Source organism: Equus asinus, chromosome 1, assembly GCF_041296235.1.
Source record: "Equus asinus isolate D_3611 breed Donkey chromosome 1, EquAss-T2T_v2, whole genome shotgun sequence".
Taxonomy (NCBI): Eukaryota; Metazoa; Chordata; class Mammalia; order Perissodactyla; family Equidae; genus Equus; species Equus asinus.
The window spans coordinates 159,471,179-159,680,899 of NC_091790.1; the positions used below are offsets into that span (position 1 = coordinate 159,471,179).

At 42.2% G+C, this 209,721-nt stretch overlaps 2 protein-coding genes and 2 long non-coding RNA genes across 9 annotated transcripts; 2 read left to right on the forward strand and 2 right to left on the reverse strand.

Moving 5' to 3' along the window:
- Window positions 1-3,879: 3,879 nt before the first annotated feature.
- Window positions 3,880-9,323, reverse strand: TRIL (TLR4 interactor with leucine rich repeats). Its single transcript, XM_014841041.3, has one exon. It carries the CDS (start codon window positions 8,612-8,614, stop codon window positions 6,182-6,184), a length of 2,433 nt encoding a protein of 810 aa, XP_014696527.2. The 5' UTR covers window positions 8,615-9,323; the 3' UTR covers window positions 3,880-6,181.
- A 454-nt stretch (window positions 9,324-9,777) lies between these two features.
- Window positions 9,778-47,219, forward strand: LOC106831049 (uncharacterized). 6 transcript variants are annotated; one of them, XR_011503671.1, is made up of 8 exons: window positions 10,777-10,959; window positions 11,392-11,504; window positions 12,087-12,269; window positions 13,539-13,697; window positions 18,443-18,593; window positions 20,476-20,558; window positions 26,401-26,519; window positions 38,826-38,967. It is a non-coding gene; the product is annotated as an uncharacterized lncRNA (long non-coding RNA). The 6 variants fall into 6 exon arrangements; XR_011503672.1 differs by lacking the exons at window positions 10,777-10,959; window positions 38,826-38,967 and adding an exon at window positions 9,778-9,901 and having other exon boundaries at window positions 26,401-26,910; XR_011503676.1 differs by lacking the exons at window positions 13,539-13,697; window positions 38,826-38,967 and adding an exon at window positions 47,082-47,219 and having other exon boundaries at window positions 10,821-10,959.
- A 2,331-nt stretch (window positions 47,220-49,550) lies between these two features.
- CPVL (carboxypeptidase vitellogenic like) lies at window positions 49,551-186,607 on the reverse strand. Its single transcript, XM_014841042.3, has 13 exons — window positions 186,368-186,607; window positions 165,361-165,549; window positions 157,260-157,378; window positions 142,390-142,504; window positions 141,386-141,444; window positions 139,898-139,977; window positions 134,929-134,995; window positions 121,656-121,778; window positions 120,686-120,817; window positions 114,925-115,023; window positions 112,942-113,115; window positions 84,650-84,832; window positions 49,551-49,803 (listed from the first exon to the last, which is right to left on the reverse strand). The coding sequence occupies exons 2-13, from the start codon at window positions 165,536-165,538 to the stop codon at window positions 49,699-49,701; spliced, it is 1,434 nt and encodes a 477-aa protein (XP_014696528.1). The 5' UTR covers window positions 165,539-165,549; window positions 186,368-186,607; the 3' UTR covers window positions 49,551-49,698.
- Window positions 186,404-209,420, forward strand: LOC123283086 (uncharacterized). Its single transcript, XR_006523553.2, has 3 exons — window positions 186,404-186,538; window positions 189,836-189,921; window positions 207,048-209,420. It is a non-coding gene; the product is annotated as an uncharacterized lncRNA (long non-coding RNA).
- Window positions 209,421-209,721: the final 301 nt, after the last annotated feature.

Here is a 209,721-nt window from a genome sequence, read left to right on the forward strand (position 1 = left end):
GAGGATTGGTGGCAGATGTTAGCCCAGGGCTAATCTTCCTCAATAAAAAAAAATAATAAAATAGGAAAAGCATATGACCAAATTAGGTGTGAAGGTAGTAAGAATACAAAAATAAGATCTCACAAAAAGCAAACTGTATTCTTCTCAGAGCCAGTCACCCTCTTCCTTGGCACACAGAAGAATGCCATGGAGTCAAATACTGTCAGAGAGTCTTTCAAAATAAAAGGGAAGCAGAGGCTGACACCTGAAGAGTGGGCCAGAGCAGATGAGGGTCCGGGGATACACTTAGCCCTTTCTTCGCTGGGGAGCCCTTCCTGAAGAACGAGGAGTCGTAAGTGGCAGAGGTAAGAAAAGACGCACAAGTAGGTACATTTTTCATGTTTGATAAGCTCCCCCAAAGAAGAAATAGAAGCTGTGCACTTGTAGCAAGGGAGCAAAAGACTGAAGAGAATGACTAGAAAACATCAAACAAACTAAAAATGTTAAAAAAGACTCCCCACCTCCACCGTCAATACACACATACATAAAGCTACGACCACCAACGATACACTTGGAATATTAGGTGTGATTACCAATTCAAAAGACAAAACATTGCTCAAGGGGTAAAAAAGGTAATTTATGGCATGGAGAAAAGGGGCAGGGGGCACAGGAGGAGGATCTGGGAAGATGAGTATAGTTGATCTTCATTATTCATACATTATGTATTTGTGAACTCACCTTACTCACCAAAATTTATTTGTGACCCCAGAATCAATACTCTGCTGCAGCTTCACGGCCTTTCAAGGATGTGCACAGAGAAGTGGAAAATTTGAGCAGCCTGTGCTTGTTCCCAGCTGAGGCTGAACAAGGCGATGTTTCGCCTTCTCGTTTCAGCTCTCATTCCGTAAACAAGTGTCCTTTACACAGTCTACTCGGGGCCACATTTTTTACATTTCATGCTTTTTGTTGGTGATTTTGCTGTGTAAAAGGGCTCCCAAGCATAGTACTGTAACGCTGGCTGGTGTTCTAAGCACAGAAAGGCTGGGATGTGTCTTAGGGAGAAAATATGTGTGTTAGATATGCTTCGTTCAGGCACAAGTTATAGTGATGTTGGGCGTAAGTTCAATGTTAACGAATCTACAATATATGTTAAACAGAAACACATAAAATAAGGTTATGTGTTGATAGGTTGGTGAAAGTCTTGTGACCAGAGGCTCGCAGGAACCTAACCCTGAATCTCCCCTAGGAGCCATGGTTCGGTATTCACTAATTCAGTGTTTGCTGTGAACCAACAGAACATAACTGCCGCGAATAAGGACAATTGACTGTTTGGAGGAAACACTTCTAACTCATGTTAGTAGTCAGTTGAGGACATTGTATATGGAAGGAAATCAGGGGTTTTGTCAACAGAGACAGTTAAGGCTGAAAACAAACATCACAACATGTTAACTGTTACTGAGTGGTACTGATATGGGTGTTTGTTATTATTCACAATCATTTTAATTTCCTAAAGTAAAAATCCTTAGAAGGACATCACAGTTGGGAGAGAAGGGAATAAGAAGGTGGTCACTTTTCAAAGTATGTCTCCACAGGCTGCAGTGTACGTATGCTAAGAGTGAAGTGTGAAATTAGCTGTAGGGTAAGTGTTACTTAATCAAAAACTGTGAGTTGGAATGGTGAATAACTGCTATGCGACCACAGCTGGTCTCAACACAACAGTGCTGCCACATCTCGGCAGTAACTACAGCACAGGGCTGGTATTAGAAAGCTTTGGTGAGTTTGAAAGGAATGTTACGGATTTACATAGTCAGGAGATGCTGTTTCTTGAAATGCTGGTGTGCAACAATTTATTTCTGTCCAGTATCTGATGCCAGTTCACAGTCAAATTATAAAGCCATGTTTCGGTGTCAAAAAGGAATCACGCCACCGGTAGCTTCAAATCTCTCAAACAGATGTAATGGGATATTTAGGTGCTCTGCCCCAAGTTAAAGCGACCAGGTATCAGGAAGCTACATTTTTGTCCTAAGTATTTCAGTAATTAATGTAAAGTATAATCTCCAAATACCTGTCTCCCATGAAAAATGAAAAGAATACTATTTGCCACATGATTGAGAAGGGTGAAGTCCCCTGAAATCCCTGGAAAAAAGCATTTGTGCATACAAAGTATCTGTTTAAGTAAACAAAGAGTAAAAGGACAGTTGGAGAAGCTATCAGTAAGTTAACCGGGAGGGTGGGCACGATACAAGCAAGACCCTTCACCCAGCCTTAGCTCCAATCTAAAGGATGAATTAACTTCTGCCAAGAGTTTAATAAACATAGAAAAGTTTGCTCAAATGCTAGTATATTCACTTTTTTTAAGTAATGAGAAAGTATTTCAAGAGCTATCCTTCCACGTTCAGTTATGGAAAAGGCTCAATGAACCAGAATAAGAGAGGAACGGTTCCTATCATCTCATTATCTGAATTTTTTGATTGGTTAGGGTTCAAGCAGAAATGACTTATCCATGAAATTTCTAAAATATATCACACATCTTGCTGCCCTCTGCAAAGGAGAATACTGTTCTAATAACACATCTAATATGTATTGAACACCTGCCGTGGACCCGTTGCTGTCACACACTGTTTGCTCCCCACAATAGCAGCATGCAGTCAGGACTTCAGGGTTCCCACTTTAACTGCTGCAGCAACTGAGGCACAAAACAATTAACTCAAGAGAATGAACGCAATCTCAGCTGACTAAGATTCTTTCATCACTTCCTTAAGATCGTTCTGGACTTTAACGATGCTGCCATTCTCTGAGATGGTGAATGTACAGGACTGAGCAGAAATCTGATTTGATCCTGGGTCAGGGTCTGGAATTTTGAATAAACTTCTGGCATTAGAACACTTCATTGTCACTTCTCTCCAAGTCTCAGAAGCACGAGGGGCCACACTACAAAAAAGAAGTACACTACAAATACCAGCTAATCCAGTGTCTATTTTAATGGTTTCTTAATATACAGTTAATGGCCCGTATCGCTGTATTTCTGGTGAAAATCAGGTGCATGGCTAATTAGTAAAGGTTTTCTGCTCACATGCTAATTATTACCTGGCAGCATGGCAAAATGATCTGCTCTATGAAAGCAATCTTACTGGTTGAGCTGAGGGTACCACCACATTCCAGACTGCTTCAATGGCTCTTTAATTGAACACTCCTGTCTCATACAAAGTTTATGCTTTTTTCTTCAGGAATTTTATCTTTTCATAATCTTTGTAATGGCAAAAATGGCCTCCAGCTCAAGATAATTCCTTCTTATTATTGACCAGGAGAGTCAAAGCGCTTGACTTTTTTTTTGGTGACAAAGATTCGCCCTGAGCTACATCTGCTGGCAATCTTCTTTTTTTTTTCTCTCAAGGAAGACGAGCCTTGAGCTAAATCCACGCTAATCTTCCTCTACTTTGTATACGGGACGCCTCCACACCATAGCTGATAAGTGGAGTAGGTCTGCGCTTGGGATCTGAACCTATGAACCCGGGCCGCTGAAGCTCAGCCCACAGAACTTTAACCACTCTGCCACGGGCTGGCCCTGCAAATGGCTTGACTTTTAACTCAGTTTCCTTTAAACAGCCTGCTGAGACCGATCATCTTGCTGTCACTGGTGTTTTAACAGTGTTTTCACATCATGGCTGACCACCTGCTTTTAGAGACATCTCACTGGTTCTTGGGGCCAAATTCACACAACCATTTTTTTAAAATACAGTCCATTCTCTACCACGGAAATGGAAAGAAAAAAACATTGAAAGAGGACAGAAAGACTTCGAGCTTATGTTTCATTTTCTTTGATGAAAACTGCTGTAGAAAAATGCACTGTATCATTGCAAGAGTGTATAAAATATTTGGAAACTCCAACAATAAAACATCTCCATTAGTAAGTGGGTTTATTGACATAACTGAATATAACAATGTATAACATTTATTCACTTCCCACTGAAAGACTTTCCAGTGAAACTGTTTTTACATAGATCCAGGCATTAAGCATTTTCAGGGACGTTCTGCCATCAGAAGGGTAGGTGGTGGGAAGAACCAGAGGTCTTTTCCAGACTTTCCATGGGACTCGATATTACACTCCTGGCCAAAAGAGACAGCTAGGAGATGTACTCGCTCTATGAATGAAAAAAGCTAGGAGCACGAAAGGTGCAAGATAGCCTGAAGTTTGCAAAAAAGAGCGAACTACACCTCTCCCATGTACCAAAATGCCCAGAATCTCAAACAAGCCCTGGAAGCACACTAAGAAAGGCAGTCTATTTCCTGTGGTTTATTAAGTTTTGACCCACAGATGAGACTGCCAGAAGAAGCAGCTGTACTTTAAGTGGTCTGGACATTTACTCATCTGAATATAAATAAAGATCAGCTCATTTAGATCCCTGGGTCCCTGATCAGCTGTTGTGACAAGGGCAAGCCTGGTTCAGCGGAGGCCAAACAAAAAACGAATGGGCTGGGGTTGAAGGACCCCTGGACTATGACAGATTCCCTGAGTCATCAGGACCCTCAGGGGCTTAAAGCCCTAAACAGAAGATTCACTGTTAGCCTTAGCACCATTGCAGTGGCCTCCACCCCACCCCACTGCCCATAAACCCATAAGCACGGTGAATATAGCTGTGTACACCCTCTTGGTGACTGCATTTTTAGACCACACACAAAATTATTACTGTAAACCAAAGCACTACATGTAGTGATCAACACGTACTTCATAAATATCAGGGAACAAAAGTATCCCAAATAGTTGAAAACAACTGAGCAAATAAAGTCTAACCCTAAGTTTAAAACAAAAACATTTAAGAGAAATACTGCAATTATTAACTAAAAGATAAAATTTAATAACAGTAAAACACTGGGTAGTGGAGGGATCAATTTGCAAAATATATAATTATTTCACAGTGAGGTTTAAGTACTCAAAACAATCTTCTGGTTTTAGTACAAACAGACAACCATTGATGTACACTTTTTCACATTTTTTCCAATAATTTCCTCCCCTCTACTATTTCCTATAGAGTAAGACATTAATGTGATCAAACGTTGCGTTATCAACTGACAATCACCTTTTGCTCCCCTCCTATTAGGAAATTACCTTTATCACTTAACTGTGCAACTCAAGAGAAATAGGCACAGTCATCTGTGTGTCACTGATAAAAACATGAGAAATACCACATCACATTTATTCCAATCTGGACACATTGTCAGCAGTGTGGTAAGTGAACTAGAATGCTAGCATTCCCTACAGGGTCATCAGTTACACACACATTACATTCTTTTATCAAGTCTGGCATTGAAATTTCTTTTTCCATATATAGGTTTAAAAAATAAAATTAAAAAGCCACAGGAGCAACCCTGACAGAGAAGTCTTGCATGCAGCCTTCTCCTGAGAAAGTATGGGATCTTAGTTAACCCTATGGTTAGCAAACGTTCTTGTGGTGTTAATGTCAAAAAGAAAATAGTTGAACGGCCCGGCTCAACTAAAATAGTTCTTGAGTTTATTCGTCAGTTTAAATGTCAGAGCTCTTCACATTGTTGAAAAAAAAATAGCGTCTCTAATTATTTAAACATTAAGTTATCCTGAACGTTCTATCAAGCAACACAAAAGAGTTCCTTGGCGAGTGTGTTAAACTTTACCACCTGTTTACAACATCACCCTTCTTGGCAGAGACCACCAGACCAGCGGAGTCAGTTGCCAAGCCTCCTGTGTAATGGTAATAAGTTCCTTTTTCCTTAAATAGAAACAAAACTCCTTTGTTTGACACTAAACAAACAAAAAGCATGCACCCAAATCTCTTTCTGGCCACGTTGGGGGCACAAGCACCCTTTTCTACCCCAAAGAGGGCCAGGCTATTGTATGGCCGTGCCACATAAGCCATTCCCATAGCTGCACCAAGGTCTCCTCTTAAAGAAGGCCTCCCACCTCTGGACCGCACCACCCCTTTGTCCCCTACTCTTGCCCTTGACCATTAATACCATCCACGTGGTTAAAAAGTGAGTACTGGGAATTGAGCGGTGGTGCCGAATTGGCTGGCTGTCCCCTTTGGCCTCTCTGGCAAGTGCACAGAAGGTGGAACGGAGAAGGTCTGATAAAATGATTATCTTCCCCTGAGGTGGGTTGAGGGGCCCCGTGGAGAGGTGACTCCTCAAGGCCAATGAGATGGTCTCCACACCCTTGGAGGCCCAGCAGCTAGTCAGCAAATCGCTGCAGGAGATGGTCCTCCCGCCTCAGGCTGCCACCTGCGCCGCCGCCCGAGCTCTCCATGAAGCGGTCGCAGGGGAACTCGATGAGGTCGGCCTCGCTAAGCGCGCACACGGTGGCGCGCGGCCGGTGCGACTGGAACCCAGAGAAGTCGGCCGACACGCCGGTGCCCATGGAGCGCAGGGGCCGGCGCGTGGAGTACATGTGGCGAACGTGGACGGGGGCCCCGCCCTTCCGCCTGGCCCGGAGCTTCCTCCGCAGCCAGCGTGATGCCCAGGCCACTAAGGCCAGGAGCACCAGCAGCGCGTTGACGGCCAGCAGGGCCAAGGTCAGCATTTGGTAGTCGACGCTGCTCTGGCTCCCAGGCTCAGGGAGGGTGACCAACCCGGCGCAATGGTCCCGGGGGGCCACCGGGCAGACCCGGCCTCCGAGCACGCCCTCCACGCACACCAGGTAGGGGGTGTCTCCGCGCAACTCGCGCAGCGTGGCCGAGTCGCTGCGCTCCGGCAGGTAGACGAAGCGGTGGAATTTAGCCTGCTGGCCAAAGCGATCAAAGAGCAAGCGGAAGCGCGCGCCGCCCAGCGGCCGGGGACTACGGTGCTCGCGCACCGCCCAGCGCACCGAGGCGCTGTCGGTGCCCACCGCCTCCACCGTCAGGTTGCACAGGATGAACTTGTTGAAGTCGCACGGGTCGGACACCAGGGGCGGCAGGCCGACTCCGCCGTCGGACTGGACGGCGCTCTCCTGCTGCTTTGCGACCAGGCGCTGCTTCGCCGCGCGCTGCCAGGGGTCGCCGGCGGGCGGTGGCGCAGAGGGGGGCGCGGCTGTCGGGGTGGGCTCCACGCGGACAGGATTGGCCGGAGTTGGACGTCCCCGCTCGGGCTTCTCGAGCAGGTCAAGGGGGTGTGGCGCCGGGCCCGGGGCTGCAGCGGCGGAGGGGCCGGGCTGCTGGAGGCCCGGACCCCGTCGGCTCAGCCTCAGGGCGCTGCGGTTGCCCAAGAGCTCTCTGGCGGCTCCATCCCAGGTTACCCCAGGCAGAAATCGCCCCCGCTGCTGTGGCTGCGGCGGCAGCTCCTTCGCGAGGCCACCTGCAGGGGGCGCCATCTCCTTCCCCGCGGCTGTGGGTGAGGGCCGCGGCTTGCTGAAGGCAGTCGGGGACACCGAGGGCGAGGGATCTGCGCAAGACCCGTTCTGCAGTTGCTGGTCATCCAGGTAATCCAAGTACTTGCCCCGCAGGGCCGGGGGGTGGCGACACTGCACGAAGACGGTGAGAAGCCGGCCTTGCGAGTGCCAGTCACCCATCCAGCGCTTCAGGCCCCGCAGCCGGCAGTCGCAGGTCCAGCCGTTGCCGTCTAGATCCAGCCGGTAGAGGGCCGGGCTGGCGGCGAAGATGTCCCCGGAGAGGGCGCTGAGCGCGTTGTCGCGCAGGCTGAGCTCGCGCAGCCGGCCCAGGTGACCAAAGATAGTGGGGTGCAGAGCAGACAGCTCGTTGCCGCTCAGGTCCAGCGCCTCCAGGCTGTGCAGAGGCTCCAGCAGGGCCATGGGCAGCTGGCTCAGCCGATTGCCCTCCAGGCGCAGCTCGCGCAGGGCCTCCAACCCCCAAAAGGCCTCTGGCGCGAGGTGCGTGAGCTGGTTGCCCCTGAGTGAGAGTAGGCCAAGGCGTGGCAGATGCTGAAAGACGCGCGGCCCGAGGTGCTGCAGGCTGTTGGCCGAGAGGATGAGGGTGGAGAGGGAGCGCAGGGGTGCGAAGGTGGCCGCATGGCGTAGGGAGGGCTGCAGCTCATTAGCAGAGAGATTGAGGAAGCGCAGCTTGCCCAGCTGGGCGAAGGCGTTCTTGCCCAGAAAGCGTAGCCGGTTGGACTCCAGATGTAGATAGAGCAAGTTACCCAAGGGTGCGAAGACCGCGTCCGGCAGCGCCCCCAGGGCGTTCCCGTCCAGCCGGAGCTTGACCAGACTCTCCAGGCCCTCGAAGGAGCCGCGGCTTAGGCGACCGATCTCGTTCCCGTTGGCGTAGAGGATGCGCAGTTTGCGCAGCGGGGCCAGCGTGCCCGGGGCGAGCGCCTGCAGGAGGTTGTTCCCCAGGTAGAGCTCCTCCAGCCTCGAGAGCTTCTCGAAGGTCTTGGGGTGCAGAAAGCGGATCTGGTTGTACTGCAGGTCAAGCCGTCTGAGTTGCCCCAGGCGGTGGAAGTCGAAGGCCGTGATGTTGGTTATGAAGTTGCCGCCGAGGCTGTAGGTGAGCACGTCCTGGGGGCTCGGCAGCGAGCTGGTCTTGGGCACGGCGCGGAGACCCCTGTTGGTGCACAGGAGGTGCTGGGGGTGCTGGCAGTCGCAGCGCTCCGGGCACACGGGCTCGGCCCGCGGAGGGAGCGCGAGGCAGCCGCACACCACGAATAGGAAGCGCACGGCGCGGGCAGCCTCCATCGCTGCCCGCCCTGCGCGCTGAGGCCGGATCGTCCTCTTGGCCCGCCGGCTCTGTGTCTCCTATGCATTCCCCTTGGCCTGGCCAGAGTCACTAAATGGCCTCTTTCGGACTTCGCTGCGCGGTCCAGCCCCTCCTCTGCCCTTTGTCTGGTGGCTGGCCCGGGTCTCTGCAGGCGGGCTTCGCCTGGCCAAGTCAGGAGACGCAGGGCGCTCCGCGAGCTCCGGGTGCTACTTGTTGCATTTCTGCAGAAAACTCTTTCTCTGGGTGCGCGTCGGGGGGGCGGAGGGAGGGAGCAAGACCTGAGCTTTTTGTTTGCAGCTTGAGTCCGGAGAGCTGGATTCCCTGGCACGGATTCTCTCCGCCGAGCGGATTCCCCAGCTGCAGGCGGGAGCCCTTCCAAGAGCTCCTCGGGGCGCGGCTTGGCCACAGCGCTCCGGCGGCTCGGCCCCCGCAGCCCGCGCCTCCTTGCTCGCGGTCCCGGACCGGGAGCGCGGCCTCGGTGGAGCAGCTGGGGGAGGAGCCGGGGGTGCGCAGTCTGCGTCCGGAAGAGACCCAAGTCGGCGAGTGGCGAGCAAACCGGGCGGAAATTCGTTCTTCCCACACTCTGCCCCCCGGGGATGCAGGCGGAGAAAGAGGAGACGGCGGAGGGGGGACAGACCCCGGCAGGGGGAGCAGGAAACGCTAAGTGGCTCCGCGTCTGGTCAACCAGAGCCTGGGACGCCAAGTGAGAAAAGTAGGGATTAAAAACAGCTGTACGGGTCGGACGCGCAGGCTGGGGGCGGGAGTGGATTACCGGGCGAGCAAACGGGATTTGCAGACAGAGACCTTTTTATTTTAGACGAGTACACCAGTCGCTTCGGAACAGTGGGAGCGCGGCTCATCTCATTCGTTTTTAAGTCATTGGCTCTTCCAGGTGCCGCTCTGCGGGAAGTTGGGGCAGCACGGAGTCTGCCAGCGGTCTACAGGAAGTTTTGGGGAGCACAAGGTTGTCTGCAAAGAGCGGCGGTGGGCGTGGTCTACCGTCCGAAGACACTAGGTCGAGCCATTCTGACTGTTGCGTGTTTGGATTTTTGACATCATTTTGTACTGGTAGCCCAGGAGAGACACCGTCCCTTTTTAGGGATTTGAACTGAGTATTTGCTTAGCCCTGCCGTAGGCAAGAGCATGGAGAAAGCTCAGAACTGGTTCTACCATCGTGAAAGCGTATCTGTCAGATTTTGGTGATTTAAACCCATTAATTCTGCTGCAGTCTTAGAGCCCTTGGGGTAGGCTCTACACCTGTGCATGTATGTAATAACCCTCACAGACCCTCTAGTAACTGCCTGCCGGCCCCTCTGGCTTGATGCCTGGGTTTGCAGGGATCTTCAAAGTCTTTAGGCCCAAAAGTTCTCAGGCCTGGCTTAGTTGGGGAGGTAGTATCATTCATTATCAATGGAGAATGGAGCATTTATCAATGACTCCTTCGAGGGCAGCCCTGCTGAGATTGAGGATGGGCAGGGAGTAGTTGTTCATTACTATTTGTTCATGCAAACTATCTTGCTAAAAAATAAAAGCCCCTTCTCCCTCCCACCCCAAAGTGTTCAGAAAATGTAATTTTAAGGACCTGTTCTGGGGTAAACTAAAGGAAAGAGACATAACCTCACCTCACGGGACTGGCAGTCTAGTGGGAAGGGCAAGGAAGGCATGAAAGGATTAAATAATAATTAAGGCAGTGGTATGAGAAAGCTGCGGAGATCCAGATGCTTTTTAATAATTCCACTGTTTGGCAGTGATTAATTGCCTCGTTTAGCAATTCTTATAGGCAGGTGATAGAGACAGGAGCTGAATTTAAGGAAGGATGAGGTCATTGGTGTGGTCAGAGAAGACTTACGGTGAGCGGGGCCCCCGGCTCCAGGGAGGTAGTGGCGTTGGAGAACTAAGGGTGAGTAGGCAGTGAGATGTCCATGCAGGGCACAGGGAGCAGACTAAGTTTGCTTGTGGTTTGCTTTGAGTTTTGAATAAAGGATGAACTTGGGGGACCCAGTGTCTATCTTAACAAGATGAAAGATGAAATTACCCAGGTAATTTGGTAGTTTGGATTTTAGTTCTCATTGCGAGAAACTTATGAAACCCCTTTAGTTCTTGACTCCAGTCCTCCTTATGAAGGTATGGCTGTGCTAGAGAGTGAGACCTAAGCTTGCAATGTAGCACCAACTCTCCTGATCTGGACCCCAGAAGCTGTTAGGAGGACTTTCTGTCCTTGCTGGCAACAGACATCATCCCAGTTTTTCAGAGGAAAGAATGCTAAGAAGCTGCTGGCTTTCAAATTGAACCACTGGTGGGGGCTGGCCCCATGGCAGAGTGGGTAAGTTCACGAGCTCCGCTTTGGTGGCCCAGGGTTTCACTGGTTCGGATCCTGGGTGCGGACCTAGCATGGCTCATCAGGCCACGCTGAGGTGGCATCCCACGTAGCAGAACTAGAAGGACCTACAACTAGAATATTCAACTCTGTACTGGGGGGCTTTGGGGAGAAGAAGAAAGAAAAAAGATTGGCAATACATGTTAGCTCAGGCCCAGTCTTAAAAAAATAAAATAAAATTAAATTAAAAAATTGAACCACTGGATCTTCCTGGGATGGAGCTGTGGCAGCATGTGCTTTGAGCCCATAGCCTTGGGACACGCAAACAGCTTTCTGAGCAGGGGAGAGGTCAGAAGCTGGGAGGTGTGGTGTGGAAGAGGGAGAAGCAGAAATCAGACCCTCCTTGCATAAGCCTCTTCTCCTCCTGACTCTTCGCAGAAAACTTGCAGCGTGAGTGAGGACGGCAGGCGGTGTTCCCTCCGGGGGCCACTGTAGCTTGGAGTGATTGGTCCAAATCCCTGGGGACGTCTTTCCTTTATAGATGCCTCTAGGTAAGATTTACAGAGTTATCAGACCCTTGCAGATGTTCAGTATTTTTTAAAGTTTTGGCTGTCTTTGATATTATTGTCCAGTGTTTAATATTTCTACCAGGGGTCCCAGATTGCAGGTAGAAATAACATCATACATGGTTTCATGTCATAAGACAATTGCTTTTCCATAACATTCCATTTTGTTGAAGTAATCCATCTGCCGCGTGTCGTTAACCTTGTTTAAAATGGATATAGTGTGCCATATTTCAAGTAAGTATAAACAGTTTCTGGTAGGTGTCACCAGCACCCTCAATCTAGTTTCGCTAAGAGTAAGATTTCGAGATCTACAAAGCGATAACACACCTGTGTGTGTTTGTGTGTGCATATAAATTCCTTCTGAAAAGTGTGACTTTTAACAAATGCTTCTTTAAACAAATGCTTCCCTTTTTAAAGGCATATAACCTGAGATCAACTTTACAAGTGAATGACATTTACATAGCTCAGAGTACATTTATATGATATTTGTGCCTCCAGCGGTCTCCATTTCTGTGACACCACACGACCAGGTGTTTGATTTATTTTCAGACCATCTCTCTCTTCCAGGAATTAAAATGCTGTTTTGCTTGAATTCAGCGGTACTTAGAGCCCCTGGGAGTGAAGAGGTATAAAAGCAACTCCCACACTGCATTTGCATTTGGAATCCTGTTGCTGCTGGTGATCAGGAAGAAGCATTTAGAGAGAACTTGGCATGTGCCACATCCCAATGGGATGGGAATGCAGTGGCTGGTAAGACACGGGGTGCAGCAGCTTAGCGGGGAGGCTGGTGGGCAAGGAGCAGGTGCAGGGCCAGGTGAGAAGAGCTGTGGGAAATCTGAGGAGGGCACCTGGCCTGGCCTGAGAGCTTGGGGAAGGCTTCCAGAAGAGGGAGGTGCTGGGTATTACCTTGAAGAGGAGCAGAGCACTCAAGGAAGGAAGCCTGGGGACAAGTGCAAAAAAGTGAGTTAGGAACCTCCAAATCTGTCTGAATCTTTGTTGGTGAGATTTTTTTGACATCTGTATTTTTTAACAGTATCATACGACCTCGCTCATACAGTGACTTCCAAATAAACATTTCCTTATTCCTCTTTCAGTTGACATAGTCATATTTGCACTGCAATGCCACAAAGTATTTCTGCCTAAATAAAGTAGGTGCTATGCAGAGAAAATGGTATCTATCTAGTTCTTGCCTTCTAGAACCTTGAAATCTGTGACAGTGGTTTATATGGGACATGTGTTGATAGAACATCCAGCCCAAGGTATTCACTTACATAACATGTACATGGCTGTTGTATAGATACTGTACACACAGCACGACTCTTGGACCAGGGCAGCCTGGGCCCTACCCTGGACCCTGTACTTTAGCAGACCGTGTTCCAGTCCTCCTCTGGCTGGGTCCCTCCCCATAAGGGCAAGATTTCAGGCTTTCCAAGGGATGTGCCCACCCACAGCCCACACCCCGACTCTTGCTTCAGCTTCCTGGGACCCTGGAATTCCCTGACCAACTGCCTAAGTCTTTGCAGGCCTTCTACCCATCTGTCCCGCTGGGGGCCAATCATGCCACGAGTATATATACCCCTAGGGCCAGGGGAAGGCCGAAGGGCAGCTGTGCAAAAAGAATCTGGAGGTGTGGGCTGGCATTTCCACTGGTCTGCCTGGGAGGCCTCTGGGTGACTCCTGGTAAGGCAGGAGCCAGAGCTGAGAAGAGGAGGGTGGGCCAGGGATCTCCTCTCATGCTCTGTCCCCTGGGCTTCTCAAATACTGGAGGCAGGCCTGTCCATATGTAGCATTTTAGGAGGAGAAAGTACATGCACTTTGATTCAGAAAGAACAAGGAGGAAAATTACAGGAGTTTGAAGGAAAGCATTTTTTAAAATGTAAATTCTACGTTATTATAACATAGGCTATGCCTAATTTTCTATAAAAAGCAATACTTTTAAGTAAAAGCAAGGACATAGTTATCTCCATTTGAATGCCTGTCTATTAACTGTGTAATGTCTTTGTTTATGGATGGATCCAGGCTTCCTCAGGTTCCAGGAGGTTCCAGTATTGATTATTCTTAAAGTATAATTTACACAATCATGTGTGGAAATCCAGGAAAGGATGCTGTTTGTAAGAGAAACAGGGGCTTCGTCGTTTCATTTTTGGAAATCTTGCCCTTTAAATCTCGAGCGCACTCGTAAGTAGTTTCAGAGGTCAGAAGCACAAGCAAGTTTGGGCTGGTTTCATGACACATATGTGTGCTGTAAGCGTTCTCGGGTGTTCTTGCCTGGGCATGGAATCTTCCTGGGCTTGCCAGGAGGTACAGTGCTTTCTTCCCAAGCACCCTGTGGTCTCCTTGATTTTGGCTGTAGAGGCAGATTCCAGGCCGTGTCTCCAGCAGCCCCCGGCACTGGCATGAGTTGACCCAGGCACTGCCCTGGTGCAGGGTGGGTTAGGGGAAGCAGGGCTCAGGCCAACCTCCCCCTGCAGGGAGAGCTAGCCAAGCCCCATGGGAGCAGCAGCCCAGAGCTTACTCAGGCAGCCTGCGGAGACCAGCAGCTGTTTCCTCACCCCATGTGAGCCACCCCCAGACAGGCAGTGTGGCCCCTGATACAGATGAAGTAGGAAACTGAGAATCCCCAGTGGCATGTTGTCAGATGGCCCCCGGAACTCTCTTTCTCTATCTGAATGAGATTCATCTTAGCCCCAGTCTATGAGGCAAGTTTCTTTGCCTTGGGGATTAGGAATATAAATATGGAATTAAGAGTATGCATAAGAGAACCACTGGTTTACGGATTGTCCATTTTTCCCCTTAAGAATATAAAGGAATGGAGATTCCCAGCTAGGTACAGCCTTATTAAATCAGAATCTCTGGGGGCGAAGCCCCAGCATCTGCATATACGGACCACCTGGTGATTTTTATGCACACTTAAGGTTAAGAAAACTTATAGACACTATTTCCAAAAGACCTGTTCATGTTTGGCTGATCATATCATATTGACGGTAATGATGACTGGCGCTCACACAGTGCTGTCGGCAGTAATCTAAGCACTCTGCATAAAGTAACTCATTTATTTCCACAACGACCTTGTGAGGTAGGGACTATTGTTGTCCCCAGCTTACAGAGGAGGAAACTGAGAAGGTATTAAAAATACAGGATCCTAGCCCACCTCCAGAGAGTCTGGTTCAGAACCTCCAGAATAGGGCCTTGGGGTCTTTCTTTAGCACGTTCCCAGGTGTCTGAGGTATTTTCACTGAACAAGAATTCTTAAGGTCTTATTCAGACATTTCAGTGTCTGCTTTGCTAGGAGCCTGGGGATAGAAAGAGGAAGGAGACAAGGCCCATGGGTTCTGAGAGCTCAGCGTGGCTGGGGAGTTAAATGTATATAAGATGATAATCCAGGAGGATATTGCCGTCATAGAGGAATACAATGAGTGCAATTTGCTGTAAGAGCAATTGTCTTTTTTTTTGCAATTATCTTTTGAGAAGAAAATAATAAAGAACTAAAACCTTTGTAGAAAACATCAGTCCACATAACACTATGTGTTTAAGACTATTTACAATGTGACTGCTTCTACCACACTTGATGTCCGAGGAAAATCCTTATCTATCAGTTCAAAGAAACCTGATTATTTGAAACTGACCTGTATAAACAGATTGTATGTCTACAAGAACTGCAGTGAACTATGGGCATTTCTGCAAGCCAAAAAAGGAAAGGCAGTTGTTGACTGAGCATAATGACTTAGGAAATAAGGCAAATCCACATGCTGTTTATGGGTACGGTAGACAGTTTGTTTTTGCATAACTGAGATTTTATAGCAGTAAGATAGTTATGTCTTCCCTTAGAATGAAATTGAGTCAGTAGCCTAAAGAAATGCCCTAGATATCAAAGTCTCTCTTAAATACTAAGATATTTGACGTCTCCAGGAACCAGACCTGTAGTTGTATTTTATGGTACAACTTTCCACTATTCTTTTACTTGGATTTCTTCATGCTACAGTAATAACATTTATTTAGCCATTTATATCCCCACCCAGCTGGAAGGGCAACAGCCTTGTTTATTTCATTTTTGCGGTACTCAGCAGCTGCTGTTGAATTGTCAAGGGGTTTTCAGAAAAAGCTAGAAGAAAATTTTCAAAAATGTTAACAGTTGTCTTTACATGCTGAGAAATGAATAATTGTTTACACTCTACTTTTTGGAATTTTCTAAATGATGTACAATTACTGTGTATTTCTTTGAAAAACAGTAGGGGCCAGCCCGGCAGTGCAGTGGTTAAGTTCGCACGTTCAGCCTGCAGTGGCCCAGGGTTTGCCAGTTCGGATCCTGGGTGTGGACCTACACACTGCTTGTCAAGCCATGCTGTGGCAGCATCCCACATATAAAGTAGAGGAAGGATGGGCATGGATGTTAGCTCAGGGCCAGTCTTCCTCACCAAAAAGAGGAGGATTGGAGCAGATGTTAGCTCAGGGCTAATCTTCCTCAATAAAAAAAATTTTAAGATAAATGCTTTCACATCTAATATTTGGTTTTAACCTCAACCTAAGTCTCACGAAGCAATTGGGTAAGGATTATTCATATCCCCAATTTGGAGGAGAGGATGCTAAAAACTAGAGAAGTTAGCTAACCTCTGGAATGATCCACTGCTATAATGATGGGGTGCAGACCACACTCTAAACTGTTGGCTTCTGACCCCAGGCTTTTACAGTTGGAACTTGCTGGGCTCCCTGTTGATACACGCCTCTGTGCATATCTAATGAGGTCAGTGCAGGTGATATTCAAAATATTTAACAACTGGTATAGTAAGAGCACTGGCCCATCAGGTTTGGCACTGCCCCGCCATGATAGACAGAGGCCGTGAACGACCAGCCCAGCTGTGCCAGTGCCCACCAGCTGAAGTGGACTTGATTGGACTTGATTAAACTTTTTGAATGATGTTTTAGACACCTCTCTCTCTCTTTTTTTTTTTCTTATATTATTAAAAACAATTTGTTTAGGGCTTGGGCACAATAATCGGTAGCCATGAGAAACAACACACAAAGTCTTTCTGGCTCCAAGTGCTTCCCAATTACAAACTTGCCCGAGGCCCGTTCCTCTGGACCCAGGTGCATTGTTGGTAGATGCATCGCTGGTGTTCCATCAGTCAAACTTAACGACAGGACAGAACGTTGGTGAGAGGGCAAAGATGACCAACCTTGACAAAACTCGAGTGTTGTTTTCAGTTTATAATTCAGAAATTGTTCCTGCTCTCTTCAGTGGGCTGATAGATATATTTGGAGGGAATTTAGTTCTTAAAAAATTACTCTTTTCCCCACAACTTGATCTGAATTGTTAGAATGAATGGCTTAAAAATATTTGTAGGGGGACACCTGTTTTGAGGAGTATCGACTTCAGGGATTAGCAACTCATCCTGTAAATTTTCAATGATTTATTATCAAAACCTGGATGTACATGTGTCAAGCCCCCCACCGCCAGTCTCCCCTAGAGTGGCAGATGTCTCCTTATTGTAATATCACTGGATGGGGCCAAAATAAGGGAGGCCATTTCATACCCATCCCTCTGAAAACAGTGCCTCTCCTGGCAAGGAGCATTCTGCCCATCTCACTAATGGAAATCATCCTGGACAGTCAAATAATTGACTATGTACACTGTAAATACCCTCAAAGTGTTTGCAGATTTCATCAAAAGGCCAAATGTTTTTTACTCAAGATGAGAAACATGGCAGGAAAGGAAATTAGAGGAAGGAAGCATCCATCCCCTTTTCGGAGTCTCTGTAATCTTCTATAAAGATTTGCACTTTGATTATGCTTAGCAGCATCGTATGCTGCAGTGGGACTCAGGATCAAAGGTTCCAGCCACAGCGCTGGAGCCTCACTGTAGTGAGGATCAAATACTTCTGTTGGTGGAATGCTGACGACTCTGTAAGGACACTCCTCCGGCCCCCCGCCTCCCTGTTTAATTTCCAAAATATAATTGATAAACCTCAAACGTGAAGGCTTTTAGCATCCTTTTCATTGTCAGCTATAATACATTGTAGGTTGAAAAAAGTGGTTGTTACCGCTTAAAGATATTTAGAACTAAGGAGTTTTCAAAAGCTTAATGTAAATTGTCAAATTTTGTAGTATGTATGGCCTTGAAAATTTTGGGAGTGAGGGGTTGCTGAACACTGCTTTTCTTTGGTGGATGAGGGAACAGATTTTTTTCATTCTACTTTACGATCAAAATTTTCTACAATAAGCATTTGTTTTTGAAGTTAAAATCTTTGGTAAAATGTACACGATACCATATTCCCTCTAGCTTTCCCCATAGTCCTGCCATGTCCACCTTCCCTTGTTACAAATGGTTTTTCTTATAAACCTTTTTCAAAAATCAGTCTTGGTAATGGAAATACTCTTGGCTGGTCAAACAATTTCCTATATCCAGTGTAAATACCCTCAGAGCGTTTGCAGATGACATCAAAAAACCAAATGTTTGTCATAAACTACGCATGTGATGTGGGTGGGGTGGTCAGAAGATGGAGTCTGCTTGCTACGTCTCTGACCTTGGAGCCACATCACAACCTCTCTGATCAGTGGTTCATTTTCTCATTTATAAAAAAAGGACAAATCATTCTTGCCCAACCTATCAGTTTGGGGAAATATATGTGAAAATGCTTAGAAACTACAAGTGTTATGAAAATAGGGTTGTTGCTAATGTTTCAACTTCATGTGTATCTTCTTGTGAGAGTCTGAGACCCTCTAGGGCAGGTCCAAGTCTTATGCGTGGCTTTTTGGTGTCCTCTGTAACACCAACCACAGGCTTGTTTCTTAAATTGTAGGTCTTTAATAAGTGTTAAATTGAGCAAAAAAGTAGAGGAAGAAGCCACATTCTCAGGTAACTCGTTCTTCTATCTTTCCTTGTAGGTTCTGTTTCCATCTTTTCATTGTTTTCTTGTTCTTCTCAGGCTGCCCAGCCCAAAGCACACAGTCTTCAGCACATGGGTTCTCTCTGGATGGCTGTGCGGACAGGCCAGGACTCTGGTCCAGCTCTGTGATCGTTTCGTTCACACGGTGAATCATTTGACCACTCTGGGCACCAGTTTCTTGCTCTATGAGGTAATGTGCTTATGATACATCAGTATTCGCTCAGAGGGTTCTTATCATCAGTAATGGCCCTTGTGAAGTTAAAAGGTGATGAGGGAACAAAAGGAGGAAGATCTGTGGTCAGGATGGGTCATATACCCTGTCTCGGTCTTGGGGAGTCACAGTGCACGACATCACATGCAAGGCTTTGCAAAATTCTATGGAAAACAAGGAATGAAATGACGGGGTGGTGGGTAGGACTGTTTACCAGTTTGAGGAACACTGGATTAAATGCTCACTAAGATCCCTTCCAGCTTTAAACATCAAGGAATCTACTGCATTTCTTCTGCAGAGCATTATCCAATACCATTGGAATTGACAAAGTTCTTTAAATATGATGTTTTGTTTAAAATCTGCATGTTGTACAATGGAAGGTGCTTTTCCATGTTGTGCTTGATTGATCTCAGCAACTCAGAGTGTCTGATTGGTTTAATATTAATCCACGGTGAGCAGGATAACATATACTGAAGTATATACTGAAGTTGTCTCCAGTCCTTCACAGTCCTGCAAAAACTTCTTTGCTTTGCCCCCAGGTTGTCAAACTAGCAAATTATTAGACTTTTCTTTCCATCAGGATACAGGTGTTAGAACCCCATGGTTGTCAGCACCATTTGGCATATTGACTATTCTGGGCTAAATTACTGTTGACTCTTCAAAAGTATTATTTAGCCACTGTGCTAGCACTGATGGGGTGTTTCTGGGAACCTCGCCATTTGGGAAGAATTCCAGTAGTGAAACCCTCAGGCTAATTACTCTAGTATCCTTGGGTGTAAGAACCCCATTGATAATCAGTGCATGACTCTCATGATTCCCTGAGGTGACAGAATAGAAGTACCAGCTTAACTAAAATTCCAGAGTGATTTTCCCTCCGAAACAGGCGGCTACAAACACCTGCCAGGATAATAACCCTTAATGACTAGCGTTTACAGAGTGTTTATCATGTGCCAGGCACAGTTCTAAGTCCTCTGCAAGTATTAAATCATTTAATCCCCCAACAACTCCATGAGGAAGGCACAAGTATTTGTCTCATCTTATAGATGATGTAATGGAAGCAAAGAGGGGTTAAGTAACTGGCACAAGGTCACACAGCTACTAAGTGACAGAGCTGGGACTTGAACTCACATTTTATGAAAATTCTTAGTCATACTTTTCACATGAATCTTTGACCAGAGTGTCCTTGTCATCACTAGAGTCATTTTTTGATACATAACATTTTCCAGAATATATAATCTGCCCTTTCATACACATTGTTTGAACCTGTAGCATTTTTTAATATGATCCTGTCAGTGGAAATTTTCCAAGCCACCAATACGTAGTGACATGTAATTAGTTCACATTTTCTTTATTCCTATTATAGGTGTATATTCATAATCTCCCCAATATTACTGCTTATGGTATTGCCTTCTCCCTCATCACTATACTTATTTTAAATGAAGAATAGCATTTTGAGGTTAACAGAAGTAGAGTGTGTGCATTATATGTAGATAAGGAATGATAACAAAATAAATACATATTCCCATGGTGGTGGGCTGGATAATGTCCCCTCACAGATATCTATGTTCTAGTCCCCAGAGCCTGGGAGCAAGTTAGGTTATATGGCAAAGGGGAAGGAAGGTTGCAGATGGAATTAAGGATGCTAATCAGCTGACCTTGAGATGGAAAGTATCTGAGATTATCCAGATGCGCCCAATGTAATCACACGGTCCTTCCAAGTGGAAGAGGGAGGCAGGAGAGACGTTCACTGCTGCCACGTGAGAAGGACTTGATCTGCTGTTGCTGGCTTTGAGGATGGAGGAGGGGAATGTGTGCAGCCTCTGGAAGCTGGAAAAAGTCAAGGAAACCCATTCTCCCCTAGGGCCTCCAGAAAGGAATGCTGCCCTGCCCCCACCTTGATTTTAGCCCAGTGAGACCCGTGTTGGACTTCTGACCTCCAAAACTGTAAGATAATACATTTTTATTGTTTTAATCCACCAAGTTATTGGTAATTTGTGGCAATAATAAAAAACTAATACTCCCACCAAGAAGAGACTAAATGTTAATCTTTTATTATATATAATTCCAGGTCTTTTTATACACATGTATGTATTTGTTTTACTAAAACAAGATCATAATGTTACAGATGGCTTGTTTCCTTTTAATAATATTTTTCTTTCTCTGTCAGTAAATTTTCGTAGCACCTAATACCTTGATCCTATTGAAATTACGCTACTTGTCCCCCAAACATTTCCTCCAAGCTGGATTGTCCAAATCAGAATTTAGGTCTGGACCATGCATTCTATGTGATTTGTATGTCCCTTAGGCATTATAAAATCTAAAACAGTCCCTTTTTTCATCTACTGATTTTCTTGCTCGATTGTTTGTCTGATTGCTTCCTCATGTGGTCACTTAGCTTGCTCGTCTGTCCCCTGTATTTCCTGTAAGTTAGAAGTTAGATCTAAGAGCTTGGTCGATTCATGTTAATAAATTTTGTCTAGAATGTATTTTGGGTGCTGTTGTGTGTTTCACATGGCATTCCGTCAGGAGGCACAGGCCATCTGGTGTCCGCCATTACCGAGAATCGGACTGTCCTCTGGATTATGGGATGGCTGCCCGAGCTTGCTGCTGTAGCGTCATGTTATTCCCCTGGTGACCACAAAGTATTCTGTGTGGGGTTACTTTAACACTATACACACGTGTGGTTTTCCCTCAACCAGTCACATAATGGCCAACTCCATTGGACAGTCCTTGCCTGAATTCATATTCATTAGAATCACAAAATGGTGACTTTTCTAATGTTATCATTTCTTCTCCGTACATTAGCTGCCATTCCTTAGTGAAGAAGAGCTTTCTCTAGTCACCTCGATCTATTTGGTTACCCTGGAAAACATTTTGGGCGGGGGAAGCGGGAGAAGTGCTTCTTCCTTTAATTGTCCATTCTCAAAGGGAGGAATTTGTCAATAACAACCTCAGTGATGGCCGTGGAATTTTTTCTGCCTCTCTCTTTTTTATCATTGTAAGCTCACATTTTCACAAAATCCGTGTATTTCTTTCTACAGTTTTTCTGTGATCATGTTACCAATGTGATATATGTTTAGGTTTGTTTTACAATTCTAGGATTTTTTTTAGTTGTAATTTTTAATAGGTAATTGTGTAATTCGTTATCAAAACTATATGGAAAAAGATTCACAGAGAAGTCTTATTTCCACCCCTGCTCCCTCTACCTTGTCACTCCCTGCTTCTACACATAACCATATTGTATTAGTTTCATGTGTATACGTCCAGTGTAGTGGGCTTTTATTTTGCATATGTAAGTGTGTGTGTGTGTGTGTGTGTGTGTGTAGATATATAGCCTTATTTTAATCCATGCCCCCCTTGTACATGTACCCCTTGGCCTTTTTTTCACTTAATGGTATATTCTGGAGATCTCTCTATGTCAGTACATACAAACCTTTCTCATTCTTTCTCTGGAACTTCTTGGAACTCCATTGTGTAGATGTGCAGTAGTTTATGCAGCCACTTCCCTGTTACTGGACCCTTGCATTCTTTATAACCTTTTATTATTGCAAACGGTGCTGCAGTGAATTCACTTGCACATTTATCACCCTGTACTCGAGCACATATAAATGTAGGTGGATTCCTAGAAGTGGGATTGCTGCATTAGAGTGTTATTACACCTGCAATTCTCTTTATATTTCTAGATTATCCTCCAAGAACTCAGTACTCTTGACTAACTCTGCTAAATTACTTCTCAAAGGTCTTGGCCTAATCACACAGATGAGTGCATTAAAGAAAAAAAATGAAACCTTAAAATTAAAAATATCATTTTTATTCTTTTGAAGAAAATTAAAAATAGAAATACCATATGATCCAGCTATTCCACTTCGGGGTATTTATCCTAAGAACATGAAAACACTAATTCGAAAAGATATATGCACCCTTATGTTCGTTGCAGCTTTATTCACAATAGCCAAAACTTGGAAGCAACTCAAGTGCCCATCAACAGATGAATGGATGAGGAAGATGTGGTATATATACACAATGGAATACTACTCAGCCATAGAAAAGAAAATCATGCCATTTGTGACAACACAGATGGAACTTGAGAGTATTAGGTAAAGTGAAATAAGTCAGACAGAGAAAGACAAATACTGTATGACTTCACTCATATGTGGAAGATAAACAAACAAACACATAGATATAGAGAGAATAGATTGGTGGTTACTAGAGGTGAAGGGGGTAGGGGGAGGGCAAAAGGGGTAAAAGGGGCACATGTGTATGATGATGGATGGAAACTAGACTTTTGGTGCTCAACGTGATGCAGTCTATACAGAAGCTGAAATATAATGATGTAAACCTGAAATTTACACAATGTTATAAACCAATGTGACCTCAAAAAATAATTTTAAAAACTAAATTAAATTTAAATTAAAATAAATAAAAAATAAAAATTACTGGCAAAACTAAGGCAAGAATCTGGAGCAACTAGAACTTTTTGGTTTTTGTGAGGAAGATTAGTCCTGAGCTAACATCTGCCATCAATCCTCCTCTTTTTGGTGAGGAAGACTGGCCCTGAGCTAGCATCTGTGCCCATTTTCCTCTATTTTATATGTGGGACGCTTGCCACAGCATGGCTTGATAAGCAGTGTGTAGGTCCACAGCCAGTATCCAAACCAGCGAACCCCAGGCCACCGAAGTGGCATGCGCAAACTTAACCACTACACCGCCAGGCCAGCCTCGAGTAGAACTTTTATACATTGCTGGTAGAGCGTGAAATAATGCGATTATTTTGGGGAACTGTTTGGCGGTTTCTTTATAAAGTTAAACATACATCTATCCCATAGCCTAGAAATACGTCACCTCTAGGTATTTCCCCAAGAGAAGTGAAAATACATTTAAAAAAAAAGACTTTAAGAAGAATAGTAATAGTAGCCTTATTTCTAATAACGTTAAACTGGAAAAAACTCAAATGTCCATCGACAGTCAAATAGATAAACAAATTGTGGTATCTCCATGCAATGGAATTATCACTCAACCATAAAAGGGAATTACATGTATTGATACGTGTAATAATGTGGATAAATCCCAAAATAATTATGCTGAGTAAAAGAAGCCGGACATAAAACCTACATACTGTGGGTTCCATTTATATAAAGTCCTAAAACAGACAATGCTAATTTATGGTGATAGAAATCAGAGTGGTAGTCGCCTCTGTGCGACTGCATAAAGATTTATACTTGGTCTAAATCTCTTAATATTCTTTACCTCTCTGACCCAATCTGACACTTGACCAACTATGACTTTTCCAGGCCCAAGTCTTAGCTCCCCAAGTAGGTTGGAAGTATTTTAAAACAGAGTTATGATTATGCCACCTCAATACCCTTTACAGCAATCATTGCCAACCTAGGCTGCATATTATTAGAATCCCCTGCTGTCTCAGCTCAGGGTGCCATGACAAAATGCCATAGACTGGGTGGCCTGAACAAGAGACATATTGTCTCACAGTTCTAGAGGCTGAAGTCTGAGATGAGGGTGCCAGCATAGTTGGGTTCTGGTGAGGCCTCTCTTCCTGGCTTGCAGATGGTCGCCTTCTTGCTGTGTGTCACATGTCAGAGAGAAAGAGCAAGATCTCTGGTGTCTCTTCTTATAAGGACACAAACCCATCAAGAGGGCCCCACTCTCATGACCTCATCTAAACCTAATTACCTCCCTAAGGCCCCATCTTCAAATACCATCACATTGGGGGTTAGGCCTTCAATGTATGAGTTTAGCGGGGGACACGTTAAGTCCATAGTCTGTGGGGAACATTAACAAAATTTGGCAATGCTTGAGTCTAATCCCCAGAGATTCTGATTCAGTTGATCAACTGAAGTGTGGCCTGGACATCTGTATTTCTTTTAGTTCCTTATAACACGCAGCCAGTGTTGAGGACCACTGCTCTATACCTTCCTATTCAAGGTGAATTCTATGGACCAGAAACATCAGCATCACCAGGGAGCTTGTTAGAAAAGCAGAATCTCTGGTTCCATCCAGACCTGTGAATTCAACTCTGTGTGGTAATAAATCCTTTTTTGATTCCTATGTACCATAAAGTTTGAAAAATATCGGTCTATAGCATCTTGCATAGAGTTGCATACAGGTATGAGAATGCTCCATCAGTCTATTCCTGTTTGAATTTGACTAGGTGAGCATTTCGTCAGCAAACCAAGTTTCAGCTTTTCTTGTCTTGGAAGGCTGTCAAGTTGTGGATCTTGCCTACAGATAATTGCACTTTAGTATGAGGATTTATATATTGCCTATATATCATTGTTTATTAGCAAACAAAAAAAGCAGCAAATAGACTCAATATTAAAAACAAAATCCTAATGTTTTTGAAAATATATTACTACCCAAGTGATTCCATCACGATGAATGATTACTTCTTAGCTTCAGCTGAGCTTTAAAATTGATAAAGACAGAGAATATGTACTTGGACTCCAGCTGCAAAAGGGGAGAGAAGTGGCGCTTAGCACAGAGCATGAATACTAGGTAACTAATAAATAATTCAGTAAACTAGGGAGAGAAAATCATGCAAGCTTAAATAAATAGCAGAGAATCTCTAGTGCTTAGAATATCCTTAAGGTTGGAAGATGGAGGATTATTATATATGATGCTATTATGTAGCAAAGAGTACAAGTTTTCAAAGTCTTGATTATAATAAGTATGCTTACTACTGAAAACACAGAAAGGAATGCAGTCTTACTTGATGCTTCAGAAGGCAGTTCAGGGTCCTGTCATCCATCAAGATCGTCAATGAGGTCTTCAATCTGAATGTGGCTCGTGAAAGTACTAAACGAGATTCCAAGCTGACAGATGCTAAAAATGATGAATTTACACTTTCCCTTTTCAGAAGTACCTAATGGGTATGGTTCTTTATTTTTAAGAACTATTAATTTGAGAAGCTTTATGTTTAAAATGCCCTCTTAATTCAGTATCAGTGCATTTTTAAACTCCAACCTCAGGGATAATTTCTGCTTCTGGAAATTAGTCTTCTCCTTATCATTTTCCTTCCCATCTGGAATTGATACCTTCTCCATTGTTAATGATATGATTAAATAGTTTGCTAAGTTGTATCAAAATGACTTTTTGGTTAGTTTATACCACCCTTATATTCTATGCAATAAACTAAAAATAAAAAGAAAAGATCTTAACCTATATTAAGTATACATGTATACATACCTACAAATTTACCTTTAAAAAAAGGGATCCTCAATAATGTTTTGTATTTAAATTTCATTTCCCAAATGTTTAGGGTTGACGTTCAGCTAATTTGTGATCTGATTCAATGCCTATTGTGTGCCTAACAGAAATACACGTTGAAACGAACAATTGTTCATTTGGTATACATAATGAGAATTTATATTCCAGTATTTTAAAATATAGAATAAAGACCTTACTGGTTCAGTAAACAATCAGTTCAAAAGCATTTTTTTCCCATTACCTTCCAAAACAGACTGGAAGATAAGGGCATTTCTCCCTTAAATGTTACTATAAGAAAATTTCCCTTCATTAATAAAATGATGCACAGACAGATTTGTTAAATTTACTTTTTTCTTTTCAGCAAAGATTTTTTCTTTTTTAATTAATTTTTAACGAAAAATAATAAATACATTTCTTAAAAATAATTGAAATATTAGAAAAGGATATCCAATAGACAGTAAGTCCCTATCTCTCAGAAATGGTCTATGCACAAATAAACATATGTTTGTATATAAATCTATTTTTATGTATCATCTTATTCCCTGGTTTTTCCCTCTTTCCACAGGTGGAAACGTATCATGCTCTTTTCTGTACCTTGATATTTTTCACTTAAGTGATTTTGGAGATTCTTCCAGAACAGAACATGTAGATCAACCTCATTTTGAGTGCCGTGTAGTGTTCCAGGTATGGATTTAACCATCCACTATCCATATGCATTTGAGTTTTTTCCAGCTTTTGATAGTATGTACAATGTTCGAATAAATAGCCTGTATATGTCTTTGTACAGAAAAGCTAGTTTATCTGCAGAATAGAATCTTGGAAATAAAACTGCTGTGTCCAAGAATATGTGCATTTATAATTTTGATAGACAGTGCCAAATTTCCCTTCAAAAAGCTTGAAGCAATATATGATTTCCCCAGTAGAGTACCTGTTTGCTTGAACGGATGCCCATGTATCACCTTAGCAATTCATTCCTTTCTCTCTTAATCATCAATGTCTCCCACTCTACTGGATCATTCTAATTGGAATCCGAATGTGATGTCACTTTTTTCATATTAAAAGAAAAAAACTGTTCACCCCACTTGCCGCTTCCATTACTACCCCATTTGTCTGCTCCCTTTTGCAGCGAAACTACTAGAAAAATGATGCCTACACTTACTGCTTCTAATCCTGCTCCTCCCTGTCTTCTTGAATCCTCTCCAGTTAGGACTTTCAGCCCTACCGCTTTACCATAACTGCTCTTGACAAGTCACCAATGACCACTGCTATGCCCAGTGGTGAATTGCTCTGCTTGTCAGCAGCCTTTGATAGAGCTGACCCATCCATCCTTCTTGGACCACCGTCACCTCTTGTCTTCAGTGATACCACACTCTCCTCTGATATTCAAGCTGCTCCTTCTCACTCTCCTTTGCTGGTTTCTCCCCAATTCCATGATGTCTTGATGTTGGAGTGCCCAGCTCCCAGTCTTTGGACCTCATCCCTGTCTGTGTCCCGTCCTTTGGTGATCTAATCACATGGCATTAAATACTGTGTCTATCTTAAAGACCCAAATTGTGCCTGGCCTGGATCTCTCTCCTAAACACAAAACTTGGGTGTTGATCTGCCGACTTGACACCTCTACTCAAATATCAGAGGTATCTCAAATTAAACATGTCCAAAATTTGGTCTTTCCCGTAAAACCTGTTCCTCCCACAAGCTGTCCCATTTCAGGTTCTTCCAGTACTCAGACAAAAAAACCTTAGAATCATTCTTGACTTCACTCTTTTGTTCACGCTTCACATCCAATCCATTAGGAAACCTTGTTGGCTTTCCCTTCGGAATATATCCAGATTCTGACTACTTCTCGTCACTTCCATCTCCCAACCCGGTCAGGCAGCTATCGTCTCTCACCTGGATGATTTCAGTAGTGTCCTGCTTCCCCTCTTGCCCCTCATGGTTGTTCTCCATAGAACAACACAGCAGCCGGAGTGATCTTATTAATACCCGTCAAATCACATCACTGCTCAAAACCCTGCTGGGGTTCACTGCGAGTTTAAAGACTGAATGTGAATCCCATCTCATTAAGAACGTTCCTCTCTGATCTCATTCCTATTATTCTTCTCTTCCCTAACTCTGCTCCAGTCCCATTAGCCTTTTTGCTATTCTTCTGGTGCCAGTGCCGGCACAGGCTAATGGATCTAAGGAAGAGAGAAGAATCCAGAAACAGACTGATCTATATATTTAAATGCTTTATTTAAAAGGCTTATTTTATCATTTACTGAAAAGAGAGGAAACGATGTACTTTCCAATGAGTGGTTTTGGGACGTTCAGGAATGGAACTGAGGCAGATCTGTCTGAGCCTCCTGGAGGAAACTGCATGAAATTGCCTTTCATTTCACCCAGTCTCCTAGTTAACACTCAGAAGCGCACTGGGGTTGTTTTGCACCCCATGAGTGTGTAGGCACATTATCAGAGTCTCTGGAGCAATCAGGTGTGAGCGAGGGCCGGGAGCTTATAAAAGCCCATGAGTGTGCTTCAGGCCATGGTGGAATCCTCGTTGCTCATGGTAGTACCATCCACAGTTGCCCATCTCTATGGTCCTTTGGGGACCTGGGAAGCCATGGCTGTGTCTGGGAGCATGCTGTTTTATCTCCTGCCTTTTCTATGGAGATATACGCATCTCGATGTGTTTCCACATCAGTTGCCATTATAGCTGGTACATTGAACAAGCAGGTCTTAGAGGATCAATTACAAAGCAGCCTTATTTGTACTTCCCAGTATCTTTTATAATTCACTCCATGGGATATTTCTTTACCATCACCTGGATGGAAAAGCGGGCAGACCCCTGAGTTCTCTGGTCACTCTTAAATAATGCAAATGGATCTCTAGTCACTTCAAACCATGAAACAACCCTTATTTTAGTAATTAAATTTCATGTAATAATCAAAACCTTGCTTTGCGGATAAGCCTCCTTCTTGTCCCTTAAGCACGTGAGAAGCCTGCAGTAGGGATGGGGTTGTGATCAGCTGCTTCTCTCTCTGCCCACCTGGTGCTTCTATTCTTATTACCGTACTGTGCTAGCCACAGTTTCTAGCCCCTCCAGGGTGGGTATTTGGGGAGACAGAGTGTCAAGAAGAGTGGAAAAGGTCTTTCTTGATTGATATTATTGTGGTCAGTCTTCTCCAGACTTGGCGGTTGTTTCAAGCTAACTCTCTTGTTCAGGGGTTCTTAGGAGATCTATCGTTGAAAGAAGACACCGACATTAAGACAGAGTTCTTGATTTCAGTGGATGATGGGCTCCTGGTGGGGCAGAGCTAAGTGGCGGCCCTCAGCAGCCAGAAGCAAGGTGGGCACAGTTACTGTAATGGGCAGAGTGCCTGGAGCAGCAAGCAGAGTATTTTAGGACATAGGAATCTTTGATGTTGGCCAATTGCTCATGTTGGCCGTGCGACCAAAAGAGATGGGCAGTCTACTAAAAGTTAGTTGATTCATATAATTGGAAAATCTCTAGGTCTAGTGAACAGGAACCTGAGTTGTTTGGTGGAGAGTTATAGCCTGTCACCCAAGTCTAAGACCTGGATGGGTTCAAAGACTTAGAAATCCTCAGATCACTGATTCTCAGACTGTCCAAGGACTGGCAGCAGCAGCATCACCTGGGAATTTGTTAGAAATGCAAATTTTCAGAAGTTACCCCAGCCCAATTGACACAAACGCTCTGGAGGTGGGTCCAGCTACCATTTCAGCCGATTCTGATGCGTGCTAAGGCTTGAGAACTCTAACCTTAGCTGAAGGAGAGGCTGGGAAGCCTCAAGAAGGGACTCTATAACATTGCTCTAAGTACTTAGCATAAATAGCCCTTTAAGTCTTCCCCAAAGGTCTGCAGCCATTCACTAGGGAGACCGTGCACTGAGGAAAGGGGAATATCCAGGCTTTCTGGGGATTTCTGGACGTTGGTTCTGAGTCACTGCTAATCTCTAAAGTCCCAAAATGCTCCTGGACCCCTGGAGGAGGGGGTCACTTGTAATCATGTGATACGTGAAATTTTGGCCTGTGGCTGACTCGCAGGCTTCCAGTGGGTCCACTCACTCACACTGTGGTTGTTTTCCCATTCCTGAACAGAGTTGTAATAAGTAACCTCAGCCTTTAAAGGAACTGCCATATTGATTCCCTTTCCTGTATAGTGAGCCTTATTAAGGTAGAATGGGCCATGCAGAAGCTTTGTAGAATTTCCTCATTCAGAGTAAGAGTAAACTGAAAGCAATACCATATCCCTGGGGGAAGTGCAGAGGTTAGTACCTCCATCCAGCACTTAAACAATACAAGGGTTGTTCTACTATCCTCATTTAACTCCTCTGTGTGGCATGTGTAGAAGGAAGGTGGTTATTGGGGAATGACAGTGGATTCTTATAAAATTATTCAGGTACTGGACCAGATGCAGTGTCTTTACTGGATAACACAACAGAGCTCCTGGCACTTTATGCAGCTATTGAGCTGGCAGATGTTTTTTTTCTCGATACCAAATTAGCAGAGATCACCAGATGGAGCTTGCTGTCAACCAGCAGGATTGGCAAAGCACCCTCACTGTCTTACCTCAGGCCTATGTTGACTCTTCTCCTCTCAAGTTCTAGTCCACAGAGGCCTTGATCATCTTGATATTCCCTAGAACAGCAGGCTGATATCTATTGTGTTATCGACATGAGGAGCCAGAAGTAGCACATACCTCAGATGCCTTAATAAGACATATGTATGCCAGAGGGTGGGAGATAAACCCCACGAAACATCAAAGGCCTACTACCTCAGTGAAGTTTCTATGGGTCCAGTGGTCTGGGAAATCTTGGCGTTTCCTCTCCAAATTGAAAGGCAAATTGCTGCACTTTGTACCAACTACTCCTAAGAAAGAGCTGCAATGTTTTCCACTACTTTTGATTTTTGAGATAACATATACTGTTTTTGAGTGTATTGTTCAAAGCAATGTTTTGAGTAACCCATGAGGCTACCAGTTTTGTGTGGGGACCAGAGCAAAAGATGGCTGACCAGCCGGGCTTCTCAACCTTGGCACGTTGACATTTTTAGGATGAATAATTCTTTTATGTAGGAGGCTATCCTGAGAATTGTAGGATGTTTAGCAGCATCCCTGGCCTCCACCCACTAAACTCCACCAGCAGTGCTACCCCGAGTTGTGACAACCAAAAATCTCTACAGACATTGCCGAATATCCTTAGGGGAGCAAAATACCCCCATTTGAGAGCCACTTGTCCACAGCATGTCTAGTAAAGCCTTGAGGTGGGTAAAGCACTGGCTGACAGTTTGACTGCAACCTTGTGAGAGACTCTGAGCCAGATCCTTTCAGCTAAGGTGTTCCCGGATTCCTGACTCTCAGAAACCAGGTGAGATAATAAATGTTTGTTGCTAAGTTTTGGGATAGTTTGTGACACAGCAATGGATAACTAATACACTGATCCACCAAGCCATAAGGTTGGGCATGCACAGCAGCAATCCATCATCCAGTGTGAATGGTGTATGCCAGATTGGACTTGAGCAGGTCCTGAATGCACAAGTAAGTTTCATGAGCAGGTAGCTCAGATTTCCACAGCACCTCCTCTTGCTGCATTTTAATTCTCTCTCAACCCACACCTATGTGCCTTTGGGACTGACAGTTGACAGAGGAGGAAAACATTTGGGCCAGGTTCACAGATTGCCCCTTACAATTTGAAGGCACCAGGTGGACGTGGGCTGCTGAAGCATTACAGCCCAAACCAGGAATGTGGAAGGGAAGTTCTCTCAAAGCTGAACACTGAACAGTTGTCTGCTTCGTCTGGATGGAGAGATGGCCAGAGGTAGGAGTTTTACCAATTCATGGGTGACTAGTGGTTTGATTGGCATATCGGTGACAAGGGAGTCTGAGGAAGAGGTTTGCAGATGGACCTCTCTATATAAGCACTGTCATGTGTGAATGCTCACCATGGGGCATCCACTGATGAGGCTGTCAGTAATCAATTGGACAAGCTGCCCAATTCTGTGGTTGTCACTCAGCCCCTTTTCCAGCTACCCTGAGGCTTGCTCAGTAGGCTCCCGTAGAGTGTGGCCATTGTGGCAGGAATGGAAGCTACACATGGGCTCAACAATATGGACTTCCCCTCAGCAAGGCTGATCTGGCTACTGTTACTGCTGAATGTGTAACCTGCTGACAGCAGAGACCAATGCTGAGCCCTGAGGTGGCATCTTTCCCCAGGGGGACCATCCAGCCATCTGGTAACAGGCTTATTAAACTGAACTTTTTCCATTATGGAAAAAAGTTATTGGAATAGTATTGCAACCTGCAAGACTACTAAAGACTCAAACCCTTCAGAAATGAAGGTGTAAGCCATCCCGCCAGGAAAGTACCCCAAACTACTGAAGTGTTGGTTAAAGGTAAACGGAACATGGAATGGACACTGGAAGAAGCTCGTTGTTAATCATTGACATTATCATTATCAACTATTATCATTATCAATTATCAGTATCAATCAACTTGTTTTGTTTTTAGTTTTCAAAGTAAGAACTATAGTGGCTATGCGTATTTTCTTCTTTGCTTGTTGTGTGTGACGCTAAGTGTTGTTGGTGGTTAACTTTACAATTTAGCCTTTAGGTTACAGAATCTCCAAGGTGCAATGGTGACTAAAAGAGAAGAGGAATTGGCATCACCCAGAGGTGCCTCTTCACAGCGGGCCCACTCTGTGTTCCCCGCTTTGGGGGAGAAAGTGAGCCTGCATTCATCTCTGTGAGGAATATACTTGCATTCTGTTAGGTGTAAATATGATGTTGTTGGACGGGTACAGTGGAATGTGTGGATCTGAGTAGCAAAAGGGTGGATGCACCGAATTGTGTTTCTTGACTGTTAGGTCCAAATTCATCCTTCTAGACACTCTCCATCCCCTTTCCCAGGCTCACTCATCCAGCCAATTTCATGTGAGGTTCTTGAAATGGGAGGCACCGGCAGTAGGTTCCGGTATGGGAGAAAGAGACTAGTCATTTCCCCTGCTACTGGCAGCAGCAGGGACCAGCAGCCCGGCCTGACTGCTTATGCCACAGGCTCCAGAAGCCTGGGGTGGTTTCAGCAACATCAGGAGTGAGTTTCCACTCGCAGGATCTAGCCAAGGGACAGTGGGAGCTTCCTGCCTTTAGGTAACAACCCCCTTCTTTCTTTGCTTCTTAGCTCTTCCAGCAGTTTTTTAACCATTTCCCTACATTGTATCCTTCTCTGCTTGAAATATATAGAGTGGTTTCTACTTTCCTGTTTGGACACTGAGTGATACAGAGATCTCTCCATTTCAGTACACAGCAAACTTCCTCGTTCTCTAGTTAAAAAAAATAAGGCATTCATCATATTCATATTAGGAGTCCCAGATAATGGATATTTAAGTTGCTCCCAGTCTTGTCTTTTTAATCAGTAAGAGCAATAAGGACATTTCCATTTTAGGAAAGTATTGTCAAGGCATATATTTGGTGATGTTTATGTCTTCCCCCATTTGGAATTATACCCACCAAAGCTCTTATTTAGAGATCTAAATGGCTGAAATGGGATTAAACTAGACTCTGGAATCCAGAGAGCGTCCGAGTGCAGCTAGTTATTTATGGCTTAATAAGTATTCTAAAATATTGTCCACGTAGGCCCTAGCCTTATCTCTTCTAAATGAATTGCCAGCAACTTGAGGCCTGATATTATGTCATCCTTTGAATCAGTAAAGGTGGTGTGTTGGTGGAGGGGTTAGGAGTAACTCTCCCCTCTGTGATTAATGTCATCTGACTGGCAGTCTGGGAAGAGCCCTACATTCCTTCACGTGAAAGGGCTCAGGTTTTCTCTTGAGGAAGGAGCTGACAACACAGGCAGCACTGCCACATAGGGTAGTGGCTCAAATGGAGGTCCAGTTAATTTTATTATTAGTCTTATGCCAAATCCCTTTCATGGAGGCAGTGCTCCTTATAAACCATTTTTCCTTGATTATGAAATATCTTAAATGATTTGTGAGCAGTGCTCTTATTCAACCCATGCAGCCAGGCCCCTGGGTCGACAGTGGGGCTGGAAGACTGCCCAGGCCAGCACCATGCCCCGGCCCCATGAGGCTGCCTCTGTCCCCATCGCAGCCATCTGATATTCTGCTTCCGCTGGACTAAAGAATGAAGGCCTCTTCAACTCTTCGCTAACACCACCCCACAGCTCTGTTTTCTGATTTTATCTTCTTTAATTAATTAAATAGCCCTTTTGCTATCTTCTCATCTTTTAGCTATTCAGGTCATTTTGGCATTCTACTTCCAGCTCTTAGACTTGTTTGAATTCTCTAAAATAGAAAAGGTTGGGTGCTATTTACAGTTGCCATGCCAACTCCCAATCAGCTTTTCCCTCAGGAGGATTTTTCTTTAGTGCTCTCACTTTCACAGCAACTCAGAGTGTGACAGGAATCCGCAAACACTCACAGCATCTTGGCCAACAGGGATCGGGCTGCATTTGTAAGGTGAACATCCAGCCTTGTGCCACGACAGTTCCACTTTATCCTCTTCAGTATGATCCCTTTAAAGCACGAATCCCTGACAAATCTGAGCTGCTATGGTATGAAAATTCTAACTAAGAACAAAAACCAGAGCTGCTTTTGGTAATGCTATTATACTGTCAACCTCATTGTCAGCCAAATTAACAAAATACATTTCTAATGCTGGTAAGAAATCAATAGCCAAATCCATTTAACTCTCAAAATCATAAATGGTGTTAAATCACATTTCCTGTTTGTGGGGCTGAATCCTAGACGACATGCATGGGTTATATTTCCAAATAGCTGAAAAAATGAGAAGGCATGAAAAGGAAAATTTTTTACTTTTTATATTTAAGTAACAGTCATACATAATATATGATCACTTCTACTACAATTAACAAAATAGTTTATACTGAATATTTAATACATTAAGCAGCAGTTATGTAAGATAAATGGAACATTGATTGATTCGTTTTCTAGATGGCCACATCCACAGGTTAAGTCCACAACTGGATCATATGTACATTTCATGGTAATTGATTTTAAAACTGTCAAAACAGGAGGAAGATGGAAATTCCATCCCCAAATCCTCAATGGTTCATTGGAAATGTCTTAATGCATATGCTTTTCTTTTCACTCCAATGCCACGTGCAAGTTGTGAAGTGGAAGAAGGCACTGTATCTTAGAAGCTTCAGGTCTGACATCATCACAAATTAGTTTTACCTCTTGCTGGTACCTATTGCCTATGTGCAGGTTCAGAGAAAACTCAGGTCTCTGTCTGAGTTTCCGTCAAAGGATTCAGTTCTGTGTCTTTCATCCTAGCCCAGTCTTACTGTCAGGAGGACCACTGGCTTTCTCTTTAGCTGTCAACACATTAGCAGCAGACTTTCCTCTCTGGGAAAAGGTTGTACAGCAGTCTGGACTTTAGTTTCTAATTTCATTATAAATAAGAGAGACTTTTAAAAAGTCACTTAAGAATCACTGCACAGCTTCATCTGGGGGTTGGCCAAGAGTTGTTAGGGTTCTGTTAAATCAGTGTTTTCCTAACTGTGAAAAGCAGAGGTTGAAATTTTATATTTTCTCAAATTCTCAACCACTGGATCAAGCAGCCAAGAATGATTAAAAGTAAAACAATATGGAGTATCTTCAGAATTATGCATTCATTTTTGCTTTGTTTACCGAAAGATGAACAGAATTAAGAAAATTTCATCCTAGCATATCTAATTTGAAGTACATCCCTTCTCTGGAGTCCAGAATCCTCTTCGCAGGCATAATGTAGGGGAACAATCTGTCTGTTATTGCTGGCAGGCTCAGCTTGTAACTGACAAAGCAGTACACTATGACACAAAATAGAATTTGTATTTGTAGTGGAAGAAATGGTTGATTTTCTAAATACCTGGTGCAGTTTGCAAATTTAAAGTAAGCTAGATAAAAATCTACTTGGAGTCTTAGTGTTTTCTAAGAGTGAAACTAGGTCAGAATTTTCCTTCTTAACTCCAAGACAGATAAACACTTTCGTTTCACACAAAACACACAAATTCACAAGATGGCTAGACTTTCAGTTTCCCATTAGAAAATACCTTAGTTTATTCAACAGTAAATATGAGTGAACACTTAAGTGCTAAGTACTCTTCTAGGAGCTGTGAATACTGGGTCAAACACAATAGACCACAGTCCCTGTCCCTTGCAGAGCTCATGTAGCTTCTCTTAATGAATGAACTGAAACGTTAACAAAGTGTTGATGTGATCAACAAGCTACTGTTCTGCACTAAGTGGGCGAAATGCAACAGTGATTAAAGCCATAAATTTTAAAAAAAACTACACAAAGAACTTCTGCGACATTCTTTTCCTTTATGCAACACCAAGATCCCAGCACTTCTTCGCTATTGTGCAGATTGCAATGAACAGAACTTTTCTATTTATTTGTCCTTGTGGAAAGGGTTGTTTTCTGGAAACCATCTTGCCAAAGGAAAAAATATCTTTTCTGGGGAGATTCAGACATGGAGCTGTAAACGATTCTGGCAGGGTGAGTGCTGAAGGGAGAGGATATTAGCAATTGGAAAATGGCTTTGTTGCCAGAGGCCACATGTGATGGCATTAGAAGCCACATGATAGAATTAGACGGAGGATATGTACAGGTCTGGTTAAGCTCAAAGCATCCAACAACCCACCATGAACTGATTGTAGGACAGCGATCGAGGCAGCTGAACGTGCCTTTTATTATCTCCGGGATGGGAGTCTTGTTTTGAAACCCAGAGTTTGGGGAGAGCGATGAGAAATCATGACTGCAGTCCTAGAAGCTTTGCTCCATCCCCCCCACCGCTGCCCTCAGTCTTGGTATCCAGCCCGTCACACAGTGCCTTCTCATTTGGAAAAGTTCCAACCTAGAAAATTTGCATCGCTACAGGGAAAAAGGAAAGAAGAAGAGCAGGAAAAGGAAAAAGAGGAAGAAAGGAAATACTTCTCTGCTTTGCAAGTGATTTGCAGGTTTTAGACTGTGCTGCTAAGGCACAGCTGCTTCTGGCCACAGACACATCCCCCACCTGGGCACCTGGGCTCCCTTCTCCATCTGGCTCTAATCATCTCAGCCAAACTGAGGGTTGTTTGTTGGTGGGTTTTTTCCCCTTAAATTTCCCGTCAATTTTGTTCTGCCTTAGGTTTGTTTTCCTTTCAGTAATGCCAGTCTTGAATAAACTCGTTGGTTGCGTATGGGCAAAAGCAGCGTCAACAACTGGCCAAAAACATCTTCAGGCCATAACTATGTGGGTTCACCTGTAAAATCTGCATTTACTCCCAAAATGCTTAATTGGGCCTTACCTTTCGACCTGAACATGCCTTTCTATTTCTCAGGGGGGGCTGAGGATGCCTCAGCACAGGTCCCACAGCTCTTCTAGAAAGAACCATTCCCAAAGCAGATGATGGGTAGGAGGCCGCATCAGCGAAGAGCATAGGCTTGCTGCCTGATTTCTATTAAGTCCTTTCTGATTTTTTTCTTTTAACCCAGGCACATGTTTATTTTCATAGTTGAAGAGTTTATAATCCTGGACATTGAAAATAAATACGTTTTATGTTTTCTAACTTATGGTTATGCTCTTAGGTAGTTTTACTTGGTTTGAGCTATTTCATTGTGTTACAAAATGGTCTGGCTCCTTTAAGAAGCCACAAGTTGTAGACAGTGAAACATGCAGTCATTCACTCAGAGAGAGAATTAGGAACAGCTGGGAGCAGCTACTAGCGGTAAAAGCAGAGCCCCAAGAGGAAGAAAATGCCTCTCTAGGAAATGTTCTAATGCCTCAAGCCCAAATGGAGAAGGGAAAATGTCATAGGCACCGTCTTGCTAATGATGACAAACCCCTGTGCACAGTGAAGCCAGGACATTCCTTGTGTTGGAGAGTAGACTTGAGCATCCTGCAGCCGGGGGCCAGCCGGGGCCATGTGGGCCAGCATGCTGTGACTCAGGCTACAGGGTTTCGTGGCCCTGTTGGATCTCCCTGCTGATAAAATTCAGTGGCTGCTGAACACCTCTTGTGGCCCTTGGAAGAGCTGGTCACCTTATGACCACTTTGCCCAAGTTGCTGAAATCAGAGATGCATTGCATCTCAATGAGGTAAAGGGTGCTTATTAAAAAATTGCACTATTGGGGCTGGCCTGGTGGAACAGCAGTTACGGTTGCACACTCTGCTTTGGCGGCCTGGGGTTCACCAGTTTGGATCCCGGGCATGGACCTAGCACTGCTCATCAAGCCACGCTGTGGCAGGCATCCAACATATAAAATAGGGGAAGATGAGCACAGATGTTAGCTCAGGGCTCCATCTTCCTGACCATAAGAGGAGGATTGGCGGCAGATGTTAGCTCAGGGCTAATCTTTCTCAAAAAAAAAAAAAATATATATATACACACACATATATATATTGCAATATGATTAAGTGAAGAAAACAGGACATAGTATTGTCTCAAATGTGAACAAAATAGAATCTACAAATAAATTATTTTTTATTTAAGAAGGAGTAATATTAAAAGTTTAATAGTGCTCATATCTGGGCTATAGGCTTATGGGTCATTTTGTGTTGTATTTATTCATATTTTAATATGTTATCTATTATTTCTCAATGTGGCATACATAGCCATGCTTGGTCCATCCTTTCTTCAGTAAATACTCCTGAGCACATACTGTGTGTTTGGCACCCTGTGGGGGAAGCAAAGCTGAGCGAGTCCCAAGTCTTTCCCTTGATCTCCGGCCTCCCGTGGCTCTGACCTCCCCAGCCCCTCCTCCCCCATCAGATCATGGAGCCGTTACTCCCTTCTCAGGGCCTGGGCCCCTTGCTGGTCCTGCGGTGCTGGTAGTGTGCTCGCTCAGATCCAGGTGAGACTCCTTCCTGCCCTTCCCTCAGACCCTGCTCAGGTAGCGGCGCGTCAGGAAGGGATCACGCCCTCACCTCGTCACGCTTCATCCCGTGCACCTGCTTTCATTCCTTATGGCCCTTGTCACTCTGTTTCTCTACAGGTGTGTGTGCAGTTCAACGCTGACCTCATACCTAAATGTAAGGTCTTTGAGGAGCGGTCTTCTGTCTTGTTCATTGCTGTATCTCTACTGTCTAGAACAGTGCCTGGCACGTAGGTGACACTCAATAAATATTGTTGACTTGAAGTCAAGTTCTCTTCCTTGAGGGAAAAGTTGTGATATGTGTATTTGAATATATCAAGAATGGATGTCAATCCACAAATTCAGGTGATGAGAAATATGGTTGGTATCTCTTTATTTTTTGTACTGTATGTGTATATATATTTTTTATTTTGCACCCCCAGCCTGCTGGGCAAGTGGGAAGTTTCATTTCAGTTATTTGCTCTGCTCCCCTCCCCCACCCATCCCTGGGTGGTCATGTCAAGGTTCCAAGAGTCTTATTCAGTGACAAGGGTTTGGGAGAACATCCTCTGCTAATCAGCCCATCGCATTATGTCTGTCCCCATGGTCCCTTCATGCCTAGTGGCCTCCTACTGCTTCTGGGCAAGGCTGAAAACGTCATTCCCTATGGCTTCAGCTCCCCAAATACTTCACCTAAAAGCTCTTCGTTTCCGGGGTCTTGCCCCCCAGCATGGCCCCTGCCAGGAGGCAGAACCCACAGAACTTTCTCCTCCCCCCAAATTGGGGGCATTTCCTTCTAGTTTCGTGTTTCTCACCTGTTTTTCCAAGCCACTAAGCTTTTCTCAAACTCTATCCTCCCCTTGGGCCTCTGGACTTTAGAAAACAAAAGCCAGAATCCTTCTGCTTCTCATCCTGCCACTTACCTCCCTGAAGCAAGGGAAGTGGAGCCTGCTACCTACTCAGATGGGAAATGAAGAAGGAAAACTTCAAACAACTCTGACATGAGGCAGGAATGTGTGTTACAGGAGTGGGGCACATAATGCAGAGAAGAAAGCAATTCTATTGAGGCAGGGTTGGGAAGAGAAAAACCAAGGCAAGCGGCAGGCTTAAGGCATCTCATGCCATTGAGTGAGCCTTGAAGGCTGGGCAGTATTTCAGAAAGAGAGGCATGAGCAAAGAGAAAATAGAGTATATAGCTGAGGGCAAATAATCTCATCTGACTGCATATATTTGAGCAGTGGGGAAAGAAGCCCCCAAAAGTAGGTTGGAGTCAGTTTGTGATAGGTCTCAAAACCAGGGTGTTTTGACATTAACTTGAAAGTACTTGGTAGCCATTGGGTCATAGAGTGAGTAGATTAGAGTTGTGTATTAGAAAATAAAATAGCGACACTATCTAGGATGGAGCAATGGTTGGGGCTAGTGATGGGAAGGTTAGGAGCAGGGAGAACTTTCAGTAGGCAATGCAATAGAAACAGAAAGGAGAAGGAAAGGAGAGATGCAAAAGATATTGCTGAAGTCGAACAACCAGGATTTGACCACTGGTTGAATGTGAGAGAAAGGCAAGAGGAGGAGGGTGATTGCAAGAATGGGGGTATTCTAGGGGCTGGCCTGGTTGCATAGTGGTTAAGTTTGCATGCTCCACTTGAGTGGCCTGGGGTTCGCGAGTTGGGATCCTGGGCGCGGAACTATGCAGCATTCATCAAGCCATGCTGTGGCAGGCGTCCCGCGTATAAAATGGAGGAAGACTGGCACAGATGTTAGGTCAGCGACTATCTTCCTCAAGCAAAAAGAGGAAGATTGGCAACACGTTAGCTCAGAGCCAATCTTCCTCACCAAAAAAAAAAAGAAGAAGAAGAAAGAAAAAAAAAGGAATAGGGGTGTTCTCAGCAGACAAGGGAGGACCAAGAGAAGCTGCTGGTTTGGGGGAAAGATGATTGGTCTGGTCATATTGAATCTGAGTTTTCATCAGGGAAGTTGGAGCTGTAGGTAGGGAGCTCAGAAGAGAGGTTTCGACTTTCCTGTGATGGGAAGAGAATATGGGTAATGATGCTGCAGCAGTATGTTGGGGTGAAGGAGGAAAACCGAGGGATCCAGTGTTGGATTGCTTTGACCTTTCAGTAAAGTAGGAGGCAAGGCCACTTACTGAGAATAAGGCAAGCAGTCACGGTGTCACATTGGAACTTGAAGGTGGACATAGTTTGAAACAGCTGCTCTGGTGAACATAAAGATTCAATTCCTGAGGAACGAAAAAGCAGACCCATGCAACCTCAAGTTTTCTCTCCAGTAAATACAGAATCCTTTGATGGTGGTTTTATGAAATCTGTCCAGACAGATGGGAGAAGAAATAGCCTTTAAATCATATGTCTAGTTTGGAGCATATATTACTTTTATCATTCTTCCTGTTTTCTGCTAGACAGTACTCTTGCCTTACATATTGTTATGCTGTTCAATAAGGATTTGTTTTTTAGAAATTTATTAAGATACTAGACTCCCTCAACATAATAAATACAGAAAAGTAGCAACTATTCATTGCCAACCTTCCCAGCTCCCATGCTGTCCTTCCTGGTATTGAACTTCTGTCCCCAGAAAAGCTGGTCATCACCTGCTCTCGACTCCTAACGCCAAGTTGATTTCTTTACTTGGTGGCTTCAGGCAGAGGGGGAGAAACAGCTCATCACAAAGACCAGCAGCACTGGGGGCTTCAAGGCTGCTGTTGCATCTACAGCTGGAGCAGGGGAGAAAGGGGGAGCCTAAAATCCATCTCACTCTGGGTAGGCACCACACGCTGCCCTCTGGTGGTTCAGGAGCCCATCTCCATTTACCTCCTTTGGTCTTTTCCAAGGTTTTCCATGCCTCCCTTATCTCTCTGGATCCGATCTCCTGTTTTTATTTGATGGCACCTCTACTGAGAATTTAGGGGTTTGTGTGGAGCGAGAAATAGGAGAGAATAACACAAACCTCTCTGCATTCTTAGCCTTAGCAGTATTGTCTTCACTAAAAGACAATTCCATGGCAATTGTTGGCACTAGTATTTTTAAACCACCGGATTTCAGTTTTCATAACTGGGCGTATCCTAATAACACAGGATTATTGAATTCTTTTTCTCGTCTTTGTAATGTTTCCAAATTGAATATGTGACTATCAACTCTTTTTAATCTACTCCAGCCCAAGGAGAAAAATGAAATTCCACTGAAGAGTTGGAAATTACAGAAAATTTGGAATTGGGATTCAGAATCGCATGCTCCTTGAGCTGGTGCATCTTTCTCTTCTCTCTGACCACCCATCAAGAGAAGGATATGGTCTAGAAGCAAAGCTACATGGAGCTGGTTTACTGATGAGGCCAGAAGGGAATTACATTTCTCATTACATAAGAAACTGGAACTCTTAAAGGCTTGTTCTTAGGTTCTAGCCTAACAAATGTTAAGATTTTTCAGGGGCAGAAGGAGCTCATTTGAGGAGTGGTGTCTTCTTAGAGACCCCTTTTCCTCTCTCCCTCACTGCCCTACCTGGGAAAGTACATCCCGAACAAACTACCTCATTTGACTAAACACAAGCCGGCTCCGCTAGTCCCTTCATTCTGTCCAAGACCAGCTTCAATTTCCCAGGGCAACGTCACTCCACGCCTTTTTTTCTGATGGAATCAACATATTTTTTCACTTTTGTTTATTTTTCCGCAAAGCCTTTGGCATTTCCCTCCAGTGAGTCACATAATGGGACAATTTCAAAATGATCTCCTGAGAAGGATGTTTCTCTTCCCAGGGGAGATGGGAAATTGGTACATAACAGTCTGTCCCAATATGTTGCTGTATAGCATGTGGGGATTTTAATCAAGAAATGCCATTTCACATGCCACCCAAGCCACTTGATGGCTGGACTTAGAGGAAGACAGCCTTCTAGATCTTTCCCTGACTCTAGAGAGAGAGAAGCTGGGAAAAGCAAGCATAGTTGTTAGGGGTTTATTCCTATCAGTTGACTAAGGGAATCAGTCCTTTGACTTCCCCATCACAGTTTAGGGTAGTTGAGAATTCAGGTTTTGCAACAAAATGATTGAACTATCTGAGATGGGAGGATGAAAAAATAAGAGGAGAGAAGGCAGACACAGGAGGGGCTCAGAGCTTCGTCATCCCCTACACATTTATGCTGTGCTCCAGGCCTTGATCACGGCTCCTCTTTGCCTCTGGAGAGTCTCCAGCCTTCCTCCCCGCTCCTCAGTTTGGAAAACTCCTTCTTTCCAGAAGCAGTTGTCACTCCCTATTCTCTACTCTTGGAGCAATTTGTACCTTCCTCTGTGAAAGCACTTAGCACTCTGGGACTACAGTTATTTATGCAGTGGTCACCCACTTTCCTTTACACGCCTCCCCTTACCCCTATTTAGAGGGTCTCAGGGCAGGGAGTGGCCAAATTTGTCTTCTAATCTTTAGCACCCAAAACAGGTCCTGTGACATAGGAGGTTTAATATGGCACATCCTACTGTAAGATGGCAACCATGATTGGGCCAGGGATCCAGAGAATTTCTGTCCACAATGCTCATATGGGTGTCTGGGTTTTCCCATTCTCTCCACACAACACTCTCCCCACCCCCTCCTCAATTCTTTCAAGCACTTATTTTTTCTTTTTCCCCCTTTGATTGATGTAAGAAAATTTGAAGTATCAGCAAAAATGACTACATGTACCTGTGAGTTTTGATTAGAAATAGTCTGGGAAATTAGGGAAATTACCAATGTGTATTCCCACTGCACACATCAAAATTTAGAGGCTGGCTTTAATCTTTCTACTCAGCTTTGACTTCTGCATATGGTAGACATTTTTTGGCCCTTGGCTGCCTGTCATCCAGGCCCCCTTTCTTCTAGTAACAGCACCCTGGTTTTTTTTGGGGGGGGGGTAATTGTCTCCCCTGATTGGGTGCAGTCCTGGTGGTGCTGAGTTCAAGGCAGCCCACCCTCCCTTAGCCTGGGATGAGTTATCAGTGGTCACCACTGGCTATTGTGTGGGATTGCGGAGGGGATGTTTTTACTTAATTTCTGCAAAGAACAATTTGAAAATTAAAGATTTAAGAAAAAGATTAATATTTGCCCAGAAGAGCTGGCTACATGCAACAAATTTTCCTGTTAAATCTGTTTGAACGGCAACCACAGGGCTGGCCTCTTCCACTCCGGCGCACAGAGCCCGGGGGAATGCAGACCGCCCCACATCACACTCCTGAAGTTGCCAAAAATCCCTTTAAAATGATTGAACAGATGTCTTTCCTTGGGGTCTAGCGGATATAAATCACAACGGCCTGCTTTCAATTCCTAGGCTGGTGTCTTAGGGGCAACAAAATCAATCACTTTCAGGTTTGTTTTCTGAATGATTTTTAAATCTTCAGGATTATAATAGCAATAACCATTACAGTATGCAAGAAAAAGTAAACACATCTGTGTAGGTAGCTGTATTTCATCCCAGGGTACAAACTTCCTATGAGACGGTGGGGTTGAGCAGGCCTCCACCAGTCATCTTTGCAGCTAGCCTCGTGGACCAGAGGGCGGCCCTATGAAGGCTCAGCATGAAGAATGAAGTGGTTTCTGAGCTTAGAATGAGAGGCTTAAACGTCATAAAGATCGACACAGCCACGGCCCATATACCATCAGCAGTAAGAGTTGGGGTCTTGTCATTCACAAGAAGAAAGGAAGGGAACACCGAAGTTTCCAAAATAAATCAGGGCTGAAGCCAAGCAGTTTGTTGCAGCATCTGTCCTTGGTTTCTGGCCTCATCTATCCTGTAGCATGGTGGCATGAGAAAAGACGACTTAAGAACTTCAATAAATAAATAATTAAATGAAAGCCCTTCATACTTTCCAGAGAATCGCAATTCAAATTTAAATTAGTTTCTCTTGGTTGGAGCAGATACTGCATCTAAAAGTTTCCAAGAATCTGGTTTACACAACTTTCAAAATAAAGCGCATTTTTGAGGATAATACACACCCTAACCCCAAAGGGGGTCGCTGATAGTTACCCATCGATCTCACCAGGTGAGAAAGAGTGTCGAGATCAGGGGGCAGTGTGTGTCCTCCATGGAAAGGGGAGACGCCGGGGTTTGAATTGGCTATGAAACTCAGGGAAATCTCTCTATCTATGAGGTTCCATGACCTCATCTGGGAAATGGGAAAACCATCTACCTGGTGATGTCTTGGTGAACATCTGGTGCATTTTAGGGGCTTAAAAAGGATAGCCGTTATTATTACCGCTGATTTCACAGAATTAGGTATGTACAGCTGAAACGAACCCCAAGGGAAGGCCTATTTCGCCACGTGGGAACAACCTCTCAGAGGTCAAGGCTGGGCCTCCCAGACGGACTCCTGGGCCTCCCAACAGACAGACCCATTGCAACAGAAGTGCTTTTCTGCCTCTTTGCAATTGCAACCCAAAGGTCAAATCAACTCACTTGCCAGGCCTTAGCACAATGCCACAGCATTCAGCAAGCGCCCCCAGCTGTTTTCTCTGTGGTGGGGGTGGGGAGAGCTTCGAATTCCAGATCCTGCAGAATTCTGCATTTCTCTGGTCTGAGCCAACATGTGGCCAGACTCGCCCTCTTTTTCCTCTTCTAACCCCTGCTTTTCTCGCATTTCTGGCACCCTCACCTCTCCACCATCAGGCTGCCCAGGGAACCCGACACCCTCCTTCCTGAGCAGATTTAGTCCATTAGGGCCTAAGTGTAGGGCTCTGCTTCCACAGCAAAATGACCCAAAGGGCAGTTCTTTCTCTGAGAGTCTTGGGTCAGATTTTATGTATATATAAATATAAAATATATATATATATATAACATGTTTAACATAAAAATATACAAAAATATCTAAAATTATATAAAGCATAAGCACAAAATTGCATAAAAATCAAAATACACTTAGAAAATTGTCTCCCTCCCACCCACGCCCAACAACAGCCCGTCCCTTCTCCCCTATTGTTATTAGTTTCTTATTTATCTTTCCAGAGACATTGTGTTTTACAAAACTTCTGTGTCTCCCTAATTCCCTTTCTTTCTCCCTCCCTTCCTTATAAATGAAAGCATACTACATTGTTAGAATCCTTGCCTTTTTAACATAACAAAATCTGTAGAAGTTGTTTTTTGTTTTTTTTAAAGATTGGCAGCTGAGCTAACAACTGTTGCCAATCTTCTTTTTTTTTTCTTTTGCTTTTTTCTCCCCAAATCCCCCCAGTACGTAGTTGTATATTTTAGTTGTGGGTCCTTCTAGTTGTGACATGTGGGACGCCGCCTCAGCATGGCCTGATGAGCGGTGCCATGTCCACACCCAGGATCCGAAACGGAGAAACCCTGGGCCATCGAAGCGGAGCGCGCGAACTTAACCACTTGGCTGCGGGCCGGCCCCCTGAAATCAGTAGAAAGTTTAAGGCCACTGTTACATTTAGACTTTTTCTGTCCTCTCAAACAGCGTTCTCCAAACATTCATGCTATGTTCCCCCATCATTAAAAACTTGCTGAAGGCATGCCAAAAATACCTAATTATTCATTCATTTATAAAGTATAATCATGCCACTATCGTATTACTAACATTTATATTATGAAAGAGTAATCAAAATAGAAATGGTATAAGGATAAAATAAAGATGAAATTTTAGATACCTCATTTTAAAAAATTGTATTTGATTTTTAGTAGTACAAAATATTTCGCTTTCTGAACTCTTACTGTTAATATTTTTAATAGGATCAATGTGTTGAATATGCTTTGTCATGTTTCAAAAATCGTGGGTTACCCTTTTGTGAAATCACAATTCAAACATCTGGTTGTGTGTTCACTTGATTTTGACAATTGGTCTCAAAGTCCATCAGAGCTGAAAAAGACACTTTACAGTTATGTAAATCCAACTGGAAGAAATCCCTCTTTAGATGAGCTTTATTAACTCCTGAAACTCATTTTTCAATCCTATCTTTTATGCAAAGATGTTTGTTGAAATTTTCCCTGATTTGGGTGGGTTTTTTTTTGTAATGTGCACACAGTAGATCAAAACATCCAACCATCTGTTTTCAAAAGGCTTTTGCCATAGACTGAATTTCTCTTGAAAAGAAAATGCTTTCTCCTTAATTGTTAACGTTTCACTTCTAGCTTGAAAGGACAGACTGTGTGTTTACTTTTTAAAAAATATCCGCTAGATGACATCCTAACAATAGCCACTTGATGACAGAAAATGACAGCTCCTCTGCAATGTTTGTCTTTTTGTCAGAGTGAGAAGGCATGACACATTCTCAGGTTCTCGCAGCTCCTTTAAATACACTGCCATGAAGTAACTGGTGTGGTGTGAGACACCTACTGGGCTGTTCCCCATCACATGGCAACATGTTATAAAGGTCCTACTATTTGAAGGCTTTGTTTTTATGAAATTAACACACCGATAACATCCTATAGGAACATAAACAGCAATTGTTGGCAATATGCCGGACCCAGAAGCATGAGAAGATAGCTCACCTCTCCTCACTGCAGCTCCTCCCTCTGTGTGAGTTGTCTGCTCACAGGAACGGCAGTCATGTGAGACATCAGACTGTCTCACGTCTGGACCAATGGAGGGCGCCTCAGTCGGCTGTCTTGAGCATCCCGTGGAGGCTGTGTACCTCACTTGCATGTTCTCTATACAAAGGACTCTCTCCAACTAAATTCAAAGACTTGTCTTTCTTTAGTCTCTGAACTACCCTTGCCTCCCTTCTTTAATATTTGCCAGATTCAGTCTCCATAGGACTGTACCTTCAAGGGAGTTGGCTAGGGGTGCTCTGGGAAGGCCTGGCAAGGTGCCCTCCCCTCACCCCCACTTCCTACTGTCCTAGTGCCTGGGGCAGGGAGGTGATAAAAATGACAACATCTACGACTTCCACGTATTGAGCTGTTATTTTGAGTTGGTCCCATACTGTGTTGATTCTTTGTTTGCTGTGGTTATTTTCTATAACATCTCCCCAAACACTGAATTACAAATTCGGAACCATTGCTCCTAGGGGAAATACAGGATTTGGTTCCTACTAGCCTCTGCTCACAACATTTTTGTCAACCAATCAATACAACAATCAATAAAACAATGTTTTATGTGTGTTTCTGTTTAAAGACACCTTATTTAGTTTATATTGTTGCTTCATTAACACTGAAGCCATGGCCAACAGCACTGTGACTTATGCCTGAATGAAGAGTGTCTAATGGATGTGTTTTCTCTGTAAGGCACATCACAGCCTTCCAGCACTTAGGATCACTACACAGCACTTCAGCTCTATGCTTAGGAGCCCTTTTAAACAGCAAAATCACCAACAAAAAGCACAAAAATGTGGCATTAGACTGCAAAAAGGACACTTGTTTACAGTAGGAGCTGAAACAAGAAGGCACAGTGCTGCCTCGTTTGACCTCAGCTAAGAACGCTCACATTGGGTGACACAAACCACAAAAGTGAGCAAGTATTGATTCTGGGGTCACATGTAAATTTTAGTGAGTAGGTGGTACAAATAGGGCATCCACGAATAATGAAGATTGACTTTATCATATCATGGTACCCTTGTGAAACAGACACTATTACAACGATATGTGAACTGGAGGGAACCTCAGAAATCTCTTCTTTGAGACTCTGGGAGGCTAGTACAGTGAAACGGTTTATGCAAAATCATCCAGTGCAGGTGTGACACACATGGGACTAAATGCTAGGTCTCCCAGCCACAGTTGGTGCTCTTTCCATTACATATTTATGGGACCAAATGCAACTATTCTAACTTGCAGGTCGGGCTACATGCAAAACTTTTTGTACACTCGCCCGGTTATTTTCTGCAATAATTAAAACCTGCTTTTGGTCGGAATGCTTGATCTGGAGACTTGTAGTATATGCGCACAATGGACAACATACATAAAAAAACAAAAGAAGATCACAAACCTGAGTGAAATCAGGCACAAAATGAGAAATTAAAATAAAATATAATATTTGCAGTAAGAATAAGCTTTGTCTTTTTAAACTTAGTTCTTCAGTGAGCCAATTCACAGATGGGTAATATGAGAGGGAAATGATGTGGAAAAAGTCAAACGTGCTGTAGAATTTGAGATGTGAGCATATGATGTATAAATAGGAAAGATGTGCCAAGATGTGATATTTTAGTTGGAAAATTACTAACATATGCATATTTATAAATGTATATATTTTGATGCCAGATTATCTCAAATTTTTTTGATATGCCAACAATTATATAAAATTAGGTTATTCTTTATTTGGCTACAAGAAGTACAGAATTTAAAACCCAAATTAAAAATGGCTCATAACTTAATGCGGCCTGCAGGCTGTTTGATAAATTTCAAAAAAAGAAAAAAAATTTACATTTCAAAATGTACATTTCAAAAAACTAACTAAGAAAAAAAACAACAAAGAAAGAAAAGGCAAAGATTCAGCATGTTCTCTGAATAAGATCCTCTGCTTGTCATCAACTGATACATCATTACTTTTATATATAAGATTTCTATTTGAAAGAATTCCAAGCTACCTTCTTGCTAAGACTTTCTACATTCCAGTCTCTTTCCACCACTATTCACCCATTCCTTTCGAGTGATAAGTCAATGTTCCTACCCGATAATATTTACCAAACACCTTCATATGCATGGTATGACAAACTCTTCTGTTATTTACAGAATAAGATGTCATTACTTTATTCACTTAGTGCCCTTTTCACATACACTTAGAAGGAATTTAAAATTCCTATTCAAGACCCCAACATCCCATTTATCCATCTTCATCTGAACTGGTGACTCAGAAACCATTACGTCCATCCTTTAAGTTAAAAGATGTAATTCTTACTCATGCATAGCATTTTTTTAAAGTTAATTTTGTCATGAACCATCTCTTGCCCCAAAACGGAAGCTCACTTGTTTCAAGGATAAGTTTTATTGATGAGAAATATTTTGCAGATATAAAAAAAGATAATTTTCTTATTTGTATGACATTTTCCACTTTGAACATTTTCTTTTCAAAGATTAACCCCCTGACATCTCTTTTAGGAAAGTGGCTTATCCATCAATAAGGATCCCACCCTCTTCCAAATACGAATCGATTAATCATGTCAAAGGACCTCAGAGGCTGGTCATAGGGGAGAATGTGTCCTCCACCGCGGACGATGACCTGAAGGAAGAAAAACAAAAGAGAAGTGAAAATTTAGAGAAAAAGATACTCTGAATAAACGGAAAGTTTTAATTCACATTAAAGGATTCTTAAAGCTTACATGAAATACTGAACATATTCTATCAATCAGTCCACGCCTTTGGAGAGCTGACTTTTGCTTTTAATAAGCTTTTTTTTTTTTTTTTAAATGTAACCCTGGGTGAGCCGATTTTGTGTTAAGGAAACACTAGTTCAGGTATTTCTTTAAAGATTAGCACCTGAGCTAACAACTGTTGCCAATCTTCTTTTTCTTTTCTTTTTTTCCCTTCTTCTCCCCAAATCTCCCCAGTACATAGTTGTATATTCTAGTTGTGAGTGCCTCTGGTTGTGCTATGTGGGACGCTGCCTCAGCGTGGCTGGATGAGCAGTGCCACGTCCACGCCCAGGATCCGAACCAGTGAAACCCTGGGCTGCTAAGTGAAGCGTGCGAACTTATCCACTCGGCCACGGGGCTGGCCCTGATAGCTTTTAATAATAAGTACCTTAAGGTAGGAAAGTGTTAAAATTGTGTAGTTATTTAATTTTGCACAAAGTTGTGTTCATCATTCATGTGTATAAAACTTGAAAATTGTCTTTTTCCTCTTGACAGTGAGCTGTCTGTTCTCCCATGCTGTGCTGTAATTCTTAGCTAGTTAGGGCCCTGAGGTGGAGAGACCTACCCCAGGCCAGCTCTGCCTAAAACTGGGTGAAGGAATCTACCTAATTCCACCCTTCATTTAGCCCGTCCACTTGGCTGTGACATGGGGCTATAGCTATACCTTCCATCTTAGCCTTCACCATTAATAAAGGGGATAAAGGGGATTTTTTTTCTTTTTTCTTTTTTTTGAGGAAGATTAGCTCTGAGCTAACATCAGCCAGAAATTCTCCTCTTTTTGCTGAGGAAGATTGGCCCTGAGCTAACATCCGTGCCCATCTTCCTCTATTTTATATGTGGGACGCCTGATACAGCATGGCTTGATAAATGGTGTGTACGTCCATGCCTGGGATTCGAACCTGTGAACCCCAGGCTGCTGAAGTGAGTGCACGAACCCAACCACTACACCACCAGGCTGGCCCCAATAAAGGGGATATTCTGATTCCCCAAAAAGTTAAAGCAACAACAAACAAGACATCCTAGACACCTGAAATTTTAAAAGGCCATTTTTTTCCAGCAGCGTAGTTAGAACATTTTCCCCCAATATTTTATTATGAAAAGACTTCAGACACAGAAAATTTGAAAGAATTTCCCATACTCACCATTTAGATTCTCTTATTAACACCCACCTTACTCATTTTCCACATATGGACCCCACTATCCCTCTGTTAATCCATCTTATCTTCTTGACACATTTCAAAGTAAAATAGGGGCATAAGCAACACTTCCCCCCAGATTTTATGTAAAATTAACATACAGTGAAATGCACTAATCTTAAATCTAGACTGAGTTTGGATAACAGTGGACACCTGTGTCACCTCTCAGCACATATAAAGCATTCCTAAAACATCTATAGTTGAGGAGAGTTCAGACCCACACAAGGGCCTGCAGGGGCCACCTGTGTGCTTGGCTCCACACCCAGAAAAAGGGGACTAGTCTCTGCACTCAGAAAACCTCTGGTTTCAGCCAATGTCTTGAGTAGAGGACAAGGGGAGGCCCTCATGATTCAATACCAAAAGGGAAAGAACTGACCCTGAGTGTGGGAGGCCACCTTCAGGAGTTATCAGTGTGGCCTGGGTGTCCTGTGGCGGATGTGGACAACGGACAGGCTAGAGTGAGAGAACCCACGCAGTAAAGGGATCACATTCTGGAACCACAGAATTACTATCAGCAATTAAAGATCGCTTTGACAAGCCCTTTGTAAGAGCCTGAGCTCAATTTACCCGCCTCAATCTGAAGGGAACTGAGGCAGAAAAAAAAATATATTTGCATAGTGTATTTATTATATTAAAATCGCCCCCAACACCCACCGTCTTATGACATTGCTGGGAGGTACATGAGATTAACGTTAGATGAATTTTTCTTTGCAGCTTACAGCTATCCAAGTTGTGCACTGCACAACTGCAGAGAGCACCGGTTCACATCAGCGTCGAGGTGACTGAGCTATCTGAAGCTACTAGGTGGCTTATTCAACTCACACAACTATAGTGACAGAACTAGCTAGAACCCTGGCTTGTGATGCAAACACCAGTGTTTTCAATCAGATCATAGAATCTGCACAATAATTTCTTATATTTGAACCAAACTTTACAGCTTGGTCACGGAACATCGCACTCACCTCTCAACAGCCCTGAGGCAGGTGAGGGACATAGATGACCATTACAGATGTGAGAGCGGACTTACCCCTCACACTCAACTGGAAACACTGCTTTAAGCTACGCTCCATCAAGCATCATCTGTGCCTTGTTGCAATGACAATGGAGCCCATCTACCATCTGTGTTCAAGCTTGCATCTGGAAACTCAAAATATCCCGCTTTGTGTCACAGACTGAAAATAAACAGATATGTGACAAGAGCCCCTTCAAGTGACGCTGGAGGAAAACTTTCGCTGCCCCCACAGTCCCAGACTAGAATTCTCCTCCTATAGATTCCCATTCACATCTCTGGCTTTGGCAGGAATCTGACGAGTGACGTCTGTGCAACTTCAGCCCAGCTGAGGACACTTAATGAAGTCACGTTTGTGACAAAACCCAGCTGCTTCAACTGGAAATGAGTTTGGCAACAGTGGTCTGGAACAGCAATAAACTGAATACCCGAGAGCTAAAGGTCATGCTGCCTGCAGGACCAGAGCTGCAGCTATTGGGGACACAGCACAGTGCTCTATGGCCTGGGCTTGGGAGTCAGAGTGCAGGAGCAAGCTGTGTGACCTAGGGCGAGTAACTTAACCTCTCTGACCCTCAGTTTCCTTAACTATACAATAGAGAAAGAAGTATTAATGCTTGGGATAGTTGTGAGTTGTGTAAGGAATTAATGGAATAATGTCCATGGAATACTTAGCACGGTGCCTGGCCTGGGATGGTATTCAAGAAATATTCATCATTCTTCCAGCAATTACCCCTGTTCAAAACCCAGGATCCAAATGCTTGTATCAACCTAAGTAGCCTAGAACACTGTATTCTTACGTTAGCGTTCACAGCGCTGGTTTAAGGGAGTTGTTTAAGACAGCGGTTCTCAAACCGAACATGCATAAAAACAACTGAGCTTGTCAAAACAGACTGCTGGGCTCCCCCTCTAGACTTTCCAAGTCTGAAGGTCCAGGGTGGGGCCTAATGCGCATTTCTAACAATTCCAAGGTAAGGCTGATGATGTTGGTCCAAAGACTGCTCTTTTTTTTTTTTCTGAGGAAGATTAGCCCTGAGCTAACTACTGCCAATCCTCCTCTTTTTGCTGAGGAAGACTGGCCCTGAGCTAACATCCGTGCCCATCTTCCTCTACTTTATATGTGGGACGCCTACCACAGCATGGCTGGCCAAGCGGTGCCATGGCCACACCCAGGATCCAAACCGGCAAACCCCTGGCCCTCGAAGCAGAACGTGCGAACTTAACCACGGCGCCACTGGGCTGGCCCCAGACTGCTCTTTCAGAACGACTGTTTAGAGGAACTTTTTCTATTCCGTGACCAACCAGGGAATTCTCTATTTACATCAAGAGAGAATACAAGTAGAAATTTAACACCTATGCATGACCTCACCTCAGTGTACTTCCTGATCATGCGCTCTCCTGGTATTCACACACACACACACCCTCCAGTGTTGAAGAAAAGATGGCAGGGATTTGGTATTATAATTCTTACTCTCAGAGTAAGAACTGATCCCCAGTCCAATTCTGAGCCACCATATGTAATGACCAAATGACAGCATAAATGCTGTCATTAAGATTGGAGAGAAAAGCTCGTGTAGGAACAAAGCCTTTTTCACATGCCACAAAATTCTCAAAGTATGTTCCCAAGCAGATTCCCATAGAGCATTTTACCGACATTAACCTCAAAAACAAATTTATGGGCACTGAGAAAGAAACCACTCTGTTGCTCATAGCTAAGCCACTCACCAGTCACAAATCAAGGACCCACAGCACTCCACAGTTTTCAGAGGTGTGACAAAATGTGACAGGGCCATGATTGCATATTTAAATGTGACAAGATTAATCTCAAGGCTCCCTGGATAGAAACAGTCTCATCACCAGAAACTGTCTATTTTGGGTGTTTCCACACCAGAGCTGAAACCTCTAAACTCATGTGTTCCAGATGTTCCAGGGGGTCACAAATGTGTCATGAATTTTAAAAGGATTATACACACACTTTAAAGCTTCATTCCACTTTACTTTTTAGAAAATGATACAGTTCTCCCTGGACTTAGAAACACGGACCTGGCAGTAAAGGGTTCCCAGTTGTGCCTTTTTAGATGACGAAATACAGAGGGAAACTCACAATGGGTGTGTTGATGTAGATATGTCAGGGGAGACTTGGGGGGAGGGGCTTGGAGGAGGAGATCACTGGACAGACAATGGAGGGACGGGTCGGGGGAGGGCTGCACGGCAGACAGGAAACAGCGGTGCAAAAGGAGTGGGGCGTGGGACAGCAGGGCATGTGCAGTGACCTGTAGGTGGTTCCACTGATGAAGGGCAAGAGGAAACAGGAGGGAGAGTTGTGCAGGTAAACCCCATACGACGGGCTGCTGGAATGCACGGACCTTAGCCTAAAGCGGGTGTGTGTTTGTGTGGTAAAATACACATAACATAAAATTACCATTCTCACTATTTTACAGTGAGCGATTCACTCACACTGTTGTGCAACCATCACCACTATCTAGTTGCAGAATATTTTCATCACCCCAAAGGAAACCCCGTACCTGTTGGCGATCACTCCCCACACCCCTCTCCCCAGCAGTCCCAGGCAATCGCTAATCTGCCTTCTGTCTCTGCGGGTTTGCCGAATCTGGATAGATGCTAGAGGGCTTTACGCAGGTTTAAGTGATGCGCTCAGATTTGTATTATAGAAGGATGACAATACGTAATGAGGAGGCTGATTTGGAAGAAATGATACTGGGGCAAGGAGGCAAGTTAGGAGCCGAGCTGTTCAGGTGGGAGATGATGTAGCTCACAGGACAGATGGGGTGTCACAGGACAGGGGAAGGAGGAGAGGGATGTTGGGGTGGAACCAGTGAAACTGATGATTAATCAGATATAAAGATTAAGTGAAGGCACCTCCCCACCCTCCACACGTCCTCTCCATTTCAGGCTTCCAACACGGGCAGCTCTGCGAGGGGGGTGGGATTAACCAGGAAAGAAGAAAAGAGGCACCTGGGAGCAGCCGGCTTGGGAGGCAGCGAGATAGGATAGATTTATAGGTCTTATTTCCCACTACAGCCCGATGGAGACACTCAAGAGAATCTTGCTTGTTATGGTTTCTGATTTACACTAAAGTTCTCTTACTATCTTTATTCCTTTCTATGTTTATGAAATCTTACCGTTTAGCTCTCAGACACTAAGCATGAGTGGAAATAAAATAAATATGCACTCAAATAAAAAAATATACTAAAAAGATGAGGTACTTGGGAAGGAGAAAAAACAAGTCAAAGCTTATTAGCAGCCACTTCCTAACAAAGAAGGAGGCAAGTCACTCTCAAAAAAACATAAAACAGACACCAAGGCTCAGAGTTGCTCCCACAACACTCAGGGAAATGTTGAGATACACTGCTGTACACTGCTAGTGTAGCAAATGATTATGGACTAAGAGGGGGAAAGGTGCTTTAGCCAACCTGAATGTAGCCATTGCAGCAGGATACATTCTGATAGTAGTCGATATATAGTTTTCATGCGACTTACAGTCCCATGGGGCTTCCTAGTTGCACATCTTAACCAATTGCAATAATATTGTAACTTAGGATTTCCACTTCTGACTACGACACAATACCATGTGTCAAACCAACCCCTCTCCCTAAGAACAACACAAGTTGACTTCAGAAGAAAAGAAAGTGGTTCCAAAGTATCAGAAAGCAACTAGGACTCAAGAGACCAAGATCATAGAGAAAGGAGAATAGCAGAAAAGTGATGCTAAGATTTTGTGTTTTTCTCTTTGGGAAATTCACCAATTTCTAAGCTTCTCTGGCCAAGAAGCCAAGAAAACAGTGACAGATGAAAGATAAAAAGCTAAGTAGAAGTTAGCGTGCTAGAGACACCAAAAAATTAAAACCAAAAAACACCCAAAAAAGAAAGAAAAGACAGAATTTGGAATTGCAGGCTTGTCAAGGAGGCAATACCATAGGCTTTTCATTCGATCCATGAAAGACAAGGTCTTGAAGTAATGAAAAGCAGAAGCAGGCTAGCCCTCACAAAACCTGAAGTCTACCACCAAGACATTATCTTGACCCCCAACTGAAGAAAGTTGATCTGCTCCTATTGGAACTACTTTCCAGAAAACAATTAAATCCTCTTTAGAGAAAGATGACATCATTTTTCATACTTTTTTTCATATATTTTGTCTAACATTCAATAAAATTTAGTAGTCATGCCAAAAAACAAGATCAAATGACTAAAATCCAAGGGAAAAAAGCAAACAACAGAAAGAGACCACAGAGATCCAGATATTGGAGTTATTGTGTATAGATTTTTAAATAACTGTAAAGAAATTATTTAAGAAGTTAGGTGACAAAATAAAGAATTCACTAGAGAATGAGAATGGATTAAAAAGAACCAAATGGAAATTCTAGAACTAAAACGTCATTTATCCATTGATAATTGAAATAACTCGCTAGATGGTTTAGCAGTAAATCAGACATGTAGAAGAAAGAATACATGAACTGGAAGATAGGTCGGAAGAAAATATCCAGACTGAAGTGTGGAGAATAAGGGCATGGGAAAAACCGAAAAGAGAAGAGAAAACATGAGACTGTAAAATATTTAACTTATGCTTAACTAGAGTCCCAGAATAAGATGACAAGAAAGAAATGGTTTGAAAGAAGTAGCAAAATTTAGAGTCTGAGTGAAAATTTTCCAAAGTTGTTAAAAGTCATCAAGCCAGTTTTGAAAAGCTCTATGAACCTAAACAGGAAAAACACAAAGAAAACTAACCACATCTAGGTGCAACAGTATGTGCCGTTAAACCAAGACTTTTGATGCGAATGCAGGAACACAATGTTCTAGGATAGTTAGGTCAACACAAGCCTTTTGATCCTGCATTTTGAATAGGGATAATTGTTAGAAGAATGATAATAATGGCTAATATTTCTTGAGTCTCATTCCAGGCCAGGCACTGTGCTAAGTATTCTATGGACATCATTCCATTAATTCCTCGCATAACCCATAACCATCCCAAGAGGTAAGATTTCATTCCCTATTGTACAGTTAAGGAAACTGAGGTCAGAGAGGTTAAGTCACTTGCCCTGGCTCACACAGCTTACTGTGTCTTGAGTCACACTCCTGTACTCTGAGTCTTAAGCTCAGGCCATAAAGCGTTATGCTCTCTCCCAATGGTATACTGTTAAAACCAAAGACAGAGAGGTCTTAAAAGTTGTCAGAGAAAAAAACTCAGTGCTTTCAATACCTTCAAAGAAGCAAGAAAAGCTGACTAATCAATGGAAACAACGGAAGCTAGAAGACAGTGAAATACTATTTTTAAAATTCTGAAGAAAAATAACTGCAACTTAAAAATTCCTACAGAAATGACTTCATAAAGATGTTTCAAAGAAGCAAAAAACTAAAAAAAGTTATTGCCAGCGATCCTACACTAAAAGAAATACTAGAAAGGTTTTTCTTCAGACAGAAGGAAAATTATCCCTAATGGAAAGAGGAAAATATGGAGGAGAATGAAGAGCAATGGGGAATTTACATACGTGGGTAAAAATAAATGAATATGAATAATAATAATAATAACAATAATAATAACAATAATGTCTCATGAAGTTTGAATCACACAGAAGTTTAAAAAAAAGACAACAGGGGCCAGCCCAGTAGCATAGTGGTTAAGTTCACGTACTCCACTTTAGTGGCCCGGGGTCTGCATGTTTGGATCCCAGGCATGGACCTAGCACCACTCATCAAGCCATGCTGTGGTGGGGTCCCACATACAAAATAGAGGAAGACTGGCACAGATGTAAGCTCAGGACCAATCTTCTTCACCAAAAAACAACAAAAAAGACAACAGCTGCACAAAAGGTGGCATAAACTGAGTTAAAGTTTTGCAGTGTACTTGCACATCTAGAAAATGATAAACATACTAATTCAAAGTTGACTTTCTTAACTCAGGATTCGTGTTGTAATCTCTAGGTAACAACAAAGGGATTGATAATAAAATCATATATTACTAACCAGCTAACAGTGGTTTTAAAAAAAGACATTACAACCCCAAAAGAACAGATGGGATAAAAGGATGAGGAAAGTACATGGCAGAGACATTTCTGTGTGACATGAAAAACAGACTTCTGACAATTAGGGAACTTTTTTTTTTTTTTTTTTGGTGAGGGAGATTGGCCCTGAGCTAACATCTGTGCCCATCCTCCTCCACTTTGTATGTGGGATGCTGCCAGAGCATGGCTTGATGAGTGGTGTGTAGGTCCGCACCTGGGATCAGAACCTGTGAACCCCGGGCCTCCAAAGTGGAGCGTGCAAACTTAACCACTACGTCACTGGGCCAGCCTGTGGGAACTTTTAAGTTAGATGAAATCTAGCGAGCAAGTAATACACCCCTTCTTTTTAGAGAGGTATGAAATGAATGCCTGAGAAGTGAAGACTCTTCGATCAAATCTGTTAGCCTCACCTATCAGTTAGATGTTTTGGTGTGAATGACTAAAGTTAGAGCCTTCTCTTTCCTCGGTCATAGTCAGTGGAAACGTAAAAGCCCAGCACAGGGTAGTAGGAAGAAGCGATTTGGCCTGGTGGTTAAGAGCGTGGACTCAGGATTCAGCAGCTCTGGGTGTGAGCCCAGCTCTGTGACTTTGGCACAGTGACTGAACTGCCTCTATTTTCTCATCTGTAAAATGGAGATAAGAATTTGGGTGAGCAGCTTGCCCAGGACCGGGGAGTGGGAACATAGGACTTTCAGTGCTGATGCTGAACATGTGCCAGGCAATCCAGGATGGTTGCTCACTCTAAGAGTATTTAACTTGTTGTGAGGATTCAAAGAGACAATGCATATAAAATGGGACTGAACACTTGATCCACAAACATGTACTAAGTTGGCACCATGCGCCATACAGGTCATCATGCTATTATGATCTGAATTTCTATGGTCAAAGAAATATTCTTTTCCCTTTACGAGTGGAGAAAGAGCAGAAGTTACAATATTACTAAATATAAAATTCATTATTATACTTTTTTAGAAAGAAAGGATTATCATATATTTTTTAGGAGGGGGCGTACTTCTCTTCCAAGCTTCTTTAATTTCCACGCTATAATTCTGCCTTCCCGTGGGAAAGGTCCCAATTAAAGTAAGAAAGCGGCTTGACTATGAGCTCAAACCTCTGTCAATATGCTTGACTTAACAGTCTACAGTGAATGTCATCCCCTGAGCCTGCCAACGCCTAATCCATCCCATTCTTTCCCTCCACCCCCTTTCACTCCATGCAATGCCAAACACCCTCTTCTCCCCACACAGAAATAAATATCAAGCAAGCAAGACCTTACTTGTCTTAGCAGAATAGCAAAAAGCTGTTCTGTCTTTTTTCCCTTCTAAGAACCCACTTTACAACACAGGATTTGATGCAATTAAACAGTAATCAAAATTCACTTCCTCCATGTCCAGGTTTTAAATTTGATATTCACGAGACGATAAAAAGCACAATCCAGTTCCTTAATTACCCTTACTCAATATCTAGCTTTATGATCTACATTTGGAGTTTTCTTTCGGAGGAGAGAATGGGTGTGGGGGAGGAGAGGGCAGAGGTCAGAGCAGCACATGCTCTCTGCCAGGAGTGTGGTGAGGACTTAGATCCCCACTCACTGTTCTCTGGGTGACGTGGAAGCAAGAGCCAACCGACCTGCTAAAGTTTTACTTCCTGCAAGCAGCACTGCAGGCTGGCTCTGGCAGTGGGGTGCTGGGGCTCTCTGACGCGGCTCAGGAGAGCTGATGTGCACATGGCTGCCCCTCTCCACACTCAGTGACGTCATGTCGATAGCTTGAAATCAGTCACAGTGGGAGTATTTACACCATGGAAATTGGCAAACACCACAGATCAGGTCTCCCCTCCCTCCCAAGCCAGTTTACCCTCCGACCACTGCTTCTCTGACATTTTAGCTCTCCCAGGGAAAGAGGAAACACTTGCACATTCTTCCTCTTACCCAAAATAAATCAAAGAAACATCTATCCAAATGGGTAAATTATAAGGTCCCAAACTTCTCTGAAACATTGGCTCAGGAAATCAGATGGGCCAGGTTTCAAATATTTGCAGAAAAACAAGAAGGTCCTATTGTCTGCCTCCATTCCTGCCTACCTCGACAGAGTTCCAGTATAATTGGCAATAATAATTTCAAGACCACACCATTGTATTCACAGGATCCCTCTGTTTGTATCAGAGCCCCTGAGACACTCCAAAGCTCATCTGTTTGGGACAACTCCTGACCAGAGAGGGTCTCTAGATTCAGCTGTATTCTTGACCCGCAGCCTAAAGGGACCCTGGATTGGCAAATGTCCCCAGGTTCCAGGAACTCAGGATACAGAACATGCCAAATGGCACATTTTCATGATGCCACTTGTTGAAATAAAAGAAGGCACACAGTTACTATTACCAAAGCAAAGACTGTGCCAGGCAAAAATAGTGCTCTTAGTCCAGTTGACAATGGGGCAATATCTTAACGCCACTTGATTTTGTTTCTTCACACTGCCTTTCTCTACCCCACTCACACTCTCCACCTTCTTTATTCTTTGGCTCTGCTTAACATTCCCACAAGCAATTCTGTGAATCTGGTTACCTTTCAAATTAAAACAACAAAAGGTTACTGTTTAAAAAGCAAACCCCAATTCCCTCTTTATTCCTCAAATATCATTAATTTTTAAAACCCACTCTCCATGTGTGGATAATACTTTAAATGTTAGACTTCTTAATATTTATTCACTTCCCATAATGAAATGGTTCTCTGTTAAATTTCAATAGATTATTAAAATGCACTCAACAGCTAAGAGAAAATTATGCACCACTGCCTAGCTGTTACACCTCAGTAAATAGATCTGCTATCCGATTTATATTTTAAATAATACAATAAATTAGCTCCTTAGTATTAACTAAGTACATATTTGGGTAGCTTAATTTAGAAGCATTCTTTTTATGCTAATCAGTCCTCTCTAATGAAATAGAACCACATGAACTAGGAAGACTCTTGGCAAAATATCAGAGTAAAATTGGGAGTTGCTGTTGTTTATTATTTCCCTTGTTTTCAGGAAGCAAGCTGTGTGGTTTTTTAAAGAAAAGGACAAAAACCTCAACTACCAAGAATTCAATTTTTTTTGCAGGAGAGGATACTAGTCAGCACCGAGATAATGAAACTTCTACAATTCCTGCCATAAATTTGTTTCCTAGAATATTTCTCTCTTCTCTCCTATGTAACACAGAAAGGAAATAGTCTTCAGCTGACATAAACAATGCATCCTTTCATCTGAAGGGAATTGTTCTGAACTATTCATTATCTCAGCATGTCTACTCTATTTCCTAGGAGACATTTTGGTGTGTACAATTGGTGAGCAACCATTGCTCTCCTTGAGAATTGCAGTATTAACACACACACACACACACACACACACACGAGAGGGGTGTGGAGATGAGGTAGGGATCAATTTGATTTAATTCACTGAACATTTACTGAATGCCAGGAACTGTGCTAAGGGGTTTGCCACAGACATAAATGATACATTATTCCTGTCCTCAAGGAGCTCAGTGTCAAACAGGGGAGGAAGGCAATGAAGGAGTTAAATGATGAAACCCCAGTGTGGTACATGCAATAAGAGATGCACATAGAGAGAGATGCAAAGAGGGAGGTATTCTGGGAGAAGGAAGGTTTCCTAGAGGTGATGCTGCAGCTTAGCTTTGAAAGGGAAACAGGGGTTTTCCAAGGCAGTCAGAGGAGTAGAAAGGGCCTTATAAGGAAAGGGGAGGGAATCCCATGGGAACCGCTGACTGATAAAAACAGCAGGGTGTGTTTGGGGAATTATAAAGTGTTTGGTTTTGTTTTTCAGGAGCCTAATTGAGGAGGGAGAGTGAGAGTTCAGGTTGGGAAGGAAGCAGAGGCCAGATCAAACACCTTTAGTGTTCCATGCAAAGAGTTTGGACTTTCTTTTGCAGATAGCAGGGAGTCAGTGAGAGGTTTTTAACAAGGGAAAAACACGATCAGACCTGCATTTTGGAAAAAGCACAGAGAGAAGGGTAGATTGGAGAAGAGGGAGACTAGCTAAGAACAGCTAAGGAGGCCACTGTAAAAGGAAAAGAGTCTAAACAACTCAAAACACATATTCAGAAGGGTCTTGAATAGCATCCTTTAAAATGTGTGTCTTTTCTTAAAACACCACAAGACAAAAACTGTTTCATTTTAAATTTATACTGTGGGGTAGCCATAAATTTCTTTTTTGTCTTCAAAATGCTGTATTTTAAAAAATTGGCTTGTATAAAATCAGTGGGTTTTTTTTTAAAAAGTAATTCTTTGTGGTTTCTGTGTCAAGCACTAGGGAATGAATAAAATCAGGCCAGGGAGAAGGACGCTGTAAAGCAGATGTGAGAAATGCTAGCTAAGGAACTGGGTGAGTGATATTTACCAATTACTCTTCTTCTTAATTGTCTAGTAAGACTCACAGTAAAGCAACTGGCTAAATAACTTCACCTCCCTGTTATTTCACTAAAAACGTGATGGAAGTGAGAGGACTTGTGCAGTGTTGGAAAAAGATTCAGGTTCTTCTCCCAGTGATCTAGGGCTTGCCTACAAATCTGAGGCATAAGTTGAAATCTGTCTATTTCATTAGTTGCGTCTTATTACTGAGCCACTATTGGTGAGTTGAAGTGAAAAGGTCCTGAAGGAATACATTTATGATTTTTCTTTTAGCTGGATATTTTGGTAGCCAACCTCAGTGCATGGCATCCTCAAAGAAAAATGCATCTGCACAACCAAAGCAGCACCAAGACTTGGACATGACATGTCAACTCTACCCTTTCACTGTGTGTGGATGCTACAGTCTTTCAATCTGATGGGAGCCAGAGAAGAAGAGGGAAAGACAGCAAGAGAAAAAGAAGACAAACCGTGAATGTTAGACATAGGAAGGGACAGGGACATTAAGCCTCTCTTCAATTTAATAAACCCAGGTGAAATCTGACTAGAGACAAGTCCAAGAGTTGGCGAGACAGTGGAATAACCAGAGCTCTTACACATTACTGGCAAGAATACAATCAATGGAAAACTGTTTGGCATTATCTAATGAAGTTGAAGATGCTCAAAGCCTGTGAACTCATCAATTCCACCTCTAGGCATTACTCTTAGAGAAACTCTTGCACACAGGCACAAGGAGAAATGTGCAACAACTTTCATAGCAACAGTATTTGTAGTAGCAACAAACTGGAACCAACCCAAAAGTCCACCAGCAGTGGAACAGATGAATGATGTAATCATACAATGGAATACTATGTAGCAATGAAAAAGAATGGGGCATAATTGAACATATCAACCTGGATGAATCTCATAAAGTATTGAATAGTGAAAGTACGTTACTGCAAAATACATACAGAATAGTTCCTTTTATATAAAATTAAACATGAAAAGTAAAATATTGTTTATGGAGCTCTTTGTAGTAAAACTATTCATTTAAAAGAAAGACAAAGGATGATAAAAACAAAATCTAAGACAGTGGTTTAGCTCCAGGGGCAATGAGGGAAGGGGAGGGAGTTGGGGAGTGCAAGCTCCTGGTAATGCTGCATTTCTTAAACTGACCAGTAAGTACAAGGGTGTTCATTTATCATTGTTTATTGTGTCTTACACAAGTATTATACATATTCTTTGGTTTTTATTCAATTTTTAACTTAAAAAAAGAAAATAAAAACCACTTACTGATGCTTCCAAACTCACAAAAATGAATCTTTAAGAAATTTAACCTGTGCTGTCATGCTTTTATCCTCTGGCTCAACACAGAGATAATGAGACGGGCCATATGTCTAAAAACAGTAAGTGGGGAGGATATGGAGAAGCAATTGAGTGGAAACAAAGGGAAAAATAGGAAGTCCCCCTGTGGCAAGCAGCTCTCAGAAGACAGAGCTGGTGCCAGAATCTAAACCTTGGGACTCCGGTTGCTGCATAAAAAAATAAATATTAGGGACAAAAATAAACACCCACATCTTCATGCTGGACAGCAGAAGAGAAAGAAGGTGGCCAAATATTTGGGGTTTTGTTTTTCGAGATTGTTTTTTACTCTCTAAATCTAAACTCCTATATTCCTCTTCTTCTCTGTTTCTGTATGTTAGCAGCTCAGCAAAATGGAAAATAAAAAACAAAAACAAAAGGGAAAAGGCTGGATGTTTCGTTTATTGTCAACAGGGATGTTTCAGATTATTGTTAAACTCGAAGGGACTCAATGCTTTAGAAACATCTCATTACTCAGTTGAGACACTTTTATTTGCTAGTATTAGATTGCCATGTAGCAAAGTGTGGAACACCTCCCCAGCGCCTGCTACTTCCTCCACCTCTCACTGAGATGGTGTCCTTGTTACAGTGAAGTGAAAACTGGATACAATTACAGTAGGTCCAGGCCTATCTGATAAGTAATATTTAGCCCATTTCATCATCTGAGCCTTTAAGATACAGTATTTCTCAAGGACCCTATTGGACAGGGGTAGAGCTTCTTGCCCTGTTAGAACAGATTAATGTTAGGAGAGGTCAATAAGGGCATAGGAATAAATATTTATTACATGCTTACTAGGTGTCAGATAGGGTGTCTAGTAAGGTATAAACATTATCTCAATTACTCCCAATAATTAATCCTCCCACAGGAGAGACAGATATTAATATTAACCTCACTTCACAGATGAGGAACCTCTTGGAGAGGTTAGGTAACTTGCCCAAGGTCACACAGCTAGTCAGTGGTGGAGCAGGGAGTTAATCGAGTCCAACATAGTATGCATTCTCTTAATCCCTATATTATCATGTCACTGGAGTATGGTGATAGTAGAAGCAGTTAGACTCGCCAAGATAAAAACTAGAAATCAAACTCAGGTCTACTTGATATCTAAGCTCATAACTTCTCAATCTGGGGTCACCAAAGGGGGGCTGTAATTTGAGTTGGGAAGGGTCTATAAATTATTTTCAACAATTCAAATAGTCTCTCATGGGCTCTTAGTATTTTTTGTGCCCTGGACCCATATGGCTGTCTAGTACAGATGATGGAAACCTCTCAGAATAATGTTTTTAAATGCACTGTATGCATATTTTTGTTGTTAGTGTCATCGAGTGGATTCTGACCCCCAGTGGCCCTGTGTACAGCAGAGTGGAACTCCGCCCGAACATTTTGCACCACCTTTCACCTTCTGGCGTTGTATCAGACAATGCTCCACTGCTATTCATGGAGTTTTCAGTTTTCAGAAGTCGGTGGCCTGGTCCTTCTTCCTAGTCTGTCTTAGTCTGGAAGCTCTACTGAAACCTGTCTACCATGGGTGACTCTGCTGGCATTTGAAACACCGGTGGCACAGCTTTTAGCATCACCGCAAAATGCAGCTGTCACAGTATGACAACCAATAGAGGAGTGATGTGGTCCCCTGACTGGGAAATGAACCTGAGCCACAGGAGTGAGAGCGTTGAATCTTAACCGCCAGACCACCAGGGCTGGCTATACACATATATATTACAGATTACAAATGAACTCATCACATTGACATTATCAAAATAGTAAAAAAGTAAGGTGATGTAGCAATATATATACTTCTATATGAACACACTCCATGAGAGCAACCAGTGGGTCTGATAACTACTGTCATTTTTTTTTTTTAAGATTTTATTTTTTTCCTTCCCAAAGCCCCCCAGTACATAGTTGTATATTCTTCGTTGTGGGTCCTTCTAGTTGTGGCATGTGGGACGCTGCCTCACTGTGGCTTGATGAGCAGCGCCATGTCGGCGCCCAGGATGCGAACCAAGGAAACACTGGGCCACCTGCAGTGGAGCGCGCGAACTTAACCACTCGGCCACGGGGCCAGCCCCAACTACTGTCATTTTTAAGTAGTGATGGTCAGAAACATTGTGTCAAAGTATTTGCAACAACGTATTTGTCTATTAGTGACAAAGTCAAAGGTACTGCCAATGCCACTGTGGTTTGTTGCCTACATTCATAATGGAAGGAAATGCTTAATTTCATAATTCATAATGGAAGGAAATGCTGTTTCAGTTAGAGGTTAGTGAAAATAAAGATGCAATTTTTTCCCTTCTAAGTTCACTGACCTCCTGACTCCTAACCACAAACTCTCACCACAGGTTAAGAACCTTTATTAAATATCCTAATGATTACCTATGGAAGTGCTGAGTTCACTCCTGACAAGGCTTCAGTCTAAATCATTGCCTTTTGGTTTTTACTTTGACATAGAATTAACTGTATCCATCCACTATAGAATTTGATGATCAATTAACATCAGGAAGCAAATTCACTGTGACTTGTGGAGAACATCTTTGCTGAGAACCACTCTGGATGATGTTTACAGTAGATCCTGCTTGATCTGGTTTTATCTTTGTTGGAAAGTAACAAAGACATACTATGATCTAAAGACTGTGCACATGAGGACCACATCATTTCAGTACAGGACAGAACTCTGTTGGGAAAAGGAAGTGAATGTTTTGAATAAATAAATGAGTTTTTCTGTGAGTCTAAATTACCATATACTACTAATATATAGGTCTATCAGTGCTTTGAGAGAACAAAGACCACTTGTAAACCTATAATGCGAGGCAGGGACTGAGGTCTAAAATTGAGCTTAAGGTTTTGGCTGAGGATTCAGAAAACCAGAGCCACACCAATAGATACTGTTGACTAGAGGACACTTTTTTAAATGTGATGCTTTGGATCAATGGCTGGTTTGTTAAGAGCAAAACTATGTTCTCAGGTTTCTGGTTGGTCTGTAAGTAAGTAAAATAGGTCAGGATTTAGAGCATCCTTTAGGTGTCAGAATGGAAATTTATTCAACATAAACCACACAGGGTTCTTACAAGATAGATACCATTTCAGTATCAATAGAGGGGCAAAAAACATCACAGTTTAGGGTTCCCCCAACCTGGCTGCATATTAGAATCCTCTGACAAGCTTATATACTGATCCTCAAGTCCTACCACAGACCAATAAAGTCAGAATATCTGGAGATAAGGCCTGGGAATCTGTATTTGCAAGGAATGAGACACACTGTTTTAGGAAAATGTAGTGGATTAACAATGGTCCTAAATTCTTTGCCATTTTTGCCACCAAGAGGAATCTGGCCTTGCTCTGTGCTTTGCTTTGACCAAGAGAATGAAATGGAAATAATATTCTGGGGCTTTTGAACCCTGGCCTTAAAAGGACTGGCATCTTTTGCATCTCGATTTGGGAGACCAGCCTCTGTGCTGTGAAGCCCAGGTTACTACACAGTTAGAGGCCATATGGAGAGAGGGCTGGAGGAGAAGAGACACCTTGCAAGTCCCAGTTTAGCCAAACTCCCAGCTGAACGCAGCTGCATATGTGGCCTAAGCCTACCCCATGTGAGTCAGAAGAACCACCCGGCTGAACCCATTCCACCCACATAACGGTGAGAAATAATAAACAGTTGTTGGTTAAGCCACTAAGTTTTGGAATGATTTCTTATTCTATAATAAGTAACTGAAAAAGGGAAATATTTGCTGACAACTCTTTACTCTTTTTGCTGTAAGATCTGTTGTTCCTATCTTGGAATGTTGATATGAATTGAAAAGCAAGGCTGGATCCATCTTTCTAACACAGATAGAAGACAGAATTACACTGAGAGCTTAGGCAAAAGCTCACATTATGCAAACAAAGGAAGACCAATATCCCATGTGGTCTTAGGCAAACCACCAGCTCTTGCTGCCGTCCTGAGAGCTTATGACCACACTATCTGGGTGGCCTTTGTGGTAGACACAGAGATGTACCCTCAGATCCCCCTTCAAGGATGGACTTGCTGCCTCGCTGCAGGGAGTCCAGACAGCGGACAGCCTCCAACTGTCAACTCCGTCAGGGTCTGCCTCACTGGCAGACGGCAGCCTTTCCCAAGATGATGCCCTTCCTGGGGCAGCCCACATTTGGTGACTGAGTGAGGTGGGGATATGAAGGCCTGGTCACTTGGGCCCAATGTGGGACACTCTGATGGAAAATACTCTCTCTGGAGCTCCCTGCCAGGTTGGCCAAGGTTTGCCAGTCCTGTTTCCCAGTGTGACTTCCTCCTCTGCCAATTCTGCTTCCTCCCCCTTCCTTTCACAGGTGTTGATCCTCTGCTCACCAAACTTGGCCTCAATGCCTACTTGTGGAGAGCCCAACCTGTGGCTGCCACAAAGCTCTCCAATGATAGCAAGTTTTATTATGGGGGGTGGCGGGTAGGGTTTGATTGCTATGTTCTGGTTTTCCGCCCACAGTCTGATTCCCATAAGTGGACTGAAGCACATTCCCCAGGTCTACAGAATCCATAAATCAGGATATCCCTCTTTGTGGAAAGCAGCAGAGCCAGGAGAGAGATGAAGATTCTGTTTAACAATTTCTGCAGCAAAGCCAAAACATTTCTCCAGGGAATTAGCTGTACTTGGTAATCACTGGCTCAAATCTGTTTAACAGTTACTTTCCTTCATTAAATATCATTTTAACTTTTCATCGCCCCTCAACTAGTTGAATGCCAAAGTCACATTTATTGCTCCTTGCTTACTCTGCTTTTGTCAGTGCAATCAAGGACTTGCTGAAGACCTTTCTGGAACTATTAGTTCCTTCAGAAATAGTTCATAATGCTCCCAAAGCTGTTTAAGATTCTAAAAAAATGAATTGTCAGCAGGAAGTCCAAGAAAGGCAGGTGGCCAGCTTTCTGTGTCATTCCCCCTGTGGATTATCCGTGGAAACGTTCAAATCCTAGCTTGACCCTCCCTTCCGTTCAAAGGACTGTCGTTATTCTTTTCTTCATTTTTTAGTTGTGTGTAGTCAAAGACACAAAATAAAGCTAATGTCAGTTATAGAAAAGCCCGATTAGGACGCTGTGGTTGTGACCACTTTCTGTCTGCACACCATGCTCTCCCCACCTCCTCCTCCTTGCAAGCACTCTGCTTTCCTTCAGGGAAACGACGATTCTGTGTTGTCTGGATGTGCTGCCAAATATGCTGGCCAGCTCCAACATTCCAGCCCCACCTTGTCACCACCACACATACACACCCCAAGGGCAGACAGGCAGCCTAGGTCCAGCCCACCAGAATGTTCCATCCCTTCCACTCCACTGCCCTCACAGGTCCTTACAGGCACCGTGGTGCAGGGCAAGGATGGAGACTTGGGTTGTCAAATCTCAGATACTACTCCTATCTGAAGCCTTCAGTAAGTCTCTCAGGTGAAGCTTCTGTTTCCTCATTTATAAATTAGTAAGTATCATCACATAATTTACAGGGGAGAGACAGGTATTCCAAAAAATTGCAAATTAAAAAAGTGTATGCAGGTCCACAGTCCTGAGGGCTTGCAAATGCTGAAGAAGAGAGAGCCATTGTCAGAATCTTGTTCTGCCTTCCCAACACCCTTAGGAAGTCCTTGTTCTCACTCAGAGTTTACAGAATCAGGAACCAGCCCACAGCCAGAAAGAGGCAAAACTGAGATTCAAACCAAGTTTGCCCCACTCCACAGCCCACCTTCCTGTCCTTACAGCAGACTGCCTCCCGTTGGTCATGACTCTCCAGAATGGTCAAGCTTTGAGGGTGGGGGGCTCCTTCCCCTTGGTTTCTCTGGACATAACGTCTAGCTGAAGGTCAGATTCCTACTGGAAACCAGAATATTTGGGGAGAAGATCCTGAGGAGAGTGTGGCAGTCCCCAGGCCCGAGGACTCCACAAGCCAAACCTGGGTCAGGGTCAAGGTTCAGGTCATGGCGTAGGGTTTGTGCTTTAGGGAGCTAAAGGGACTTATTGTGGCTGCCCCCGGAGAGGACCAGGGTGACACCAGCATGCCAGGCTCTCCCTGTGGACACTTAGCTTTTAAATTGGTGTGGTGCACAGTAAACATCATCTCTCAAATACCAATCAGTCCTCACAGCTTACACATTCCAAAGCTTATCTCCCTGACCTCTATTTCAGGAGCTCAGAATCAAGCATCAAGAAGGTGGTCTCAGGGAGGCCAGCCTGGTGGCGTAGTGGTTAAGTTCGCACGTTCTGCTTCAGTGGCCTGGGGTTTCCAGGTTCGGATCCTGGGTGTGGACCTACACAGCACTCATCAAGGCATGCTGTGGTGGTGTCCCCCATACAAAATAGAGGAAGATTGGCAACAGATGTTAGCTCAGGGCAAATCTTCCTCACACCCCGCCCCCCTCCCAAAAATAGAAAGTGGTCTCAGGAAGTAGGTGGAGAATCTTCTTTGGATAAAGCTCCTAACATGACTCTCTATTTCCTGGGTAGGCCCCTTCCCTGCCCTCTCCTCACCCTGAATTCATCCTATTGCTGCCATTTTAAACTTCCCAAAGAACAGCTTTGAAAATGTGCTTAAACACCTTCCATTGTACAAACACCATATGCTGCCACTTCTATGAGCTACCTAGCACAGTCAAATTCAGAGACAGGAAGTGGAATGGTGTTGGCAGGGGCTAGGGAGGAGGGAATGGGGAGTTAGTATTTAACGGGTACAGTTTCAGTTTTACAAGATGAACAGAGCTATGGAGATGGATGGTGGTGACGGTTCACAACATTATGAATGTATTTAATACCACTGAACTGTACACTTAAAAATGGTTAAGACGGTAAATTTCATGTTATTTGTATTTTACTACAGTAAAAATATGGGGGAAAAAACACTTCAATGGCCCCCCACTGCTTAAACAACAGAACACTCACGCTTTGCCTACCATCGAGGCCCCAGGATCCCTTTCCAGTTTCTCTCCCAGCTTTCATTCTGCAGGCTCCAGACTAGAAACCAGAGTGTGCTCCATGCCTGTGCCCCGCCCTGTATCCTCTTACTCCAAGGCCAGCCCACCATGTTTTCTCTGCTCATTTTAGCCAATTTCAGCATCTGTTCTTTTATTAATATCAGAAGTTCTCAGATAAAGCCAAAACTTTTCTTAACATTGGATGAACCTGGCCTCCCCACCCATATGAAGCTCCAGTACCTTTAAAAAACTCTCATACTCTTGTCTATGGGAGGTGGGCACACGCATGTGACTTCCAAGCTAGATGTAAAACACATTATTTCCCAGGCCTGCTTTAATTATGGCAGACATGTATGCAGGCTCCCATTTTAACCCCACTAGCATACTGCTGCCAATCCATCTTTCCAGAGGCGGGTACCCTTGTGAAGTAGAAAACCACTGGGCTGCTAGCCAGGAGGCCTGAGGTCTGATCTCAGCTCAGACATGAAATGGGTAGGAGACCACGGGATAGACACGTAATTTCTGGGCTTCAGGTTCCCCACCTGGAAAATGAGACCTAAAGTTTGTTCCAGCCATAAAACGCTACCTAACTGAGACAACCCGTCCTGCAATTATTAAATAACCTGAATTAATATTGATAATGAAGACACAAAATAAAAATCATAATGACTCGAAGTGCAATCAGGAAAAAAATAGACTTGCTGGAAATGATGCGAAACTCACGATAGCAGAAGTGAAGCCCAGTAAGATTTGATAAGAATGAAAACTGACTGGTGACTCAAACTTTCCTTTCAATATTTACATGGAAAGCAATTAGTCTCAATAAAAGGATTTTCAGTGGGATAAGGATAGAAAAAAAGGGAACGATTTCAAGGCTTTCTTCAGAAAATTTAGCTTCTTGAGGTTTATCCTAGAAAGATTTTCTTACAGAAATTTATCAGTGTTGTTATTATTCTGATTAAAATTTTATATTTCTAAATGTGGAGTCAAAATCCTTGGTGTTGAAATGATGATTCAATGACGGAAGAACGAAATGTCCTGCATTTCAAAAGCAATGCCAACATCAAAACGGATCACGAACAGCAACTCTGACATTCGGAGAAGGGCAGAGAAAGACCCCCAAAGGAGCAGCAGAGTGGCCTTGAGAGTGAGGGCTGTGGTTGTCACCAGCCAAGGAGAAACAGAATTAGACTTGTGACGTGCACTAAACACTGTTAAGTCTATATATGTAAATACACACATACACACGCTTACTGAAGGCCACTGTGCTATTCTGTATTGCTTGCTAACTGAGCCCCTCTGGGGATTAATGAAAACTAGATATTTCAGATCTTTCTTAGAGGATATCTTAGAGATAACTCAGGCTAAACCTTGCACTTTACAGACAAACAAACTGAGGCTCAGAAAAGGCCACCGCCCAGATGCTATAATGAGGCGGCACTGTTGTCTAGAATGGTGTAGATACCAGCCAAAGGCTTGCTACTTCCAGCCAGGACCAACAAGGGGCAACCCACAGCACTCGTTCTGCATCTATTCTCTGAAGGCTGACAGGCGCCGCCTTTGGTTTCCCGGGGCCTCGCTTGACGGGAATACACGAAGACAATTGCTCCTTCTCTCCGTACCCTGTTGCTCCCCTGGGAGAGCTGTCACTCCTTCAAGTGGCTATTTTAGGGAATCATCCAGAGACAAATCTACTTTGGTTTCAAGTTTTAAATTAAGAGCTGTGGAGTTTGGCAGACACATACGCTCGCTTCTGTTTTGTGTGTCTAACGCGGAAAAGTGAGTCCATGGCTAAGGTCCGTTTTTTTCATTATCAGACGCTTGACATTTGGACAGTGTTCTCAATCCAAGCCTCACAGAGAATGCCTTTGTCAACACTGGAGCTCTCTTCCCTCCTTCATGCCCCTCCTCACCTCCACACGCCACCCCCAATCCTACGCCAAGGCGGGAGAGGGCAGGAGCTCCGCCAACACTTTAAAATCACCTACAGAAAATGCAGATCCCTTGCTGCGTGGTAAAATACTCCCTATCACAAACATATGTGGGCTTTGCTTCTTTTGTTACCCGATCTTTGGCAGCCAGAGGAGTGCCATTTCATCTCTCAATGTGTTTTGCATTCACAAGAAGAGTCGGCCGGCCGAGGGTGCTATTCGCCACGAGTTTCTGAGTGGCAGCCAATCCCTGTTCCCACCTCTGCGGCACAGGCTGCCCTGCAGCGGCAGTCTGGCCTCCCAAGCTGGCCGCTCTCTGCACAGAGCCGAGCAGACATGCCAGGCCCCCGCACATCTCACGAGGCCAGGCCAGGGGACATAAAATAGCAGGTGGTGGAGGCAGCCGTCAAAGGATCTGGAGGACGTGCTGAGTGTGCCTGGTGGGATTCTCATCCCAAAGCAGGCCAGCAGACAGGGGACAAGCGACGTGCCCATTGCTCCCTGGCAGCAAAACGTTCATGTTTGTCCTTAATGATGTGAATATGAATATTTCAACTTTCCCCTAAGGGTTGATTTTCAATCAAACATTTTCCCTGATCTTGACTTTTACTATTATAAATTTTCCTTTTGTGATGTATAGTCTTTTAAGTGATCCAGGGCAATAACAATAACAATAATAGTAGCAAACGTTTCCTATGAGTCAGGGACTGCTCTCAGCTCATTAGTTTACTCAGTCCCCTCAACAATACTCTGAGGACACCACAGACTGTTGTTCTTAAACAAGTGAAATTTATTTCTTGCAGTTCTGGAGCTGAGAAGCCCAAGTTGCTGGCTGATTCGTTTTCTGCTGAGAGCTCTCTTTCTGGCTGGCAGATGGCTGCCTCCTTGCTGTGTCCTCACATGGCAGAGGAAGAGAGAGCAAGCTCTCTGGTGTGTCTTCTCCTAAAGACACTAACCCCATGGAATCAGGGCCCTGTCCTTATGAGCTCATTTAACTGAATTACCTCCTTATAGGGCCTGTCTCCAAATACAGTTACATCGTAGGTTAGGGGTTCAACATACGAATTTGGGGAGACACAATCCAGTCCATAGCAAGTAGGTATTGTCACCATCTCTATTTTTTAGGAGATAAAATTGGGGCATAGAGTGGTAAGAAACTTGCTTAAGGTCATACAGCTATTAAGTAGAAGATTCAGAATGCAAATCATTGTCTTCCTGACTCAAATATTCACGCCTCTAACCACTACATCACACCGTTTATACATGTTATAGGTATATATGCATATATAAAAACACACACATACGAACACACGTGTACATAACCAAATATCGTACACAGTTCCATTCAATAACAATTACCATTCCTAAACTAGTGAGCGGTTGAAGTAAAAAATTATCCCCAATACAAAGGTGTTGACAACAAAGCAAATTTTTCCTTGTGGAAGAAAAGATTCTACTTAAGGATTTGTCTGTTGAGGGTCATGATACCGAAGAGTACAGCATGAATATATTCACAATTTGAACTAGAAGGAATTCCAAACTGGAACAAGAAGTCAGGACTTCTAGTTCAGAGCTCTATCTACTGGCTGAGGTTTAATGAGGTTCCACAGGACAGAATATGTGTACATATATGATTTATATGGGATGTGATTAGCTTTCTGGATCCAAACTCTATCCTGACCCACAAGGTCCCACCTGATGTGGCCACAGCCAATCCTCCAGGTTTATCTCCCCTCTTTCTTTATTCCTCACCACCCCCAGACCCACTGGTCCTCCTTGCTCTCCTCAGAGACATCCAGCTTGTTTATGTCCTTTGGCACATGTAGACATTCTCTGCACAGAAGCTCTGACCCACACCTGCACATGGTGGCCACTTCATGTCCTACTGTCTCACCTCTTCAGACAGGATTGCTGGATCCACCATCCAAAGCAGTCCCCGTACCATCCACCACTGACACTCTTTCACATCATCCAGTTTTATTTTCTGACGTTATCTTATTTAATAACGTGTATATTTAATTATTTTCTGCCTTATCTCTCCCCTCCTTTGAGTAAATCTCCTTGACAGAAGGGACTTTATCACAGTCAGCCTGCTGATCTTGCAGCAGCCAGACCATCTGGTCAGTGACTGGGAAGACAGCAGTGAGAAATAAAAGAATATGGGCATTTTATTATTAAACTAATATTTCTTCAATTTTAGCCACAGGCAAAGTATCACTGTGCTGTAATATATTGCTGGAGATAAGTTTAGAACCTCATGAATATTGATAAGCATCTCTTTTATACTGCACCTAAGGAATGCCTAACGAATATCTTTCCAACACATGAAAAAATTAAATAAAATTTTTTTCCTGAGTGTTTCTCTTATATTTAGCTAACATTCCCCACCTTATGGCAATTAAATATCAGAGGCAATATGACAGACACAGGCAAACAGGCCATGGGAACAAACTGAATAATGCTGAATCCCAATCCCATCATTGGATGATACTGGACTAATTGTTCACCTTCTCAGAGTCTGTTTCCTCATGTGTAAAACGCAAATGTTATCATAAAATTTGCAGGAGAGTTCTGATAATATCCACAAAGTACCAATCACAACGTCTGGTGCATATTTAGTGCTCAAGAAGAGAAAGCTCTCTCTATCATTACTGAATATAAATATAGGTAGATGAGCCTATCCCTTAGAACTCCTGTCTTTTATTGGCATATTTTCTGTTCCTTTTTCTCTTTTGTTGTTTTGCACACAAAAAATCATAGTATATCTTTTGATTGATTTATTTAAAATAGTAGATGTAGATCAGAACTAATGAAACACATGATATTCATTGGAAATTAGCCTATAATTAATAATAATAATAAAAACAAAAGAAAATAACCTTAAATGGCCAACCAGAGGGGAACTATTAAGAAAATTAATTATATTGATTCAGTGGAATATTACTTAAAGATAAGTTAAGAATCTATACTGTAACTGAAAATATGTATGATATAATGTTAAAAGAACAGAGCAGCAGGTACCACATCCTGTCTTGGCAAGAAACCTGTTGCTCTCAATCCTTCTACTAAGAAAAACTAGAAAAGCTGAATAAAACATAGAATACATCCATTTGAAGCCCTGAAGATCTACCAAGGCAGCCAGGACATGAGAATGTATTCATTTCCTATTGCTACGGTAAAAAGTTACCATAAATTTAGCATCTTATAACAACATAGATTTCTTCTCTTATAATTCTGGAGGTCATAAGTCTGAAATGGTCTTACTGAACCAAAACCAAGATGTTGGCAGGGCTCTGTTCCTTCTGGAGGCTCGAGGGATGAATCTGTTTCCTTGCCTTTTCCAGCTTCTAGAGACTGCGTGCATTCCTTGGCTCATGGTCCCTTTCTCTATCTTTCAGAGCCAGCAGCATAGCATCTTCAAATCTCTCTCTGACTCTGACTTATCTGTCTGCCTCGTCCACTTATAAGGACCTTTGTGGTTACATTGGGCCCACCTAGATAATCCAGGATAATTTCCCCATGCACTGGTCAGATGATCAGCAACCTTATTTCCACATGTAGTCTTAATTCCTTCCTCCCATATGATATAACATATCCACGGGTCCCAGAAATTAGGAAGAGCGCCTCTTTGGGGGCCCATTATTCTGCCTACCACACGAGGCCAGGCTTGCAAACTGAAGGGAAGGGCAACAAGCTGAGTGTGACATTCTGTGGTCCTGTCCTGATCAAAGCAGTAGTTGATTCAGGGGCCAGGAGGCTACCAAACCAATAAAATACCATAGCGTGGTAGTTAAAAGGCTGGAAACCTGAATGGAGCTTTATGGAGACAAAAATTGGTGTTCATGGCCTGCCAAAGAGTAGAGGCCTTGGTTAACACCACAAATGTCAGTTTAGGACCCTGGAAATAGACCAGCTAAAATACAGATTTAAACACATTCAATTCTAGACTTGATCTAGGTGCTTGACCCTGATTCCAATGTCTTGACAGAAGCAAAGTAAAATCTCTTGGAAGGAAAATACCATCAGCCAAAAAGTCAAACTATCTCTAATTTTACCTGCATAATGTCTGACATTCAATTGGAAACTTCTAGGCGTACCAGTGATAAGGATCAAATTACCACACAAAAAAAGATAATAGAATCAGACTAATGGATGATGCAAATATAAGAGTTATCAGGAATAAGCATCAAAATAAATATGATTAATATCTTTGAGAAAATAGATAAGATGGAGAACAGAAAATAACCTGACAATGGAGATCTATAAAAAAGAACAAAATTGAAATTCTAGAACTATAAAAGTATATAATTACTGCAATTTAAAAGAATGAATAAATAGGGGCCAGCCCAGTGGCATAGTGAAGTTCATGCACCTTGCTTCCACGGCACAGGGTTCGCAGGATCGGATCCCGGGTGTGGACCTATGCACTGCTCATCAAGCCACGCTGTGGCGGCATCCCACATATGAAATAGAGAAAGATTGGCACAAATGTTAGCTCAAGGCTAAACTTCCTCAAACAAAAAGAGGACTATTGGCTACAGGGCCAATGTTCCTCAGCAAAAGAAAAAAAAAAAGAATAAATGGGTTAAACAACATAATTGGAATGGCAGTAAAGAAGAATAGAGAACTAGATGAAAAGTGAATAGAAGATATCTAAACTGAAGAATGGAGAGAAAAAGGATGGAAATAAAGCTATAAGGGATGAAATGAAAAGGGCTAACATTTATATAATTAGATCCTTAGAAGGTGAGGGGAGAGAGAATGGAGCACAAACAGTGTTTGAAGAGATAATGATTGAGGATTTTCCAAACTATCAAGTCATAGTTTCAAAAAGCTCAAGAAACCCAAGGAGAATCACTATATATATTTTAAAAGTCACAGCTAAGTACAACATAGTAAAAATATTTTAAAACCAAAAACAGAGAAAATCTTAAAAGTAGTCAGGTAGGGGGAAAAAAGATCACTTTCAAAGGAGCAGCAGTAAAAACTGACAGCTCACTTATGATCAGAAAAGATGCGAGTCAGAGGACAACAGAATAACATCTTTTGTGTGTTGAAAGCAAATGACTGCCAAGATCCAATTCAGTTCTATGGAAAACATCCTTCTCACCTACAGGCTACAAAAGACATTTTCAGACAAACACAAACAGAGAAATTGTGGCCAAAACAATTGTACTAAAATAAAACATTACAGAGATTTCTTTACACAACGAAAAATCATCCCAGTCAGAAGTATAGAAATGCAGGAAAAGTTGAGGAGCAACCGAAATGGTAAATGTCTGGGTAAGTCATAGCAACTGTTGGCTGTGTAAAATGATACAAATAATGTCTGTGGTGTTCAAATTATATATAGAATTATTATTATTATTTTAATGATAACACAAAAAGCAGGAGAGTTGGTAAGAAAGACAAAGTGATCTAATGTTCTTGCATTTGTCTGGAAAGTGGTAAAAGCTTAATTTATATTAGGATCAAATATGTCTGGAATTTATATTATACTCTCAAGTATAATCACTAAACAAGATTTTAAAATGTATACCTAATAAGCCTTGAGAGGAGAACAAACAAAATGACATAAAACACTCGAGTAATACAAAAGGATACAATGAAGAAGAACAAAGGGGAATACAGAACAAGTAGGCAAAACAGAAAACAAATGGTAAAACAGTAGATTTAAACACAAATATATCACTAATTACATTAAATGGAAAGGGACTACTCCATTTAAACATGTTGTCAGTCTATAAAAAAACAAACCCAAATAAGTATTGCTTAAAAGAGAAACATCTTAATTATAAAGATACAGAAAGATTGAAAGCAAAGAGTGAAAAAGATCCCATGCAAGCAGAGGTCAAAAGGAAGTTGACTTAGTTATCCTACTATAAACAAATTAGACTTTAAGGCAAGAAGAATGACTAGACACAAAAAAGTAGATTTCATAAGAATTAAAGATTTAATATGCCAGGAAGGTATAACAATTCTGTAGTTGCGTGCATTTAATAACACAAAATAAATAAAGTAAAAGTAGACATAAAAGGAGAATAGAAAAATCATCAATAATAGCGGGGGATTTTAATGGACCTCTCTGGTTAACAGACGGAACAAGCAGAGAAAAAAAAAAAAGGATATGAAGATACGAACAATAAAATTGTTAAATTCTCCTAATTGACATATGAAGTATTGCAACCAACACCTGCAGAATACACATTCTTGATAAATATACAAGGAACACTTGCCAAAATTAAACACTTTGGGGACCAGAAGGCAAGTTTCAACAAATTTCAAAGAATCAAAATCATACAATATGTTTTCTGATCACAAAGAAATAGCAGAGTATTGCTAGAAAGAAATGCAAGGATACAAGACTCAAAATGTTTGCAAATTATGCAGTCAACACATTTTTAAATAACCCCCATGGTCAAAGGTGGGGGGAATGGAAATAAATTATTTTTAATTAAATGATAATAAACTACACAAATTTTAGGGTGCAGTTAAAGCCATGCTTAACATGCTAAAGCTAGCGACCTCCATCTGTGGCCTTGAATATTTTATTGTCACATGTGGTATACACAACTTTTAATTCTGTAGATGACTTTTGGCTTGGACATAAAAGCCAAGCCACTCATTTATATTATGTTTTTAATCCAAAGAAATGTGCACTTTTTATGCCTCAGAAAATATAACTTGTATAGGTTGCACTTGCCTATCATGGTTTGGATGGACTTTTTTGCATGTTTTCCATTCTTTTCTAATGGATACTGTCCTATGAGGCTTCTAAGCCATTCATGGGTATCTCAAATGTCTTCTTTGCTCGTATACATCCATCCTTAGGTGTTTCTAATTTATTTTTCCCTGTATGCTTGTATATATAGCTATGCACTATGGAAATTAGAAGGAATGAATGATATGTATATTACTATTGAAAATAAAGTCTCTCTCACTTAAAAAAACTATGGCAAATTTTAAGATGCAATTAGGGTCATACTTAAATTAAACAATGTGATGAATATATTAGAAATGAAGAAAGGCTGAAAACTCATGTTCTAGGTATCTGTATTAGAGTTAAAAAAAAGAATAGTAGGGGCTGGCCCCGTGGCCGAGTGGTTAAGTCTGTGCGCTCCACTGCAGGCGGCCCAGTGTTTTGTTGGTTCGAATCCTGGGCACGGACATGGCACTGCTCATCAAACCACGCTGAGGCAGCGTCCCACATGCTACAACTAGAAGGACCCACAACGAAGAATATACAACTATGTACTGGGGGGCTTTGGGGAGAAAAAGGAAAAAATAAAATCTTTAAAAAAAAAAAAAGAATAGTAAATCACACAAAGGAAAATAACAACAAGAACATAATAAGGGTAAAAGTACAAGATAATAAAACAGAAAGCAAAAATACAATAAATAAAATCAACAAAGATAAAAATTGGTTCTCTAAAAAGAATAATAGCCTTTTAAACCCCAGGCAAGAGAGGCACAAAGTATTAATATCACCACTAATTTTAAGAGACATTGAATGATAGTAAGATGATATTATAAAAGCAACTTTATGCCAACGAATCTGAAAATTTAGATGAAAAGGATAAATTCCTGAAACAAAAATACGACCTATAAAAACTGACACAAGAGGAAATAGGAAATGTGATTAATCCCATATCCATTATAGAATTTGAATCTATAATCAAAAACCTCCATCAAAGAAACCTCTAGGCCCAGACAGCATAATCAACGAATCTCCTGACACATGAAGATACTATTTCAGACACTGGAAAGAGAGGAGGCACTTCTCAACTCATTTTGTGAGGCATGTATAACCCTGATCCCCAAACTTGAAAAGGACATTGCAAGAAAGGAAAATTGCAGGCCAATTTTTCTCAACAGCATACATAAAAATATTGTAAACAAAATCTTGGCAAACCAATCCTAGTGACAAGCAGCCCTTCTGATATAGGATGAGGCAAAGATGTCCACTACCACGACCTCTCTTCAATATCATAAAAGTCTTAGAGACATGAGACAGGGAAAAGAAATAAAAAGTATATTGAAGAGAAAGAAACAGAACTGTTGTTACTCATAGAAGACTGTTATTATATATGTATAAAATTCAAAAGAATTTCCTTAGAATTAATTAATGAACTTAGCAAGATTCAATATAAAAAACAATTGTATATCTACATACCAGCAAATAAACAATTATAAAATGGAATTTCTAAAAATTATACAATTTGTAATAGCATAAAAACTTCACCAAGTACCTAGGATTATGTATCAAAAGATATACCTCTATACAGAAAAGCATAAAATATAATTGAGAAAAATTAAAGAAGACCTAATTAAATGGAGGGCTATAACACGCACATGGCTTGGAATATTCAATATTGTAAAGGTATCAGTACTCCTGGAATTGATATAAAGTTTTAATGCAATCCCAAACACAATCTCAGTGAGAATTTCTGTACAGCTGACAAACTGAGTCTAAAATTTATATGGAAATGCAAAAAGACAAGAAAAAGAAAAACCATGATAACCTTGAAGAAAAAGAATAACACAGTTGGAAATTTTACACCATCAAGGATCAAGAGTAATTATAAAGCTATAGCAATAAGATACTATGGTATTGTCTCATGGACAGACAAATAGACCAATGGAATAGACTAGCGAGAATAGACACAAGACTGTACATACACAGTCACCTGATTGATGACAAAGGTGACACTGTAGAACAGTGGGAAAATAATGTTTTTTTTCAAAATGGTGCTAGACTGTTTGGATATTTCTGTGGAATAAAAAGAATCTTTACACCATACACCATACATAAAATCAATTAGGCCTGGACTGTTGATCCAAAAGTGAAAGGTAAAACAATAAAGCTTTTGGATGATAACAAGGAGAACATATTCATAACCTTGGGGCATTCTTAAATATGACATTAAAAGCATTAACCACAGAGGAAAAGATTGATATAGTGGACTACATTAAAATTAAGAATGTATGTTCATCAAAAGACACCATTAAGAAAGTGAAAAGTAAGCCACAGAGTGAGAGAAGATATTTGCAATACAAGAACTCATATCCACACTAAAGAACTGATACAAATCAGGAAAAGACAGTCAACCCAGCGAAAAATGGGCAAGAGATTTGAAAAGGCACTTCACAGGAGAACAGCCAAATGGCCCATAAATATATGAAAAGATGCTCCCCTTCATTAGTCATCACGGAAATGCAAATTAAAATCATAATAAAATGCACTACTCATTTACCAGCATATTTAAAACAAGGAAGACTGACAATCCAAATGTTAGGGAAAATGTGAAATAATTGGAACACTTGTATATTGCTAGCGGGTGTGTGAATTGCACCCTGTGATTCAGCAATTCCATTCTCTTGTATATGCAACACAAAAGTGTACATAAATGTGTAAAATAATGTTCATAGCAGCATTATCCCTAATAGCTAAAAACTAGAAACAATCCAGTGAAATGCATAACACCATCTATTATCTATAGAAAAAAGTAGAATAGACAAACTATGGTGCATATATAAATGTATTACATTATTTTATATTTTATGTATTACATATTCTAATAATATTTTATATACTTGAACATATAAATTAGAACACTACACACCAAGGAAAATGAACTAACAATACTACATGCAAGAGAATAAATAAATCTCATGAACGTAAAGTTGAACAAAAATGTCACACGGAAAAGAGTACATGTTGAATATGTCTGTTACTAAAAATTGCAAAAACTAGCAAAAATAATCTATGATGTTAGAAGTTAGGACAGTGGTTACCTTGGAGAAGAAAAAGAATAGTGACTATGGGGGTATTGGTTTTGTTCTACTTTATCCAGGTGGCAGTTACATGGGATGTTCACTTTGTGAAAATTCATTTACCTGTACATTTGTGATTTGTGGATTTTTCTATACTATGTTACACATCAATAAATAAGCTTGTTTTTAAAGAGGAACAAAGCAGAATTGATCTTATATTACACTGTTAAAATTATGTAAAAACTTGTACCTGTGTACATAGGAATCAATTAAAATGCAATTTCAGATGCTGAAATAACTGGTTTTTCCCTTTCTTTTAAAAAAATATTTTGAATTGCTGTAATAACTTGTGTAATTTAAAAACAGACAAATAAACACCAAAAATTAAGTCCAGATTATTTTCTGCAATTGGAGAGCCTCCACTTGTCCAGGAATTTCAATATTTTGCAATGAGTATTCAGAGTTAACTATTTATTATGGCTCCCAATTCAATACCAAATTCAAGATGGCTTGTGCTGCAGTTTACAGAAGCAGATAGGGGCTGACAGCAATTTCCATCTTCTCTCCAGACCTTTCTGCATGTAAACTGACATTCTTCTTTCTGTCCTTCCCTGGTCCCATTTTCAGATCTCATATATATACTGCCAGAACGGTGCTTGCTCTGAGTCATTTAGTTTGCCATTTCACCAGTATTTAATTCTTTGGTACAATTTATCTCAATTTAGAAACTATAATGTAACCTTCCCAAGGCAGAGTTTCCCCTCACTTGAGCCCAGAAATATGTCTCTCAACTGTTTCCTTTGTCCCAGGTAGTTAACATTCTGTGCAATATTTAAATTTCTTACATGTTATTGTCAGCGACAATTCTAATTTTAACCATTCTAATGGTTAGAATGACTGAGGTGGGAGAGGCTAAGGTACATTTTACATTAGAATACCCATAATTTCTACCTGATCCATCATTTCTTCTAACATAAATGAGGAATGTATATCATAACCCTTTCTGAAATTCTTTCTGAACTCTCATTTACTATCCCAAAGCAAAGGACTTTTAAGGTAGTATGTCTCTGATAAATTTCTATTCAGAGCATTGGTTCGACTCACAGAAAAATCGAGCATTAGAAAGCTGCAATTCCAAAAACTCAGAGGTACAGAATTGAGGTCCCAAAGTGCTCCCAAACAAAAAATTGCAGGAAAAAAAAATCAAGTTGGGAAGATTTAAATTTCTTCTCTTGACTAACTAAGCAAGAGCTTACTGAGGATCTTTCGTAATTTCTCCAAAAACTTTCTGGAGATAAAGAGAGTAATCATCACGTAATCATCGAAGAAGCCCTGCTCATCCTTGAGGAACCAAGGCCTGCAAACTGGAGGTGCAGTGGACAGGCCTGGCCAAGAGTCATGTCTGACCCCTAAAGTGGAGGTCACACTAGGGGTATCACTCGGGCATCAGATGAGAGATTTTGTCCTGGGGCTCCATTTGCAACATACAAATGTGATCATTGATTTGCCAGAGGAGATTACATTGAACCTTCCTCGTGTAATTTGTTCAAGCTACCTTTTCTTCCCAAATAGATGAATTCTCTCATTAATGATTTGCCTTTTGGGGCTGAGTATTGTCTTTTTAATTGTCACTTTATCTCTTGAACAATACCTAAACTTTTGTCTTGTTTTCTATTAAATCCTATGTATTTTGTGTGTGTGTGAGAGGAAGGTTGGCCCTGAGCTAACATCTGTTGCCGATCTTCCTCTTTGTGCTTGAGGAACATTGTCACTGAGCTAACATCTGTGCCAATCTTCTTCTACTTTATGTGGGATGCTGCCACAGTGTGGCTTGATGAGTGGTGCTAGGACTGCGCCTGGGAATCCAAACCAGTGAATCCCGCCGAAGCAGAGCACACAAACTTAACCACTATGCCACCGGGCCAGCCCGAAATCTGATGTATTTTAATATGAACTCAGACCACTCTTCTCTGTAGAAAATAGGGTGCAGAAGACGCATTTTGGCTGTTGTGCGGCTCTGCTTAAGGCCATCTATGCCTTATCGGTGTTCAGGCTTTAGTTGCAATCCCACACTATCCCATTCCCACATATGTGTGCCCCAAAGGGTTTTCATACCTGACAAAAGTCATCCACTTGCCGGACATAACCAGCCACTTCACCATCAGATTCAAAGATCTTCCAAACTTTTCTTTCTGCCTTCTTGTATTCCTGGGATCCTTTCCAGTTCATGGCCATCAAGGAGCGCTCTGTCAGGGGAGCTGCCACGATGATGTCCAGCTGGCCGTTGTAGATCAGCACCTGAAATGAAATCAGGCAAATGCAGGAGTCAGCAGGTGAAGCCAGTGAGTCTATCGATGTACAGAGAGAGAGACAGAGGGAGAAAAAGGATATGTGAACTTCTCTGATACCGTGTTCAGAGGGGCCAGCTCAGCAGATCAGTAGGGTCATTTTCTTCCAGTTGGCCACACACACCAACAATCTGAAATCAATGCTAGCCTTGTCTCAACCATTGCATTCTTCCAAAAGTTTGATTCTTAATAGGAATTTGCATAAAAGCCTCTCTTGGTTGCAACCATCTGTGCTGTATTACTCGGTGACATAGGTTTCACTTGGAAGTACGGCTACGTTAAAGAGGAGGACTGTGGTTATATTTTAGCGGAACTAAGGAAAACTACACCCTACATTTTCATGAAGCCTGCATTTCACTAACTTTGCTTTCAGACATTGTAGCAGCTGGCAAGCTGGGGTTGTAATCCACATTGTTCCCCTTCCCACGTTGATTTCGCTGTGGCAACTATAACTTTTTGAGGCTCACAAATAGATGCAGGTGCCTCAGATTTGTTACTTGTTGGCCGCAACTATGTCTGCCATGCCATTTCCAAGACCTCCATTTCTTTCTTTTTGTTGTGAGGCAGTTTGGCCTGAGCTAATATCTGTTGCCAGCCTTCCTCCTTCTGCTTGAGGAAGACTGTCGCTGAGCTAACATCTGTACCAATCTTCCTCTATTTTACGTGGGGCAATCTTCTGTTTTATGTGGGACATCTGTCACAGCATGGCTTGACAAGCAGCGCTAGGTCTGCCTCTGGGAACTGAACCAGCAAACCCTGGGCCACCGAAGTGGAGTGCAGGAATGTAACCACTACGCCACCGGGCTGGCCCTCCTTTTCTTAAATGTGATAGGCACTTGTCAGCAGTAAGGAATGTCCTTTCTTCCTAACATAAAATTGAGGGATTTTTGGCCAAGTTGATGGATATTATAGGAGAAACAACTCTGAAGCAACTCTTATCTTTTCTCACAAAACCATTTTCAATTTGCTTGAAAAAGAATTCAGATAATACCCAATGCTCATGAAGTTGTGAAACCATAGGAGAGAGTGTAAAATGGCACCACTCTTCAGGAAAGCAATGGTCAATTTTTAACACAGACTTTAAAATGTTGAGACTCTTTGTCCCATTAACCCCAACTTCTGGAATGAATTCTATGACAAGAAGCCCAAAGAAACACAAAAATTATATAACTATATTCATTGAGTCTTATAATGAAAAATTTGAGCAGTTTAACAGTTCCGTAATTAGTGAGTGGTTAAATAAACCGTGGTATAGAAATTCTGAGATATCGCAAAACCATTTAAAATGTTTGAACCATGAAGCAACGTGGAAAATGCTTATCACTTAATGTTAGGTATGAAAGCTGAACATCAAATATATACTACAATTATGAATGCATAAAATAGGTACACATTCACATATATGGAAGGGAACTTTAAAAAAATGAATACAGTTGACTAATTCAGGTGACGGAAATCTGAGTAATTTTCCCCTTTGTTTTCTACTCTTCTTAGGCTATTTTTTGCGACTAACACAATATTAATTCTCAAAAGGACTGTCACTCTACTCCCAACTAAGAAGTTTTCCACAATTCCAGGCTACCTTTGATCTATTTGGAAACTCTGGTTTGGCTCAAGTGAAGACCTTTGGTTGAATCCTCAAATTGGATATAAAATGTTTCACTGCATATGTTTCCATCTCTGCCTTCCTCGTATAGGCTTCTTAAAAGGCTTACACATAATTAAAAAGCCTAGGACTTTTACACACTCCAAATCCTCAAGCAGCCGTGGGCCAGGATTCAGCCTGAGATGAAAGAGCCCTGGGCCTCTGGGGCAGGAACACGGGGTCTTTCACGTTACTCACTCACCATCACCACCACCACTGTCCTAAGCAGAAACTCAAAGGGAGAAATACTGATCGATTTAAAGCCTCTTTAAAAAACTCAACTATAGCAATAAAAATTTGCATTGTTTATACAAAGAAATTGCCTCAAAGACCTTGAGTACTTATGGCCCGTGCAAAACTCCTACACTGTTTTGCCAACAGTATGGAAACAATTACACATGATCTGTACCAGCAAACAAGGCTTAAATACTTCACCATTCTAGCAAGGCCTGATTATAGCTGATTAACGAAGATAATCGTCTATAAAGTAATTCCTCTTCTAGAGTTCAATGAAAAGACACTGATTAAGTAGCGAATACACAAGTACATCTGGTCATTTTTCCTCTTTGTGGCTGCTAAATGAAGCTTGCATCTTTCTGAGTCTCTTGCTACTTTATTATCAGTATATTTTGAAATAGATTTGAATTTTTCATCTTTAAGAGGTGATAGCAAAATCCACAGGTGACAGCAAAAACAGACTCATATGTACAGCATTAGAGTGCACGTTTGTTGAACTTAATTGAAATGCAGCCCATCCCTGAGCTGTTTCCCTTGTTATTTAAGACTCCTCATAAACTCACTAACTCTCTGGAATAAGGCAGTGCAGGGCTGAACTGCAGACTTTCGTGCATGTGATGAGCAGAAGGCCTACTTTCGGGAGCAAACAGAAATCCTCCCTTTGCAAAGAAAACAATTTTTAACTTCTAAAGGGGCACATAAGTCAAAGGCAACAAAAAAAGAAATCAGATTAATGATCAAGCAGAGTGATTTCAGAGCTGGCCTTAAGGCTGCCAGCATTAAATATAAAAATTCCAGAGCTTTTATTTTTATCTAAATGTCACATTCACCCTTGTCAGCCCCCACAGGAATATCCCAGTTGTGTGCCTCTAGGGCTGGGTGAGTGGGCAAGACATCCCAGGATCCGGTGACAGGGAGCTGAGAAGCCAGGTGGGTGGAGCACAGGGGTGGGTGGTCCTGAAGCCCAAGGACACATGTTGGCTACCCACATTCTGATAGTCAGAGAAGTTCCAGGACAACGCCTAAGCCCTGAGGAGTTGGCCAGTTAGAAAGAATCTGTAAACACTTGCCCCACTTCTTCTGGTAGGGTGACCAACTGTCCCAGTTTGCCTTGGACCAGGAGTTTCCCAGGATGCAGGACTTTGAGGCTAAAACTGGGACAGTCTGTGCAAACCTCCCCTGAGGCTTGCTGGTATTTTAAGCAACAAAGTCTAATGACAGAGGAGGAGACAGAAATGAACGCAGCTTTTAGCTATACTTCTCTTGTCAGTAGTGACTCTAACAAAACATGGTGCCCGGAGAGGGCTGGTTGACGTAGGTTTCCAGCGACAGCCCAAGCAGCACCTCTAAACACCCAGTTTCCTCGCCTTCCTTTCTGGTCAGCCGTGAGGCCTAGTGAAGGAGCGGAGGCGCTCCTCTTAGAGAATTTTCTTTTATGGCTTAGAGGTCTCACTGGTTAGTTTGTTGAAATTTATGGATATGTAAGACATGAAAAAACACTTAAAAATCTATGAAAAACTATGACCCCACTGTTTGTGCTCTATAATTACTACATTTTAAAAAGATGTTTCAAACTTGGGAAAAAAAAAATACCTCAAAATACTAGCAGTTAAGGTAGTCAACGTATGAGTGCTTCGTTTCCACGTGACTATTTTCTAGTTTTGTGATTAGGATGCTTTTATAATGAAAAAGGAATAAAACAAACAGTAACACTAAGAGGTTGGCATCTCAGTTTGGCAAAAGATAGGTCTTTATTGAGGAATGGTTTGTGCCAACTCAAATATACCAGCTCTCAATTTTTCATGACAACTAGGTAAAAAGCATAACTTCAGTTCATTCATAGATGATCTTAAAAATTCATTCCAGATTTCAGGCATTTACAAGAGAGGGTACTAGGTGATTTGGATTACAAGCATCTTTTTTTTTGGTCAAAAGACAGAGATGAGAAAAGCATTTTTATTATGTTCTTTACTTTTTGAAGTGCTTTCACATACCTACGGATTTATTCTCATACTGCTTCACGAAGTCAGGACAAGAAGTATTACAATGCCTGCCTCCACTTTATTGTTAAGGAAATTGTGACACAGCCAGGTGCCAGAACGTGTCCTAGATTTCAAACTTCCCAACTTCTACCTAGAACTCTTTAACAGAGGCGCTAAATTCCTTCAAACCAATAAGCACTCTTTGACTCCCCACAGCTAAACGTTTAGTGCTACCAAAAGCCCCTGGAAAGGACGAGCTGGTTGAGTATGAGACATAGCTCACATCTCCAGTTGAGAAACAATCTTGGTCTGTTTGTCCAACTCTGGTGACATCTTCTCACTTTGGCTCTAGGGCCTAGGATGTGTGCAAGGGCATTATTCAGCTGGCGACAGATGCCTCACTTCCGCTGTAGGGAGTGGCCTTGATGAAGCAGCTGTGGAATAGCATCAGATCCTTGGGAACAGGGGTGCTCAGAGGGCTCGCTCCATCCGCAGCCCTTGCACAGTACCCGGCACCTCATAAAAGGTATTGACACTGACAAGGTCTAGTCTACCGCGTTCTTTAAACGCTTCGTGTGATGCTGGATAGTGATGGTCTGCTGTGCTGGCTTGTCCAGGTCCACTCCCCCTTCTCCTGGTAACTGTGCTGCCATTCCCTCAGTGGATGCGCCGCTAGCGGAGGCTGTCAATCACAGCGTCCTGCCTCTTCTGTGCGAGAGTTGAGTATGTGACCTACGCTAGGGCACTCAAATGTTCTTTCCCTAGAATTTGAATTGTGGGCAGGGTGACACAGGGGTCCCTGATAAGTCTGCCCACTAATTTTGCTGCCTGGATCCCCAGAATTTTCCCTGGTCCCTATCTTTCCTCGCTCCAGTTCTTCAGTTTTTACAAGAATTCTGCAACCTATCATGTCTTCCCATCAATTGCTTTCATGCTTCAAGTAACCAGAGTTGTCTCTGTTGCTAAAAGCATGAAATCCAAACTCATACACCCTTGGACCAGTGCTACACAAGACCCAGCATGCAGTACCTGGGAACCCCAGACAGGTGGCTTAACAGCCATGACCTTCAGTTCCCTTTTGCAGACATTCAGACGGTAAGACCTCCATCTCACTGTAGTGAGAATTACTGAGATCATGTGCAGAGTGCCCAGCAAAGAGCCTGACACAAACTGGGAGTCAGAGAGGGTTAGGTCCTCCTCCTTCTCAAGAAGGAAGATAATGACTTAAAAGACTCAGCAAAGCACTTCTTCTAAAACAACCCTCAGAATAGGCGGGTGGCCTTTTTGAGTCAAATACTTGATTGCCAGTCTCAGTCTTTCAAGCACAGACCCACAGTAGGAGGAAGTACAGCCAGGATAAACTTGAACTCGGTTTTCAAACTCCTGAAATAGCATGGCTTTCACTGCTAATTTTACACACATTGGGCACGGTATCTCAGCTGTCTTCTCCCGGTAGTCAGAGCCATCAGTTCATAAATTACTTTTAGAGGAACTTTCAGTTTTGCAGCATGGGATACAAGCTCATGGGATTTCCCCCATACTTCAGTGCTAGAAAAGTAGGGTAAAGAGTATAGCTTTAAAAAGGACATTTGTGAATAACAACAGAACTCTGCAATTCTTCTTGTTATGTTGCAGGAACCGTGCTAAGCACTTGACATCCATGATTTCACAACACCCTCAGAAGGTGGGTGTTATTTATCCCATTTTAGGTACAAGGAGATAGAGATGCAGAGAGCTGAGCCAACTGGTGACAGAAATTCAAGTTTAGATCTGCCTGAGTCCAAGGTGTGGGCTTCTAACTCCTCTGCCACATTGCCTCACTGCCTACACCACCACCCTAAGAAAGAACACCAGTGGTTTGTTCTATCTTCGTAAGTCTACATGCGAGGAGCAAACCTAAAGATAAGCGTGACTCTCTGGAACGAAGGATACACATTTCTAGTTCAGAGCACAGGCTCTCTGGCTGGGTTTGAATCTGAGCTCTGCCACTTCCTAGCAAAATTATCTGAAGTTCCTCAGCCTGTCTAGAGTTCAGTTTCCTCATCTGTGAAGTAGGTAGAAGAGAAACATATATGACAGAGGGTCATTAGGGGAATTACATAACATAATGCACGCAAAGCTCTCAGCATCCCAGGCACGTAGTAAATGTTCAATTAATGCCGGCTGTTATTATTATCGGTTCTAGGTAGTTTCTCCACAGCAGCTTTGCTGTAAGCATTTTTGCCACAAAGATTTTTGCTGCATAACTAACTGGCCATACAGAGATTTTGACGTAAAAGATAAAATCAAGAAAAATAAAAGAGGGACATTAATCGAAAAGGATATGAAACATGACAAAATTAAAAAGACTTTATAGCAAAATACAAAATATCTGAATACACTTAAAATGTGTGTATGTAGATTCATGGCAATACTTTGCAAGTAACTCATTTTATTTTTTTGTGTGGACTGTAACTAAGCACCTGCCTTTGTTCTATGGGAAGTATGGGTTCAACACTGTGCCCTCAAAAAAGAGGCCCTCAGGGGCCAGCCCCATGGCCCAGGTGGTTAAGTTCATGCGCTCTGCTTCGGTGGCCCAGGGTTTCACCAGTTTGGATCCTGGGCGGGGACCTAGCACTGCTGATTAGGCCACACTGAGGCGGCGTCCCACACAGCACAACCAGAGGCACTCACAACTAGAATATACAACTATGTACTGGGGGCTTTGGGGAGAAGAAGAAGGAAAAAGGGGGCCCTCAGCCCTCTTCCACCTCCAATGCAGTCCATTTCAAAATAAGAAACCAACTCTTGGGGCAAATCATGGTCAACTGCCAGCTCGACAGAGCCATCAATAATGTTGCTAACCGGAAGAAATGCTAACTCTTTTAAGATCGCCACCACCACCTCTTCTCAACCCTTATGACGGCTGACTAAGATTTACGTCACATAAAAATGGAAGTAACCACGAGAACTTCGTCAATGGAGAAATGAAACAGCATACTCAAAAAAAGTCAACCAATTATTTTACCTTTTGTAGCAAAATTACTTTATGGCCAATTAGTTATGTGGCAAAAATGTCTGAGACAAAAATGGTAGCAGCGAAACTACCAGACACTAATATAGCTATTCAAATAGCTCCATGATTTCCAAATGAGATGTTACCTGTGGATTACAATTGTGATCCAGGATATAAGAGTTAGCATTCTAGGGACTGGCCCTGTGGCAGAGTGTGGCAGAGTGCGCTCTGCTTTGGCTGCCTAGGTTCGTAGGTTGGAATCCCAGGCACGGACCTACTCCACTCACCAGCCACGCTGTGGAGGTGTCCCACACGCAAAAAAAATAGAGGAGGACTGGCAGAGATGTTAATTCAGGGCTAATCGTCCTCAGTGAAAAAAAATAATTCTAAAACAACTGCCCTAGGTCATCAATTTGACAAAACAAACAGCAGGGGCTTATGAAAGCGATATGACACCTGCAGACAGAGTCTTGAGCTCCAGCCCTGGCTCAGCCTCATGTGCTTACTGAGTGACCTTGGCTATGTCACCTACTCACTCAGCCTTCATTTTCTCCTCCAAGAAGTGGAATATCTACATCCTAGAGTTGTTGGGATGGCCAAATGGGATCTGAGATAAAAATGTCCTGTAAACTGAAGAGCAGGATTTTATCAATGTTTTTGTTACTCTTTATCAAGAATAATCTGAAACACGAATTTCTTTGGTGGAGGGCAGAGGTTTTAAATGGGCTGCCTAAGGCCTGCCTTCAGCTTGCAGATATACTCATTTAGTCTCCATAGTGTTGTTGCTGTTTTTGCAATTAGATGCCAGCATTTAAATAGGGGGGATCTAACCATCCTGGGCCTGTAGTTCCACTTGGTCACAATCAGGTGACACCGTGCAGGAGCCGTCCCCCTCAGACACAGCCCCACCCTTTCCTAGTGTCCCCTCAAAGAGGTGCAAGGGCTGTTGTCATTTATTCTGTGCTTACGCTATTGTTTTTCTTAGAAGAGAAAAATATTTCTCTGTATCCGTGTCTTTGTCACGGGTAAAAAAGAAAGATCACAAGGTCTCGATCCGACTCTTCATTTATTTCATTTCCTTCCTGGATCCACAGGCAGCTGAGTTTCACTTCCATCTGAAATGGAAGGGAAGTGACCTTTTGTCTGACTTAGAGAAAAGAGACCATGCTCACTCACATAGGGAGTGTTTTGTTTGTTTGTTTGTTTAACCTGCTCATATCAAATCTCTACTTATTCAACAGTAAATATTTCTGGAGCACCCAAGGACGAGGCACCCAGGGAACCGATCGGACAAGATGTGAGCCCTGGCCTCCACATGCTCCAGAGTTTCTTTTAACTTTTCAAAACAGTGAATAATCAGAAGAGGAAAGGCAAGTTTACTCTTTCATTCTCTCAGTTTTCCTTAAAAGAGGGGTCAACAAAAGTCGGTTTCACTTAAATCTTTCTCAAATCCAGTCATTTTAACATTTCAAACCATAAACTTTTCAGGTTCTAGATACACATAAGTCAGCAGGTTTTTTTTATGGATTTAACTCTCTCAGCAAGAAAGCCTCTCCCTAGTAAAGACCTAATGAACAAATCAGATGCTGATGAACCCTTATGTTACACAGCGTATGCCTCTGAAGGGTAAGCATTTTCCAGGCAGATATAAAGCAACCAACAGTGTTAGCCAAACATACCTGCAGACAGTTTGCCTGCAGACTCAACTGAAAAGATGCCACACCCTCTAAACTCAGATTTTGATTCAAGGAAGTCACATGATAATCAAAAAGGAAAAAAAGACATCTGCGCATTTAACGGTGCCTGTACAACCGAACACTTGAAAGGAGGATTTGGGGCAGAAAGGTATATAAATGAGCATTATGACGTATTTTCATTGTTGCCAGTACAAAAGCATAAGACTAGAAATAAATCATGTGAGGGCCACTTACTGATCTCAAGTTTTTTTTTTTTAATCAAACCGAAATACACGTTACTGACAGAGAACACAAAGCTTTTCTCTTTATTTCTCTGATTATTCCTCTACTTATTAGGAAAATTACAGAAACGCCGCAGAAGGAGGCTTTGGTCTCTCAGGACAACAGGAAAGCAAACTGCTTTTGTGAGAAGGCTGGATTTTTGTTGTTGCAGTTTTAGACGAAAGATTTATGCTTATATTTTGGCCCATTTACAATCCATCATAATACTTTGCAGACAAAGTTATGCTCTTTTCCCAATGATCTAGTGACCTTAATCTCTAACATTTTGTGGTTTCCTGTTTGGGGAAATGATTGAACAGCAGCCTAAGCTATTCCAGGCTGCACAGTGTTCCCAGTTGGCCGCTATCTGTCTTAGCTTTGAATGTTCTCCTGTTCACTAATCAAAAAAAAATTTTTTTTTAAAGAGGCTTTCTCTACAGATGCTAAATCAATGAAACTCCTACAAAGCAGCCCTCCACACTTCCTCCTCTGGCCGCCGTCCTTATCATGCTCCTATTACAAACTGCAAGGTAGCTGGGAGTTCCTTCTGCCTGAAGCAATTAGCATGACCCACCAGTGCCTTTTTCCTGAACAGAAGAGAATTAATTTCACTAATATCCAGTGCAACATAGACTCCTTCCCAAGGGTTTCCCAAAAGCTCAGCTGCAAAAGGAAAACTGAACTTCAGCTGTGGGGTATAATGTTCCAGAAATGCTCCCCACTGGAGGCAGTGCTGTTACCCTTTCAGGGACAATGGCCCGGCCCCTGGCGCTCATGGCTCTCCCTTACAGCTGTCCTCCCTGGTGATTTTGCAGGGATGCAGGGCTGTAAGGCTCAGGAAGCCTGACTCCCCAGCCCTGCCTGGAGAAGACTGTGGTAGGAAAATAAAGCAACCATTGAATGAAACAGTAGTTACTTCTGCAACCAAGCTGTTCTTCCAAAGGGACATATTTTGCTTCCAAGGAAAAGGCAAGACAAAGAAAGAGGGAAAATGAACTTAGAATAAACACCCCCATGTGCCTGCCATTCCCCTACCAGCTGGTTTTGCCAAGATGAGCAAAGAAAAACGAGAGTGAAGCAAAAAGTTTGAGTGAGTGTTCAACGATTATACAAACAATGTCTTTCAGCCAAAGAAAATGATTCCTGCTTTCTTGCAACTTAACTCTAAATAATTTAGTTGCTTTTAGAGGAGAAGAAGAAGCAAGGCCAACTTGAAAAGGATCCAGCAACCACCCCTGCAACCCAGGGATCTTTGAAAAATTAACTACCTAGAACAGCACACTTAAAATTACTTTTCATCATGAGGCAGAATAATATTTTTCCTCCAGTTTGAATAGAAAAGTCCTAGGGGTCCACACAAGGGGTCCTTTGCTCTGCTTCTTGTTTCACGGTCTGCTTCCACAGCCCTTTCTGAGTCGCTCACCTCTTGAGTCTCCTCTGACCATTGTCAATAACTGGATTGAACAAACTAAAAGTGCCCCAGAAGCAGGCCTGCTCACTCCCTGAGACAAGTCTCTCCAGACAGAAACGTCCTCCCTGGTTGTCAGAATGTCCTTGGCTTCAAGGTCACACCAAGGGTCATCTCCAAAGACTGCCACATGCTTGCCAATGTTTTCACCCTACTAAAAGGTAGGCCAAGGAGCCAATTTCTTTCTCTTTCCACATTACTAAATGCTCTCAATTAACAAGTATACATTTGCACACAATCCAACCAACAAGAAACAGCACCACGGAGCAAACAAAAAATGCTGTAATTTGTAACAGTCAAGTCTATAGGCATTGACCCACACTAATCAATATGGTAGCCACTAGCCAAATGTGGCAAGTGAACACTTGAAACGTGACTAGTTCAAATTGAGATGTGCTATAAGTCTACGATACACACTGGATTTTGAAGACTTAGCACAAAGAAAAGAACGTGAAATATCTCAATAATTTCTTAACATTGCTTGCAGGTTGATATGATAACATTTTGGATATATTAGGTTAAAGAAAATATGTTATTAAAGTTATTTTCACCTGTTTCTTTTTATCTTTTTAATGCATCTTCTAGAAAATTTAAAATTACATATGTGCCTTATGTTCTATTTCCATTGGACAGCACCCATATACCTGTTTACCTTGGGTTTGGTATATCCTGCAAAGAAAATTGGTCTCTTTGTCAACAGTTGCCAAAGACACAAGTGACTTCCAAGGACAGCTCTCTTGGAGGAGTAATCTGCAGTTCATGAGGCTGCATTAAGGAAGTTGGAAAATACTGCATACGGAGGAGTGGAAGATGCTCATATAGCTTCAATTACTACAGGAGGAGTAGATAGGAACTGGAGGAAAAGCCCTTGCCATCAAGTCCCCTTGCCAGCTTCCTGCTCCCTGACACTGTCACCATCACTCAAGTTCAAAAAATAATAGCACTGAGAGGATTCACCAAGGACTTTGAGAGAAAAAAAACCAGGAAAGCTGAGCCCCCGCCACTATGCAGTGTCACTGCTGCCCCACCATCCCTTCTGCCCAGGCAGGACAGGGAAATGAACTCCCTGCTGATATTATGCTCAGGGCCAGCAGAGAGCAGGGTGGCCTTGTCGGGGGAGAAATGCTAAACAACCTGCAAAAGGCATCAATTTAGAGGTGCTTGGAAGCCCCCAAAGGAAAACAGATGGTGGAAAAGAGGCCCTGGAGTGTTCAGCAAGTAGGGCGTTCAGCAAGGTACGGTCCACTTTGGATTCTGGCTGGCCTTTGAGACATGTCAATCCATTGGGATCCTCTTCTTCCATAACAAACTTGCCTTCCAGCTTGAGAAAATTCTAGTTCCCTGTGAATGCAGATTACTTTGCCTTTCTCTTAGGAGGACTGAGAGTGACAGTAAGTAGGCACTCATCCAAAGAGCCAGAAAAGCCACTTCTACAAGTCTAATTCCCACCTCTTATCACTCCCCAGGTGAGGAGCAGTTACTGAAAGGTTTCCAAGCAGGCTGATCTCATGAAAGAAGGCAAGTACCTGGCTGGACAGCTTACTTTTCCTTACCAAATTAAAAACGTCTAACTGATGCTCTGTGCTCTTTCTGTTTTCATCCACACAGGAAAACCTGGTATCAGTCAGTGCAAGATTCTCTGCTCCATACTCTCCATGGTGATATTCATCAAAGCCACCTCATTAGCTTGCAATTAGTTTTTTGATTTTTTTTTTCCCCAAACAGAACTCCCCCTTGTTCGTAAAGTAAAGCATCCTTCTCCCTTTTCTTTCCAGAGAACATCAAATAATCTCAAAAGGATTCTGCAAATCACGGTGACAAATACAGGGACTGTCAGAAAGCTGAAGAAACGGACATGAATATTCAGAGAGAAAGGAGGACAGAGAGACAGGAAAATCAAGACAGAGGAGGTCAGCGACTCCTCCCCAGAGCTCTTCTTTCCAAAAGCTTGGCTGAAGGTTCTGGCTTTCATTCAGTCACATGTCATTTAGCACAGGAACACTGTGCTGTGGTGTTGACTGTTACCCAGTGACAAGACTTGGGAGTTGCTCATAATAAGCAGGTAGATGGCACAGACTGACCCATGGCAGGAGCATGGTTGGACAACTTCTACCGTGCAGGCCAGGCAGGTCCAGTGATGAAAAGCCCCCGGGAAGAGCCCTAGAGGTTGCAATGGTGGCTCCCTCAGGCAGCGGGAAGTATACAAATGCTGCTTTCCCTTTGGACTAACAGACCAGGGTCAACTGCCACTGAATTAAGTCACTCCCACTCAGATGGAAGAAGAGGAAACTGCAGTGGAAAGAGTACTGGACCTAGAGTCAGATCCTGCAGCAAATGAACTCCAATGATGATGGTGACGATGATGACAATGATTAGGAAAACCAAAACACTGGCTGTCCATTCTGGCTCCATCACATCTGATATGTGACTCTCTAACATATGGACCAAATGAGCGCCCCCGTGCCAATCCATTTATTAAACATTAGTGAAGCTTATTGTTTTGTTTATTTATGTTTTTGCAGGGAAAGATTTGCCCTGAGCTAACATCTGTTGCCAATCTTTCTCTTTTTCTTCCCCAAAGCCCCAGTGCATGGCTGTACACCCTAGTTGTAAGTCCTTCTAGTTCTTCTATGTGAGCCGCCACCACAGCATGGCTACTGACAGACGGGTGGTGCGGTTCCACGACTGGGAAATGAACCTGGGCCACTGAAGCGGTGAGAGCACCAAACTGTAACCACTAGCCCATCAGTTTTACTTCTTTTTTTGAAATAAAAAATTAAAGCTTTGGGGCTGGCCCGGTGGCGCAGCAGTTAAGTGCACATGTTCCGCTTCAGTGGCCCGGGGTTTGTCAGTTTGGATTCTGGGTGTGGACATGGCACTGCTTGGCAAGCCATGCAGTGGTAGGCATCCCACATATAAAGTAGAGGAAGATGGGCATGGATGTTAGCTCAGGGCCAGTCTTCCTCAGCAAAAAGAGGAGGATTGGCAGCAGATGTTAGCTCAGGGCTAATCTTCCTTAAAAAAAAAAAAAAAAAATTAAAGCTTTACCATTTCCCTCCTACACCTCAGGGAATGGTGGTGGGTAAACACTGCTTTGGAGATCACTGGTTTCCAACGGTCCAGTGTTTTAGAACATTTGTATCATCGTTTTGCATCTTCTTCTGTTATACTATGACATGAAGAATAAAGACTGGGAAGCTACTCAGAGTGGTGACATTTATTGCACAAGAGATCCTCATTACATCCAGAAAAGAATGCTCCCCCAACTCTTTCCCTATTTCAAAGTAAAGTCAACAGCTATAACTGCCTGTGTTTGATAGTACTTGGATTTCAACTGGATTTAAATATGCATTTCTTAGCTTACTGATTTTTAGATCCCTGGAATCTACATAGCAAATGGTATTGCCATTTATTACCTTTCTCCTCACACCACCTGCACCCTGACATATTTGGGCGACTCCAGATTAAATTCTACTTTTCCTGTTGCTATAAATCACAAAGGTAACTTGTAATCTTTTGAGCATGTGGTACCTTCAAATAACAACAAAATAAAGCCCTTGAAAAATGATGGTGGTGCTCACGAGCAAAGCAGTTTAAAACAAACCAATCCGCATGGCAGAATATATTATCAAATGGCTTAAAGAAATAAGTAAGAAAAAAAAAAAAATGAAATCAAAATGAGAATGCTGGTTCTCCTTCGAACATTTTATCCCAACATAAATTTAAACGACAAACAAGGAAAGGTGTCAAAAGCATGGCAAGTTTGGGTGAAATGAAAGGCTGTTTCATAATTTATGGGTACTCTCTTTTCCCTTTATTCATGGAAATGCTTAAAAGTCAAAGAAGCACATAAGAAGTAGGCCTCATAAAAAAAATTAATGTTACTCTTGCACATGGATTATAACTGAAACAGGTAAAATGAATTCAAAGGAACGCTGCAGAATAAATTGGTTTTCGAACATACACTGTTTTTATTTGCCTGTAAAGTGGCGGTTGCTTATCTATAGGCTGTGATTACATGAAACAAATGTTCCAGGCTTCTTCCCTCTCTTCAGTTACGCTTCACTGGAAGCTACTTCTTCCTGCCCAAGGTTTTTCATGGAATGGCACTGGCATGCCTTCATTGTCTTCAAAGAGTTTGGAAGAAATGTGATCACATCAGCTTACTGTCAACAAAGCCAGACTTTTCCCATCATGGTTTGCTGAAAGCTTAGAATGCAACTAAGCAGTTGAAGAATCAGGCCCATTTAAGTGTTAAATTTTTCTAGGAATGCTAGTCATTTATCAAATCTAATTTCCTGGCTACTATTACCATCGACATTTTGCCATTAGGAGATGTCATTAAGGAAAATGCCACAAGCAATTAGAACGACTGCAAAAATGAGTTAGATTTACTAGAAATATTTACCTTTCAAACTTCTAAGTCACATCCATTAAGTAGGAACAGCCCACTTCTAAATGAAGATCTTTTGATAGCCTAGGATAAGTAAAGAAAACTCTAACGACCCGGGTGTTAAGATTTCCGTCTGCTGGTGAAGCTCAGAAAGATTAAGATCTTGAATTCTGAAGATGCAATTAGTTGAAATTTAATGAGCTGCAGAATGATACGTGACAGGGAAATGTAACTTTATATTTACAATTTCCTGACTAGATGAACTTTTAAACACAGCGAACTAATCCCTTCTCCGGGGCAATTTAACCTTTAAAAGCACGACCATGTGGAGGTAAGAAGTGGCATTTGGAGATGGTAGCTCCTAAAAGGGCAGTGACCTTCCAGACAACTTAGCAATATGGCAACCTCAACTCCAAGGGCAGTGTTTGGCTTTAGATCTAAACGGCCTCTATGTATAGAGCTGTGGCTCCTGTCTATTGAAATAATGTTTCACAGGGAATACACAACACACTCACACACACACACACTCACGTTTCCTCTCTCATGTACACTTAATCTTTGAAATTACAGCCCATATATTTTTAGGAAGGCAAGAACTATAACCAGACAGAAAAAGAGAGATTGAAAACATATTCAGAATCTTTAGCAAGAATCTTCACAAGAACAATGTAACTTCTTTATCAGAAAAAACTGGGGGACTGGGGACCTGTACAAAGAGTGGGGGACTCCAAGCCAATAGCTCTTGTGGAGTATGAGCTGCATTTCCTAGATTCTAGATATACTCTATCCATCCCCTGCCACATCTTATTATTTTTAAAATCAGGATATGTCTTACAATCAATGTATGAGATTGATTTACTTTTTTGTTTAAATGCTGCCTAAAAGAGGAAGGAACATAATATAATACAATCAATGGTAATTAGAGTGGTGAATGATTTGCACCTACTAAAATTGAATATAGGTTTGTTGTAAAAACAGCTTATGGTATAAATGAATAGACCATCTGTCTTTCTTTCTGTCCTTTTTTCTCTCCCTTCCTCCTTTCCAACTTCACTGCACACTACCATGCGCTTGTTGCTATACTAGGCAACTCAAGCAGAACCTGTGGTGGAGTGGGCCACGATTAGGTAGCATTTTAAACTTCCCAGGCACTTCCAGTGCAAAGGGAGCAATGTGAAGCTCAGCTGAAGTGGAAGTGGAGTGTCAGAATGGTAGGAAAAGGGAAAATTAAAGGAAGTAAAATGTATTAAGAAACATGTACTCTTTGTCAAGCCTTTTATCACTTCCTTTGTTTCCATGACAATTCTTTCATTATTAAAGTTTATTGAATGTCTACTACGTGCCAGGTTCTGTTGTAGGACTAAATGACCTTGACCTAATAACCCTGAGTTAGGCAACAGTTTCTTAGATATGATACCAAAAGCATAAGTGACGAAAGAAACAGACAAATTGGACTTCATCAAAATTTAGAACTATTGGGTTTCAATGGATTCCACCAAGAAAATAAAATGAGAGCCCACAGAATGGGAGAAAATATTTGCAAATCATCTATCTGATAAAGGACTTATATTCAGAAAACATAAAGAACTCTTAAAAGTCAACAATAAAAAGACAACCCAATTAATAAATGGGTAAGGGACTTGGACAGACATTTCTCCAGAGAAGATACAAAAATGAACAATGAAAAGCACACGAAAAGATGCTCAACATCATTAGTCATTAGAAAAATGCCAATCAAAATCACAATGGGATAGCAGTTCACACTCATTAGATGCTAGAATGAAAATGCCAGACAATAACAAGTGTCAGCAAGGATTTGGAGAAATTGGAACTCTTATCCATTGTTGATGGAATTGTAAAATGGTGCAGCCACTTTGGAAAACACTTTGGCAGTCCTTCAAAATGTTAAATATAGAGTTACTTACTATATGATCCAGCAACTCCACTCTTTTGTATATATCCAAAAGAACTGAAAACATAGGCCCACACCAAAACTGGCACATGAATGCTCACAGCAGCATTATTTGTAATAGCCAAAAAGTAGAAAGAACTGATGAATGGATGACTAAAATGTGGTATATCTATACAGTGGAATATTAGTTGGCAACAAAAAGGCACAAAGTACTAATACATGATACTTCCTGAAAACATTAGGCTGAGTGAAAGAAGCCAGTCACACAAGGTCTCATATTGTATGATTCCATTTATACACAATATCCAAAATAGACAAACTCATAGAAACACTAGATTAATGGCTGCCAGGAGCTGGAGGGAGGGAGAAAGTGGGAATTATTGCTAAAGAATAAGGAATTTTTTGGGGGCTGGCCCCGTGGCCGAGTGGTTAAGTTCGCGGGCTCCGCTGCAGGCGGCCCAGTGTTTCGTTGGTTCGAATCCTGGGCGCGGACATGGCACTGCTCATCAAACCACGCTGAGGTGGCGTCCCACATGCCACAACTAGAAGGACCCACAACAAAGAATACACAACTATGTACCGGGGGGCTTTGGGGAGAAAAAGGAAAAAATAAAATCTTTAAAAAAAAAAAAAAAAAAAGAATAAGGAATTTTTTGGATGGGACAAAAATCTTCTGAAATTAGTGGTGATGGTTGCAGAAATTTGTGAATATCCTAAAAACCACGGACTTGAACATTTTAAATGGGTGAATTTTGCAGCATGTGAATTATATCTTCAACAAAGCTGTTAAAGAAATAGTACAAAGAATTCCTGTGTACCCTTTATGCAGCCTTCAAAATATTAACATCTTATATAACCATCATGCAGGCAATCATCAAAACCAGAAAATTAGCATTAATATACTATGTGCTATTCTACAGATTTTATTCAAAATTTTCTAATTGTCCCCTAATAACTTTTTTCTGGTCCTGGATCCAGTAAAAGGTCACACATTACAAATATTTATTTGTCAAGTCTCCTTAGTCGCTCAGTCTTTTAATTTTTATTTTGCCTGTCTTTTGTGGTCTTTTGACAAGTACTGGCAGTTATTTTCTGGAATGTCCCCCAATTTGAGTTTGTCTGATATTTCCTCATGATGAAATTCATGTTATACATTTTTGGCAAGAATATCACATTAGTGTTGTGTCCTCCTCAGTACATGAGGAGGCATATAATGTTGATTTATCCCACTACTGGTCATGTTAATTTAGATCATTTGGTTCACATTTGCCAGGTTTCTTCACTGTAAAGTTATTATTTTCCCTTTCATCATAAATATTTTGAAGGGGGACACTTTGAGACTATATAAATATCCTGGTTCTCATTATACTTTCATGCAATTTTAGCATCCATTGGTGATTCTTGACTGAAATATCTATTACTGTCCTACTGGTCAAATAATAATTCTCTATTCCATTAATCTTTATACTTTTATTAATTGGAATTTCTTCCCATTCATTTTTTAATTTATTTGTTTACATCATTATGAACTCTGATTTTAAAGGGAATGTAGATTACATTTTATGAAACAGAATAATGCTTATGCCGGCTTTGGGCAGATTTTTATCAGGTCAAGAGAGTCTCATACTGTGGTAGGGTGAATAACAGCTCTCCCAAAATATATCCAGTCCTACTCCCTGGAGCCTGTGATTGTTACCTTATATAGCAAAAATAAATGAATAAGTTAATAAAGACTTTGCAGGGGGCCAGCCCGTTGACGCAGCGGTTAAGTGCACATGTTCCGCCTCTCGGCAGCCCAGGATTTGCCGGTTCAGATCCCGGGTGCAGACATGGCACAGCTTGGCAAAACTCATGCGGTGGCAGGCGTCCCATGTATAAAGTAGAGGAAGATAGGCACGGATGTTAGCTCAGGGCCACTCTTCTTCAGCAAAAAAAGAAGAGGATTGGCAGTAGTTAGCGCAGGGCTAATCTTCCTCAAAAGAAAAAAAGACTTTGCAGATGTGATAAAGTGAAGCATCTGGAGATGAGAGATTATCCTTGATTATCTGGGAGGTCCCTAAATGCAATCACATATGTCCTTATAAGAGGGAGGCAGAGGGATATTTGACTGCAGAAGAGCAGAAGGCAATGTGACCACAGAGGCAGACATTGGAATGATATGGCCACAGCCAAAGGATGCCAACAGCCACCAGAAGCTGGAAGTGACGAGGAATGGATTATCCCGTGGGGCCTCCAGAGGGAGTGTGGCCCTGCTGACACCTTGGTTGAGCCCAGTGAAAGCGACTTCGACTTTCTAACCTCTAGAACTGTGAGAAAATAAATTTCTGTAGTTTATGCCATCAAGTTGGTCACTTGTTACAGCAGCCATAGGAAACTAATACAGATACTATTTCTAGCTTGCTAAAAATTTGATCCTAAATGGGTGTAAATTTTATCAAACCCACTTTTTTGCATCTATTAAGATGAAAAATTTTGTTTTCTCTTTTAACATTTTAGCGTGGTGAATTATACGGTGGAACTTCTAATGCAAAAATGTCTTTACATTCAAGGAATCAGCCCAACTTGATGTTTTTTATTCACTGATGGATTAGGTTGTTTTAATATTCTGTTTAGGATTTTTACATCTATGCTCACCAGCAAGACTGTTCTACATTTTCCTTTCTCTTCCTTATCTGTTTCTGGTAACAGTGTGACATGGTTCCCTAGAACCATCTGAAGAGTATTTTCTTTTTCTCATTCTCTGTAAAAGTTTGTATAAAATTGGATTAATCTATTTCTTGAAAGTTTGATGGAATTTACATATACAACCATTTGGTATGGTGTTTTATTTATGGCACAGTTTTAAACCATGGACTCAATTTATTCATTGGTTAGGGACTATTAGGGTTTTCTGTTTCTTCTTGAATCAGTTTTTGTAAATTATATTTTCTAAGAATTTTGTCCATTTTATTGGTTTAAAATTTGTTACATAAGTTTTTTTCTAGTGTTCCTATATTACTTTTTAAAATAACTCTGTATATGTAGTTTTCTTCCTGTTTCAATCATAGTTGTTTTGATCCATGAGTTATACAGAATTACATTTTTATTTGTACTTTTGGGATATCTTTATGTATATTGTATTATTGATTTCTAAATTAATTGTATGTAATCAGAGCTTATGGACAGTATGATGCAAATCCTTTAAAATATTTGAGACTTGCTATTTGTTGTTTTTAGAAATTTATATACATTCATTAAATCAAGCTGGTTAATTATATTGTTCAAATCCTTTTTGTCTTCTTGTGTTCCATTTTGGTTAATTTCTTCTAATCCATTAACTTTATCCTCAGCATTGTCTAACCTGCTATTTATCACATACACTGAGTTTTAAATTCAACAACCGTATTTTAAAAAAATTCTTAATAGTGCTAATTGGTTTTCCTTCAAATTGGCCCAGCCATATTTGCCTAGCTAGCTTCCTGTTTTATTGCTTATTTTGGAACTCCACTTTTATGTCTTTAAGTATTTCATAAATAGTTATTTTATATTCTATCACTCGTATTTCCTATATCTGAAGTGCCTGGATATCCACCTCTGGTGCAATTGTTTCTGCTTATTCTCAGTTATGGTAGCCTGCTTACTTGTGTGTGAGATGATTTTTGATTATGAGCTTACATTTTTGTTCAACTTAGCTATGAAAGATCTGAGAAACTGAAACACCTCTAGGTATTGTATATTTGCTTCTGCTGGTTGCCAGATCTCACCACCAACATGGAACCAGTTTAGCCTCTCCACATATCCCAGGCTTGGCTGGGCTCTCAGGCCGTAACCCCACCTTACTTGGCCTCATGGCCCAGTCACCAGTGGCAGAGCTGAGGATGCTGGTGCTCAGGGCCATCCTGCTTAATCGCTCCTGATTCACAGGATTCAGTTCTCTGCCTATCGTTGTTGCTGTTTTTGCTTTCTATTTTTACTTCGCGATCTCCTTGTCTTTTATTAAAAGCATTATAACTGTGTTTGCTGTAATTTATCCTAGATTTAGTTGTATTTCAACAAAGGGGTCCTTCTGAGTGTCTGCTCTACCACAGTGCTGAAAGTAGAAATTGAGTCTACCTTTTATCAACTATACTGGTTATCTACCTCTTTCCCCAGAAAGTCAGTCAAGTCTTGTTGTTTTTTAATTCATAAACTTTGTCTTTTTAAGAGCAGGTTAGGCACACAACAAAACTGAGCAAAAAGTAGACAGTTCCAATACACCCCCTGTCAGCACACATGCACAACCTCCCCCACTAGCAACATCCCCCATCATTGTGGTACATGTGCTACAACAGATGAACCTACATGGACACATCATTGTCACTCAAAGTCCAAAGTTTACATTAGGGTTCACGCTTGTTGTTACACATTCTATAAATTTCTATAAACAAATGTATAACAACATGTATTCACCATTATAGTATCATACAGAATAGCTTCACTGCTCTAAAAACCCTCTATGCTCTGCCTATTCACCCCTTCCTCCTCCCTAGCCCATGGCAATGAGTGAACTTTCTACTGTCTCCATAGTTTTGCCTTTTCCAGAATGCCATTTGGTTGGAAGCATACAGTATGCAGCTTTTTCAGACTGGCTTCTCTCATTTAAGTTTCCTCCGTGTCTTTTCATGGTTTGATAGCTCATCTCTTTTTAGTGCTGAATAATATTCCATTGTCTGTACTACAGTTTATTTATCCACTTGCCTACTGAAGGACATCTTGGTTGCTTCCAAGTTTTGGCAATTATGAATAAAGCTGCTACAAACATCCATGTGAAGGTTTTTGTGTGAACATGAGCTTTCAATTCATTTGGGTAAATGCCAAGGAGCGTAATTATTGGATCACATGGTAAGAGTTGTTTGAATTTTGTAAAAAACTGCCAAACTGTCTTCCAAAGTGGATGTACCATTTTGCATTCCCACCAGCAATGAATGAAAGTTCCCGTTGCTCCACATCCTCGATGGCATTTGGTATTGTCAGTGTTTTCAATTTTCGCCATTCTAATGGGTGTGTAGTGGCATCTCATTGTTGTTTTAATTTGCAATTCCCTAATGACAAAGATGTTGAACATCTTTGCATATGCTTACTTGCCATCTGTATATCTTCTTGAGTCAGGTTAAGGTTAAGGTCTCAAGGCTTGAGTCTGTCTGTTAAGGTTTTTGGCCACTTTTTCATTGTGTTGTTCATTTTCTTATTGTTGAGTTTTAGGAATTTTTGTATATTTTGGATAACAGTCCTTTATCAGATGTGTTTTGGCAAATATTTTCTCCAAGTCTGTGGCTTATCTTCTCCTTGCTTTGATACAGGCTTTTGCAGGGCAGAAGTTTTTAATTTTAATGAAGTCTAGCCTATCAATCATGACTTTCATGGATTATACCTTTGGTGTTGTACATAAAGAGTCATAGCCATACCCAAGGTCATCTAGGTTTTCTCCTAAAGTTATCTTCTAAGAGTTTTCTAGTCTTGTGTTTTATATAAGTCTATGATCCATTTGAGTTAATTTTTTGTGAAGGGTGTAAGGTCTGTGTCTAGATTAGATCTTTCTGCACGTGGATGTCCAGCTCTTCCAGTGCCACTTGTTGAGGAGATTCTCTCTGTTCCATTGTATTGCCTTTGCTCCTTTGTCAAAGATCAGTTAATTATAATTATGTGGGTCTATTTCTGAGCTCCCTGTTCTGTTTCACTGATCTACTCGTCCATTCTCTAGCCCATACTATACTGCCTTGATTACTGTAGTTTTATCGTAAGTCTTCAAGTCAAGTAGTGTCATTTCTCCAACTTTATCCTTCTCCTTCAATATTGAGTCGGCTATTCTGAGTCTTTTGCCTCTCCGTATAAACTTTAGAATGAGTTTGTCAATATCCATAAAATAACTTGCTGGGATTTTGATTGGGATTGCACTGAATGTATAGACTAAGTTGAAAAGAAGTGACATCTTGATAATATTGAGTCTTCCTATCCATGAACAAGGGATATCACTCCATTTATTTAGTTGAGTTCATTCATCAGAATTTTATAGTTTTCTGCATATAGATTTGTACATATTTTGTTAGATTTATGTCTAAGTATTTCAACTTTGGGGGTGCTAATGTAAATCGTTTTGGGTTTTTAATTTCAAATTCCACTTGTTCATTGCCAGTATACAGAAAAGTGATAGGCTCTTGTATTTTAACCCTGTATCCTGCAACTTTGCATAACCACTTATTAGTTCCAAGAGGTTTTTTTTGTTGATTCTTTCAGATTTTCTTCATAGATGATCATGTCATCTTTACTTATTCATTCTCCAATATTCTTATTTTCTTTATGTAGATCTGAGTTTCTGACCTATATCATTTTCCTTCTCTCTGAAGGACTTCTTTTAACATTTCTTGCAAGGCAGGTCAACTGGCAATAAATTCTGTCAATTTTTGTTTGTCTGAAAAGTCTTTATTTCTCCTCCACTTTTGAGAGAGATTTTCATAGGGCACAGAACTCTAGGTTGGTGATTTTCTTCTCTCACTCCACTCTCTTCTGGCTTGCATGGTTTCTGAGGAGAATTTGGATATAATTCTCATCTTTACCCCTCCATAGGTAAGGTGTTTTTTTCCTCTGGCTTCTTTCAAGATTTTTCTTTATCTCTGATTTTCTAAAGTTTCCATATGGCATGCCTTGGTGTAGTTTTTCTGGCACTTATCTTGCTCAGTATTCTCTGAGCTTCCTGGATCTGTGGTTTGGTGTCTGATATTAACTTGGGAAAATTCTCAGCCATTATAGCTTTGAATTTTCTTTCTGCTCTTTTCTCTCCGTCTTTTCTTTCTGATATTGCAATTATGTATATGATACATCTTCTGTCCCACAGTTTTTGGATGTTCTATTCTGTTTTTGTTCAGTCTTTGTTCTCTTTGATTCTCAGTTTTGAAAGTTTCTATTGTCATATCCTCAAGCTCAGTGTTCTTTCCTCAGCCGTGTCCCGTCTGCGAATGAGCCCATCAAAGGCATTCTTCATTTCTGATACTGTGTTTTTGATTTCTAGCATTTCTTTTTCTTTCTTAGAATTCCCATCTCTCTGCTTGCATTATAAATCTGTTATTGCATGTTGTTTACTTTTTCCATTAAAGCCCTTTGCATATTAAACATAGTTTTAAAAAATTTCTGGTCTGATAATTCCAACATTCCTGTCATATCTGACTCTGGTTCTAATGCTTGTTCAGTCTTCCCCCTGCAACCTCATTTTCTTTTCTTTTATAGAAGATTAGCCCTGAGGTAACACCTGCCGCTAATCCTCCTCTTTTTGCTGAGGAAAACTGGCCTTGAGCTGACATTCGTGCCCATCTTCCTCCACTTTATATGTGGGATGCCTGCCACAGCATGGCTTGACAAGCAGTGCATAGGTCCGCACCTGGGATCTGAACCGCCGAACCCCGGGCCACCGAAGTGGAACATGTGAACTTAACTGCTGCGCCACTGGGCTGGCGCCTTGTTCAGTCTTTTTAAACTGTGTTCTGTGGTTTTTAGTAAGCCTGGCAATTTTGCATTGAAAGATGGACATGATGCATTCGATAAAGGGAACTGTGGTAAATAATCCCTTAGTCAGATGGTAGTAAGGGGTCAGGGGAGCAGAAGCATACTGTAGTCCCGCAATTAGGTCTCAGTCTTTTAGGAGCCTGTGCCCCTGGACTGTGAACTTCACTAGTGCCTTCCAGTTGTTCCCCCTCCTCCTTTTAGGTGGGACAGCGTGGCTAGAGGGGACTGGAATTGGGTGTTTTCCTTCCCCCACGTGGAAGGCTAGAGTTGAAGTTGAGTACTCCCCTTCCCATGGGTGGGTTAGGCTCAGATAAAACCCCAGCGGGATAGGCTCTGGTGAAATAGTTTCCTGAGGGCAGGTCTTGCTAAGAAAAACGGAATGCTCTGGTGTGTTTCAAAATGGCTACTTTTTACCTCTCTGTGCCCGAAGCAGAGGGGATTTTTCTCCAGTATTCATCGTGAGGATCTTGTAGAACTCCTAGAGATTAAACTGGGTTGCCTCGGTGTTTCTAACTCAGACTTGTCCACACTGCACCTCCAGTAATTCGTTAATTAGAGCTCAGGTTTTCCTCCCCTGGCACTGGTTCCTGCGGAGGTTTCTGCTCATGGGTTTCTGCTCAGATAAGTTGGGATTCTCTGTATCCACCTGTCTGTCTCTCCAATTTGTGGGGAAGTGGTTTACTCTGGGACCTCACTTCTCTCAAAGATCTAAGAAGAGCAGTTGAGTTTTCAGTTTGTTCAGCTTTTTACTTGCTGTTAGGATGGAGTGGTAGCTTCTCAGCTCCTTATATGCTGACTGGAAACTAGCAGTCGGTCAAGTATTTTTCATTTTTGTGTTTTCCAGGGTTTCTTGTATAACATTTGTATACAGAAGGTGCTTAAAGACTTCTCCTAAACTTTCATGGATGTCACTGGTAATAGCTTATATTTTCAAGCGCTTTCTAGATCCCGGCCACTGTTCTAAGTGTTTTACATACATACTCTATTTAAACCTCACAAGAACTCGCCTATAAGTACTGTTATTATTCCCATTTCACAGATGAGGAAGCTGAAGCACACAGCAGTTAAGTATCCTCCCCCAAAGGAACACAGCCAGGCAATGATGGAACCAGAATTCAAACTCAAAATGTCTAACCTGAGAATCCATGCTCATAACCACCATGCTCTATGATCCAAGCTGACTCCTAAAAATCTTGATAATATTGTGATCTGATTTACTCATGTAAAATTCCAATAGCCCAGGGGATTACTTCTTATTCTACTTATTTTGGAAACTGCTAATACAATGTTTCAATTTACCACCCAAATATCTGAAATTACTGAAAAGAGAGTGCCTTTGAGTACACATACCCTACAGGTCACTACAAGAAAAGGGTTATGTTTTCATGCAGTCCACATGGAAACTGATGCACCACAGGAGTTCTATTAGTTCCCAGAAACTGACAAAGGTCTTCCTCAGCCCATCAGAGATGCTCCACATTGGCTAAAATGAATCTAAGAAAAAGACTTCCATGTTCCTATGGATAGAAACGTGAACTATTTTCTATGACAAGTTAGCACTGAGTCTTACATAAATATAACTTTGAGAGCACTAATGTTTTAAGCCAACTAGATTATTCTGATTCCACTGCATATACATTGAGGTTCACCACCATTAACAGACAAGCCAAAGATAATCGTGGCCCTGTGGGCTATGCCAGCTGTAGCGATGAATCTGAAGTCTGTTTTCGTAGCAGCCACTTTTTGCTCTGCACTCAGACTGACTGTACACTTAGTTCTCTTTCTTTATGGAAACTTGGTTTATCTGCACCACTAATCTATTCTCTTTTTTCTGACAACTGATGCAGAGTTTAAAAGTTTAGAAAATATTCTTATTATTTATTGATTGGAATTCATATTGGTAGGTTTAGGACACACGGGAAACATCAAGTATCCCATCATGTTGAAATATCAAAATGCACGATCATCTTTCATCAACATATTCTTCTTTATCAATTAAGTGGATGCTCTATGGCGATTAGCCAATATCAGGAGAGTTTATATCATCAGGTGAGCTGTATGTCCCACCCTATCCTCACTTGGTTGAGAAAAGAATCATATTCTAATTAAATTTATACAGTGAGAAAATTTATCTCCCAAAAGCACACAAAAAATGTACGTGGGAACTTCCTCCTCTCCTCTCCACCAAAAAACCCACTTGGCATTCCTTAACATTATATCATAGCACATTGTTTATGTCTTGAAAACACATGTGCTAATAAGCTCTACTTGGTTTAACAAATTTGTGGATAATAAATATCTAATGGACTATGGACAAGTTTATTAGACATTTTTTGATACCGCACTAATTTACAGAACTCATTTTTCATTCATTCACTCTTTCATTCATTCGTTATTGACATGTGCCCCAGGCTGGTGCTAGAACTGACAGCCCATGATGGCAGTACAGTGTGCTAGTGTGAGCACAACAGTAGAGACAACACGATCTGAGAGCTCAGAGAAACCAGCAGTGCTTTATCAAGGTGCTCAGAGAAGGTTCTAAGCAGGCAGACGTTAAGAACTACATTTCTCCGACAGACAAAGACAAGGAGCACTGAAATTGTGACCTCATCTAGTTAAGACTCTTTCTTTCCTGGAAAGTACTTCATCAGGTTCTGCAGGTTTATAATGGGTTTGTAGACTCTGCATGCCATTGACCTTAGATTCTTTTCAATAAAGGTTGTATGTCTAGGGATCAAACTCTATACTAGAGGCAGGACCAGAAAATGGGCCTTCTAGGTCTGGTATATTCTGAAACACAATCTAGTAAGGATGCATTTGGCCAGGGACTCCCTAGCCAGTACTGAAGGTTGTACTCTGAACCATGCCAAGGGACACTCTTTCTAACACAGATGTTGTAGAAATGTACATTCCTCATGGTAGAAAATGGCAGTAAAAACTCTGATTCAAATAAAAGTGGTATATTAGGACAATTTTTTGACAAATGGAAATAAAGCATCTTGAGGAGAGGTCGCCTCTTTAAAATTCATACAAAGGTGTGTTGGCCACAGGCTGCCCTGTTTTTGCCCAAACATGACTCTGGCCTCTGCCAGGATAGAGAGAGGAAGTGGATGACCTCAGGTGGCGGTCTCCTCTCTCATTAGCACACTTATCCTGCAGTTGTCCCACTGACCAAGCCTAGGACAGATGATAAGAGCCCTGGAGGATCAGAGAAAGAGGCGAGAAGAAGAGTAGTGGGAAAGGCACGCACAGGCTGACTTTTCCCTCTGTCACTTGCTCTTGGTGTCCTGCCCTCACGGTGAGAGTTCTAGGGTCCATGTCTCCTTTGCCTGAACTGTCACTCCAGGGCTTCCTTTCCACGATTTCACTTTCCCTTGATACCTCCAGCAGCAAAGCGGGCAGGGCATCTCCATCAGACAACATGGTGCTTGACTTTACACACCTCTAAACAGAGACCCTTTCTCACCCATCCTTTCAACCTGTCAGCCTAGCAGTGTTTGGTTTAAAGCAGATACTGAAAAAACTGGGTGAGTAACATGAATGAATACAATTAATAGGCAAAATCCATTTTTGGAATAACCAGTTGATTTCATTTATCCCTGACTTCACTGGGATTAATATTATAAAGCAAACAATAAGGGAAAATTGGCTTACACAAGGCCAGTCATCGTCTCGGCTCTGCTATACTTCTTTTCTCAAGAAATGATGAGAGATGGCATGTGCCAAAGAGAATTTTATTTTAAGGAACTATCAGGGGGAAAAATGACTTAATTAGAAGGAAAAAAAGAAAACTTTTAATTCAAAGAAATCAATGAAGGGGTTGTTACTTAGATTTGTAAAATACTACAAAAGTAAAAATGGCAGGAGTCAAATTACAAATAAAAGAAAGTCCCGTCTGCTCTGGGTAATCTGAAAAGTTCCTGAAATAGACAGTAATTGAAGTAACTCTCTCACCTTGTAATTATTCATGATTTCAGTTAACCACGGCTTAACTGACTTTACAGTGTCTTCTCGCAAGTACTTTTCAACTATGGATCCATCATGAAAAGTCCGGTTTCCCACATGGATGGCTTGTCTCACTTCTGGGAGGGACAAAAACTTCCCGTAGTAACTCTGGTCCTCAGGTTCCTGGCAGAAGAGAGCGACAGAAAGATATCAGAGGCACATGGCTGGGTGGCGGGATAGCACACTGTGGAAAACGTCAAAATTCTCCTAACATACCACACTGAACAAGATGTGATGTGACTATTGTCTCCACTCTGAAAATTTTAACTTGAGGGTTTTGAGGAAATTTAAACTTTACCAACAACAAATCTGGATGATCTGACCCTCTTGGAGCCAATATCCCATTTGTAAATGCTGAATTTTCCTATTTGAAAATTAGTATTTTGCAATCTGTGACTCCAATTAACAAGCTCATTTGAGACAAAAATAGGGAAAATGGAAGTGGTGAGATTATCAAAATCAATTTGCTCCTTGTCAGAGGCTCTATGGAAAGAAGCCCACATGGACCACAAAAGGGCCGGGGCAGGTGGCGTGGTGGTTTAAAAGCTGAGGATTCTTTTCCATGTTCTGTTGTTTATTAAAACTACACTCATGAAATAATCAGGTGACCATAATCTAAGGGGGAAAACACATTAAGTGTTAAAACAGATGATACTTTATGAAGGACATAAGACCAAAAAAAAGGTGTCCTTTGGGGCTGGCCTGGCGGCATAGTGGTTGAGTTGCACACTCCACTTTGGCGGCCCAGGGTTCACTATTTCAGATCCTGGGTGTGGACCTATGTGCTGCTCATCAAGCTATGCTGTGGTGGTGTCCCACATACAAAGTAGAGGAATACTGCCACATATGTTAGCTCAATGACAATATTCCTCAAGCAAAATAAGGAAGATTGGCAAAGATGTTAGTTCAGGGCCAATCTTCCTCACCAAAAACAAAACAAAAACAAAAACAAGGTGTCCTTGAGCCTTATTTTAAAAAATTGCATAAAAGTGTTTGCAATATTCATTATACTAAAAGAAAAAAAGGAGTAAATTCAGTTTTAAAAAAGTCACAAAAGAGTAAAAAAAACTGCCAGAGTTTGCAGTCAACAATTTTGTGCATCATCAACAATTTTTGCTAACTGCGAATACATTACTTTGTAAAGAAAAAAATGTAATCACACATTTTGTTTCTCTCTTGCCTACCATATGTTTTATCTTGGTAGTATCTAAATCCAAAACCACAGGGCTGGCAAATTCCACTGAAATTAGCTTTATATTTTATTTACAAATTAGTTCATAAATAAGGCAATTTTAAAAACAGAATGCATTCTCATATACACTAGACAAAGATTATACAAATCCAAATGCCTCCTTGGGTTCCTTTTGTCTTATTTGATTAATTTACACAAAAGACGTCACCCTTGGCCTACTTTTATGGAAGGAACTACTTGAACACTTTGAGAAATATTCCAGAGGGCTTGAAGTGAGGGCCATATTAAATGTACAAGACATCTTAAGTTAAAAGTAAAACAAAGCAAATATTTTCATAAAGGCTTTGGTGCTTTTGATTACTCAAGCTGTCTTAAGAACAGAACAAATAACGTGGGCATTTTCAAGAAACTCACTGCAGGCTAGGAGCTCTGGGACCTGACACCCAGAACTGCAAGCCTGGCCCCACTTCTGTATACAAGCTCTATTTGGGGGAAACTGTGTTAATCAGAGATTGTTTCGAGTTATCCAGAATATCACACATTCTCGACAGTCAGATTATCATGTATATAACATTGGCGGGGAAAAAATCCTACAGATCAGTAGACCAAAGAATGCAACACAGTTTGGACATATTTGTCTAGTATAGAGTCAGCTATAATATTTCCCAAATTGGAGGAAGTTTGGTTCTGCCAAAAGTTTTAAGCAAATGCTATTATGGTTTTTGAAATGTTCTTAGTACCGTGCACTGTAAAAAGTTATAGTAATTAGAACATCCTGTAACATTCCTGAAGTAAGAAGGCTCAGTTGTTACGTCACCATCTAGTAGTTTATCCAGTACCTAGGTGGGGAGAGAAGGGAGAAAGAAGGAAAGAAAACATCAGGGTGGGTAAAAATACACAGGCATCTGTCATTTCATCTATTCAATAACTTTTTCACTCCTGCATTGTTTCATTCAACAACCATTTATTGCACATCTCCTCTGGGCTAGACATTGTCCTAGGCATTGGGGAAACAGCAGTGAACAAGACGGACCAGAAGTCCTCCCTTGGGGAGCTTATCTTCTCAAGAGGGACAGTAAACAAGCATTAACAGGTAACATGGGCAGTATGTTAGAGGTGATAAGTGCTAAGGGAAAAACTAAAGAGGAGAAGGGGAGTAGGATGTGTCATGGGTGCGTGTGGGCATGTGTGTGTGCGTGAGTGTATGGGACACTGCACAGAGGAGGAGACAGAGGTCTCACTTAGAAGGTAGCATTTGAGTAAAGACCTGTGAGAAGGGAGGAAGCGAGCCATGTGGACCTCTAAGGAGAAAACATTCCAGGCAGAGGGAACAGCGAGCTCAGAGGCCCTGACTACAGGAGTGAGCCTCGGAGGGAAAGGCTGCCATAACATGGATCCTTGATCACTCACCCACAGTATGAGGAGAGAGGACAGAGGATACGACATACATGCAGGTGCTGGGAGCTGGTGGAAGTTATCCTCGGACTTCTAACTTTCATCAGCTGAGGGTAAGAGCCGTCAGCACAGCTGTGTGCTTTTCTCTAGTCGTTGTCAGCGGTATGGAGGCAGGCACGGAGTGGTAGAGAAGGGCATTTAGCCAGGACTGTAGTTTGGCCAAAGGAGATGGAGGAAGTACGAACGGGACAAAGGTTGGGAATGTATGCAAAGGACTGGCCTTGGATTTAAGGTGGGTAATTAGAGAAATTAAGACTTGAGGGGGTTAGGGATCATAAAGACATTGTAGGACCAATGGACTGAAAGGCAATGGGGATGCAGGATTGTTGTTTGAGTTGGTATATTTGCAGAAGTGAACTGGGAGGTGGCAGTTGGAGGAAGATGTTTGAATCTGAGATTGTGAAGCGATTGTTGGCTTTTTGTTGTTGTTGCTATAATGAGAATGAGCCACTAAGGTAAAAAGGAGAACAAAATCACTGAAAGGGAGGAGACTAAGGCACTGAGGGACCAAATATTAAAAGGATCTTCACTGTGGATACTGCAATCACCAGAAATAATGACAAGAGCAATGCCAGATTCTGCACAGCAGAGGAAACAATCAACAAAATGAAAAGACAACCTAACAATTGGGAGAAGATACTTGCAAACCATATATTGGATAAGGGGTTAATATCCAAAATATACAAAGAACTCATACGTCTCAACAACAAAAAAACGAACAACCCAGTTAAAAAATGGGTAAAAGATCTGAACAGAGATTTCGCCAAAGAAGATATACAGATGGCCAACAGGTACATGAAAACATGTTCAACATCATTAACTATCAGGGAAATGCAAATCAAAACTACAGTGAGGTATCAATTCACTCTGGTCAGAATGACTATAATTAACAAGACAGGAAACAAGAGGTGTTGGAGAGGCTGTGGAGAGAAGGGAACTCTCATACACTGCTGGTGGCAGTGCAAACTGGTGCAGCCACTATGGAAAACAGTATGGAGTTTCCTCAGAAAATTAAGAATAGATCTACAATATGATCCAGCTATTCCACTGCTGGATATTTATCCAAAGAACTTGAAAACACAAATGCATAATGATACATGCACCCCTATGTTCACTGCAGCCTTATTCACAGTAGCCAAGACTTGGAAGTACCCTAGGTGCCCATCAAGGGACGAATGGATAAAGATGTGGTGTACATACACAATGGAATACTACTCAGCCATAAGAAAGGATGAAATCCAGCCATTTGTGACAACATGGATGAAACTTAAGGGAATTATGCTGAGTGAAATAAGTCAGAAGGAGAAAGTAAAATATCATACGATCTCACTCATAAGTAGAAGATAAAAACGACAACAAACAAACACATAGGAACAGAGGGAAAGGGGGGACGGAGGAGGGAGAGAGGAGGAATTAGGCAGACGTGTGGTGATGGATTGTGATTAGTCTTTGGGTGGCGAACATGATGTAATCTACACAGAATTCGAAATACATTATGATGTACATCTGAAAGTTATATAATGTTATAATCCAATGTTACTGCTATAAAAACAAAAATTAAAAAAAAAAGAGTGATGCCGGAGAGAGTGACAGTGAGACAGGAGCTAAAATATTCAGAGAATGAGGAGTAAGCAAGGGGTTGGTAGACAACTACAACAAGCAGGGGTGGGTGGTACCATGTGAGGACATGAGATTCAAAGCTCAATGCTTTAGGAGGCAGGGAACATGATCTGGAACAGCAATGAGGAGCAAGGAGGACACTCACTCTACCTATAAACCAAGTGCTACAAAGTAGGTAAGAGGGAAAACACCCCAAATTGAGAGGGCTGCAAGGGAAGCAGCAACATCAGAGGAGAAGCAGATTTTGGGTAGAGCAAGAAGATAAAAGGAATAGCCATGGAAGAGATTGAGAACATTGGGGAGTTCGGATGAGGACACTGAGTTGTAAGGGGCTCTTGTGAAATGAACTCAGCACATTTTCAAAACTATCAAGTATGAATTTAGGTTCCTTACAAGGTAAGATATTAGTATCCTAATTTTACATATGAGGAAACTGAGGCACATAGAGGTTAAGCCACTTGTCAAGGACACCTCACTAACAATGTCAGAGGTGAGATTCAAACTCAGGCGATGACTCTGCAGCCTACATGCTCAGGTTGGGGCACGTCCTGGCGCCCCAACAGTCAGACTGCAGTGTCTCCCGGTCTTCAATTCTTTCTGGCCACGCTTTTCGGTTTAATATAAGGTTTCATTATCTTATTAAATTAGTTTTCTGTTTCAAACATGAAGCAACTTAACTTATCCAAGTTACTCTTGCCATGGGGTTAGGGACCAAGTATTAAAAGGATCATCACGGTGGAACATGAGGGTAGGGTGGGTAAGAATTATGCCTTAGCAATGCTGTGGTTGCTCAGGGCCACTGCAGCTGGCTTGCAGATTGTGCGCTACATGCGCATGCCTGGTTGAGAGGGGAGAAGGGGCAGAGAACCAGCCCCAGTTCTGCTTGCCAACCTGGATAAGTTTGGAGAAATGGCCACTTTTTATCTTCACAAATGGCGGCATCTGCTTCCCAATCCTGAACCCACAGGACTATGTCAGCCCAGAAGAGATGTCTTTTTCTAATTTGTCCATCCAGAGGGGACACTGTAGGCTAGCAATGGTCCCGGATGTATACAGCAATTCTGGAATTCACCTTTAGAAATTATCTTCAACACCAATGGAAAGAGAATGGATTTGATTTCAGGAAGAGTCAAAAATGATTTGCTGTCAAACAAATAAGGTGGGCAGTCAAGACCTGTGAAATCTAGTTTCTGGTCAAAACTTATTTCACAAAGAGAACTCTATGATCCAGAACATTGTCAAGGATAGGAGACAACACAGGACCAGAGACTGGCCATTGTGCATCTTGCAGAATCTCTACGATGTCCCAGGATTTTTATAGAATGCCTGAAAATTACCACTGGGTGCAAATCAGGGGGAACATTTCCAGCCCTAGGCCTGCCACAATCTATTATGTGGCTTTTGGCAATTGATGACAACCCTCCAGGCTCAGCATCCTCATCAGTGAAATGTGCATGCGTGCACGTGTGTAAGGAGAGAAGATGATTGATAAAGTTCCCACTAGCTCTGAGTTACTCCTCTTTGATTAACTAAGTCATTTTAGGGGATCAGAACATCAAACAGGCTTTATTATTTAAGCTTGAGATTTTGACATTTGGATTCTCTTGGGTTTCAAGATTTCATGGAGTCTTCTACTGCATCCGTTCAAACACATTTTACCACTACTTACTTACTTTCTTAGGTATCATTTTATCTATTTCCCTTGAAAAAGTAAAGGTCTTTATGTTTTCATTCGTTACTCAAGATATTGGACCAATGGTCACAGAGACACTCCATACCATCAAGGGTTTTTTGGTGTTTTTTTTTTGGTGTTTGTTTCTTCTTTCGTTTTGTGATGGTTTGGGAGAGACACCATTTAACCTCATGGGCCATCTCCTTGTATCTCTGAATACAGAAAATAGCTGAATTTTTCAAGTTTCACTAATCCTATGGGTGCTTATGTGGCTGCATCATGCTCCACAGACATCCTTCTGTTTTTTTTTTTTCCTTTTGGGCCTACCAAATCTTCTTGCTCTTGACACTGCTTAATTCTGTATGCTTCTTCAAAAAGACATCAAATGTCTCATTTGCAGATTTCTCTCATGCAATGTAAAATTTGGTATTAATTCTAAATTCTAAACGTTTAGTTTTCACCTTTTCTGCCTACCACAGGAGAGCCCAAAAACCAGTCTTGAAAATACTGTCATTGCAAGTTGAAGAATGGTCTTACATGTCCCTGATAAGATCCCTCTTCCTTTGCATTTATAATCGCACAAGAAATTCTGAATCCACACTTTGCAGCCATGTCAGATGTCCTGACACAGGGAAGGGGAGACTGTTAGCATCTTGCAGAATGGCTGGGGACTTCCTGAGCTCGCTCCAGTTGCACAGCTTGCTGCTCTCAGAATTCATCACAAGGGCAGTCTCTGTCTTGAGGGGCTTCAGGTAGTGCCCTGGCACGCTACTTGTAAAAGGGAGCATAACTTTATGTCACCCTCCTTCTCCCTAGTTTGTATGTCTCCTGCTTTGATCTGAACATGCTGACCTGCAGTGCCTAGAAGATTTTTAATGTTAGTCCTCAGCCTTAATAACAATAACGCCATTAGGTAATTGTTATAGGATGTGCTTCCAATAACAAAAAGATTAAAGGCCTCAAAATTCAATCCTTGCCTCATTTGGTAATGTGTCAAACATGGTAGCTCTATGGTAATGGTGGCAAAAACCCCCTAAGGAAGATTGTTTACACGTGATCTTTGTCTGCACTGGCAAAACAAACAGCAAAACCAGAAAACCACCCAGCCTCCTGTATCCTAATATTTAGTATAGTCTTACATTTTAAATTTTAAATAACCAAAAAAAAAAACCAAAGATGAAGAATACAACCGTATTACTCAATTCTCAAATTCAGTTTTAGGGGAGCAATGTGATGATATTTACAAAGACCAATGGCTCTTTGTAGAAGTTTTAAATTACTACATTTAATAGTCTTTGTTCCTGACATAGAGGAGCATGTGACATTTGTTAGACACTGTGGTCACTTCTCCAGCTGAAACCCTGTGTGTGGATATTACCCTTTGGAAGGGTTTAGAGCATATGTTGAAGCATATGCATCCACTTTCTAGGGTGCCTTTCTTCTGATTTCCTTACGATAGGGTGTGCCTTTAGGGCCTACACAGCATTGAAAGAAATCAAAATAGTTAATGAAAGACTACAGTTAGATAAACACCCTGAGGTGATCTCAGGTTTAAAATATAGCCAAAGTAAATTCAAAAAAACCCGGACAGGTCTTTTCTTCATTATGAGCCACTCGTCTCGCCTCCTGGTCTTGGACAGCATAACAGATACACCTTCTCGAACAACAACAAAGAGCCTGAGCACCATCGAGCTCCTAGGACCCTCCTCAGATGGTTCTCATTGCTCCAGGGCAGCGCAGGCCCCAGAACTCACTTCAAAGGCTTGAGACCACTTCTCCTGCTTGATGAATTTCACGCACTCATCGCTCTGCTTCTGGAAGTACTTTCTCTGCTTCTCATCCAACAAGCCAATTTGGTACAGGAATGCTGCATAGCCCCCTATGATCTGAGGAGAAAAGAAACAAACACAAATGCCACAGGGAGAGAAAGAGAGAAGTTAGCGGAGCCCATTTACTTGGTGAAATAACCCTTTGTAATTTGTCAATCTCGCACTAGAATTAGCCAAGCAAGACACATGCACACACACTCACACTCACCACATACCACACAAACACATACAAATATACACACAACACACACACACAACATGTACAAATAGGCACACACAAACACACAACACACATATACACAAAACACAGAATCCATACACATCGCATACCACACAACACACACTGCACACACACACCACACATAAACATCCACACACAATACACAAACACACACATACAACAAACATACACACAACACACCACAACATATGCACACACACCCCCCCCAACGCTCGTGGTCACAGCTAACCTAGACTAACATAGTAAGTTGACACCTTAAAATATTTGGTAAAAATTAAAAGATTTAGGGGCTGGCCCTGTGGCCGAGTGGTTAAGTTCGCGTGCTCCACTGCAGGCGGCCCAGTGTTTCGTCGGTTCGAATCCTGGGCGCTGACATGGCACTGCTCATCAAGCCACGCTGAGGCAGCGTCCCACATGCCACAACTAGAAGGACCCACAACGGAGAATATACAACTATGTACCAGGGGGCTTTGGGGAGAAAAAGGAAAAAATAAAAACTTTAAAAAAAAAATTAAAAGATTTAAATCATTAGAAAGTCAACTGAGTATTTCTGTTTATCAAGTTAGGTCTCTAAGGTAAGAGGAGCCTCCATTTGATTAAAGGGGATTTAATCTCCTTAAGGAACAAAATGGAGCGGAAAAAGGGGCCACCTACAGATTCAGGATCAGAATACGCATCTCCAATAGCGATTCCTTTCAGGTTGATCTTCGTCGTCACCAGTGGGTTGAGCATGTGGATATAGTGTGCGATGGCTGGCACATATTTCCCTGCATAAGACTGAGAAGGGTAGATGTTAAGATGAACCACCAAAAATTGATGCTAGTAAAATTGTGTTTAAATTAATTAAAAGAACAGTAAAACATTAACATTTCCACATGAGACATACTATGTATTTCTTAACCTCATGCTGTAAATTCCACAATAGCAAAGAGCTCTGTCTCTCACTTCTTTTGTCATCCCAAATAGCACCAAGTGACACACAAGTCACAGGTGAAGTACACAGAAAAAACAAGTGAACATGTAATAAATAAGTGAACATTCTAAATTCCTTCCAGAGTAAAATAACATGGACCAGTGAACCTAATTCTGCCCCCCATAGCGCTTTTCTTACCAGAAATTTCCATTAAAAGTTTTATTTAAAAAACCTGAAGGTCAAAATAAAGATTTCAAAATCACGTATAATGATACAAAATTTGAAATAAACATGTATTAAAAGGAGAGGAAAAGGGAAATAATTGTCTAAAGTTGTCGAACTTATCTCTGTTTCTGCCCTTTTCCACTACGAGATTCTTTTTTCAATTTCAAAATGTTTTGTGGACACAAACATGACAATAATTCTGCTTTTAGATTATACTGAAAAAAGCTACTATTGGTTCAGTAATATTTAAAAAATAGTTTTGTGCTTTTTCCATTAAAAAGTTGCCTTCCTGACACCTCCACTTGTATTAATATTGTCTAATTGTAATTACTGTAATAATTGTAAGTGTTGTCTATTGCATTAATATTGTCTAATATTGTCTGACATGAACTTCATGTGCTCAACATGAAGCTCCAGTCCCTAAGCCTTCCTTGCAGCCTCCCTTTCGATTAACATTAACTCTGTTCTAACTACTTAGGTCAAAAACCTTGGTGTTATTCTTTCTCTCTTTCTCTCACACCCCACAAAAGGCCACCAGTGAATCTGGTCAACTCTACCTATTCTATCACAATCTGTCCATAATCTAGTGTCTTCTCACACCCCTACTTGGTCACCTTGCACCAGGTCACCATCATCTCTTGCCTGAATTATGACAGTAGCCCCCTGCTTTGTCCTTACCCTCATCCAGTCTATTTTCAAGACAGTGGTCTGTTAAAACATAAATCAGATCATGCCACTCCTCTGCTCAAACCCTCTAATGACTTCCCATCTCCCTCAGAGGGAAAGCAAAGTGCGTTTTTTGAGGCGTAAGGGTTGACATGATCTGGTCACTTCACTGACATTACCCCCTACTATCCTCTCACTCATTCCTCTGCAGCCCCACTCGGACCACAGTCACAATTGTGATCCGTACTGTTCCTTCCACCAGTGCCTTTGCATTAGCTGTTCTCACCAGCTGGAAAGGCTCTTCCCCTGCATATCCATATAGTTAACTCCCTCACTTCCTTAAGTGAGGTCTTCCCTGGCCACTCTACCTAAAATTTTAATACCCCTTTTTTGATGTTTTATATTTCCCTTCTCTCCTTTTTCATCTGAATCTTAATCACTCTCCAACAAACTTTTACTTATTTATCTTGTGTATTGTTATTCTCCCACCCACACTAGAACAGAAAATCCACGAACACAGGGATATCTGTCTGCTGTGTTTATCAGAATATGCCTGATGCTATTTATTTGTTAGTGCTCAATAAACAGCTGCTAAATGAATGAATCTTGAATTAACCTAGATGTGTTTGAAAAACAGCAATGCATATATGTTCAAAACAGACTAGAGGCATTGTGTGGGTACATATGAGACTGCAGACCCTTCACAATACTTCTAAGGCTCTCTAGGGGTCTGTAATTCAAAGACTGGGACCCCCCGCCCCAGGAGCTCTCACTTATTCCACACCACAATCATATGCTGGAGATATCATTATTCCCATTTCAATACGAGGACGTGGAGGCTCAGAGAGGTTAAGTGGTAGAGTTGGAATTAAATCTGGTCTAACCTACTCCAAAACCTAAACTCCTTCCAAGTCATGATAAAAGGATGTAATTTACATAATTTAGACAGATCTCCTCACTGATACAGCCTTCTTGTACAATAATAATTATTCAGGCAAAGTATTGAATCAAAGCAATTTATCTGTTCACACTCATGAGCACATTTTAGCTTCTTTGTGTTACTATAAATATGTGTTTATGCATCTGAAATCTGGTTTGTTGCATAACTGCGCTACATTCTTTTGTTAGGGGCAATAAGTGAATATTTATCAAAAAAAATTTCTGTAAGACGACCCAAAAAAGCAAATCCCCTTAAGTAATCATTTAACTGGTAAAGACGTGTTGTATAGTCTTCATTCAATGATGGTTTATTGGACAACTCTTCTGTCAAAGGCATTATGGTAGATACTTGAGAGACACGAAGAATAAACCACAAAGCTTCTATTTGTAAAGTTCATAATTTCTTTTGAAAATACATTATGGAAAACTTGACTCAAATGTGGTAAGGCAAAGTTTACCATTTCATGGATTATTATTCCCACAATGTGTACACTGCCTAGCACATAGTAGGCACATAAAAACATATTTGATAAATGAGTGACTTATCTGACGTTACTTCTAAACATTTTTTTCTCTGTTGGAAATTAGTACAAATGCTAAAAAGTGTATCTTTCAGTGATGTTATCACTCAAATTGTCTTGTTCTAAGATCTGGCAATAAAACACCTCTCTTGACTCTTTCTGATGCGGAAGGGATGCACTTTGTGACCATCACGCGTATCTGGGATATATCCAGGCAGAAAATTTAGAAAGAACAGCCACTCAATTTCTGAGCATCTACTAGCAATGGGCTATTTCACCTACTTTAATTTGGGTCAATTTAAGGTTAACACTATCTTCCTATATTTTAAAAATGATGAAAATAAGGGTCTGTGCATTTCAAACATGTGCCTAGCTAGAATTCTATCCAGGCTTGGCTGCCTCCACACCTCCCATTTCTCATATCAAATCACATTTCAGTCAATGGTCCTGGAACAGACTATGGGTCTCTGGTCCCCCAAGCCGGGGCCCAACCTTAGGTTTCTCCACTACATATTTGCTAAGCTGACCACTTTGGGAAAACAAGCCAGTGAGATGGGTAGTTCTGTAACCACATCCAAAACAGATTCCTCACTGTCCAGTCCACATCTGCTAACCTAAAAATGATGCTGTTGACCTCATCGTTTGCTTTCTAATGACTATCATACACTTCCTTGCCCTGTGTCAGTGTGACAAATCCTTCACTGCCGTTTTCATTAATCATTCCACTGGTTGAATGACTCAGGCTGTCACACAGTAGACAATTATAGGATTATTTTATGGAAAACAGACACTGAGACATGATGATGAAATTTCAATTATTTTCGCTCTCTTTGTTGAGACATATTTCTTTTTTTTTTTTTTTCTCAAGATCAGGCTTGTTTATTCTTCCTGCATCATCTATTTCTCAATCTAACAATTCTCTGATCAGCACAAGCACTTTAAAAGATAACCAGACAATAAGTCAAGTGTGTTTTATTTTACCCAGTTTCCCCTTTTCTGGATGTGTTTTAAATAGAATAGAACCCCATATCTCGGGGGGGAGAATTTAGGTGTGGTTGCCTGATGGATCAGAAATGGACTACATGGCGCCTTAGGACTTATCCTTGTGATCCTATAATTTTATGAACTCTTGCTTCTTTTGTTCTGAGTTCTGCCTGTAACAACGACGAAAGCAACAACCACCACAACTATCAGCCCTGTGGTTTCTCTGATCTCTTGCTGGTGTTCACCAATGTGGGCAGCAGCTGGCCAGTGAAGCTCCCAAAGTCTGTGAATTAACACCAACCTTCTACCATCAGATCAGACCCTGGCCTCATAAAAGCTCGGAACAGCATCAAAGCGATTATAAAAGGAAAGAGGAAAAGCGTGGTCAGGAACTATGGGAACACATATTATTTAGAATTCAGCAGTGACCTTCAACTGAGGAACTCAGCCAGATAAACATATTTAACCCAACACAAAAATTCAAACTAGGGTAACGATCAACACATCAGGACCTTAGTCAGCCCTTATTATTCCTTTCTAATATTTAAAGAAGGTCTGAGCTTGCAATTTCTAGCACTGTTCTTGTATGGCTCATTTTTCTCATGGTGACCATATTCTGGGCTCAGCTCTGACAAGAAGGGCCAGAGATATTAGGGTGCATTTGTATATGCCTGTATGTGCTGGAGCTTAACGAAGCAATAAACCTCCAGCTCTCCTCTTACATCATAAGGATCTCAGAATTCGGCTCTCAATCTTTTATTTCCCAGATGAGAGAAACGGGTCTCGACATCCCAGCTGAATAGTGGTTTTGAATCTTGGTCTGCAACCTTTCTGGGTTCTTAAATGATATTTGGAACAGCCTGATGGAAATCACGTTAGGAGCATATTGTACTTGTAAAAATAGCCTAGAGAGAATGTAATGCTTGGTTAATTATCCAGATGTGTAAAAGCACAATGAAATTGGACTTAAACTTGTAATTGTGTATTCCATCTGAATCTCTCCCTTCTTACATGTTTCAACAACATTCACAGCAGACTTACTGTACCCCTGTCACACGGTTACTTTTAAGGGAGGAAAAAAGATTTCATGTCTAAAATTAAGCTTCAATCAGCTCTTCCAGAAGAAAAGAAATCGTGTCAGAGAATAATACTATAATGGAAACAGTGTCCTCTTACAGAAATTTCCCATATGTTAGCAGTTACTATTGTTTAAGGTACTCTCAGTCATGTACATTTCCTACTCAAGTTTAGTAGGGGAAAAAAAAAGGAAGAAAGATGCAGTTATATTCATTCTCTGCCTTGCTTCTAGGTTTACATTTTATGGTAAAATGTGCAGAACCTGATAATGATAATATCAGATAGTGATAATAACCTGATAGTGATAATGAGCAACGGCCGTTGAAATGAGATACACCCCAACCTGGGCACAAAATGTCACTATCCACAGGCCCTGGTTCCTAACCTCTGCCTGACAAGTGGAAAAGGGGGAGTCATCAACCTCAGCAACGGTATGTAGAGGAGGGTCAGGGTCATTCTGTGCCCTGTTCCCTGCTCCGCCCCCACTCCCCTGGCCACTCCAGCTGGAGTTAATGTCTCTTTGAAGAATTCACTCTGGGGCTGTGAGAACTCCTCCATGTCCCCAGAGGGAACCGTGGTGGGTTGTCCTTCTGGAGAGAGTCAAAACAGTGCTGTGTCCTCTAACTGTCCCCAAGCACAGACGATGGTAGAGCCACCCCCATTTATGGGGACAATCAGAGGGAATAAGGGGATATGCCTTGAAGAGAGTTTTTTAGACACACTGAAAACCACAAAAATCAGTGAAAAGCCTAAGTTTAATGGAGTAACACAGGATACAGCCACCAAGAGGACAGGATTAAGCTAGGGCGACCCTGACTTCATCTAGCCTCTGGGTAGAATCTTACTTCACTTGGCACCATTATTCTCTCTGAGGAGAGAAGAGGTGTCGCCTTAAAACGGCCAGTTCAGAAAATGAATGAATGAGGAAAGCTTGAACTTCATTGTTGTGGTAATCTCTACAACCTCCTAGACATTTCTAGACCATGCGTCATCTGATTTCAAGACCACACTGTTGCAATTAAAATAAAAATGGCTTCTAACGAGAATATGACTTTATCTAAACATCTCTTTCTCTTGAATATGAGCTTTAAACAAAAGCAGAATCTACAAGAATAGACATATGAGGAAAAACATTTTGATCTGTAGCCAACTTCCAGTCACATAAATTTATGCAAAAGTATGTTCTGCCTCCAAATGATATATTCTTGTTTCATATGGAGAAGATGCTTCTTAAAAAAAAACAACTCCATCAGTGACAAGCACAGGTGAAAAAGATGCACCCTCCTCCCCCAACTCTTTGACCTCAGCGCCAATTTTGGAGAAACCCAGCTTGAAGCCAGGTGACTCAACCAGATGAATAAACCCTTTTGTTTAAAGAGACTACAGTTAATTTGACTTTTAAATAAAGACTATGAACATACTGGGCCACAGTCAATAAACTGAGTCCTTCCTTTGCTCACTGTAGATAGAATTCAGAAGGTTGAAGCTACCTAATAGATTTAACCTAGCATTTCCTGTCCCCACACTAGACGTCTCCTCTCATTAGGTACTATTTGTGTCGCCATGCCCCTTGGTCCAGCACAGTAGTTCACTCAGACAAAGCTTAAAATGACTTCTGATTTACTCACATTCTTTTTCATGCAACTAAAGAACCAGTAAATATGTGTTGATTTGACTTAGAAAGGCTATCCAAAAGCCTGAGGCCCAATTTGCAAACATTTCCACATGTCCCCATTCAGTTCTTCAGGTTGCAGCTTAAACCTTGATTTTTCTAATATTACACTCATTAAATAGTCACAAATCCATTTCCAATTCTAAAGGAAAATATTGGCAAGTCAGATGGACACAACTGAAAATAGACATTTGTCAAGCGCTCAAGAGTTAAAGCAGCTCGAATGTTATCTAATAAAATTCAGCAAGTTCCAAGCTTTGAGAAGTAATTGCATTCCAACGACTTCAAGCCTTATATCACTTGAAACTTCCATTGACTCTATAAAACTTCATGATCAAAGCCAAGTCTTTATGCTTAAAACTAAGCCTTGGTCAGAAAGACAGAAACATCCAAGAAGCTAGGGAACTTCTTTTCTGTTTGTATAAAGTTGATAACCCTTAGAGATTCTGCAGAAGATACGGAAGGGATGTTTGACTCCCTTCTACAGCCAGTGGATCTGTTCTGAGGGAAGAGACAGGACTCGGAGACTGTGCGGCTTCAAGGAGGGAGCTCCCAGGCTCCAGAAGCATCTGCACAAGTGGGATTACAATCCTTAGCCAGTTCCTTGACTACAGTCTTTGGGCTCTGGAGTCCGGCTGCTTAGGTTCCAATCCTGGCTGGGTGACCTTGGTAAGGCATCCTTAACTTCTCTAAGCCTCAGTCACCTCAGCTGTAAAATGGGGATGATGATAGTGCCAGCTTCACAAGGCGGCTATGAGGATTAAACAGGCAATGCATGAAACAGTGCTCAGCATCATGCCTGTCTTCTGATCCACTCTCAATAAATATTCTCAGATAAGATCTACAAATAAAACAAGCAAACTAGATACTCTTGAAGGTGCCCTTCTATCTACCAAGTTCAATGATCACAAGCCTGGCCAATAGGATAATGATGGAGGCCTACAGAAAATGAGTATAGGCCTCCGGTTAAAACGGCTCTCCACCCCACGTTAGATGTCATCCCTCTACCTGTATGTCAGTGCTTGAAATTCCCCTTTACAAGTACCTTTCTATGGCTTAGGCTCTGTCCTCTATTCAAATACAAGTATTTTGAGAGTAAATTTAATTTATCAGATCTTTTCTAATGGACAGTGAGCTGATAAGAAATCAGAATGGGGGAGAGAAACAGAACAATCATGATGGGGATGGAGGAAGCATGGAGAAATAGGACCTGAGCACAACATAGCCAAGGAAAGGAAGGCTGAAGGTGAGAGGTAAGTCACTGGATGGCCCTGGAAAATAAGGGAGTAGAAAGGAGGGTCCCCAGGCATGCAGTGCAGGGAGAGAAGGGCCATGAGAGGGAAATGAAAAGAAGCTGGAGAGGAATAGCATCAATATTCTAATTTTATCTAGCAACAGCCTTGCATGAAGCCACTCTATAACATTCATTAAATGCTGTGCTTCGTACCGTATGAAACAAATTAAACAAACACAGCTCTTGCCTACCGGGAGCCTGCTACCCGAACCCAGTGGACCACGATGACTTCAATAAAGGTTGTCAGACTCCGTGATCCCAGCAGGACTTTGCTCACGCAGAGGAAGATAAAGCATCCTCTGAAGCTCACTAATTTTTAAGTAGCTTCAAACGTTTGCCTTTATTTACCCCTCAAATTAACCGTAGTTGCAAAACTGCTCCTCAGGAGAGTAGGCCTCTTCCTGGTGATCAAGAAGAGATGCCCGGTTTTAACCACATGCCCCGCCATTTGGGGAGAGCTCCCATCCATTGCCACAACCAGCCGTAAGCACTCAATCTTTCCCGGGGGTGGACACAAAGCCACGTGCTCAGAGAACAATGGGCAGTCCCCTCCTCCCAGCCCCTCCCTGCCTTCCAGTGAGGGCTGTTTGACTTTAACTTCCAGCTCAGCCCACATACACTTCAGAGGATTCTGAAGTGTGTCTGTACCTCAAGAATAAGAGCAATCTCACTAATAGTTACTGGCTCAGAAAGGATAACACTTATAAAGAAAGTTAATTATGTGAATTAAACGCAGCTTGTTTCTCTTTTTGAAGTAGATTTTTTTCAAGCCTCGAGGAGGGTGATTTACAGACACATTTGTCTCTCTTTAGAGAAAATTAATTCCAGTTGGCGTTCTGGGCAGACATGGAGAGAAGAAGGGAAGGGGGCAAAGCGGGTCTTCCTTCTCTGTGGCGCCGACTGCAGGCCCACGCTGTGCCTGGCGGTGGCCTCGCTGTGGTCCCCGTGGCCACAGCAAGGAGGCTGGGATAGGTCCCAACACATTTTGCTACTATCTAAAACTTCTAACATCAATTTCTAAGCTCTACCATCATCTTTCAGACGATGCAAACCACTTCTTTTAAAAATTTCAAAATAAGAGAGAAGACAACGTCACATCCCAAAAACAAGTGAGCCCAGCTTTTTAAACATCTCAGCCCTGTCTACATGCATTAGGCCATATGCTTTGGATGCGTAATATATTAATCCAGCTTTTCAACATGAATGGTAATAATAGTCATCATATGTTGGGTACTCATCACAGCTAGTCACTCTACTAAATATTTAAGGAGGATTATCTAATTAAATGCTCAAAACAACCCTATGTAGTTGGTACTGTTATGATTTCCAGACTCCCTTACACGAAAGTCAGGGGGCTGAACAGCTGCTCCAGACCCTTTGAGCATCCGGCCACCCTGATTCATAGCACACAAATGTGAAGGAAATTTAGGTCCAGTACATTTGCACCGAAAAGCAGAAAAGCTTTTCAGAGTTCACACATTTTTTTTCCAAGGACAATTCTACAAATTGAGTGACACTATTTGTTCGGCCTCCCTAAGAGTGTGAGACAATTAAGAGTTCAGAATATAAAAGATTTCCTTTTCTTGAAAAATCTATTTCAACTTTTTTTTTTTTTTTGGTGGTGGAGAGAGGGAGGGTGGGTTGGTATGATGTGAAAACTGCAATTGTATACAGACGCTTCAGAGTACCTCTAGGTAACTACAGCTGAACGTCTAGCAAAGCAAAATATCTCTGAAAGTGATCTAACTTAGAAACCAACTCCTTTGACTGTAAGATGAAAAGCAGAGGTCAAAGAACTTGTTTGGAACCATCCAGAGACAAGCAAAGCCAGCCATGAATCTCAGGTCTCCTGATCATTAATTCAGAACTCCTTCTGCTTCTCCATTCTGCCTTCTGACCTCCAAACAGAAGACAAACCAGATGGAATAAAACAGACCGGAGAAACAGAGTATTCTAATAATAATAACCCATCAAGGCGTCATTATTTAGTGTCCTCCCTTCCAGAAAGAGATGTGCCCCCAGATTTATGTATCCTGTGTAGTTTATGAAGACAATGCTGCTCGGCCACTGCCTAAGTGCTGCCTCCCCTCGTTCTCATCTTCCTGCATCACTTGGAAGGCATGGGTTTCCTTAAAAGCCCTCATCCTGGCAGCAAAGAATGTAAGAAGAAAATTGTCCTTTCCTACACACATTCGGAAATTACGTGCATGAAACCACCAGGCAGATATGAAATACACAAGCTAAAACTGTCATCTGGAATTTGGCAGCTTTGCAGAAAGTTCAGCATTATGGTTAAGAACATAGCCACATTATTTGCAAGACAAGGAATTACACGCTCAGCAGATCATTCTTCTGCTGGACGTGGAGACTAGACATTTTCCAGAGTTGCTCCCAAGATGACAGGAGGGTCACTTCCCTCCCGGCCCCAACCTGCCTCTGAAATGGGTTAAAAGGCAAGCAATAGCAGGAAACTATTGCGAGAGATCTTAAGTAATTCTGACTGAATAATTGGCTTAAAATAAGACTTCAGTGTAATATGTTAAGTAATCAGAATGTCCTTTCCAAACAGCTTAGGAAGAGAAGAAAGTAGGCGCAAGAGAAGCAAGATCCTAGTTCCATTAACTTGCCATTTTCTTGGAAAAACTGAGACTGTTTTTGGCTTTGACTCCTGTAGAGTGACATCGGTGGTTTCTGCTTGCTCAGCATCCTTCCAGCCCTCCCTCTGGTATCATCACTCGGATCTTCCTCTGGAGAATGGTCTACTCATCTCTAACTTTCAGGCCTTGTGGTACCAAAGGTGAGGGCCCCACTATGATCTCCCTACTCCCAGGGCATTGGGGTGGACTTCCAGTACCCTTCTGGCCAATCTGTATACTCCATCCCTCTACCCCCAGTTATCAGTTCTAGAACGGGCATGAGATCCAAATGGATCCTGTGAGATTCAGGAATAAGGGTGGAATTACTGGGAAAGAGAAGTTGAGCTGGTAGGCTATACTAGAGCTTTGGAGTGGGGTGGAGGGACAAGGGCACTGGTGAAAAGAACTTACCTGAGAAAGAAACCAGTGAACTGAAAGCCAAGTGAATGGAGAGAGAATGAGAGACAAAATCCTGATGACAATGTTTGAGCTCCCAGATCCAGCCATGCCTGATACCAATAATAGATCCCCTGTTTTACCTATGCTGCTTTGAATATGGTTTCGGTCACTTGCAAGCAAAAGTCTTAACTAAATACACTCCTGTTCATCCTTCAAAATCCAGCTTGTCACCTCCTCCGTTTGGCCTTTCCCGAGGATCTCATATTAGGAAATAGCTATTTGCACTCTCCTTGTGCTATCTGTCTTTAGAGCTACTTCCCTAACTGTACTTTTCATTCTGTATTGAAGTCCAACCTCTCTGCCACAGGTAATAGGGCCCTACATGATCTGCCTGCCACTCCCATCTCAGCTCCTTCTACAGTGGCTCCGTGCTTTTCCTTGAACACACCAAGCCTGTCCCCACCTCAGTCTTAGCATTTGTTGTTCTTTCTTCTGGGAAAGCTCTTCTCCTAGATACTGCAGCCATTGCTCCCCTGCATCACTCAGGGCTCTGCTCAATTGTCTCCTTATTGGAGAGGTTTTCTCCAACAATCTTATCCAAAATATCACCTCCATCGCTCTTCAACCCTCAGTCTGCTTAATCTTTTTCATGACACTTATCACTGCCTGACTATATAGCACCATATTTATTTCTTTATTTATCATCATCTTCACCTCTAGAATGTATGCAGGGAGGGAATTTTTGTTTTGTTCACAACTGTATTCCTAGCACCTAAGAATTTCTGTGTTCTCAAAATATTGGCTGCTATACATTTTTAAAATAATCTTAAACTTTAAAGGCTGAAAAAAAGCAAACCCTAAAATTGAAACCAACATACGCAAGTGAACCTGTATATTATTAAATTGTAACATAGTCACCCTGGAAAAAAATAGAATTAACTCTTACAAATTTTAAACATAGCACTTTGATTTTAAACCTGTAGTGAAATATAGTCCAAGGATAAAAATAATCATAGGGGCTGGCCCGGTGGCACAGCAGTTAAGTTCGCACGTTGTGCTTCTCTGCAGCCCAGGGTTCACCGGTTCGCATCCCAGGTGTGGACCTGGCACCACTTGGCAAATGCCATGCTGTGGGAGGTGTCCCACATATAAAGTAGAGGAAGATGGGCATGGATATTAGCTCAGGGCCAGTCTTCCTCAGCAAAAAGAGGAGGATTGGCAGTAGTTAGCTCAGGGCTAATCTTCCTCAAAAAAAAATCATAGCAAAAAATATCGAAAGTGATTTGGAAGTTTCTTGTCGGTAGTGGCGCTTAATGTAGTAATTCTGGAATCATTCTGCTTATATTGTAGGATCGAGCAAAGATGCTCATGTTCCCAACTGATACTGTTAGGAACCCCATTCCTCAATGCAGGAGAATGGATATAAAATTCAGAATGGAGAAAGGAAAAAAGAACCCTGTGATGTTGAATTAGAAGTATGGATATCACTATGAAGTCATTTTGTTTCCTAGCTCTGCTTACAGACAAAGTCTAAAAGAAAAGGCATCTCAGTAGCAATGAGCCCCCTGAGTGCTCAGGTCTTGGTTTTTAAATACCTTTCCCCATTAAAAGGAACCAGAGTTCCTTGAAGAAATGACTGATTCCAGGGCTAGGGTGGGAAAATACAAGATAATCCAAGAACACATATTTGTGCCAACAAGCAAGGAAATGCTCAAAGATTAATGAGGGTCTGTCAAAAGGACACAGGAGTCAGCTTGCAGGGGCTCCCATTGGCCAAATATGGAACGATATGAGCATCAAAAACAATAATGACAGCAATGAATGCTAACACATCCAACAGAAATGGCAATCCACAAGTCCACAGCGCTATTTTTTAAAGTAAATAATAGAGAAGAAGAGGAGTGAAAGCCTCTCTCCACAGAAGATACCAGATGCTGTCTCTAGGAATAGAGATCAGAAAAATCACCATTTTACAACCGCCAGTGTAATAACTGACTCAGACAGGAATCATCAATGGACGCTAAAACTACCGAGGGACAGATCTGGGGGGAACAGATATTTACCTGGTCTGAGAATATTTATTAATTTCAAAAGGGAAAAGGCACCTTTCCAATGGTGAGATCTCACAGACACCACCTTGACCAAGTGATCAAATTTAGCATCGCCAATAACGGCACAGATATTGTGTGCCTCCTGATGTGACACAATAGAAAGTGCACAGCATCATCTTTGTAGTATTCTCGCCAAAACGTTTTACTGAATCTAAGCACTGAGGAAAGAATCAGACAAAGTCAGAAAATGGGACATTCTAAAGGGAACCCAGCCTAGACCCTTGAAAATCATCATCAGGAATGACAACAACAAAAAGGGCATGGGACTGAGACATGACAACCCATTGTGATATGTGAACCTTTACTGAGGTCTGGATTTAAAAAAAAAAGGACATTTTGGGGATAACTGGAGAATACTGAATATTGCCTGAATTAATATTGACATGAGTATGGGTCTGTGTACACACTGAATGAATAAAGCACAAGTGTCCTAATATATTTCAGTCCTGATGATGTTGGAAGCACACAAGAAAATGTGACTTCAACTCACCTCCCCAGTGGCATAAAAGTCATTCTCTTTATATTCAGGAAACAACTGGAAAAACTGAATTAGTGCACTGCAAAAAGAACAACAATAAAAGTCACACAGAATCAGAACAGCTTCATGCTGTGCTACCCAATCCACCCCTTTGACAACAGGGTTCACATCTGAGATAGGATACCCTTATGCTTTAAGCTCCAATAGGCATTGTTTTCAGTCTCAAGTGCATAACACTCCATACTCTGTGGATGGTTAGAAAATATTTGTGGGCTTGCTCTGCGATACTAAGAAGTTGGGAGAAGTGGACACCAACACACTGGGCAGGTTTCTTAATCCCTGGTTACCAACTCGGATAATCCAGCTGCTGAGGGAACCCTTCAGCAAAGTGACACAATGCTTTCACCTATTATTTGGCAATTCTTGGAGGCAGTTCTGCAAACCTTATGACCCCATTAAGCGGGGTTTGTGGTGAGGTAATGGGAACCTCAGTTGCTTACCAACCTCTCCCTGTGGGGAACCCTGAACATTTCCAATGGTGCTCCCAGAATTTTAGCATTTTAATAACCGAAGAACAGAAAAGCTATGAAATGACTACGGTCTAAAGGAAAACCAACAAATGGCTACAGATATGGAAGTAAATGTATGGTGGCCTCTAGGCTCAAAAAACCACATCGACTACAGAATGCCAACAGCCACTTCAGTGAGCTATGCTGAAACAGATTTAAAAAGACTCAAGAAATTACTTCATGGTAAGCAAGAAACGGGTGAAGTATTGAATGATTCTCTCTTTGACCAAAATCTTTCAAAAAAGGAAGCAAAAACTCATGAAACTCAGAAGCTCTGTGAGTCTTTTGACCCAGATTGCAATGCCTGAGAAGTTAGGCAGGGTTTTTGTTCCAGCTTCCTGCTGAGGGACTAAAAGCCATGAACCATCCCATCCAGGAGGATGAAAGGCAAGAGGCCCTGCAAAACCTGGAGAAGAAAGTTCAAGGGTTACAGTGAGGCAAAACTGGGTCATTGCAATCACCATGATCCCGGCTATACTTAATTTTCAAAGGCGCCATAAAAATCCGCCATTAAATACTACTGTAGAGTTTCAGTGTATTTCTCTGTTTATTATTTATAGTAACCAAAATCTTTGTAGCAACTAAATCTGGGAAGCTGCATTATATGGCTTCCATGTTTGTGCTGGCAATAAGTTGGCTTTAGAGCAGAGATAAAAATAGGAGTTCATTCTCCACCCTTCCTTCTCCAAACTTCGGGCTAAAAACTACTTCTCTTTCCCTCTTCCTGTTAGTTGGAATGGCAATAGACAACTTAATATAGTAAATCTCAATTTTAAGCCTTACGTTTTAGCTTGAAGCTTATTTCCTTGGAGAATTTGTTGGGGTTGCCAGATTTAGCAAATAAAACTACACGACGTCCAATTAAATTTGAACTTCATATCAACAATAAATAATGTTCTAGTATAAGTATGTCCCAAATATTGCATGGGACATACTTAGATTAAAAAATTATTCATTGTTGATTTGAAATTGAAATTTAACCGGGCATTCTGTATTGTATCTGGCAATCTCAGCCGAAGGACGTAATCTCCCAGGTTGCTTCTAGCTTGAAAATGCCAGGATTCTCTAGCTGAAGGTTCCAAGGCAAGGTCCCACTTGAGGAAGTGACAGTTTTAATTTCATGGTAAGATCAGAACAAAAATTCAGCTAATAACAGAAAGGCTTTGGTAGATCTTTCTTAAATGGGAGTGAAGAATGAAAAGGGGGAATTTAGTAAGTTAGATTTACATGTGCCATTTGCTCGTTTAACTGTGTTTTAGCCAAGGACTATTCTTATTACATGGTAAGGGTTTGCTTGAAAATATAATCTAGAATCACGCCTGTGTGAACTTTCAAATTTTAGAAGCAGAATTGGTAGAATATATAATATATAATACACACAATGCGAGTGTGTGTATGTGTGTGCGTGTGCTCCATGCATTTATTCAGGTACAGGAGGTACATGGCACAGGAAGCATGCCTCTTCCAGGTGATTCCATTTGGCAACCTAGCTGGCATTGTGCCAAGGTCTTGTCCAATAAGTAGACTTTTTGTCAACAGCTACCTGGTGGCAAAAAAGTATATTAAAGGAAAACAGAAATAAACAGAGCTTGAAAGGGAGAACGAGTAGGAAAAAATTATTCCTCAGATAATTTTTTTAAAAAAGAAGTTAGTGGGTTCGGGGTAGAGAAGGTGGGTGGAAATGATAATGTACTATATAGACCAGAAGAGAGCGCTGGGTTTTGATCAGTTCTAATGGAATCAGAACCATAATAAATATAAGACATTCAGGAGAATCAAGGTTCAAATAATCTAAGCAAAAGCTCCAAAACAGCAAAAGCCAAAGAAGGTGCAGCTTTAGTCACTGAGAGTTTGACTGAAAAAAGCAGAGCAATGAGAATCTCGGTGGTTTTGTTCTGCTGCTGCAAACAGAAACCATCCTCTGCGTTGATTCCACATCTAGTGTGGCCGGGCCATGATCTTCTCTGCCCCACACAGAACACACAAATGTTCTCATTTAATTTATGAAACCTGTTTCATAGTCACTTGGTTATGAAGCTTTGTATAGCAATAGATACTGTTTCCCATGCAAACCACATGGCTGCTGAGAAAATAACCAGGCTAGCCACTAGACTGTCAGCAGGAGGAGGGCAGGGGCGGTGGGCCCTGTTTACCACTGTACCGCCAGCACCAGGAGCCAGGTGTCTGGCACATGGCAGACAACCAATAAATAGTGGTAGAAGGAGAGTGGTACCAGCTGGGATACCCTAAATGAAAGTTAATAAATTTATTATTCTTTAGTAAATTGTTTTTTTTCCTAAACCAGAAAGGCATTGTAGCTCATTCCAAATAGGGAAATTAAAAAAAAAAGAATATTTAAACACTTTGTTAGTGAAAAAGTTTTATTTCCAAACACAAAAGCAGCCTAACAGTGAATGTCAAATGCCTCTTTAGGAGTCTTCTCCCTACAGGCAGGCACTATTAATAGGGAAAAGGAATGGGATTTCCAGAAAAGAAGAAAGATGGTTTTCAAAGGGAGAAGAAGAAAGGTCTCTCTTTAAACCTCTAGTAGCCGGCTTTCAGGTTTCAAAGGGAGCTTCTTACTCCCAACACCCATCTGGAGAGCTGGAGAGAAGAACGTAGTCACAAAGGGAAACAAATAGGGTAAACTCTAAAGGAAACAGCTGAAATCAGTTTTCTGCACTGCCCTTGATTAGCTATTTTCCAGTTCTAAGAGCCTGAAGCAAAAAGAACTAAAACAGCTATAAACAATGGATGCTTTGAAATAGGTTCTCTTTACATGTCATGCAAGAGGAGATGTACCACATGTCAGCAGTAAATATCCACTCGGAGGGTCAACTGGAAGCTGTGGCCATCTTTGGGGGAGGGGAAGGACAGAAAGGAAAGGAATGGCAGGGTTGCAATGCTCTGGCTTAGAGGGGATTGATGGAGTTTTTTTTAAAACAGAACCTCCGCCCTCAGGGTGTTTGCTGGTTAAACAACTGAGCTTGTTTGGATTTAAGCCAAAGGGGCAGGGGGGGAGAAAAGTAGGTTTCCGATCTGAAAAATGAGAGCACGCTGTCAGCGCTAAATGAGAAAGACATGGCACTCCAGTAAACTTGTAAGGACAGTCATCTCGGCTATGTCTGTGGAGGGAAAGAGGAGGGGCGCAAGTGAGGGAGAGGCAGGGGGACCCCTGTGAGGATCTGGCTAGCCTGCTCCCAGGACACATTGCACCTGGAAGCAGAAGTGTGGGGTCCTAAACATCCTCCCCGGAAACTGCACGGAAGTGTTAAAATAATAGGACATGTGGTAAATGAAAGTGTAGAAGACAACAGCCATATTGTTTTCTGGATCAGCAGAAGAGATAGAAATGTCTCTTGGAGAAAGGCCGGAAGTTCCTCTTTCCTCTCTCTCCCAGCCATCTGCCTTGCGGAGAAAGAAGAATAAAACGGAAAGCTTTTGTCAGAGATCAAAAAACTCTGACTCCTATTAGATTCCCTTTCACTTTGGGGATGGGTTGGGTTTGCTCACTAAGTAATTAAGAGAATGAGTGTTGATGGAAGTGGAGGGTAGGGGGGCTAATTAACTCTTTCTGGCCACTAGGGTTCTTTTAGTAAATTATTATAATGCATAAAGTGGTGCCCTGGCGATCTGAAAGAATTCAGGACTTGGTCTCTAGCAATAATTTACAGACTGGAAAGTGTGACGAAATAAGAAGGTCACTTACTTTAAAAAAATATATACTAAAAATTGCTATAACAAATGTGAGTAAGAAAAAGAAAGGAAGAAAACATATGTTCATATACTGTTTCATCAGGCTTAGAATTTTACATTTTCCTTTTTTTTTTTCAACTGAAAGAGTAACTTTGTAAAATGAAGGGAAAAGGAAAGAGACTAGCTAACAAGCTGAGCTTGCAGCCTGGAAAAGTCATGGAGGAGGAGCAAGAGAGAGAAAAATTGCATCTGAAGGCCACAGAAAGAGGAATTCTGGGAAAGAAAACAAACAAACATCTGAGAAGATGTTGTTTCCTGGCAGATGCAAAGTTAAATATAAGGTCAGAAAGCCGGCAGAGACTTCTCAGACATCTGGTTGAAAAGTTTGAAAATAATCTTTGGTTGAATAATTTCATTGTTTCTATTGTTTCCAAGGGACATTTTTACAAAATTATAATTATGCCTCAAGATTTCAGCTCTCCTTGTTACTTTCTCTGCTGGCCACCTTCACAATTATCAGTGACAATGTAACAAAGTGGAAAATTGTGTGTGTGTGTGAGTGTGTGTACTCCTCGTGTAGAAGTAATCTTAAAACGTCTTTAGGAACTAGATGATGAGGACCAATTAATAATACTTCTACTACGGGAAGAATTTTCCTATTGAGATAGAAAAATGTTTGGTCTGAAGAAGGCCAAGAGAGAGCCAGGGCCTTTTACCTGTATAAATCTCGAGCCACATCATCCTCATTGACTGCATATCCCTGGGGATCATCAGTAAAACTGAAGCCGGTGCCCACCTGAAGGAGAAATAAATAAGCAGGCCTAAACACAGAGAAACACATGCCTCGGAGCCCTGCAGAGAAATCCCACACTGGAAGGAAACTGACCTTATTCCAAAAGCCAAGCCTCTGACCTCGGACTTCTGCCATCATCCCATGTGCGGTTAGCCATCCTCACAGGAGGATGCTGCATTCCACCTATTTTCCCCTCCCCTCATCAAAGCCCAAATAAATTATCAGCACAAAGCTCTGTCCTCGGGTCAGTGGCCGAGCTGTCTTGATTCCGCAGTGGGGACCCTGCCAGATGCTGATTTAAGGAGAGGAATTCACCTTTCCTGGCCCCTGCTACAGTATCAAAAGACTCAAAGTTGTCTTGTCTCTGAAACCCGGAGGGTGCATTGCTCTGTTCTGCCAAGAAGGAACTCTCTAGGCTGCAGATAAAAGATAGTCATGTGCATGTATGGTTTTTTTCATTTATGTATTGGTGAGAAATATGGCCACTAAGCCCTTTCACCTTCAGTAGATAAGGGGTTTTAAAATAAAGATTAGTTTTAAACTAATATGTCCTTATATCTAGAAGTTCACAGACAACTCTGCTGTAAATCAAAAGAAGCAGCTACTTCTTATTTTGCGCCAATAAGTTGTATAAGGAACACACCCCTTACCAGGTATAAATATTTTTGTTTTTGTTTTGTTTTCCCCAAACACCCAAGGGAACAGGACATTTAATTCAACTTTTATTTAAAAATACTATTACAAACTAGGAAAGAGGATGGTGACAAAACACAGTGGGGAGAGTAGACTTTTTTTCTCCCTATTTATCTTTTTTCTCTTTGAACCATCTGGGAAGTGAGAGAAGTTGGAGAAATTAGGGGATAAAGACACTCTCGATCTGCAGGAGCTGACCCTAAAGTTAGGCTCCCATTTTGCAGTTTACTGGACTCAATTTCAGAAGAACTTCTCAAGGAGAATTCCACTTTTTGTTCTGAGATGAGGCATTCTGTTCACCGTGATAAGTGAAAGAGACCAGTTTTGACTTTTTATATCTAGAACTCTATTTGAAAGATTAGGAGTTCCAGTACTATATAATAACCCACGATACGGGGAAACCCCTATCAGCAGTGGAAAGAAACTAATCTCTTATCCTGGATGGTGGAATTGGTATAATTCAGTGAACAGGACATTTCATAAGATTAGAAATGAGAGAAGGAGCAAAAGCAGCAATTAATTCCCAAGCTCAGATATGATAATACATGTTAGAAAAACTAATCTCAAATGTTTTTTAATAGATTAAATTCTATTTCAAAAAGAAAAAAACTAAATCTCTATTTCCTTTTTTTTTTCTCTATTTCTTAAATGTACTTAATAAACAGAAAAAGACAAGAGAGGCCAACAATGACAATTCATAGGGCCATCGGGTACTCACTGGGTTATCAACGTAAAGCATGGAAAATGTGGAGGTCCATGGGAAGTCTCTGGAACGCACTGGGGAAACAGAGGAGAGGTTTGAGACTAGGTCGTTAACAAGACATTCCACTAAGGCCCAGCTCTGGTCAGGAACCCAGCGTGCCCCCTGTCCTCACCATGTCAATGAACTCTTGGTGTCCTTCTGACATCGCTTACCAGCACCTTTTCCCTCTCCTCTCCTCCCTTTTACTTTTCTTGGACCCACAGAGTTTCGACAACTCAGATCAAGTTTGGAAACAACACCCCCTGCAACCGGTTCACGCAGAAACGCTCATCAACCCCCCATGCAATAAACCCGTCTGTCCAGTCCAGTGAATCATTCTTAACGTCTGATTCTCCTGACTCCTCTTTCTCCCACCCAACGCCGCAGAGAACAATTTCAACAGAATTGGCATATACGCTTTTAGATTGAGTCACAAACTGGTTCACCTCCAAATTCTGACCTGGGGAAAGTAAACAATCTCCCCTCATCAGAAAAAAATGAGATGGAGGTAAACCTGGATTGCAGCCAGATGTGGTTCCTTCTCCATTCCTTCCTTCACCCCAGCCCCGGCCCACCGTATCTTGCTTCCAAGATATCCGATCATTTATGTGACTGAACCGTACAGTGTTCAGTTCGTGTGAATAATTAGGGATATAATTCCACCCATTGATCCCACGCATAAGAGCTTGCCCAAATAGTAATAAATACCAACTGTTTCCGTAAGCCCAGATTGCTTGAGTCAGCAGCAGACTGAGAGAAACTTTCACCCAAATTTCAAGGGAGAAAGCAGCCCAGCCGGGACGCTCACCCTGGGGCCTCCTCCTTCTTGGACAGACGTTGCCAGAAAGCTATGTTTTTATAATCTGGAACTGTTAAGCTATCCCTAGTGGTTCAGTGTACACTCTAAATTATTTCTGAAGCAGATATAAGGTTCCGATGAAGAATTCTCCATAAAAAAATAGAGTTCAAGCAGTACTCACGAGTCAGGTTACTTGTCACAATATAAGGTCCGTGTTCCACAAAAAGGCCAAACATGGATGAACCTCCTGGCCCGCCCTGCAGCCAGAGAACTACGGGAGCATTCAATGGGTCTACCTAGAGGGGAGAGAGACCAGTGACCACACAAAGCACTAGGGCTGCAAAATGCATCCAAGTAAACTTACCCAAAGCATCTGTCTTTCACGACCTTGACTAAACCTCACACAGCCTTCCCAGATCCCAGGGACCACTCTCCATGACAAGCAAGGTACTGGGCATCTCTGGTTGTTTTGAATTAGCATTTGCCTCATATGCTGGTGTCTAGACACCCAGCATACTGGCTGGGGCACCGGTATAGTTTTTAGCTGTTTGAACTTCTGAGGGACTCTTCCATTTGACCAAGATATTCCCAAAGAGGCACAAGAAAGAGTTCATCCTCCTCGGTGACAGTTGCCCCCCTTCACTGAGAGCCCAAACTGCCTTTCTGATTTTACTCACTAAGAAGGTGTTCACAGGGCCAACAGCAACTTCATTCAACATGAGGGAAACTGAGAAGCAGAAAGGCCCAGAGTCATGCAGCCCATGCAAACAACAGCAACAAAACCCTCAACAAGGTACGAGTTTATGTAGGAGTTGTGGGAGATGTAAATAAGAAAAGGGCATTGGCAGGGGTGGGATGCTAAAAATTAGCTACTGGCAGTAGAGTCAACACCGTCCCCCTCAATGTCAGAGGATGCTTTACTTCCTTCACTCAACACGTGTTTATTGAGCCCCTCATATGGGTCAGGCACATGCTAGGAGTAGGTACCCAGCAGAGCAGTGGGTGAAAAAGAAAACTCTGTCCTCTTTGAGCTTAAATTTTCATGGAAAATGCAGATAGTGAGTAAATACATAAATATGATGATTAAAGCATGAAAAGGAAGTAAGAATGATGTTGAGAGAGTGAGCGAAGGCTGGGAAAGAAAGGTTCCTTTAGACACAGTGATGGGGGAGGGACTCAGTCAGATCAACTGAGCCCTGCAGGCCGGGAAGGATCCAGCCCTGAGAAGAGCTGGGAACAATGCTGTAGATGGAGCGAAAGGGCAGGGAAAATCCTCAAGACAGAAAAGAAGTGAGTGTGAGAGCAGCGAGCGCGGAGGTTGCCTGGCCTGGAAGCGAATCTTCCAGAGCAAAGTGAAAGAAGCTCCACTTGGCCTCCAGGAGCTCAAAGCAGACGTGACAGTGAGCCCTCATTTGATGTCATGGCTCATTGGATGTTCAGTCAACCAGGCTTGGCAAGCAAGGAGCCTATTGCTTCAACCCAGAATGAAATCCCGCAACTTCTCACTTAGCCCAGCCATACAGAGACAAATCAGTGTTTCATCCAAAGTTCTGAGGGACCAGCTCCATCTACTTGGACAATGGGAGAAGGCTGTGCCCAGAAGGCAGGACTAACTCAAGAGGAGGTGATCCGGGATGCTACAACCTAGAACCTGGAAGAACAGCTGATCATACAGGGTTCTAACCACGCGGACAGAGTGCCAGAGGGGTTCCTCTTCTCCAGCTACCACAAGTCTGACATAGAGTCCTTCAGCAGCTTTGGAAAGGGGCCAGGGGGCCTGGCTGAAAGAGAGGTGGTCGTAAGAACAGCCATGAGCTGGAGAAGTGCCTCCTTCTGAGGGGCTACCTCTGGGGCTCGCTCTCCAGGATCCAGGAACTAAATGAGATAATATTTGGAAAGCCCTTAGAACAATGCCTATGGTGTGATAAAAGCACAGTAAGTGTAAACAATTATCATAATTAAAGAAACAGGTGGAAAAGGTAGGAATCCAGAGTCAGACTGGGAACTCAGATCAGCGGGGCTGCAGCTCCAAGAGCCAGCACAGTATAAGGGACAAGTCTGTGACCTCTTGCCCCAAAACGGATTCAAAATCTGGGCTTTACTATCTACTAGCTGTGTGGTTTTAGGCAAGTGGCCTACATTCTCGGGACCTCAGTTTCCCCACCTGTAAAATGGGGATCAATAATACTACCTATGCCATGTGGCTGTTGGGAGGACTAAACAAACTAATTTTCATAAAGCCCAGTGAGTGGCGTATAGCACATGCTCTACAAATGGCAGCTATTGCCATGATAGATAAATACTAGGAATTTATAGATAGTTTTGATGTAAATCATCTATAAATGAGGGAAGAGGAAAAGGGGGTTGTTTGGTGTTCTTCTTTGTTCCTTTGACGGATATCTTTCCTGTCAGTTTTTCACTAGTTAGTCCTCTTGCCTCAAGTGTTGCAAATGTCCGTAAAGAATTCAAGGGGCCTGCCTGGTGGCATGGCAGTTAAGTTCGTGCGCTCGGCTTTGGTGGCCCGGGGTTCGCTGGTTTGGATCCCAGGCGTGGACCTACACACCACTCATCAAGCCAGGCTGTGGCAGGCATCCCACATATGAAATAGAGGAGGATGCGCACACATGTTAGCTCAAGCCAATATTCCTCAGCAAAAAGAGGAAGACTGGCAACAGATGTTCGCTCAGGGTTAATCTTCCTCAAAAAAAAAAAATAAAGAATTCAAGAGAACTAGGGACTTGAATTATAAGTCAAAGCAAGAAAAATTAAAATCAAAGACAGCCTTTTAAAGCTGCTGTGGGGGAAAGAGAGTGAGCCCTGGAATTGGCAGCCGGACACGTTCTGGCTCTCGTGGCCACATAATAGCTGTGTGATCCTATTCTCAGATTCTTCCAGCGCTCGGTTTCCTCGTCCATCAAATGGCAATAATGCTCACCTCCCAGGCTTCCTGAAGGCCCTGATGAGAAAATGCGTCACGAAATCATACTGTAAACCCTACTGTGCTGAATAAACATAACCAGCTCTGCCCGAACCTGCCTGACCCCAACTGTGTCGTTTTGTTTGAGTGAGCGATTTTTATGGCCCCTCAGATCCTCTCATTGCTGTTCAGTATCACTCAGCAGGACCACCTTCCACGAGTATTCACTCAGCAGTGGGAGCATGTCAGAGGTGGGGAAGCAATGCAACCCGGATGGAAGTGTTTCCAGCCTCCCCGGGAATGTGAGATACTTTGAGTCCACACATTCCAGTGGACATCCACCCCCGACTTCCTTCCTAATGTGCACGAGCTTCTAGAAGCCATGGTGTGCTACGTGGAGGGAGTAGTTCTCAACCTTTTATTTCATTAAAATAACTCGGAGAGCTTTAAAAAAAACTACTGCCTAGGCCCGAATCCCAGAGATTCCAATTCCCCTGGTCTCCGGGGAGGCAGGCATCAGTCTTTTTTAAAAGCTCCCCACAGTTCGAATATGCAGGCAGGACTGAGAATCTGTGATGGTGACGGAGAGTTTCTTGGAAGCCCTGGGCCCTGGTCTCCACCCTATCCTCTCCTGGCTTTTCATGTCCCTTCCTGTGACCTGGTACAATGAAGAGATCTCCGGGCTCTCAGAAAAATAGCCTGATCCTGAGAGGCCACACTACAAAGTCAAGTCAAACACCTCGGTGCCAAAGCTCTTTATTATGCAACTGTGCGGCGCAGGACACTGCATTCTTGGAATGCTTAAACAACAAGAGAGCTGCACACACACCTCCACCCTCAGCTGACCTGGCTCCTCAAATCTACTTTCCTGAAGGAGGTGAATGAGCTCAACAAGCCCTGAGGAAGCTCGTTTTTAGAGAAAACTCTGTGTACACTTCTACTTTGATGAGCCAATCTGTGAACTAATACTGCCCTTATCTGGAATAAAATGCAAAAGTCAGATGCTGGAAAAAAAAGGTTTACATGTTCAACGCTAAAAACCCAAGAGTTAGTTATAGGACAGAATGTAGACTTTTGTAATAGCATATGATATCATAATGCCATGACATATAATCAGGTCAATAATAATGTCATAAAGTTATTGTGTGATAATTCCTAGGGTGATATATTTAGCTCTCAATTATGAGAACGCAGCCCTTCTCCCACTGTCTACCCCGCAAGTAGGAATGAACAGAAGTGCCTGAAGATACCCTGAACAGATCACATTGCAAAACCTAGGATCAATGAAATAAGAAACAACCACTTTAATTTATCTACAATTTTACGTAATTCAGGACTTTTAAAGTATTTATTATTTTGAAGCTATAATTCAAGAGGGTATGAAACAAGAGAAACAGAGCCTTTATTTTTGTCAAAAGTTATAAAAATTTTCCTTAAAACTTTATTTTACATAGGAAGTACTCATTCTTAACTAATTTTTCTTTCAAAGAGGGTATAAAAAAATCCCCTTGCTCCACCAATCCTATTCCCTAGAGACGATCGTGGAGACGTTTAGTCTTCCAGATGTTTCTCTATGCCCCCCCCAACATACATATACACATATCGTGTAGATGTTATGTATGCTATATACATAAACACTAATTTTTTCAAACAGAGGATCAAGCTACACGTAATACTCTTAGTTTTGCTGTATTCACTTAACAACATGTTATGGAAATCTCTTCATATCAGTACATATCATTATTTGGCTGAATAGCATAACACTCTGAATTTACCAGAATGTATTAATTCATTTAACATATAAAATCCTGACGGGCATTGCTTTCGGGTGGGGGATGCAGACCACTCCCACTCACAGACTGGTAGGATATTTAATGGTTGACAGCATAGATTTTGGCACTTACAGCCAAGGTTTGAATTCCAACTATGCAATTTTACAGCTGTGTGACCTTAGGCAAGTTACTGAACTCCTCTGTGTCTCGGTGTCCTCTGCTTGAAAATAAGAACAATAATAATACCTGTCTTATATAGTTGTTGTGCAGTTAATATAAGCACAGCACTTAGAACAGTGTCTGGCACATCTACCTAAACGTTAGCTCTATTATTTTTCTGGGGAGGTGATTGGACAGGTAATAAATAAGTAAATAAATGGGTGATATGAGAGAGTAATAGATGAACATTAGATTGAATACTTAAAGAAGTCCTTTGGTGATGAGCTAATATTTGAGCTGAGACCTGAAAGGTGAGTAATTCCCTGCTGATAAGCATCTATATATTTAACTTAAAAGAAAATAAACTCTCTATTAATGATATACAGGTCAGAGTACTGTAGCAAGGACTGGTGATCAAAAAGAAGGGACAAAGAAATCCTAAATACATCAGTGAGAAGTCTCTCTGGTGACAGAAGAATGTGGGTACGCAGGGCCCACCACTCTGCACCTTTTCTTGGCGAACAAGAAACCGTGGCTTTGCCTCAGACGCCCTTTCAATTCTTCTGGTGACCCCTGGTGGCCAATTCATGAACTTGGACACTCCTTCCTGAGAATTTGCTCCAGAATGAATGGCCCAGAAGGAGGAAAGTTATCTATTCGGTGTTTTTAGACTCTCTACAGAAGAAATCCCACCATTTGTCACATTAGCACATTCCACTGTTTATTCACAACGATGGTGAAAAAATCTACCCTATGTTGTAAGAGATTGTCATTCGAAGTAAGCGAAACTCATTCATTTGGTTTAACCTTCTGTGCATAAAGGGATTCTTAGAAACACCCAGTTTCTTCCTTTCTCCTTGCTTCTAAGTGAAGAGAGAGGAGACTCGATACAGGAACACTGACAAAACTAAACTAGCACTGACACAGGAACACTGACAAAACTAAACTAGCACTGACACAGGAACACTGACAAAACTAAACTACACTAACCTCCCTGTCCTATTGCTCCCCATGGGACATGCCCTCCATAGACAGCATCCCGTGCATGCTCAGAGTCTTCCTTTTCACCCGCATCAAACCACACCCATCTTCTTCCCATCCTCCCAGGCCCTCCTTTTCCTTCTGTGGTGGAGATAACCTTCTACTCAGACCTTACACGTCACTGAAGCATTAAGCTCACATGTTGGGCGAGCGGGCCCTAAAGACTTGGCGATTTCAGTACTCTGAAGTAACATGACTATTTTATAAGGAGGACTTATCGGAGGAGCTCTACGGAATCTCAGGTATTTCAACAAGTATTAGGGCATTTTCCACCAATGCCCAGGGCTGGAATATATTCTCGAGCCACCCTCTTCCTCCCACCCCGCAATAGGGAACACCATACTTTGTAAGAGAAAACACCAACTAACCCACTAACAGACCCAAATCAATGGCCCCACTTAAGATGAGTAGTACAATTAGTAAACTAATTAAGGCTCCCTTCACACTTCTATATGCAGAGGCTCATCATTTGCTTGGTTTTAAGTAATGTGTTCTATCTTAATTGAAGTCATTCGTACCCCAAGTAAATGTCTTGAATTCCCCCAAGAATGTTTGAATGGACTCCCATCTTGCCACACAGATCCCAGTCAGCTGCTACACTAATGGTGCTAATCAAGGCAGAGCTTTTTATTTAAAGCAATTGGTTTTGTGACTAGAATTAACTCGGTACCTAACAACATTTTAATTCTACACACATACTCCCAACACATGCAAACAACTTGCTTAAGACATGCTGTGCTTTCAGAGGAACTTTACCTACAGTGGTTGGTGTTGACCACTCCTAGGTCTTCCTTTACCATGACTGTTGCTACCGCACCATCTTATGGAAAATTAACTTTTTCAACCTTTTTTCGGTTTTGAGGCCTCCTTACACCACTCCTGACTTCCCACTGACTCTCATCAAGCCTTGAATTGTCTCACTAATTTGAGCCAGCTTGCACCCCATTAGAATCCTCTCTACCTTTCTCCTTCTTAACCATTGTACTTGGCTCTCATTCCTTCTTGAAGCTGTTATGGCTTCTCTGTTTGTGCCTCCTGCCAAAAAGCTGCACTTTAGAAGGAATGGGTGGGGAGGGATGGTGGAGAAGAGGCCTGACTTTCCCTTCTTGGTGCAAAGAAAGAAATGGCTGAGAAAGTTAGTTACTTTCTTCTCCATGTAAATTTCCATTTCTCAAAAGGAGTCAGGCACACAAAAGTTTCTGCAGAGTTTGAATATTCCTGTGGATGGAATGATCTACAATTGATCATTTTTAGCTACTTTCTTCTTGTTTTGTCTCACCCACCTTCTATCTTTCCAGATCCCTGATGCTGTAAGTACACAGCAAAGAGAAGATAAACAGTGAAAGCATGAAGAAGACAAATGTCTGAGACTTCCAAATCTTTGGTGTCTTACTAGTGGATTTGTAGCCATCTGCGGTAGACATATTTTAAGAGATCTGTTCAGCCCATATCCCTTCTCTAAGAACTGACTCCCCAGTTACCAATGGAAGGGGCCCATTAGCCATGGTTATATCACATGACCCAGCACCCTCAGCCTCAGCTGACTGGACCAAGAAAGAACCCCTGACCCAACTGAGCCAAGCACACTCTGCCCCTAGGAGAGGTGCTAGTCAATCTCTGTTGATTGCATGGTCCAAGCACAGGTAAACTTGGAAACTGTAGGGTAGATATCTTCTGCCAAAGGCCTGAAGAAGCAAAGCATGTTGATCTACCAAGAGAGAAGAATGAGGCACACATGAGTGATCCCGTGGTCCTGGACGGAATACGGCTGAGACAGAAAGACCGGCTGCCCTGGCTCCTGATGCCTTTTCAGTTCCTGCTTCCTCAGGCCAGACCGCACTTTCTGCCCTTGGTGTCTCCAGGCAGGAGAGAAGGATTTAGAATGGGGCGGCTATATTATTTTACAGTCCAATCAAAAGACAGAAACCATACAGTAATTTGAATTTTTAAATTTTTCTATTTTTTAATTATTAGTTTTTTTACCTGGAAACATTGATCTTTAATTCTGTTACAAGTTCCAGTGTTTTCTCTGGCCCTTGTCAGCAATGGGCATCACATCTACCCACGTGGGGATGGAATGACTGAGGGGTCTGCTCCTCCGTGAGCTATGTCCTGGGTGTTGGCCAAATACCAGCATACTGAGTGGGCTTCCTGTGTTTACCAAGGAACCAGGAAATTTTAATATAATGAGGTATTCATTATAACCAGAGAATAACCATAAATATGGGAAGAGAACTCTAAAGAACACCCTGGGCTGAAGGAGAGTGTCCAGTGATAGACAAACTCATAAGGTGGGGATGGGGCCCTTCCAAAGGCTACTGTCCAGACCTCCTTGGAGAAGGTGTGGTTGTAGCCCACTGGGTGACTGAGAAGTTCCCTGCGGTGCCCAGTCCAAAACTGGCCAACAATCCCTGGCCAAGTAGGAAAGGCCTCTAGGTACAGTGGGCTGTGGCTGGCAGGGGTGGGAGCGCAGAGGCAGTCAGGATGTTGGGAGCCTGCTTGATTAAAGAGTGGTACACAACCAGGAGTGCATGGTGTCCACGTCAGAAGGGCCGTGGGAAACCCCCCTCCAGGGCATGGCTGGTCAAGGCTGGTGAGAGTGCTGTAGGGAGAGTTGTGCTGTAGGGAACCTGCTCGCTGGCAAGGCCTGGGATGTATGGTGTCCATGTTGTGAGGGCCACAGCCAGGTGGTCACTGCAGCAGAGCCAGAACTATAAGCTTGCTGAGGGTCTTCGTGGTCTGCGTGCCAGCTAAGGCAGAGCACGACAGGATGCCCCACATGCACACTGCTGACCGACTGGGCAGCAGGGCCAAGGGAAAGCAAAACGCAAGACAAAGGGAACACGAAGAGAAGCCAACTTCCTCCTATAGCGTCCCTCCAGCACCCTCTACTGACAAAGCTCGTGCTCAATGTACAGGAAAAATGTTCAGAGCTCTATCACCGCAGAGCAGGTAAGAGGGTAGAATTGGAGCTGAGAGACAAAAATAAAAAACAAAACAACAACAAAAAAACTGGCACAGTAGGCACTACTCCCAAAGCTCTAGTTGTCACAAGATATCACAGTCACAGTCCAAAAGGACATGACAAGAGGCTGTATTGATCTGATGCTGCATAATGTGTCTCCAAAACTTAGTGGCTTAGGACAACAATAATCACTTATTATCTCTCATGCTTTCTGTGGGTCAGGAATCTGGGGCTATCTGGGTGGACAGTTCTGGCTCAGGGTCTTTCATGAGGTTGCACTCAAGCTATCAGGCAGGGTCGCAGTCATCTGAAGGCCAGACTCGGGCTAGATGAATGTCATCCAAGGTTGGTGTTGACTGGATGGCGGAGCCCTCACTTCCTCTCCAGGCGGGTCTGTGCATATAGTTGCCTTAGCATCCTCCCAACATGGCATCCGGCCTCCCGCAGAGGGAGTGAGCCAAGAGACCAAGGCAGAAGCAGCACTGCCCGTAGCCTTGGAAGTCACACACCATCATTTCTGCTATAATGCATTGGTCACAAAGGCCAGCCTTGATTCGTTATGCAAGGGGACTGTAGAGGAGCATGCATACCAAGAACCAAAGCTCCTCTTACAGGCTGGCTACCCCAGGCTACAAATTCAAGGACTCGTTCACTCAACCCAGCCCGTGATTTAGAGTTCGTGGGTGTTTTTATACCTTAGGTTGCACATTTCAGCACTGTCTTGCAGGCAAGCCAACTGAAGCTCTAGAACCATAGAATGTAAGACTGGGAAGGGACCTTAGAAATCAACTAGGTTTAACATCTTTATTTCTATATGAGAAAATGGAGGCCCAGAGAGTATAAATGTCCTGTGCCAAGTCATACAGCCAGGAACTGCAGACCTGGGACTAGAATCCCAGTCTCCTGAGCTCTAGTTCTCTCTCCCCAAATTCAAGCCCACTGACTAGCTGCACTGGAATCACCGTGGTGCCTCTTAGCCGTACTGACCCTGGGGCTCTCCAGATCTACTGGATCAGAATCTGCCGAGAAGGGCTGGGCACTGAGCTGGGGGATTTGTCGTATTTGTGATGCTCCCAGGGATTTCTGATGAGCAGCAGCAGGTCTGAAAGCCACTGTTCTCTACCACCTTGACTGTTGCTAAAGAAGTTCAGATACCCAGAGAAGGGAGTGAACAAAGCACATGCTGAGGCCCAGTGGAGCCATGCCTTCATGCCCAGGGCAGATTGTCCTTCTGGCTTCCAGGTGCCCTTGGGGATGTGCTCTCCGACTCCCAGAGAGAATGCCTTCTGCTTTGGCCCAGGAGCATCAGAGCGGTTTGTTGCCCTTGCCTTGGATTGTGAATTCATGGGCTGCGTTAACCTAATCTTGTGCTCTCTTGATTTTCCTAGTGTGTGGTTAAGCAGGGTCAGTACCTGCAGGATCCTGAGAGGGAAGGACCACCTCAAATGGTGCCTCCAGGTGTCCCCCATGCCTCACTCCATCCTGGCCTTGCTGACCTTTCTCAGTCACTAGACACTGGGATTCCAGGAATCCTGGCCATTCCCCTTGGCCAGAGGAACAAGATGGGGCCCTTAGCTAAGGGGCCTAGGCCTAACTCTACACTTCTCAGGTTTCGGCTCCATGACATCTGAGGTAAATAAACTGCAGGTTTTGGCTAAATGTGTCCACAAAATTATCTATATTCCTATATCTATAAGACAAAGGAAAACCCGGATATCTTTGTTCAATGAGAAGGATGCTAATTTAAAAGAAAAAATCTATATGCCTTTTTACTCTCTTAAACATGAAAAATCCCAATTTCACTTTGTAATTTCTTTACCCCGTAGCATTAATCCACATTCTTGGCTGACATTCAGCTCCTTCCAATTTGGAAATGTTTCTTATTTCCTGTCTTCTCTATCCCCCCAAATTGTGGCTGGTTTCATTCTGTACAGTATTTGCCTTAATAATAGGAAAACTAATAATGATAATGATGATAATAATGAAATAATAATCATAGCAACTCTACTTCCTATGAATCCGACACCATGCTAAAGGCTTTAGCACATTATCTCATTGTCTCAGAACCATTGTCCAGCAGGTATTTTGATCCTCATTTTAAAACAAGGAAACCAATGCTCAGAGAAATTAAGAGATGTGCCGGAGGTCACATCTGGCACAAATAGTGGAGCCAGAGTTTGATCCAAGCCTGAGCAGCTCAAGAGCTATACTTTTGACAACCATAGTCTAGTGTCTTCCGTGACTACTTTTCTCAGGATCAACGTGTGACAGTCAAGAGCAAAGATTTCTCTGTCAGAGACCTAGTTTTAAATTCCAGTTCTGCCAATTTCTAGTTGGGTAACTTGGGGCTAATTATTTAATCTCTGTAATCTTCTTCATCTGTAAAATGAGGATAATAATTCCTTCTTCATGGGGTTATTGTAAAGATTAAGTAAGAAAAAGCACAGTGCTCAGCACATAGTCAATGTTCAATTAGCGATAGCTATCATAATTGTTGCATTTTTATTGGCTTCATTATACTTTTTATCTCATGCAAAACGCCTATTCATTTCTCTTGTAGATTGTACCCCCACTGCACACCAATTTTAAGTTCCGGAATCCATTATGCACTGATTTTTATACAATAACAGGGGAGTCTCACAGCAATAACAGGAAAACAAAACTAATTTGAGAAACAGCAGCCCCCAAAATACTCAGAGGATATTACCAGCGTGGCATCCTTCCTGGATCTCTTATTTTCTCTACTTTCAGTTTTTGTAAGGGGTCATTTCTCTCCTGATGACAATCTCAGTGCTTCCCTATGACAAGCAATGAGCTAATATTTCTGCCAAATAAAGGAACTCTCCCCCACCTCGGTGACCACAGCTTCTCCTTCTCACATCCTTTATCTTCCTCATCCAAACCGACCAGTTCCGCAATTTACAGCCCAAAGGCTTGGCAGGAATGGTTGCTTTGGGGCCTCAGCGACCTGGCTCTGTCTGTGGGCTCCCTGGCAAGGAGGTCTTGGAACAATCTATCCCGGCTGTCACGTGGTGACACCTGTCAGCGGTACAGCCTTTTCATCGCTGCCTCTCTCTCCCCTGAAGCTTAGTCCATCACTTTCAATAGAACACTATCTTCTTTCCTGTTCCGGTGGCCTCGCATCGATGTCTTCTGGCATCATCTTAAAATGTATTTAGGGCTACAGTAGTGGGCCCAAAAGAACATAATCTGGTCAGGAGATGGACAGCTAGGTCTTCATTTAATCAGGAGACAGGGGACCCCAAGAGCACAGTCATTGTTTAATACAAGGGTGGGGTTCAGACCTCGGTCTGGCAGCCAGGAGAGGTGCCAAACCTAAGCGCATTTCCCTGACCAGCATCTTAGTCCCTGCTTCCCCTCTATTCTAGACAAAGCTATTCAACTGCTCAGAGGTACCCTAAGAAAGGAAAGACTGAGTCTTTATTTTATTTTCATTTGATCATTTCCCTCACCATTAATTCATGCTTTTACAAACCTGAATTATTACTAAAGAAGGTTCAACATGCAGATCAACGGGAAATTCACCGGGATCATAAACAGCCACCAAAGCAGAGGAGAAAGTAAGGAATCAGGGTTCACGGGGCTGGGGTCGGGAGGCAGAGGGTGCAGCTGAGCCTGAGCCCCCCAAGGCCTAGAGGACTACCGAGCAGGATTAGGAAAGCTGGCCCCACAGGATGTACTCACCCCTCAGTTCCCCATCCTAGCCCTCATCCCAGGTAGGTGTATGGGACAACACGTAACATTTATCTGAGTTTGCCTGCTCTAGGTATTTCTTTCTGCAAAAGGAGTGTGGGCCATTGTGAGGCCACGAGCACTGAATACAGGTCAGTGGCTAGTAGGCTGGAGTGAACGTTTCTCAAATGTGGTCCACCTCGTAATTCTACAACTTGCTGGCCTCGCCCAATTTACAAATCAGAATCTCTGGGGAGGGGGGTGCGATTTGGAGATAATTCTTTTATTCAATAAAATGTGAAAATCACTAAGAGAGAACATATTGAAAATCACTGACCTAGGCAAATTTTTCAAGTATCCATTTTGCACAGAATAATGGTCCCCAAAGGTGTCCACATCCTAATCCCCAGAACCTGTGAATATGTTAAACTACAAGGTAAAGGGGAATTAAGGTTGTAATGGAATTAAGGGTGCTCATCAATCGACCTTAAAATGGAGAGATTATCCTAGATTATTGAGTGGGCTGAATGTAATCACAACGGTCCTTAACGTAGAAGAAGGAGGAAGAAGACAAGAGTCAGAGAAGGTGATGTGACTATGGAGCCAGCCAGAGGGACGCAGCATGAGAAGGATGCAGTCAGCCGATGCAGGCGTTGAAGATGGGGAAAGGAGCCATGAGGCAAGGAATACTAGCAGCCTCCAGAAATTGCAAAAGGCAAGGGAACAGACTCTCCCCTCGAGTTTCCGGAAGGACCACAGCCTGCTGACACCTTAATTTTAGCCCAGTGACCTATAGAGCTGTGAAAAAATAAATTCGTGCTGTTTAAGCCACTGTTTATGGTAACTTGTACAGCAGAAAACCACTACAGAGGGATTCATGATAAATGGCTGTCTTCAACGATAGAGACAGATGCGATATCAAAAACACACATGCATGGTATGGTTTCTGAAAGGCACAGAGTTTAAGAGGCTCCTGAGAACATAAGGAAAAATTTCACCCGTTAGAATTAGGTCATATTTCTAGGCTTATTTATATCAATTCTCCTTAAGACAGCTGAGTTGAATATTTGGATATTTTCCTGATTGCTTCTGAAGATCCATTCTCTCCTCTGCCCTACACCCAGGTAGGCAGACGTCTATGGACCAGACTCCCTCACTCTCTGGTTTCCAGTTGGGTTCCACCAATGGGAGGCACCAGCTGGAGCCTGGAGGGCACTCGGGAGCCAACCTTGCACTAGTTCAACCCTTAGAGTTAGTCTCTCCTTAAATTCTGTGCTCCAGGCATCTTATTTGCCTTGCTCAACAGTAACACCAAGGAAGAAATAAATAAGAAACTTTCTAGGGTCTAGGAAAGGCCTCCCAGAGTAGGTGACAGCCTGAAGACTACTATGAGACCAACCAAAAAGTATATGGAATTCCTCCCAGTTCTTACACGCCTTCCCTGACCCATGGCTATGTGGTGAACTGTGTCAGAGGCCATGGTTGCGAACACAGAAATGAGAAGCCAAGAAAATACAGCCCAACAGTACCAAAGGAAGCAATTTAATTTGAAAACTACCCTGGATTAAGCAATTTACCCAGTCATTGTATATTCAACACTGCTATATGCAAATCACATGCAAATATAAACACCACCCTCCATAGGGATAGCTTTTTCTTTGTTTTCTCTGGCTTCTAAAGCAAATCCAATTTGGAAAATAAAGATAGAAAATTACTCTGTGGTGGGATAAAATTTGTTTATGCATGTCAGCACCTCTACAAATACCCGCAACAGTACCCATAAGCCTAAACTGATTCATTCATGCTGAACTGTGTGACCTTGCCATGAGCTAAACAGGATGGGTAAAGTACAAGGATATACCTGCCTGTGTCTGTGTGGACCTGAGAAGGTGATTGGCCCCCTCCTCCAGGAAGCCGTGCTAGGTTACCAGTCTCTCCCCAAGGGTTCAGAGAATGAGTTTAGTTCCTCGTCCTCGGTGTTCCCACAGAGTATTGCTCAGTTTGTGGGTACTGGATGCACGAAGGAGTGTGTACTAGAATAGTGACGAGCACAGCAAAGTGCACAGACACAGCAGCTGTACAAGACCACAATCAACTAAATTTACACATGCTTCCACACGCATTACCTACCAACTGCAGGAACCTCCGCACTCCTTCTCCTTCTTTGGCTCCCCACTGCCCACCCCCGCCCCAAGTATTTTTGGAACAAAACAACAACAAAAGGATAGGAAGAAGACTGTGGCAGGAAGAACGTGGTGGTATTAATATTCCGAATAAGGCTGCAAGGAATTTAAAAGCTGGACCGTCCCCGCAAACATTTGTTTCCTGCCCATAAACAGGGAACACCGCGTAGAGTGACTGGCATTTATTTTTAGAAAAAGAAAAATCTGAAAGATGAAAAAAAAAGAACCCGTGGGTTTGTTTTTGGGCTCACACTTCTATGCTGGAGCAGCACAGTCAGCTCTTGGGGTCAGTGTTCTGTTCGGGTGCCGCCGCAGGCCTACCTGAGCCGGAAAGAACCAGAAGAAAAGGTTGCTGTTGTACGTCTCATTCACAGTGATGTAGCCGGCGTAACTCACCACGTTCGATCCTAGGGAAGGAGCGACCAAACTCAGCTGTCTCCCTAGTGGAGGAAAAGATTTACCCAAGGATTAGAGAAATAATACAGCGTTGGCCACCTCGGCCCCGGCCAGACTTCTCACAGGGGCCAGGTCTGGATGGAGCAATCCGAAAGGCTACACGGAGACTGGCATAAAGGTCCTTCCTGTAGCAAATTCCAGTGTGCCCTGGCCAAGTCCACAGTCGACATTGACCATGTAGCCAAGGACAAGTGATATTTTTGTGCACTTGTCATTGTTTTTGCTTCCCAAATATATTTCATGAGCTATAATGAGATTTTTTTTTTTCTTTTTAAAGAAAAGAAAATCACCTATCCTCAGCTCCACTCAAAAAAGTAAACCACGATGTTCACAGTGGGCCACGTGCAAGGCCAGGGCAGGATAAAGTCACCTGACCCCCAAAGGTTGGGGGGGTTCAAAAGAAACAGCACAGCTAAGTAGCTGTCAGTCCTGGGGAGGCCCGTGTTCTCCACACTTGTTATCACGAAAGCAAAGGCCTGCCCTTTCCATTGAAGGAACGGACTGAGGCACATGGGGACAGGGGTGGCTGGGGAGGGTGGGGAGGGACAGGCGGCCTTTTCTTCTGGAAAAGGTTTTCACCCAAGAGGAAATGACAGTAATAGGAGCTAACACTCAAAAGGCCACTGTACCAAGGGCATTACATTATGTGGTAGGTACAATCATCTTCCCTACTTTACAGATGAGAAAAACTGAGTACAGAGAGGTTAAGCAACTTGCCCAAGGTCACACAGCCAGTAAAGGAGAGCTGAGATTTAAATCTAGCTGACAGGCTGCAGAGTTCGCTCCTTCCCCCACCCCACTACACGGCTTCCCAAGTAGAGAGTTAGTCAGACAGCGTGGGCGGCAGGGCATGGAAGGGGAAGCAGGGAGTAGAAAAGCAATGGAGAAGTGGGTAGCAGGGTGTGGTAGGAAAGTAGAAGGGGAAGTCTGGGTGCAAAAGAGTCCTTTAGTGGTGACAAAGCAAGTGTCCCCAATAAAAACTCATCATTCAAGAGAAACTATTTAAGTTCTTGAGACATATTAAGCTGGAGACTGGTTAGCAGAGAGGAGTAGGTGAGAAAGCTTGGTCCACACATGCCACCAACTAAAGATGCCTTCGGTGGGGGCTGGAGCCCACAGGCTCCACAGTGCTGGCTGTGAGCATCCCTTCCCAACTTGGCCTTCAGTGACGTCACCGAGAGGATGCAATAAGCCACGGTGAGAATATCTACACTCAGGGATCAGTGCTCCGGGGCAGGTCCCGACTGCCAGAGCTGGTTGTGAAACTTGTGCTAGCACACCATGCTTTGGGGCTCCAAGTTCCTCTTTTTTTTGAGGAAGATTAGCCCTGAGCTAACATCCGCCGACAATCCTCCTCTTTTTGCTGAGGAAGATTGGCCCTGAGCTAACATCTGTGCCCATCTTCCTCTACTTTATACGTGGGGTGCCTGCCAAAGCATGGTTTGACAAGTGGTGCATAGGTCCACGCCCAGGATCCAAACTGGCAAACCCCGGGCCACCAAAGCAGAATGTATGAACTTAACCACTGCACCACCAGGCCGGCCCCTACAAGTTCCTCTTTTAAAATGAATATGCCCCGCAAAGGGAAACTCTCTTCTGCACTACGCTGTTCCCTTTCCCTAGTACTCTGCTGACAAGCGCTGCTATTGACCAGCTCTGTGACCTTGTGGGCAGTCATTTAGCGCTCTGTGCTCCACTTTCTCATCTATGAAAGGTGGATGACCTTAAGAGTCCGTACATGCAAAACCTGTCGAAAAGAAGCTGGCTCGTAGGGAGCACCGCTATTGCTATTATCTGCGAAATGCATCTGCTGATTAGGAACAGGCAGCACCTGGGAGCAGAGAGATGGTGGAGACAAAGGAAAGGTCTCAACAGGCAGTTTCCAGAGGGTCCTGCTAGGCTGGTACAATAGGAAGAGCATGGGTTTCCGAGTCAGACAGACCTGGGTGTGCAATCCTGACCAGGCTGCCTAGCAAGTCGCTTCATAGCGCTGAGCCCTCTTTCCTTTTGTGCAAAAGGGTGGCTATTGATTCCCCTACCCCAGGCTTTCTGGGAGGATCAAATGAAAAAATGCATTGGAAGCCTTAGCATGGAGCCAGACACAAAGTAAGGGCTCAGGCAAAGGGAGGGATGATTATCATTAGCCCAGGAGCAACCCCAAGGGCAGTCTAGAAGTCTGGAAGATTTTGCCTTTTTCTGGTTCAGTCCAGTTCCCCCAGGGAAGATTGCTTAATCCAACCTCTCCAGCTCTTCCCAATGAGCTCTATCCCTCCCTGCCAGAAAAAGGCAAAAAAAGGAGAAAGCAAAAGAGAGAGGAGGGTTTTTTTTTGATGAAGAAGATTGGCTCTGAACTAACATCTGTGCCAATCTTCCTCTATTTTATATGTGGGATGCTGCCACAGCATGGCTTGATGAGCAGTGTGTATGTCTGATCCCATGGAACCCAGGTCACTGAAGAGGAACGTGCAAACTTAACAGCTACGCCACCAGGCTGGCCCCAAGAGAGAGGAGGATTTTAAGAAAAATAAGAGCGAGGGGCCAGCCCGGTGGCACAGTGGTTAAGTGCGCATGTTCCGCTTCGGCGGTCCGGGGTTTGCCAGTTCAGATCCAAGGTGTGGACATGGCACCGATTGGCAAGCCATGCTGCGGTAGGTGTTCCACATATAAAGTAGAGGGAGACAGGCATGGATGTTAGCTCAGGGCCAGTCTTCCTCAGCAAAAAGAGGAGGATTGGTGGCAGATGTTAGCTCAGGGCTAATCTTTCTCAAAAAAAAAAAAGAAAAGAAAAAGAAAAGGGAGATGTTTCAGGGAAAGTGGTGTGTGCCAGCCCTGCTCCCACCCCACCCCTTTCCCTCCAGCTGTCATTTCCTCCCTCTCTCCTTGTTTGCTTCTCTTCTCAATTAGCCCAAAGAAGGATCACTTCCAGGGCTGGGCAACCTTTAAAAGACTTTTTTTTTTTTTGTCATTTTTAAATTAAGATATAATTGAGCTTTTATACTAATTTCAGATGTACAACATAATGATTCGATATTTCTACATATCGTGAAATGCTCCCAATTAGTCTAGTTAACAGCCATCACCACACATAGTTACAAAATTTTTTTTCTTGTGATGAGAAGTTTTAAGAATTACTCTCTCAGCAACCTTTCAATCTGCAACATAGTATTGCGAATTACAGTCACCATGCTGTACATTCTACCCCCATGGCATTTCTTTTATAACTGGAAGTTTGTACCTCAACCACTTTTGAAGTATTTTTCACAAAACCATTAATCTCTCCAAATCAGAGACCCCTCCCCAAAACAGGAGGGCGGAGAATTGAAGACCAAGGGGCTGGGAGTGAGTGAGATGTGAATCACAGAAGGGTAAGTGGGGAGGAGAGGATTGGAGAAGGAAGACAGAGAAAAATGAGTAAGGTCAAAGGAGAATGAGAACCGGAGAAACTGTATAATAGGAAGGAGCTGGAGGGAATGGAAAATGGGAGCAGGACGATTGAATCCATCTATCTCTCTGAGACCAGCACGGCACAAGGTCCGCCAGCTGTGCTGAAAAGGCCTCCCTTTCTGTGGATTCCGAAGTTGTTTCTCTGCCACCTTACACTCACTCAGGTACATTGCCTACCTTTCCTGCTAGATCAGGGGGTTTGGCAAGCAAGGAATTTGTCCTGTTCATCTTTGTACCCCTGGGGCCAGGGCATGGTGATTGACACACGTAAGACACTCAATACATACTTTTAATGAATGAATGTTAGTAAATGGATGGATGCATGAATGACTGAATGAACCAAAACAGGCCACACTGACAATGCATAGGAGGAGCTTATTTCTACAAAAACCTCCTAAGGCAGGCAGGTCTCATTAAGATCTTAAGGAATTTAGGAAAACTTTTCTCTGGCCCACAAAAAAAGTATTTCACTCTGTTTCAAATTTTAAATTTCCTTTAACTCAACCACAGTAAAATAATGAAAAGTTCTTTCAACTAAAATGATTTTTTCTATTTTCGAATGTTCTGTTCATCATTTCAGAGTCTATTAATGGAACGTGGAAAATAAACTCCCAAGATGTAGGAGTTTCTTTCTTCCTGGAATCATGACTCACAATGCAAATGTTTAGAACGGTTAAAAAAAAGGAAGAAGGTTTTCTTTGAAGCGATTTCACTTCCTCCTTGTTATTTACTTCAGTTACAGTGTTTGTGATATTAACACTTTCAAAAAGATTGGAGCAGGACCAAAGGGCTTGAACTGGCTATCAGGGTGACTTCACATCCACAAAGACTTGGGTCCTCATCAGTATGGACAAGACACTACCAGACCCTAATTAATAATAAGTTAACACCTAATAGCAAAATATTCTTTAAAGTTTGTGAAAATGCAGTGTTTGTTAACACGCTGAAATTTGCCTCCGATATTCATTTTGCTTCAGAGAGTAAGGATTTATTCTAGCTGCAGAGAAAGTAAACATGCAATTACAATTATATAAAACTAAGCCAGCTAATTGGGGATTTAAAAAGATAAAAATTTCCCTTTTCTTTTTGTCAATTACTGTTTGTCTCAAAAATGTTCCATTGCGATATTAAGACTCACGTTCCTGAGGTTTTGACAGATTCCACAAACAAAAGGGATTTAGGGGAACAAGCTGACCATCTGTCCAGAGCTTCCTGAACTTTCAGCAAAGCGGATGAATAAAATTATCCTGAATTATGTTATTGGTGCTGCATTTGAATAGCCAGAAGCACCAGATTTTAGATCCGCCACTTAAAATTCCGTTCAAAGATTCTGACTGTGTAACAGAACTTCAGAAAGCGACATTACCTCAGACTTAATATTTTAAATGTTTTCACTCATCAGCTGGTGATCTCTTGGGATTGGCACAGAAGGACAGAAGATAAAACTGCCTCCCTCAGAATCTCTCTTTGCTACTGCGGACGCCCTTAACAATGAAATGCTTGTAGGCAAGAAATATGGGAGTGGGGGGGATGCGGACAATCTCTCAGGGGGATTTCTCTATCCTTTTACTTGATTCCACCAGACGTATGAGACAGACCCCCCCCATAGCCACTTTCACTTACTGCCTCTGTGTAAGCTGTTTCTCTCTCACTGTGCACAGGCCCATTTCTTTTTACCCAAATCTTATGCAACAAGCTCAAGTCTGGAGCTGGTCACACAGCACAGTGGTTCCTACCTCGGGCTCTGGTGTCAGCAGAGATAGGTTTTAATTCCAGTGCCACTTACTAGCTTTAACTGGCCCTGGGCAAGATACTTAATTTCTCTGAGCTTTAGATAATTATTCATTCTTCGTTAGGATTGCCTTGAGGATTAAATGAGCTAATGTGTGTAAAGCACAATGCCTGGCATAGAGTTAGGCCTCAAATTTAAATTCCACAAATATTTATTGAGTGCCTATTACAGACTGGCATCGTGCTAAGTGCTGGGGATCTAATTACTAAATGACGGCTATTTATTATTTTTACTACTACTACTATAACTATTTCTAGCTGGACTATGCCAACCCATAGGGGCATCTTCCTTCTAAATGTTTCCAGCACGCCTCCCTCAAGTGTAAGTCTTTAGGAGTATACCATGCACTGCCTTATTCCCTAATTGTTTCATATGTGCGCATCTGGTTACTCGAGAAGGGAACAAGCTTCTTAAACAAAGGGAAGTAAATGATAGCAGGCAAATAACAGAGTAGAAGCCAGAAAATTTGGGTCCTAAACCCACCTCTGCTACTCTTACCGGCATCCCCTTGGCAAGTCACGTAAGGCATTTGAGTTTCAAATTCCTCGTCTGTGGATTGGTAGAGTCTGGTTATGAGAATTTAACTCCCTTTCGGCTCTAAACTAAATGACTTGCTTTGATTGACTGTTAATCAACATAATCTAAGTCATCAGGATCCACTTATTAAGGAGGCCAAGATGCATGCATGTCATCTGATCTGGTGGGTTTGATTAATGCTATTTGCCTCTTCATACACGTCTAGTGATTACAGCCTATACCACGGGGCTACCATCTTTTCATGACTCTTCTACATCAAGCAAAAACGAGTCTTTTTTTAAAGGCTGACTACATTATCAAATGTACACTAATGGACACTGACTACATTATCAAAGTTTTTCACCTTTTCTTAGAAAAGAGATGGTGAAACATGGAGCCAATGTGTATTTCAGACAAAGACATATGAACGGGACTCAAATGCACCCTTAAGATATGATAATGTTTTGGTTTTAAAACAAATAAACAGTCATGTGTCACTTAACGATGGGGACGGGTTCTGAGAAATGTGTCATCAGACGATTTCATCACTGTGCGAACATCCTAGAGTGCACTTACACAAACCTAGATGGTGCCGCCTACCGCACACCTAAGCTATATGGGACTAATCTTATGGGACCACCGTTGTATACACAGTCTGTCGTTGACTGAAACGTCATTATGTGGCACATGACTGTAAACAAAAACATTGATTTTTGATCTTTAAAATGATCATTTCTCTAAAATTTCCAGGATCATTTCCACACTCTCATGACATTTACCAGCCTACCAGCCTCACAGGCATTAACTCTGCCTTCCCACCTGTGACTAGGGATAAACTTTGGTGCCCCAAAGCAAACACCAATGCCTCCAGCTATGTGCCAGATGCCATGTCTCTCGTCTCCTCAAAGAAAGTGCTCCGGCAAGAGTTGCCCCGCCCCAACCAACTTCCCCTGCTCTGCTGGATCATTTCCATCAGCAAACACATCATCTCCTACCCGCTAAAGACCCTTCCTGACCCCATAGCTCCCTCTAGCCACCGCCCCATTTCTCTGCTTCCTTTTACAAACTGCTCCTCAGAATAGCTGCCTTTATACTTTTTTATAGTGCAGCTGTAGGCTGAACTGAGGTCCAGAAAGATTAAGCAATTTATCTACACAGTGATTTACCTAAGCATGAAGGAGCATTAAGAGCACAAACAGGTCATAAATTTTAATCTCTGATGAACCAAATGAGCTTTTCTCTTTTCTTTTTTCTTTTTTTTTTTTTTTTTGTTGAGGAAGATTAGCCCTGAGCTAACTGCTGCCAATCCTCCTCTTTTTGCTGAGGAAGACTGGCCCTGAGCTAACATCCATGCCCATCTTCCTCCACATTATATGTGGGACGCCTACCACAGCGTGGCTTGCCACACGGTGCCATGTCCGCACCTGGGATCCGAACCGGCGAACCCCGGGCTGCCAAAGCGGAACGTGCGAACTTAACCGCTGCACCACCGGGCCGGCCCCAACCTTTTTTCTATGAATAATAATAAAAGGAAACTCTACAATTTCTAAATAAAAGCCATCTGAAAACACTAATATTTAGAGAGCAATTTATAGGTTATAAAGAGTTTCCACGTGCACTTTCTCATCCGATTCTTATAACATCCCTGCCACGTGGGTAAGTTGTTGTATCTCCATCTTACTAATGAGGAAACTGAGACCTAGGATGTTTGGGCCACTTGCCAGGAAAGGGGCCCAGGACAGCGCCTGTGAGCTTAGACTCTGCAGTGAGGCCGACCGGGCGTGAATCCCGCATCTACCAACTGGTGTCTGCGTGACTCTGGGAAGTAACTTAATCTCTTACAGCTTTAGTTTTTTGTGTGCAAAATGGGTACACCTCCCTGGGTTGCTGAGATGCTTAAATGAGTTTACGCAGAATGCTTAGAACCAGTAATTGACACATAGTAAGTTCTAAGGTTAGTATTGACCTTATTAAGTGACCAGCTACACTATACTAGTTTTAAAATTGAAGTGCAAGGACTCAACTACTAGATAACTCAGCCTCGATGAACTCTCATTTTAGCTCAAAACTCTGACACTATATGACATCAAGTCATCAATATTCAGAATAAAACAATTGACTAAAATACAGGAGTGTACTTTTGATCCTCTGAGATAATTGCTTTAAAAAAAAAACCAGTTGAAAGTAACCAGTGGTTTTCTGATTTCAACTTACCTTCTTTGAAGTTCCCAGCTTTAACATAAGGAGTAAGAAATAACGGTTGTCCTACGCCTCCCTTCTGTGGTGTGGAAACCTGGACATTTCTGTACACGGAGCGAAACAGCCCATCACCACCAGGGCTGAGCATCAACAGGACCAGCGAAACGACGGCCTTCCACATGGCACCAACCATTCCCTCTAGGCCTGGGATGAAAACAATAACATTCCACCAATGAATCAAAGAATAAATATTTACCTAGCCCTTCTACAGGCAAGATATTTATTTATCCAGTCAAAAAAATTTATTGTGTATTAAAGACCCTTTGCTAAGCATGTTGGGTGCCACCTAAGTAAGACAGACCCCATCCCTTCTCACCCTGAAGTTAACAGTCCAACGGGGGCTATTGAAGGGTTTACAACATAACTACAGAAAGGATTTATATTTCTAAAACTGTGGTCTGAAAAGCAAATTCAGTGCAGGATTAGACAAAACCTTAAGACAACAAGGACTCTATAACTGATCACCAAATGAATGGCAGACAGTTGTCTACCACAGGAAGGCAGAGGATTGAGAACACATTTCAGGCCGAGAGAACCTAGGGAGGCCGTCCCAAGGTCAGATGTGAACAAGAGGCGGATGGAACTCCGAAAGGCAGGGGAAACGCGGGAGGCACCACTGGTGGCTAGAAAGGCTTGAGCACAGGCGAGCCGTCACTTGTCCATGGCCACTTTGCAGGGAAATTTAAAATAAACAAAATGGATTTGGGGTTACCTCTTTTATCTCTTAAAAATCACTAAACTTTGCATCCAAGAACAACAAAGAAAGAAGGAAGAGCAGGGGGGTCCTAGAACTATCATCAGGTCCGTGCCTCTAGAGCTAGCTGATAAATAACCTCATGGATTAGGCCTCAAATATAATTAGCACTGTCAAAATTAACTATAGTGGAGCCATTTGAAATGGAGTCAGAGCTGCCTTTCCAGAGAAAGTGCCTTACTATCTTGAATCTTGGATGGGGCCAAAACAGCAATTGTTTTACAAGCAATTGTTTGAGAAGTTGGCGGGAGAACGGACATCCTGATCTCGACTGAGGACTGCGGACTTTCTGAAGATAGAAACAATAGTCGATTAACGTTTAGCCAAGATGAGCCTCTACCTCCAACCCCAGTTAACATTCTTTATAATACAACTCCCCTCTTTTGTCTTTAAAAGCCCCTGACTTTTACTCCCTAGCAGGATACTATTTGGGTTTCTAGTGGAACCTGTGCTCCTGGAATTGCAATTCTTGAGACCCCAAATAAACTTGCTTCTCTTGCAGTTTATGCCTCTTATTCACTGACATTACTTTAAAGGTTTCCAAGGATCTTCAGATCTGATGTTCGCTTGACTATTCATCTTTCCCAGGTATTTTTAGCTGATTTGAATATCCTAATAACTCAACAGGAAATCGAGGATTATTATCACCAATTTTAGATAAGAAAAGCTTGACTCAAAGGAGCTCCTTAACCAAGGACATGTTGAATTCAGTCAGGGCCAGGACTAGGGTAAAGTGAGGCAGATAGATGCAGGGTCGGATCTTGTCTTTTTCTAAAATTTTGATATTTTGTTCATCGTGGATTTCTTCTTTGCATTAATTTTGATTTTTTTTCAAATATTGCATTGAAGTTGTATATTTATCTTGATTACTGAGTTATTTGGCACTCAAACTTTACACCCAAAGCAGGTGCCTCACCTTAATCCTGACCCTGGTAAGTATCATCAATTATCAATGCTGTTCCATTACACCACACTATTGCTTTTTAAGCATGATCCAAGTTCTTAGCTCTAAAGTCTAACTAAAAGACATGAAGTGAATAAATACTCCGCTCACTCAGATTTCTGGATACAAAAAGAAATATACAATTATGCAAATATAATGCCTGCTTTTGATTGTTCAGTGCTTTAAAATACGAAGCCATTAAAACATCCTAAGGTCCGCCCCATTGGGGAGTGATTAGGTTCACATGCTGTGCTTCGGTGGCCCAGGGTCTCGCAGGATCCTGGGCGCCGACCTAGCATCGTTCATCAGGCCACACTGAGGTGGTATCCCACATAGCACCACTAGAAGGACCAACAGCTAGAATATACAACTATGTACTGGGGGGCTTTGGGGAAAGGAAGGAAAGAAGAAGACTGGCAACAGGTGTTAGCTCAGGTGCCAATCTTGAAAAAAAAAATCTTAAAAACAGAAAATGTGTAAAGATCTATTAACCATGTGTTTATCACAACTCAATTTGGCATAATATGAAAATATTGCTTGTAGCAAATTTAAAAAGCTTTTCAGCCATATTTCCCCCATAAATTAAAAGTTTATAATTTAAATATATAATCCCTGTCAAGCCTTTCATGGCTAACTTAATAGAATTCCCTATACGTAATGTAAACAAGCCCAACTTAATATAGTATGTAGCTAAAAAATGCTTTTGCCTATTATTGACTATAATAAAGAATAAGATAAATTTAGAAATGGAAATTAGGTTCCCAAGAAGCCCAACGGTAAGGACCGCTATGGCACTGATAAAATGCATCTTTTTAATGATGTGAACTTGTTACACTGATGTTTTAATAACATAGATACTTTCAAGAAATGCTTGAAATCGACAATCTTACTCTCTAGTTGGTTCGGGGGCGGGGGGGGAAAATTCTGTAGTATTAAAAACATACTGGAAGATTCTCTGCTAGTAAAAGACTTTTTCCTGGGGGCAGAAACAAGAAACTAATCATGCCATCTAATTTCCAGTCTTCCTGCTGCAAACCTCCAGCCCCCTTTAATGGAAGTCATTAATATTTAAATAACCAGGGTAGTTACAGCACTCCCTTGTAAGCAGATGTTGACTCAAAGATGTTAAAGAAAGAAAGAGGTAAAACTGGTCTTGTTTTAATGGTCATAAATCTAATAATAAAAGTAAGAGTTGGGTCAATTTAGTAGCCTCATTAACATTTAATGAAATAACTATTAGAGTCATGGTTTCCTATGTAGGTAAATTAAAGCAACAGCATACTTCATTTCACAGTTCTCGTTTAACAGTCAGAATTCCTGAGCTGTGCCTGGCTGTCACTTCTCCTAATGAAAAGGAAAGCTATTATCATGAATGGAGCAGTATTGTTTTTTTTCTTAAGAACCTTCTCAAATGTTTTTGCTTATCCTAAATTAGCCTGAATTTTTTTTATTTATTGAACATTTATTGAGTACTTTCTAAACTAATAAATCCTGTACTAGAAGCTATTGCCTGCAGAAAGTGAAAAAAAAATTATTAATCATACACTTTATCATATGTCTACTTGAAATGATATGAAAACACTGGTGCTATTTCCAGTGCAAATATCTCATGTTGAAGGATTCAGGCAAACTTTTCCTCTTAACAAATGTTTAGGAACAGAATAAAACCTTGGTGAATACAAAGCAATATTGGCAGAATCAAATAAGCTAAAGGTCAAAAGTATATGATTTGCTAAAATTGTCTTACTAAACCTTAAATATTACAGTTGGAAACCATGTGACCGATGCACAATTCTTGTAATAAACAAAGCTATTTATCACAGTGGTCTTTAGAATAGTAAAAACTTTCAACAATTTAAACAATTAAGCTACTGTAAACCAAAAAGATGAAATTATATATGGCAATTAAAATGACTACCGAGAATGTTTTGGAAAATATAATAAAATGTTAGGTAAAGAAAAGCAGGCTATGAAATCAAACACATGGCATTTTCTCTTTATTTAATACTTCTTAAGATTTTCCAAATTTTCTAGATTAGTCTTATAATCAGAAGAAAATAGTTTTTAGTTTTGCTTTTTCTAAGACAAAGTGAAGCAACTGAGAGACACAGCAAGAAAATGCTTGTTCCTTATTCCTTGTTACTACCTGGTCATGACCTCTTGCGTTTCCTAGGAATAAGCATTCTGTTTGTTCTTTTGGAACTGGGTCTTCTTTCTCTAACATTCTGTTACAATGTGTCTTGATCTCCTAAAGCCACAGAACCTCAGAGACTCAAAGTAAATTTTCTCTTTGGTAAATTACAAAGCTCTGCATAAATATGAGATGCTGTTATAATAATAATAATTATTATATTTGCATTTAGTTCTGTGTGGATAAAATCCACAACAAATGTGCCTATGATTGGTACTAAGTAAATATTTGTTGAAGTGATGGATCTAAATAAGGAATCATGATATTTTAGATCTATATAAGGTATCAGACATTCATGTGCCCCAACTGCATCATCTACAGACTAGAAAACTGAAGCCGGAGAATCAAGTAAGTGACGTGCTCAAGCTTACACCACTGCTTGCAGTAGGCTAGGACGCAAAGCCAGGATTTAGCCATGGCTGTAAATCTAATCTGTGTTCCACTCTTCCAACTTTGGTTACAATTATATTCGGATATTCTGACTCTTATTTTCTCAAAAGATAATAACATCCTGTAATTGTCCTAAGCCTCTTTCATAGATCATTAGAGGATGCAGTAAAAAAAATAATTAATAAACCAATGAATAAACAGAAACATTAACAAGGAAAACTTTCTAGACAAATTTGATTTTTAGAAACAGTTCATACTAATCCTGGTTCTGCCATGACTCATTCAATGGACCCCGGGCAAGGCAGTGACTTCTCTGGGTCCCAGTTGATGTATTAAAACCAATAGTTAGATTTCCAGGAACTTTAAAAGCCGGTTATTCAATATGAACATGGTTAAAAATTAAACTGTAAAAACTGACTATTAAATGTTATATTTTAAAAAATCAGTAATAAGTACTCAAAATTCATCACTTCCTAATTATTTTACCATTATCTATGCTGTGGAGTCACATTTTTTGTATTTGTCTGGTGGGCGGATTACATAATGGTTTGCTACTGCTCATTTCTTTCCAACTCTGTGTTCACTAACAGCTTGCTGGTAGCTTGACAACGGCCATGGAGAAGTATTCACACCGCAGAAATCAGCAAACACCACAAATCAGGGCTTCTTTCCCCCAGAGAGCCAATTGTGAAACATTTATTTGTGTGTGTTGTCTCATGTTCCTTATTTGAAAAGTAATCTAGAAACTACTTTCCATCACCTCATAGCCAATTCCGACTGAAATGACCAGCAGAAGCAACAAAAAGGGAAACTCCTGCTAAATTGTCATCTGTGTGGAAGCAACAATAACCTGCCTAGATATGCAAGCCCTCGAGAACAGAAACTTGAAAAGGCCACTGGCTTCTGCTGGTGAAAAAAAGAATCAAAACCACAAATTCTTGAGAATGAGGACCAGGAAACAAACAGCGAATGTTTCAAGCAGCCCTGTCCCCTCTTCTCTCCTCTCACTTCTCCATCATACATTACAGATTATTCCAATCAAAGGATAAAAGTCTTTCGTGTAATTAATGTTATAGCTGCAATTAAAATAGTTATTTGGATTTTCCTTACATATTTAAGTGGCTTTAGCAGCTCCCAACATCATACAAACATTCCCCCAAACAAAAAACAGGCCAACTGGTAACAGACATTTCCATGAAATCTGCAACAAAAGAAAGATTCAAGGAAGTGGTTCCTCAATTTAGAAAAGATTCAGGCACCTCTCAAGACGATGCAAGCACATCCAAAGCATTGGAATCCTGTAATAAAGGGCTATTGTGCAAGCCTGAATTAAATACAAACCCAAATCCCAAACCTAGCTATTTTGCTAAAGAATTTCCATGCAAACAACAAATGGTAAATGAAAACCTTTATTTTCATTTTCCTTAAGACATCATTTTAATTTCTAAAATTGATATTTGAAGCGCTCTTTTCCCAAGGAGACATGGTACACGACACACAAGGTAACAAGCGACCTTTTGCTGAAGTGGCACTGAGACTTCCATGCCTATCTCCTTCCCACAGGCCACCCCTCTGGCATCAGACAGTGGTGTCTGATCTTGCTAATGAATTGGTTGTCCATATCTCTGCCACCATATCCTCTGACTCACAGGGAAGAGAGACCAACTCGAGTTACGTGGCAGGTAGAGAATAAAAAGAAACAGGAAGAGGAGAAAATAATATTATCTGACATTAAAGTAGGGAGCTTTACTTTGAAATCTCACACCAACCAGAAGGAAAATCTGAGTAGGGGTGGAAAGTAAAAAATAGACATGTCCCAAAATGTTAATAAGTTTTGAAATAGAAAGACCATCCCCCTGATCAAAGACATCATCATGATAATGATACAAGTAATAGGTACCAATTATTGAATGTTCCCTATGTACAGGAACTGTGCTAATTGCTTTATATTTTTAACCCTAACCTTTACCAGGTAGGTACTATTATCATCCCATTTTACAGATGAGAAACTGATCCTTAGAGTATTTAAGTTACTTGCCCAGGTCACACAGCTAGTAGGTGGTAGAGCAAGGAATTGAGACCAGTCCTAATCAGTCTCCAAGGACCATCCCATAGTCCCAGCACCAGCATCTCCCAAAATGTGCTAAGTGGGCCTGGGTCCCTCCCTATTCAGCTGAGTTTGGAAATACAACGTACTCTATCCCTGCAGAATTAAATTATTAAGTTGCTGAGAAGTTCTGCTTTTCAGCTCTTAAATAAATCTGTTAAAATTTTATCCCTGGGGTGTGCCTGGTGGCATAGTGGTTAAGTTGGCGCACTCCGCTTCGGCTGCCCAGTGTTCATGGGTTCGGATCCCGGATGCAGACCTACACACCACTCATCAAGCCATGCTGTGGTAGCATCCCACATCCCACATATAAAATAGAGGAAGACTGCCACAGATGTTAGCTCAGCGACAATCTTCCTCAAGCAAAAACAGGAAGATTGGCAACAGAGGTTAGCTCAGGACCAATCTTCCTCACGCACCCAAAAACTTTAGCCTAGTATTTCCTAAACCAACAATATTTGATCAGGAAAGGCTTTTTATTGTTCTGTAATATTTAAAAATTTAATGGAACACACCCTGTCATCTTTATTCATTCAACCATATTGGAGGAACACCTTTATCCTAGGCCCTCTCTGCTCCAAATATCCTCAAAAAAAGTATTTGGGGTGGGGCTGGCCCCGTGGCCGAGTGGTTAAGTTCGCGCGCTCCGCTGCAGGCGGTCCAGTGTTTCGTTGGTTCGAATCCTGGGCGCGGACATGGCACTGCTCGTCAGACCACGCTGAGGCAGCGTCCCACATGCCACAACTAGAAGAACCCACAACGAAGAATACACAACTATGTACCGGGGGGCTTTGGGGAGAAAAAGGGGAAAAAAAATAAAATCTTTAAAAAAAAAAGTATTTGGGGTAACGCTGGTCAGAAAACACAACTCTGTGTTGTCAGTGCAAAGGCCCTGAGGTACAAAAAAGCTTTGTTTGTTGTTGGTTGATGGGAGCACAGTAAACGGAGGAAGTGGCACATGATGAGTTTGGAAAGTAGTTAGGGCCAATACACGTAGAGTCTCACCTGTATTCATGTGCATTAGCATTTTACTCTAATTGCAACTCGAGACTATGGGAGGCTTTAAAGTAAGGGAGCAACACAATCTAATCAGAATTGTGAAATGTGAAATGATCACTCTGGTGGCTAACTAGCTAGTGGACTTTAGGAGAATAAGCTTGGAACCAGGATACCAATTAGGAAGCTGATGGAATAATCCAGGGAGAGATGATAGAGGCTGAGGCCAGGGAGTAGCAGCGGAGGTGGTGAGAAGTGGTCAGCTACATTTTGAAGGCACATCCACCAGTCTTTGTCAGTAGACTGGATATAAGGGCTGAGGGAAAGAAAAGAAGCTGGGATGATTCCTAAGTTTTTTGCCCAAAGTGACTGCATGGATCGTTACGGGTTGAATTGTGCCCCCCAAAGATACGTGTAAGTCCTAACTCCCAGTACTACAGAATGTGAACTTATTTGGAAATAGTGTCTTTGCAGATGTAATTAGCTAATTAGAATGAAGTCATACTGGACGAAGGTGGGCCTTTAATACAATATATCTGGTGGACTTATAAGAAGAGAGAAACACAGAGAGGAGAATGCCATGCAAAGACAGAGGCACAGAGAGAGAAGATGGCCATGTGACAATGGGGGCAGAGATTGGAGTGATGCATCTAAAACCCGAGAAACACTGATGACTGCTGGCAAACACCAGAAGCCAGAAGAGGCAAGGAAGGACCCTCCCCTACAGGCTTCAGGGGGGACATGGCCCTGCCAACACGCTGATTTTGGACTTCTAGCATGCAGAACTGGGAGACAAGAAATTCCTGTTGTTTGAAGCCCCCCAGTTTGTGGTACTTTGTCACAGCAGCCCTAGGAAACTAATATACGGATAGTGGGGCCATACTGGAGGTTGGGAAGACTGTGGGAGGAGTCGGGATGGAGGGGGTAAAGGTACAAAACCCCAAGAGTTCTATTTTAAGTTGTATTTAGGCACCCAAGTGAAAATGTTGAGTGGTCAACAATAAAATGGGAAAGTAGAGTTAAATTGATTTCTTAAGATATTTACGGCATTATTGTAAGCCAGGATTTCCCACAGGGCATATTTGTGGAATTTCTGGAATACTTGTTCCGCAAGATATTAACAGATTTTGTAAGGGCTAATCAAACTTAAATGGGCTCCCTTGTTACAGAACCTCTCAGAGCCTTTCACTTGCCAAGGGGCAGCATGTGTTTATTTGCTGTGACACTATTCTTAGAAAAGTCCTAAATCCAGAGCTTTATATAACACACATCCAGACAGGGAAACTAAGTCCCAGACTGAATAGTTTCTCAAGTCTTGGATTAATTTTTTCAAACTACCCACTCAGCCATTAAATAGTAAAGCTGGAATTTGAAGCCAGATCCAGAGGACTCCAAAGTCCATGTATTTTCCATACAACACTGTATAAATGACATAATACAATAAAATCTGCCTCCATGCAAATTTTGACAAAAGCAGAATTCTGGGTAAAGTGGATTATCTTGACATACCATTTGTAAGATTTATAAGTACAGAAACTGCAAGTGATTTAAGGGCAAAGAAGAGAAAATCACATGCCCAGAGACTGCTTCTTAATGGATTTTTAGTGTATTTCCTTCAGTTTTAAAAATAACTTTTTTGGGTTAGCTGAAGCCCTCAGTCCTTGAGGATTCATGGCAAAAGCAGTATCTTCCAGTAAGAACTTCTTTCTTCTTGCTGATGTAAAAGTAGCCCTATTCATTTTTGGAATCAGCCTCCTTTTTGCTACCTACTACAACTAAAGTTTGCAAATAAAAAGTTAGGACACAGTGTGGTAAATACAAGGGTAAGATCAGGTGCGATGGATGAGAATATTTTAGATGAGGGTGATCCTGGGAAATTCTGCAATGTTGTCACCTTAACCATCACTCCCTCAGGTGACAAGAAATTCCTCCTTGACTCCAAAATAGATACTATTGTAATTGAGAGTAATCGCCATGTAATACTCCCTTAGATTACTCTAGTACTCTCCTCAGCTCTTTTCTACATGTTGTTTCATTCCATCTTCACCATCACTCTTGAAAGGAGTCAGTGCAGCTCTTCAACAGAGGCCCATGTTGATGGATTAACTTGCCAAGTAATGACACTCCAGTCAGTAGCAGAGTTGGGACAGACTCCAAACCCACTGGGGCACCCACTCATTCAAGTATATCTTCAGCACCTACTATGTGCCTGACTCAGAAGTAGGCACAGAGAACTAGAGACAAAGTGTGTGCCTTCATGAAGCTTACTGTCTAGTGGGGAAGAGAGAGAGATGCGAGCTAGTAAGGCAATTAAAGAAGCATAAAGGGTTACAGAAGGATGGGGTCGAGGAGTGGTATTATTTTAGATCAGGTGGTCAGGGATGGCCCCTCCAAGGATGTGATATCTGAACAGATCTAAAGGACAGGAGAGGGTTCCATGTAAATGTCTAAGGAGAGGAGAGTTCCAGGCTGGAGAATAGTGATTGCAAAGGCCCAATAACAGGAGGCAATGAGGATGGAAGTCAGCATGGCTATAGACCACTGAGTGCTGGGAAGAGTGGTACAAAGTGGGATCAGGTATCAGATCACGAAGGGTGTTGAAAGACAACACACATTTGAGGGCTTGCTTCTTCCCAGTTCTGATGTTTCTATCAATGGTGAAGCTCACCTCTTGCCATCCTCTTGCTTACTGTGAGGAGGAGGGGAGTAAGAGGTGGAAAGATTTATCTGATGGATAAATTTGGGTAAACTGGGCAAGTTTGGCTCAACTCTCCTGCTGTCCCCACAGGAAGCGGTGCTTTTTTCTTTCCACCAGGTGTGGGCCTGTGAATGGCTGGGCAAGTCTGCTCAACTGGAGGCTTTAGTTGTAGGAAGTCCATTTGCCCAGAAGTGAAAGCTCCACCCAACCCAGTCTCTCCCAGTAAGAAAGGTGATATTTTGCTCTCCACCTGCCTTGTTCTTTTGTCTTCTTAATTTCTCCAGAACTCAGGTGAGACAAAGGAGCTTGCTGGTTTTTAGGCTCCCTCAGAGACTCTAACAGAATGAAATTTGGGTTTTATTCTAAGTGTAACGGACTGGAATTTTTCCCACTGCACCCCACTGTTTCTATTATCCTGCAAACATTTTGTCATATATGTAGTTGGAGAAAGGCATGGTTAATAGGATCAGCTCCACCCACATATCCAAAATTTGAAGTGCCATACAGTCTGACTTGCCCACACCAGATCTGGAAAGGTATGAGAGTTGATCATGAGAAATGACTTCTAAAATCAAACCAGCCAAAGCATCTTCACACGGCTAATCAACGGGCAACAAAGTCACAACCAGACTATTTAGCAAGAACAAAAGGATGCAGAACTGAGTCCCCTTATTAAACATTTTTAAATCAAGTGTACATGGTATCCAAAGGGGAAACAACAGAAAAGCCCACAGACTTTTCATCTGGTTCTTGAGTCGTGGAAATACCCTCTATTATTGCTTCTGTCAGCAGTTTCTACAAGCAAAAAGACCCCTATTTTCATTCTGACATCCGTCCATACCATCTTGCCAAAATCATTAACGGTCTCCATATTCCCAAATTTAAAAGAAAAGTTTCAGTCTTTACCTTAATTGACTTCTCTGTCACATTGACAATAACCCTTTGCTAAAGTTATCATTGCCTTGCCTTCTGTAATCTGTGCGTTCATGGATCTTTAGAATGTTCTTCATAGTTCCCTCTTTCTCTGCCTTCCCTTAAATATTGGGTTTCCCAGGATTCTAACCTTGGTCGACAGCTCATCTCACTCCACACATTCTCTCCAGGGGGGTCTCATCACTTTAAGTAGCACCTCCTACTGACACCACTCACAATAATAGCTCTTCTTCAAAGCTTCAGGCTCATCCATCCAGGTGCCCGCTGAACATTTTCACCTGATGTCCCATGGGTATGTTAAACTCAATCTGTCAAAGTGGAACCTAATCCTTCCACCAAAACACAGTGAATTGAACACATTTATCTCTGTTCCCTCATGGAACCCCTCTATAGTGAAAGTAAAGATATTTTTAAAAGGTGTAAATCCCATGGCCCAAGAAAATAGGAAAACAACAGCAAATAAGGCAGATCAAATTTTGTTGTTGTTGTTCTTAGAGAGAAAGTGAACAAATAGTCTTCAGAGAATGAAAGCAGAATGTAAATGAGAAACAAGCTGATTCACATGGCAAAACCACAGAAAGGCTCAAAAAATGGTAAGAATGGATACTGCAGATGGCTAAGGTGAGGCATGGGGCTGAAAACAGAGGGATTAGTGCAAGTCTCTACAGCAGATAGAGCTTCCGACCCCTCTGTGCACTCTAACAGGGAAAGGGAGAGACTTATTCTACAGAAAATTTATTCTTTGGAAAATTAAACCAGAGAAACTCTGAAAGTGGGAATATGAAATACAGCAAAAGTTGGGGAAGAGGCACCTGCCTGAAAACTAAGAGAAAGTCTACACAACGACATACCCCGGAACGCGCCCCTTGACCTTGAACATGCCCTGAACACTCCCCTTGAACACTCAGCTCCAACAAAGCTTGTAGCAAGCACTCTATGCCTCCATCCTGTGCAGGAGATTGAAGGATTCTTCTCTGGCGTGACTGAATCCTGTCACAGAAAGGGCCCATACATCCTGACGTGTGAGGTCCTCCAATGAAACTTTTTGTACCCATCAATCAGTTCCAGGGAGCTGGTGAACTGCTCACAGATCCCTTCAATACGATGGAGCTTCCAACCCGCAACTTAGTTTCTCCCATTTAACATATAACCAGATTGCAAAGAACCACTGGACAGTGGAGGAAAGCATCTAATTTGCAAGAAAAACCAAAAGAAACTACTTGAAGAAAAAAAAATTTCAGAAAAAATAGTAACGCATGGAACAGAATAGCTCTTGAAAACCAAGACATATCTTTAAGGAGATAAAAGAAGGCACTGCATTCATCAAACAGCAGAAAGCTGTCTTTAAAAGGAACAAAGAGAGGGGCCAGCCCCGTGGCTGAGTGGTTAAGTTCGCGTGCTCCGCTTCAGTGGCCCAGGGTTTCGCCGGTTCACTTCCTCGTCGTGGACCCACACAGCACGCATCAGGCCATGCTGCAGCGGCGTACCATGTAGCACAACCAGAGGCACTCACATCTAGAATATACAACTAGGTACTGGGGGACTTTGGGGAAAAGAAGAAGAAGAAAAAAAAGATTGGCAACAGATGTTCGTGCAGGTGCCAATCTTTAAAAAAACAAAAATTGATTCTCATATACCACTTCTCAGAAAGCTACTGACAGATGGGTTCCACCAAAACAAGGAAGTAACCAAAAAAGAGAAAGACGTGGGATTCCACAAACAGGGGAACTAACGCAGGAGAGAGGTCCCAAGATGACAGCCGTGCCTAAAAAGCCACCAGTGGAGATTGGAGCAGAAAGACAGAGGGATCCATGGGGAAGATTCTCAAATATATACCCATATAACTGACTACCTCACGAGTCTTTGTGACAAATCATATCCATAAGGATACTATAGTTCTGTCAGTAGGCTCGGACAGAAGTCCTGATAGTGACATGAAAAAGTAAGCAATCCAAAAAGAGGCAATTATTAGCTTGATGAAGAATTACCAAACTGGCCGAGAGGCGCTGCAGGTAGGGTCCACTAACTGGCTCCCAGTGAGCAATGCTACAACAGAGGAAACGTTAGGTGTGGGTTTAGAACAACAACGAGTTCTGTAACCATTGGACAGGGTGGAGGGTAGGAAAGCTGGGACATGAGGTATGTTAAGAGCCCTAACTTCTCATCTTGCTTACTACGAAGTCAACAGAAAATACCTCAAATTGATAAAAAGTACAACTCTAAAACCAATAAATAGATAAGGCAGATTAGTTAGAAATTTGGAATTAAATACTAGAAGAAATAGGTGAAAGAGTATGGAGAAGAGACTGCAGAGAGAAGAGAAGCATGGAGAGGGGTGGGGGACTAAAACTTTTTATTATGAGAGTTGTTAACATGACCTATTTTTCACCTACATATGTGAATTATGTTGACAAAAAATCAAAAGTAACTGAGAAGAATGAAAAAGCTAACCTACTTATCTTCTTCCCTAAACGCATCCCTACTTCTCTGTTTTCTGTCTAGGTTGGAAATACCCTCCAGCACCGACGCTGGAAACCCAGGATTTGGTCTTGACTTACCTGTGTCCCTCTTGCTGCCTTCCCACAGCCAATCAATCACCAATGGAATCTCCTAGATGTTTTTCAGACTCAACTCGTCTCTAACCTGACTTCCATGTCCTAATCCAGGTCCTTAGCATTACTTGCATGGACGATTGCAAATCTCCATGCTAATTTCTAACCCTGATCTTAACTCCGAGTTAAATGGATTTCCCCACTCTCCTCACTTGCTGTTGTCTCTCCTATTTTCTTGAGCCATGGGTTTTATACCTTTTCAAACTTTGTTGCACAGCAAGAGATAACCAATACATAGGCAAGATATGAGCATAAAGCAGGAAGTGAATAAAGACAGGATGGAGCCAGAGAAGTCAACAGAGAGCAGATTGTAGGGGGCCTTGGAGATGTGTTCGGAATCCAGTGACGAGGAACTACTGAGGGCTTTATATCTTAAAAAGATTATCACGGTCACAGGGTAAGGATGGATTTAAACAGAAAAGAGAGAAAGCAGAGAGACCAGTTAACAGGTTTTACACAATCCACAATGAAGATGATGGAGCCCAGGGGCCGGCCTGGTGGCCTAGTGGTTAAGTTCGTGCTCTCCACTGCGGCGGCCCAGGGTTTCACTGGTTTCGATCCTGGGCGCGGACATGGCACTGCTCATCAGGCCACGTTGAGGTGGCGTCCCACATGCCACAACTAGAAAGACCCACAACTGAAAATATACAACTATGTGCTGGGGGCAGTTGGGGAGGAAAAAAAGCAGAGGAAAAAAAAGAAGATTGGCAACAGTTGTTAGCTCAGGTGCCAATGTTTAAAAGAAAAAAGACGATGGAGCCTAAATTAGGGCAGGGCAATAGTCAGAGTGTGGACAGGGCAGACCTGAAAATAATTAGAAGGTCAAATTAGCAGGATCTTGTGAGCAATGAAATATTACATGTTGAAATAGAACAGAATCTGGCAGCCAGATCGGATATAAATGGCTGGGGAGATGGTGGTACCACTAACTGACATCTCCCACTATTCCACTTTGCCATGAATTTAACTAGCATTAGTGCATTAGTGTGTGTGTATGAGAGAGAGAGAGAGCGAGAGAGAGACACCACCAGATACCTGAGAAATTGAAAATCAGCTCCCCTGGTAACCACATTGTGACATTCCCAACAGAGCACTGACAACGTTTCTACACACCCAAGGCCACACTGCAGCTGCAAAATGACTGACAATCCTTTCTTCTGATAAGTTACTGGTTTCTTACCAATGTGTCCCCAACCCCACTTTGTTCTTCCCGCCTCCTGAACAAAGACTGCTGAGATAGTTGCTGAACTGCCAATGGCTACTTGACAGCAGTCAATCCAATGGGTCCTCTCTCCCCGATCCCTCTTTTGACTCACTCAGCACAAGTCCAAACCTTTCAAAGGCCTCTTCCTATGTCCCCGATCCCTTGGGTGTATGTCCTCCTTTGCTGCAGGTAAGCCAGTAAACCAACTTCATGTCATTACGAGTGTATTCCTGGTGGCCTTCGATCAATGGGCTTTGACATCCCATTGGAAAGGTGTACTGAGAGCAGCAGAGAAGTTAGGGAGACCACAAAATATAGAGGGAAGAGACGATAAAGCCAGAACATCGAGGGCAGCTGAGGGCTCTCCGTATTTTTATTTTTTAAAGATTTTATTTTTCCTTTTTCTCCCCAAAGCTCCCCCATACATAGTTGTATATTTTAGTTGTGGGCTCTTCTAGTTGTGGCACGTGGGATGCCACCTCAGCATGGCCTGATGAGTGGTGCCAGGTCCGCACCCAGGATTTGAACTGGCAAAACCCTGGGCCGCCGAAGCAGAGCGCATGAACTTAACCACTCGGCCATGGGGCCGGCCCCGCCCCATATTATTCGGAGACAAGCAGGAAAGCCTCTGCCACAATTCCTGCATGCACAGAAGTTCAAGTGCCAGCCTTTACTTTCTCAGCAGGTATATCCTTGGGCAAATCAACTCACTTCTTTCTCTGGACTTCAGTTCCTTCATTTGCAAATTATGCAGTTTTGATGGACTTTATTATTGCCAACATCTCTTCCCAGCTTGGAATTTCTAGGATTCTAAAAAGTAACCAAGGATAGGGATACAACTGCCTCAGGCTCTGAGGCCCAGGGATGACTCCTGCAGACAGCTTTGATGATACAACTTCCACGCCTGTTCTGGGTGCCACGAACTTACATTTCTGTCGGAGTGTTTGCAAGGCTGGAAACCTGAGAAAGACTATTTTGGAGTCTATGCTACAAGACTGATTCAATTATATGTTTTTTGAGCATAGAATTAAAAAAAAAATCTATCAACAAATTCTAAATCAGTGGCTTCCAGTAAGTTTACTCTGAAACAAAAGTCTCAGACTTTGCAGACGCCCCCATTCAGGCGCAGGGCGAAGTGTACTGTGGGAACTGTCTCGGTTTCACACCAGGTGCTGCTGTCTGCAGTTCAGAAGGCGCCTGTGCCACAGCACAAGGGACTTGCTCTCCTCCAAGCAAAGTTAATTCTACAAACGATCTCCAACATCGAGAGGAGGAGGAAAAAAACCTTATTTCCGCTTGATTTGCTGATTGCTAATAACCTTCTTCATCAAGAAATCCAGGCAGGAAAATTTCTCATTTTCAGAATTAGCCAAGACTGCCACTTTCCCCCATGTCAAATATAAACTGTGCATCCTAAGGTCCACACATGCCTCAGAATGGCTTCAGCTTTAGTTAACTTTCTACGTTTGTCGCTGCTCCACTCGGGAGCCTAGGAGCTTTGCCCCAGCCAGGCCTTTCCCTATAGCAACCGCAGTTCCCTTCAAACTAGAGGCCCCTCCACACTCTTTTCCATGCAAAAGATTTCCTCTCCTTTAATAGAATTTGATTCATTAGAGATATTCTATGCATATAATAAGGTGTGAGATCCTTTGCTAAAACTTTTGGTGGAGTCAAAGATGAAAAAGGGATGGCACTTGCCTTCAAGGAGAAGAAGACAGATGTACAAAATCCAGTGACTCCAGGCAGACCGGGTCAGCGCTGAAATAAGGTACAAGGAACTCTGTTCTCTAAGCCATTACTAATAAACACTGCGCTCACTCAAGTCCTCACTGGCCGATTACCTCTCTCCCAACACCAATCCACTGCTCACTGTGCAACTGGCTACTTCCAACTTCAGGAAAAAAGGATGGAGAAAACAGAGCACAATCCTTATGCCTACCTGAGTCAATTACAATCAATTGCAGAGTCAACACAATCCTGCTGTCCATCCCATATCCTATCCCACCCTCTCTCCGAAGACTCAGGATGGAGGGAATGTAAGGAAAAAGGGAAAGTGACCTTAGATATGTAAACAAGTGGGACAAAGCACTTGCCTTCTGAGTAGAACCGCACTACCCTTCATTGTTATTGTGACAGATCCATGAGATGATACACAGACATAAATAAACCCACACCAGGTACTGCAGAGAGCTGAAAGATAGTTCTAGTCCTCACTTTCTAACTCAAAACCTTAGAACAGTCCCAGGCCACAGAACAGATGCTAAATAAATCTAATTTCCCTTGCCTCATCAGTGGTAAATTATTATAATAAGATGGGTTTACAGAGCTGAATATTTTTTTATTCAGCACATAGAGCATATACTAAAGTATTCAAATGGAAAGGGAGGGTAGAGTTTTGGTTGCTAAATATTTGGATAAAGGCTTGGTGACCAGGCATCCAGAATATGAGTCACACTTAAGGTTTGGTTTGGAAAATATGGCCACCATCAGGATAGGATGTTATGGTTCCCAGATTAAGTAGGCGCTGCCTTGTGAAAAGAGAGACAAATTCATTAAATTACCTGGTTTCCTGATGTTCGGAAATGGTTTACACGGATAAAGCATTGTATATTCAAAAAGTCCTAGATAAAAACATATTTAACTTTCCTTCTTTCCTCCTCTCTCCCACCTTATTCCCCTCCTTCCCGCCCCAATGCCATGCCTCCCTGTAACGGGAATAGGAAAGACTCCACTCACTCGTATGGATATGTTTTTTAGTTTGTGACTATTGTAAGTTATCAAGGAGACCTTTGGCTACAATAACACCGTAGATAGAACCATCACTAAGACACAAAGTGATGAGTGAACACCTGTATTGTTTGCTGTTCTGAGAAGGCTATATATTCAGATTTCCCTCAAGGTCTTGTCCTTCTTTTCTCCTTCCATACACCCTCATTCAACCATCCCTTGATCATAATTGCAAGTCCAGGTGTTTGTTCTATCTTGACCTTGCTGTTGGGCTCCCCACTCTCAGCTGGCACCGCGATACGGACACCTAATTGGTCCCTCGAACCCACCGAGTCTTAAAACAAAACATCACCATCCCCCTTGAACTTCCTCCTCCTCTCACTTCCCGATCCTTAATGGCACCACACTATCCTTGCAGATGCCAGGGCTCTAAAACAGTCCTTGTGTCAAACTGCTTACAAAATCCCATTGTTCTTCCTCGTTTCTCTCTCTCTGCAATCCATTCTGTTCACAGTTCAATTTTTACTGGCCCCAGGAAATTTGAAAAGTCTCCTAACTCATCTCTCAGACTTCTGGTCCTCTCCACTCCAGTTCATGCTAACACTGATGCCAGAATGAGCTTTCTAAAGCACTAGGCACTCCCCTCCTCAAACGCCTTCAATGGCTCCCAACTGCAACCAGGGTGAAATAAAATTCCTGCCATGAAATTCAATGCTTTCCACTAGGTGACTCTAGCATAACTTTCCAGACCAAAGTCACATGACCCCTTCACAAACTCTATGCTCCAGCCAAATTAAACCCTTCCTTGTTTCGTTTCCTAACTTTACTCTGCCTTTTCTGCCTTTACAGGTATGCATAGCTCCAGGCAAATAGTAGGCATCAAATCACTACCAGTTGAATGATAATGGAATTTAGGTGGGAGTATACACTGTAAAATTCTTTTGACTTTTCTGAATGTTTGAAAATTTTCACAATCAAATACTGAGAAAAATATTAGTTCAATGAATAAATGGATGAGGGAATGAATTTCTTGGGAGGTGGGTTACCTCCTCCCCAGAGAACCATACAGGGTGAAGGGGTCTTTTTGAAAGATGAGTAATGGGATATGGAGTCCCAAATGAGAAAGGAGGGAAGGTTAGCCCCAGGATGCCTAAATAAATATTTTGGCCAGTAAACAACCCTAGCAGTTTAAAGATAGCCACTAACTAGAATCAGAATATGGAGAGAAGATTAAAAGACCTAAGGATATTGGAAAGATAAGATGCTAAGATTTTGCTTTTTCAGGCTAATGGATCTAAGGATGCAGAGTCATTCCCCCTCAATCCCCACCCCCATCTTGCTCCCTGGGTTCTGGGTTAAAGCAATGAAGGAAAAGCATGCGGTTTCACATTCGAGGCTGCACCTGCAATATCTCCAAAGGAGAGAAACTTCCAACACTCTGGTTTTGGTTCAGTTATGCTCAGGAGTGTAGGTTTTATGAAGAAAGTACCTGATCACTGTCCTGTGAACTGAGTCTATTATTGCTTAAATCTCTGCACTTGCAAACACATGTATAGCATAAAAGTTCAACTTCCATTCCTGGTTTTGACCAGGCAAGGATAGTTCTTAGCTTTCTGCCCAGCTTACCCCTCTTCCAAGTCAATGCAGATATGAATGAGCCATTCTTCTAGGGGTGCCTTTCTAGTTAGGAGAAAGTGCCCCATTAGATTCTTGTAAATGTTCTTGGTTCAGTCCATGAAAACGCCACATTATTAACCCCCTGGGAATGTTAAACTAAAAAGATTGTGCTTGCTCTTTTCAATGAACTATACTTCCTATTAAGAATAGTCATTACCTATTTACCTGGGGTATCTGGGTGCTAATAAAGGGTAACTGATGTTATCTGAGGCAGTGACAAAGCTCCTCCTCTCTCACCGTCTTAGTCCGGTGCATACCACGGTACTCAATACTCAGTTTTTCCTCTGACAAATCACATGCTTCCCAAAACAAAAACAAAGTCATTAGCAAAATACTGCCGGCGCTGTTTGCTTCTTGTTTTTTTTTGTTTTTTTTTTTTTTTGAGAGGGGTAAACTGGTCAGCTCAGTGGACTAGCTTAATTAAGACTCTTCTAAGTCATTTGAACTGCCTGTCAGTCAAAGCCCATTTATTTCTCAGGCCCTAAAACCAGCCTAGTAGAAGCTCACTGTAATTTGGTTTATAAGCTGGACCAATCATATACATTGTGGAACCAATTATGCCCCTCCAAAGCAAACGACTCCTATAAAAGAAGAATACGACAAGTTCTCGCAAAGATCGCTGGCATTACAATATAAAAGTTTTCCACTGGACTTAGATTAACCTGGGGTAGAGGTCTAGAAAGTACAATCAGCTAAAGAGTCTTGACAACTGTACAGACCTTCGCATGCCAACCAAGCCAGTGCGGTCTACTTTTTCGAAAGTGTTCCAATTCCCATTTTGAACAATTTTCTTAAAAGTTATTTTTCAAGTTAGTAAAATACATTCTCATTGGGTTTTTTTTCCCCTTACCTCTCTGTTCTTACTCATCCCACACTAAAAAAAGTAAAAAGTAGTTGTATATTTAAGGGGAAGCGGAAAAGACAAGTGTCTTTCAAATGGGGAGACTGAGGGCTTAGCAAGCTTAAACAATTTGCTCAAGGTCACCAACTAGCAAAAGGCAGAGCTGGGACTCGAATATGCCAAAGCCCATTTTTCTCGATTACACCTAGCTGACCTGAAGGTAATGGATGTTTCCATTTCACACAGTGTCTCTACGTGTCCCCCTGGCTCCTATGACTTCCCCTGCAAGGACCGATTCCACTTGGCAGAGAGCTGCTTCCACCTGTCCGGAGACCCTGGTTTTCTCCTAATCCTACAAGCCAGGAACAACAGTCCTTCTGGTGTGCTTTCCTTCCTTCGCTCAAGCCGAATCTCCATTTGTGGGGCACGCTCAAATCGAAGGCATTTTCCGCGTCCACTCCTCCACAGCACCCACGAAATCAAAACATCCCAAAGAGACGTGCTGGAGGCGGAAGGGAACATGTGTCCGCCCCCATCCCCCGCACCGAGAGTAAGGGAGGACCCCGCGGCTTCTCACTGCCCTGGACGGGCTCCTGGAGGGACTTGGAGGCGCCTCCTGGTCTGGAAAAAGCCCAAGTGCGACCGCCTTGGAGCTGTCGGGAGTGTTCGCGGGCTGCGCGCACCCAGAGACGATGGCATCCCCAAGACCCCAACCTGGAAACTCCTAGCCGGCCAAGACCACGAGACCCCAATATTCCCCCCACGGTGCTTTCTTCCTCCTTGGTGCAGAGGGCTGCAGAGACCACCCGCCCTGCGCTCCCGGCGTCCGGGGAATGAGGGGGGACTCGCCCGCCGCGCCGGCACGACCCCAGCCGACCCGGGCACTTACGCAGGCAGCGCCCCGCCCGGCCTCTCAGTGCGCGCAGACCCGGTGCCCACAGCGACGCCCAAGTCGGGGAGAAGGGAGGCGGCCGTTCTCCTCGACCCTGCCAGTCACGAGTACCCTGCAGACCGCGAGCTTTAGAGCGCTCCTCTCGGCGACACGTGACCCAGACCAAAGGTATGGCCCCAGCCCCCGCTCCCGGAGACTTGGCCACGCCCGGTCAGCAGTTCCCATCTTGGAAGAAGCAAGCGGTCCCAGGCTGCAATCTTAAAAATTAAGAGAGAGAGAGAGGCTGCGGTGCAACTCTGGTTGGTTGGTTTTGATTTTTTTCTCCCACTTTTTTTAAGCTGCTATCTTAGAATTTCAGCACTGTTGAAAGTATTTCCCCATACCAGTGCTTGCATCTGGAAACCGAGTGGTGTTTTACTCCCACTGTTTAAAAAGCCCACATGCACTCATCCATAGTTCTCATTCCCATCACACTACCACTGAGAGCGCACAGAGGCCAACCTTGTGTCAAGCGCTGTCTCTGCATTATTACATGAGAATCTTACAGCAAACTTATGTGTTCTGTAATGTAATTATCCCCATTCTGCAGGCGGGAAGCTGAGTCTTAGAGAGGGTAAGTACCCCATTCAGGGTCACATCTCTTGTCAGTGACCTGAGTCTGTATTATTAACCACCACCAGGGGCTGGGCTCTGGGCTAGACGTGGGAGGCAGCCAGAGACTAAAAAGATAAGGAGATTGCAAGAGTGAGGAGATAAGACAACTGCAGGAATGTCGTCATTCCCTTGTCTATGTCCCCCAATGTCCTGTGGCTCAGAGGTGGCACAGTTATTTAGAGCACCCCAGTCAGGCCATTGAGCTTTGAATCCTGGCTCTGCTACTTTAGTACTAGCTCTGATTCATTATGTTTAAAGATGACCACAACAAGGTCACCATGCTCCTTGGCAAGGCCACTTGGCTGCTTCTCCCATCAAGATGTAGAGTCTGGTTTTCCCTCTCTTTTAATACGGGCTGGCTTTGCGAGTGGTTTTGACCATTAGAACGTGAGCAAGTGCCAGTTCCATCCCAGGAATCAAAAAACCTGTAGGTTCTGCTTTGAAACTGCTGCCCCGTGACCATCATGCCAAGAAACCAATGTGGCTTCCGGAGAGTGAGAGGTCACGTGCAGGAGAACTGACACATGCCAAACACTGCAGAACCAACTGGAGAGAAGCGAGAGAAGCCATTGGGACCCTCCGGCTCAGCCAACCCTCCAGCTGACTGCAGTTGCATGAGCGAGTCCAGGTGGAACCAGCAGCAGAATGGCCCCACCAGCCCACTGATCAGGGGAAAAAACCCAAATCATTCTATTAAACCACTTCTGTGGTGGGTGGTTTGTTGTGCAACTAAGGCTGACTGTAGCCCTAACTTTGTGACCTGGAACAAATTACTTAATGTCACTGAGTGTCAGTTCTCTCTTAAGTACCCACTCTATTGGGTTGTACTGAGGACTAAATGGGAAGCTCCCTGTGAGTCCTCTGGCCCAGAGTGTGTGCTGGGTGACTGCGGCATCAATATTTCCTGTCGGAGATCACGCGTGGAAGTACCTCCCACCCACTTATTTCTTTATGGGGAAAAATTCGTTGGTGGGGAAAAAAAATTTTACTTTAAGACTAAGGTCAGCCCACCCTTAACAAACTATCAAATAAAATAGGTTCACCCTCCCTACCTTGACAAATATACCTTCAGAATGACCTGAAAGGCAAGGCTCAAGCTCCTTGATGGTCTGCAGCTAAATGTGGTGGTGCAGGCAGCGCTGGTTTCCAGCCCTGCTCTGCAGCCACCTCCTCTCTTCCCTAAGTTCCAACTCCAATATGGAAGCTCAGGGCACCTCCCCAGCAGCAGCCATGCCTCTGGCCACTTCTTGGGCCTGGAAGTGTGCACACCAGTTGCAGTGCTGTTCACCCACGGGAGTGTGGATGTTGGCAGACGGCACTGCTGCTGGTGTGCAGGCCCTTGAAGCAGGCTCAGTGCCATTTGAGGAGGCAATCTGGGGATCCTGGACATTCAGAACAAGGTTTGGGGAGGTGTGGATTTGGGGGCAGGAGGTACAATAAACTTAGCCCCACAGACCCCTCACCCTGTGAGGAGGAGTACAGCCAGCCAAGGCCAGAGGAGGGCCTTCTAAAGTGTGGCCCCTGGGCAAAGCCCCTTTGGCCTGAGCACAAGGAGAGCCACTGGCCAAGGAATACCTGTGCCCCAAATGGAGCCACTTAAATGAAAACCAAACTAAATTTCAAAGTAAATATAAAATGAATCATACTTTAGCATACTTATTCAAAAACAGGGTGGCACAAAAGTTTTCCTGCCGTTTTAATCACTTCAGAGGTATAAACGTTGCAACTTACAAAAGAACATCATTTGAAAGTTCAATTAAATGTATTTTACACTTACTGAATTTTGTGAATTTTGAGTAACACATTTTTTAATCTTAACTTTTTGTTTCAGTTCCCCTGAGTGAAAAATGACATACATTGACTAAAAGAAAAAAAATTATAATAACGTCTATTAAAATAATTAAAACTTAGAGTCAAAAGAAGTCAACTTTCAAATGATAGTTTTATAAGTTTGTAGCATTTATATTTCTGAAGTTTTTGAAGCTTTAAAGCATATTTGGGGCACCCTGTCTTTGAGTTTGTGGTGTGCCAGGTTCTGTTAGATTTTGAAAAAAAGGAAAGAAACTATTTTCACAGGTTTGGAATTAGGACATGGATGTCTTGGGGGGGTGGGAGCCCATTATTCAACTGCCTATAGTTATAATGGAAATCGTATTTCTTACTATGAGATGTGGTCAAAATAGCTGGAAAGCCACTTCATGGAAGTCTTCTGAATTTTTTGAATAGGATGTATTGCTTAGTTTTTATTATGAGCATAATACATGATCATTATAGAAATATGAGGATATACAAAAAGATCAGGTTAAAATCCCATTGTTGGGGCCAGCCCTGTGGCGCAGTGGTTAAGTGTGGTGTGCTCCACTTTGGCAGCCCAGGTTTACAGGTTCAGATCCCAGACGTGGCCCTACACCACTGTCAAGCCATGCTGTGGGGCAACCCACATACAAAATAGAGGAAGATTGGCACAGATCTTAGCTCAGGGCTAATCTTCCTCACCAAAAAAAACAAAAACAAAACAAAACAAACCCATTGTGAGTCCTCAGAGATGAAACAAAATTGGATCCATATTATATGGAGTTATTTATCCTTCTTTTAGCAGTTAGCAATATATCCCAATTATTTTCACACATTCTTATTTCAAAAGCATAATACTAATGGCTGCATAATGTTCAATCGTATGACTATACCATAATTTGTTCAACCATTTTCCAACATTTGGTCATTTGAGTTGCTTCCAATTTTTCCTTATTATTAATGCACTAGGAAACATTTTCAGATAAAAAATTATAATGCATCTGATTATTTCCTTAGGAAAAAAAATCTGGAAAGCAGAATTAGTGAATCAGAGGGTCTTTGGAAGGTTATCCAGGTTCAAAGAAGAGAAGTCTGCTGACCAGGTAATTGTTGCAGGGTGGGGGTGGGGGTAGCACCTATGGGAGGAGTTGAGTTGGGGGAGTATAGGAAAATTGTCGCTGCAAAACTGTGTGTGGCAGTCCCTATGTTAATTTCTGAGAACTGCCATAACAAATTACCACAAACTGGGTGACTTCAAACAACAGAAATTTATTTTCTCACGGTTCTGGAACAGTCTGAAATCAAGGTGTTGGCAGGGCTGCTCTCCTCCCTGGAGCTGCGGGGGAGAATCCTTCCTTGCCTCTTCCAGCTGCCACACATCCTTGGCCTTCCTTGCCTTGTAGCTGCATCACTCCAGTCTCTGCCTGCATCTTTACATGGCTTTTTTCTCTGTGTGTCTCTGCATGTCCTCTTCTCTCCCTATAAGGACATCAGTCATTGGCTTTAGGGCCCAACCTAATCCACTATGACCTCATCTTAACTAATTCCATCTGCAAAAACCCTATTTCCCAATAAAGTCACATTCTGAGTTTCTGGGTGGGCATGAATTTTGAGGGGGACAGTATTCAACCTACTACAGTCCCTGTGGGATGGAGGGTGCACCTTTGAAAGATGTTTAGATGCATTGAGAGCATTTGGTGACAGCTAAACATGGAGTGAGCAAAGGAAGTGTCTCTATATTTTCATTAAATAATACTTGCCCTGTCTTTCATAACGTCCATCCTCCGCTGGACTGTGGCTTTGGAACAGGCACATCTGGTGAACCCAGGACCAAATTCTGTTCTCAGGCCACTCAGGCGTGCTTCCAACCAGACTCTGCAGGTACCCTGGGCAGCAGCGTGGAGAGATAATTTGGGTGGGGTCTGTCCTTAGAGACAAATGTATTTCTTCTCTATGCTATTTACTAGGCTATTTTGGCATAGGTGGCCAAATATTTCTAATACTTTAAGGAGTGTTTCTGTACATTTCTCCCCAAATGACCATAACGGCAATCAACTTAACAGTTGAAGAATCAAAATATATAACTTACATGGGGCTGGCCCCATGGCCAAGCGGTTAAGTTCGCGCGCTCCGCTGCAGGCGGCCCAGTGTTTCGTTGGTTCGAATCCTGGGCACGGACATGACACTGCTCATCAAACCACGCTGGGGCAGCGTCCCACATGCCACAACTAGATGGACACACAACGAAGAATATACAACTATGTACCAGGGGGCTTTGGGGAGAAAAAGGAAAAAATAAAATCTTTTAAAAAAAAATATATATATATATAACTTACAGAGGAGACTCAAACTGCTAGAAATAATATTTTTGGTCCCTTTCTTGTATCCTTGGTACTCAAAGTTGGACAAATGAATGGCTTTGCAAAGAGATTGGTTAAGTCTTCTCTGATCGGCTTTTCTGAAAACAAAGATTTCAGATTGTCAGGTTGATCCATCCAGATGATTTCAGGGTTCCCCCAAGCCCCGTGTTCTCTGTTCCTACATATTCTAGGGAGGTTCTGGTTTCTTAAACCCTGGTAGGGCAGAGCGTGAGTCAGACCCAGGCTCAAATCTAGACCCTGCCATCTGGTGGCCTCAAGCAAGTTGCTTAATCTCACTTTTCTCATCCATACATGGTGAAAATAATATTAGCTATATCACAGTGTTATTAAAAGGGTGAAATGAGACAGTGCAAATAAAGTACTTGTCGTATAGAACAGGCTCAATAAACGTAGCTATAGCAATAATAATGATGATCCTGACAATCTGTGAGATTCCAGGCCTGTGACTGTCATTCTTTTCGGCTGTCTCATCCAGGATACAGAATTGAATCCTCTCCCCCCATGTTTTCCATTTTATCTGAGCACCGCAAAAAAGTGTGCCCCTCACTGACCTATGGCCAGAGCTTTGCAGTATGCGTTATATTCCAATTAAGAAGACACAGAGAATAGCTTATTTACACGTCTCAAGCAGGTAAATACAATTCCAGTTGTCTAAGTTTGGAGATTTGATTTCACGTTTGTGGCTGCTGCCAACAAGATAAATTTAGACGTGGAATGAAAACAAGAGGACTTGATTAACCTTGTAGACACCATGCTCCTCTTGGAAGCGTCTGTGTCTCTCCCTGCACTCATCAAGGCTTCTGCCATTGCTCCTTTAAGTGTTGTTACCTATCTTCAATGGGGCCACCTCAAGGCTTGAAAACACAGCTTAGAGGCACACCACAAGGGGAATGTCACAGCCTGCCCAGTGTATTAACTTGGTCAATAAACACGTCATTTAAGAAAAGAAGTCAGATGTGTCACATTCACACACTTGCAAAAACGCAGTGTGCTATTAAACAACGTGAGGAGATGGATTCAGCTGAAGAGAGCCCCGAGCTGTTCCGCACCTTGGCTGTAAGGTTTGAGAAGCAGGCCCAGATGGCGGTGACCCCCCATAAGACACAGACGCCTGCCCTAATAAACTTATGGAAGTACTTCAGTCTCCTCACGCTTGGTAAGGAAGGGCCACCTTCTAAGACCAGCCACAGGCTCCAGACTCAGGGAAGTTCTGGATAATTATGTGGTAATTATTTATAATAAGTGCTTCTATGCTCAGCATGATTATCCTTCCCTGGGTCGCTTGCCTCCTTGTGCTTGGTTTATGTAAGGAAACAATGTCCAAATTAATCTATGTCTTTTGTAAGTGACTTTCTTCTCCTCTGATGATCCGGCATCCTTTGGCAGCAGGTGTTAAGATTTCTTACAAAAGGCATGTTTTCAGTTTCCCTTTGGCTATAGAGAAAGCCAGGCAAACAAGACTTTGGTGGATTAAGTATGAATTATGGGATTAATATAGACTGGGCCTCTCAGGACAGCAGAGCCAGTCCTGTGTACAACCATGAGGAAGAATCACAATGAACAGGGCTTCATGGTTTGCCAAACTCTTTTTGTGTATATCATCTCTTTAATCTGCACACCAGCCCTGCAGAGTATCTATTGATATTATGATGCCCCTGCCAGTTCGCTCAGTACGGGATCTGATTAAGGGCACAGCATGGCTTTAGGAATAGACTGATGGGGATTTGAATCCCAGCTCAGCCCCTCATTATTAGTGTGACCTTTGCATGTTAATTAAGCTCTCTAAACCTTGGCATTCTCGTGTATGGAAAAAGGACAGTGCTACAGGGCTGATCAGAAGATTTAATGAAATTGAATGAAACAGGTCATTCATTTGTTGAAGGCAAGAAATTTACAAATGATTAACAGAGATCAAAGACATTAAGTAGTGTTTCTACTTATGCTTGTAGTGTCTCCTCTTTTTCTTTCATGTTTTATTTTATTTTCTTGTAATGCAAGTGGTGGCTAGCCCAGGTGCTCTACTTACTAATAAAATATTGTGCTTATGATTAATTTCATGGTTCAAAGCTGAGCTGACCAAGAAAAGTGACTCTCTACTTTTCTGGTTCTATAAACTCTTGAGGGCTTTCAAGAATCTCAGGAACTATGTAACATCGCCAAATAAAGGAATACAAATAAAATGGGTGAAGGTTAGTCCTTGGCAGGATTGTTACTGCTTCAGGTTAGTTTTGCCTGCTGCCCAGAAAGCTAAACACTGAGACGACGAGATTGCAGCAGAGAAAGGGTTTAATCACAAGGCAACCATGCGGGGAAGAGAGCATGAGCCTCAAATTCGCTTCCCTGAAAATAGGGACTCAGGGATATTTATGGGATAGGGAGCAAGGTGGTCTGCAATGCGGAGAGAGGTGATTGGAAGTGAGGAGAGGTGAGGTAATTGATGATCTACGCAAGCGTAGTCAGACTTCATGCCTCTTCATAGGACCCATGTTCACAAAATGGCAGCGTGAACATGATCTGAGGGTGGAGTTTTTAGCCTCTTGACGTCAAAAGGTTGCCTATGGGACATCTGCACTGGCCCGGTTGATGAGTTGGTGGTCTCAACCGGCCTGGAGTGGACAGAGTTCTAATTCCTGAAAAACAGCTCACACACCCATTACCATGGTGACCCAGGCTCCAGGGAGATGTTATCTATAGGAGCCTAGTGGGAGTCAGATAGCATATTGCCTCAACAGCACAGTTAACGATGGGTGGGTTAAACAGCTAAAAGCTATAATCAGTAATTGCAAAAAGGAAAAAAAACCTTTAGTTCCCAGCTACTTAATCATCGATGGCTAACTCTCTGCCAGTTTCAGGAATGCTTAAGCTATTATTTAGAAACCATGTGTTGCTTTTTGTGGGTGGGCGTTCAGGCTAAACTGCTCAGACCCTCCTGCCTGGCTGACTGCGATGGGTTTAAAGGACTCTCCCTTGAATCTGAGACGGTTACAGTCCAGAAGCACACAACAGTTGGGAAGAGAGAATGCCCTAGAACACCAGTCCCTAGGTCTCTTCCTTTTCTATTCTCTGTCCCTGGCTACAGCCTTTCTCTCAACCTGGGTTTCATCCTCTGAAAATGGAGGTTATAACAACTCATCTACTCCATCTACCCTTACAACCCTGCTGACCGCTGAGGGTGGTGATGACTAAGTGAGCTGAGTGGTATCAATGCACTTGGCGAATTATACAGTGCGTGTCCTGTGTGGCACAGTGATCAGCAATGTGGTGTGAATTACCATTGCTTAGTTGGTTTCCCTCCACCCCACACAGAGATCTGTCAGTGAAAAGAACAGAAAAGGAATTATCCCTTCTCCTCAAAAAAGCTCAACACTGAATTCTTAAACTCTGGGCTTCTTTGCACCAGGATGTTCAAAAGAATTGATAACCCCACTTCTACTCTTTCTGTGCGCCCAATTGTTAATTACTCTCAGGAAGTTTTTGACAAAAACAAGCAAACAAACCAAAACAGAGTACAGTCAACCCTCATTATTTGTGGATTCTCTACTTGCAAATTTGCCTCCGTGGTTTGAATAACAGGGCCCTCAGAATTCCTTGCCCAAATGTCTACAAGTCTGCTCCCAGAGCCTGCAAGCTACTCTTCCTTGGATTCATCCTCCATCTGGGGGATGTCCAAGGGCATATTACAGAGCTTGGATGTAGAGACTAGGGTATCCAGGAGCAGAACAGGCTAAAAGGCTGTCTTGCCCTACACCACTGTGTTCCAACATGGGAGTCTCAGAATTCTAAACTCAAATCTGGGTTTCCAAGTTGTTATAAAGGCATATTCTCAAGTCAAGAGGGTAGAACATATTTCATTTAACAGTTAATTACCTGGGTTTATAACTTTTAAATAATTAGACATATGGTACATGCATCTCCATTCATACTGTTTCCCCAGGTCTCCCAAGAAAGAGGCAGGCTTGTAAAGAAATAGTTTGTTGATTTAAGCTACTAATATTTGAGACCTGGTTGTTACCACATCATAACCTATTTCATTCTGACTATTACACCTGGGGAGGTGGTAGATTTCTCAGTGATAGAACCTCTGTAGCCATATGATCTGGTATAGGAATGGCTGTGTGGGTGTCAGGAGAAGTTCAACCCAACAAGGAGCCCTGGGAGCCTCTGAGAATGTCCCTGTGCTCCATGATAAGGGTTGCTATGAGGGGCATCTCTGTAATCTGCCTGGGGCAGGATGCCAACAGACAGGTGAGGAGTACCAGTCAGCTGCGCTGAGTAAGTGATGCAGTGATAAAGGCAAGGGAGATTGTGAATCGAAGATCAGGCCCCTTGCCATTCACATACAAGGAATAAGCTCCTAGCGTATTTGTAGGATCTAAATGGGAAAAGGGGCAGTCCCCATCCCTCCCCCCAACCACCTAACCTGATCGATTTTGGACTTCTTGCCAAACTCAGCAAGTGTGAGCTCAAATTGGATTCTTTTTCAAAAATATCAAAACATATGACAGTTCTTATACTCTAGGTATCATGGAACAGTACACACCTGACCAATATATAAAGTGCTATTGCTATCATCTTAACTTGGTTTAGACCATTTCGGAGAAAACAAATACATTTTAGCAACCTAGGTAAAAAGGAATGATCAAAAAAATAAATCTCTTTCCAAAGCTGAAAGGGAAGATAAGAACCAGAGGAGAAATAAGGAGAAAAAGGAATTTAAAAAGATATTGAGCCCTTACTGTTAGCTAAAAGCCAGCTAAGTGTATCGCACACATTCTGTCATTTAAACCACACCGAAACCCTAAATGCTAAGTATCATTTTCTCCATTTTATAATGGAAGTAACTGAAGAACAGAGATGTTGGATAATTTGTCCAAGGTCAAGGGGTACTAAGTGTCAGAATCAAGATTCAAACTTAGGTCTATCTGATACCAAAACCCCCATTCTTTCACATCTATGTCTAGTAGCCTTCATTCAGAAGCTTAAAACAAAAAATTGGGTTATTCATGTCATCACTCAGATTCCCTGTTTCCAAATCCTGTCCCTTTAACAAGGTCAGCAGTGGACAGTCCAGAAGGACTGGGACCCGGGAGATTAGGCTGGCTGAAGGGGGCCAATTGACAAATCTCGTCTTTGTGATGGATTTCTTATAGGGTACAGGGCAGCTGGAAAGGACATTTCTTAAATATCCTCTGTCCATGTCCAGACAGTATTAGAGCATCCTGTCAGGCTCTGAGAGCTGGGCAGTAACCCCTGAGCTGCGAGTCCAAAGGAGACCACATAGTCCTACAGAGAGGATCAAGCATTCACCCTTTGGCTATTGGTTAGAAAACTTTCACATTCAACCTTGTTTTTTCTCCCTTTACATCTAAAGAGGGCCCCGGGGTAGAACAGTGAAGCGTGATGAGATGGAGGAAAGTTTAAACAATGTGAACAAGGTTATTCCTAGACCTCAGAAGGAGGCTATTTGAAAATCATGTGTTTGCTTTGAGTTTTTTGACGTTGAGATCTTTTCTATCTTCCCTTCCCCCACCAGGCTAGTCCATGTTTTCTTCTGTTTGTAAATTCTCATGTGATGTGTCACCTTCCTTGCAAATCTGTGGCAAAGTAATCACATCTCAGTATTAGGTTTCTTGTTCTAAAAATGTCAAAACAAATCTCAGTGATTAAATGTCATGGATTAAGCTTGTTACTTACTTCTCTGAAATTGATATGAAGGCTACATTTTAATTAGCAAATTCTAAATCTAAGCCTCTGTGCCACTGACCCACCTCCAAAATCTATATAAAGTTCTAACCCTGAAAAAAAAGCTAAATTCTGTCTAACCGCAATGTTCTTGTTAAATAACCAGCCTGTCTGATCAATTTCATTTGGGTGGAAATTTTGCCCTGAGGCATCTGAGGGTAAAACCTCTCTCATAAAGGTCATCTATGAGAGAATCTTTGAATTTTTCCTCTTTAGATGTCTATAAACTCTAATTAAATATGCACTTATTGGTGTGATTTTGACCAGGGAGCTTTTCATTAGCAGGGAAGTGACTATTACTCTCTGGCTTAGCTTACACAAGGCATTATGCTAAGTTTTCAGATTTTCGTGTTCTGCATAGCTAAACCCAAAGTCCAAGAAGTCATAATTTTTAATCAAAACTGACAGTTGTTTTATGCATCTGGGGATTTGTCTAGAGAATGCTGCCCTGAGTTCTCAACATTAAAATCCTGTGGCTGCCAGTAGCTGAAACATCTAATTTTAACACAAGAAAGGACATCTTGCAAACATCAAAACAAAAGCAACCCTTGAAGCTTAATTTTCTTCTTCACACATTTGTCCACCCTACCCTTTCTTGGTGTCAGCAGGAAGTAATCTCACCTATGGAAAGGAAGCCAGCATCCTGACTGTGCTGACAAATTGGAGGGAAATGAAAAGGCTTGATGATTGCTGAATTTTATCCCTCTTTATTTCCAAAAGAATAATGAAGAGCTCTCTTCTCTTCTGCTTAACATCCTAATCACTCACATCTGCAGTTTACGTCGCAGCTACCCACCCATACCTGTGCGCGGGAAGAAAAGAAAGAATGAGATGTGACCCTCCCCCTCCCCACCTGCCACACCCATTGGAACCTGTCGCTTGTACATCCTTAATCAATTTCCAAAATTGATGTGGGGACTGTACATCCTCCCCCATTCAACATCCCTGCTGGTTTAGAGAGCTACGCGGCTTGTGGTAAACTGCTATCCATTATTCCTCTATATTTGGAACTTCTCTAGAGAAATGGCATTATCTCAGTCACTAAGCTGAAAGCTGCTTAAAGTTAGTTTTTCACAGTTATTAATTCACAGTCTGTTTCACGTGCTCTTCATTCACCTTGCTTTAAAAAAATTCAGATCTATGCACAACTACAGAAATGCAAACTATTGAAATATCACCTCATAGAAAATTGCCTATGATTTGCATTTTGCAATCATAGAGTTGGAGTAGGTCAAAATGTTATTTCTCTCTCTCTTCTCAGTAATGTTTCATTGAAGGTAAACTCTATTCCTTTCCACCAGTGAAAAGCCACTCAATGACCTGAATAAGATCTAGTGATAGAAAACATATTTTCAGTAATACTGAACTCATTTTTCTGCCAGAACAAATTAGTCAGTAGCTATCGAGTATGTCACAGAGGTTTTCAAGAGGCACTTAGAGTGCTAAAAAAAGTATTCTTCTATGTAGATTATTAGAAATGTCATGGTGCTAATGTAAAAACGCTGTGGTAACCTTTCTGTTTTACTCTTCCCTACGAAAATACTGTTTCTGGTTTGCAATTCCCCCCCAGAAGAGAAAATGTCTTTTAAAAATGATTGCAAAGAGAACCAGAAAGGAAATTTTATAATTCGACCTGGAAAAGGCAAGATGGAGGGGTAATCAGAAAATGGAGGCAAAGACCAAATTGAGCTAGTCATTTCTCTGAATTCCCATCGCCACTGAAAACTGAATGAAAAGGGGAGTTGGGCTGGATGTACAGGAAACTTTCCTTAAAATGGAGTATGTTAAAAATAGAATGAGTTCCTGAATGAATGAATGTATAACTGAATGAATGAATGGATGGATAAATGAACGAATGAATGAAAGGCTATGATCAAGGACTGTCCTCCTTCAATGTTCTTTGGCATCTGAAGGAAAAGCAGTTTACATCACACATATACAACCTCTTGGGACCTCAGTTTCCACTATCACGTAATAGAGCCAACGATTGCTACTTTTTTGGGCTGTTGAGAAGATTAAATAACATGATGTGAATAAAGCATGACGTGATGTCTGGTCCATAATCTTAGAAAACTAGAGGAATGTGTAAAGCTATGATGCATGTGTATAGGGGTGGGGGTAGCTAAATCCTGAAAATTCAGACAGGAAGGCCGACTTTATTGTCCTGTGTAGCTTGGTCTTCACATGATAGCATTACTATCGAAGTTTACCAGAGAGGGAAAAGGGACTCTTCAGCATCCTCTGCATGACCCACTTTCTCATGTGTAGAGTCTCTTGTGTGCTTGCACGGACAGTCTGTGCGTTTCTCCCAACTCTCCATGATAATCTCATTGATTAGACTTGGCCATACAGCTAACAGTTGTTCTCCGGAATTTTGCTGGTTCTGTTTGGCTTCTACTCAAACTTAAAAGAGATTATTAGAAGTAGTATTTGTGATTTCACCCTATTTTAAATATTTACAGATGCTTAACTCTTAGATACTTTTGACGTTCCAACATTTAAACTCGAAGTGTAAGCATTCCTTTGGGGCTTTTATTTTGTTCTGATAGTAAAAACTACCAGAGGCGTGTGACTTAAACCTGATTTCCAAATGAGATATCCTCCAGCAACCAAAATATCCTATGCAGTTATTATTTCTCTGGAAAGTACACTTTACCCCCAGGGAATGTGCTATAAGAGAAAATTAAAACCCAGCTGCCCATATTGAAGCCCATTAAGTCATTAGGCGGCTCTTGAGTATTTGTGAGCTTCCTTCTCCTGCCGGGCTGCAGGGCGCAGGGAGCCCTCCCAGAGCCGGTGAGAAGAGTTTGCTGCAGACTTGTGCAAGCAGATTTCTTTATCCAGGCATCGCAGAATTTAGACCTGAGATGGCCCTTGGGCATCATTCTCTTGGGCTCGCTCAGTTGGCAGAAGAGGAAACTGAGCAAAGAAGAGGTGAAATGGTTTTTCCAAGATCCTCAGCTAGTTGGAGGCAGAGTCAGAGTTCACCCCTGCAGCATCCTGAAGTCACAGAGCCCACCTGGTCCTCAAGGGACCATTGATCCCGAGTTCCATGGTGTGGTGATATGCATTGAATCTGTATTTTATATAAACAAACTGTCAGTGATCGCTACTTTAAGACCAACAGTTTGGAAAGCAAGGTAATTCAAAATTATTAACTCAACTCTTGAAAATGCAGTTTTGGCCACAATAAATGTCTCCTTCAAAGAAGCGGAGAGTGAAATCTGTGCGTGGCTTGATGAAACTGATTCTTTAGAGTCAGTGAATCTTGAAGCTGGAAGGGGTCATACAGAGAAGCCAACCCAGCCCTTTATTTTACGGAGAAGAAAACTGAGGCCCATTGAGTTTACATAAAGTCACACAGACCAGTAAGTGGCACAACTGGATTGTGTAAGACTCTAGAAAAAACCATTATACTTTCCTGTGTAAGTGAAAAGTCTCACTTAGAGAACATCAGGTAGAATCATGACTTAATAAATACTTTCTAAATTTTTGAGGAATTTATAACTTATCCAAATGTTGAACACAGTGCATTGATTCAGCTCACTTGTCAAGGACTGATCATTCCCGTGGCTCTGTCTAGATTATGGTTCTCACAAACATTAGCTAGAAAAGACACATTCGTGTGATAATAACAAGCAATAATAAAATTAAGGGGATTCATCCTTAATTACTTAAAAATGAGCACTACATCTAGATGTCAAATGGGAATGGGAAAGAAATATGAAACCATATCAATGGGAACAGTAGAAACGGGCATACAGAGGCCCCAACTTGGTTTTGAACAGAAGCAGTGGCTCACTTCCCTGACTCATCGAGACATCTCAAGGAAGGGCTGGGAGGCCCAGATTTTAGAGGGCTGGGGACAGAGAAGGTGCGAGTCATAAAGGCCCTCTGTAGAGTAGAGAAATGGGGTGTCTAATGTTAGACACATTCTTCCCACAAGCGTTCTCAGGGCTCTCCTTCAAGATTTCACTCAGTTGTCACCTTCTCACTGAGATGTCCCTGTCCACCCTGTTTAACCTGTCACCTGTGCCCACCTCAGGACTGCTGATCCCGTTTACTCTATTTATTTTCCATAGCACTTATCACCAGTCACTTACTATGTAATTCGCTCATTATTACGCTAGAATGCAAGCTCATGGGAGCAGAAAATTTTTGTTGTGTATTACAAGTGTCCAGAACAGGACCTGACTTATAGTTGGTTCTCAATAAATATTTGTGGTAGGAGTTAATGAATTGTCCCCAAATGGCATTCTTTGTGCTGTCGAAGGTGCACACATTTTTCTTCTTCTCGTTGATGGTCACCTTCTTCCACCTGGACATGTCCTGTCCCTCAGCACGCCGTAATGGTGGACAGCCAGGCTTCATTGTTACCTCGCCTCCCTACACGTTGTTTCCTTTTGGCTTTCTGGTAAAGAAAGGCTCGCTTTCTTAGAATCGTGATTTCTCAGTCCTCATAAATATCTCTGCATGTTTAAATTCTACTCAGTTTGCCACCTTCTATATTCAGTTATCCTAAAATGTGTATTGAGCACCCACAATGTGCAAAGTTGGTGCCAGACATTCGGTGGCGGCAGACAGACATGAGTAGAGCATTCTGACATTAGTTAGACTAGTGTCCCATGAAGCTCCTCCTACTCCCTGATTCTCTCCTTGTCAACTCTTGTATACTTCTCTGTGGCAGACAGGCTTACTTGCTTATCCATCAGTCCTTCCCCTGCCCATTTGCTATCTCAATTTAGTTTGGGCAACAGTGTGCTAGGAGTTGAGGCATGTTTGACCTTATGAGTCATAGCAACCCTTTTCCCTTTTGCCAGTGACTGGTCTACAGGTGGGCATGTAACCCAGTCCTAGTCAATGAAATGTAATGAGAATTCTAGTGGAAGGCTTAGGGTAGATTATTCTCCGTGCTAACAGATAGGGGAAGTGCAGCAATCCCCACTGCAAATCCCAACACCTTGATTCTGAGTTTGGGGGATGTCATGTGAGAATGTGATTTCTGGTGCTGTGGTAGCCATCTTGTGACCATGAGGCAAAGCCATCGAGCATACACTAAGGATGGCAGAGAGGAAGGACTGAAGTCACCTGGGCTCTTAATGAGATTGTTGAGCCAACAAATCCGCTCTGAGACCTCTATCTCCTGACTTATTGATCACATTCAAGTGATCTCTCTTAATCATTGATATCAGCTCTGTAGTCTTTTCTATTTTTCAATCAAGGTGAAAAATTATAGACTAGTTTTGTCTATAAATGTCTGTCAATCTTGGCACAATAATATTAAGAAAAGACTTTACTTCCTTGAGCCTCTCTTCTATCATTGAGTTTTTGTTGCATTTGTTAACTTAGTTTTCTCACATTTCTTTTATAAAAACATATTTTTTAAAAACTTGTTTTCTGTACAATAACACCTACAAGCTCTTGAACTTCTTACCAGACATTATCTTAAACACCTTCTTTCTGCCTTATCTGTGATTAACAAGATAGGCTAAGGTGCTCAAGATTAGGGGAAAAACCGAAATGATTTCAACTTTAGCCCTGACTGGACTGTCATGGCTGAGCACTTGCAAGTTTGTGCAGAGAAAATTAAAGAGAGGGAAACAGGAGGAAGAAGGGGAGAGCATGGCTGCAATTTTTCCAGTCCTCTTTGCTATCAATGGATCTTCCTAAAACACTGCCTGCAATACACCTTTCTCCTGTTTAGGAAATCCCAAGGACTCCACAGACACTGCCAGATAAGGCTTCAACCTTTTTCTTAGCATTCAGCATCTTTCCCAATCTAGAGAAAACTGACCTTCCAGCTAGAGCCCGTCTTCTTGTCCTGAATCTCACACTTCACCCAATCGGCTCTGTTCGTTCTCCTTTAACTTTCCTCACCCATTCATGCTTCTGATTCTGTTTATATTGCTCCCTTACCTGGAGAGATGTCCAACCAAAATCCACCTATCTTCTAAGCTGTGCTGGTCAATAGGTAGCCACAAGCTGCACATGGGTACTTAAAATTTGCCTAATGTGACTGGCCTTTTTACTGAATTTTTAATTTAATTCAATTTGCGTTTAAAAACGGATCATTGAAAATGAAAAGCTTTTGCTCCATGAAAGACCCTGTCAAGAGGATAAAAAGAGAAGCCTCTCACTGGGAGAAAATATTTGCAAACATATATCTTATAAAGGATTCATATGTAGAATATATAAAGACCTCTCCCACCTCAACAGTGAGAAAACAAACATTTAATTCGAAAATGGACAAAAGAGTTGAACAGATATTTCACCAAAGATATAGGGTTGGCAAATAAGCACAAAGTTGTTCAGCATCACTGGCCATTAGGGAAATGCAAATTAAAACCACGAAGAGATATTACTACACACCTATTAGAATAGCTAAAATAAAAAATACTAATAAAACCAAATGTTGACGTGAGTGCAGGAAAACTAGATCTCTCAGACATTGCTGGTGGAAATGGAAAATGATGCAGCCACCCTGGGAATCTGGCGGTTCCTTATTAAACGCACATTTACTGCACAACTCAGCAATAGCTCTGTCAGGCATTTGCATCCTAGAGAAGTAGAAACTTTAAACTTTAGCAGTGATGCTGGAATAAGTTAAGACTTTTGGGGGCTGTTGGGATGGAATGAATGTATTTTGTGTGTGATGAGGACATGAATTTTGGCGCCCTAGTGGCAGAATCTATGGACTGAATTGTGTCCCCAAAATTCATATATTGAAGCCCTTAACCCCCAGTGTGACGATATCTGGAAATAGGGTCTTGAGGAAGTTATTAAGGTTAAATGAGGTCATCAGGGTAGGACCCTAATCTGCTAGGACTGTGACCTTGTAAGAAGAGGAAGAGAGCCATTTCTCTGTCTGCCATGTGAGGACACAGTGAGAAGGTGCCCATCTGTAGCTCCGAGAGGGAGCTCTCACAGACACTCACCTGCTGGCACCTTGATCTTGGACTTCCAGTATTCAGAACTGCGTGAAAATGAATTTCAGTTGCTTAAGCTACCCGGCCTATAGTATTTTGTTATGGCAGCCTGAGCGGGCTAAGACAGAGCTCTTCAGATTATCTGTTTCTTCTTGAGTGGTCTTTAGACGACGATTTCTTTCAAAGACTTTGTCTATGTCATCTCACTTGTCAAATATATCGGTAAAAGTTGTTCATAATATTCCCTCATCCTTTTCACGTCAACAACCTTTGGAGTGGTGTCCCCCTTCTTATCCCTATCCTTGGTAATTTGCATCTTCTCTTTTTTTTCTTGATCAGTCTAACTGAAGATTGATCACTCTCATTGATCTCAAATAACCAGCATTTGATTCCAATAATATTCTCTATTTTTTGTTTGTTTCCTACTTCATTTTCTGTTCTTCTCCTATCATCTGTATTGTTTCCTTTCCTCTGCTTACTTTGAGTTTAATTTGTTCTTTCTCTGGTTCCTTAAGGCGGAAGCTTAGGTTAGTGATGAGAGACTTTTTTCTGATGTAAGGGTTTAATGCTATAAGTTTCCCTCTAAACATATGTGATATTGTGATTTGTAACAGGAAATATATATTTGCTCTTTGTGTCCATTCCTGAACAGAGCTTCTAAAACTTTTGGAATTTCCTAAGTGAGAGGGGCGATAAAAGGTCTTTTGTTATTCATAACAAGCCCCTTTCAACCACACCTGCGTTTATGTTAATGAGGTGGCCTTTGGAGAACCGCTAAGGATGGGGGCTGGTCGTAAGGGAACCAACCATGTGATTAAAGGGTTGAACTTTCAGCCCCACTCCCAACCTCCCAGTAGTGGAGAGGGGCTGAAGATTGACTTAATCACCAAGGGCCAATGATGAATCAAACATGCCTACATAGTGAAGCCTCCATAAAAATCCCTAAAGTATGAGGTTCAAAGAGCTTCCAGGTCGGTGAACACATGGAGGACCTGGGAGGGAGACGCGTCTGAAGAGGGCATGGAAGCTCCGCACCCCTTCCCGGTACCCTGCCCCATGCAGCTCTTCCATATGGCTGTTCCTGAGTTATATCCTTTGTAATAAACCAGTAATGTAATAAGTAAACTGTTTTCCCTGCGTTCTATGAGCTGCTCTAGCAAATTATCAAACCCCAGGAGGGGTTCATGAGAACCTCCAATTTATAGCTGATCTGTCAGAAGTGCAGGTGACCACTTGGACTTGCCAATGGTGTCTGAAGTGGGAGAAGTCTTATGGGACTGAGCTGTTAACGTGTGGAATCTGACACTATCTCCAGGCAGACAGTGTCAAAATTGAGTTAAATTATAGGACCTCCTGCTGCTGTGTGAGAATCGCTTGGTGTGGGAAAAAACTCCACATATTTGGTGACCAGAAGCGAGGTATGTTAAGAGTAGAGTGTTGTAGTAGAGCAAAGGAGAAACAGGAGTGTTTTTCCTTTACAATATTACTTTAGCAATACACTACAAATTTTGATATATCTTGCTTTCATTTGCATTGAGTTAAAAATACTTTCTAATTCCTCATGGGACTTCTGCTTTGACCCATGGATTGCTTAGAAGTGCAGTTTTTTTTTCATCTGGTAATTTTTTTCTTCCTCTAAAGGGCTTTTTTCAATATTTCTGGTAGTGCTGATCTGCTGGTGATGTGTTTTCTTATCTTTTGCATGTATCGAAAAATCTTTATTCTTCGCTTTTGAAAGATATTTTCACTGGGTAAAGAATTCTAAGTTGACCATATTCTCTTCCAATACTTTAAAGACTTCACTCCACTCTCTTCAGGCTTGCATGGTTTTTGACAAGAAATCTGTAATTCTTATCCTTATTCCTCTGTATGTAAAGTGTCCTGGCTCCTTTTATGATTTTCTCTTTTTCACTGGTTTTCAGCAATTGATTATAATGATTGCATTACAGATTTTTTCATTTTTAAAATTTTATTTGTGGTTCATTGAGCTTCTTGGACCTATATGTTTATAGTTTTCTTCAAATTTGGACACATTTCAGGAATTTTTTATTATAATATTTTTCTGTCTCTCCTCTCCACTCTCCCCCAGGACTCCAATTATACCTATGTTAGACCACTTGGTGTTGATGTACAGACCGCTGATGCCCTGTTCATGTTTTTTGTCTTTTTTTCTTTGTGTTTCATTCTTTGCAGTTTCTATTGCTATGTCTTCCAGTGAACTAAGCTTTTCTTCTGCTGTGTCTAATTTGTTAATCTCATTTAGTGGATTTTTCATATCACTTATTATATTTTTCATCTCTAGAAGTTTGATTTATTCTTTTTAATATTTTTAATTTCTCTCTCATCATACTCATGCTTTCTTCTACCTTCTTAAATATTCAGAATATAGTTTTAATAGCTCCTTTAAAAGTCCTTGACTACTAATTCTACTGTTTGTGTCATTTTTTGTTCTGTTTCTATTGATCAGTTTTTCTCCATAATATGACAAGTACATCCCTGCTTTTTTGCATGCACAGATAAACATGAGTATATATAATGTATATGTACAAGTTAAAGAATAATAATAAAATAAACACATATTTAAAACTCCAAACAGCTTATTATTCCAAAAAGAATATTACTAGCACCTTTTAACAGTTTCTGATCATACCTCTCCCCCAATCCACTCAGAGTTACCTCTATCTTGAATTTTGTATTACACATTATTTATTTGCTTTAGTATGTATTTCTAAAACAATATATTAATTTTAACTGCTTAGACCTTTGCCAAAACACCATATTCTTGACATACTTTTTTCACTCAATATGATGTTTTTGAAGTTCAACCAAATAAACGTGTGTCTCTTTTGTTCATTTTCTATACTGATTAGTATTTCATTAAATAAATATTCAAAAAATTATCTATTTTACTGTTTGTGGATGTGAGAGCTGTTTCAGTTTTTGTTTGTTTACAATGTTGCCGTGAGCATATTTGAATATGTCTTTGGTGCACATATGCAAAAGTCTCTCTAAGGTGTATATCTTGGAGTGTTATTGCTGACTTGAAGACTACATGGATTTTCAACTTTGCTAAGAAATTTTAACTTGTTTTCTAAAGTGGTTATCTCAATTTACTCTTCAGTCTACAGTGTATAACAGTTTCTCTTGCTTAACGTTTTCACCAGTATTTATTTTTTTCAGACTATAGAGTTTTGCCAATCTGATGGAAAAATAATTGGTATCTGTGGAAGTCATTTGGTTTCCCCAAACATTTCCAGTCATCCCTCCTTCCAAGCAAATGGTGGGAGGAGCTGCACTTCCTGGTCCCTCATGGTTGTGTGAGTTCCGGTGCCGTGTACTGAGCAATGAGTTGTGAAGAGATGTGTGCCATTTCCAGGCTGGAGTAATTAATTGCTGATGCAAACACCTCCATGGCTCTCTGGAAAAGAGACCTACAATATTCAAGAAGTGACTGCTGTGTAACTCTGGGAACATAAGTGAGTATGATGAACAGAGCCTCCCACTTGACCTACAGTGGACATTTAGTGTGAGTGAGAAGTAAAATTTTGTTGGTATAAGATTCTTGGATGTTGGTGTAACAATATAACATAACCTATCGTGGTGTATAAAGTATCTCATTTTTGTTGTAATTTGCATTTTCCTGCTTACTTAGTGAGGCTAAATATCTTTTGATATTTTGTTTGCCATTTTTTATTCTTTCATAAAATACTCATTTACTGGCTTTTGTCCATTTTTCAATTGGTTTCTTTATCTTTCACTTAATGATTTATGAGTTCTTGAAACATTTTAGATTCTCATCTTCTGTCGGTTTTGCTTCAAATTTACACAATTGATGGTTTTTCTTTTTATCCTGTAGTTCTTAAAAAACTTTATTTTGGAAAATTTCAGACATATGCAAAAGTAGAGAGAATAGTATAATAACCCCCCATGAAGCCATAACTCAGCTTCAACAATTGTTGACTCATAACCAATCTGGTTTCATTTGTAAGTCCTACCTATTCCCCTCACTTTTGCATTATTTTGAAGAAAATGCCAGACATCATGTAATTTCATCTGTGTATCTCTACAGATAAGGACTCTTTGCTATTTAGAGGCTCTGCTGTTTGTGTGAACTCTGTTCCAGTGTTTCAACCTGCCCAGGCTAAAGTTTTCTTCCCCCTACTCCAGCCTGAGCTGTAGGTTTCTACAGAGCATTTGTATCTTGCCTAACCAGATGGCTAAAGACATTTTTGAAAATCCTTTCTATTGTATTGTGTTAAAAGCACTGGAAATAATTTAGTTTAGTATATTCTCATGTTGCCTAGATACTTACTAGTAGGTGTGTTTTATACATGCATGTTTTTTACACTTGTTTTTTGTCATTATCCGTTTTAATCTATAAGCTTCCAAAATGTATGAACTATTCCTGTTTGCCTTGTTTAAAATAATGCCCAGCCCAATGCGATTCAGAATTAAATATATCATAAATTCTATTTAATGAAAAACAAAGTCCTGTTCCAGGGAAGGAAGATCTATTCCTCTACCCTCTAGGTCCTTCCGGATGGTGTAAGAATTAAATTGACATGAGGCAGAATAACAGGAGAATATCAAATAAAGTTTAATAACATGCACACATGAGAGAAACCCAGGAAAACCGAGTAACTTGCCGGAATGGCTGAAGCTGCCACCTTAAATACCATCTTCAGATAAAGACAAAGAGGATGTTGGGGATAGTGGTTTGGGATTTCAAAGGGAGGAAGGCAATTTACATGGAGATGGAAAAGCAAATGTTTGATAAACAAATGTGTGCTGGGCCATCTATAGACAATGTGACCCAAGAGAGAGAACTTTGATAAAAATGGGCTTAGCAAGGATCATCCCAGTCTATCAATCCCAGAGTTATCTGCGGTGGTGGCCTGTCCTGGGGACAGACCTTCTATCTTAAATTCTTTTAGGCAGTTATGGAGAAGGTCAAAGTTTCTTTCAGAGTCTTTTGTCCTTAAAAATCATCAAGCCAAAGAGACACATTTTTGGGGTGGCAAATTCTGATCGCCCACACTGGTGTTTGTTAGGACATGATGAGGAAAATGAACTCAGGTTATGGCTTGATTTTCACAGGTAATCCTAATGGCTGTGAGAAGAAATCTATCTCATGTGGTATAAAATGTGGGATTTTTCTTGTTCTACTCATTTCAGTTTTCTTTCTTACCTATGCTAGGTAGTCTATGCATTGAATATTCAGCAGTATTGTTTTTTAAAGGCACATAACTCAAAATAAATGGTTGTACTATGGATAAAGGCACTACACTGATATTACCCTTATAGGAGAACCTGGAAAGAGCATTCTTTCACTCCTTTAAAATGTACCATCTTATCAAGTCACTTCTTCTAAAGTACTCATGTACAGTGTACTTTGTCTTTCAGAGTTTAACAATTCCATTTATAGGCCTCTCTAAAATAGTGTTTTTAGTTGCTATTTCAGGTAACACTCCAATGGTGACTTCTGTCCTATATTGTTTTTATATGAATGTCCAAATACAATGATTTTCTGTTAATTAAAAATAAATACAAGTCTTTCGTTGGCATTTGATTATCTTTCACTTCAAAAGGAGGAAGAGAGGATTAAGCAGCTCACACTGCATTGAAGAGTAACTGAGAAGATCCACACATGGCCACTGGCTTTCTCTGCCTTTTCTTCTTCGGCTTCTGCCTGTTCGCCTGCTTTGGAGGGCTGCCATTGTCTGCAGCTCTACGTCTGTTCCTCAGGGCCTGCTTGACACATTTGATCCAGAAAAGCTCCTCCCTTCCCTCTGACGGCTGCCTGCACAGCTGGTGTGCCTGTAGCTCTCCCTGCCCTTATTCCAGGGGTGTCTGG

Coding starts and splice junctions, on each gene's coding strand:
- TRIL (XM_014841041.3), bottom strand. CDS start 8,614: ATGGAGGCTGCCCGCGCCGTGCGCTTCCTATTCGTGGTGTGCGGCTGC.
- CPVL (XM_014841042.3), bottom strand. CDS start 165,538: ATGGTTGGTGCCATGTGGAAGGCCGTCGTTTCGCTGGTCCTGTTGATG. Junction 113,116..114,924: donor ATAACTTTTTACAGTGCACG/GTACTAAGAACA, acceptor CTCTTCTGCCAG/GAACCTGAGGACCAGAGTTA. Junction 49,804..84,649: donor AAGTGGATGACTTTTGTCAG/GTATGAAAACCC, acceptor TTCTTCCTTCAG/GTCATCGTCCGCGGTGGAGG.